The sequence below is a fragment of the Rana temporaria genome, chromosome 3 (assembly GCF_905171775.1).
Source record: "Rana temporaria chromosome 3, aRanTem1.1, whole genome shotgun sequence".
NCBI classification, from domain to species: domain Eukaryota; kingdom Metazoa; phylum Chordata; class Amphibia; order Anura; family Ranidae; genus Rana; species Rana temporaria.
This window is the reverse complement of record NC_053491.1, coordinates 214794020-215082377: the sequence shown is the minus strand read 5'-3', so window position 1 is coordinate 215082377 and position 288358 is coordinate 214794020. Positions and strand designations below refer to the sequence as shown.

The window sequence follows — 288358 nt, the reverse complement described above, 5'->3', positions numbered from 1 at the left end:
AAAACTATGAATTAACACATGTGGAATTATACATAACAAAAAAGTGTGAAACTACTGAAAATATATTTCATATTCTAGGTTCTTCAAAGTAGCCACCTTTTGCTTTGATTACTGCTTTGCACACTCTTGGCATTCTCTTGATGAGCTTCAAGAGGTTGTCACCTGGTGCAGCACCCCATTACTCTCCTTCCTAGTCAAATAGCCCTTACACAGCCTGGAGGTGTGTTTGGGGTCATTGTCCTGTTGAAAAAGAAATGATTGTCCAACTAAACGCAAACTGGATTGAATAGCATGCCGCTGCAAGATGCTGTGGTAGCCATGCTGGTTCAGTATGCCTTCAATTTTAAATAAATCCCCAACAGTGTCACCAGCAAAGCACCCCCACACCAACACACCTCCTCCTCCATGCTTCACGGTGGGAACCAGGCATGTAGAGTCCATCCGTTCACCTTTTCTGCGTCGCACAAAGACACGGGGGTTGGAACCAAAGCTCTCAAGTTTGGACTCATCAGACCAAAGCACAGATTTCCACTGGTCTAATGTCCATTCCTTGTGTTCTTTAGCCCAGACAAGTCTCTTCTGCATGTTGCCTTTCTTTAGCAGTGGTTTCCTAGCAGATATTCTACCATGAAGGCCTGATTCACACAGTCTCCTCTTAACAGTTCTAGAGATGTGTCTGCTGCAAAAGGTGGTATATTTTCAGTTGTTTCACACTTTTTTGTTATGTATAATTCCACATGTGTTAATTCATAGTTTTGATGCCTTCAGTGTGAATCTACAATTTTCATAGTCATGAAAATAAAGAAAAATCTTTGAATGAGAAGGTGTGTCCAAACTTTTGGTCTGTACTGTATATAAAAAAAAAAAAGCAAAGCTTGTCTTTGAGTTTATTTGTCAAATTCATTGAAGATTTGCTTATGTGTATTTAGCAGCTACATGGAAAACTTAAAAAGAAGTTCATCCTGTGTGTACCCCACTGGTGAACTATTTGGTGTAGACCTAAACTCAATATTTTCTGCACAATAAAACCCAGGTCCTAAAACAAATAGCTCTTGCAAAACATTGCTTAATACAAATAAAATACAGCATTATGTGCATTATTATGGATGTTTATTTCATATTAATATGAAACATAAGCTCTGCATAATTGTATATTTTTTTGTTATTCCAGGGGTTTTATCAAATGTTTTTCGGAATCATGCTACCTGTACCACAAAAAGCCGCAAGTGGTGTATATTTGATGGACCAGTAGATGCTGTGTGGGTGGAGAATATGAACACAGTCTTAGATGATAACAAGAAGGTACACTTATGTTATACTGATGTTTTTTTTTTTTTAGTTTTTTTTTGTTAAGTCATTAACAGTCTAGCTTAAATTGCATTGCCATGTCTTCATCTTATTCAGTTTTTATAGTAAGCGTCTAATACGGTTTCCCTTGTTTCAATTCCATAATAAAGTCACTATGAGAAAGCCAATCAAGAACTTTATTCCTCTCGACATAGGTAGCTGCAAGCTGCCCTAAAGTTTGTGATACGGCATGCAAAACTGGCCTTCTGCTTTTTGACAATGGCATATCCAGGTCTGCCTTGTCATTAGTGGGGCCCAATTTTTTGGAGATTTAATGGTTGCTATGATGGAGAGCATTTCCGTCTCTTTAGGTTTGCAGCTCATGTTGATGTTTTTGTTGCCAACTTCTGTTCAGCCTATTTTCTGTTCCTTGCTGTATCTCCTGACCGATTACTTTTCCAACAACGTTTACTGTTTGCAATGTCTATTTGAGATTTCCTTTTTATTTTTATTGGCTGTGACCCTAGGCTTGATTCTGTTCCCATGTTTTCTGATTTGACTGTTGCTCTTTGGTTTAGCATCATTAAATATTATAATTCTGTACATATTATCTAGGGCATATGTGCACTAGGAGGCATGATGAATGCCATGATGAGGCATGATGAAATTTAAAACCTAGACATATAGAACGATACTGGTAAAAACGTTACATATGCATTAAATCATGTAATGTATGTTTACCTACAGTATAATTGCTGCAGGTACCTAAGGCTCTCTTGACATTAGCCAGCAATAGGGCTAATAAGGGCTTTACTGTGTTGGAGTCTCCCTCATAGAACATGCTTAGAGAAAGGAAGAGAATAGGGTGAATCAGTGTACTTTTTCTCCTTCATTATCTAACTGAGATAACAGGCTCATGCCCTGTACACACGATCGGTTCGTCTGATGAAAACGGATGGACCGTTTTCATCAGACAAACCGATCGTGTGTGGGCCCCATCACTTTTATTTCCCATCAGTGAAAAAAAATTGACCCTGTTTTAAATTGTTCATATGGTTAAAAAACCGATCGTCTGTGGGGAAATCCATCGGTCAAAAATCCATGCATGCTCAGAATCAAGTCGACGCATGCTCGGAAGCATTGAACTTAATTTTTCTCTGCACGTCGTTGTGTTTTACGTCACTGCGTTGGACGCGATCAGATTTTTAACCGATGGTGTGTAGGCAAGACTGATGAAAGTCAGCTTCATCGGATATCTGATGAAAAAATCCATCGGTTCGTTTTCATTAGACGAACCAATTGTGTGTACAGGGCATAACAGGCTGAGATGGGTCAAAAACAATGCTGTAGAGGTTCACTGCAATTGAGAGAATATAGGTCAGTAACGTAGCTATGGTTTCTTACAGAGATTTCTGGATAGCCAGACTGGCAGAATAGAATTGCAAATGTTTCGGTTAGATAGTTCACATACAGTATATCAACTGTTTATTTAAATTTTTTCCTGGAGTTTAAAGGTAAAGAATGGAAGCAATCATAAGATTAAATCCGTATCTGTACCCTTACAATCTGAATAAGGTAATATGTAGATGTGTAAATCTAATCTTGATAAACTGTTTAGGAAATTGAATGATACAGTTTGGCCAACCAGTAGAGACTTGTACAACGTAAAACTAATGCTCATTTGTATTAAAACATGTTCCTTGAGGAAGTTTTGGTATTTTTTTTTTAACTATGCCCTTTACTTATGGCTGTCTGGAGATTGTATTTGACAGATTCTACTGGGAAGACCCAGACTATTGATGACTTTTTTTTAACTATTTTAGCTTTGCCAAATTTTAATACCTTTTTCATTTTATTTTTAAATTTTAGCTTTGCCTAATGAGTGGAGAAATCATTCAAATGAGTCCACAGCAGAACATGATTTTTGAGGTACTTGATCTTGAGCAGGCTTCACCGGCCACAGTGAGCAGGTAAGTAATCTCAGTTTTTAAGATTTTATTACCCAGCTTATTGTGATTACAGATATTTCATGGCATAAACTTCATATGAACAAAACATGTGAATGGACATTATATACACACAAATAATTATACATGACACGTAGTCTAATTATGCCATATATTTTACATGTACAAAATGGCTTTCCTATTATCTCTCTTTACCTGTGCGCTTCCTGTTTTTAGAATGTGTGACTCAGAGTACGTTTGTTTTGTACTGTGTATGTAAAACTGCATTTCTAAAATGCTATCTGATTAAAATATTCCACTGGTGTTCCTCAGGGATTAGTATGACCTTAACAAAGATATTAATGTTTTTGCAGTCGAAATATGATGTTCCACTAAAGAAATATAATGTCATCTGTTTATGTTAAAAGGTAGATTTGAATAATTCAACATAAACTCTTGAATTTCATATTAGCTGCTGCATGGCTGTTTTATTAGAAGACAAAGCAACTTGGGTCCAATTTAATGGTGAAGCATAATGGATTGTTGTATCGGTTTATAAATTCATTATAGCAATTAGAAACATTACTACACAGGAATCTAAGACAGCACATTTATTTTTTTCTGAAATTGAGTTTATTTCAACTTTCTCATGCAAATTTTGCATATTAAAGAATGGTGTGCACTAAAATGATTCAGGGGCTCCTAAATTGCTATATACACCAGACACATTGTTTTCAAGTGATTATGAAACTTTGCACTTGTACATTGCTACCGTAATTTGGAAATAGTGTTTCATGTTTAATTGTAATATTACTTTTTCTCCTATTCAGAATTTTTTTCTGCTTATGATCGTTCTGTTGAGCAACTTGGAAAGGTTCCTTCCTCCTTTTAGTCGTGCTGCCACTAGAGAGCTATATATATCAAAATAATATATTTTCATGTCCACGCTCTGTCGAACAAATATTTAACCCTTATTCTCTTGGGGGAGGGGCACCAAAATTACTTAAAAAAGGTTGACCAGATGTCAGCTTTAATCACTTCCCATCCAGCCCACGTCCATCCATGTACATAATAGGCTGGATAGGATGAGCACTGATGTATGTGCCTCCTCCTGTATCAGACGCATGAGTGCATGGCTCCTAGAGCATGCATCCGAGAGCCCGGTGCTTGTTGTGTCCCCCAGACATCAGTTCACGTGAACATGGTACAGGACCAATGAAATCAGTTCTGTACCATGTGATCTCTGTGCCCGATCACCACCATACCAGTGGGTTCTGATCACAGCCACACCAGCATCCTGATCATAACCATAACAGAATGACCTGATCACCACCATTGTCTGTTTAAAGAGAGAGCCATTACAGATAACTATGAGTAATTTTCAGCCTCTGCACACAGTGTACACAAACAAAAAATATTGCCAGCCAGCTCACTGTGTCCCTGATCTCTGCCCAACAGTGTCTAGTGTGAACCAACCGCAGACAGCCCAGAAATTACCATGAGTATTACCATTTTTGCAGAATTAAGTCATTGATCAATTTTTTTAACCAAAACATTTCTGAAATGTATTGTCCTGACAAACATACTGTATCTGTGTCAATGAGTCCCTTGTTCATTTTACCAGGAGGCTGGGCATAAAACAATACATCCCAAGCAAACAGGCCAAATATAGGGTAAATATGTGCAAACTCTGCAAAAGGGCCACAGGGTTCTGGGTTTATGAAGGAAAGGACAGCCAACTAGAGCCCCCTGATTGCCCAGCCTATATGGGGAGTAGCAGAAAAATTGTGTGGGACCTTGTATTACTCATCTTTAAACACTTCAGCCCCAGAAGGTTTTACCCCCTTAATGACCAGAGCAGTTTTTGCGATTTGGCACTGTGTTGCTTTAACTGACAATTGCACGGTTGTGCGATGTTGTACCTAAACAAAATGTACTTCCTTTTTTCCCCCACAAATAGAGCTTTCTTTTGGTGGTATTTGATCACCTCTGCAGTTTTTATTTTTTGCGCTATAAACAAAAAAACAGCGACAATTTTGAAAAAAAAAGACAATGGGGGTTATTTACAAAAGGCAAATCCACTACAAGTAAACTTGGATGTGCACTGCAAGTGCACTTGGAAGTTCAGTCGCTGTAGATCTGAGGGGAACATGCAAGGAAAAAAAACAGCATTTTAGCTTGCACATGATTGCATGATAAAATCAGCAGAGCTTCCCCTCATTTCAGAGCTTCCCCTCAGATTTACAGGGACTGCACTTCCAATAGTAAATATCCCACATTTCTTTTTTAAAACAAATGTATTCATCAGTTTAATATGTATTCTTCTACATATTTCTGTTAAAATAAATCGCAATAAGCTTATATTGATTGGTTTGCACAAAAATTATAGCATCTACAATATAGGGAATAATTTATGGCATTTTTGTTATTATTATAAAAAAAATTACTAGTAATGGCGGCGATCAAGGTTTTTTAGCAGGACTGCGACATTGCAGGGGACAGATCGGACACTTTTGACACCATTAACATTTATACAACTGACTGGCCTGTTAATCAATGATGCCTCTGCCTGCCACCTGAACTGACTTTGACCTGTTAATCAACCAAGTTCTTTGCCTGCCTCCTGGACTTATATTTTTCCCTGCCACTGTAATAGTGGGGTTTAAGACAACAAAGAGTCTCACATATGTGAGGGGCTCCAGAGTAGTGCTTCCAAGTGGAGAAAACAACGTTTTTGTTTTTCTTCAGGTTTTATCATTCCTGGATCAGGGTCTAGAGACCCGACGCTTCAAAGAGATTTTGGTGGGAAGAAGCCTCTACCCCTTTGTCCAGTCTTAGCTACCCGAAGCCCTAAACCTGATGTTTCTGCCTGGACCAATCCTTTGACCATGTCTCTGCCTCTTGCTTGAACTGATTTTGGCCTGTTTATGGACCATGTTTCTGTCTTCTGCCTGGACCACTGCTTTGCCAGTTTGCTGACCACATATCTGCCTGGCACCAGTAATGACCCATTCTCTGCTGACAACTGCACTACTGAAACCACAGGTACTCTTTGTTTTATGTGAAATTAGGTTATTGCGCAAATCTATAAAACACACACTAATATTATGATCAAAAAATTCTTATAAATCATGCAAAGTGGAAAAGGTAAATGAATAAATCAAGAAATATAAACAGACAAAAAATAAAGGGCCAGATTCACATACAATTGCGCCGGGGAAACGTAAGCCATTTAAGTTACACCGCCCTAAGTTTTCAGGTTTAGTGCTCGATCCACAAAGCACTTACCTGGAAACTTGCGGCGGTGTATCGTAAATGAGTCCGGCGCAAGGCGGGCCAAATAGAATGGGGCGAGTACCATTTAAATTAGGCGCGCTCCCGCGCCGGACATACTGCGCATGCTCCCGTCGCAAATTTCCTGACGTGCTTTGCGCAAAATTACGACGCGCCAACGTTTTGTGAATCGCGACGTGAAAAAAGATTTACGCCGGGAAAAATAAAAAATGTAAAAAAAATTCAAAAGCGACGCGGGAAAGACAGGCATACTTTAACATGGTGGAGTACTTTTACACCATGTTAAAGGTGCCCTATCTTTGCGACGGAAATCTAACACTCGCGACGACGTAACGACGGGAAAAAGCTTTGTGGATCGCCGTAACTCCTAATTTGCATACCCGACGCTGGTTTACGACGCGAACTCCCCCCAGCGGCGGCCGCGGTACTGCATCCTAAGATCCGACAGTGTAAAACTATTACACCTGTCGCTTCTTAGGGATATCTATGCGTAACTGATTCTATGAATCAGTCGCATAGATAGAAACAGAGATACGACGGCGTATCAGGAGAAACGCCGTCGTATCCCTTTTGTGAATCTGGCCCAAAGTCCATAAGTGAAGTGGCAGTAAATACTGCTGAAGGAGAAGAATAGATGTCCACCAATCCCAGAGAGGAATGAGTAACTGCACGAAGAAACGTCAATCTGGTCTCCCAGAACTCTCACCTCACAAATGAATAAAGTCAGCAGTACGGTATTGGATATCTCCACCTGCATAAACCATTCCACACACAAACTTCCCTGGTGTCTCTCCGTCCTGATAGCAAAAGCCTTAACCCGTCTCCTCTGTTAATACCTGTATGATCTCCGTGTCAGGGAACAAGAGGAACAAAAAGAGAGGGCCTCCAATGGTGTAGTATTTTAAAACTTAAGGGAATGTTTATTGCGGTGTAAATACGCTTACATCAAATAAATAAAACAAGTGTATATAAAAATGAATGAACAGTGGCGTCCTCTGCACCGTCTCACGTCACTCCGGGTGTACGTCTGCCCACGGCCAATCCCAATCATCTGGGGAACCTGATTGGTCGTGCCGCCTGAGTTTTTATATGTGCAGACCAGAAGTCTGCTAGCCGCCATTTTGTTGAAGCCCGTCGCTTTAATGATAGCGTGGCCATAACAAAGGTTTTTAATAATATCACATCTAGTAAATATTCGGTGAAAATCTAGACAATCCTAACTAATCAATAATATATACCTACAGCCGGTATTGGATAAGACCAAAGTGATATGGGAATAGTCTCTAACATTCCACATCACAGCAAAGTATAGGATCCGGAATATTCTGCTGGAATTTAATCATTAGACCAAAATAACTATATAAAAAAATCATATCTAGCAAATAGACAGAGTATAATAATGGACTTCTATATTTAATGCACTCATATAAAATATGTATATTAATACTAAAAAAGCGCACTACAAAAATAAAAATAAATGGGCCAGTATGTATAGTATCCATACTGAATACCATACATTAACCGAAAATAAGTAAAATCAGAATAAAATTATTTCATAATAAATATGAATTAAACCAAATGCTAAAATTCTAAAAAATCCATGTGGTGATCGCACACCTGGACTGACATGCATACATGTCATAACTAATACATGGAAGATGTAATACAGTCTCCTACCACTAGAAATAAACCATACAAGTATCCCTCAATCTATGAAAGTATGGTCCGGACACATAAATAGTGCTATGGGGGCAGCCATGAACTGGTAGGTTAGGCCTGCTTGGCTTTTAGAAACAGGGGTTGCTGTAGGTGAAGCTACACAATGCTATTTTCACTGACCACTCATGTAGAGGCGACCATTACAGTATATTTTTTCCTATACAGTGGTGGCTGATTTTTGTGATACACAGGTTGAAATATCCGGTACATAATCAGTCCAAACATTACAAAGGTCTCACACATGTGTATCCCCATACTCGGGAAGAAAATAATGTTTTGAGGTGTTATTCTAAGAATGCATATTCTGTGTGTTAGAAATATCTTATGGAAAAAAAAGAAATATCTTATTAACTGAAAACTGTGTCTAGAAAAAATAAATTTTCATTTTCATTTCACATTTTCCAAAAAATTGTGCCCAAAAAAATGAAATTTTTAAAAGATTTCTTATGCCTCTTAGAAAATACATTGGGCTGTTTGCTTTCCAAAATGTGGTCATTTTGTTGGTGTTTCCACTGTCCTGGTGCTCCAGGGCCTCTGAAATGTGATGAGTAGTCAGGAAATCAGATGTGTAATTTATGCACCTAGAATGCCTGACAGTGCTTATTGGATTTTGGGTCTCTCTATGTAGCAATGTTGTGAAAAAGTCTCACACATGTGGTGACATCAATATCAGGAGGAATAGTGTAATTATATGTATGCATATACAGTACAGACCAAAAGTTTGGACACACCTTCTCATTCAAAGAGTTTTCTTTATTTTCATTAATTTGAAAATTGTAGATTCACACTGAAGGCATAAAAACTATGAATTAACACATGTGGAATTAATCATAACAAAAAAGTGTGAAACAACTGAAAATATATTTCATATTCTAGGTTCTTCAAAGTAGCCACCTTTTGCTTTGATTACTGCTTGGCACACTCTTGGCATTCTCTTGATGAGCTTCAAGAGGTGGTCACCTGGCGCAGCACCCCATCACTCTCCTTCTTGGTCAAATAGCCCTTACACAGCCTGGAGGTGTGTTTGGGGTCATTGTCCTGTTGAAAAATAAATGATGGTCCAACTAAACGCAAACCGGATGGAATAGCATGCCGCTGCAAGATGCTGTGGTAGCCATGCTGGTTCAGTATGCCTTCAATTTTGAATAAATCCCCAACAGTGTCACCAGCAAAGCACCCCCACACCATCACACCTCCTCTTCCATGCCTCACGGTGGGAACCAGGCATGTAGAGTCCATCCGTTCACCTTTTCTGCGTTGCACAAAGACACAGGGGTTGGAACCAAAGATCTCAAGTTTGGACTCATCAGACCAAAGCACAGATTTCCACTGGTCTAATGTCCATTCCTTGTGTTCTTTAGCCCAAACAAGTCTCTTCTGCTTGTTGCCGTTCTTTAGCAGTGGTTTCCTAGCAGATATTCTACCATGAAGGCCTGATTCACACAGTCTCCTCTTAACAGTTCTAGAGATGTGTCTGCTGCAAAAGGTGGCTACTTTGAAGAACCTAGAATATGAAATATATTTTCAGTTGTTTCACACTTTTTTGTTATGTATATTTCCACATGTGTTAATTCATAGTTTTGATGCCTTCAGTGCAGGCCCGGACTGGCCATAGGGCAGACCGGGCATATGCCCGGTGGGCTGCTATGGCGTGGGCCGGGGCCTCCCGCTCCATGGCTTGTTGATGTCCATGCCGCACAGCAGGAGGTAAGCGGCGACCGCGGCCTGGACAGGGCTAACACAGGCCTGCGGCCGCCGCTCACCTACTGCTGTGCGGTGGCGATGCCTGTATCTTCTCCGGCGAATGGGCTGAGCTGTGTGTCTCGCTCACACACAGATCAGCCTCAGAGCCGACAGGAACAGTTTGCTCTCTGCTCTCCACTCAGATGGCCTGCTCCTCCTCTTCCCGCCCCTCTGCTTCTGTGTCTGCCACGCCCACACACTCGGGGAGAAGTGAAAGAAGCAGACAGCATGTGCCTCCTTTCCTGGGGTGAGTAAGATCACCCTCTATCCTGTCTCCCAGTAATTTAATACACCTCCAAGGCATGTTATTTAAATGTGTGTATTTTTAATGTTGCCATTTGTGACACGTGAAAAAAAAACTGCTCTCTGCTGAAATAATTTTTTTTGCTAGTTTGTCTGCTTCAGTTCAGTGCCCAGCTACCCATGTTTTTTTTCCAACAAAATCCTGAAACAGGCCAGAAGAAGAGGTATTTTCTCTCCCTTTAGACTTCACTGGGGTTTGGCACTAAGCTCAGGGTTCTGAGTTCCCACCTGGCTCAAAGTGAAGCCTGACAGGTTTGCTTATCTCTAGTGCTCACAAAAATTGTTCAGCGGTTAGATAATGAGACATGTCTCCCAACATGTTCGATTGTGGTCTGCTTACTATCACATTCTGATATTAATGGCATTCATAATTGGTCTCTGTGGGGCACTGTCACAAAAAGAATTAGATGCTTATAGCAGTTGTAGAGTCAGCCTGGAACATGGCTAATAAGGGGTTAATTTGGGAGGGTAGGTACTTCCCCCTAAACCAGACTATTAAAGACAGCAGAGCTCACAAATAGGAGGGAGGCTTTCAGTAGCTGCTAGGAAGTCATGGGGCTTATTGTGGGCAAACATTGAGAGGCATAGAGCTATTCACTTTCTCTAGGAACTTATTGACTGTTTTGTATTATTGCTTGATTGCGGAGTGTCATACTACATTAACAACGCCCGCATTTCAGCTCGCATATCGCACTGCAAACTGACAATTCGGACATGAATCGGATCACATAGTGAACACCCATGCGAGCCGATTCCGGTGCGGACCAAAATAAGTGTCCTGTGCATGTTTGGTCCAAATGCGATGCAATATCAGCCATATTATCTGTATGGCTGAAATTGCATTGCAAAGACATTGCATGTGATTTGCACTGCAGTGCGAATCACATGCGATATCGCATAGCGCACTAGTGTGAACCTGGCCAAAATCAGGGTTCTCAGAACACCACTTTACATGAGATCCCCCCTTAAGGCACGGTTCATACTAGTGTGCTGTGCAATATCGCATGTGATTCGCAATGCAAATCACATGCAATGTCCGTGCATTGCGATTTCAGCCATACAGATAGTATGGCTGAAATCGCACCACATTCGGACCAAACACGCACAGGACACTTTTTTGGTCCGCACCAGAATCGGATCGCATGGGTGTTCACACCTATGTGATCCGGTTCATGTCCGAACTGTCAGTTCACAGTGCGATATGCGAGCTGAAATGGAGGCGCCGTTAATGTAGTATGACACTCCCCAGCAGTTCACATATGGCAGTGTGAACTGCCGTGCAAGTCGGGTGCGATGCGGAAACCCGCAGTGGATTTTCAGCTTACAGTAAGTGGAAATTCTGCAGACTCTAAGGGTTGTCTGTGCGGACTCTGATGTAAGGGGGCTCTGATGTAAGGGGGGGGTCAATACAGACTCTAATGTAAGGGGGCTCTGCTGTAAAGGGGGGTCAATACGGACTCTGATGTAAGGGGGCGTCAATACGGACTCTGATGTAAGGGGGCGTCAATACGGACTCTGATGTAAGGGGGCTCTGATATAAGGGGGCTCTTTGCAGGCTCTGATGTAAGGGTGGGTCTGTGCGGACTCTGATGTATGGGGGCAGGAGGAGCTGGATAAGTGCACAGTGAGCAGAGAGTAAAAGGGGGCACTGTGATTAAATAAAAAAGGGGGAATAATTGCAGGGGCATTGTAATATAAGGGGGCCTACCGGTAATCATTACAGTGACACTTTACAGTGTGGAAGACACCGGACACCATAAACCCCCCGCGAATGCCTACCGAAACCAAACCTCCCCCCCCCCTTTGTTCCTGGGAAAAATGGGCTGCTCAGTCTTAAATGCCCGGGCCTATTTTTTGTCCCAGTCCGGGCCTGCTTCAGTGTGAATCTACAATTTTCATAGTCATGAAAAAAAAGAAAACTCTTTGAATGAGAAGGTGTGTCCAAACTTTTGGTCTGTACTGTATATTATAAGAAAAAACTTGTTAAAATGACAACTTTGTGAAAATAAAAATGTACCGGTATTTACTTTCATGTCCGAACAATTTTGACAAATAATTAAAACTTAATAAAACTCACCATGCCCTTTTACTAATTATTTGCACTGTCTTGGCATTTTAGGGCCTCAAGAAATGATTTCCAGTAGGTAGTCAGTACGTCAAGATTGATCAATTTTCAAATCTATATATACCATAGTTTGTAGACTGTATAACTTTCACAAAAACTAAATAATATACACTGATATTAGTTATTTTTACCAAAAGAGGTAGCAAAATAAATGTTGGCCTAAATGTATGACAAAATATTATTTATCTGCAAACTTGTATAACAAAAATTTGAAAATTTTGATATTTTTCTAATTTATATGGCAAAAAGTAAAAAAACTCAGTGATGATTTAATGCCACCAAAATAAAGCTCCGTCTTTCTCAGAAAATTATAAAAAATTAATATGGGTACAGTGCTGCATGCCTGAATAATTGCCATTCAAAGTGTAACAGTGCTGAAAGCTGAAAATGTTTTCTTGTACTATGAAGGCAATTATGCCTCCATTCTGAGGCCTTCACATAATGTACCTACTTCTCAAAACAAATAAATAAGTAAATAAAATAAAAATAAAGCAAAAGATTGGCCTGAACTGGAAGAGGATGAAAGTGTCCAGACTTGAGGTGGTTAATAATATTGGACAACAAAGATTTTGCTCCCTGAACACTTTGTGTTACATCTTATAGATTTTTGGTTGCTAATCATCAAAATAGCCTGTAATTTACATCACATACCGTTTCATTAAAAAGTCAGCTTTTGCAATTCCTTCTATATATTTTTTAGGTTTACAAATTTTTGTTTGCATTACTGGATGCTTTGTGTAACTCATGCTTGTTCAGGCATGCATAATGGTATTTTTTTATCACCATTATGTATGAAAATTTCTGTTTTTTAAAGTGATTGTAAAGTCTTGTTTTTCCCCTATAAAAATAAAAAACATGTTATACTTACCTGCTCTGTGTACTGGTTTTGCACAAAGAAGCCCAGATCCTCCTCTTCTCATGTCCCTCTTCTGTGATTCTGGCCTGTCCCTAATGTTCAGTGCCCACACAGCAAGTAGCTTTCTATGGGGTACCTGAGATGAGTCACAGCTTCCTGTGTCCATTCAGACACGGAGCTCCGACCCGGCCCTGCCCCTGCCCCCTCGCTCCCCTTGAGACATCTATGAACATTGAACATCATTGGACAGACAGGGAGCTCAGGTAAATATTAGGGGGGCTGCTGCACAACAAAGGCTTTTTATCTTAATACATAGAATACATTAGGATAAAAAAACTTTACAACTCCTTTAAAGTTACAAGATGATTTAACACATTTCTTTGATGGTGAAACATTTCAGTAGGACATTGCCGCAATGGAAGAAACAGTATCAGGACAACTAATCCACCAGTGCTGGCTGACTGTTGTTGGACATTTCAGCTGCACACTTTTAGCACTGTTGAACTGATGGAGTGTCAGAAACAATAAGTGATTAAATACATTATAATCATTAAATGTTAATTTCATATTCCTCAACATCTCTACATGATAAAGTCATTCTGAATTATTTTTTGTGCCTTGTCAGAAGGGGTCTATCATAATCATAATCATTATAATCATCAAAAGTTGCAAAATGTTTCACATGCAGGGACCCCTTTACAGACTAAATGTTGGCCACACATTTCATAACATGTAATGGGCTATTGACTAAATTGTCAATATTTCCATCATTTGGTAATAAAAAAGGGAGTGCACTTTATTAGCACTACCACAGTTCTACTGTGTGTCAGAATCAATATGCATATACACCCAAGAAAAAAAAAAAAAATATATATATATATATATATATATATATATATATATATATATATATATATATTGCAGCTTGCCTATCATTGGACCTAATGGCTTCATTAATTTTCTCTATTCACTCTGTAATCCTGACATGAACCCTCTTCATGACCTAGAGTGCCAATACGTGTTCATTGTACTGTATCTATTGAGACACAGCATTATCAGCCTAGGACAGAAAATCCTTTGACTACAGAACAACTTACCCTTTTCTAATCTCTGTAGCATTGGGGGAGTATGGTTGTTCTCTGGGTTACAGAAATAAGCCACTGATATTATTTAGATAAGACTTCAGAGTAAACAGGACACAGGACAGGAATTTCAGGCATAATCAACAAGTTTTTATATCTAAATTATTTCATTCTATATTTAATATGGGTGGGCAGATCTGCCCATTCATATGAGGGTTTTCAAATGCTGTTAGAAATTCATGAAAACAAAACTTAGCAGTGAATCCAATGGAAGTCTATGGAGGTGAAGCCTGATGCTAAATTTTCAAGACTAACATGCAAGCTATTGTCAAAAACTCATCACCCACAGTTATTACCTTTTGAATCACTTGATCGTCCCTTGTAGATTGTAAGCTCTAATGAACAGGGCCCTCTGATTCCTCCTGTATAAAATTGTATTGTAATTATACTGTCTGTCCTCGCGTTGTAAATCGATGTGCAAACTGTTGGCACTATATAAATCCTGTATAATAATAATAATAATAATAATAATAATAATAATAATAATAAAGGAGTCATTTACCAAACCAAAACACATTTTTAAGGAACATTGTACAGTGTGGAGAGTAGGCATGGACCGAACGACCCCCTGTTTGGTTTTCACCAGAAATTTTGATCTTTGCGAAAGTTCGAAAACTAATTACTAACCTGATTGAAGTCTATGGGACAAGAATGTGAAAAATCAATAGTGCCCATTTTGAAGGCTTATATGCAAGTCATTGGGAATACAATGGTTATGGGGGTCAGGGTACTGCCCTGGGGGACATGTATTAATGAAAAAAGGTTTGTAATTTTTGTCATTTTTAAATTAGCAGTGATTAATTGATGCTTAAAGTGAAAGTATAAAGATGAAAAATGCAGCGCAGTGCATTGTGGTCATTCGGCGGGCTGAACAAACAGTCGAACGACCCTATAATTCTGTTGTTCAGAGAACTTACGAACAGCCAATGTTCGGCCCGAACTTTTGCTCGGTCCGAACCGTTTTGCCACCTTTAGTGGAGAGGAATGTAACTTCAAGGATGACGTGGAAACAACACCAATACATTCAATTATATGCTTAATAAGTTCACCTTTCAAGAAGAAATAACAGCTGCAGTGGTTGACAGTAGTTGTAGTTCATTCATTCACAGGAAACTTAGAATGAATGACACGGCCACGTGGGTGTTTTTAACCACTTAAGCCCCAGACTATTAGGCTGTTTAAAAACCAGAGGACTTTTTACAATTTGGCACTGCGCTGTTTTAACTGGTAATTGCGTGGTCATACAATGTTGTACCAAAACAACATTTGCGTCCCTTTTTCCCTATAAATAGAGCTTTCTTTCCATGGATTTCTAAGGGCGTACATTTTTGATTTCACTCCTCACTACCGATCACTACCAATCACAGTTTTGAAGGCCATAAAATGCCAAGATGGCACAGAATTACCCCATTTTGGAAAGTAGACACCCCAAGCTATTTGCTGAGAGGCATGTTGAGTCCATGGAAGATTTTATATTTTGCCACAAAGTTGTCACTAAATGATATATTGCTCAAACATGTCATGGGCATATGTGAAATTGCACTCCAAAATACATTCTGCTGCTTCTCCTGAGTACGGGGATACCACATGTGTGGGAGTTTTTGGGAGCCTAGCCACGTATGGCACCCAACCCCCCTCCCCCAAATGACCCTATTTTGGAAAGTAGACACCCCAAGCTATTTTCTGAGAGGTATGGTGAGTATTTTGCAGATCTCGCTTTTTGTCACAAAGTTTTGAAAATTGAAAAAATAAAAAAAATTCCTTTCTTAATTTTCAAAAACAAACGAGAGGTGCAAAATACTCACCATGCCTCTCAGCAAATAGCTTTGGGTGGCTACTTTCCAAAATGGGTTCATTTGGGGGGGTTTTGTGCTATCTTGCCATTTTATGGCCTTCAAAACTGTAATAGATAGTGAGGAGTGAAATCAATCATTTACGCCCATATCCTAAAGGTGGTGATTGGCTTTCGGGCCCCGTACGAGGCTAGGCTCCCAAAAAGTCCTAAACATGTGGTATCCCCATACTCAGGAGAAGCAGCAGAATGTATTTTTGGGGTGTCATTTCACATATGCCCATGACATTTTTGAGCAATATATCATTTATTGTTATTTTCCCGAAACTTGTGGCAAAATATAAGGGTCTACTTTCCATAATGGGGTCATTTGGTTTGAACTGTCCTGGCATTTTATGCACAACATTTAGAAGCTTATGTCACACATCACCCAATCTTCTAACCACTTGAAGACAAAGCCCTTTCTGACACTTTTTGTTTACATGAAAAAAAAATTTTTTTTGCCAGAACCCTCAAACATTATATATTTTTTTTTAAAGCAAAGGCCCTACAGATTAAAATTGGGGGTGTTGCATTTTTATTTCCACGCAGTATTTGAACAGCGATTTTTCAAGCGCATTTTTTTGGAAAAAAAAAAAAAAAAATTTATGTAATGCAATAAAACACACTATATTGCCCAATTGTTTGATGAAATAAAAAATATGATCTTAGGCAGAGTACATGGATACCAAACACGACATGCTTTAAAATTGCGTACAAACACACAGTGGCAACAAACTACATACATTTTTAAATAGATCTGATCATATCAGATATTGATCCATTCAGATACTGCGCCATTAAGGGAGGTGTATGCTGTGTGCTGGCACTAATCTGACGCTGCCTGGGGCGACGCAGACCCTATCTGACACTAAAACCTAATTTATATCACCCACCGGATGATCAGGGGGTTAAACCTTTATTGGATAATAAACAGCGGGTGCCCTGAAGCTATAAAAAGCAAACTAACTAACCAGCGTCACCCGTAACACTTATACCAGGGGGTTAAAGTAGTCTGTGGGGGTACCTGACACTATCAAACCCTGACGGTGAACTGAAATAACTAACAGACTAACTAGCGTCACCCGCAACACTAATATGGTGATCAGAAAAAAGAACGCTTAGTGACGCTTATTCTTGCTTAGATATAGCAGCAGTACACCGACCAAAATAATTTCAGCTTGAAAAAAGGACTACATTTTTTTTTTTAAAGCCATCTACTTTGTACAATTGGCTAGTGGCATAACAGTTTAATAGTATGCAGCAAAGTGCCCATTTACTCACTATTTTCAGATGCAGACGAGGGCTTCTTTAACTCCTAGGGTTTCTGGACTCTTCCAGGGAAGATACATTTCCATGCTTCCTTTCCTCAGGAGCTCAGAAAGCATGCAGCTTCTCCAAAAGACTTTGCTATGGTGAGAAAGCCCTTCACCGAGTTTCAGTGTAGTGGACCTTCATCCTTGGGCCTTGAATTCTTTGACTTCAATGTGAAGGATTCTGTCTATAAGTATAATTGCAAGTAGCTGTGTTCTGTACTGTTTTACTGAAGTGGTGATTCCTAAGCCTCATACACACGATTGGACTTCCATCTGACTTTTCCGTGGATTTTTGTCCGAAGGGGCGTTGGCTGTGAACTTGGTATGCATACACACAGGAGAACATTTTCAGCTTACAAACATGAACGTAGTGACGTAATAGACATACTACGTGGTTTTTCATACCTTTAGCGCCACCCTTTGGGCAACTTCTGCTAATGTTGTCTGATGGTTAGCATTTGTTTGGAGCATGCTTGTTTGTACTTTGGATTTTAGTCCGACGGATTTGTGTACACACGATCGGATGATCCGACGTAACACATTTGTTGTCAGAAAATTTGAGAGCATGCACAGCGAACGTTTGTCTGTGGAAATTCTGACAACAATTGTCCGATGGAGCATACAGATGGCTGTATTGTCTGATAAAACACGTCCGTCGGACCGTTTTTGGAAAATCCAATCGTGTGTATGGGCCTTTAGCGTGACTCTCTGTTGTTATAGGTTCTTATAAATAAATGTTATATCTTCTTTTTAACAGATAGATATTGTGGTGGTATTTAAAACCCAATATTTAGATGGGTATAAATATTATAATAAAAAAATAAATTATTTTGTCTGTGTAAATGTTATAGAGTTTACATAATGTGAGACTAGTTAGCCTAGTTGCATAGAGGGTCCAAGCTCCAAGTAAGCACCTTTAGGCTTTTAAGGGGCATCACTTGTTACCTATCTAATTTTTGGAGGCCCTGAAGTGCCATGCCAATAGTAATACACACAAGATGACCATATTTTGGAAAGCAGACACCACATGGTATGTTGTATTTGCTACTAGCACGGTGAGTCTTTTGAAGACTTCATTTTTTTGCCACATGTTTTTGAAAAATAAAAAAAATGCATTTTTACGCAAAGTTATCAGTTGAATAATATATTTGTTACACACAGCATTGGTATACTTAAAATTGTCCCTTAAAAACATTCTGCTACACTTCCTGTATTATGGAAATAGCACATATGATAGACTTTTTCAATGTTTAGACTGATTATGTACCAGACATTGAAAATGATAGGTGATCTAGGTATAGGCACCCTCCTGACTACCCACTGTTGCGCTGGCTGGAAGAAAATAATTGAAAGATCCTAGCTGCCGCTTAAAAAATGATAAAGTGTAAAAATAAATATAATGACTAGACCCTCTAGGGAAGTGTCAACAATATTAAACAGCGCTAATGTGAATATGTGTATATTCCTCTAAATAAGTAAATACAAATCATAGGTACATAAACAAATGTAACTAATGTGTAAAATGACTTTCAAACATTGAGAAATGCTGAAAGTGAAAAAAAAAGGGGGTATATATATATAATGAACCCGTGAAATATATTAGACGTGAAAAGCAAAAGAAAAGTTCATAAGTGATATGTAATCTTGCAATCTTCAGAGTATTCCACCACACCAGAAGTGTTCAGTGATTCCTTCACCCATCAAATTGGCCACTCACCAGAACAATATGCCTAACACTCGCATGCTTTGGCAAAACAGCTTAAATCAAGACCTCTCCAATGAATTTAGACAGGAGTTTCGTTTCCAACAATGTGATCCAAATAGCTCCACATAGGTGATATAAAAAAAGCAGGAAGTGCACAATAGTGTAATACCGTATGGTCAGTTTTAATTAAAACACCACGCACAAATCTTCAAATATTGCACTCACAAACAAAATTAAAAATCCAGCAGTGAATCACAGCAACACAAATATCTCCTTTTAAAATCCTCAACTGGTGTAATAATGGTCACGGCGGACCTACGATCAGCCAGAGATTTTCTCACCACTCCACGACACTGCAAATGCTCAATGTCTTCCCCGCTACCCTGGGGAGCTTTTTGGAATCTGGAAGGAACCCTAGTTAGCTTGTTACTATTTATAAAATTACTGATATTATGATTTTGCTTCAGGGTGTGATTTGGGAACTTGTGCAAAATCTGGTTCAGTTGTGCATAGAAACCAATCAGCTGCCAGGATTTTTTTTAAAGCTTAAAGCTTTTTTTACCCTAAAAAAAAAACATCCTGTTCCTTTAAAGCATGTTATGCAGCACAGTGTTTGTGCTGTATCATTTGGCCCCTTGAGGCTGGGTTCACACTGGTATGACAAAACGCTCCGACATTGGGAGCTCATGTCGCATGACGTGTGAAAATCAATGTTTCCCTATGAGAGCAGTCTTAATTGGTCCGAACCCGGGCCTCAGGCTGGGTTCACACTGGTGCGACACAACAGTAATACAACTTTCATCCTACTTTGCTCTGCGGCATCAGTCCTATATACATTGATCCTACATTGGTCCTACATTTATCAGACTTTCATGAACAGGATACAAATTTGATCCAACTTTGTGATAGTCTGACTTGTCCTTTGACCAATCAAAACAATCCCAGTGTGAGATGAATTCCTTTTACTGCTGCTGTAATCACCATGTCGGATGGTAAGGACAAGGATCCTACTTTGGTCCGACTTCAAAGATATTCAATGGGCTGAAGTAGGATCAAAGTCGGACCAAAGTAGTACAGGGAGCATTTTCAAAGTAGGGACCAACTTGTGTCGAACCAGTTAAGATGGCTCTTATAGGGAAACATTAATTTTCACACGTCATGCGACATGAGCTGCCAATATCGGAGCGTTTGTTGGACAAGTGTGAACCCGGCCTTAATTATATAAAATACCTGTTTAATTCTGAATGGTTCTGCCCCCCGCCAGTAAACTGACCATGGTTTATCATGGCTGCTTAGCCCTTAGACCTGCTTAGTCAGGTTACCTGCCTCCATCATCTGCAGCTATCCACAGCTCTCCTCTGTCCTCCCCCTCCTGCCTGTCAGCTCACTACAGTGCCCACCCCTTCCCCTCCTACTGCTGTCATAATTGTTATATATTTTTACAATCTCCTCTGTTTAATAATGATCTGTGCCCCAGTGCATGTGTTTCATAAAAATATGATGATTTCTAGCTTATTTCAGAGAGCCTATCGGCGATCATGTGACTGCTTGTCTCTTCCCTCTCTGACATCAGCAAGAGTTTTTGGCCCCTCTCGCTGTAGTTGTTAGCCTGGGAGAGGAGAGAGTAGAACAGTCACGTGTGCGTTGGGAGGCGTTCGGAAATAAGGTATATATTGTCTATTGTCATAGATATTGTAATTTTTACAAAAAAACACATGCACTGGGGCACATATAGGTATTAAACAGAGGGGATTATATAATCCTAAACTAGTGGCTTTACAACCAGTTAAAAGCCTTTGTTACCCCAACAATGTACATGAATACATATCCTGTTCTCTTTGTATTGCTTCCTTTATGTGTTCCTGTCAGCCACCCTGATTTCTTATTAAAAACTTACCACACTAAGCAGGTGAACACACTGAACTCAGTGTGCTCTCCTACAATAATCAGAATTGTCATGTTAGCTGCACAGCCATTCACTGCCAAGCTTAGCGTGCAGCTGCTTCTCCTCCCCAGCTCTTATGCAGCTGAGAACAGAGGGAATGTTATTATTAAAAAAAGGGGAAAGGGGTATTTTGAAGCGGAAGTTAGAAGCTGATTGGCTACCATGCACAGCTGCACCAGATTTAGCATTTTCCAGTTTTAGTAAATCAACCCCTGTGTGTATTTCACCTATAATATACTATTCTTCGTAGCATGACCTGAAGATAGGTCACACCCAAAATGTTTCTTCATGACGACAGCCTAAGAAATTTCTAGTTGCTATCCCCTTGTGTTTCAACACACACCGCATCCAGTAACCACCATGGCTGTGACATTATATCCGGCACACCGCCTATAAGCTTTGGATACCCATCCTCTGCCTGAGTCTCCCAGGATTGTCATGGGATAGATCAGCTAGCCCACAGCCTTGCTGCACAACCTTATGTCATCTATGGCTACAGAAAAAATCTGTGGCTTTTTTGCACTGTTGCCTGCAATATACATCCCTGGCCTCTCCACAGTGTGCCAGCAGTCCATCACAGCGATATATATTGGACTCTTCATCATATCCCTTGCGCAACATCTGCTTTTTTCCATGTGGCTGTACATACTTATAAAATCCCTCAGCGCTTTCCTTAAGGATCTTTGTTGGTCATATTGTTATGCTTTGGCATCTTAATTGGTGTTCATAGTTTACCTCCTAGCTGTGAGGGATGTCAGTATTTGTTCCACCATTTTATGAACTGAGTATCATTGCACAGCGCCTCAATTGTTAATTTTGTATCCAGTAGAAAGCATATGTCACAAAAGCTTTTTCTTTTTTGTTAGAGTTGGGGTCATTTAAATGTATCTAACCTCTGCTTGTAATAGTAAACATGGCTCATGCAGAGCTCAGAGCAAGAACCTGTTCCTTCATCCAATTTGACCTGTCCTTAATACAAGTTTTTTGGTTCTGTAAGTGAACACTTTTGTCAATTACTAGACCAACAAAAAAAACTTTTAGCGAACTTGGTGAGCATAACATTCAGTATGTTGTAATATATGGAATTAAATGTCAGATTTTTATAGAGAAAATAATAACAGCTAAGCAATTACAAATATTTCTTAGCAGTTAAAAAAATAACTGTGACTAGCACCCATAAGTGCTCATTATTGGAGTATGGTTCGACCTTACTCGGTGATGCCCACATTGATCTTGACACTAATGTCCCGTACACACGGCCGGATTTTCAGAGAAAATAAGTCAGACAGGTTTTTTTTCTAGGAAAGTCCGACCGTGTGTAGCCTCTATCGGACTTTTTTTTTTTTTTTCGGAAGTCTGACGGACCTTAGAGAACCTGTTCTCTTTCTTTTCGTTGGACTTCCGACGGACTCACGGCGGACTTTTGTACGGTCAAAAGTCCGACTCTGTGTACAAGGCATTACACATACTGGACTGTTTATGACATGTTTTATATTTCATCTGTCGATTTAAGACCCATGACAAAAAAAATATATATGAATTGCATATTGAGGATAAATTAATAATGCCTGACAATCATTCTTTGGAGGTTGTATGGTAATTAGATGAAACATTGATTTTAAAATGACAAAACATTCCTCCTTATATGATACTAAAAAAGACTGTTAGGAAAACCGAGTAACTGCCAAAATCATGACATAGGAGACTACAACCTTAATCCACCAATCATGTTACCAATGTAAAATGGTCATGCCAGTTATAAAAAAAAATAGTGTGATCTATATATATATATATATATATATTGCGTATTTACTATTAGATAGCATGGAATGTGTTGTTCATATATACCTGCTGTTAAAATTATTGCCAATTCAAAGCACTTTATAATACCAATTACAGAAGTTATATCAATGTGTAGCAGCAGCCAATAAATCATTTAATCTTAACTTTGCTAAGCTTATTGATGTTCTATATCAAAATTGTCTTCCTGGCTCACAAAGTGATGAGATTGGTAATCCTATAATTAGCAAACCTTCATCTGGTTCAATCAATAGATTTGCATTAGCAGACATTTTCAATGCACTGACATGTTATTAGTTTTCTGCTTGTTAATTTAGGAAAAGGTTATCTCATTTTTAACTTGAATACACAGTACAGGTTGTTATTCTTGTTTTAAAGTAGGCTAACATTTACTACAGTATATACATATTATAGGACTGCCTGCACCACATATATTTTTCAGCAACCAGTTACAGTTTTCAGCTAACTGTGATTTTTATTTTTATTATTTTACATATGTATTTATTAGGGAAACAGTATCCACCATGTTCTGCATTGCTTTCCATTGATATAAATTTATACTTATTGCAATTCTGGCATACCACAGGATCCCATTTAATGAATCCCCTAAATGTTAATGTAGAAGTACACAGCAGATAACATTATTGTTTAGTAATCCTTTTTGTGAGGAATGTCAGGAAATATTTTACAAACAGCAGATTGTTCTGTATTAGGTTGTTTAGATTATTAGGAATGATGGGCCAGATTCACAGTGCAGATACGACGGCGTATCTCCTGATACGCCGTCGTATCTGTTGTTCTCTATGCGACTGATTCATAGAATCAGTTACGCATAGTTTGCCCTAAGATCCGACAGGTGTAATTGTTTTACACTGTCGGATCTTAAGATGCAATACCGCTGCCGCCACTGGGGGGAGTTTGCGTCGTAAACCAGCGTCGGGTATGCAAATTAGGAGTTACAGCGATTCCCGACGGTTTTTCGCGTTCGCTACGTCGCTGCTAGTCTAGTTTCCCGTCGCAAAGTTAGTCGGTTTTTTTGGTGCCTTAACTTTACACAGCAATCGTATTGCTGTATAAAGTATGGCCGTCGTTCCCGCGTCGAGATTTTAAAAATAACGTCGTTTGCGTAAGCCGTCCGGGAATACGGAATTATGCTACGCGCGTCGCCGTTCGAAAAAATGACGTCACTTCGCGCAAAGCACGGCGGGAGTTCGGAAACGGAGCATGCGCGGTAGGTCCGCCGCGGGAGCGCGCCTAATTTAAATGGCACACGCCCATTCAAATTGGCCCGCCTTGCGCCGGAGGCCGCCGGCGTAGGTTTTCATTGCAAGTGCTTGGTGAATCAGGCACTTGCGATGAAAAATTGTGGCGGTGTAACGTATCTACGATACGTTACGCCGCCGCTCATCTACTTGAATCTGGACCGTAAACTCTATAATAACAATAACTTGATTTAAAAAATGTTTTTACTTTAATTCCCTAAAGAGTAGGATATCTACTGTATATGTATTCTCTCTATCTACATATTTATATATTTTATATACATATATATATATATATATATATATATATATATATATATATATATATATATATATATATATATATATATATACACACAGTGGGGCTGATTTACCAAGCCTTTACTCCATGACTCATGGAGTAAAAGCAGGAGTAGCAGCCGTTTGGTGATTTACTAAAGAAATACGCTGCTAGTGCAGTGTATTTCCCTAGTTACTAATGTGCTCCGTGCGCCCAGGAGAGGGTGCATTGTGCACCAGTACAGACCTGGCGCACGGCACATTAAACTGTAAATTGCGGGGGTTTGGGCGGGAGTTTATTAGGGGGGGAGGTGGGGGGATGCAGGGGAAGTGAAGTGACATGTGTTTTGAAGTGTTTGGCAGGCCGAATTGAAAGGGAAAGTGTTTTTTGAAAACAGATCCCCGTACGCTTGCACAGTGCGCCTGAACCTCGGGAGGTTCATTTGCATACTGGGCATGCGCAGAGAGAAAAGTCAGGGATTCCCGTGCGCCTTGTCAGTACGCCGTGAAAATCTTGGTAAATACCAAGCGGCGTACCCGTGATTGCGCTGTGTGACGCGGCGCACGGGAATCTCCGAGCTGTTTTCAGCCCTGAAGGGGAACTCCGCGCCAAATTTCAAACTTGAAATCGGCGCGGGTCCCCCTCCAGGGCTACATTAGGCTCTTAGGCTTGGTCCGGAACGTGAGGGGTTAAACCCGCGCCGATTCGGCGCGGGGGTCCCCCCCAGATCCAAACCAAGCCCTCATCCCAAGCATGCAGTCTGGCCCGGACAGGAATGGGGGCGGGGACGAGCGAGCACCCCCCCCTCCTGAGCCGTACCAGACCGCATGCCCTCAACATGGGGGAGTGTGTGCTGTGGGGGAGGGGGCACTGCCCCCCCACCCCACAGCACTCTTGCCCCCATGTCGATAGGGACAAGAGCCTCTTCCCGACAACCCTTGCCATTGGTTGTCGGGGTATGCGGGCGGGGCTAATCGGAATCTGCGAGCTCCTTTAATAAGGGGGCCCCCAGATGCCGGCCCCCCACCCTATGTGAATGAGTATGGGGTACATCGTACCTCTACCCATTCACCTGGGGGAAAATGTAAAGTAAAATAAAACACCACACAGAATAAAATATTTTATTAATCTGCTCCGGAGCCCCCCCTTTCTTCTTTAGCTCTCTTAGAAGGGGGGGTTTCTTCTCTCCCGATCTTCCGCCGGGACCCTGGGCTTTGGTGATTTCTGCCGGGGGAGGGCGCCATCCCTCGGTCCTCTCCGGAGCCTTCCGCCGGATGCCCCCACCCCATTTAAGCTCTTTTTCATTAGGGAGGGGCATCCGGACTTCGGGGTCTTCTGCCGGGGGATGGCGCCTATCCCCCGGTCTTTCCGGTGCCTTCCGCCAGGGTTCCGGTCTTCCTGGTCTTCTGCCGGGGGTGCGCCAACTCCCCGGTCTTTTCTCTGCTCCCTCTTCTGCCTGGCTCCCCCGCGGAGCCAGGGCTTTCTTCCGTCTTCTTTCTTCTCTCTTCCTTCTTCTGCCTGTCTCCTCCGGGAGCACAGGGCTTGTCTCCGCTGTCTTCTTCCTTCTTTCCTTCTCTTCCATTGGATGTTGACACGACGAGGTTCCACGCTGACATGCCGTGTCAGCGACGGGCATGGACTTATATAGGGTAATGCCACCATGTGACCTCAACCCACGTGACATCACATTCCCTGGGCATGATGGGAATGTGATGTCACATGGGTTGAGGTCACATGGTGGCATTGCCCTATATAAGTCCATGCCCACTGCTCAGATGGCATTCCAGCGCCGGACCTCGTCGTGTCAACATCGAATGGAAGAGAAGGGAGAAGACAGCGGAGACAAGCCCTGTGCTCCGCGGAGGAGACAGGCAGAAGCGGAAGGCATCGCAGAAGCCCGGAGAGTGGCGCCCTCCGGCGGAAGACACCGTACAAGCCCGGGACCCTCCCCCAAAGGCAGGAGCCTCCCTGGTGAAGGGGGTCCCGGTGAATTACATCGCTGAAGACGGGGGAGGGGTGCCAGTGCACCCCCCCGCAGAAACCGTCGTAGTAGCCCGGGACCCTCCCCCAAAGGCAGGAGCCTCACTGGTGAAGGGGGTTCCGGCAGAAGATGGCGAAGCCCGGGGCCTAATGGGGTGGTGGTGGGGGGCCCCGGCAGAAGATCCCCGGCTGACTAATAAATTAATTTATTCATGTGTGGTGTATTATTTTTTTCCATTTTTTTCCCCAGGTGAATGGGTAGGGGTACAATGTACCCCATACTCATTCACATAGGGTGGGGGGCCGGAATCTGGGAACCCCTTTATTAAAGGGGTCTCTCAGATTCTGATAAGCCCTCCGCCCGCATACCCCGACAACCAACGGCCAGGGTTGTCGGGAAGAGGCTCTTGTCCCTATCGACATGGGGACAAGAGTGCTGTGGGGGGGCAGTGCCCCCCTCCCCCACAGCACACACTCCCCCATGTTGAGGGCATGTGGTCTGGTATGGCTCAGGAGGGAGGGGGGCGCTCGCTCGTCCCCACCCCCATTCCTGTCTGACCAGACTGCGTGCCTGGGATAAGGGCTTGGTTTGGATCTTGGGGGGGACCCCACGCTATTTTTTTTTGCGCGGGTTTAACCCCTTATGTTCCAGACCAAGCCTAAGAGCCTGGTATGCACCTGGAGGGAACCCACCTTATTTTTTTTTGGGGGGGGTCTGGAGTTCCCCTTCATGAACAGCGATCTGTCATTTACACATGTCAGTCCTCCCCCCTACAGTTAGAACACACCCAGGGAACATATTTAACCCCTCCCTCGCACCTAGTGTTAACCCCTTCCCTGCCAGTGGCATTTTTACAGTAAGCAATGCATTTTTACAGCACTGATCGATAGAAAAATGCCAATGGTTCCAAAAAAGTGTTCGATGTGTCCGCCATAATGTCGCAGTACTGATAAAAATCGCTGATCGCCCCAATAACTAGTTAAAACAAAAAAAAAATATTTTGTAGACGCTATAACTTTTGCCAAAACCAAACACTAAACGCTATTTGCGATTTTTTGGAACCAAAAAGATGTAGAATACGTATCGGCCTAAACTGAGGGGTTTTTTATTTTTTAGAATATATATTTTTGGGGATATTTATTATAGCAAAAAGTAAAAATATTTTTTACATATGTGGGCGGGACTTACGCAAGTCCCGCCCACATATATAAACATCGTTCAAACCACACATGTGAGGTATTGACGCGTGCCTTAGAGCGAGAGCAATACTTTTACCACTAGACCTTCTTTGTAACTATAAACTGGTAACCTGGAAAAAAAAATAAAAGGTCGCCTATGGGGATATTCACGGAATTCATTTTGGCCCCATTGCAGGAGTGTTTCCAATAGTAAAGCGTGACATGTAAGGTATCTATTTACTCAGTGTAACATCATCTTTCACATTATCCCCAAAAATTGGGCTCACTTTTGTGTTTTGTTAATTTTTAACCACTTGAGCCCGGACCATATTTCTGGTCAATGACCGGGCAAGTTTTTGTGATTCGGCACGGCGTCGCTTTAACTGACAATTGCGCAGTCGTGCGATGTGGCTCCCAAACAAAATTGGCAACCTTTTTTTTCCCACAAATAGATTATTAAATGTGCGTGTTTACTTCTGTCTTTAACACCTCCCCTTCAGGCTGGAAAGCATCAAATCAGGGGAAACAAAAAAAAAAAAAGCTCTCATTCCATTGCAGCTTGGTTCCTACATGTGTGATGAACTGAGCATGCTCAAACACTTAGAACAAAAATATCCTTTATTTTTAAAAGGTGAAAAACACTCCTTGGATGCTCATAGAGCGTGGTTTGGGTTAATTGCAGGTGTGCCCAATTACAAGCTCACCCAAACTAGAGACTGCAATTTGTTCATGTGATTTCAATTGCTTCATTACTAGCACTGTTATAAAAAGCTTGGATCGATCAGTCCTCAGCTGCCTTTAGAAGGGGCAGGCTGGCAGAAATGCTGTTGCTAAACACAAATGTGGTTTGTTGCATGGGTTTTGTTTTATTTTGCCAATGGTTTTGGTTTATTTTTAAATGATGTTCACTTTGATGTATTTGTCTATGTGGCCTTATTTTATGAAAAATGTGTGAAGCTATGGTTAGTTAGAATTTTGAAATGTATTTTTGTTTGTGTTTGTTTGTTTGTCTTTTTTCGCTTTCCTTGTTTTGTTGACCAATAAAAATTATTTTAAAATTGTTAAGTTTGTCTTTTGTTACTTTTTCATGCTACATATGTTGACAGCTGCAGCTGAAATCGGTTTGGGCCTAACAAATTATGTGTGATTTTTGTCTAAGCTTCTTTCCTGGTGTGTAATCATGAAATGTTTGCCATGTTTATTCTCCATGACTTTAAAGAGAAAACTGGTAATTATTTTATTTTTTCTGCAGTGGTCCTCAGCCCTCAAGTACCCCCGACAGGACATGTTTTGTGGATTTCTCTTATCAAGAATTGCTGTCCAGACTGTATTTTAAAGCACATGTACAAGATGAAGGAAAACCTGCAAACATGGCCTGTGGGGGGGGTTTGCTATTGGTGGACAGGCTTGACGTGCTGATTTACAGCACTGTGCTTAAATCTAGCGCAAGGCAATCCTATTCAAATTGTGGGTGTTTGAGGGAAGCCAAGTGAGTGTTAGAACCCCTGCTTTGTGTTTTTTTATTTTTGTGTTGAGCTTTGTGTCCCTTTTCTTAAAATTGGCTTCACTTCCTGTCACACAGCTGAACAGGAAGTGAGGTTAAAACCCTACCAGTGTCATTTCTTGGGGACACAGGTCAATCTAACTAGTGTCCCCATTAAGCAAATTGCACTCCAGCACTGTTGTGTACACCCCAAATCATGGGTCTTCAAACTACGGCCCTCCAGTTGTTCAGGAACTACAATTCCCATCATGCCTAGTCATGTCTGTGAATGTCAGTGCATTACAAGGCCTCATGGGATGTGTAGTTCTAAAACAGCTGGATGGCCGTAGTTTGAGGATCCCTGCCCCAAATGATTATTTAGTTTGGGGTTTAGTAAAGGCAAAGCCACTCTGCAGTACAAGCATAGTTGCTGAAAATCAGAGAGGAAGCACTGATGGTTTTAACATCCAATCCTGTAGAAGCAAAGTTGTTTTGTTTTCTTCCTTGCTTTGCACTTGTAGGAGTGGATTTGCCTTTAGTAAATGGACCCCAAAGTCCAAGATCCCTAATAATTTGGGGTGTACACAGCAAAATGCTAGAGTGCAATTTACATAATGGGAAACTATTTAGATTGATCTCTGTGTCCCCAAGAAAATATATTAGTAAGGTTTTACCCTCACTTCCTGTTTGGCTATGTGACAGGAAGTGAATGAATTAGAAAGGGTGAAGACACCTCACAAATGTTGTCACTATCAGGGGTGCAGACACCCCCAAAAAAATTAGCAGATAATACTTATTTGCAAATTAATAATTTTTTAGTTAACATTGGGTGGGGTGCTCTAACACACACATTCCTACATATTAGCAACGCTCTATCCTGGCCTATTGGCATGGTTATATTTTCTTAGGGCTCTCAATAAAACTCTATGAAATTTGTGCTTAAACTAGAACCAGGGGCGGACTGACAACTCATGGGGCCCCTGGGCAATAGAAGATTATGGGGCCCCTCTGGCTTACAGATGGCCACCACGCCAGGAGGTAGTGCAGAGGCGGGCAGCTAAAATCTTGGGATATTCACATTAGAAGCATGTCATTTTCGGACATATCAGGGACAGATCTAAAAAAAACACAGATTTTTACATACTGTCCCTGGTTTTACTGAGCCTGGCAACCCGGATGGGGCCCCCTAGTGGCATGGGGCCCTCGGGCAGTGCACGAGTGACTCAATGGTCAGTCCGCCCCTGACAAGAACTATAATCAACAAGTTTTATTTTCTTTAATTTTGGATAGTGAGGAAGGGTTATAGGCCCTGTCAGTTTATTTTGTATTATCTGTGTCCAATTGGGGAGATTTGCCTTCACTTCCTGCCCCATAGCCAAACACGAAGTGAGAGAAAAACTATGCAAATTAACCACTTCCCACCCAGCCTATGGCCGATTTACGTCCGGGAAGTGGTTACACAATCCTGACAGGACGTCCTGCAGGATTTCATGCCGCGCGCGCCTGTGGGGGCACGCAGCGCGGCGATCGGTGATGCGGGGTGTCAGTCTGACACCCTGCATCTCCGATCTCGGTAAAGAGTCTCTCACGGAGACAGACGCGAGTATAGGAGAGCCGATTGGCGGCTCTCCTGACAGGGGGCGTTCGCGCTGATTGTTTATCAGCGCAGCCCCCCCTCGGATCACCACACTGGACCACCAGGGATGCCCACCCTGGACCACCAGGGTGTGCAAAAAAAAAAAAGCATTAAAAAAAAAGAAAAAAGATGCCAATCAGTGCCCACAAATGGGCACTGACTGGCAACCTGGGAAAATCAGTGCCACCCCACAGTGTCCATCAGTGCCACCCCACAGTGTCCATCAGTGCCACCCCACAGTGCCCACCTATCTGTGCCCACCTGTGCCACCCATAAGTATCCATCAGTGCCACCCATAAGTGCCGCCCATAAGTATCCATCAGTGCCACCCATAAGTGCCGCCCATGAGTGCCCATCTGTGCCGCCCATGAGTGCCCATCAGTGCCGCCTATGAGTGCCCATCAGTGCCGCATAGCAGCGCCGCCAATCAATGCCACCTCATCTGTGCCCGTCAGTACTACCTCATCGATGTCCATCAGTGCCATCTCATCGGTGCCCATCAGTGCCGCCATATCAGTGCCCGTAATTGAAAGAGAAAAACTTATTTACAAAAAAATTAACCTAAAAAAATAAAAACGTTTTTTTGTTTTAAAATTTGCAGTATTTTTTTAGTTGTTGCGCAAAAAAAAAAAACGCAGAGGTGATCAAATAACAAAAAAAGAAAGCTCTATTTGTGGGGGAAAAAGGACGCCAATTTTGTTTGGGTACAGTGTTGTATGACCGCGCAATTGCCATTCAAAGTGCGACAGTGTTGAAAGCTGAAAATTGGCTTGGGCGGGAAGGTGCGTAAGTGCCTGGTACGGAAGTGGTTAAGGGAATCCAGTGCCCCCCCAGAACTAGTGTGTGGGTCCCCTGAAAATTACTGGGCGGGTCATACAAAAACAGGGTGTGGCTTTGACAGGAAGGGGTGGGTCATTTTTCTATTAGGAGGTGCAGATATGTAGTCAGGCCTAGGGCAGAACAAAACCTAAATATACTACTGCATATTAGGGCTTATTTAGACCAGATCCGATTTACAGCGTGTTTTTATATTGTGGGAGGAAACCCACGCAGGCACAGGGAGAACATGCAAACTCTATGCAGATGCTGTCACGGGCAGGATTCGAACCAACGACTCTTTTGCTGCTAGGTCAAAGTGCTATACACTACACCACTGTGCTGAACGAACATGATTGCAGCTGAAAGCATGAGAACTTTTTTTTTTTTTTTCAATACCATGCTTTCCAGCCTTATTGACCCCGCCTCTCTCCATAAAGAGGACCTGTCACACACTAGTCCTATTACAAGGGATGTTTACATTCCTTGTAATAGGAAGAAAAGTGATCCAAAATCAAAAAAAGTGTCAAAAAAGTGCAAGAATAAAAATATGAGGTAAAAAAAAAAAAAAAATAACGCCCCTGTCCCTAGAAGCTCGCACTCAGAAGCAAATATGCATGTAAGTCCCGCCCACATATGTATTGACGCGTGCGTTAGAGCGAGAGCAATAATTCTAGCCCTAGACCTCCTCTGTAACTCTGAACTGGTCACCTGTAAAAAAAAAAACAAGCATCGCCTATGGATATTTTTATGTCCCGAAGTTTGGCGCCATTCCATGAGTGTGTACAATATTAAAGCGTGACAAGTTAGGTATCTATTTACTCGGTGTAACATCATCTTTAACATTATCCATAAAAATTGGGCTAACTTTACTTTTTTTTTTTTTTTTATTCATGAACCGTGTTTTTTTTTTGGGCCAAAAAAAAGTAGTTTGAAAAATTATTGCGCAAATACCGTTGGAAATCAAATAAAAAATGACCGCTAACTTTATTCCCTAGGGTGTCTGCTAAAAAATTATATATAATGTTTGGGGGTCCTGATTAATTTCCCAGGAACAAAATATAATTTTTACATGAAGGAGAGAAGTGCCAGAATAGGCGCGGTATGGAAGTGGTTAAAGTGAAATAATAAAAGTGAAATATTCCTTTAAATTTCATACAGGGGGGGAGGGGGGTACACGCATGTTTCCCGTGCTTAGAACTGTCCCTGTACAAGATGTCATTTCTGAAGTGAAACAAAAAAAAGGAAGTTTAAAGTACTCATGGCTATAAAGAATACAGTCATTGCTCATTAAAAAAAAAAAAAAAAAAAAAAAGGGGGTCCCTCCAAATTAAATTACCAGGCCCTTCAGGTCTGGAATGGATATTAAGGGGAACCCCACCGTAAAAACCCCCCCAAAAAATGGCGTGGGGTCCCCCCAAATATCCATACCAGACCCTTCAGGTCTGGTGTGGATTTTAAGGGGAACTCCACCCCAAATTGAGAAAAAAAATGGCGTGGAGTCCCCCTAAAAATCCACACCAGACCCTTATCCGAGCACGTTGACCTGGCCGGCCGCAGAAAAGAGGGGGGGACAGAGTGCGGCCCCCCCCCTCTCCTGAACCGCACCAGGCCACATGCCCTCAACATGGGGAGGATGTCCCCATGTTGATGGGGACAAGGGTCTCATCCCCACAACCCTTGCCCGGTGGTTGTGGGGGTATGCGGGCGGGAGGTTTATCAGAATCTGGAAGACCCCTTTAACAAAGGGGACCCCCAGATCCTGACCCCCCCCTGTGTGAAATGGTAATGGGGTACACTGTACCTCTACCATTTCACCCCAAAAAAAATGTCAAAGTGTTAAAAATGACAGTAGCCGGTTTTTGACAAATCTTTTAATAAAATCTTCTTTTCTTCTTTCCTTCGGGTTTCTTCCGCGGCTTCTTTCTTCTCGTCCACATCTTGCCCGACGTCTTCTTCTATCTTCTCCGTCCGTCCTTCAGCCTTCTGGTCCCGCATCTTGCCCGTTGTCTTGTCCTGTCTTCTTCTCCGTCCGTCCGCCAGCCTCCTCGTCCGCATCTTGGGTCTTCTGCGGTCTTCTTCTCGGTCCGCCAGCCTTCTCGTCCGCATCTTGTGTCTTCTCCGGACCCAGCGTTTGAATTTGAATTGGCCGTCGTGTTCCCGCTCCTGGGACCCGCCCCCCTCTGACGCCACAAGTAAACTCCTTAGAAGGTCATGTGCGTCAGAGGGGGGCGGGGTCACATGAGTGTGACACGGCGGGAACTTCTTCTCCGGGCGGCGCGATTGAAATTGAATTCCCCCGCTGTGTGACGCTCTGTGACCCCGCCCCCCTCTGACGCACATGACCTTCTAAGGAGTTTACTTGTGGCGTCAGAGGGGGGCGGGTCCCAGGAGTGGGAACACGGCGGCCAATTCAAATTCAAACGCTGGGTCCGGAGAAGACACAAGATGCGGACGAGAAGGCTGGCGGACCGAGAAGAAGACCGCAGAAGACCCAAGATGCGGACGAGGAGGCTGGCGGACGGACGGAGAAGAAGACAGGACAAGACAACGGGCAAGATGCGGGACCAGAAGGCTGAAGGACGGACGGAGAAGATAGAAGAAGACGTCGGGCAAGATGTGGACGAGAAGAAAGAAGCCGCGGAAGAAACCCGAAGGAAAGAAGAAAAGAAGATTTTATTAAAAGATTTGTCAAAAACCGGCTACTGTCATTTTTAACACTTTGACATTTTTTTTGGGGTGAAATGGTAGAGGTACAATGTACCCCATTACCATTTCACACAGGGGGGGGTCAGGATCTGGGGGTCCCCTTTGTTAAAGGGGTCTTCCAGATTCTGATAAACCTCCCGCCCGCATACCCCCACAACCACCGGGCAAGGGTTGTGGGGATGAGACCCTTGTCCCCATCAACATGGGGACATCCTCCCCATGTTGAGGGCATGTGGCCTGGTGCGGTTCAGGAGAGAGGGGGGGCCGCACTCTGTCCCCCCCTCTTTTCTGCGGCCGGCCAGGTCAACGTGCTCGGATAAGGGTCTGGTGTGGATTTTTAGGGGGACTCCACGCCATTTTTTTTCAATTTGGGGTGGAGTTCCCCTTAAAATCCACACCAGACCTGAAGGGCCTGGAATGGATATTTGCCGGGAACCGCACGTCTTTTTTTTTTTTGTTTTTTACGGCGGGGTTCCCCTTAATATCCATTCCAGACCTGAAGGGCCTGGTAATTTAATTTGGGGGAACCCCTACACATTTTTTTGTTTGTTTTATGAATGAATCCCTTTAGAATTGTCAGAGCCGACAATTCATTATAGCCGCGTGTGAATTTTTAAATGACTTTTTTTCTTCTGAATGTCATTTTGTGCAGGGGGAGTTCTAAGTGCGGGAAAAATGCGCTATTTCACATGCTGACATTACACCCCCCCTAGGTACGAAATTTAAAGGAATATTTCACTTTTATTGTTTCACTTTAAGAATTATTAATTTCACTGCTCCCGAAAAAACGGCCGTTTTAAAAAATAAAAAAAGCATTGATACATGTTCCCTGGGACAGGACTGAGGTCCCCAAACACTTTTTAGGACAAAACTAGCAGATTAGCCTTTAAAATTAACACTTTTGATTTCTCCCATAGACTTCTATAGGGAATTCGGCGCGGCTTTACATATTACTTTCAATGCGCCGGCTGCTACGCTGGTTCATGCGCCCAATTAAGCCTCCACCCGGAGTACTAATTAACGCATGAACCAGCGCAGCGCACAGAGCATAGTAAATCAGGCCCAGTATCTCACAAAAGTGAGTATACCCCTCACATTTTTGTAAATATTTTATTACATATTTTCATGTGACAACACTCAATAAATTACACTCTGCTACAATGAAAAGTAGTGAGTGTATAGCTTGTATAACAGTAGTGAGTGTACAGCTTGTATAACAGTGTACATTTTCTGTCCCCCCAAAATAACTCAACACACAGCCATTAATGTCTAAATTGCTGGCAACAAAGGTGAGTACACCCCTAAGGGAAAAATTTCAAACTGGGCCCAATTAGCCATTAGTCATGTGACTCATTGGTGTTACAAGGTCTCAGGTGTGAAGACTCTCTCATACTGGTCACTGGAAGTTCAGCATGGCAAAGAACTTGCTAAAGGTTTTTAAAAAAAATAATTGTTGCTCTACATAAAGATGGCCTAGGCTATAAGAAGATTGCTGAGACCCTGAAACTGAGCTGCAGCATGGTGGTTAAGAACATACAGTGATTTAACAAGACGGGTTCCACTCAGAACGGGCCTCACCATGGTCGACCAAAGAAGTTGAGTGCATTATATCCAGAGGCTGTCTTTGGGAAATAGATGTATAAGTGCTGCCAGCATTGCTGCAGAGGTTGAAGAGGTGGGTGGCCAACCTGTCAGTGCTCAGACCATATGCTGCACACTGCATCAAATTGGTCTACATGGCTGTCGTCCCAGAAGGAAGCCTCTTCTAAAAATGGTGTACAAGAAAGGCCGCAAACAGTTTGCTGAAGACAAGCAAACTAAGGACGTGGATTACTGGAACCATGTCTTGTGGTCTGATGAGACCAAGATAAACTTATTTGGTTCAGATGGTGTAAAGCGTGTGGTGGCAATCAGGTGAGGAGTACCAATGCAAGTGTGTCTTGCCTACAGTCAAGCATGGTGGTGGGATTGTCATTGTGTGGGGCTGCATGACTACTGCCAGCACTGGGGAGCTACAGTTCATTGAGGGAACCATGAATGCCAACATGTACTGTGACGTACTGAAGCAGAGCATGATCCCCTCCCTTCGGAGACTGGGCTGCAGGGCAGTATTCCAACATGATAATGACCCCAAACACACCTCCAAAAAGACCACTGCATTGCTAAAGCTGAGGACAAAGGTGATGGACTGGCTAAGCATGTCTCAAGACTTAAACCCTATTGAGCATCTGTGGGGCATCCTCAAACAGAAGGTGGAGGAGCAAAAGATCTCTAACATCCACCTGCTTTGTGAACTTGTCATGGAGGAGTGGAAGAGGACTCCAGTGCCAACCTGTGAAGCGCTAGTGAACTCCATGTCCAAGTGGTTTAATGCAGTGTTGGAAAATAATGGTGGCTACACAAAATATTGACACTTTGGGCCCAATTTAGACATTTTCACTTTGGGGTGTACTCACTTTTGTTGCCAGCAGTTTAGACATTATTGGCTATGTGTTGAGCTATTTTGAAGGGACAGCAAATTTACACTGTTATACAAGCTGTACACTCACTACTTTACATTGTAGCAAAGTGTGATTTCTTCAGTATTGTCACATGAAAAGATATAATAAAATATTTACAAAAATTTTAGAGTTTGTAATTAAAAGTGCAACTTCTTTGCAGATGACACTAAGCTGTGTAACTTAATGAGCAAAAAAGCAGTCCTGGATGGCCGCACACCGATACAACACCTTTATTCGTAACTTGAAATCCCAAAACAGTCAGGCCATGCTATACAGAAGAAGGGCAAAACAGCTTACGTGTTTCACACTATGGGTTGGTGCTTAGTCATAGCTATGTAACTTAATAAATTCCTTACTGAAGGTCTTCAAATGACAGCAGACCTTAACCACTTAACCCCCGGACCATATTGCTGGTCAAAGACCAGGCCACTTTTTTGCGATTCGACACTGCGTCGCTTTAACTGACAATTGCACGGTCGTGCGACGTGGCACCCAAACAAAATTGGTGTCCTTTTTTTCCCACAAATAGAGCTTTCTTTTGGTGGTATTTGATCACCTCTGCATTTTTTAGTTTTTGCGCTATAAACAAAAATAGAGTGTCAATTTTGAAAAAAATTAATGTTTTTTACTTTTTTCTATAAAATAAATATCCCCCAAAAATATATATAAACTATTTTTTTCCTCAGTCTAGGCCCATACGTATTCGTCTACATATTTTTCGGAAAAAAAATTGCAATAAGCGTTTATTGATTGGTTTGCGCAAAAGTTATAGCGTTTACAAAATAGGGGATAGTTTTATGGCATTTTTCTTAATATTTTTTTTTACTAGTAATGGCGGCGATCAGCGATTTTTATCGGTACTGCGACATTATGGCGGACACTTCGGACACTTTTGATACATTTTTGGGACCATTGGCATTTTTAATAGCGATCAGTGCTATAAAAATACATTGATTACTATAAAAAATGCCACTGGCAGTGAAGGGGTTAACACTAGGGGGCGAGGAAGGGGTTAATCATGTTCCCTGGGTGTGTTCTAACTGAAGGGAGGGGTGGACTGACATGGGGAAATGACAAATCGCTTTTCATACATTGTATGAACAGACAATAGGTAATTTCCCCCCCTGACAGGACCGGGAGCTGTGTGTCTCGCTCTGTTTGAGCCAGACCCTGCGGTGGGCGGGACATGGACCCCAAGCCATTTGGGCAGATAGTCTCACAGAAAAGTAATCTACGTTACTTCTTGTGGGCTGTTAGCCCTGAGCATTTCATTAGTATTGCTCATTGTTTAATTACCTTAAAGAATTTGAACATTGGTTCATTGAATGTTCCTACCCTCATACTTTGATCTTGAGTTTATAATGCTCGTGGATAAGCTAGAACACTGTAATGTATTATAATGTTTTATTTTTTTTGAAAACCAAATAAACATTTTGAAAAAAATAATAATAACACACACAAAAAATGTAATGTTACCCTTTTTTTTATTGAACACACCATGTAAACATTTACAGTGCAGGTGGAAATAGTATATGAACCCCTAGACTAATGACATCTCCAAGAGCTAATTGGACTCCTGTTGGTTGACACTTCACTCCAATCAATGAGATGAGATGGAAGGTGTTGGTTACAGCTGCTCTGCCCTATAAAAAACACACACCAGTTCTGTGTTTGCTTTTCACAAGAAGCATTGCCTGATGTGAATGATGCCTCGCACAAAAGAGCTCTCAGAAGACCTACGATTAAGAATTGTTGACTTGCATAAAGCTGGAAAGGGTTATAAAAGTATCTCCAAAAGCCTTAGGCTTCATTTCCACTGGCGTTTTTACAGCCACTTTTCTGAGCGTTTTTTACAGCTTAAAAACACCTGTCCATGTTATTCTATGGCATCATGCCCACATAGGCATTTTTGAGCTGCAAATGGCATAGGCGTTTTTGAGCTGTAAAAAAAATGCAGGACAAGGGCGTTCTGAAGCTCCAGAGTAGAGCTGTAAAAACGCCAGACGTTAAAAAACGCTCAAAAACGCGCGAAAACGCTCAAAAACGCTCAAAACCGCTTAAAAACGCGACCGCAGCATATTTAAAGCTGCAGCTCACAAAAAAAAATATTTTTTTTTTTTACAAAATAAACATGGACAAGCGTTTTTAAGCTGTAAAAAAGGCTAACAACAGTGGCTGTAAAAACGCCAGTGGAAATGAAGCCTTACTGTTCATCAGTCCACGGTAAGACAAATTGTCTATAAATGGAGAAAGTTCAGGGCCTGGACGGATTGCTATCATTGAAGGAAAAATTAATTTCCAAGTTTATCAAGACATTTTGCAGGAGAACTTAAGGCTATCTGTCCGCCAGCTGAAGCTCAACAGAATATGGGTGTTGCAACAGGACAATGACCCAAAGCATAAAAGTAAATCAACAACAGAATGGCTTAAACAGAAGAAAATACATCTTCTGGAGTGGCCCAATCAGAGTCCTGACCTCAACCCGATTGAGATGCTGTGGCATGACCTCAAGAAAGCGATTCACACCAGACATCCCAAGAATATTGCTGAACTGAAACAGTTCTGTAAAGAGGAATGGTCAAGAATTACTTCTGAGGCCCCATACACACGAGAGGATTTATCCGCAGATACGGTCCAGCGGACCGTATCCGCGGATAAATCCTCTCGAGGATTTCAGAATATTTCTATGCGATGGCGTGTACACACCATCGCATTGAAATCCGCGCTGAAATCCTCTGCCGATGACGTGTCGCGCCGTCGCCGCTATTATGACACGGCGACGGGCGCGACGCTGTCATATAAGGAATTCCACGCATGCGTCAAATCATTACGACGCGTGCGGGGAATCCCTTTGGGCGGATGGATCCGGTAAGTCTGTACAGACGAGCGGATCCATCCGTTGGAATGGATTCCAGCAGATGGATTTGTTGAGCATGTCAGCAAATATCCATCTGCTGGAAATCCATCCCAGGGGAGATTTATCTGCGGATAAATATCCGACGGAGTGTACACACCATAGGATCTATCCGCAGAAACCCATTTGATGGGATTTATCTGCGGATAGATTCTATGGTGTGTATGGGGCCTGACCGTTGTGCACATCTGATCTGCAACTACAGGAAACATTTGATTGAAGTTATTGCTGCCAAAAAGGTTCAACCAGTCATTAAATCCAAGGGTTCACATACTTTTTCCACCTGCACTGTGAATGTTTACATGGTGTGTTCAATAAAAACATGGTAACATTTAATTATTTGTGTGTTATTAGTTTAAGCAGACTGTGATTGTCTAATGTTGTGACTCTGTAGGTTTTTGTTTGCCTTACTCTGGATCAATTATGGGCATAGGGTTCTGTATATGGAGGTTGTCTATGTAAATATATAAGTATCCAATCCAGTTTCATCTTGATTAGAGTAAAGAGAGATAGTAACTCCATCCAAACTCTTTATCTGTTATTCAAAGCAAGGTCAGAAACATATTCCTATTTTTTTTGTACAATGTACTGAAAAGGTGATTATTAGGATGGACTGGGACTTTTAGATCAATCTGTAACCCATTTTAGCCCCCTACCATCAATGCATACTTAAATTATAGCTTTTTACTCAGTCCCCTCAGTCTCTGTTAACCACTTAAGGACCGCCTCCTGCACATATACGTCTGCAGAATGGCATGGCTGGGCACAAGCACGTACAGGTACATCCTCTTTAAGTGCCCAGCCGTGGGTATAGCAAAAAGTAAAAAATATTGCAACGACTCCCCATTCCCTTTGGTGGGTGCTCCTTAAGCAGGGGCAGGCACTTTTAGAGTGCTACATAAACATGCACTCACTGGTCTATACAAGACTGATAGATATTTAGACTTAGATGACTTACAGAGCTTCCCCTCTCCCATGATTTCATATCAGGACACCCAGAATTCACACCAGACTTTGCAGATCTCTGCAGAAAAAATATTCAGACATTGTATAGAATTAGGCCTCCTGGAAGCAGAGAAAGTTTTGTCCTCTTGACACTGGATGGCTATCTGTCTAACAGGCCTTGAATTTCCAAATAAAATACCTGGAAACAATTATAGCTCTCCAACTTTTCGCATTGCACAACCAAGCCACATTTATTCTGTAGACCCACCTCCTTATGGAACTATGCATGGGGCATGGGCATTGAGAAATTTGTATCACAAAATCCCAACAAGACTTACCCACCTTATTGAATTTTAAAATGAATTTGCAGACTACTTGCTCAGATAGACAGAATATTAACTAAATTATTCTTGCAGTAGGGTGAAACATTTTCATGTTGCAATGCACATACTGCATCATTATTGAATATATTTTGGGATTGCCCACTTCTTCTCCCATTCTGGTGGCAGGTCACAAAAGTCATCACCCAGTCCACCCACATTTCTTTTATAAATATTACAACTGCAGTCCTTCTTAATATGACACCTTTGTTCAGAAAAAGATGAAATACCGGTAAATCCCTGTTGATCCATCAGTTGAATGTGACCTGAGGATGCATCCCCAGTAACCGGGAGCAGTCTAAACTAACAGCCGTGGTTTGAAAGGGTGAACAATATTAGTTCTATGGAAAATCCTTCATTCACTCTTAAGAAAAGCCAGAAGAACACACAACATTGTTTTACTTGGCACTTATATTATTATCATGAGCCAAAATATACCTACCAAAGTCACACTTCTTTTCATCTTCTCTTCTTTCTACCCACCACCGAAACTTTTTTTTCTTGTTTTATCCCACCTTGTCCTCTTCTCTTTTCCTACTCCTACTACCCCCACGTTTCCTCCAAAATCACCTATCTATCAACCTAGAATTCTATCCTTTTCTACACCCATTCCTCCACAATGTTCCCAAAACAATGGGCCAGATTCACAAAGAATTGCCCTGGCGCAGCGTATCAGAGATACGCTACGCCGCCGTATCTTACCTGGCGGAATTTCGAATCCAGGAAGATTTCGCGCCATAAGTTACGGCGGCGTAGTGTATTTCTCTGCGCGTATTTCAAATTGGGCGGGTAGGGGGCGTGATTCATTTAAATGATGCGCGTCCCCGCGCCGATTAAAATGCGCATGCTCCATTTCGAAATTTCCCGCCGCGCTTTGCGCGAAATGACGTCGCACCAACGTAATTTTTTGAACGTAGACGTGAGTTACATCCTTTCCTATTCACGGACGACTTATGCAAATTTTTTTTCAAAATTTGACACGGGAACGACGGCCATACTTTATCATGGCAAGTCTATCTATACGGCACGAAATAGCAGCTTTAACTATACGCCGGGAAAAGCCGACTAGCGACGACTAAAAGCCGAATGCGACGGCCGCGCGTACCTTCGTGGATCGTCGGAAAAAGCTAATTTGCATACCCGACGTGGAAAACGACGCAAACTCCACCCAGCGGGCGCCGAAGTATTGCACCTACGATCCGAAGGCGTACGAAGCCATACGCCTGTCAGATCGAAGCCAGAAACCGTTGTATCTTGGTTTGAGGATTCAAACTAAAGATACAACGCGGCAAATTTGAAAGTACGCCGGTGTATCAGTAGATACGCCAGCGTACTCTCACTGTGAATCTGGCCCACTGTTTCTAACACCCTAGAGCTTACCAACTCCCATCCTTGTTTCTCAGTTTCTCTCAAAATGATAAAATTTATTTCCAGTGCATTCATCTTTATCCTAACACCACGTGCACGGTTTTAATATATGTGGCTGTAATTCTCTTGTTATCAACATAAATACTGCTTTTCTGTAATGCCGCGTACACACGATCGGTTCGTCTGATGAAAACGTTCTGATGGACCGCTTTCATCAGACGAACCGATCGCATTGGTAAAAAAACTTAGAACCTGTTTTAAAATTATCTGATGGTTAAAAAAACGTTAGAAAAAAACAATCGTCTGTGGGGAAATCCATCAGTTAAAAATCAACGCATGCTCAGAATCAAGTCAACGCATGCTCGGAAGCATTGAACTTCATTTTTCTCAGCACGTCGTTGTGTTTTATGTCACCGCGTTCTGACACGATCGTTTTTTTAACTGATGGTGTGTAGGCAAGACTGATGAAAGTCAGCTTCATGGGATATCTGATGAAAAAATCCATCAGACCGTTTTCATCGGATGAACCAATCGTGTGTACAGGGCATTAGTCCCACAATATACCCTGTCAATCTATTTGTGCCAATGGGATTGTTAAATAAAGAATTAAAGAAAAATGTGTATATATGTTTACCGTTATTAATTTATATTATATTTTTAGACCAGGTACAGAGATTATTTTTCCATAGGTGCATTATTTTACATTTAGAAACATTTAACTGCAGTTTTCATTGCTTTGACCAATCTTCCAAAAAATGCCAATTCATGTTATATGTTACAGACACCTCTGGGATATCAACCCTATTGCAAACCTTTGTATCATCAGCAAAAAGACATACATTGCCCAACAAACTTTTAGTTATATCACTTACATATAGATTAATTAGAACAGGACCTAGTACAGAGCCTTATGGTATGCCACTAGTGACTGGTCTCTGTTCCGAGTGAACACCATTTGCAACCACACTCTGGCATCTATCCTTTAGCCAACTGCATATCCACTGAATGTATCAGTTTACATGGATGAGGTAAACCACTCTCTTCTGTGACTCCTATGCTAATTTTTCCGGAGTTGTGTTTCACTAATACACAGGTGGGTTACTGGCCAGATCACTGGGTTAAAACATAGGGGAAAAACACCAAAGAAAACAAAATTATTGCAGCCACCACATCTAATGGTTGGTAAACTGCAATATATTACATTTTATTTATTTATTTACCACTTTAAAGCATATCTAACCCCAAAAACAACAATTTACTATATTGCTGCTTGCCATTCTTTAGATGTGGTGACAGTATTAGCTTTTTCCCAGGATTTTCACCTATATTTTTACCTGGTGATCAAACCAGTAGTAACACCTCCTGACTAAGGGAGATAATGCTCACTTACATTACTGTGGAGCAGTGTTGTCACACTAGAAAAGGACTACAGAACACCTCCTCTTCTCATTTTCTTTATAACCTAGGGTGAGGTGTTATGAAGTCCCCAGACAGAGCTGGAAACAATGCTAACTGATAAAAGTTACAAGATTTTTGGCAGTATCAACAGGTATTGTTTGCACTTGTCGGACAGATATAACAAAGGCTTTTAATGGTTTAATTAACAGATCAAAAATGAGTAAATAAGATAAGTTTATTGTTAGGGTTTGGTTTACATGCACTTTAATATGTAGCAGAGTGTAAATGCAAAAAGTACTTTGCCACTATACTTAAAGCAAACATGTAAATGTTTACTTTTATTCATGATATTTATTGAAATATGTTGCTGTAGGAATCCAAATTAATTGAGCTTATATTTTACATTTGTCTATTTCTTATTGCATTTCAGATGTGGAATGATATATATGGAAGCAAAAGACTTAGGATGGGAGCCGCTGACTAAGTCATGGTTAGCTGCGAAACTTCCAGCAGGGTTTACTGCTGAGGAAAGCCAAATTGTGCAGGTAGAACCAATGCTCACCATATTAACTCTGGGAGGAAAAAATTGTTATCTTCTCTCATCTAAAACATTTCTTGCTTCCTAGCCAGTCAGCAGTTCAACATTTAATAAATAACCTAGGCTGTGGACAGGACATTTTTTCTTTATTTTGATACCCTTACAGAAGTAATCATGCCTCTTGTCAGGTTCTCTACAGATAAAGACAAATGCTCTGCATTGCCAGACTGTCTATGCATTTCAATTTCAACCTAAAACAATGAAATGTGTGATTTCTGGATACTCCGAGAATGTCATCTGTCTTGTCATTTGAGATAGAATGACAATACTGCATAAATATAGCATTTCAATGAACAGTGTATTGTGCATTCTTTCAATTTTCAGTAATAAATAAAACATATATATTTTTTAAATTATATATTTTGAATACATATATTTTAATTGCATATTAGAAACTTTGCATATAGATTCAATGTTATTATATATGTGAACCAACAGACAACTTCTGTATTCAGACCAAGTCTTAGCCTGATTCTGTTTTTAAAATACTATTTTAAAATAGTAGTATCCTTTACACCACAGGTGTCAAACACAAGGCCCACAGGCTGAATCCGACCCTCCAGGCCATTTCATGTGGCCCTCACTCAAGCCCTATTCTGGTCCTCCTCTAGACCCCTACTTTCTGCAATGCATCCAGCTTCTTCCCAGCAGCAGCATAAGGAAAGTGGGTGCACTGTGATGTAAGGGAGAGTAGGGGACTCAACTTCTGATGGTGGGGAGGCTCTTGACATCTAATGTAAAGGGGAGGGAATGCACTGGACATCTAATCTTACAGATACAACCAGACCTTTTGAGGACAACCATAATGCTGATGCGTCCCATGATGAAATTGAGTTTGACACCCCTGCTTTACACTATACACTCTGCTATCTCTTATTATATTGGCTTTGCTTTCCCTTCCCCATAATATTTTTCTGTTTGTTTGCCTGTCTGTCCATCTATCTCTAAGGCCTCATACACACGATAGGTTAACCAGAGGACAACGGTCTGAAGGACTGTTTTCATCAGTCCAAACTGATCGTGTGTAGGCCCCATAGGTTATTTAACCTTAGGTTAAAAAAATGAGAACTTGCTTTAAAATTTTACCTATGGAAGCATTTGAACTTTGTTTTTTTCAGCACGTCGTTGTGTTTTACGTCACGGCGTTATGACACGATGTTTTTTTTAACTGATGGTGTGTACGCACGACGGACCATCAGTCAGCTTCATAGGTTAACCTAGGACAACGGTCCTTCAGACCGTTGTCCTCTGGTTAACCTATCGTGTGTACAAGGCCTATCTCTCTTAACATAAAAAAAATCAAAACAAGAAAATACCTGTTTAACCACTTAAGACCCAGACCATTATGCAGGTTAACCACTTCAATACTAGCCCATAGACATATGACATCCACAGATGGGATCTCCCATCCTGGGTGGGCGTCATATGACGTCCTGGGCTTTGCGGGGGGGATATCTGAATGATGCCTGCAGCTAGAGGCATCATTCAGATATCATTCTTTAGTGCCCGCGATCCTGCGCACCATAAGAATAATCATAGCAGCGATTCCGCCATTTGATCATTCTTATAGGAGGCGGGAGGGGACATCCCCCTCCTCCCGCCGCCATCCGGTGCTTCTCCGGGCTCTCCCGTGCCATCGGGGCCCGGAGAAAGAATCGTCCGACTTAGGCATCAAGCATAGAGATGACTGGTGACCAGATGGTCACCAGTCATCTCTATGACAGTCAATGGCCCGGGCGTGATGTGATGACGTCACGCCCGCGTCCCTGTAAGTAAACAAAGCCGCGATTGCGGCTAGTATGTAACAGTAGTCATGAGATCGGTGACATTTTTTTCACCGATCTCATGCTTTCCAGCCTATAGGAGAGATGAAGGGTCTTTTTGACCCCGCATCTCTCCATAAAGAGGACCTGTCACACACATTTCCTATTACAAGGGATGTTTACATTCCTTGTAATAGGAATAAAAGTAATAAAAAAGAAGCGAACGCACACGTAAGTTCCGCCGACATATGTAAATGCCGTTTAAACCACATATGTGAGGTATCGCCGCGTGTGTTAGAGTGCCAGCAACAATTCTAGCACTAGATCTCTTCTGTAAATCTAAACTGGAACCCTGTAAACATTTTCAAAGTGTTGCCTATGGAGATTTTTAAGTACCGAAGTTTGGCGCCATTCCATGAGTGTGCGCAATTTTAAAGCGTGACATGTTAGGTATCTATTTACTCGGTGTAACATAATCTTTCATAATTTACAAAAAAATTGCGCTAACTTTACTATTTTGTTATTTTTTTAATTCATTAAACAATTTTCTTCCCAAAAAAAGGCGTTTGAAAAATTATTGCGCAAATACCGTGCAAGATAAAACGTTGCAATGACCGTCGTTTTATTCCCTAGGGTGTCTGCTAAAAAAACATATAATGGCCCGGATTCAGAAACATCTGCCTATCTTTAGGCGGGCGTAGCGTATCTCAGATACACTACGCCGCCGTAACTTAGAGCAGCAGGTCCCGTATTCAGAAACAACTTACGCCCTAAGTTACGGCAGCGTAGTGTATCTGACATGGCGTAAGCCTGCCTAATTCAAACTAGGCTGGTAGGGGACGTGTTGTATGTAAATGTTTGGTGACCCCACGTAAATGACGCTCTTTTCGAACGGCGCATGCACGCGCATGCTTAGTATCACGTCGAATTTTCAAAGTAAATTACGCCCGCTCAATGCTTAGTCGACGTGAACGTAACCTACGCACAGCCCCATTCACGGACGACTTACGCAAACAACGTAAAATACGACGATGTTCGTACATTTCCAACGTCCATACCTAACATGACTTACCCCTGCTTTATGAGGGGTAACTTTCGCCGGTCCGACGCCTTACGTAAATTACGTATCTTGATATGCCGGGCGCACGTACGTTCGGGAATTAGCGTATCTAGCTAATTTGCATATTCAACGCGGAAATCAATGGAAGCGCCACCTAGCGGCCAGCGTAAAATTGCACACAATTATACGCCGGCGTATGCTAGTTACGTCGGCGGAGGAAGCCTATTTTTTCAACGTATCTGCCTTTGAGAATCGGCGTAAAGATATGACGGCGCAGATTTGAAAGATACGCCGCCGTAAGTTGTATCTGAATTCGGGCCATAATGTTTGGGGGTTCTGCGTAATTTTCTAGCAAAAGAATGATGATTTGTACATGTAGGAGAAAAGTGCCAGAATAGGCCCGGTATTGAGGTGTGTATAGAAGCCCAGTATTCCCACAAATAGAGATTTCTTTTGGTGGTACTTGATCCCCTGATATAGGGAACAACAATCAGTGATGTCACGCCTACAGCCACGTCCCCTACAGTAAGAATCACTCCTTAGGGCACACTTAACCCCTACAGCACCACCTAGTGGTTAACCCCTTCACTGCCATTGTAATTTTCACAGTAATTAGTGCATTTTTATAGCACTTTTCCCTGTGAAAATGACAATGGTCCCCAAAATGTGTCAAAAGTGTCCGTTGTGTCCGCCATAATGTCGCAGTCATGAAAAAAAATCGCTGATCGCTGCCATTACTAGTAAAAAAAATATTAATAAAAATGCCATAAAACTATCCCCTATTTTGTAAACACTATAAATTTTGCGCAAACCAATCGATAAACGCGTATTGCGATTTTTTTGACCAAAAATTGGTAGAAGAATCCGTATCGGCCTATACTGAGGAAAAAAAAATGTTTATATATATTTTTTAGGGATATTTATTATTTTTATTTATTTTTTTCAAAATTGTCGCTCTATTCTTGTTTATAGCGCAAAAAATAAAAACCGCAGAGGTGATTAAATACCACCAAAAGAAAGCTCTATTTGTGGGAAAAAAGGACGCCAATTTTGTTTGGGAGCCACGTCGCACGACAGCACAATTGTCAGTTAAAGCGACGCAGTGCAGAATCGCAAAAAGGGGCAAGGTCCTTAAACTGCATAATGATCCAGGTCTTAAGTGGTTAGGTGGTTAATAAACAGCTGACCAGATTATCACTCAATTTATTCACTCAGTTAAAATAGACTTTTAGATCTGCCAATCAAATTTGTTTTCTTTCTTTATCCCAAATTGGCACTAAAAATATATATAAAAGTCTGTTCTTTACACCAGTGATACCAGAGCAGCTAAGCTTAGGGCTAGTACTCTCACTATAGGGGACCATAAATGTACAGACCTCATGCTGTGCTGATGCCAGTTTTTACCTCCCAAGAGGAGAGAGACAAGAAAAAGTTAAATTTAGGGGCATCCAAACTCTGAAAACACCACCCTTGTGCTGAAAGAACGCCATGTTCTTCCTCATTTCTGATTTCTCTGGAAATAGGCTTTGAACTGTTGAAGCATTGTGCTTTTTTTTCTGCATTCTTTATTTATACAATTGTTCAGTACATAGATGAACAAAGGGTAAAACAAGCAAGGAAACAACAATAGAAGATTGGACAGATCAACCAATCAGTGTGTAACAGATAACGTTCATCATATTGGGAACTACCAGAGGAATCTGAGGGGCCACAAGTATTAGTAAGATTTCAGTGTATAAGACTCTTGTTAGAATAGATGCCAAATGTATAGCAGACTATGGTATGTAAAGTATGGTATTGAAGCAGTAGATGTGGGCAAATGGGGTCCAAGGTTCCACTTTGAAAGTAGGTGATGCTGCGCACCTACAGTATCTAATTTTACGGTCACAGGGAGACACCCAGCATGCTCATGCATTGTTTGAGGGGGAAATGGGGGTGATGGTGGGATGATGCCACCAGTAGGAGCAACACACAAGCAGAGCCCAGAAAAGGGACCCAGCTGTATTCCTGATATCATCATGAAAATATATAAAAAAGGGGGACATATAGACTCTTGCGGTCCACCTTCAGCACAGCAATGGCATCAACACGCTTAAGCTGTCAATAATAGTTTACAATTGTTAGTGAAGGTCAGTTCAGTACAATAGATCTATGAAATTGTTGTGTGTGTCTTTTTTGAGCTTGTGAGATTTTCAATCTTCCTGATATCCTCAACCCTTCTGATCCATTATTGTACCAATAGGAGATTTCCAAACTGCTGGCATGGATGCGCCGTCTGTGAACGTATCCCAGTGCGCATGCTCCTAATCACTTCGCAAATAGTCAATGCTTTTGACGTGAACGTAATTTACGCAAAGCCCTATTCGCGAACAACTTACGCAAACAACGTAAACGATGCAAAATTCGACGCTGTCCCGAGGTCCATACTTAACATTGGATACACCTCATATAGCAGGAGTAACCTTACGCCGGAAAAAGCCTTACGTAAATGACGTCAAATAATCCACCGGGCACATGTACATTTCTGAATCGGCGTATCTTGCTCATTTGCATATTCTACGCCGAAACCAATGGAAGCGCCACCTAAATATGCACCCAAAGATACGACGGTGTAAGAGACTTACGTCGGTCGTATCTTAGCAAAATTCCGGCGTATCTTGCTTTCTGAATACAGAAAAAAGATACGCCGGCGCATCCTAGAAGTTACACGGCGTATCAACAGATACGCCGACGTAACTTCTTACTGAATCTAGCCCACAGTGTGTAGAGGATATACATGCATCCCAGGTGTTGTATATATATTTATACACTGTATAGTTTAGCTATATCCGCTCTTCCTAATTTACTAACAGACAGGCAGGTGATTGTGCTAGCTGCAGTATTCTCACGTGGTGTACTGCCTGTGACCTCTGCAGTGTGCACCTAAAGCTACGTGGTGTGTGTACTGCCTGTGTCCTCTGCAGTGTGCACCTAAAGGTACGTCTTGTGTACTGCCTGTGTCCTCTGCAGTGTGCACCTAAAGCTACGTGGTGTGTACTGCCTGTGTCCTCTGCAGTGTGCACCTAAATCTATGTGGTGTGTACTGCCTGTGTCCTCTGCAGTGTGCACCTAAAGCTACGTGGTGTGTACTGCCTGTGTCCTCTGAAGTGTGCACCTAAAGCTACGTGGTGTGTACTGCCTGTGTCCTCTGCAGTGTGCACCTAAAGCTACGTGGTGTGTGTACTGCCCGTGTCTGTGCTATTTTTCTCAATGATTTTCATCCATATTGCAGGGACCAGACATTACATTAAAGCTGCAAGCAGTTTTAAATTACTTTTTTCTTATAGTAATCTTATTTTGTGCAGGGACAGTTCTAAACATGTGCCACTTCACAGGCATACTATAGACACCCAGCAGGTACGATATTTAAAGGATTTAAATTGTTCATTTTTTTTCACTTTAAGAATCATTAAAATCACTGCTCCAGAAAAAACAACCGTTTTTAAAACGTTTTTTTCCATTGATACATGTTCCCTGGGGCAAGACCCAGGCTCTCAAATACTTTTTTACGATAATAACTTGCATATTGGGCTTTAAAATTAGCACTTTTGAATTCAAACATTTGAGTCCCATTATTGGAATTTCCTTTCAAATTTGGCTGTTAGTGAATGTAATGAATATAAATTTATCTGAACTTAAGAATTAATCCGAAATAACTGCTAACCCTAACCCTAACTGCTAACCCTAACCTCTAACCCCTAACCCTAACCCTCTAATGCTCTAACCCTTTAACCCTAACCTAACCCTCTAACCCTAACCCCTAACTTCCAAATTTCAAATTTTCAAATTTCAGAATTTTCAAATTTCCAAAATTCGGAAATTTCGGAATGTCAAAATTTGTTAAAAAACGAATTCGGAACTAAACTAATTGCACATGTCTAATCCTCTTTGACTTACCTGTATTTTTCCATGATACTTTGTACATTCTATGCATTTTTACAGGGTTTATAGTGCTGCCCCCACATTTTTATTATCTCAAAAGGGACTTAAGAGCAACTGTGTCAGAGGTTGAAATGTAGACTGTCCATAAACTACTAGTATTTTTTTGAACTCTGAAAGGAAAGCAGGTATTGGGGGAACCACAACCCAGGAAGAACACAATCACTACATGCAGATAGTGTCCCATATTGGTACCTTAACTGCCAGGTGAGAAACCCATGAGTGTTGCAAGTCGCCCCAGGCAGATATAGAAGGATTCAGGTTGTTCGCTACACATAAAATAGTGAGGTGTGGTTGTGATCATGCATACAAAAGCAGAAGGTATATTCACATACAAGTGTGAAAGTTGTATTCGACTTCAAGGGAGATGTCTCCAGGTGAGCATTTTCATGGAGAACCGGGGTGAGTATCAGGCAGAGCAGGAGGCACATCCCTGGCTGTTTCCTAATAAAGGCTCTGCCAGTGTGTGCAGAAGTCCAGTAATACTTGGGTTTTTCCAAGTTCTTTTCCAAGCCTCCATCTCTGTTGGTCTTGAGAAAAAACATTTCTATGTCGCTGATTATAAGGGAGAAAAATGTAAACAATACATTTATGAGCTAAACAGAATGACTTCTGCTTTGTAAAAATGAAATAAACTTGGCCTAAATAATTTACTAATTTAAATAACATGCTATTGCCACACATATTAATCATTATTTAGCTTCCTTTATCAAATAGGCATAACATTTTTCATCATTTTGTATACTTCCAGCATTGACTTCCCTTGCCCTTTTGCCTCTCTCTGCATTCGAGCAGATAGCATTTCAGTGCTACAAAGTAAGTCAGTAATGAAAGACTTCCTTCTGCCAGGTGCTGTGATTGCAGATCTGAATATCGAACAGATAGCTAATACACCCAGCAGCTGTCACTGATTTCCATTCTAAACTGAGCACTGGGGAAATATCTAGGGCCACCAACACAACATATATTACTACAATCCTCCTCTGCTTAGCTGAACTGGTATATTAAGTAGTTAAAGGGTAACTCCATTTCCGTAGGAAGAAAATAGCAAGAAAAAAAATATATAGCATATACAATTGCGACTAATTTTCTATAAAATGCAATGCAATATGGCTATCAGGAGGTATTCTGTACACAGAATGTCTGCTAATCCCAATAGGAAATCACATCTAAAGGGATGCATACCCTGCAATTTTTATCATTAGACCCCTGCAGGTGCAGCCGCTGATTGATAATTATGAAAGCACTCCCATTAGATTAATTTACCATATGGACACAAACAAACACACAGTGATTTCTTCAGAATAACAAGGTAGGACAAAGTTTGTTAAAATCCATGTAATGTATATAGATCACCCATGTGATGTTTTTTTTTATCAACAAAAGTGAAGTTACTCCTTAAATTAAAGGAAAACAATACCAGTACTAAATCAGTTTTGTTATTTTTTTTTCCTGGTTTAAAGTTTTTTTTGTGTATTTTTGTGTAAACACTTTTTTGCAGTTGCATGTCTGACAAGTAAACATTTTATGCATTGCAAAGGATTCCCAGAGCAAAATGTATTAGTTCAAGAGACAGCAACACAGTAGTGTTTTCTCATGGTTGTCTCATGGTTGGCTTTTTCTATATTTTTCTAGTTGGAACTTTAGACTGAGCCAGAAAAGAGACAAGTTGTATAGTTGTGTGTGTACAAAGTATGTCAAATTGAGTAACTCTGTAAAAAAAATACCTTCACCCAAAGGTGGTAGACAGAATACATTTTTGGTAAAAAAAAAAATCAATCTACAATATTAAGTCTGTGTGAAAGTTTTACACTCCCCAAATCATCACTGACTGTGGAAAACTTCACACTGGACCTCATAGCATGTGGATTCTGTGCCTCCCCACTCTTCCTCCAGAGTCTGGGTCATTGATTTACAAATTAAATGCAACATTTTCCACAGTCCATGATGATTTGGAGAGCCATGTCATCTGCTGGTGTTGGTCCACTATTTTATCAACTCCAAAGTCAGCGCAGCCATTATCACTCTGTGTGTAACGCATATATTTTATATAGATGTGTTACACACAGCGAGTCTGGAGGAAGAATTGAGAGGTACAGAATCCAAGTGGCACGAGGTCCAGTGTGACGTTTCCACAGTCAGTGATGATTTGGAAAGCCATGTCATCTGCTGGTGTTGGTCCACTGTAATGTATCAAGTCCAAAGTCAGTGTAGCCTTCTACCGGGACATTCTAGAGCACTTCATGCTTCCCTCTGCTGACCAGCTTAATGGAGATGTTGATTTCATTTTCCAGCAGGACTTGGCACCTGTCCACACTGCCAAAAGTGCCAGTACCTGGTTTAATGATCATGATAATGATCACTGTGCTTGACTGGCCAGCAAACTCGCTTGACCTAAACCCCATAGAGAATATGTAGGTTATTGTCAAGAGGAAGATAAGAGACACCAGACCCAACAATGCAGACGAGTTGAAGGCCGCTATCAAAGCAACCTGGGCTTCCATAACACCTCAGCAGTGCCACAGGCTGATTGTCTCCATGCCATGCCGCATTGATGCAGTAATTCATGCTAAAGGAGCTCTGACCAAGTAGTGTATACTATACTGTGCATGGACATACTTTTTAGTCAGCCAACAATTCTGCATTAACCACTTCAGGTCTGGGAAGATTTACTCCCTTAATGACCAGGCCACTTTTTGCGATAAGGCACTGCACTGCTTTAACTGACAATTGCGTGGTCGTGCAACACTGTACCCAAACTAATTTGACATACTTTTTTCACACAAATAGAGCTTTCTTTTGGTAATATTTGATCACCTCTAGGGTTTTAAATGTTTGCATAAGCTCCCCCACCATGCAGCAGGTGAGCATGTGCCTGCTACAGCTGTTAAAGGGACCTATGTACAGCTACGGAGATTTGAGGGATCAAGCAGACCTGGCGCAGTATAATGACGGTGGCTGGTCGGCACGCAGTTTTTTTCATTGGTCTTATGTAATATTCTATTTTTATCTGAGATACAGAATTTTCGGGTTTTCACTAGGTGTAAGCCATGATCATTAAAAAAAAAAAAGAAATGCTTGAAATATATCACTCTGTGTGTAACACATCTATATAAAATATATGAGTTTAACTTTTTGAATTGAAGTACTGAAATAAAATACATTTTTGATGATATTCAAATTTTTTGAGATGCACCTGTATATATACACACACTCACCGACCACTTTATTAGGTACACCTGTTCAATTGCTTGGTAATACAAATTGTTAATCAGCAATTATATGGCAGCAAACTCAATGCATTTAGGCATCTTAACGTGGTGAAGGCGACCTGCTAATGCTATCATGTCAATGTGGACTGAAAAACTCTGAGGAATGTTTCCAAAGCCTTGTTGAATCTATGCCATGAAGAATTTAGGCAGTTGTGAAGGCAAAAGTAAGAAAAATTCTTGCTGTGGGGGAACTTGGTAGGAGAGAGGGGCCAAGAGCAACAGTGAGGGACCCAAGAAGAAGAGGATCTGGGTTGCTCTGTGAAGAACCACTACACAGAACAGGTAAGTATAACATTACCTGTTCTAACAGTAGAAAAAAATAGACTTTAGTATCAATTTAAGACAAAAAAATAACCAAAAAAATGTAATTATACAAATTTAAAGCATTAAAAATGCTAATATTGAAATATTGCTAATATAACTACCATATAACAATGTTGTTGGTGGGTTGGAAAATGGGTAGGTCTGAACCAATGTTTGGCTCTTAGCACTTTCAAAGGTCATGTTTCTCCCCTTTCTATCCTTTGTCAAAGACCATTGGCCCCCTTGAATAAGAAGTTCTAATCTCCTCTAGTCTGTGGTTCAGAAACTCAGTTCTCCTATAAGGAGGGATTTTTTGTAGTCATTGACTCAGCAAGGCAAATGTCTGCGCTGGCAGCCATATCTTGCATGGAACCACTTTTTTAATTTTTGACTAAGAGGCGAGGTGGTGTTTAGGCTTCCTTATTTTAAATGGTAGCTCCCAGGTTGCATTGCCTCCCAGCCCATGTTTGCTTCCACTGGGAAAGGGTAGTCTTACAATTAAAAAAATAAATAAATAATGAAAAAAGAACGTTAAAAAAAATCTCTACATGCTACAAGTACTTTTAATAGTTTTAATAAAACGTGAACAAAAAAACAACTCAGTATACAAAATATCTGCCTGTTACTTTAGGTTTTGCAGACCTTGTTTTGTAATACTGGGGATTGCCTGAATTTAACTCTATTCAAAGCCAACAGCGTTTTTGCAGACAAAAACTGCCTGACAATTGTAAAAGTGTCTAATGTAGAGATGGACCGAACACCCCTCGATTTAATTTGCACCAGATTTCTGGAACATCGCAAAAGTTCAGAACTGAACAATGGACCCCATTGAAGTCTATGGGACCTGAACTGGAAAAAGTGCCCATTTTGTAGGCTTATATGCAAGTTATTGGGCATACAAAGGGCATGGGGGTCTGGGTACTGCCCTGGGGGGACACATATCAGTGAAAAAAAAGTTTGTAAAAAAGATCATTTTTAAATGGGCAGTGATTTACCAAAGCTGAAGGTGAAAGGATAAAAATAAAACGTTCCTTTAACTATAGTGTCTGGGGGGTCCCCTTAGTCTGTCTGTAAAATTGTGAATCTGTACCATGTACAGAACCTGCTGCAAACAGATTACATTTATAAATCCCCAAAAAATGAAATTTTCCCTGCAAGCTTTCTTTATTTTATAAACAATGGCTTGGGAACCAGTCGATATAATGAGGCCACCATTTAGTAGACATGTGCATTCATTTTCGTCCGAATGCATTTTCGTCCAAATTTCGGGTATTTTCGCTATAATTTTAAGAAACGAAAATGAACGCGCAGAATCTAAAATCCGAAAGAACTGACATTAAAAAATGCTTTATCTGCGGTCGAATGTGCCTAACCTTAACTCTATTAGTCCAAGATTATTCTACATAGAGAGGAAAGATTCGACATAGAGAGAAAAGATTACACATTATAGAGACAGTGTTGGAGTAGAACAATCGACATGAATGACGAAGATTCAACGAAGCAGCGAAAAACATACAAACGTTGAATCTGTCATTGAAGGCTTATGGTGTCTGTCGAAAATTCGAAGAAGATTCGACGGAGCAGCTAAACTGTACGACACCGCAATGGTACATTTCCGGTCAAATGCTCGGCCCATAGGCTGTAGAAGAATTTGAATGTTGGTTGACTAGTAATAATAATTTATAAATAAGAAGGCCAGTATGGTGGCCTGAGTTTATGGGAGGAGCCCGGAGGGTATTTAAGCAGCCCACTCACACATTCTCTTTGTCGGTTCAGTGTGCGGTACTACACGTTACTGGGCCGACTCTTCCCAGCTCACCTCATGTCCGTGAGTCTGCGCATTCAATCGCATTCGACACCCTCCTGCCCTTCCCTTTTTTCAGGGCACTTCTCAGCATATCCTTCCTCAATTAACTACCCTTGGGTATGCCCCCTTTTCTTGGCATACTGACCAGACCACCAAGGCACACTTCAGGTCTATTTACGTTGTAAGTCTTGGTAACCACTCGTGTCCTCACGCTACTTTACTCCACATCAATGTCTTCATATTCCAATATGCTGAGACCCACTTGTTAACTGCATGGGTTCCAGTTACTTGTGATATAAAGTACCTCTTTAATAACTTCAGACCAAACAGGGACAACGTTTCAAAAATTTCTATTTTTCAGAGGCATACACCAGTGCTGTTAAGAGTCTCTACATGAGGCCAGTGAGGCATGACATCCTTCTGTTGCTCCAGGTCTCATCCTCTGTCTCAACCCTCAATACTACACAATTGGAGGCTGTTTCTGTTCTTTTTGGCATGTTTATCTGAGTGACACAGCATGACTACATGGAAGGCAGTCTCTCTGGGACCTACACTTATTTTCCAGGATGAGCACAAGCGGACACCCTAGTGGACAGGAGGTCCTGGCGAATCTACTACAAGTACATAGGAGACCCTGGTGGTCACACAGCGTTACATGACCTTGTCTTATATGTGTATTAAGGTGAGAGCATTGTAAACACTGAGTAGGCACAAGATGAAGTATTATGATTCACAGCACTGATTCACACTGACGTTTGCGCTAACAGCGCTGGAAGGTTCAAGAGCATTTACGTGTGCACTGGATATGAACTTATGTTCGATTTATATTTTTATTATGTAGTATGAAAGCACATGGACTATATATATATATATATATATATATATATATATATATATATATATATATATATATATATAGTATAGCTATTTACAGTATCACGCTGATAGGGTGGCACTATGGCTGCTGAGCACCTGACACTGTGGTGTAACACAGGCTATTAAAAAAAGGCTTAAACAGGGTGTTAGTAAAAGTGGGCATGATTTGGGATTTTTTTTTGCTTCCCCAGTAGCAGAGTAGAGGTCTCTGGACCTAGGGATAGCGGCCAGAATCATTTTGTCTGACTCACTATAGCCAGTTGGTGGGGGAAATGGGGAGATATAGGATGTGTGAAAGGATGCAGAAACAACACTAAAAGGCAATTGTCTTTCTAAGACCAAGTATACCTACTAAAGGATTTTTTCAACCTTTTTGCTCTGAGGACAAATTGAACTTTCAGTTTTGGGTGACAACTAGAAGGGAAAACAGACACAGACTGCAATACAACTTGATAAATGTACACTTTCATTTAGTGTATGGTAGCATATGGACAGGCTAGGGTAGCATATAGACAAGCTAGGGCAAAATAGGGACAAGCTAGGGCAGTATATGGATATGCTAGGGTAGTATATAGGCAGCTAGGGTAGTATATGGGCAGGCTAGGGTAGTATATAGGCAGGATAGGGTAGTATATAGACAGGCTAGGGTAGTACATAGACAATCTAGAGTAGTATATGGATGGGCTAGGGTAGTATATATGCAATAAATTGACAGGCTAGGGCAGTATTGAAGCAGTCTAGGGCAGTGTAAGGGGCAGTCTAGGGCAGTATAGGGCAGACTAGAGTAGTATATGGACAGGCTAGGGTAGTATATGAGAGTCGTATCAGTATCAGTGCTGGGCGGGATCCGTGGCAGTGCTGGGGGATGGGATCAGTGGCAGTGCTGGGGAGGGATGGGATCAGTGGCAGTGCTTGGGAGGAATGGGATCAGTGAACATTGCTGGGGGAATGCAAGCAGTGGCAGTGCTGAGGAGGGATTGGGATCAGTGGCAGTGATGGGGAGGGATGGCATCAGTGGGCAGTGTTGGGAAAGTATGGGATCAGTGGCAGTGCTGGGGACAGATGGGATCAGTGGCAGTGCTGGGACAGATGGGAATCAGTGGCACTGCTGGGAAGGTATGGAATCAGTGGCGGTGCTGGGGAGGGATGGGATCAGTGGCAATGCTGGGGGGGTGGGATCAGTGGCAGTGCTGGGGAGGGATGGGATCAGTGTCAGTGCGGGCAGCATAGGATCACAGACATTGCTGGGTGGGTCAGTGGCAGTGTCGGGAAGATAGGATCACAGACATTGCTGGGTGGGTCAGTGGCAGTGTCGGGAAGATAGGATCACAGGCAGTGCTGGGGAGGGGGTTAGTGCAGGGAGGAAAGGATCACAGGCAGTGCTGAGGGGGGTCATTGGCAGTGCAGGGAGAATAGGATCCCAGGTATAGATGCTGGGGGGAGGTAAGTGGCATTGCAGGGAGGATAGGATCACAGGCAGTGCTGGGAGGGTCAGTGGCAGTGCTGGGGGGTCAGTGGCACAGTGGCAGTGCAGGGAGGCTAGGATCACAAGCAGTGCTGGGGTAGTCAGTGGCAGTGCTGGGAAGATAGGATCGCAGGCAGTGCTGGGGGGGTCAGTGGCATTGCGGAGAGGATAGGATCACAGGCAGTGCTGGGGGGGTCAGTGGCAGTGCGGGGAGGATAGGATCATAGGCAGCTGTACTAGCTTTGTCTTCAACTCTGTTGTGTCTGGCAGCAGTGACACCTATGCCGAGAATGATAAGATGGGGTCTCCTCCAGCCCCTCCCACTTCAGTCCTCATGAGTCAGCTGACCTTTTAGTCTCTGCCCCCCGACCATTCCATGAATTGAATGGGCAGCCGCAGGCTCCAGGGACAGCCCAGCTGTTGCAGTTGCTTTGTGCCCCACATGCAGCCCGGAGGCCCTGCTTACTGGGATGCACCATTTGTCCACCTGAATGGGGGGGAGGCACAGAGCTTCTCATGTCCGGAAGTCCCAATTCCTTCTGCTGTCCCTAACCTGCACAACCGTCAAATGAGGAGGGGGCACCTCTGGCACCCCTGACTGATGTGTAGTGTACTGATAGTGGCGGCCCTTGCACACAAAACTGTTGTAAAAAATGCGGGCATCAATTTTCCGCTCCTCTCATACTGCCCATTGTAGAGATGGCACTGCTGCCTGCTCCTCTGCCTGTGCTATGAAAGAGTGGGTAGTCTTTTTTATTTTTGATAAACTCCTAGTGTCATACAACATTAGAATTCTTCTATAGCTTGTAGGTGAAAAATGTACAATTGGGGCGTTGTACAGTTTAGCTGCTCCATCAAATCTTCTTAGAACATTCGACAGACACCATAAGCCTTCAATGACAGATTCGACCTTAATTCGTTTTTAGTAGACGAGGCAGTTTGGGACTGCTATCAATCATTAGTTCTCTCAGAAGGGTGTCAGGAAGGAATGCCTTCAGGAGTTGGGTGAAATATTCCGTATGCCCCTGATTTTTTGATTATTTCTTCTGGAGCGGTCTTCTAAGTCTGCTATTTTGTCTTTCACCCATTCCATATCTTCTGCTTCCTCACAATGTGCATCCAATAAGTCATTAAAGAATGATGTCACCTCTTCCATTTGAGATTCTATAGTAGTAACTCTCTCCCCTAGGAAAGATATTTGAGAGGAAAAGGGGTGCATCATTCTGGATATGTCAGAATGGATGGGTGTTTGTACAGTAAGCAACATGTCTCTCAGAGTAGTATCCAGCACTGGCTGGTTAGATGTAGGATAGGCTACAATGGAGTTGTGCAGAGCAGGCATGACAGGAGAAGCAGGAATGATAGGGCTCACCTCACTTGTTGGATCTGTGTCCTGGGACAGCCTCAGCTTTGATTTTGCTGGGCTGTTGGATGGTGTAGAGAATGAGGAGCCACTGCCTGTCAGATGATGGCGTCCTGCAGTTTTATCTGCAGAGATCCCTTGTATCTGGTATGAGGCCTTGTGTCGCCGTCTCACAACCGCCAGCAACCATATTAGAAGGCTGGTTTGTTAGGCCCTGGGTAAAAAAAACGGTCAGCTTGCAGGGAGCTGAGCAGTCCTTTCTCTGTTTCGACATGGGTCTCTGTATGCATGGGGGTCATGATTGGATGGCTGGCTGTGTTTTTTGGGTGAAATCCCCGTCGCTATCACCCTAGAATGCTGCCTGTGCCTGGAGCTGGGTTAACACACAGCCATCTCAGTCAGTTTCTGGTCACGCCCCCCGTTTTTAGGAATTTTTACAGGTTTAAAGCTCTTGTGAGTTAATTCATTTCATTGGCCAGAATAAATCATTTATGCAGGCCATTGAAATGTGTTAATGCTCAAGCACCAGGTAGCATATATGGGACAGGCTAAAGTAGTATATAGACAGGCTAGGGTAGTACATATTCAATCTAGAGTAGTATATGGGTGGGCTAGGGTAGTTATATATCAGGCCAATGCCAGTAAATTAACAGGCTAGGGCAGTATAGGGGCAGTTAGGGCAGTGTAGGGGCAGTCTAGGGCAGTATAGGGAAGACTAGAGTAGCATATGGACAGGCTAGGGTAGTATATGAGAGTGATATCAGTATCAGTGCTGGGTGGGATCCGTGGCAGTGCTGGGGGGGATCCGTGGCAGTGCTGGGGGGATGGGATCAGTGGCAGTGCTGGGGAGGGATGGGATCGGTGACATTGCTGGGGGGAATGCAAGCAGTGGCAGTGCTGAGGAGGGATGGGATCAGTGGCAGTGATGGGGAGGGATGGGATCAGTGGCAGTGATGGGAAAGTATGGGATTAGTGGAAGTGCTGGGGACAGATGGGATCAGTGGCAGTGCTGGGGACAGATGGGATCAGTGGCACTGCTGGGAAGGTATGGAATCAGTGGCGGTGCTGCTGAGGGATGGATCAGTGGCAGTGCTGGGGGATGGGATCAGTGGCAGTGCTGGGGAGGGATGGGATCAGTGTCAGTGGCGGGCAGCATAGGATCACAGACATTGCTGGGTGGGTCAGTGGCAGTGTCGGGAAGATAGGATCACAGGCAGTGCTGGGGAGGGGGGTTAGTGCAGGGAGGAAAGGATCACAGGCAGTGCTGAGGGGGTCATTGGCAGTGCAGGGAGAATAGGATCCCAGGTATAGATGCTGGGGGGAGGTAAGTGGCATTGAATGGGGGGAGGCACAGAGCTTCTCATGTCCGGAAGTCCCAATTCCTTCTGCTGTCCCTAACCTGCACAACCGTCAAAATAAGGAGGGGGCACCTCTGGCACCCCTGACTCATGTGTAGTGTACTGATAGTGGCGGCCCTTGCACACAAAACTGTTGTAAAAAATGCGGGCATCAATTTACCGCCCTCTCATACTGCCCATTGTAGAGAAGGCCCTGCTGCCTGCTCCTCTGCCTGTGCAATGAAAGAGTGGGAAGTCTTTTTTATTTTTGATAAACTCCTCCTCTATGTCCGTAACCACATCCTTGCTCTTCATCACAAGAACCCAATCTTCCCAACTTGTGGGAACAGTTTGGAGATGGCCTCTTCATGTTCCAACATGACTGTGCACCGGTGCACAAAGCATGGTCCATAAAGACATAGATGAGCAAGTTTGGTGCGGAAGAACTTGACTGGGCTGCACAAAGTCCTGACTTCAACCCAGCTTCAACTCTTCTGGAAAGGCTGTCCACAAGGTTTAAGAGTGGTGTCTATGGGAAAGTTTGACCATTCTTCAGAAGGCGTATTTGTGAGGTCAGGGACAGATGTTGGATGAGATGGCCTGCTTGCAGTCTCCGCTCTAGTTAATCCCAAAGGTGTTCTATCCAGTTGAGGTCAAGACTGTAGGCCAGTCAAGTTCCTCCACCCCAAACTCGCTTATCTATGTCTTTATGGACCTTGCTTTGTGCACTGGTGTGCAGTCAAGTTGGAACAGGAAGGGACCATCCCCAAACTGTTCCCACAAAGTTGGGAGCATGAAATTGCCAAAATTACTTGGTATGCTGACACCTTAAGAGTTCCCTTCATTGGAACTAAGGGGCCAAGCTCAACCCCTGAAAAACAACCCCACACCATAATCCCACCTCCACCAAATGATTTGGACCAGGGCACAATCACTGGTCCAAAGAACACCTTCGGGATGAATTAGAGTGGATACTGCGAGCCAGGCCTTCTCATCCAACATCAGTGCCTGAGCTCACAAATGCGCTTCTGGAAGAATAGTCAAACATTCCCATAGACACACTCCTAAACCCATTCCCATAGACTCACTCATAAACCTAATGGACAGCCTTCACAGAAGAATTGAAGCTGTTATAGCTGCAAAGGGTGGCAACTCAATATTGAACCCTACAAACTAAGGGCTGGGACACCATCACATTTCATGTGCGTGTAAAGGCAAGTGCCCCAATACTTTTAGGCAATATAGTGTGTATGTGTGTGTGTGTATATATATATATATATATATATATATATATATATATATATATATTTCAGCATATTGAAAACTATTTATAGAACTTATATATCATATTTTTTCAATAATCTGTAAAGAATTAGGCACAAGTGTATAATAAAAAAAAGTGCCTTTTAAAAACACATCATTGAATCCTTTATGCTGTGACAGGCAAATGAAAGGAAATGTTCGCATATGTGTGCTAATTTAATAACCTCCATTATTTGATTTCTAGTCCGTGTTAGCAGGAACTGATGAAGTGTGCTGCAGAAGTCATGCTATCAATAACTTTGAAGGAAATATCCTCGCTAGGTACATAATCTCAGTGAATAAAAATGCTGTTTCAGTGTCAGGGCAATAATAATATAGAATATTCCAACGTCAATAGCTGACATTTATCTTACTTAGCATAAACACAAAATTATTATAATCTAATAGATGTGAAATGATTCCATTACAGACTAAGACCATTATACTGAGAAAGGTTTACCTTATCACTAAAGATATCTTATTACATGGAGCTTTTGGGATGTCTTCATAAAGCTTGTAGCTTAATTATAGGAATTCAGTCTTGTCATGGTAACTGAGGTTGTACAAGGAATGGTTATAATTGTCCCTGATTTTTGCCCTATGCAGATGTCTATACAGCTCCCCCTTTTTTGGGCCAATTTATTAATATGTTCCCAGTTTTAGCCTAGGTTCACATTGGAGCGATTTGTCATGCGATTTGAGAGATCAAATCGCATGACAAGTCGCAGCCTATTAGCGGCAATGGCACTGTTTCCAATTGGTGCGACACCCATTTTGCGGCGCTGCGCCGATTTGTAAAAGTAGTTCCTGCGCTACTTTTGCCAATTTCAGGTGCGATTTCTTTAGACGTCTGCGCCTGAAGCCCCACCAATGTCTATCGAGTAGCACCTGAAATCGCACCGACCTTGCTACTTTGAAATCGCGCTACTTCAAGTAAAGTAGCACGATTTCAAAGTAGCATCAGTGTAAACCAGGTCTTAACAGTTATTAATACTATACAATTAATACGTATTACAGTTTTGTAATGCAGAGAGTACCAGCAGAGAGTTGCTGACAGAAGATTATCCAGGCAGAGCAGCACATAGAGTCTGCATGTGATCATTGAAGCAGCATTACATCATGAATTTCCTGCATTAGATCATACAGCATCATGGATCATGATTTACTGATGCAGAGAATGCATGGGAAATTAAAGTGGATGTAAACCCTCACATATACCCAGTGAATTGAACAGCCTCTGATGATGCACAGAGATGGAACCAATCTCCCTACATACGTTTTACATGTATATCTGCTGTCTTCATCTTTATATACTGTTTAGAAAGTTCATATTGTGTTAGAAGATTTTCTCTTTCTGTTAAACACTGCAGTAAAGTCTGGGCATACAGCCAAGGCAGCTGATTGGAGGAAAGGCACACACCCTCTCTCCTCATAGGTAGAGACTGTTCATTGAATAGTTCGGCACTCTGCTAATCTAGTTAGAGGATACCCCTTAACACAAAACTCAGGCTGCTTTTATCATATGTGATGGAAAACTTGTCAGTATAATAGAAGAACAGAGCGGGACACAGCTACGGGACATAGTGCTTTGAAGAGATATAACAAAACACTGTAGATATATGTGCCCAGATCACATTTCATGAATTGGGTTTACATCCACTTTAACTACTGTATTCCTGATAACAGCAATGTGTTTGCATTTCCCTGATTGGAGGATCTTCTGTCAGCACCTCTCCTCTGGGGAGCTTTACATAACTGTTGTAACACTAGTGAAAGCTAATCAATTCGGGTAGAGGTACAGACCTAAAGTAGAGACTTGGCTCCACCAATCACAGCAGCCTCTATACCACTGCCATTTTATAATGCAATTATGAATATATGTATCTGGACAAATCATTTTTTTGTACTATTTATGAGTAAGAATTACCATTCTTTCCGTAACTCACATATTTCCTCTGTGAGACCACATATAAATATTAAAGGAAACCCATACACTCCCATTGATAACCACCTTAAAATATAAATTTCTTGCTGACTTATCCAGAAAAAAATAATCCTGAACGTTCTTGCTTAAGTTCAGCTTCACTTGTGTCTGAAACACCAACAACGTAAAATAACTATATGCCTTTTCCTGTATGTTCTGTACAATACAAAAAATGCCAGATGGAGGCACCCAACCCCATAGGAGATACAAGGATAAAAGCTTATCAATATTAACCACTTCAGCCCCAGAAGACTTGGCTGCTGAATGACCAGGCCATTTTTTGCGATTTGGCACTGCGTCGCTTTAACTGACAATTGCGCAGTCGTGCAACGTGGTACCTAAACAAAATTTACGTCCTTTTTTTCCCACAAATAGAGCTTTCTTTTAGTGGTATTTGATCACCTCTGCGGTTTTTGACTTTTTGCACTATAAACAAAAAAAGAGCGACAATTTTGAAAAAAAAACAATACTTTTTTACTTGTTGCTATAATAAATTTCCCCCAAAAATATATAATTTGTTTTTCCCACAGTTTATGCTGATATGTATTCTTCTGCATTTTTTGGTAAAAAAATTGCAATAAGCGTATATTGATTGGTTTGCGCAAAAGTTATAGGGTCAGATTCATGTACCTGCGCTGCGGCGTAATGTAACTCATTTACGTTACACCGCCGCAACTTTTCAGCGCAAGTGCCTGATTCACCAAGCACTTGCATGTAAACTTACGGCGGTGTAACGTAAAGCCGTCCGGCGCAAGCCCGCCAAATTCAAATGGGGCATGTACCATTTAAATTAGGCACGCTCCCGTGCCGAACGTTCTGCGCATGCTCGTGTGAAAATTTCCCGCCGTGCTTTGCATGAAATTACGGCGCCCTAACGTGTTTTTTGAATGGCGACGTGCGTAACGTACTTTCGTATTCCCGGACGTCTTACGCAAAAAAAAAAAATTGAAAATATTTCTGCTGTGAATCTGGCCCATAGCGACTACAAAATATGAGATAGGATTATTGCATTTTTTATAATTTTTTTATTGGTGATGGCGGCGATTGTGACTGCGACATTATGGCGGACACATCAGACACTTTTGACACTATTTTGGGAAAGAAATTACATCTCGCGCCAATTAAATAAATATAAAAGAAAAATAAATAAGAGCTGCTCCCCAAAAAAACTAAATGGAGATACCAATAGTGCAGTGTGAAATATGAATGGGTGGGGGCACTAGAGAGCTAAGATGATCTCTGTGATGGCACAAAACCAGATATAGAAACTGTCAACATGTGAAAATAAACTGTCCAAATGAATATAAACTGAAACTGTGAGTGATAGAACATCAAACAGTCCAATGAATATGGATCAGATATACACTTATGCTGGTGAAGAGAAAAAATATATCATAAGTCCATAACAGTAAAGTGCATACATTGCATAGTAAATACTGATGCTGGTGATAAAAAATAATATCATAAGTCCATAGCAATAAAGTGCATAAGTAAAATAATGAGTTCCTTGAAGAAATAATATAACCAATCCATAAGCAATAGTTAAATAGATAAATCCAGTGGTAATCTTGAAGTGACATCTTCACCACCAATAAGCAACAACCGAAGTGCTCAATAAATAGATGGCCGCTTACCACAAAATGTTGACCCCTTTAATTAAAAAAAGGTCAGATGCGCTTTAAGCAAGATGGCACTTGCTACATTTAGAGAGATGTAATCCCGGATAAGGTCTGACTCCCCAGAGATGGTTCAGAACAGGATATGTGAACAAAACAGAAGGAGCAACAATAGTGTAATCCCATTTATTAAAACATAAAATGTATGAATAAAAAAAGCCAAAGGGCTGCTTTCATTTGGATGTGCCTTAGCCCGGCACTGAGGCTGGAAGGCATAGTATAGGTGGATGTAAGTCCCGTCCATCCGTCGGGAGACTGGCGTGCATTCCACCTTCGACAGTGGTGAGCCAGCGAGACCAGAAGGGAGGTAGGAACGTGACCAAGTACTGCCTCGACGTACGTTGCGTCTAACACGTCATCAGGAAGCGTCACTATTTTGGGACCATTGTCATTTACAGAGCGATCAGTGCTATAAAAATGCACTGATTACTGATGTAAATTACACTGGCAGTGAAGGGTTTAACCACTAGAGGCTAGGAAGGGGTTAATTGTGTCCTAGGAGTGATTCTAACTGTGTGGGGGCTGGGCTACCAGTGACACAACAGTGATCACTGCTCCCAATCATAGGGAGCAGTAGATCACTGTCCTGGTTACAAGGCAGAACAGGGAAATGCCTTGTTACATAGGCATCCCCCTGTTCTGCCTCTTCGTGACACAATCGCGTGCACCCAGCGGACATCTAGTCCACGGGACCCACGGTCACACTCACGAAGATCGCGGCTGGCACGCATGCACCACCAGGAGAGCGCCGCACGCCCACAATGTCGAGATTTAAAAGGGATGTACAGGTACGTCCATATGCGCAGCCATGCCATTCTGCTGACGTAAATAGTCGTGCAGCGGTCGGCAAGCTGTTAAAGGTATGTGATACAAAAATTCTATGAATTCGGACTGTTATGTAGGTTGTTATTTCCTATGCAACATAAATGAGATGGTAAGGCTTATTTGACTCTGCAATGAATCCTTTGAGAGCCATTAATAAAAGTTTTTTTTAAAAGTATTTGTATGTAAAGACAATTAACTTTACATAAAGTATATTTACTCTTTTTGCTACTTTGTATAAATTGTTATTTAACGGGCTACTCATTCACCTTCTATTTACTACCAGCTGGGAGCACAGATATTCTGAAATGTTGCCTACTTCCTTGCTGTATTTTGTGCTATGCAGATGGAATGTAGTCTAATTGTTTGAAAATAAGTTGCCATATGGTAGAAAGCACAGAAGATTTAGTATATTAACACTGGTCCTAATATGTTTTACCATGCTGTTCTTGTATTTATTGAAACTAGCCTTGATATGTCATTCAATAGAAGAAAAATGGTATTGCTGAAACTCACAATATGTATTTCAGCATATGGTGGCGCAGAATTTCTGTTGACGTTCACTTTGTAATTGAATGGCTTTTTGAAGTCTTAACATATTAATGACAGCATTGAAATGTTCTCCCTGCAATTAGTTGGGCTAATACTTGCCTTAGGTGGGATTTATAGTACTTTGTTTTATATAATGGGTTTATTTGGATGATTTTGGAAGAGCTCATTTCCATTCTCTCATTGTTATTGCTTTTTATTAGTAATATACCCTCCGATTTACTAGTAGATGGAACATTGTTCCTGTGGGAAATTGAGGATCTTAAGCTGTTTAGTATTTTATTTTATATATATAGGTTTATGAAACAAGTATTGTTCGTTTTTATTTGAGAACTATACAAATATTACAGCACATCCACATAACTGTTTCACTAACATTAAAATGTTTGGTAATGCATACTCAAATATTTTGTTTGTAAATTGCAAAATTCCGATTACAGTAGTTCTATAAAAAAAAAAGTTTTTCTACAGCAATATATAATCTGAGAAGTCATGGCCATCATGGTCTATGCATTACCCTATTGTTGGGCAAGTAAAAGCTATGTACAAATATATAAAGGAAGAATGTGATAGCATTAGCTCCTCACATGCATCCTTATATGATCCAGGTCCTATGTACTATCTTCACATGGTACACAAGCATGTCATTCCAATCCACATACCACAATGCAACGGACAGATGCCTCTGCAGCTAGCATCAGGCTTGGGCACTAAAACTGCACGGCTCTAAGACATATCATATTGTTAGGTTATAAAACAAAGATTTGTTTCATTCAACATACTGTATGTTGCAAGCCACGTTGTAAAGTTCATGTTTGTTATTACTTTTAAAAATAAATTATTTGTGTTGTCTTTTTGTGCTACTACATTTAAATTAGCTGTCATAAATATGTTTATGTAAAATTAGTTTAATATTATTCATAGAAATATTTATAAAAGAAAATTAAGATGTGTGTAAGAGATTGCTGCCCTGCTTAATCTCTTTACCTTTGCCTATGACCTGTTTTTTTTTTGTTTCCAAATCTGAGCCTGGATATTTTGACTGTACACTTTAAGCAGTGGGCTAGTTTGTCAGAAGAAACTATTGATAATCAATCATAGTAGGAGTCCCCAAATTTTTGCATTATTAGTGGGTGTTGGTAGTAACTGGCTTGCAGTCATACAATCAACACCCAAATTCGTGTGTGCATGACTGGATCAGTGGTCACTTCTCTCTTTTCATAAACTTTACCATAAATAAAAAAAAAAAAAAAATAATTATTTGAACGGGATTGATACTTTATTTAGAATCAGCCACAGCTTGATATATCATATAAATAATTAACTAGTTAATAAAATAACATGACCAAATCCAGCATACCTTTTACAATGCTGAGTGGCATATCTCAAACTCTCCGCAGCAAGTTTTTTTTTTTTTTTTTAATTAAGAGCCAATACAGCCCCAGTCTCCAAGGTTAGGCTCATGGGCTTACTTGGGCTTTCTGTCACCAGTTCTATCGATGACTCGGTAACTAACCAAGTAAATGGCCTAATATAAGATTGCACCGACTCTAGTGATAGACTTTATACTAACTCCATCAGCTGACGAGTGAGACGAACGGAGCAGGGGGTGAGACTGACGGTTTAACTTGGGTCCGCCGAGACCATAATACAACAAGTTAATTACCTGTGGTGTGGAACCCGCTGCCAAGTTCACTGTTGAAGTGCCTTTATTTGCTGTGCTAAATGTGAGTGCAACATGTGAAGCCTTTTTTACTGGTTTTAAATAAATTAGTTTGATATACTTCACTATTGGAGCCACTTTTACTTTTTCATGTGGAGCAACGTTTTGACTTGTGAGAACACTGGTGGAATTGATTATTTTGTGTGGAGATAAATTCAGCTTTTTTGCCAAGCATGTGAATGCAAGGCATATCCTATTGGTAAGCACAATTCCTGTGTGTGTGGAGTCACTGAGCACTTTGGTGTGGTGAAAGGTCTCAATCAAGAAGATTATTTAAGAAGACTTTTTCTTTGGACACTTTAATTGTTTTCACTTGGAGTTTAATCACTTATGAATTTGTCTTGTTAAAATCATCTTTCACTGCATGTAGTTTTTTTTCGAAACACTTTATAACACTTATTAATGGGGAAGGTAGTGCTGCGCTAGTGGGTGGTGGATGGGCAGGTGTATGGACAAGTGGGGGAAGGGAGTGAAAGATGGTATAACTGAGAATAGGAACAGTATAACCAAAATAGCATAAACAAAAAAATGATCAGTGAAACAATACTGGTGCAAATCATATAACTCCACACATTTCTCTTAATGTGATAAATACACTATGAAATAAGGTAATGGATAGTGCAAAAAAAAATATTGTGTATAACACAACACCCAAATATCCGTGATGGGTAACAGTATTAAACTGGTGGTAAACAGTCCATAAACAAGGCTTAAGCTGTGTCAGCAAAGAATATATATGAATAATAATTTAAAAGTCCAAGAAATGAGAAAAAAAGTGCTGATGTAGGTCCGCAGTGTGAGGTGGAAGGGGGGTGGGTATCCAGTGATCCTTTTAAGATGAATGAGGATGTCCCCTTACCTTACTGCTGTAAGGTAACAGCATATAGATCCAACCACATTAGATGGTTATCCAGATGGGCTCTGATCCAGAAACGACAGGTCCTCCTTGGAAGTCTCGTCCCAGATTGATCAGTATCTCGCCCCAAGAAATAAAGCATCGATAGTGTGATATCGTTTTAAATTTTTTTTCTTTTTTTTTTTTTTTTTAATTCTCGTAAATAATAAACAAGGGTACTCACATTGTTAAAAATACAATTAGGCATGTAAAAAAGAAGGGGGGCAGTCTGTCGCCAACGTCACCTCCGATACCTCTCAGTGGACTCATGCGCATTCGTCACTATCATGTGACTTCCTCAGGAAGTCAGGAAACACTATTTTTCTTTAGATATATGTGTATAGATATACACATTTGTTTCACTCCTTACATTATTTAATATTATTTAATATAATTTGTCACAGGGTTATTTTTATTTTCATAATTATTCAGAATTGTTCAAAGTAATTTTTGCACATAGCGCTGCTATTTTGTTTATTCAGAATTCTGGTACATATTATTTATTTTTTAAAGTAGCTGCTTTTTTGGGTTTGTATTTTGATTTGGTGGAAGAAGGTAGAAGGGTGCACATATTAATCCTTTTTTTCACTATTTGTTTATAACTCCATCAGCTGCCTACCACCTCAGCCCACAGAATGGATATCCACCATATTCATATTAGAAATTATAATGATGCAACATTTATTCAGGAATTAAACACAGGCAAAACATGTCTTTATAGATATTGAAACCCTGCTTAGGAACACTAAATTCTTATATCAAGGGCACTTGTTCTCTCTCTGAAAAATATACAGATTGAGGGATAATACGAAACGTCCTGCTGAACAATGTGCCTTAAAATGACTCCCTTTTTCTCTTACCTACCAATAGCCTAGTGACCTTTGCCTATGCCACCCTCATTAGAGTCCTAAAACCTTAATCCTGTACCACCCTGACTGAATCCTATCCCGAAGTAAAAGGCACCAGTCATGCTGTCTGTTATTTAATACACAGGGCATTACTTTGTGATTGGTGTATGACTCCTGTTATCAGATCTTGGGTGCATGTTTAAAATTATAGATCTAACAATATTTATATAAACATGATCATTTAGTCAGAGTCTTCGGTGTCACAATCCTTCACCCCTACACGCACTTACCAAAATGTACAGTTTATTGTAAAAGTTAGATTATTTTCATTCCTGCATTGAAAAGTCAGACATCTTTCTGTCTGAAGACTTTAAATAAAATAATCCAGTTTATTATCTTAAAATTAACCAGTGACTTGTAAATGACCAAGCTGAAGATAAAGGAGTTGATTTCCTAAAGACAAATAGACTGTGCACTTTGCAAAGCTTATTAAGCTCTGGGGCAACTGCATATGCAAAAATGTACAGTCCATTTGCCATTAGTAAATACACCCTAAAATCTACCAGTTTGGGTACAGGAACACACATACATTACCATGAGAAAAAAAAGGTTATTACAGCAATATTTATATGCATAGATAGAAAGGAAAAAAAAATTCTGGTTGGCTGCTTGTTTAAATCAGAGCTTTGATAAAGAGTTGATCTAGTACTAAACATATTACCTGAGGACGTTGAATTGCCTTGCTTTGTTTTGTATAAATGTACTTTTATGAAGATGTGCAGCCAACCAGAATTTTTTCTTTGCTATGAAACTTGCTATAAACATGGCCAGCACCTATTAGTGTGACAGCGGAGGTGGAGAAGGAAACTAACCAGGAGAAGTGTTTTGTTTTCTTATATACTGTATGCATAGTATTAATAAAGACATATGAATGACCCAACCAAGCCCTATTTATAGTGCCATCACCGTCTTTGTTCTTGTGGAATTCTCAGTATCTTTAACAAAATAAGCACATTAACATTTTATGAGTGAACAAATTATCTTTTCTACCCTAGACTCTATGCTATGTTGCATTTAAAAAATTCATGCCTTGATAAATTTATGGACATTATCGTAACATGGGACATTTTATTATAAATGTTATATTCCTTTCATCCCTGCATGGGAGAGGCAGATATATTTTTGACCTAATTTAAAATAAATCTGGTTTCTCATTTTAAAAGGAACCATGTAAAGTTTAAGCATATTATCAAAACATAGAGCATTTAAAATAGAGGTGCTATTTTTCACTTCTCGCTATGCTATCTCCTTTTTACTTCCCATGTCTGCTAGCATGAAGGAATATGTGCACAGCAAGTTATATAAATGTCTAACATCTTTTTTTTTTGTATGGGTGGCAGCACTTTCACATACATGTTTGGGAATGTTGTAAAAACCTTGGGCCAAATCCTCAAAAGGGATACGCAGGCGGAACTGCTGTTCAGCCTGCGTATCCCTGTGCCTATCTTTGGAACTGATCCTCAGAATCAGTTTTCCAAAGATAGGCAGAAGATCCGACATCTGTAAGAGACTTACACTGTCGGATCTTAGGATGCAGTACCGCATCCGCCGCTGGGGGCATTTCGAGTCGAAATGCCGCTTTGCGTATGCAAATGAGGACTTACGGAGATCCACAAAGCTTTTCAGCATACGTAAAATTAGTTCTGCTTTTACAAAGTGTAAACTAGTAACACCTTGTAAAAACAGATCTTTTTTTCGATCGATCGATCGATTTAAAATTTTGAATTTTTTTTCCCGGCGCGTAAATTTTTTTTTTCCCCACGCAACTTTATTGTACCGTCGCAATCCACAAAGCCCGACGTAACGTAATTTTGCACGCTGCCCGTCGGGAAAATGACATCACGAGCATGCGCAGTACGGCCGGCGCGGGAGCGCGCCTCATTTAAATTGTCATCGCCCCCTGCAGAAGAGGACCGCCTTGCGCCGGAGACATTTAAGTTACACGGCCTGAAATTTCTAGGTAAGTGCTTTGTGGATCGGGCACTTAGGTAGAAATTTTAAGTCAGTGTAACTTAAATGGGAAAAGTTAAGTTAGGCAGGAAATTTGAGGATTTGGCCCCTTGTTCACACAGTTTGATATTCCATTACTATTACTATATAGGTTCTATAAAGTGACAACAGCTTGTGCAGTACTTTAATAAATTAAGGAATACAGTCAAATTAAAATAGGGTTAGGGGCCCTGCTCTAAAAGCTGAAATATAAAATGGAGGGGCAAGTGATAAAAACGTTATAACCATCATAAATGTGAGGTATTAGCTGATGGGGAAAGTGAAAGTACAGTTTTTAGGTGGAGATGGGATACCATTACTTGAAAAGATGTGTCTTCAGTGATCTCCTAAAGATAGATAGAGTAGGAGATAGCTCAACAGATTTGAGTAAAGAGTTCCAGAGAAATGGAGATACTCTGAAGAGTTCATGGAATCATGCATGGGTGATATTTTGAGATGAGGTTGGTGATGTATAAATATGGGGATTGGGGTTCAAGTTTGCAGCAATGCAGGATATGTGCAAACTTTCAGTGTTTGAAATTTGGTGAACCGGCAAACGTAGGATATTTTACCACCCATCAAATTTAAAATTCTGGCTGCAGCCAGAAGTCATTATTTAGTGGCTGTTTTACTACTGCCACTAAATGAAAACTTTGCACTGTGATGTCCACCAGCATCTTTGGTTGCTAGTATCTACTCACATTTTAGCAATGTAATAGATTTCTAGGAATGCTTGTGGCTGTACAGTCATTTGCTGTTATGGTGCACCATAACAACCAATGACAGATAAAATTCATAATAGACCATTATCCTTGATAGGGGTCTGACATGGTTCACCATAGCAACTAGGGTTGTCCCGATACCGATACTAGTATCGGTATCGGCACCGATACTGAGCATTTTCCCGAGTACTTGTACTTGGGCAAATGCTCCAGATGCTTCACCCGATACCTGGACAGTCATCGGTGTGGGGAAGTTACAAGCTTCTCCCCCCATGTCTTTCAGCTGCTTTACTGAAATCTATAGAGCAGTGATCGGTGCTTGTAACTCCCCCACACAGAACTGTCCCTGCATCCTCCTCCAGTCCCTCTCCATGCTCCCTCCGTTCTGCTGTCCCTCCCTGTTTTTCCTCATTGTCCCCCTCCATTCTGCTGCTGTACCCCTCTATTCTGCTGCTGTCGCCCTCTCTTCTGCTGCTGATCCCCTCTAGTTTTCCTCTGTGTCCCCCTCTGTTCTGCTGTCCCTATCCATGTCCTCCTCCTTTCTTTTCTGTATGAACAAAGTCAGTGATCACTGTCCATTAACATAACTGAAACATTGTAACCTCCTGTGATTACGATGTCTCAGTTTATGAATGGAGAGGAGCCGCTATCTCCTCTACATTCACTTTCAGTGCAGCTGAGGCTGCAGAGAAAGGAACTGGGAATCTCTATCCTCTGTCTCTTTCTCTGTCTCGAAGGGGTAGATATCAGGGATCTGTTAAGACCCCTGATATCTCACCAAAGCCCCCCAACAGATTTAAAAAAAATATTGCAATAAATATATATATATTTTTTTAAATAATAAAAATTTTAATAAAAAAACACACAGACACTGTCCACCCCCTACCCCTCATAAAAAAAAGCATAGTAAAAAAAACATTAAAATATATATATATAAAATAAAATTGTACAAAAAAAACTGTCATGTGGCATTAAAAAAAGTACCCGTAATTGGTATTGGTGAGTACTTGAAAAAAAAAAGTGGTATCGGGACAACCCTAATAACAACCTATGACATTTAAAAACTGTCTCAAAATACAGAACCAGACCCTTATCCTAATATCCAGCTTAGCTGGCCAAGGGGTGAACTTTTGAATGGTTGGTAACACGGATAAGTCTGGCAGCAATATTCATGACCAACTGAAGGAGGGATAGTCTGAGTAAAGCTAGGCTAATGAACAAATGAGTTTTAATAGCCCATGGAGTGAATGCGTAGCTTTATAGTGCCATTTGAAAAGGAAAAATAGGTGTTTTTGTAGTATTAAAGTGGTTGTAAAGTTTTGTTTTTTATTTTCTAAATAGGTTCCTTTAATTTAGTGCATTGTTGGTCCACTTACCTTTTCCTCCGATTTCCCATCTAAATGTTTATTTTCTTTGTTTTCTTTGTCTGAATTTCTCACTTCCTGTTCCTCCTCAGTAAGCTGTTCAGTAAGCTGTTCTGGCTGACTAACCACCACTCGGATGATGGTGGCAAGTTTACTGAGGAGGAACAAGAAGTGAGAAATTCAGACAAAGAAAAAAAACATTTAGAAGGTAAGTGAACCAACAATGCACTAGCTTAAAGGAACCTATTAAGAAAATAAAAAACAAGCCCTTTAATGCATTCGATAAAAAGGTGGAGGATACCCCAGACAAATTATCAGTTAAACAGTTGATGAAGCAAATTCTTATGAGATTAGGTGATTAAGTTAATAATAATATAATATGGTAAGCTATCAGCAGATAAAATAACAGCAGTAGCAGTACAAAGTCATCACATAGGTCATAAACATGTATTGATACTTTACACTTCTGAGTTAGTAAGGCTATCTCTGTTCTATTTTTAACTATATTATCCCCTCATCTGCCCACACATACTTCTCTTTAGTATTTTCTTCCTGTCCTTTATCTCCTGTTCTTTCTGTTTCAGCACCTTCTCCTTTATTATAATTATTAGATCTTAGTTTCCAAGATCTTGTAATACACATACTGTACAGCAAAAGTATGCATTCCATATTGTATGTTTGTTATTAGATACGTTCTCATTGTAACTTCTTAGTAAAACATTTTTGATGTGTCTCTTTAGTCAGTGTGCAGATGGCTCCTTCCAGCGTGCTTAGACTTTGTTGAAAAAAGGTGTACATTTGTAATAAAGACTTCTCCTATACATTTTACTATGTCAATGCTGAAGATCTATGAAAGTTTACTGGTAAACATAAGGTAAGTAGCTAAAATGTATGTTTTATTATACAATATACAATACACATTGTTTAGGAAACCATACTAATTTTAACCACCTCAATATCAGATACTGATACTTTTACCCCTTACCTGCCCAGGCCATTTTTTCAGAATTTAGTGCTGTCACATTTTCAATGCCAATTAAAGTGGATGTAAACCCACTCTTATCCTTTCTAAACTACTGCCATAGTGCTGATCTATAAGGATATACATGCCTCCTGTATGTATCCTTACCTGTCAAATGTCTCCCCTCTGTCTGTAATGAGACCCAAAAAACTGCAGATTCTGTGGGTGGGTCTGTTGTCTGGAGCTCAGTGGGTGGAGTCGTGATGTCAGTAGACTCCCCGCCCTCCTCTACACTGCCCTTGTCAACATGCATTTTCTCTTGTGTATTCCTTACACTAAATTCTGCTATGATCCCTAACATCCAGTTAAAATCCATAAAAGTAACCACATGACTTCAGAAAAGGAGTGGGGGTGGGAATTAAAAAAGAATGCCTGTCTCCAAGCTAGTGCATGAGATATGTAAATAACCTTGATGTTGCAACTGTGATCAGGTGACCTCAGACACACACACACTGCAATATAACAATCAGATCACTCAAGCTTCTCCTCTGCCCAGCTCTCACTAGATACATCTAACCTAGATCAGATCACTTGTCTGTGTATATTCTGCTTTCTGTTCTGTGTTTTCACTGCAATATACATGCATTTCCTCATCACACTGAACTGTGGATCACACCCCATGATGAGAAACATCCAGTCAAAACACAGTAAATGCAGCCAATCCTGGGAGAGCTGGAATGGGGAGGAGGGGAGGGGAGAGGGATGTGAATTGTGAACTTTTTACACAGGATGTGCCTCTGTCTCAGGCTAGTGCATGAGATATGTAAATAACCTGTCACTCACAGCAAGGGAGCGGAACGGACTAAGGTTTTTCTCTGTAAGTCTGTTTTATTTCACTGAACAATAAAAGAGGATTGCTCAGAACTGGATTAACTCTGTGTGGCAAGACTGGGCACAGATGATAGGAAATCTTATACCCTACATTGTGACATTCAAAACATTTTTTTTTCCGGGTTTACAGGCACTTTAAGTCATGCAACACTGTACCCAAATTAAATGTGTATCATTGTTTTTAGATAGAGCTTTCTTTGCTTCTGTTATAACATTTTCCAAATATATATTCTTTCTTCTTAAATTTAGGCAAAAATGTGTTCTGCTTCATTTCTTTGGTAAAAAAAATTAACACAAATCAGTGTATATTATTTAGTATGTGTGAAAGTTATACAGTCTACAAACTATGGTATACAGTACAGCGCAAATATTTTAGGCAAGTGCGAAGAAATGCTGTAAAGTAAGAATGCTATCAAAAATATATATTTTCATTGTTTATTTTTACCAATTTACGAAATGCAAAGTGATTGAACAGAAGAAAAATCTAAATCAAATCAATACTCGGTGTGACCACCTTTTGCATTCAAAACAGCATAAATTCTTCTAGGTACACGTGCACACAATTTTTGAAGGAGAACTAACCTAATTTTCTGTGTATGTAGGCTGGCTCAAATTGTTCTGTCTCTTCATATAATCCCAGACAGGGCTCTGTGAGGGGCCAAATCAGCATTTCCAGGACTCTTTGTTTTTCTTTATGCTGTATATAGTTATTAATGGCTGTATTGGTGGAAAAAAAGAAATGTTCCTGGACTGCCGCACTCTGATTTATAGAAACAAAATAAACAAAGGATAAAATCCAAAGCTGTATGACATCCAAAAATTCATGCAACACTGCAATCAATGGTAAAAAGTGGACATAGGGGACAAAAAAGCTAACATGTTTCACATCATAGATAGATGCTTACTCATAGCTGGGTTGTGTCAGGATCTGAAAGGATTTAAATAGAAAACTTTGAATGCATCCAAACCAATTAGAGCTGGTCTGCACAGCATTAGACAATTAGATACCTGATTGAAACTGACACAACCCATGTGTACTGTATGTGACATTCTAACCTAAAACACATTTTATGATATAGACTTAATAAGTGTATGTGTAAACATACAAAAAAATGCAATAAATGAATAAATATATATGAATATACTGCAAATAATAAAGTGCTATTGAATAAATGAAAACTGATATGAATGATATTGTGATAATAAAATGTGGAGGCAATGTGTGAATGCGGAGTTGTTCATAAATACGGTGCTGTTCTGTGTTGGAAATAAGACATAACAACAATGAATTGTTGATATGGAAGTGCGCAAAAACTGCAATAAATATAAGAATAAAAACGTGTATGCCTCCACATTTTGTTATCACAATATCATTCATATCAGTTTTCATTTATTCAATAGCACTTTATTATTTTCAGTATATTTATATATATTTATTCATTTATTGCATTTTTTGTATGTTTACACATACACTTAGAAAGTCTATATCATAAAATGGGTTTTAGGTTAGAATGTCACATACACATGTGTGTTTTTGTTTTTGATTGTTTTTGATTGTGCAGATGCTGTTCTGATCATGGGTTGTGTCAGTTTCAATCAGGTATCTAATTTTCTAATGCTGTGCAGACCAGCTCTAATTGGTTTGGATGCATTCAAAATGCTCTATTTAAATCCTTTCAGATCCTGACACAACCCAGCTATGAGTAAGCATCTATCTATGATGTGAAACATGTTAGCTTTTTTGTCCCCTATGTCCACTTTTTACCAATGATTGCAGTGTTGCATGAATTTTTGGATGTCATACAGCTTTGGATTTTATCCTTTGTTTATTTTGTTTCAATAAATCACCTATCAGAGTGCGGCAGTCCAGGAACATTTCTTTTTTCCCAGTCAGTACTACAGGGCGGGAGCACAGCATAGGTGGCAGGGCTTGGAGTGGTACTATTTTCCATTATTAATGTCTGTATGCTTGCTTATTACAATGATAATCTGATCACTGTTAAAAGCAATCATTTTTTGAATGGCATCCATTCATGTGACATTGAGTACCATTGTGATAGTTGTGATTGGCCACATATATCCCATGGTACTGGTCCTCTGTGATTGGTTCCTGTGCCATGTGATCACAAGCACTGAGATTATAATAGTACATAAAGAATGGCAGTAAATGAAAGCCCTTGCCATATGATCACTGTGATTGGTCACAACAATCACATGGTATCAGGGCCAACCCGCTACAATTATCTGTCTTCTGCTGTGTCCGTTGTGCTTAAAAAAAATTAACATTGAAAACCAATATGTATGCCTTCATTATGGTAGTCTTATGAGGTATTCTATAATAAAACAAACCCAAAAAATACATTGTGGTTACTGGTGTACTGTTGTGAAACTGTAAAGTGCGCAACAATGGTGAAATATCAAACAGGCTCTATAATAAACCAATAAAGTGAATATAAATAATAATAAAAGTCCATGGGCCGGATTCAGAAACAAGATATCTCCTGATACGCCGTCGTATCTCTGAGTGCGGTCGGTCGTATCTATGCGACTGATTGAGAGAATCAGTTACGCATAGATATCCCTAAGATCAGACTGGTGTAAGTGTCTTACACCGTCGTATCTTAGGCTGCATAATCACGCTGGCCGCTAGGTGGTGCTTCCGTATAGTTACGCGAGGAATATGCTAATTTGGTATTTACGCCGATTCTGAAACGTACGTCCCGCCGGCGCATTTTTTTACGTCGTTTACGTTAGGCTTTTTTCAGTGTATAGTTACCCCTGCTATATGAGGCGTAACTAATGTTAAGTATGGCCGTCGTTCCCGCGCTGAGTTTTGAAAATTTTACGTCGTTTGCGTAAGTCATTTGCGAATAGGGCTGGACGTCATTTACGTTCACATCGAATCCAATACGTCCTTGCGGCATACTTTGGCGCAATGTACACTGGGATATTTTACGGACGGAGAATGCGCCATTCAAAAAAAAAACCGTCAAAAACGCGGGGTCAAGTAAAATTTAAATACAACACGCCCCCAACATCCCCATTTGAATTAGGCGGCCTTACGCCGCAACACATACGTTACGCCGCCGTAACTAAGGGCGCAAGTTCTTTCTGAATACAGAACTTGCGCCCAAAGTTACAGCGGCGCAACGTATCGGAGATACGTTACGCCGGAAGAAAGATTCGCTTATCTTTCTGAATCCGGCCCCATATTTCTATCAAACATTGTTGTGAGACATAAATCATGAATCTTCTGTATGTGCTCCAATCACCATGTGATATTAAAGTGCAAACTTTTCAAATAAAGTGCCTTACCTGAAGTGGTATATCAAAGCGCTCACCAGATTACCTCGGCCACCGAGTGACCCTCAGGCATGTAGTAAACAAAAGGACTTCTTTCATCCGATAATCCCTTCATAGAATATTCAGCATGGATCTTCTGTCTGAAGATCACCCAGATCCCAATCCAAGCGAGAATGGTATTTGTATATATATATGTCTCCTTATTACTAGAATCAGCTCGTATCCAAATCCTCCAATTCATCTGCAAACGTTGGCTCCACATGAAAAGCCACAGAAAGACATGGATAGTGTTATAACGTTTTTTTAATAGCTTAAAAACTATACTTACACATCCAGTTCATTAAGGGCAAGGTACAGCAAAAATGAGATACAGCTGCAAAGGAGAGAGAAAGCCAGTCCGACACCATGCGGGTGTGTGTAATGCTCAGCGTGCGTTTTAGCAAGCGCCTCAGCTGTATGTGGAGACAGGGGACGTGCATGGCATGGCGAGCCTCAATTTCAATACGTTTCACGCTCGTACACGTGTCATCAGGAAATGCCATCACACTATCTATGCCTTTCTGTGGCTTTTCATGTGGAGCCAACATTTGCAGATGAATTGGAGGATTTGGATGTAAGCTGATTTTAGTAATAAAGATTGTAATTGAGATCTGGGTGATCTTCAGACATCGGATACATGCTGAATATTCTATGAAGGGATTAGAGGGTGACTCGGTGGCCGAGGCAATCTGGTGAGCGATTTGATATACCACTTCAGGTGGAGCACTTTATTTGAAGCATTTGCACTTTAATATCACATGGTGATTGGAGCACATACAGAAGATTCATGATTTATGTCTCACAGCAATGTTGGATAGAAATATGGACTTTTATTATTATTTATATTCACTTTATTGATTTATTATAGAGCCTGTTTGATATTACACTACTGTTGCACCCTTTACAGTTTCACATTTTGCTTATTAGTTATCACAAATCTTAGGAGCAGCATCAGTTGTTTCAGAGTGTATGGTTTTGTAGTTGATGCCACTCCCATTTTTAAAATTTATACCGGCGTACTGTTATTATTTTATTTTTGAACATAATCAATTGGTTATTATAAAATAAACTGAACCTAAATTAGGATAAACAAGTCAGTTTGCATCTGATGCAACCTCCAAAGTATAAAAGTCAAACTGCAATTAACCATTTAAAATATTAGCCAAACTTTAATTTGGTAAATTTCACCTAACGTACATATTTAAATAATATAGAATACTCTTAAACTCATTTGTAAAATAATTTTATAGTATCTCTATGGAATAAGATTGTTAGAGCTTTTTGGTCACCAATAGTATTTTTTATCACGTGAGATAATTTTAAATAGCATGGCAGTGATGTACAGTATAGATTACGGCCACTGAAGGAAACTCAACGAAAAAGCTAAAAAAAAATAGAATAGGTTGACAAAGTGACATATTAACCAAATATAAATGAAAAAGAATATAAATAAATAAAAATGATAACAAGTCCCAATAAGAGAATCATGTGACATATATAAAGTCGTCTGGTGGACAGTGAAACCTTGGAAATTCCTCTTATGAAAAATGAATGCACAAACAGCAAAGGTTGGTGAAAATCCTCTGACTTTAAGGACTTTAAGGACTGACAAAGTGAGTGCATGCTTACCAGCTGCACAAACTTTAACACTTGTGGCTAATATCCAGCCAGGGCCTTTTCCTCCAGGGACTCCAGATGTCTGATCGAGTCATATGACGCCGTAGACCGTTGATCCTGAAGGTGGTCAGAGGCATGACTGTTTTCCAAAGGTTGGTCATTTACAACTTCTTATGGAAGGGTTCTTGAGTTACTTACGTAACTTACGTACATAAGGCAACATTCATTGAGCATGCGCTTGACATGGTAAACCCAGCGGAGGTCTACTTGCTAAATCACAAAAAGTATGGCAACCATGGTCACAATAATCTGGAGCAGCAACGTTTTTTTAATTTTGGCCAATTTGATTTACTTTTAAGTTTAGTCATGACTCAGCTATAAGTTATGTTTATTAATTCTCAAGTTGGTTAAAAAAATGTATACACATGCTTTCAGTGACAGTACCCCTCCCTCAGGCAACAAAATAGATCCTGGTAGGGGTTCCTGAGGGAGTGGAGGTCACACTGTCATAGTTTAACATATAACTGAATCTAAGGTAATACATTTCAAATTCTAAATTTCTGTTAACCTATATCTAATACATTTATTTGTACCAAGTTATATACAACAACTTATTGTACGACAAACAATGTCCACGTTGTTATATTTTTGTTCAAGTGATATAAAAATAAAATAAAGATCTATTGATAAAAAAATAAAAATAAAGATGTCATAGGGCTCACCTTCATATAACATAAAAATAAAGTATTATCGTAGAATATAGAAAAATAATAATGGTACGGATATTGTGAAATAGCACAAAGTAAATATTGAGCTACAATGTTGATCCCAATAAGAAAGCATCAATCCTAGAAATGACAGTGGCATTGGGGGGGGGGGGGGAGCATTAAAGCATTAAGTAGAAAATAATGAGAAATAATAGATAATACCTACAAGACTATCCTATTTCAGAAAAAGGTCCACATCCCATCTGGAATTAAGACCAGCAGGGATCCTAGTACCTAAGGTGAAAATCCATCATGCCCCTCTCTCTCTCTCTCTCGGGAAGTCTGTGGGGGACAACACTTACCTTTTTAAAACCCTCTCTATGCCACTGAAGAGGAAAGCTCATATTACGAGCATGTATGTCTTTGAAATGTCTGGAGACATTAAGCAGATTCTTATTACTGTTATGGGCAGCACCATTATAGTGTTCTCCTATCCTCACTTAAAAGAATCTGGAAGTACAACCTACATATTGTAGTGCACACAACGTGCATTTATTTATATATACAACATTATTGGTGCCACAATTAATTTGGTCTTGGATGAAAAAACCTTTACTAGTGGAAGTTATGGTTCTATGCATCTTGCTGTGTTTATCACAGGAGCGGCACATTTTTAAGCTGCAATAATAAGAACCAGTGGTGCTACGTCAAGTACTTCCATGTTGCGCAGCAGTGGCGGCTGGTGAAGTTTTAGGATGGGGGGGGCGCCAGACCCCGCCCCTCCCGTTTGACCCATCCCACGTTTCATAAGCCCCACCCCCTATATAATCCACCCACCCCGTCCCCTCTATTCCACTAACTTCCACCCATAGTGTCAAGAGTATACAGTTCAGCATCACAGGACAGAGTATACAGCTCAGCATCACAGGACAGAGTATACAGCTCAGCATCACGGGACAGTTTACAACCCCAGCATCACGGGACAGAGTATACAACCAAAGCATTACAGGACAGAGTTTACAGCCCCAGCATCACAGGACAAAGTATACAGCCCCAGAATCACAGGACAAAGTATGCAGCCCCAGCATCACAGGACAGAGTTTACAACCCAGCATCACGGGGGAGAGTATACAGCTCAGCATTACAGGACAGAGTATACAGCCCCAGCATCTCAGGACAAAGTATACAGCCCCAGCATCACAGGACAAAGTATACAGCCCCAGCATCACAGGACAGAGTATACAGCTCAGCATCACGGGACAGTTTACAACCCCAGCATCACGGGACAGAGTATACAACCCCAGCATCACAGGACAGAGTTTACAGCCCCAGCATCACAGGACAAAGTATACAGCCCCAGAATCACAGGACAAAGTATGCAGCCCCAGCATCACAGGACAGAGTATACAGCTCAGCTTCACGGGACAGAGTTTACACCCCAGCATCACGGAGGAGAGTATACAGCTCAGCATCACAGGACAGATTATACAGCTCAGCATCACAGGACAGAGTATACAGCCCCAGCATCACAGGACAAAGTATACAGCCCCAGCATCACAGGACAAAGTATACAGCCCCAGCATCACAGGACAAAGTATACAGCCCCAGCATCACAGGACAGAGTATACAGCTCAGCATCACAGGACAGAGTTTAAAGCCCCAGCATCACAGGACAAAGTACATACCTCCCAACTTTAGAACTTGAGGCAGATGTAAACATGCGGCACGTCACACCAAAAAGTGGGTGTGGTCAGACTGGTATCAGTGGAAGGGGCTTAAGGGGCTTGGTTAAACAAAACCAATCCCCACCATCCCTCTCCCCATCATTACACAGGACCCCTTCCTCAACACTACCCCCATTGTTACACAGGACCCCCTCCCTCATACTAACCCCATCATTAAACATAGAGAGGTTATTTGTTTAGGGTGGAGAGGCAGGGAGGGGGGTTATTTCTTAGGGTGGAGAGGTGGGGGGGTTATTGTTTAGGGTGGAGAAGCAGGGAGGGGAGTTATTGTTTAGGGTGGAGAGGCAGGGAGGGGGTTCTTGTTTAGGGTGGAGAGGCAGGGAGGGGGTTATTGCTTAGGGTGGAGAGGCAGAAAGGGGGGTTATTTCTTAGGGTGGAGAGGCAGGGAGGGGGGTTATTTCTTAGGGTGGACAGGTGGGGAGGGGTGTTATTGTTTAGGGTGGAGAAGCAGGGAGGGGAGGTTTTGTTTAGGGTGGAGAGGCAGGGAGGGGGGTTATTTCTTAGGGTGGACAGGCAGGGAGGGGGGTTATTGTTTAGGGTGGAGAAGCAGGGAGGGAAGGTTTTGTTTAGGGTGGAGAGGCAGGGAGGGGAGTTATTGTTTAAGGTGGAGAGGCAGGGAGGGGAAATATTGTTTAGGGTGGAGAGGCAGAGAGGGGGGTTATTTCATAGGGTGGAGAGGCAGGGAGGGGGGTTATTTATTAGGGTGGACAGGTGGATGGTTAATGTTTAGGGTGGAGAGGTAGGGAGGGGGGGTGTTTAGGGTGGAGATGCAAGGAGGGCGTGTTTATGGTGGAGAGGCTGGGAGGGGGGGGTGTTTAGGGTGCAGAGGCAGGGAGGGGGGTATTTAGGGTGGAGATGCAAGGAGGGCGTGTTTATGGTGGAGAGGCAGGGAGGGGGGTGTTTAGGGTGGAGATGCAGGGAGAGGGGTGTTTAGGGTGGAGATGCAGGGAGGGGGGTGTTTAGGGTGGAGATGCAGGGAGGGGGGTGTTTAGGGTGGAGATGCGGGCAGGGGGGGTGTTTAGTGTGGAGATGCAAGGGGGGTGTTTAGGATGAAGATACAGGGGGGGTGTTTAGGGTGGAGATGCAGGATGGGGGGTGTTTAGGGTGGAGATGCAGGGGGTTGGTTAGGGGTGGAGATGCAGGGGGGTGTTTAGGGTGGAGATGCAGGATGGGGGGTGTTTAGGGTGCAATGAGCTGATTGCAAGCTGGGAAGCTTCCCATAGACTGCCGTGTGTCCGCGCCCGGACGCTCTTAAAGTGACTTTTTAAAAAAAAGTGTTATTTATTTATTTTTGTCAAAAGCTTGGGGGGGGCGGCGCCCAGGCGCCCCCTATGGACAGGCCGCCACTGTTGTGCAGACTGAAATAAGTTAGGAGACAAAGTACTGCCCAAGGACAGGGAAATCTGCAGCCATTGGAAAGAACATGTATAAGGTCCTCATCACCAGACAGAACAGGCAGATATTTAGGGATGATGTGCTTTATCTGGTTGTATTCACATTAATATATATATATATATATATATATATATATATATATATATATATATATATATATCATGGGCTCTTTTGCTGTTACTTTTGATTTTGATAAGAAATTACCTATCGTTCTTAGATGCTATGTCTATAGTTCTAATGCTGTAGCAGTCTCTATAGCGGCTATCTTTTAATCTACAGTATGTGTGATGTTGTTACATTCCTTAGTGAAACTGTCCAAGGTATAACAGTTTCTTCTAGTTCTAGTGTATTCCCCTACATGTATAGATCAAATAGTGTATGTGGGGTGGCAACTAGAGGCTAGGAGAGGGAAGTTATTGGCACATTCCTTCTGAAAGGTCAGTGTATTGATAGTGCCTGTATCACTGCAAGGGCACTTGGAAGTGCAGTCACTGTAAATCTGAGGGGGACATGCAAGGAAAATAAAAAACAGCTTTTTTTCATGCACATGATTGAATGATAAAATCAGCAGAGCTTATCCTCATTTCAGAGCGTCCACTCAGATCTATAGCGATCTACAGCTACTACACTTCCAAGTGTACTTTCAGTGCACTTTCAATTGCACTTGTAGTGCAAAGTGGATTTTCCTTTTGTAAATCAACCCCAGTGATGCCTATAATCAGTTAAAATCGAGGTTCAGAATTATATGGAGTAAAAATAAAACAATATTCCTTTCAAATCCAACTATAAATGTGGCAATAAAACATGTTTGCAATCATTTTCTATTTCTTCATTTATAAATAATTTGCACATTATTTGTATTCAGGTCACTTGTTTAATGGACCACACTGATCAAACAAATTTTCTTAACATAAGTCATTGTGTAATTAATTAGATAGATGCTGAAATCTCAAATTATTGAATGTACAAAGATGGAATTTTGTTGTAGGGTTTAAGCAATTTGCAACATTCTATCAATAATCACTTAAATCAACAAAAGAGCAAATTATAGTCATCAAGGTAAAACACATTACCTTAATTCATAGCATTTTCTGAACCGATTTTTAAATTAAATCAAAGTCTGCAGAGTTGTTTATTAAAAATACAAATGTATAAAGTGACAGTTTTTGATGCAAGGATTAAACAGTAGTTAAGTTAGCTGTAGACATAAGATGAATATTACCCTTTGGTGAAAGTCATGTTGATGAACCTTGTGGGGCTTACAGTTTAACAGCAATCCAGTTAAGCTGTAATCCAGAACAACTGTGGGTCAAACAAAGGCTAAGATGGCAGCTTCCTTGGCTATAAAGGATAGTAGGGTTTAGTTCCACTCTAACTAATAGTAAATCTGGACCAAAATAAACGTTTTTTTTGCAGCTAATGCAATCAACATGCTATTAATATTACATCAGATGTTTTGCATTATATATTTCTAAATTAATTTGTGTTTTTTATAGATATTTATAAATTATCCCTACAATGCAAATGTCCTAATATAGTAGGTTTTGGCATGCAGTTAACAATTTTCCACTAATCCTTAACTAAACCAACAGTAAAATCAGTAAAACATGCTTGTTATACTCATTGTGGACCCTATAAGCCATTGAGCTGAGATGTAAGAGTTAGGGGCATTTTTTAGAACATTAGGGCTGTGTGCAGATGAAAATAGAAAGGGAGTTTTTAATAATGCTCCTTTTTTTAGGTCTGCAAAAAGTGGCACAGAAAATGAAGAAGAGATCATTGATACTGAAGAGACAAGTCCTGGTGTATGCCATTCTATAAATATGAATGAAGAGGTCAGGAATGCCATACTAGCTTATGGATTCTTTGCTGTTATTTGGTCTTTTGGAGGTGTTCTTCACCCAGACTCAAAGCAAAGGTGAGCATTGATATGTTCCTGCCATCCACCTACATCATTCTCTTGGTTAGATTTATTCTTCTTTTATATTTTTTATAAATCGCCTGCACAGCTAAGGCAGAAAATGAACACATGTTTAACAAAGATATCAAGGGTATTAGGCTCCACAAGTAAACATAAAAATGCATATAACTTTATTTCAATGTGCCTAAAAATCTAAGTTGAAGATTTTTTTACTTTTTCCTGTTGTTGTACCTATAACACCTTCTATTTTGTGTTACATTTAATGTTTTGCTTTGGTTAATTACCTGCCATGAATAAGTAATGCAAGTGAGTCAAAATTCTTGTGATCTAATATTTGGGTATAGCAATGATTTATAGGCTTCTTCATTAAGCAATGTAGCTCTCTCAACCTCCCCTGTGCTTTGCCATCCTGTCCTTGAGCCAATTGGTAGACCAATGTTGAGAGTTATAAAGAAGTAGAAGAATACTTGTTCACATATTTTAACACTGTCATCAGTTTATGTCAATGTTAATTACCATATCCCTGTATGTTGCAATCATTAAGATGCTCACCTAAGCCTTTTTTTTTTAACTATCGACACTCCCTGCTGTCACCACTACTTATGGAAGTTCCACATCCTTACCACTCTGACAGTAAAGAACCCCTTATGCAGTTTAAGTTTAAACCGTTTATCGTCCAACTTCATTGAGTGGCCACGTATCTTTTTAAGTGACCTCAGACTGAATATTTTTAAGCTCTAACCCCTAACCCTAACCCCCTAACCCTCTAATGCTCTAACCCTTTAACCCTTACCTAACCCTAACCCCCTAACTTTGAATTTTTGAATTTTCAAATTTCGATTTTTCAAATTTCTGAATTTTCGAATTTCCAAAATTCGGAAATTTCGGAATTAAATAATTTGTCAAAATTTGTTAAAAAAATAATTTGGAACTAAACTAATTGCACATGTCTAATCCTCTTTGACTTACCTATATTTGTCCATGTTACTTAGTACATTCTATGCATTTTTACAGGGTTCATAGTGCTGCCCCCACATTTTTATTATCTCAGAAGGGACTTAAGAGCAACTGTGTCAGAGGTTGAAATCTAGACTATGCCCATATGCCAAATAAACTACTAGTATTTTTTTGAACTCTGAAAGGAAAGCAGGTATTGGGGGAACCCCAACCCAGGAAGAACACAATCACTACATGCAGATAGTGTCCCATATTGGTACCTTAACTGCCAGGTGAGAAACCCATGAGTGTTGCAAGTCGCCCCAGGCAGATATAGGAGGATTTAGGTTGTTCGCTACACATAAAATAGTGGGATGTGGTTGCGATCATGCATACAAAAGCAGAAGGTATATTCACATACAAGTGTGAAAGTTGTATTCAACTTCAAGGGAGATGTCTCCAGGTGAGCATTTCCATAGAGAACCCGGGGTGAGTATCAGGCAGAGCAGGAGGCACATCCCTGGCTGTTTCCTGATAAAGGCTATGCCAGTGTGTGCATAAGTCCAGTGATACTTGGGTTTTTCCAAGTTCTTTTCCAAGCCTCCATCTCTGTTGGTCTTGAGAAAAAACATTTATATGTCCCTGATTATAATGGAAAAAAATGTAAACAATACATTTATGAGCTAAACAGAATGACTTCTGCTTTGCGAAAATGAAATAAACGTGGCTTAAATAATTTACTAACTTAAATAACATGCTATTGCCACACATATTAATCATTATTTAGCTTCATTTATCAAATAGGCATAACATTTTTCATCATTTTGTATACTTCCAGCATTGACTTCCCTTGCCCTTTTGCCTCTCTCTGCATTCGGGCAGATAGCATTTCAGTGCTACAAAGTAAGTCAGTAATGAAAGACTTCATTTTGCCAGGTGCTGTGATTGCAGATCTGAATATCGAACAGATAGCTAAGACACCCAGCAGCTGTCACTGATTTCCATTCTGACTGAGCACTGGGGAAATATCTAGGACCACCAACACAACATATATTACTACAATCCTCCTCTGCTTACCTGAATGGTATATTAAGTAGTTAAATGATAACTCCATTTTCGTGGGCCTTTGATTCAGTTGAGTGGCCCTACCTATGGGAATGTCTACATAACTATGGCTTTGGACCGCATTTCATAAAATGGGTGCAACTCCTATATCAGACTTCCAAGGTGAGAATATTTGTTAATGGATGGCTCTCAGAGCAGTTTCCTCTGGAGAGGGGTACTCGTCAGGGATGTCCCCTCTCCCCATTGCTGTATACCTTGGCCGCTGAGCCACTGGCTATCGCCATTAGAGCACACCCTGATATTCAGGGTTTGCGTTGGGGTAACACAGTTGATAAGATAGGCCTATACGTGGATGATACTATCCTATACCTGTTAGATCAGGGACCATCACTGCAAACAGCGCTACGACTTATTGAATGAATGGGTGGTTATTCGGGACTGCGCATTAATTGTTACAAGTCCCAAATTCTCCCCATAGATGTCTTCCCCCCATGGTGACCCCTCCACTGCCGCTCTCCAGAGTGTCCAGGATTAGATATCTAAGAGTTGAGGTCACCAGGAGACTGACAGACTATACACCTCTAAATGTGGTGCCGCTGTTTGATATGATCAAACTCAAAACGCAAACGTGGGCTAGATTACCCTTAGGGGTGATGGGGCGCATAAATATTATAAAAATTATTTTGCCCAAAATGTTATACATGGTGTGGCACGCCCCTCTATACATTCTCTTAAAAATGTTCAAGCAAATGGAAGCTATTCTGAATTCCTTTGTTTGGGGGAGTGGTAGACACAAACTTGCTTGGCACATTTTAAAGAACCCAACGGATATGGGAGGTGTTTCCCTGCTGGATCTCCATGAGTATTACTTGGCCCCGCAGCTCTCTCACATATATCACTTCAATACCTCGGAACTGCAACGCTATAGGTCTTTAGTTTGCGACAAACCCGAGCACCCGGCACATGCACCCCTTGAGGCAATCCTCCGCGGGAAACAAACACAAAAACAGGCATTAAGGCCTAATTTGGGGATGTTAAAGCATCACCAACAGATTTGGGAAATATCCCTTAAAAAACAGAATGTTGGGAAATCTTATTCTCATACCCCATTGTGGTTTAACAGCCATATGCCAGCGCTAGCAGGGGTCCCTGACTTGGTGGTGTGGGCCAGACACGGAATAATATACTTACACCAAGTCCTATCAATCCCAGGGCTCAAGCAGTTTCAGACACTTAGGCCCAGATTCTCGTAGATCGGCGCATCTTTATGCCGGCGTAGCGCATCTCAGATGCGTTACGCCAACGTAACTTAGAGAGGCAAGCTCCGTATTCTCTAACCAGATGCATACATTTTTGCGCCGGCGCAGCCTAAATTCGTCAGCGTAATTCAAGGTAGGAAGGAAGTGGGCTTGATCCATTTAAATGAACCGTGACCCCATGCAAATGAATGTCCGAAAGACCGGCGCATGCGCCGTCACGTGATCGCATGTCCAGCGCCCCTCTGCGCATGCTCACAACTACGCCCGGCGTAATTCCTAAGTTACGCCGGCCCACCATTTACACCCAGGGCATAAATACACCCAGACATGCGCCCGTCGAGTGCAAAAGTACACCTGTTTGGTTTGGTTTGGTGGATTGGTGGATATACTTTTGCGCTCTGATTGTGACCATGTCTGCCCAGCGTTCTAGGACCAGAAAAAAAATTCTCCCCAGAGGAGAAGGGCATTATCCTTGCTGGCATGGAGAGGTACTACGATCGCCTCCATGGGTCCCGTAGCAAGGACACCAGTAAGGGCAGAAGGGACGAGATCCTTCCGAGGATCACTGACCAAGTCAATGCCGTGGGCAATGAGGCGAGGAGGCCCAAACACATCACCAAGAAGATGAATGATCTTCGAAGGAGGGTGAAGGAGAAGATGGCCCTTATGGCGAGGCATTCCAGGGGCACTGGTGGTGGCCCACCCTCTAGGGTCTGTCTGACTCCTGACGAGCAGGTTGTTGCTCGCTGCCTTCAGAGGGAGCAAGTGGAGGGAGTGCAGGGCTACGACTCAGTTGAGCCACCCTTGAGGACAGGTAAGTGTGTTTTTTCTACTATCTGGTGTGTAGCATGTGAGGGGGTGAAGGGAATATGTGACAAGTGTGTGGGTCCACCAACATGTGAATGTTTTGTGTCATCTGCAGATGTCCAGGAGGGAGCTGGGCCATCTGGTGCCTCTGCCTGTCCCACACCATCCCCTGATGATTCTGCCCCTGACCCCCTGGGAAGCCAAGAGGCATTGGTGGAGGGGAGTGGTGGCCAGACCTCCGGTGATGAGGTCATTCAGGATGCAGAACATATGGGTGAGGAGGTGTCCCTCTATCTCGAGGAGTCGTCCATCTCAGCTGGTCGTTCCCAGACATCAAGCCTCCAAGCCTCAAGTCCCTCTGGCTCCATCCCCAACCCACCCACTCCCTCAAGTCCCTCTGGCTCCATCCCCAACCCACCCACTCGCTCAATTCCCTCCCCCTATGCCAGGCCTGAAGCCTCTCCTGGCCCCAGGAGGGCAACCAGGCAGACTGCCAGTGACCCTGACTACTGTCCAGGACACGCAGACACGCCATATGGGTGAGATGGCCCAGGACATGAGGCGAGTGGCCAACAGCCTGGCCTCCAGGGGACACATCACTGATGGTCTGCAGGACGTGGCAGGCAATACAGCAGCTATCATAACCTGCTTGGGGGATCTGCAGGCCACCACGGCTACCCTCGTGGCAGAGGTGCGGACCCTGTCGGCGGCCATCCAGGGCCACACAGCTGCCATTGAAGCTGAGGGGTTACGCTCACAGCAGATGCAGGCAGAGACCAACAGCATTCTGACCCGCATCTCTGTGGCGTTAGAGGGCAGGCCTCCAGCCATGGTGGATGCTCCTCCACCTGATGTCCCCCCACCGTTAACCAGGCAGTTGCAGAGCCGTGGGCGTGGCAGTAGCCAGGGCAATTAATTTTGTTTAGATTTTATTTAATTTCTCTGGTTAAGAGAGTTTTATTTATTTAATTTCTCTGGTTAAGAGAGTTTTATTTATTTAATTTCTCTGGTAAAGAGAGTTTTATTTATTTAATTTCTCTGGTTAAGAGAGTTTTATTTATTTAATTTCTGGTAAAGATTTTTTTTTAAGATTTTTTTTTTTAATAATGCACACGGTGAGGCGTGCAGATAAGTGTGACTGGTGTGTGAATGTGGGGGGGGTGTCCCTCCTGCCGGCAAAGGGGTGTCACCCTCGGCCGTGTGAATGTGGTATGAATGTACAGCAACATAATTGGGGCCTTGGTGCGGCATTGCTGCTCCCAAGTCCTGCTTGGTGGACTTGGGCTAATCCAATGTGATGAGGATGTGGGGTGTTTGCTAGGGACCACAGTGGTGTGCATGCATGCATTCTCCTTGATCCATGTTTAACGTGCAAAGATGCGTTCCATGAGACATCTCCTGACTGCTGATCCCTCAGCAGATGGGTAGCCTCGGGCAGGGTGGGGAATTGTCTGGTTCGGGGGTCAGGTCATCACGTATGTCAATCTCCAGGCCCTTTCTCTCGGCAAAGTTGTGCAGAATGCAACATGCACCGATGATCTGGCACACGAAGTTTGAGGAATACAACAGGGTCCCCCCAGACTTATCCAGGCATCGGAAACAGGACTTCAGGATGCAAAATGTGTGTTCCACCACTCCACGGGTACGTATGTGTGCAGCATTGTAGTTTTGCTCTCCTGTGGTTTGGGGATTCCGGAATGGAGTCGTGAGATGGGGTCCAAGTGCATATGCAGAGTCACCTGGAAGGGAAAAGACCGGAGGATGTTAGTCGTGCATGTGCCCCTAGTAATGTCTGCATCATGGGGTCAGACAGTCATGCCTGACTCCCATGTCACTCACCAACCAGCCAGCTGTCCCCATACACGTTCTGTTCAAATCCTGTTGGGATGGTGCTTTGATGGTATATGTAGCTGTCGTGGCTGGACTCGGGGTGTTTGGCATGGACGTGCCATATGAGGCCTTGGGCATCGACTATCACGTACAGTTGATGGAATGCCAGTGCTTCCGATTGCGGTATATGTGCTCTGTGTCACGGGGGGGCTGTAGTGCCACATGGGTGCAATCAATGCCCCCCCTGGTGCGTGGGAATCCTGCAATTCTGACAAAATCCGCCCTTGTCTTATTCCGCAGGTGCTCCTGGGTGGGTCTGATGATGTGGTGGGACATGCGTCTGAGGATTGCGGGGACAACCTGGTGCACACATCTGCTCATGCTGGTTTGTGACATCCCAGCCACCACTCCACTTGTACGCTGAAAAGATCCACTGGCGAGGAAATGCAGTGTTGCCAGTACCTTGACCAGTGGCTGCACTGCATGTGAGCGGTGTGTCTGGCTGGTGATGTCATCATGCAGGGCTGTGGCTATTTCCTGGATGGCATCAGTGTTGAATCTGAAGATGCGATACACCTCCGAATCACCCATGTCAAAGATGTTTATGCGTGTTCGGTATATCCTCTCCCGTGCCCTCCTCCTCCTCCTTCTATGCGCCTGGGCGCACACCAGTAGTGCTATGACCATGGATGCCCCTGGCATGTTGGCATAAAGTCTTGTCCTGCAAGTGTGGTTGCTCAGCTTGTCCGTAAGGGTGTTGCTGAAGCTGCTCTCCAGCTGACCTGCACACGTCTGGTGCAAAGTTGGCCCTGCTTTATGAGGGGCAAGTTTAGGCCGTACGTACAGCTTACACGCACTGCGCGTAGCCTGTGTCGGGCGGTCGTATGTTCGGGAATTGGCGCATCTCCCTCATTTGCAAATTTGAATAAGAAATCAATGGGAGCGCAAGATGCTTCCGGCATAAGTATGTGCCTACGCTACGGCGGCGTAGAAAAGTTACGCCGGTCGGAAGAAGCCTATTTTCAGGTGTATCTGGTTCTGTGGGTACGGTGCATAGATACAACGGCACATATTTACACTTACACCGCACATCTCGAGATACGCCGGCGTAACTTCTTTGAGAATCTGGACCTTAGAGAGGAATTTTCGCTCCCACAGCACTTAGCATTTAAATACCTGCAGCTCCGTCATGCACTCCAAACCCAGCTGCCATCTCTAGAGGTAGTGACGGAACCCCCGCCAGTGCTGGATATTGTTTTGGGGAGTGATCCCTCCAAACTTATTTTGCAGCTATACCGCACCATTAGACAGTGGGGTACAGTAGCCATTACTCAGAAGGCTTAGGCCCCGTACACACGACCAAACATGTATGCTAAAACTGGTCCGCGGACCAGGTCAGCATACATGTTCGGTCATGTGTAGGCGCGAGCGGGCAGAATTCCAGCAAACATTTGCCCGCCGGGCCTTTTCCCAGCGGGCAAATATTCCTGGACTTGTTTTAAAACCGTCCGCTGGAATCCTGCCCGCTCGGACATGTATGGTCGTCAGTACAGACCTACCGTACATGTCCGAGCGCCCGCCGTCCCTCGCATGCGTCGAATGACTTCGACGCATGCGTGGAAGCATTTAAAAGGCAGGCCCGCCCACGGTGCTGCGTCATCGTCGCGTCATCGTCACGGCGACAGCGCAGACACGCCCCGCGTATTGTTTACGTGCGGACTTCTGTACAATGGTTAGTATAGCCATTGTACAGAAGTCCCGGGCAGACATGTACGGTGAAAACGGTCCGACGGACCGGTTTCATCGTACATGTTTGCCCGTGTGTACCCGGCCTAAGATGGCTTGGGAACAGGACGTAGGCCCAATAGAAGATGCAGATTGGGATGAAATACTTGAGGGAATCAAGACTACATCACCTAAACTGTCAGATAGACTGACGCAACTTTACATTGTTCTCAGAGCCTACCTAACACCGCTGAGACTGGCCAAATTCCAACACACGCCCAATCCGACCTGTCGTCTGTGTCAGTCCACGAGTGTCACGTTTTACCATCACATTTGGAGTTGTCCAAATATTCAGACTTACTGGACGCAGGTTGTCCGCTTTCTGCATGACAATATGGTATCCCCTGTGGTACCTTACCCTAAGTTGTGTATTCTGGGGCTATTGCCTGACGTAGACGTGGATAAATATCACACAATTTTCATATTTAAAACATTATTTTTAGCTCGTAAAGTAATTGCCCAGAGATGGATGCAGGATTTGCCCCCCACTCTACTGATGTGGAAAAAGGCTGTTAATGACACTTCTCCATTCAAGAAGCTGATCTACACACACAGGGGCTCCACACAAAAGTATTCCAAGGTTTGGGACAGATGGCTAGAGGATGGAGAAACGTGTGTCTGATTGTGCCTTCACCCGGAGGTTCTTCTACATTAAAATGCTCCTTTGTCCTCGTGAACATGTGAATGTATGACTAGTGGTATCTAAGTAAACAAAATGAACATGCATTTTTACCTTATGACACTGCATTTTTATTGACAAATGTGCTTGACTGTCTTGTAATATGTGCTTTAAATGAATAAAGTTGGTTTTTCCAAGTAAAAAAAAAGGGACAAAAGATGTAGTTTTTAGTAATGCGATTCTAGCTAGAGTTGCAGCAGTAACAGCATACCAGGGTTAAAAGGGACATAGGAAGCAGTTTTCAGTAATGCGATTCTAGCTGGAGTTGCAGCAGTAACAGCATGCCAGAGTTAAAAGGAACATAGGAAGCAGGTTTCAGTAATGTGATTCTAGCAGTAACAGCATGCCTGTGGGGGGACAAAGATGATATTTTTAGATGAGACATTCAGTCTCTGAAATCTTTTTTTAGGGTGCTCCATCTTTCTCTAACTTTGTCATTGGTACCAGTATATCCCGTAATAGCTGGGTACTCCCCTGCCCCTCCCAACAATCTGTCCATCTGATCTGCAATGTGCCAAATTCAAGCACCTGGTAAACGACATATTGTTTGGCCATCATGGTCTTTGTGAGAGACTGCCCTATCTGTCCGAGCGTATTTATTGGACTAAGAACTAGTAAGTTGGGCTTTAAAGGCACACGGTACAAGTGGTATGAAAAACTAGAAAAGGTTTTTATTATTGATATAGAAATATCATAAAAGCAGTTATAGGTATAAAATCACAAAATGAAATTACATTAATAACTGGTTCCACACACAAGGTTCACATTCATTGTATGATTCTAACATAAAGAGCTTCAAAAATAGAAAGCAAAATCATAAAGTGGGTTATATCACAAGTGACCAGGTGGTTTATCCAGAGGAACAGGAGGTCTTGCTCGAAATGTTGCGCGCTTTGGAATTAGCGCTTCCTCAGGTGCATAGATATCTCATTAGAAAATAACCCGCGTTGGTGATAATCAACGAACGGTCTTATATTAGCCTAAAGTTGGTTGTAATCCACAAGGGAATAATGCCAACCAATTAGAGGGATGATATCATAAAATGAAAGATAAAGTTGCATAACGTGGTATGGCAGTTAATTGCTGGTAAGCAATAGACAAAATGCCTAATCCAGGGATGTGTTCACACAGTGGGATATATACACAGGATAGTCAGCCAAGCACCGCTAAGCAGGTGGGTAAATCTGCCTCGACGATTGTCAAACTGAATAACCTCAATCCATATGCATGGAAAGGGTAACAGAAATTGGCAATGAAGTCCTTAATGGTTCACAACAGTGTATAACTCTGTGTGTCCCCGATGATTAGGTGGCACCAGTACAGGTATTGCTTTTCCTTTTACCCCTTCTTCTATCTGTTGCCTAACTAACCTGCACCTTTATATGTCCACCCTCCTCTATACTGGCCCCTACCAGCACTTGAAAAGTACAGCCCAAACTCTGCTACAGGTTGGTGATGCTTCGCAGTGTTGCCTGCAGGACATGATTTCCAAAGAAACAATTTGTTCACATTTTGTGTAGCAGTATTAACCCAAGGAACATATACATGGCACAGAATGTGCACCAAGTTCTATCACTATTCCTGTAGGACATGTTATATACTAATGGAATGGGGATAACCCAGGAAATTAGGAATTATGTTTTTTTACAATAGTGTTAATCTCCCTTCATTTTATACTCAACACTAGTTGTTTTGCCTAACTGTTTGGGATCTCCTGCTCACTGATCTCAAAACTAGCCTCACCATTTCTAGGTGGTACAATATGATGCTGCTGAATTATACAATATTCTGCTGCTGAGAGAAATAATTTTCTATCATTTTGATAATATTGTTGCTGGTTGATATATAAAAAAATTGCATTATATAATATACTTTTTTGGTGTAATATAATGATATTTCAAAATGGATCTAAAGGCTGAGGGGCAGATCCACATACATTTGCGTGGGCGCAGCGTATGTGAGATACGATACGCCGCTGTAACTTACTTTGCAAATCTTTGAATCCTGAAAGAATTTGCGCCGTAAGTTACGGCGACGTAGTGTATCTCTCGCGGCGTAAGGGAGCGGAATTCAAATGCGGCGAGTAGGGGGCGTGTTTCATTTAAATGAAGCGCGTCCCCACGCCGAACGAACTGCGCATGCCCCGTCTGTCAAAATTCCCAGGGTTCATTGCTCCAAATGACATCGCAAGGACGTCATTGATTTTGACGTGAACGTAAATGGCGTCCAGCCCCATTCAAGGACGACTTACGCAAACGACGTAACATTTTCAAAATTATACGCGGGAACGACGACCATACTTAACATTGAGTACGCCACCAGATAACAGCTTTAACTATACGCCGGAAAAAGCCGAACAGAAACAACGTAAAAGAATGCGACCGCCGCTCGTACGTTCGTGGGTCGTCAGAAATTGCTAATTTGCATACGCGGATTACGACGTGAACACCACCCAGCAGCCGCCGGAAAATTGCATCTTAGATCCGACGGCGTACTAAGGCGTATGCCTGTCGGATCTAACACAGATGCTGTCGTATCTTGTTTGGTGGATACCAAAACAAAGATACGACGCGCAAAATTTGAAATTACGCGGCATATCAACAGATATGCCGGCGTAATTTCTTTGAGGATCTGCCCCTGAAGGTTTTTTACCGATGCATTCTCTGTATTAAGTTAAAAAAACAATGGCTCCTGCTGCTGTTAATCATAGCCAGTGAGCATAGAACAGAATGGGCTGAGCCATGCTCTGTGTGTCAATGGACAGACAGATCATGGCTCAGGATCCAGCCTGCATAAGTGCCCCTTTAACAAGTGACTATATAGACACTCAGGGGGAGGAAATCAGAGTGCCAGCAGGAGACCCTCGAAGAGGAGGATCAATACTGCTATGTATAAAACCATTGCGCAGGGCAGGTACAGATAACATGTTTGTTATTTTTAAAACAAATAACCTTTACAAACCTACAATCACTTAAATATACAATATTGCTCTTATAATATTTAGTAAACATTGCTGTTGTATTATTTAGTAAACTTATTTGGTATTGATTCCTCATAAATGTTGCTGCTTCATGATATCATAAGGTAATTTGGTGGGCCTGGGTGATATCATCTTAACCACTTCAGCTCCAGAAGATTTTACCCCTTTCGTGAACAGGCCATTTTTTTTCTATTTGGCACTGTGCTGTTTTAACTGACAATTGTGCAGTAATGCAATGCTGTACCCAAACAAAATTGATATAATTTTTTTCACACAAATAGAGCTTTTTTTTGCTTTTCTTTGATCGCCACTGGGATTTTTATTTATATATATAAAAAAAGACTGACAATTTTGGAAAAATAAAAAACCTTGTTCTTTACTTTCTGCTATAAGACATATCCAATAATAATAAAATAAAAATAGAATCTCTTTATACATTTTGCCCAACATGTATTCTTCTACATGTCTTTGTGGAAAAATCCCAATAAGTGCATATTGATTGATTTGTGTGAAAGTTATAGCATCTACAAACTATTGATTGATTTGTGTGAAAGTTATAGCGTCTACAAACTGTGGTTTATATTTTGGATTTTTTTTTTATTAGTAATGGTGGTGATCAGAGACTTAAAATGGGACTGCGATAGTGCAGTGAGAAATCTGAAACTAACTGATGCTGGGGGAACTAACTAACTGCCACTGAGTGACATTATTACATTGATCAGTGATAATAGTATGCACTGTCACTATACTAAAGACACTGGAACGGAAGGGGTTAACATGTAGGGCGATCAAGGGGGTAAATATTAGTTAAACAATTGTTTATGCGTGTAATGTGTGCTGCTATTAGAGGAGATCTAGTTGTTGCTCTGTAAAGGCTTAACTAGATCAACTCATAACTAGAAAATAGTGTATACTAAAAATACCATCTGGATGTTTTTTGACACATTTTTAATAAGAAGAATTAGAAAATTAAAAAGTACACAAAGTAAAAGTTAAATATGTTGCTTTATGAACAGAATTTTCAAATGTTTTCATCTTCTACTTTAACAAAACTCATTTTTATTGAAGCTGCTAGTGGCTAGGATGTCAGGAGACTGACAAGATGGCTTTAAACAATAAATCAAGCACGGGAGTCTTTTACTTGCTCTCCATTGAGGCCAAACTTTGTGGCAAGTCTTTCATCAAAAACCTTTACAAGTTCAAGTAATGGCTCATTTCAGTGTTCAAAGTAGAAAATTATGACATCTGAAAGATTGTGCCCATCAGCAAGCCCACAAAACACTAGCACTTCCACAATTTATAACCTAAAAATATTGAGGTGGTATGGTAGGCCATAAAATGCAAAGACACAGTACTCTGGTACCTTAACACAAAAAAACTAAAACGTTTTCAATTATATGTTTTGACCATGTTGCGTTAGCATACATGTGTTCGTTTTTAGTATAGCTCTACTGTGTAGCTGTCTAAATTAGTTTTTATTTCTGAACATTTATAAACTGATATAATATTCATGTAATATTTCCACATATATTCAACAAAGATTCTTACCTTTTTTTTTTTTACAAGATTTCTTTATTAAAATTGTAGCATAGAAGGGCATGGAGTACAATGAAGAGGACAATGGAGATACATAAATAAGTGAAGACCCAACATAAGTAATAATTCCTCATTAAAAAATAAGTTGAGGTAGAAAAGTATAAATTATACAAATAACATCATCAGTTCTGTAATGAACTGGCCCTCTCCACAAGGAAGGAAAGAGGATAACAGAAATGGGGACATAAAGAAAACTGATAAACAGATAAAAAACTTTCAGTCTTATGAATTAAATAAATGCAATACTTAAGGATCCAGTCACCACCAAATACAATACAATAACAATTATCCCTGATGGCCTCTTGGTAGCTTATTACTGCTCCTTTGCGGACGTATTTGTCCCCCTGACCTCCTATGTTAACTCAGTTTCTGCAGGTGATGCTCTCCGACCTCAGACCCTTCACGCCCACATCATCATTCTCCCTAAGCCAGGCAAGGACCCCAGTAATTGCGGAAGCTATAGGCCTATTTCCCTATTGAACATAGATGCCAAATTGTATGCCAAAGCTATAGCAAATAGACTCCTCTCCTTAATACCCCAGTGGGTCTCCAGTGACCAAATGGGATTCATCCCAGGAAGAGAGGCCTGTGACAACTCTCTCCATACCCTGTTCCCGATGGCTCATGTACGAGGATCTTCCTATAGAGGCAGCTTCTGCCTTTGCCCTATATATTTTTTGAAATGTCCCTGTATCAGACAGGATGGTGATTATTGTGTGGCCTTAAGCCTCTATGAATGCTTCATATAGGTTTAAGAATGTGCAGTCTACTGGACACGCATTTTGTCCACAGGTAACCGTATGTTCTGTCACTATGAGGCCTACTCATTGTCTTTTCAACATTTCTTTGTTACTTGTATCTTGTTTCTCAAAAAAAAAAATATTGAACAAAAAAACAATAACAATTATGGGTGATTAATTGTAAATAGCTTTTCCATTTTCCATTGATGGTTCAACGAGTCTAAAGTGTCACCAATATTAGGGGCACCTGCAGAGTTCCACCTTCTCAAGATATTTAGTTTGGCCACCAGGAGAAGAAGAACCAATACTACATTAGAAGGGGTTTGGGACTTTGAGTGAGGCAAGTAATGACATGTTCTGTAGCAAGTAAAGGCATGTTTATTAACATGTGCAGTAAAAAATCATTGGCAGAGGTACATACATATAAATAATTTCTTAATGCAAAACGCATCATACATTGATAAATACATGTATAAAACGGTGACACAGGGCATTGAACATATTGTAAAACATATTATATTGTGTCAAAAGATCTAATCTGTAGTAAAAACTTTTGATGAAATAGAACTGCACCCTTGAAAGCTTGACGCATTTTGTGGATTTGTTCCACTTATCAGGAGCAGATACTGAGCATATCTGTTGAGAATATATATGGGGACGCCATTATGGTCTAAATTTTAAGAAAGAAGAAAATAGGTTGGAAGGAAAAACATCCAATCCACAAAGACTTAGGAAAGAAGTTACTTAGATCTGATTCCCACTGCAATTGGGCCTGTAATTGCTAGTGACAGGGGAGTCCTTGTTGGGTTTAGGCATTGTAACAATTACAGCTTGTAATATACTCAGGAGGAAGACAACCTGAGGAAACAGAAAAATTAAAAACCTGCAGTAAATGAAGCAACATAAGGTATTCTGGTTGTTTGTAGTACTGTGGATTTATGATTGGGTAGATAATAATAATTTTAATAATAGAAGACATATCAATTGACATGGATGAGACAAACCACTCAACACTGACAGGGTTGATTAAAATGATCAGCTTTTATTTATTCATACAAAACCTTTATCCCAGAAGGAAAAAAAAAAGTTTGATGTAACTGATTCTAAAGTGTAGACTGGAGTTTAGCTTCAATCAGTTTAGTGTATGTAAATCTGCTAATAGAATTAACGCTATCTTCTGCCCAAACTCACAATCACCTTACTTACCTGGATCCTGAAAAAGAAGAAACCGTCTATATTGTGTCCCACCCTTTCTTACTACCTTCACTGTTATATATTCTTACTATCCTTCACCCTTTATGTTGCCCTTCCCCCTCCTTCACTAATAAAACAACAAAAAACAGACTTTATCAGGTCTGAACACTATATATCCTTGGTATTGACCCTTTCTGTTTAATTCTCCTTCATATGGAAATTGGGAGACTACAGAGAAGGGCAACAAAGCTAGGAAAGGGACTGGAGGATCTTAGTTATGAGGAAAGATTACATGCACTTAACTTATTCTCTCTGGAGAAGAGACACTTGAAAGGGGATATGATGTCAATGTACAAATACCATACTGGTGACCCCACAATAGGGATAAAACTTTTCAGCGAAAGGGCATTTAAAAATAATTGTGGTCATTCACTAAGATTAGAGTAAGCAATTGAACCGGAAATAGCGTAGAGGGTTCTTTATGGAAAGAGCGGTAAGACTATGGAATTCTCTTCCACAAGCTGTGGTTTCAGCAGGGAGCATAGATCATTACTTAATGTAGATTGATAACTTTCATTTCACTTAGGTTCCATATTTGTACATTATTGTAATGGTATACTAATTGTCCTCTGATTAATAAGGCTCTTTCCATTCTCATTCCATTGTCTCTTTCAATGTTAAACATTTTAACAAAAAACAAAGGGGCTGTACATTTGTAGATTTCAGTTAGGGTTTTGTATGATAATGTGTTTAGATAGTTTGTTGTAACTTGATAAACCCTGCTAAGCACCAATTTCCACTTAAGAGGTGTTAGATATGGCAGTCCTTAAAGAATTCATATAATATGTATAAATTGATTCTTTCCATAGATTTAGTGAATATTTAAAAAACCTTTGTGACCAAGATCCCACCAGTTCAAAACCAAGAGGTCTTCAAATCCCAAGATCCGTTCAGTTACCAAAATTCGAAAATGTATATGATATAGTCTACGTTAAGAAGAAGTTCTTTTCTTGGTGCCTGTGGAAAGATGTTGTTACTCCTACTAAAATTGAGGACATAATCAAGGTAAATCTGTACAGCTCATGCTGTTGACAGGTAATAAAAGAAAACACTACTTAATTATTTAAACCAGGCAAAGATTAATGAACAAAGTCCGTTAAAAAACAATCAGAAATCATCTGTAATTGAAGTGCAAACTGAACAAAGTTTCAGCTGCTTATAAAAAGTGTGATGATGGTTGCTGTGAATGTTATAGTTTAAACATCATAATAGCTCTTAGTTCTGTTCTTTTAAATGTTATAAGAGTACAGTCTGTACGCTTTGGTTCAATTTTAGCCCTGTTGGATTTATAACATTTACTATTAGATCAAATAACTGTAAATAGTTCTATATTAAATAATAAAAAGAGTCTTGTATTTGTCGAAGGCACTGATGAGAGACAGCGCACCACCATTTTTTTTTAAATATTACTAGTACATTTAATTTTCCCACTTTATCTGTAACTACATCAGTAAACATCTGTACTCTATAAAATAATTTTACCATAAACATTTTTTGAATCAAGGTAAAAACACAACCATTTATTGTTTGATCTATTTAGTTATGATATAGAAAAATAAATCAGAGTAGCTGAAATGTTGAATAGAGTAGGGAAAACATTTGAGATATTAGGCTGCAATCACAATATGTGTACAGATCAATTAAAAACCATTCAAATGAGATATTGAATTTTCTAAACTTAATAGGATTCAGTCTGTAGCTTCAATATGGTGTTATTTGCTTATAATTAAACTCCCATGAATTCATAGAGCCTGACACTTCACAGTTTATTTTACCGACCTTCAGTGCAACCTCCTTCATCTAAAAGTTTCATGGCTTCAGTAGCGGATCTTTTATGAAATGCTGATTTACTCTTGTTCTAGCTATTTCACCAGTCTTCAGTATGTACAGTAACACCCAGTGCAGGGACAAGGTCAATCAGTGCCCAGGGTGAAGATGGCAAACTGCGCCCCCCCCCCGGTGTAAAGAACAAGTCGGTGTCGGTTTCCGAACCCGCCTCCTGGCAGGCCTCTCGGTGAAGTCCCGCCGGCCGGGACTAGGAATCGCCTGTCGGGCGCAGTGGCGACTCTAGGAAAAATATATGGGGGGGCACATAAAATGCCACAGTCAAAACTTGGGGGGCACTAATCATTTTTACCAGAAATCATACCACCAAAAATAAACCAAATAAGTGTGTGTGTGTGTGTGTATATATATATATATATATATATATATATATATATATATATATATATATATATATATACACCAGTATATATACACACACACACACACACAAGTCGAGAGTAATGTGGTATTTTTATTGTCTTATTGTGAAACCACACCAGCAATGTTAGAACTCATCATTAACACAAGTGGTGAGGGGGACTGTTAAATCCTGCAGTTGAGACAAGTTTTTACCTCCCCCCACTGCTACTCCTATTAGCTGCATATAGGCAGTGGCTGGGGGTGCACACATATTGCAGCCATGTTTAGTGCTTCCACCCACTGTGTACAACCCCTTTACCTGAATGAGGATGCTCTGCAACAGCCCCACGAGTGTGTGTGCAATACACTAGAGTGGGGGATAAAGAGGTTGAAGCAGGTGGTGAGGCGGTGATACAACACCTCCTCACTGCCTGTCTAATGTTTTCTAAAGAGTGACCTGCATGTGGATTGCTCTTCAGAAAGCAAAACGAGTGTGAATGAGCCCTAAGGCTTTAAGGTGAAGCAGACCTTGTATTTTTTTCTCTCAGGTAGAGATCTAATGAAACATGATTTCTGCTGGTTTAAAGGAATGCAAGTCTGTGTTCTGTCCCTCTGATGATGAAGATCATTCACAGCACGGTGTCAGGATGAACATGAACAGAGCATGTCTTCCTCGCATCCTGTTCCCCTTTCTCTCTGCTGCCTGCACTAAACAACCAACCTACCGTGCTGCTTCCCCTCTCCCTATCACTGCTGCTGCTTTCTATTCCTGAAGCAAAGGAAAAAAACTCACTGTGACTCAGATGAGCTGAGGGGTAATTTTAGCCACTTCCTCCTCCTCTGGAACTGCTGCTTAAAGTTGTCCAAATCTGGCGGCAGGAAAAAGGGGAGGGGCTGGAGTAGCATGATTGGATAAGAACTGGCATGTGACTGCACAGATCTCTTTCAATGCGGACAAAGCACTGGTATGACATCATCCTGCATCTCCTTGCTGTGCTGTAAGTTTTTCCAGCATAGCTTTCTGAGCATACAGACAGGGGTGGGCTGGGGGCTGGGAGCGCTGCAGTCATTATGACAGGCAGGAGACCCGGCCTGCGCTTCAATTGGGAAGCAGATGGGCGGCCTGGCTGTGCGAGCGCTACTCCCATTAACATGGGAGTCAGCGAGGAGAGGGAGGGTAGAAGAAATCACTGCAGGAGCTGACATATGTTCTCTCTTGCAAGATTGCTCTGCCTGATAGAGAAGTGAGGGGCAGGGCGGGACTGGTCTCAGGCTTGTGCCGGGTGCAGGAGCGCACTCAGCACATGCTGTTGTTATCTATGTAGTGCGGCCGGTACACCAGCACTTCTACTGCGCCCCCTTCCGCCAGTAAATGGTCCCGCCCAGGGCATCCGCCCGTTCCACCCCCCCCCTCCTTGTACCGGCCCTGGTAACACCTACTGCACCTGTACTAATTAACTGAATATGAAAACCCTAAATCTAATTCTTAGCCGAATTCCAAATTATCCATTTTAATAAATTATAAACCTGTGAGCTCATCTGTAAAGTGGCCTGAATTTTTTTTAGAACATGCACCTTTAGAGGCCAACTTGCATGCTTGTTTTGCCTTTAGAATGCATAGATAGGCCCAAAACCTGAGATATGTATTACTCAAAAAACAAATACAACTTATGTGGTCAATATTTAACCTGCCTTTCTCACCTTCCAGTTGATCAGTGGTACTGCCTGTTGCATATAATAGGCAATGGAAAGAACAAGGGTGTGGAACGAGGTAGCCCACCAATATTGACTACTAACGTTAATGTCTCAATTTATATAATAGAGACATTGGCTTTGTGGTTACCTGTGCACTAAATAAAGTACACGTGGCACCTGCTCTGAGGACTTGGGGCCACCTAATAAGGATAGATGAGTCTGCAAGTTTACCTAAATAGCACTACCTTACTCTCTAAACACCCTTACAATAGATGCTTACTTTAATACAGGTACATGATGGACAGTTAATATGCAATAAGATAAATAAATCTGGTTCTGAAGACTGAGAAAATCTTAAAGAATGAATATGGAGATAATGTCAGCTTGATTTGTTAGGAGTTTCTCTATAGTAACAAGTTTAGATCACATAGATGATTTTAATGTGCACCTGATTGTTAAATTCAGCTTTGGAATTTGGAAGATTCCATAGCTATGAGCTCAACATTTGCATTTTTGATATTGCTGCAGATGCATAATTGATCTTGTATGTGTCTTATGGCAGTTAAATAATCTGCTGACATATGTATCTATGAGATTCCAATGGAAATGTTCTTGTCCTCCTAAATCAGTCAGATCAGCATGTGAAAAGATTGGTGCAAAACATACAGAATAGGCTTGTCAGACTTCAGTAGACTTCAACAAAATCCATTGTTGAAGTCTGCACACAGACACTGACTCCATGTTGCATAAATAGGAATGAGATGAGTACTCTTCAAGTAGTTTTCTAGAGGTGGACAAGGGGAGCTGACGCCATCTTTTACCCATCATATACACATTTAACCAACAGGGAGTGAGTGTCTGTATGCAGACAGACACCATTTTGTTTTTGACTGTTATACAGAATTTATATAGTGGCAACAATTTGTGCAGTGGTTTACAACATGAGGGCAGACAGTACAGTTACAATACAATTCAATACAGGAGGAATCAGAGGGCCCTGCTCATTAGAGCTTACAATCTAAAAGGGAGGGTCAATTGATACAACAGGTGACAACTGTGGGAGATGAGCTAAGGAAGATAGTGGAAATACAACTGTTAGGAATAGGCTTCTCTAAAGAGAAGGGTTTTTAGGGATTGCCTAAAAGTGGTCAGAGTAGGAGATGTGTCCTGGAGACGAGCATAAGAGTAGGTGACAAGGGAGCTAGAGAGCCAGAGGTTTTAGGAGGAACTTAGAGAATGATTTGGTTGGTATTTTGACACAAGGTTACATTTTTGGATTTGTCTGAATCTGTCTGATCTGTAATTCATTATTTTGGAATTCATGAAACTCTAGAATTATATGATTTTCTATGGAATAGAATAATCTGCATACATGTATTAAATTACATTTACAATTGCTTATTTGCTTGGATTTCAGAATGATTCACTAATGACTAATTTATTTATCCACAATTTGGAAGAATCTATTGGAGAAATGTGACAAAATTAATGACTGAATTAATGTATTTGCTACAATACATAGGCAGAACTGAGAATTCAGATGTAGGAAACCTGCATGTAATTTAACTTGCAGGCATCTACCCAATTCTAAAATTTCAGTTCAGCTTATTGCAGCTCAGAATGAGGCTTTGTACACACGACCGAGGAACTCATCGTAAATGAAACATCGTTTTCCTCGACGAGTTCCTTAGGCTTGTTGAGAATCTTGACAAGCTTTCTTTGCATACACACTGTCAAGACAAAATCTCGTTGTTCTCAAACGCGGTGACATAAAACATGTACGACGGCACCATAAAGGGGAAGTTTGATTCCACTGGCACTACCCTTCTGAGCATGTGCGGGTTTCTAAGCATACACACAACCGTTTTCCTCTGCAAAAAAGCTCTGTCACCAAGTTTCTTGATGGATTCTTTCAAGGAACATGGCCGTGTGTACGAGGCCTCAGTGTTGCCAAGAAGCACAGCAGATAGGGGTTTATCAATATTTTCACCCAAGATTCATGAAACTTTCACCCAAAATCTATACAGGATTTAAATGGAAAAATAATCATAGGTAAAAACATTTTTAAATACTGTAGATCCTATATTAACTTTTACATTTTGTGTTTGACCTAATGCTAATTGCTATTTTTTTCAGCTTAATATGAAGAACAATGAAAATGATGTGCATCTGATGGTAAGTAACTGCATTATTTTATACCTTCAGTGATGTTCTGTTTTACTTTTTTTGGAAAATGTAGGTGCTCAACAGTTCAAAACATTTTAGAATTGTAGTAAATGATTCTACATCAGGGGTGCCCGACCTTTTGAAGAGCGAGGGCCATAATGAATGGTAACCGGTCGTGAGGGCCACAATGAATGGAGCTGGTGGATTACAGGCCCATGTCCACTCTGTATATGCAGAGCAGACACAGACACAACCAACTCTATTCTATGGGCCCTCCGATCCAATCTGCCCAGATGGGAAGGGATCCCCTTCTGGTTTATTTTAGCGGATCGGATTGGAGATAGGCGGGTGTAAAAGTATACAAGTCCATTTATATCTGTCGCTCAATAGAGGTGAATGGAGGGTATGATTGGGTCAGACTTATCGTGGGAAAGGAGCCTAGGGCTGCTTTCATACAGATGTGCTGAAGTTTACCCACACCATGGGTGAAGTGCAGTACACCTGTGGCTTTCCTGCGGGTTAGCTGCACTTTGACATAGACTTCTATTATATATTGCAGATGTAGTGCACTTTCTGAAAGCGCACCAAACCCACAGGTAATAACAGAAGTCTGTGGCTCAGTGCAGGTAATCCACAAGTGCACCTGGGGATTCATTTGAAAGCAGCCCTGTAACCACTGCAGAACAGATATGACCAAATATACTGTACACTGTGATTTTAGTAATAAACTTACCTTTAATTACAGTCTTCCATTCAGGTAATGCCAGCCGTTACTGTCCCAGGCAAAGCGAATTTGGTATCACTCCACCTGTGACAGGAGCCGGCTCTATACAGGCAGCATCGGCCTATGCGGCTCTTCTCGGCAGCAGCTTGCTTCCTCTACAACGCTGATGCTCTGGGATGGCAGCCTGCGATCTGTGCTTGCCAGTCCGCTATCCCAGAATAGGTTCCCCGGCCACTGGTTGGGCACCCCTGTTCTACATAATAATGGCCTCTCGGATGCCTCTTTTATAGGAGTATTGTTTTATATACTTTCTCTATATACTACAATTTGGTAAGTGCTTGTTTTTTCACACTGAATGCAACTCAAAGATCACTAGGGTCTGAATAGTATTGCTGCAATTTTGCTATAAACCTTTTTCTGTTAGGGTTTCAGGCAATTCACAGAAAGCATGAGAAAGTATACAAAAGCTACTAATATGTGATTTGTGTAGCTAGTCCATTGCTTGATCTTAATAAAGTACACTGCTCAAAAAAATTAAAGGAACACTTTGAAAACATATCAGATCTCAACGGGAAAAAATCTCATGCTGGATATCTATACTGATATGGACTGGGTAATGTGTTAGGAATGAAAGGATGGCACATCATGTGATGGAAATGAAAATTATACACCTACAGAGGGCTGAATTCAAAGACACCCCGAAAATCAAAGTGAAAAAATTATGCAGCAAGCATATGCAGTAGTCCATTTTGCTGAAATTTCATTGCAACAACTCAAAATGGTCCTCAGTAGTTTGTATGGCCCCCAAGTGCTTGAATGCATGCCTGACAACATCAGGGCATGCTCCTAATGAGACGACGGATGGTGTCCTAGGGTATTTCCTCCCAGATCTGGATCTGCATTTAGGTCAGGTGAGTATGGGGGCTATTCAATGGGATAAATGTCTTCATCCTCCAGGAACTGGCTGCATGCTCTCGCCACATGAGGCCGGGCATTGTCATGCACCAAGAGGAACCCCACTGCACCAGCGTAGGGTCTGACAATGGGTCCAAGGATTTCATCCCGATACCTAATGGCAGTCAAGGTGCCATTGTGCAGCCTGTAGAGGTCTGTGCGTCCCTCCATGGTTATGCCTCCCAGACCATCACTGACCCACGACCAAACCAGTCATTCTGATCGATGTTACAGGCAGCATAAAGTTCTCTGCGGATTCTCCAGACCCTTTCACATCTGTCACATATGCTCAGGGTAAACCTGCTCTCATCTGTAAAAAGCATGGGGCACCAGTAGTGGACCTGCCAATTCTGGTGTTCAATGGAAAATGCCAATCTAGCTCCACAGTGTCCGGCAGCGAGCACAGAGCACACTAGAGAACATCAGGCCCTCAGGCCACCCCCGTGAAGTCTGTTTCTGATTGTTTGGTCATAGACATTCACATCAGTGGCCTGCTGGAGGTCATTTTGTAGGGCTCTGGCAGTGCTCATCCTGTTCCTCCTTGCACAAAGCAGCAGATACCAGTCCTGTTGATGGGTTAAGGACCTTCTACGGCTCTGTCCAGCTCTCCAATAATAACTGCCTGTCTCCTGGAATCTCCTCCATGCTCTTGAGACTGTGCTGGGAGACACGGCAAACCTTCTGGCAATGACACGTATTGATGTGCCATCCTGGAGGAGTATCGCCTCATGCTACCAGTAGTGACACTGACCCTAGCCAAAGACAAAACTAGTGAAAAACAGTCAGAAAAGATGAGTAGGGGAAAAAAATGTCAGCCACCTCCACCTGAAAAAACATTCCTGTTTTGGAGGTTGTCTCATTGTTGCCCATGTAGTGCACCTGAAGCAGCTGAAACTGATTAACAACCCCCTCTGTATACACCCCTCCCCCTACTCCCCCTGCTACTTAACTGACCAGATCAATATCCCAGGCGTTCTGATTCAAAAGTGTTCCTTTAATTTTTTTTAGCAGTGTATATAGGTCTCTGTATGATCTGTATCGTGTATATTATGATCGCTGTTTCTAAAAGGAGAGAGTTTGAACCACTCTGTAACTACTATACAACTGAATTGTTCAGTGCTAGACACAATTTGTTTCTTGTCTGTCTTTTGTCACAGTTGGTATTTTTGGCCCATTTGACATCTTTTTGCTGCCAGAGTATTGTCACAACTGCCTGTTTGTCACCTAGGTATTGCCACAACTATTTGCTTGTTGCCCTTGTATTGTCATTAATGTGCATTTGTTGTCCACATATTGTCACAATTGCCTTTTTGTTCCCCATGTAATGCCAGGTTTGCTACTGTATATTTTGCCTACATATTGTCAGCACTGATGGTTTAAATTATGATTTTATTATCAATCCCTTGAAAGGTTGTTAATATCAAACAATGCCATTTTCATCCCCCTTCACTGGTTGGTTGTTAGCAGTTGTTTGGGGTTGGGATGGAGGTGTGTTACAGTGCTTACATTAGATATATATTTCTAAAGGGTAGATCATTTTTAACCTCCCTGGCGGTATGGTTCTTTCAGATTTTTGGTGCTGAAAGCGGTACAATTGTTTTGCATGGAAATAACTTAACTCACTTAAATATGTCCAAACAAGAGTCTAGTAGACATCCCGGGTATGATAAAGTTTGAAACACAAAATCATAAATTTCAATATAATTAATAACTATAAATAATTATAACAAATAATAATATAATAATAATAAAAATTATTACTTTCAGTGTTTGATGACGAATTTCCCCACAAATCACTATCGCTCAATTCTGCAAGTGATTCTAATTTATTATCGCTGTTTTCTAGCTGGTCTAAAATCACTTTTGACATACAGGGACACTTTTGGTTGCTATGGACAATCTACAGTTTTTTAGGCAGAAAGAACCGTTTTTATGATATAAAAGTGCATGCAGGACACTGGGCAGACCGCTAGGGATAAAGGGGGTGTGTATTTATTTTATACAGTACTGTAATCTGTAAGATTACAGTATACTGTATGTGTACTGTGTTTGTTTTTTGGCGCCGATCTCCACCCCTGTGCTTCATAACGTTGCAGGCAACGGAGCTCGGCGGCACACGGGCACTGTGTGATTCGAGCGAGGAGACAGCTTGATCACACAGCGGGGAGACATCGCAGGATCCAGGGGACAAGGTAAGTAAACTCCGACTGGTTTCTTGCGATACAATCCAGAGTCTGGTACTGGATTTCCACCCCAAGCCCGACTCAGGATTACCACCAGGGAGGTTAACAACATTTTAAATAAGCAACAAAACAATGCGCAAATAGAGGCTTATTTTTTTATAAAATTTACCTTGCAATTTCAGCAAAATCACTCTGTTCATTATTAGTAACACAATACTACTATTTTAATATATTCTACATATCTGTTTAAAAGTGACATATGTGTAATTAAATTTCATCTGTTTAATAAAAAGACCTAATAATTAATGAACACTTGTAAATGACAAAAAACAAAATAATATGACTGGTGACATAACAGTTAAAAATGAACAAAAGTATTTTCACAAACCCAAAGCTGATTAAAAATAGTAATGTTTTCCTAGCAAAATATTGAATCCATAAGGGTCATATTGCATGCTTGTCTTTGATGTTGTTTTTGCAGAAAGACATAATTTAAAATACTTAAAAAAACAAATCCCCTGAAGAAATCAAACACGTATTTAGCATTTTCATTTTAAATGCTTTTAAAGCCTTAATAATTATTTGTTGTTCAGTTTTCCTATGAACATATTGATTGATTAAGCAAAAATCAAACTTTTTGTTTGGAATTAAATTAGATATGCTATGTATGGCCAAGACATTAATGACAAGGACCAGAGGTTGGTCCCTTAGGCTACTTTCACACTGAGGTGCTTGCCTCTTCTCTCACTCCAGTGTGAAAGCTTGAGTGCTCGAGGGCAGGACGCTTAAAAAAAGTCCTGCAAGCAGCATCTTTGAGGTGCTTTATGAGCGGTGTATACACCGCTCCTAAAGTGCCCCTGCCCATTGAAATCTATGGGCAGTGTCATCAAAGCGCCGCTGCTGCAGCACAAATTTTTTGGGCTGAAGAACACATATAACCATGAAAACAATATTCTTTTCTGAAAGCAGAAAATATAAAAGATTGAATTGTGTAGAATAAAAAAAAAAGTGTCATGTTTCAAAATTGCTTGCACGTGCAAAATAGTGACACACTACAATACTTAACATTGTGTTTACAGCCGTGGACAAAAGTTGTAAGAATTATTAATTTTCACAAAGTCTGCTGCTTCAGTGGTTTTAGATCTTTTTTTTCAGATGTTACTATGGTATACTGAAGTATAATTACAAGAATTTCCTTATTTTTTAAAGGCTTTTATTGACAATTACACTAAGTTTATGCAAATAGCCAATATTTGCAGTGTTGACCCTTCTTTTTCAAGACCTCTGCAATTTGCCCTGGCATGCTGTCAGTCAACGTCTGGGCCACATTCTAACTGATGGGAGACAATTCTTGCACAATCAAATCTTGGAGTTTGTCAGATATTGTAGGGGGGGGGGGGTGTTGTTCACCCGCATCTTGAGGATTGACCATAACTTCTCAATGGGATTAAGGTCTGGGGAGTTTTCTGTCCATGGACCCAAAAATGTTATGTTATTTATCGGCATATAACATGCACTTTTTTCCTCTTAAAATCAGGGGGAAATCGTGGGTGCTTGTTATACGCCGATATCACTTTCTTTTTCATCAATGGGGTGGGTGGGGGTCATGCCAGCCGTCCCGCCTCTCCTAACCCTGGGACAGCCCGCTGGCATACTATAAAGATTAAAAAAAATCACTGTCAGTCCCTTCACATCCTTTGAAGTGTCATAGCCCGCACATACCTTATTCTCCCTGTTCTTTCTGGCCACTCTCCTCCTCCAAGTGTAGTTTAAGATTGGAGGAGGAGAGCGGTCACATGAAACAGAGGAGAGTGATCATGTGACCAGCCGGAAAGAACAGTGACACAGTATGTAGAGAAGTGACTGGCAGTGATTGTTTTAAAACTTTAGAGTATGCTAGAAGTGCTGACTCAGGAGACTGGGGGGTCTCTTGGGAGTGCAAGGGGGCTGTGCAATGTAAAGGAGCTGTGTACTGTGCAGGGGTAAAATGCTGTGTAATGTAAAGAGGAGCTACATAATGTGCAGGGATCTGTGCAATGTGCAGGGGGGGGCTTTGGTCTGTGTAATGTACAGGGAGGGGGGGCTTTGGTCTGTGTAATGTGCAGGGGGGGCTTTGGTCTGTGTAATGTGCAGGGGGGAGCTTTGGTCTGTGTAATGTGCAAGGTGGGCTTTGGTCTGTGTAATGTGCAGGGGGGGGCTTTGGTCTGTGTAATGTGCAGGGGGGGTTGGTCTGTGTAATGTGCAGGGGGGGTTGGTCTGTGTAATGTGCAGTGGAGGCTTTGGTCTGTGTAATGTGCAGGGGGGCTTTGATCTGTGTAATGCGCAGGGGGGCTTTGATCTGTGTAATGTGCAGGGGGGGCTTTGGTCTGTGTAATGTGCATGGGGGGGGGGCTTTGGAATGTAAAAGGGGCTGTTGAAAGTTTTTTTTTCCTTAAACTTCCCTCTTAAAATTAGGGTGTGTGTAATACGCCTGTCTGTGTTATTTGCCGATAAATACGGTAGTTATCACTTTTGCCTTATGGCAAGGTGCTCCATCATGCTGGAAAAGGCATTGTTTGTAACAAAACTGATCTTGGATGTTTGGGAGAAGTTGCTTCTTTTATACAATTCTTTATTCATGGCTGTGTTCTTAGGCAAAATTGTGAGTGACCCACTCCCTTGGCTGAGAATCAACCCCACACATGAATGGTCTCAGTAAGCTTTGCTGTTGTCATAACACAGGACTGATGGTAGTGCCCACCCTTTTTTCTCCACACAATAATTTTTCCAGATGCCCCCAAAAAAATCTGAAATGGTATTCATCAGAAACAATTACTTTACCCCAGTCCTCAGCAGTCCAATCCCTGTATCTTTTGCAGAATATCAGTCTGTTCCTGAAGTTTTTTTCTGGAGAGAAGCGGCTTATTTGCTGCCCATCTTGACACCAAGCCATCCTCCAAAATTCTTTGCCTCACTGTGCGTGCAGATGTACTCACACCTGCATGCTGTTATTCCTGAGCAAGCTCTGCACTGGTTATCCCAGATCCTGCAGCTGAATCAACTGTAGAAGACGGTCCTGGTGCTTGCTGGACTTTCTTGGGTGGCCTGAAGCCTTCTTCACAAATGCAGTGGAAATGTTTTTTATGGGATTAAGTTCATTTTCATGGCAAAGAGGGACTTTTTAATTGCAATTTATCTGATCACTTTTCATAACATTATGGAGTACAGTAAAACCTTGGATTGTGAGCATAATTCATTCCAGAAGCATGCTTGTAATCCAAAGCACTTGTATATTAAAGCAAATTTCCCCATAAGAAATAATGGAAACTCAAATGATTTGTTCCACAACCATAAGTTCTTCAGTTTATGGTCCATATAAAAAGATTATAACAATGTAACCAGGTTGTGTAAAAATACAATTTCCATCCACAAATGGAAGCCTCTACAAGGGGATTAGAAGCAACATCCAGCATCAACTACAGAGTATAAAAGAGAAGAGACTGTAGCAATATGGTCACATTTTAATGAAGGTACAACATTTAGCAACTCACATGGCTGATGATTAAAAGAGGCCCATCTAAGTATGCAGTATTCTGGGGATTAAGCTGTCTGCAATCATGGGAAGACTACCCTGCAGTAGAGCATTCTGAAAGCAAGGCTTGAAGCACTCTGGGAGTGAAGTGTGGAAGGGACAATGTCAATGATGGTGTGGAGGATGGTCTATGTGCACAGCTTTACCCCAGATGTCTGCATACTTAGATGTGCCTGTTTTAATCATCAACTATGTGAGTTGCTAAATGTTGTGCCCTCATTAAATGTAACCATATTGCTACACTTAGAGGCGCCTCTGTTCTATTTTATACTCAGTTGTGACGTGACATTACTTGTATCTCAAGACATCGCTTGTATATCAAGTCAAATTTTATTTTGCTTGTCTTGCAAAACGCTCTCAAACTAAGTTACTCTCAAACCAAGGTTTTACTGTATATGCAAATTTCCATCATACAAACTGAGGCAGCAGACTGTGAAAACTAATATTTGTGTCATTCTCAAAACTTTTGGCCACAGCTGCAGGCAAAGCTTTAATCATTTCTACAGCTCACCAAATTAGGGTTAACATTAAATGATGGGCCTAGAATTATTCCTTTTCTGTATGTGTGTGTGTGTGTGTGTTTGCATGGGGATTGCAAGGCTGTATTGCTTTTACAAGAGGCTTACCAGCTTTCTATGTGATAGCACTGTAAAGGTATAAGATACTTTTTATGGAGATATCAGGGGTCAATTAGTCCCCTGAATTGTTTTTTACGTAACACATTGAATGAATACGGAAGGTAATCATTCTGTTGTTTACATGGGCGCAGCATAATCATTCATTATTAGTTTAATATGAATTATACTTATTAATTATAATATGTCTATCATTTTGGAGATAAAATGTTCACTGAAGGGGCAGAATCGACTCTTTAAAGAAGCTGTCAGAATGAAATGTGAAAACTGCCTTGGGTGACCTTTTTATAAAAGCAAGCTCTGGGCTGTCATCCTGATCCTAGCTTTAGTAAATGGCATTCATTTTTCTAGTATATGCTTTTTTAGGTGTCCTGGCACTACACTAAGCTGTTAATGAGGGATAGGACTGACAGCTATGGAGCCTACACCCCTAAAAACAAGTCAGTGACAGCATCTCCCAAATTCCTATCCTGACAGGTTTCCTTTAAGGTTTAACGCTGACATATAGTTTTGCAACAGGAAACTTTTCAGTGTTTTCATTACTGGCTGCTCCTAACCTCTCCAATGGCATAAGCATGCATTCTCAAAGAAGCTGAACATGCAATGTTTTTGTATATACTCTCAGAAAGAATACCCAGTGGTAAATCGAATTGTGCCTCCATGCCCAAGCACAGCAAAATGTATGTGGCTTCCTTACTTTCTTTTTCCAGATACTGTCAGACCAAAATGAGCTTATGTGTCTCACGTTATGCTTAATGAGATGATTTTGAATGGTGTTTAATAGTTAATGCTTCCATGATCTAAAGTCATTGAGGAATAGATTCTCAGACCAAACATAGTAACATCAGTATACATTGATTAACTTGACAATAGCTCTGAGGCCTCGTACACACGACCGAGGAACTCATCGTAAATGAAACATCATTTTCCTCAACGAGTTCCTTGTCAGGCTTGTCGAGAATCTTGACAAGCTTTCTTTGCGTACACACTGTCAAGACAAAATCTCGTCGTTCTCAAACGCGGTGACGTACAACGGCACTATAAAGGGGAAGTTTGATTCCACTGGCACCACCCTTGGGGCTGCTTTTGCTAATCTCATGTTATTGCGTATTAAGTAAAAGTTTGGTGAGCGACGATTCGCGCTTTTCAGTCTGTTACAGCGTGACGAATGTGCTATCTCCATTACATACCCTACTTTTACCGAAGGCACGCTCCCATCTCATACTTTATTCTGAGCATGCGCGGGTTTCTAAGCATACACACGAACGTGTTTCTCGTCGTAAACCAGCCCGACGAGAAACACGACAAGGAAATTGAGACTCCCAACGAGGAAAAAGAGAACTTGTTCTCTTTTTTTCTCGTCGAGTTCCACAACAGTTTTCTCGACGAAAAACATACACACGACCGTTTTCCTCGGCAAAAAAGCTCTGCCATCAAATTCTTGATGGATTGTGTCGAGGAAAACGGTCGTGTGTACGAGGCCTGACATTGTGAAATGTTTACATTATTTTGTAGGGACATTAAGACTTTTATTTGGAACACAGTTTTATTAAGTAGCCTGCTCATATTTTGTAAGTGGACAGAATGAAAAAATGCACAGTTTCTAACTAATTCTTTTGAACAGTGGCGGCTGGTGCTAAAAAATTTGGGGGACGCGCAAATAAACTGAAAAGAATTTGAAAAAAACATCAAACGCTGCCACTGTGCTACCAAAAAGCTGCCATTGTGCCACCAAATGCTGCCAATGTGCCCATCAAATGCTGCCACTGTGCCCACCAAATGCTGCCACTGTGCCCACCAAATGCTGCCACTGTGCCCACCAGATGCTGCCACTGTGCCAAATGCTGCCAGTGTGCCATGTGCCAAATGCTGCCAGTGTGCCCAATTCTGGTTATGTTCCCAATGCTGCCAGTGTGCCCAATGCTGCCAGTGTGCCTCAAGTGTTGCCACAGTGCCCCAAACGTTGCCCGGACACCTAAATAGTCGGCGGCAGCGGTGACAATACATAGATTCATGCAATTCATAAATCTATGTATTGTTGATTAATGGGTGCAGGAGAGAGGGGGCGCCGCGCCTGTGCCCACTATGGACGCACCGCCACTACTTTGTTAACATAATGTATTGTCAACTTTATCTGTCTTATTAAAAAAGTGTGCAAAATCTGGTGCAGCTGTGCATTGTAGTCAATCAGCTTATACTGTAACTTCTGCTTTTTCATTTAAGCTTTGACAAAAAAAACTAGAAGCTGATTGCAAAATCTGGTGCAATCAATCTAGACCAATCAGCTTCTAGTTTTTTTGTCAAAGCTTAACTGAACAAGCAGAAGTTACAGTATAAGCTGATTGGCTACAATGCACAGCTGCACCAGATTTTGCACTCTCCAGTTTTAGTAAATCAACCCCAATGTCTTTCTTTCTAAGTCTAATGCCTAGTACACATAGACTGAATGTCGGCTGGCAATAGTTCAATAGAAACTGGCCAACATTTGGTCTGTGCATTTGGCACCCGGTCAGACAGAGGGCTCATGACCAAAAACAGTCTACCGACCATCTCCCAATCAGCGCTCTCAGCCAATGACCGGAGTGCTCCAGCGGGGGATGTTCCCCTGTCAGAACACAATAACTCAGCAGGGGAGATCACTGTACTAACATCAGATTGTTAGTATAGTGACTCTGACCTGAGCTGACTGTTTTTTTTCCAGGTTGAACAAAAAAAATAACTTGTGGTGTGCACTGGGCTTAAAAGGGTTGTAGCCCCCCAGCCCCCCATAATACTTGTAAATGTAAACCAAGATTAGGTGCATTGAAAGTGAATAATGAACAAATAAATAGCTGCCCCTTTAAGGTGAAAATTATTAAACTATGAAACTATTTTGAGTGATAGTGTATATGGAATAACAGTAATCATTTTTGGTGTTGGGAAACATATTACTTATGGACTGTGTTAATAATAAAACGTGTGTCTCACCATTTTAAATGCTGTAACCTTCATTGTTGAGTAGAGAGAGTGGGTAACCGCTCAAAGAGAACCAGGTAATCTGATTCCTGTGGTCCAAGCCAAGGGTGCAGGCAGTGCAATCAAAATGCAGGTTAGGATGAAGGAAAAAAGCTGGGACAGCCGCACTCCAAAAAAACTCCTCCTTTAATTAAAAATCACAAAATACATGCCACAGCAAAAAACAGCACAACAAAAGAAAAGCTGACGTTTCGCACTATGCCTTAGTGCTTCTTCATAGAACTACAAGTTGCAGACATTGAAAATATAAAAAAAAACAGAGAGATGGTAATGTTTGATCCCCAGTCTTCATTCTGGTTACTGGATACTGATCATCTGGGAAGGCAGTGATAGTTATATGCTGCTTTCTCATTTCTATCTGACTCCCTGCTAATATCTTAAGGCTGGCTTCACATTGACGCAGTTTTCAGGCGCTAAAATAGCCTCTAAATAACGCCTGAAAACCGCCTCCCATTCATTTCAATGTTGTGACTTTTCACACTGGGATGGTGCACTTGCGGGACGTTAGGAAAAGTCTGCAAACAGCATCCTTGGGCCAGTTTGGGAGCACTGTATACAGCGCTCCCAAACTGCCTATTAAAAAGCACTTCAGAAGAGCCGCAACACAGGCGCCTTTAACCCGTTCTCTGGTCACTATCGGGGATTAAAATGGTTGAAAAGCACTACAAAAGCGCATCTAAAATGATCAGCGCTTTAGCGCTAACGCTCGACAGCCACAGTGTGAAATAGCCTTAGGCTTTTCGTCCGATAGCGGGGCGCTTTTAACCTCCTTAAGTGTCCGAAGAAGGGGTTACGAGCGACTGTGTTGCGGCGCTTTCAAGTCGCTTTTCAGGCTCTTTGGAAGCATTGCCAATACATTGCAATACACAGGGGCTGTATACAGCATTTCCAAGCTGCCCCAAAGATGCTGCTTGCAGAACTTTTCCTAACAACCTGCAGAAGGCACCGCCTCGGTGTGAAAAGTCACACTGAATTGCATGGGAGGCAGTTTTCAGGCATTATTTAGAGCCTATTTCTAGCAATAAAATTAAGCCATCCTTAATGAAGCAAAAAAGGGTCAGAGTCCCATTGCACTGTCAAAAAGGGGGAGATAGGGTTGGGACTTTAGATGAGGCATATGATAGCAACTACCACATGCCTCTATCCCTGTAAATGGATAAAAGGGGGGGAGGTATTGGGACTTTAAATGAGATGCGTTTTTAGCAGTATGCGAATATATATATATATATATATATATATATATATATATATAGTATAAAAAATGTTTCCATAATAGCCAGACTCAAAGGGCCAGATTCACGTAGCTTGGGCGCAGCGTAACATAACCCATTTACTTTACACCGCCGCAAGTTTTCCAATTTAGTGCCCGATCCACAAAGCACTTACCTGGAAATTTGCGGCGGTGTATCGTAAACACGTCCGGCGCAAGGCGGCCCAATTCAAATGGGGCGGGTACCATTTAAATTAGGTGCGCTCCCGCGCCGGACGTACTGCGCATGCTCCCGTTGCAAATTTCCCGACGTCAACAAAGCACTTACGCCGGGAAAAAGAAAAAAATTAAAAAAAAATTAAAAAGCGTTGCGGGAAAGACGGGCATACTTTAACATGGTGGAGTAATTTTCCACCATGTTAAGGGTGCACTATCTTTGCGACGGAAATCTAACACTTGCGAAAAATCTTCGTGGATCGCCGTAACTCCTAATTTGCATACCCGACGCTGGTTTACGACGCAAACTCCCCCCATCGGCGGCCGCGGTATTGCATCCTAAGATCAGACAGTGTAAGTCCATTACACCTGTCGGATCTTCTGGCTATCTCTGCGTAACTGATTCTATGAATCAGTCGCATAGATACTCTGAGAGATACGACGGAGTATCTGAGATACTCCGTCGTATCTCCTTTGTGAATCTGGCCCAAAGTTACCAACCAAAAAAGCACTAAACCAAATTAATCTGTCTAGCTGTATGCATTAAAAACAGAGGTTTAGTTGCATGTATTTGCAAATACCTGTAGTAAGCTGCAGGCCAACGTCAAGGCACTCAGTGTGCTGCAGTCCTAACTATGAATTTTAAAGTCTCCTAAAAAGGAGCACAGGCGTGCTAATCAATAGATAGGGGGCAGGTGATCTCCTAAACCCGCCCCTACCTATAGTTGGTCTGACAAAAAAGAGCACTGGAAAAACAAAAGAAATGCAGGAGTGAAGACAAACTCTTTCACAGAAAAATCTCTGAACATTGAGTAATCATAGATAAAGTTTATAATAAAAAAAAAGTCTTGCTGCCATACAAATAAAAAGTTGAGAACAATGATATATATTAATGCCCTTTGCTTTGTAAATTTAAAATAGTAGCTTAAACTTTTCACAGCTTGCAAAGTGGGTGTAGGTCTATTTTATATATACTGTTTCTAATTAAAACTCCACATTCAGCCCAGGCTATAGCAGTTTAAATGAAACAGCTTTTCAGGCTGTGTGGTCTATTTCTGAATGTCTGGAATTAAGTTTCTAAAATTTTCAACATGCTTATTAAGTTGAAACCATTACCCGATGGGTAAAATAAAGCAACGAGGAACTTTATTTAGTTGACACCCATCCTGCAGGTGGTGATTGTGCATTTACTAATAATATGATTGATTTATTCACTATCTAACAGCAAGCAGTTTACTGAATATGATAAAGATTTTACTTAAAGGGGGTTATTTATGAAAGGCAAATCCACTTTGCACTATAAGTGCAAACTACAAGTACAAAGTGCACTTAAAATTGCACTAAAAGTGCACTTGGAAGTGCAGTCGCTGTAAATCTGAGGGGTACAGTAAATCTGAAATGATGGAAAGCTCTGCTGATTTCATTATCCAATCATGTGCAAGCTAAAATGCTGTTTTTTGTTGTTGTTGTTTTTTTCCTTGCATGTCCCCTTTGAATCTACAGCGACTGCACTTCCAAGTGCACTTTTTTTTTTTAATCAAAAGGTTTTTATTGCTCACAAAACATACAATTACAGGAAAACAGAAAACAGAATGACATCTTGCACCTTTGCTTTCCAGTATGTACGATAACAGAATTGCTGGTCATACATCATAAACGTAACTACAAAACATTGCTCATATGCTATACACCACCTAACCCAGACAGACCCAGTTTCCAGCCCTCCGTCCCCTCCCTCCCATCCACCCCTCCCCTGTCCATGTAGCTTCCCAGATGAATAGGCCAGGGACCTTATCTAACGCCTTCTACTGCCCCTACACCCCACCGAGTAGCCTAGCCTGTACTAGTTCTAAGGGGCTCAGGCCAGGTATCGCGAGCCAAGGGTCCCAAAGTTTAAGAAATTTCCCTGCGTTCCCTCTATGTTGGTATATGTACTTCTCCATCAACAGTGTTCTACCCACATGTTGGACCCAGGTTTTAAGCGAAGGGGCCTCCCTCGACTTCCAATGTAGAAGAATGAGCTTTCTCGCCTGAAATAGAGCTCTGGCGAATGCCACCCTGGTGACCTCCTCCTCAATAACCCCCTCCAGGACACCCAGCAGGCAACAAAGCGGCTCCAGTGGGACGTTGGTCTGGAACACTGAATTCTGCGTAGCCAGAACCTCCGCCCAGTATCTATGTAGCTTGGGGGACCTCCAGAGCAAGTGGATCAGATCCCCTTGGGCCTCCCTGCAGCGTCCACACAGCGGATCCGGAGCTCGGCCCATTCTGAAAAGCTTGACCGGGGTAAAGTGCACCCTTAGCAGTATGTAGAGCTGGGAGACTCTCTGTGCTACATTTAGCGAGCATGTATTTACGGCCTGTAGTGCCTCCTCCCACACCTCACCCTCAATGGGTCCTAGATCCATCTCCCATTGTTCCGCCACCTTCATAGGGTACCCCTCAAGAAATTATGCCAGAAGCATGCTTTAGCATTGCGAAATCATGCCTTTGGTATCCTGTGCGGAACGCAGCATTCGGAAAATCGGTGTGGGGTACTGAACCCACTCCACAGCTGTCCCCTGGGCCTTCACTGCATGCTGCAATTGTAGGTAGTAGAACTGCATGGTGTGTGGTAAGTTAAATCTAGACCTCAGCTCACTAAAGGGAAGTAGGGCCCCCCCCGAAAGACATGTTTAAGGTGCGTGACCCCGACGGACCTCCATCTGTGGCCCTGGTCAATCTTGGCCAGTTCCTCATATGCGTCATTCCCCCAAATGGGGCTAAACTCAGTGAACCCCAGCACATCTTGAAGCTGCCTGACTTTATTCCATACCTTCTGGACAAGAGCATATGTGGGCATACGTTTATTGGATTTTTGAAACTTGCGAGCCTCCAACCCCTCGGGAATCGCGGCTGCCCCAGAGCCCCGCAGCATAAGCCTAGCCGCAGAGGTCGTGGGCAGCGGTTTCATGGCCCCTATTAAGTGCTGCAGCTGTGCTGCCAAGTAATACAACCAGGGATTGGGTAAAGCCAGGCCCCCTCCCTCCTTCGGGCGCTGGAGTTGTTCTAATTTTATCCTAGGGGGTTTGGTGTGCCACAATAACTGTCTAAAAAGAGAGTTAACTACACGGAATATTTTAAGGGTAATGACAATGGGCGCATTATGGAGAAAATATAGCAGTTGCGGCATTAGTATCATTTTGATAAGGTTGGTTTTACCCGCCAGTGACATCTTCAGTCTGTTCCAGATTTGAATCTTGTCCCTAAATCTGGACAGTAGAGGGTACACATTGAGCTTACAGTAATCAGTTATTGTGGGGGATATCCAGACCCCAAGATACTTAAAGGATGTCACTATGGGAACCGGGCACAGCAGACTGCTCCTGTGCACCGGCTTCCCATCCAGGAACATCAGGGCCGACTTTGTCCAGTTGATGGTGAGGCCCAGAAAAGCGGCCGAAGTCAGTAATAATGGTCATCACCTGCCGCAGGGACTCCTCTGCATCCTCCAAAAAGAGGAGCATGTCGTCCGCATATAGCATGATCTTTTCGTGCATGTCACCATATCTGAACCCGCGAACCGACTCGCAGTCCCTCACCAGGGCCGCCAGAGGCTCAATAGCCAGGGCAAAGAGCAGGGGGGACAGGGGGCAGCCCTGTCTGGTCCCCCTGCCCAGAGCGAAAGCATGAGACATCCTATCAGTCATTCGTATGGCCGCCTTGGGCGTAGCATACAAAAGACGTACCCACCTCAGGAATCTAGGGCCGAATCCGAACTTGGACAGCACCACCCACAGGTACCGCCAGCCGACACTGTCGAAGGCCTTGTTGGGATCTAACGACAACAGTGCCCTGCTGCCGGTGGAATCCGAGGGGGTCTGCATATTTAGGTATAACCGACGAAGATTCGTCGCAGTGGATTTACGCGGCATAAAACCCGTTTGGTCGGAGTGTATAATGGACAGGATAATTTTGTTCACCCGCATGGCCAGTATCTTCGCAAGAATTTTAACATCGCTTTGTAGGAGAGAGATAGGTCTATATGACCCAGGATCCAGCGGATCCTTGCCAGCCTTCAGTAGTAAAACAATGTTCGCCCTTGTCATGGAGGGAGGCAGGTCGCCCGTGTCAAACGAGGAGTTGAACACCTCGAGCAACTTGGGCAGCACCGTCTCCCCATACTGAGTATACACTTCTATGGGGATACCGTCGTCGCCCGGGGCCTTGCATGTGGGGAAGGATGCAGCCGCTTCCCGGAGCTCCTCCAGGGTGAGCGGCTTCTCCAACTCAGTCCGCGCCGCACTGCTCAAAACCGGGAGAGCCACTGCATCAATGTAACACTGCAGCTCTGCATCCGTAAAATCGTCCCGCGCCTTGTATAGTTCCGAATAAAAATTTGCTAGCTCCGCCAAAATCAGCTCCGGTTCGTTCACCAGTCGTCTCTGCACGTCACGGATCGCTCCTATGGCAGGGGACGCCTGCTGAGACCTGGCAATTCTGGCCAACAAACGCCCCGTCTTCTCCCCCTCCTCATAATAAGCCTGCTGGGTAAAAAAGTGCTTTCGCTCCGCGGCGGAGGATCTCAGCCGGTCCAGGGAATCCTGGCCCGACGTCCACGCCTCCCTCGCGGATTCCGACGGGTCCATGACATACGCTAACTCCAACTGTCTCACCTGGTCCTCGACCTGCTCCAAAAGAGCGGACGAATTGTACTTAATGGCTGCAATTTCCTCAATAAATGTTCCCCTTAGACAGGCCTTAAAGGCATCCCAACTCGGGGCACGATCCTCCCCTCCCCAGTTTTCCACAAAATACTGTTCTATCCTGCGTACAACCTGATCATGGGAGGTAAACAGCTTCAGCCAAAAGGCATTTAGTTTCCACGGGGCCCTGGGCAAAGAGGAGACCGGGCGAGTAACCAGGTGAGCCACCAGTGGGGAGTGGTCAGAAACCCCCCTTGGAAAGTACTCCACCTTAGGGATCATATGGAGAACCTGAGGGGACCCCACACACAAATCTATACGGGACAGGGACCCATGAGTCTTAGAGAAGCAGGAAAATTGTTTGACCGTGGGGTATCTAGCTCTCCAAATGTCCAGCCAACCCACCTCCCCCAGCAATCTGCTCAGTATTGTTCCCCTGCCCCCCTGAGGCACCTGGGCTGGGGGGTGCCTGTTTATCCTAGGATCAATACATGTGTTAAAATATCCCATAACCAGAACAGGAACATCAGGCTTGTTGCTCAGATAGGACAGAAACAGCTGCAGCACCTCTCGAGAGAAAGGCGGGGGGACATATACAAAAGCTAGTACCATGGTGACTGTGAATATCTCACAATACAAAAAGACATATCTACCAAGAGCATCTATAGCCACGTCTATTTCCTGGTAGGCCAAGAAGCTATGTACCAGCACACTCACCCCCCCAGGAATATGAGGTATGAATGGAGTGGTATGCCTTGCCCACCCAGGAAAATCCCAGACACCCTACTGTAAGGTGAGTCTCCTATAGGCCCACAACGGCGGGAAGGAATTTCTTCAGTCCAGTGCGGATCATAGTGCGTTTTAACGGGTCATGCACACCTCGCACATTCCAAGTCACTACCGGGGTGGTGGCCATGGTGGAATCAAGTGGTAGTCAGTGGCCGAGGCCCGAGGCCTCAGGGTCATCTCATGCGGGCTGAACCATTTACGTGGTCGCCAGGAGTCCAGCAGGCAAACGAACAACAAGTTGTGTATTCCTGTGAGCAGTTGAACAAAAACTGTGAGAAGGAAAGATTTGAGCAACAATGTCCACATCTTAGCCCCAGCCGGGGCGGAGGCATACCTCCTCTGTGGCCCTCCAATATGTAAACCCAGCAAACAATGTGTGCCAACCGGGCACAAAAAAATACAGTTCCCCAGCCGGGGTGGAGTAAAGGCACCAGTCAACACGTAGGTGCATACCCCCCGCTGTAGCATAGAGTCCAGGGGGGGTGTATTTCAACTGCCGAAGCTCTAATTAGACGCTAATAAAGTGGAAACAAGTAAAATCTCTATTAGAAGGTAACAACTTATCTTGTCTGCGGCGAAAACTGTGGCATGCGGGAGCGAACGCAGGGCCTCAGTCTCCTCTGTCGTCCTCTCGGCGTCTCCTCAGATCTTGCTCATTATGATCCAGCCACTGCGCGGCTTCCGCGGCGGATTCAAAGAAGGTAGCTTGGCCTCTCACCGCGACCCGCAACTTCCCCGGGAATAGCATTGCATACGTGACTTGTATCTTCTGCAGGCACTTTTTAACCTCCTCAGGAGGTCTCGAGGGGCAGCGTGTCATCCATGGCCGAATCGCCATTTTGGCCCTGCACTCTCTGCGCCCATGTCAGCTGCGACGGAGCAGGGGAGCTGGTGGGGCCTTGCAGTTTCTGCGTGTAATAAAGCATGTCCCTGGGGGGCTCTCTCCCCTGCTGTTTATGCGCCTTAGGGCCATGTGCTTTTCCGCCCCGCGTGCTACCTTCGGCTGCTGTGAGGCCCCAGCGCCATCTTGGACATCCATGGTCGCCGCTTCTGCGGCTCCCTTCTCAGGTTTACGGGTCATCTGGACCCCGCCGACAATCCAGACACCCTCCGCTATGGTCAGTGAAGCGGCGTGCCTCCGGGAGAACCGATCGCCTGCGTCTGTAATTACCGGGAACCGGATCGAATCAGGATCATTAGCGGGAGCTCCATTCTATGCGACCGCTCACATGCCTGTCCAGGCCATGCCCCCTCCAAGTGCACTTTTAGTGCAATTTTCATCAGACCAAACCGATCTTGTGTGGGCCCCATCGGTTATTTATCCATAGGTTAAAAAAAAGCAATCTTGTTTTAAATTTAACCGATGGATACCTAACCGATATAAAAAAAACGATCGTTATTAGGCACAACCATCGGTTAAAAATCCACGCATGCTCAGAATCAAGTCGACGCATGCTTTTTCAGCACGTTGTTGTGTTTTACGTCACCGCGCTCTGACACGATTGTTTTTTTAACCGATGGTGTGTAGGCATGACTGACCATCGGTCAGCTTCATCGGTTAACCGATGAAAACGGTCCATCAGACCAATAAATAAATATATGGTACTACAGCGCTACTACTACTAATTAATCAAGAAAAATGTATAGAAATAAAAAACTAAATAATACCGCTGCAGACACAAAAAGAGTGTACAAAACCAATAATAGTGATAAAATAGGTGTGTTGCGCTGAAAATAAATACGGAAGCCTCGATCTCATTAGGCTCTGCTGTAAAGTAATACGAACGCCGCTCAGTGCTTAGACGATCTCCTCAGGCGACCATCCACCTGAGGAGATCGTCTAAGCACTGAGCGGCGTTCGTATTACTTTACAGCAGAGCCTAATGAGATTGAGGCTTCCGTGAGTGCAATCGCTGTATTGCATTGGTTTTCTTCCTTATCCATACGTTATTTGCACCATATCTGTGTTTTCTTTTTTTACATGAGCGGCACTGCCCTGAAGTGAAAAGTTATATAGAAGTGAAGTCTGTATACTTTGAACTATCCCATGAATATCGGACTGTGGTGTGTCTATTTTTCCATGTGACAGGGGTTGTACTGACTTGCTGCAGTTGCCCATGAAGATTGCATGCTGGTCTCAATAGGGATTTATTCCTAGCACTTCACTGGCACTTCACTGGATGATTTGTTATATTGTCTATTTTGCACTTGTGATCCCTTTTGTATTGAGTTTACAAGGGGGTCTCTTTCTTATGTAATTTTGTACGTAGAAATAAGTTATTATCAGCGCAACACACCTATTTTATCACTATTATTGGTCCATCAGACCGCTTTCATCAGATGAACCGATCGCGTGTACAGGACATTAGATGGAGTGGCTGAATTCCTTTTTTTAAGGCTTATTTTCCTTTATTTTCACACACTTCCTGCTCTCGGTGACACTGTTCACTCCCTGTGCAGTATTTATAGGGGAGCTGGGTTTCACCATAGGGGAGGACTACTGAACACTTCTTCCTCCTCTTCTCCCTCCTCTTCTCCATAACATAGGGGAAGGTGTTTTGTAGTCCACAAATATAGCTGGGAATATTGCTAAATGATAAGAGTCAGCAACAGGCAGAGAGCACAGAAAGTTATTAGTTACAAGATTTCTGGCAGGATCAAGAAATCCAAATGAGCCTTATCTAGAGACAATTTATGTTTCTTATCCAGATCAGCAACCTGTTGGAGAAGGTCTGTCAGGGCACAGACCTTTTGCGGTCACTTTCCCCACTTGGTTCTGGATGGAATTGAACCTGGGATCTCACCGTTTCAGGTCCAGCTCTTTGTCTTTGAGCCACTGCTCAGTGCTATCCTGTGTGCTATCCATTTGAGCCTGGTGCTGAACCTGTACTTTCTGTGGACCAATCAGTGGCCAGTGTGGCCTATTTAAGCCAGCCCCTTCCCCTTTGCTAATTGCTGGTTCGTTGTCAGCTTTACCCTGTGAGAGAACCTTGAAACCTGAATACCCTGACCTGCTCGACCCGGATTGGACCTTGACGATTCTCTGCCGTCTCCTACACTTGACCCCTGCCTGCTTATCGGATTTGCTGTTGTCTCCTGCCCCTTGACCTTGGCTTGCTCTCACGGACTTCCTCTGATCTCTCCAACTCCTGACCCACGGCCTGTGACCCGGATTTGCCTTTGTTTCCTGTTGGTCCCTTCTGGACTTACCTGCCTGATCAACGCCTGTCTCCAGTCCTCTGCACCTGCCCTGTTTTCGTCAGCTGCACCAAGTCTGCCTACCAGTTCCCAGCACCGGTGCCTCCTTGTGCCGTCCCTCCTCTGTTCTAACTTCAGGGAGTGGTCTGCACAGGGTCGCAAAGGTGAGCCGCCCTCAGCATCTCGGCCTCGGTGAGTACTTACCTTAATGGTCCTGACAGTACGAACCAGCCATTATGTCTGAGGCCGACAGGGCATGCTCACCCCTTGGAAACCTGTGTCAACAGGTGTCTGTTTTGACGGTTGCCGTTCAAAAATTGCAAGAAGGTAAACCCTTACATAATGGACTAACTAATAATATGGAGTCCGCAGACTTGTACAAGATGCTCACCTCCCTGGCTCTGCAAGTCTCCAGCCTGAACCATACTATTCAGGAACTACAACAAGAAGTCCAAAAATTTAAAGGGACAACACGCCCAGCCCCGGAACCAGCATGTTATGAACCGTTTGTTGTCATGCCAGAAAAATTTGGTGGTAGCCGTGCATCCTTCTTTTGCTTTAAAACTGACTGTGAGCTATTGTTCACCCTTAAACCTAGGACCTATGCCACGGACTATATTAAGGTTAGAGCCTCCGTCAACTTGCTAACAGGGCAGGTCAAATCGTGGGCTCACCTGCTGCTGCAGGAAAAAAGTCCAGTCTTGGACAGCTGGGAGACGTTCATGTCTGCTCTGGACTCATATATCCCTGCTTCCAAGAGGACCAGCACTCCCAGGTCTGCTCTTAGTTCACGGGGCCTACGGGTACCCAAGGATAGGAAGCCCCAGTACGGTCATGACCTCCAGCCAGCCCAGTGTGTGCCAAATTATGAGACTCCGTATGTGCCCAGCCTGGAAGTTTCCCCATCACAAGGTCTTGACATTTCTGTGGATGCACACACGCCCACCTTGGAGGAGGAAGAACCCATGCAGATTGGGGCCATCCGGTCCAGCCTATCTGAGGTAGAAAGAGAGCGGAGGAGAGGCCATGGACTTTGCTTTTATTGTGGTGCTAGCGGGCACCTTATATCGCTCTGCCCAACTCGCCCACCTCGGCCAAAGCTTCTTCAGCTGGGTACTATTGGAAGTTTTTTCTATGCCTCAGAACCTGTACCTACCTTTCCAGTGTCCCCAGTTCCGGTTCCTGTGTCCCCAGTTCCAGTTTCTTCAGTTCCTGTGTCCCCAGTTCCAGTGTCTTCGGTTCCTGTGTCCCCAGTTCCAGTGTCTTCGGTTCCTGTGTCCCCAGTTCCAGTGTCTTCGGTTCCTGTGTCCCCAGTTCCAGTGTCTTCGGTTCCTGTGTCCCCAGTTCCAGTGTCTTCGGTTCCTGTGTCCCCAGTTCCAGTGTCTTCGGTTCCTGTGTCTTCGGTTCCTGTGTCTTCGGTTCCTGTGTCCCCAGTTCCAGTGTCCCCGGTTCCAGTGTCTTCGGTTCCTATGTCCCCAGTTCCAGTGTCTTCGGTTCCTGTGTCCCCAGTTCCAGTGTCTTCGGTTCCTGTGTCCCCAGTTCCAGTGTCTTCGGTTCCTGTGTCCCCAGTTCCAGTCCCCCCGGTTCCAGTGTATTCGGTTCCTGTGTCCCCAGTTCCAGTGTCTTCAGTTCCTGTGTCCCCAGTTGAAATTCCAGATCATATCTCCCCAAGTGAAGTTCTCCCTCCAGACTGCACATATGCCTCAAATGGTACCATGGTTTGTAAACGGGATCTGGAGATATTTGAACGAGCTTTACAAGCGAGGAGGGCACCCCCTACCAGAACTTCAGGATCAACTAAGCCCAAAAAGAAAAAGTAAACATCTACATGCTCCCTGTTTGATCCATCAGGAGCATCCAGAACTAGTGGACAGTTTGGGCGTCCGGAGTCCGCCCCTAGGGGGGGGGGCACTGTCAGGGCACAGACCTTTTGCGGTCACTTTCCCCACTTGGTTCTGGATGGAGTTGAACCTGGGATCTCACCGTTTCAGGTCCAGCTCTTTGTCTTTGAGCCACTGCTCAGTGCTATCCTGTGTGCTATCCATTTGAGCCTGGTGCTGAACCTGTACTTTCTGTGGACCAATCAGTGGCCTATTTAAGCCAGCCCCTTCCCCTTTGCTAATTGCTGGTTCGTTGTCAGCTTTACCCTGTGAGAGAACCTTGAAACCTGAATACCCTGACCTGCTCGACCCGGATTGGACCTTGACGATTCTCTGCCGTCTCCTACACTTGACCCCTGCCTGCTTATCGGATTTGCTGTTGTCTCCTGCCCCTTGACCTTGGATTGCTCTCACGGACTTCCTCTGATCTCTCCAACTCCTGACCCACGGCCTGTGACCCGGATTTGCCTTTGTTTCCTGTTGGTCCCTTCTGGACTTACCTGCCTGATCAACGACTGTCTCCAGTCCTCTGCACCTGCCCTGTTTTCGTCAGCTGCACCAAGTCTGCCTACCAGTTCCCGGCACCGGTGCCTCTTTGTGCCGTCCCTCCTCTGTTCTAACTCCAGGGAGTGGTCTGCACAGGGTCGCAAAGGTGAGCCGCCCTCAGCATCTCGGCCTCGGTGAGTACTTACCTTAATGGTCCTGACAAGGTCTTTAAGTTGTTGACCCTGTTCCCTCCAACTTGCCTTATGAGCCTCCCATAACAGTAATGGGGTGGTTTCTGAGGTCTTGTTCTCCAAAAAGTATTATTTCAGGGAAATAGTGAGAAGGGGACATCCACTGAATTAGAGAGAATGGAGTCATTAAGCTTCCAATTATTGGTGCGAGCTGGCAGGGAGGGGATGGTCAGACGAATAGAGACCTTTGCATGATCTAAAATTGATGCCAAGCCAATTGAGGCTGAATCCAAAAGAGGGAGGTGAAAGTGATCTATGAAAATTTTGTCAATTCTAGAATATGAATGATGTGTCTTTGAGTATAGGGAGTAATCCTTTTTTCACATCAAAGTTTATTGAGAAAAAAGTATTGAATGTACAAATACAAATGGAAGTCATATTCATAACAAATCTTATAAAGCATTATACGTTGGCTAAATAGAAACATATAAATCATATTACACTGTAAGGGAGGCAAGTGTATCTAGTGCACACCGGTCTAGGACCGTGTCCCGAGATCCGGTGAAGTGTAAGATTTTCCCCTCACATGGTCTAAAGATTCTACCATATGGCATTGACATAAAGGAAGGATAGTGAGATAAGAGCCAGAAGGAAAGAGAGGCAATGGGAAGGAGTGGGGGGAGGGTAAGAGGAGTGGTGAGGTTCTGCTTGTTAAATCATCGTTACATATTGAATAGTGGCTATGGAGGTACATCAATGATTGTAGTTAGGAAGAAGCAGCTGGCCGTGAATCTTACATCTATAACTAAGAAAACTCATGTAATGGTTACAATTCAAGAGATCACAGGGATCACAGTGTTGGGTGAATCAATGGACTAAGAGAAAAGATATCTAGGGTATCCAGGCATAGGGTTAGTATAGGACAAATGACATTCTGTAAACAGGAGTAAACAGGAGTAAACAGGCGTTCCTACCGACCCCACTTCAGTTATTTAAAAGGAGTTCATAATCTTTCGAGTATCTGAAGGCGAACCAAGGAGACATGTCTTGTGGTATCTTTCCACGTTTTCAGTGGACTGGGCTGTGGTATCCTCCATCTCGCAAATGTCAGCAACCTTGTGCAACCAGTCTGACACAGTGGGGACCTTTGTAGACTTCCAGTGTAATGGGACCAGTGATTTGGCCGCATTTAGCAAGTGTCTAGACAGGGACTTTTTATAGGACCCAAGGGAGAGATGTGAGACGTGCAGCAAACAGCACGCTGCATCAAGGGAAAGCTTGGTCTCCGTGATCGGCTTCACAACCTCTCTGACCTCCAACCAGTAAAGTTTTATCATATCGCATTGCCACCAGATGTGTAATAGGGTTCCCTTCTCTCTATGGCATCTCCAGCACCTGTCTGAGGATTGGTTGAACCATCTGTTGACTCTTTCCGGCGTGGTGTACCATTGTGTTAAGAGTTTGTATGCTGTCTCCTGTAGTCTAGTGCTGAGGGAGCACTTGTGGGACAGGATACATGCTCTGGTCCACTGAGCCTCCGTGATCTGAGTACCCAGGCTCTCCGACCACTTCTCCCTGTACTTGCTCGGACCGGGGTTTGTCACGTCTTGTAGCCACGAATAGGCCACAGAAGTTGATCTGGGGACCTGCTCCCTCCTGTCGCATACCTTTTCTAGTTCAGTAAGGTCTCTGGTCAGGTGTATTTTGTGGGCGTGATTGGTTACAAAGCTGCGGATTTGGAGATATGACCACCAGGGTAGGAGAGGGATAGCATTGTCTGTCCTGAATTGTGTCAGGTCTTTCATTGATTGATTATTAAAGCAGTGCCGTGCAAGGAGGGGGGCCCTAGTGACGTCGGATCTCAAGAATCTGTTCTCCAGTCCTGGTGGGAACCCTGGGTTGTTCGTCAATGGGGTGAGAGGACTCAGGGGGGATGATAATTTGGTGTGCTTAGTCAACTGGTGGAAGATGTTAAGTGTGGTGCTGACCAGTGGATGGGCATGGACTGACTGTGGGTAGGAGGTCCTAGACATCCAGGGTGAATACTGCAAGGGGATAGAAATGAGGAGGGACTCAATCTCTACCCAGTCTTTGTTGGCGGAGTGGCAATGCCAATCAATAATTCTGCCAATATGGGAAGCATGATAATAGGCCTTAAAGTCAGGGATACCCAGTCCACCCTGCGCCTTGGGTTTAGTCAGTGGTTCGATTTTATACGGGGGGGTTTATGTGCCCATATACATTTCATCTGGATGGAGTGAAGGTTTTTGAAAAAGCTGGCAGGGATTTTGACCGGCAAAGCCCTGATCAGATACAGCACCCTGGGGAGAACCGTCATTTTACAGATGGCTGCCCTGCCAAACCATGAAAAATGGCCAGGGTGCCAAGTCTTCAGGTCTTGTTCAATGTTTTTGAAAAGAGGAGGAAAGTTCCGCTCAAAAATTGACTGAAGCCTGGGGGTTAACCAGACACCAAGGTATTTTATGGCAGAGGTCTGCCATGTGAAGGGGTTGTTGTTTTGTGCCAGCTTCAAAGCTGCCTCCGGTAGTGTAATGTTTAATGCTTCCGATTTGGAGTAATTAATTTTAAGATTCGCTAGTTGGCCGTACAGTGATAATTCCTTCAGGAGAGATGGTAAGGTTACATGCGGGTCTGACAAAAAAAACAAAAGGTCGTCGGCGTAGGCCGCAACCTTAAACTCCTTCCCATCCAGCTGAAATCCCTATTTGCCAGAACCCGTCTGATGAAAGGTTCCAGTGAGATTATAAAAAGTAAAGGTGACAAGGGACACCTCTGCCTTTGAGAGTGAGCCATTAACTTTAAGTTTAGCTGAGGGATTCCTGTACAACGCTGAAATCCATGCCATCATGTGTGAGCCTAAGCCCACATGCCGACAGGCCTCCAACATGAAGTCCCAGTCCACTCGATCGAAGGCCTTCTCCGCGTCTGTCGACAGGAGAAAGCCCTTGATCTTTCGCTCCCAAGCCGCGTGAATGAGGTTTAGGGACTTAGTCACATTATCTCTGGCCTCCCTGCCTGGCATAAAGCCAGCCTTGCACGGGCCTACCAATTTGTGTAGCAGGGGTCTCAATCTGTTAGCGACAATCTTCGCCATCAGCTTGACATCTAGGTTTAGCAGGGATATCGACCTATAGCTTGCGCAGTGTAGTGGGTCTTTGCCCGGTTTGGGCAGTACTGTGATATAGGCCGATAAGAAGTCAGGTGGCACCTCCCTGTGAGTGGATAGTGAGTTTAGGGCATCTTTGAGAGGGGCAACGAGAACGTCTGTGAATGTCTTGTAATATATGGCACTAAACCCGTCTGGTCCAGGGCTTTTGCCCGTCTTCAGATCTTTAATTGCGGACCTTAACTCAGAGGCGTCTATGTCTTTTTCTAGCAGGGAGGCATCCTCCAAGGAGAGTGAGGGTAAAGCGGACTCTGTCAGATAATCTTTAATAGCCTGCATTCTAAACTCCTTGGACCCATGAGGCATTTGGTGTGTCGGTAGGTTATATAGGTTGGTGTAGAATTATTGGAAATGTTGCGCTATCTTGTTTGTTTCCCTGTCAATTCTACCATTTTTGTTCTGTATGCCCGCTATGTTGCAATGTGAAGTCGGACCCTTTAAAGCCCTGGCCAGTAGGCTACCGGGCTTATCTCCATGTTCATAATAAAGCTTTCTCTGGAAAAAAAGAAACCTCTTAGTCCTAGAGTCTATAATCTGTCTCAGAGCTTTCCTTGACTCCAACAATGAAGTCGCCGATTGGATAGATAAGGATTGTGTTGGGCCTCCAGAAGACGAATCTGGTGCATTAGCCTTGAGATCTCCCCCTCCCTCTCCTTTTTTTTTTTTTAGAACCCATCCTAATTAATTCCCCCCTGATTGTACATTTATGGGCTTCCCATACCATTAAGGGGTCTGCGTCCGGGGTGGCATTGTGTTTGAAGTATTCAAGAAGGGCCGAGTTCAGCTCAGGGAGTAAGGCCGGGTCAGTCAGTAGAGAGGCGTTCAGTCTCCACATTGGGGATCTAATCTGGGGCGCTGCAGGGTTCCAAGTGAGGGAAATTGGTGCGTGGTCGGAGAGGCTCTGAGTCCCTATGTGTGCGTCTGATACTGCATGTAGGTCCTGTTGTGAGATAAACAAGTAATCGATCCTGGAGTATTGATTATGCGGGTTGGAATAGAAAGTGAAGTCTTTGTCGTCTGGGTGTAGAAAACGCCACGTGTCTACCAGGTTGAGAGAGTGTAAGAGTGATTTGATCCTTTTCAAGATCCTATATGTGATACAGGTCTTTCCAGCTGAGGTATCTGATAGGGGGTTTAAGGGGACATTAAAATCCCCACCAAGGATCAAGCGTCCGGAGCTGAATCCCTTCAGCTCTCTGATCAGTGTCTGGCAGAAGGTCAGGTGTGACGTGTTGGGAAAGTATGCGTTGGCTAATGTAATTGGGGTCCCCCCACACTTTCCCTTAAGAAAGACGAACCTGCCCCCTGGGTCGACCAGTTTGTCAGTTAGCTCGAAGGAAGCGGACCTGCTGACTAAAATGGTTGTCCCCTTAGTCTTAGAGACATCGTTAGTGGCGTGATGAGCCTCTGTGAAATATGAGTCAGTGAGTTTCGGGGTCTGACCTGTCCTGAAATGCGTTTCCTGTAAGAAAACAAAATCGGGCCAGCTCTTTCTGAGTTCCCTCAACAATGCAGAGCGTCTCTCAGGAATGTTCAAACCTCTTACATTGTGAGAAATCACTGAAGGGCTGCGGCCGAGACCGGAGTAAGCCATAGTCAGTCACAGAAATAAGGAAACCCCAACACTATGAGAAGGTCCTAGATAATCTGCCAGTGCACTGCGTACTGAATTCACCAACTACTTTTCAGGAGGGAAGAGGGAAGGTATTGAAAGGGCGGGAGATATGGATCAGTAGATCCAAAGTGGAATATTAGGTAGAGGGGGTGGGAATAGAGGCAATAGAGTATAGAAAAAGAAAAGAGGGTGTGAGAATCACTTCTCCCAAACGTCCCGGAGAACTCAAATCAGCTCACCGAGCTGAGCCCTAAGGCCCACCGCAGTAGCCTATGGGGGAACGCGGAATGCGCGCCAAACAGACGGCAAACGTATCCGTGTCTCGCGTACACAGTCGACACAGAAGGTGTAAAATAAATTTGAGAACGGTCGGGCAACGGCCCTTTCAGAAGGCAAAATGTATGCTAAAGAATCTACTCTGCAACGGTAAGATCAGTATAGCTAATAATCAAATGGTTCGCATGTACCTAGTCATTCGAAGATAAGGTCGCCAAGGGGAGTGATCGAGCCCCGCGCCAATAGGCGCCTTGACCCCAATCGCCGCCCCTTGTGTGGAACAAGCGACATCTATAACGGCTTAGCAGCAAGAAGCAAAAAATAAAACGTCTAAACATAAGCAAGCATATGGTTGGGTTAATGGCATACTTTTCAAACATCAGACTGCATGTTCCCCTTAAGCTGCTAACGTCCCAGCCCACAGTCCATGCTTAGAGACAGTCACGATCGAAGCGAGGGTGCTTGTGCACGCGTCCAGCATCTAGCCTCGCATAAGTGGAAATCCGCCCCCCTCCCTCCTCCCGATGTGCCCACAGCTAGTGAGCTGGTAAACTGACATAATTAGTGCGGAATACAACAGCAATGTAGGGGATGATCTACATGCATAAACGTAGTCAGTCAGAGGAGTCCACACACTAGCTCATCTGGTCCCATGTGGAGCGGGCGTTGTAAATGGAGGGGCATAAAAGGAAAAGCACAACACAAAACAAAAGAAGTAAAATAGTTACCAAAGGGCGGGCGTTGAGGCTCCGGTGGCTGGCATACCTGTCTCGTACGGCTTAGCAGCGACAATACAGTCATGGCGCGCTTTGCAGCCACGTGGCCACACGGCAGCCACCAGCAATGTGGGCTAGGAGTCCGGCAAAACAAACATGGTTAAAGGGCAAAATGCCAACTGTGCAGTGCGCAAATGAAGCGCCAACGACCCAAATAAACGGCTTGCGACATAGAATGGGGTAAAGCAGGATCAAGAGGTTCACGCTTCCATCAAGTTCCTGGAGGGGTGGGCGCGAATGCCTGGGGATCCCAGTTGCTGACCTTCATGGCGGGCTGGCTTCTGCTTCTTGGAGAGTTGCTTCTCTGGCGTTGTCAGGGGGATCTCGTCGGGCTCCTGTCTCTGGGTGGTACAGCGTACTCTTGGTACCAGTCCGGTAATTCCACCCGACCTAGCTGCAGCGCATTGCAAAATTCGGGGAGGTCGATGGGGGTACGGAGCGTATGCTGTCTGCCTCCATGAGTAACCAGTAGGGCGAAGGGGAAGCGCCAGGTGTAACGTAAATCCCTCTCCCTTAGCTTGTCCAATAAAGGTCGCAGAGCCCAGCGGTTCTTGAGAGTTATCTGGGAGAGGTCTTGGAACAGCTTGATGTTCTCCCCATTAAACACAATGTGTTCGTTTCTGCGGGCTTTCAGCATTATCTCCTCCTTTAGGCCAAAGTTCTGCATGCAGCAAATTATATCCCGGGGCGGCTGTGTGTCTGGGCCTCTGGCTCTGAGTACCCTCTGCTCTCTCACAAAGTCAATTGCCGAGTCCTCGGGCCGTTTAAGGAGACTATTGAAAACCCTCTGGAGGACAGGCACTATCTGATCCGTGTCCACCGATTCCGGTATGCCACACACTCTAATATTGTTTCTCCTTCCCCTATTATCGAGGTCCTCCAGGTGTCTGCTTACTTCGATAAAGTGGAATGATTGTGTGGTCACGACCCTGTCAAGCCTCTGGATCGCTCTGTCCCTGTGCCTCCCCTCTGTTTCTGCGGTAGCCATCTTCTCCTGCAGGACAATGAGGCTTGTTTTCAAGTCCGTGATTGCGGCCGAAAAGGAGGCCTTAATATCCGCAGCAAAGCCAGACATGTCCGAGTACGTGAGAGGGTGATCAGCCCTGGTGCTTTTCCTGCCAGTGTCCTCTGTAGCCGACTGGGAGTCTTCGCTGTATTCCTCGTCAGCGTGAACCGGCGCCATCTTCCCCCCCGCTGTGATCTTCAACACCGCGGCTTGATTTCGGAACAAATCCGAGATGTTCCGCCCTGTATTAGCAGCCAATGGTCGCCTGGAATGGGTGTGATGAGAGTGGCGACCTTGTTTGCTCATCCTCGGGTGATCTCCGTGCAGAGAGACGGGTTAGGGCCGCAATGCCGACGGAGCTCTTGAGCTAAGCTGCCATCTCCTTCACGTGCCAGGCCACGCCCCCCAGGGAGTAATCCTTATCTTTAGGGTGTAATATTCTCCAAGAAACAATTAATTGATGATCGTGGAGTCTCTTCCTTATATTGGATAACCGTTTACATGAGATGGTAGAGCGGCCTTGGGAAGTGTACATAGTGGGATCAAGTGACATATTTATATCCCCAGCAAGGATCGTGATTCTCTTAGCAAAAGCAGCCAATATTGTCAGAATTTGGGATAGAAAAGTGGGTTGGCTATGATTTGGGCTATACACGTTCGCTAGTGTAATTGGGTGTTACCTATAAGGCCTCTAAGAAAAAGATACCGACCATGATCGTCTGCCAACATTTCTTCAAGTTGAAAAGACACGCTCCCTCTGAACCCAATGGCTACTCCTTTGGCTTTATTAGTAACAGAAAGGCTATAATACCATTTTGGATACTGATTAGAAAAGAGTCTGACCGGGGTGTTGTGTGTGAGGTGGGTTTCTTGGAGAAAAGCAATGGAACAAGCTGCATGTTTTAATTCTCTCATTACTTAATGGCGTTTCATTGCATGGTTCAGACCCCTGACATTATATGAAATAACGTTTATAGTAAACATTGAGAACTCGGCATGAGTATTTTCAGCTTATAGAACCATCTATACCAGCAAAAATTTAGAGTGAGAGAAAAAGGGAGAGTTGAAAGAAAAGGAAACATATCATAAAAAGAATAGATATAAAATAGACATAACACATTTAAAGTAACATCTGGGGACATTATTGAGTCACGCGGCAAGCCGCTGTGTTCCCAGTGGGAGAGGGGAGAAGAAGTGAACCATGTAGTCCCTGACAGGAGGTCCTCAAAAGGCATGCTCACAATCTCCAATCCCAGAAGGATGGGGGCGTAGAACAGAATGAGTAACCAACACATGTTCTGAGGGCTCTGGGTCCCGTCAATGCAAGGCCAAAACGGTTAACATAATAAGTGAAGGAAATAACCTCTGGCAGAGGATAAGAAAAAAAAGGGGGGTAAAATAGAAGTTTTAACCAAAAACAACATGATCGTATAGGAACAACCAGTGTCTGGCAACAGAAACCAATGGGGGTCTCCATGTTCAGTGGCTGGCAGCAATGTATTAAATGCCTCTAAGGTTCAAAATGGAGGACAACTACCGCTCCAGGAACAGATAGGGTGAAGAGAGTTGCGGTAGGGAAAGCATCTCACCCAAGTTTCTGAGAGAATGCTGGGGTCGCAGTACTCCTTTTTTTTTTTTTTTTTTTTGGAGGGGGTTCTGCTCCACATGATGTCTAGGGAGGTAGAAAATGTCAGGATCAGGTCTTGCCAGCCAGGAAGCTCCACCGATGACATACCTATGTCATGTAAGAAGGCAGGGAGGTCTTCTGGAAACCTCTGGAAGTGCAGCAATTTTTAGTGGCAATCAAACAGGAGGGGAATCCCCATCTATATGTGGCTCCATCTGCTCTCAGCTGGTCGAGAAGCGGTTTGTGGGCTCTGTGATGTTCCAATAACTCTTTGAAAAGATCTGGGAATATGTTAATGACTGCGCCATCAAAGTCAACATTAGAGTGTCGCGTAATTTAATCATAATGGCATTTTTATCCTCAAAGTAGTGTAGAGGGTTCAGGATACCACAGATGATCGGTTCTAGGTAGCTATCTTTGGTTGCCTCTGGTAAACCTCAGATTCGCACGTTGTTTCTGGGATTCCTGTTTTCTAAATCTTCCATCTTATACAAAAAGGCATGATGTGCAAGTGCCAATCATGTTACTGTGACCTGTAGTTCCTTAATGGCGGCTGTTTGCAAGTCCGGTCTTTTCTCCGTCTCCTCCACCCTCTCTAGTAAGTGAGACATGTCAGAGCGGACCGCTGTAATCTCTTTCTTCAAAGATTTTTCTAGGCTGTGGAACATCCCTGCTATTTCCTTCTTTAGTTCTCTTACCAGGGAGGACATATCTGAGACTGCAGGAGAGCCTGGATCATCCATTAGTTCTGAGCTGTATGAGGAGGCAGGGGAGCTCTCTTGTGGTGATGCTGCCTGCTCTGGAGGAGATCTGCGGGACCTCGAGGCTTTGGCCTGTGCGGGCCGTGTGCTGAGGCTGTTTCTCTCGGCTGCTAAAAAAACATTTTATAGAGACTGAGTAAGTGATTGATACCGCTGAGCCTTTCCCCGACCTTTTGCCGTGAATTGCATTGGAACCTGCAGCTTTAGAGACACTATATATATATATATATATAGAATTGTATCAGTAGCTGTAATAAACATATCCATGCAACATATGACTGCACAGTATAAAATAAGGTGTTAGGATACTAAAAGTTGTGTACCAGAAAACCTTACTTCTAAGCTCACTATCTCAAATGTATGTAGATATACCCAAACAATGTTCCTGTCATCGTTAATACAGCAAAAAACATAAACAATAAATTAATAGTACAAAAAAGCATAAGAAAGTCTGATCAATTGGTTTACCTTAAACTTAGTAGTTGTGTCTACATGTGTATAATCCACAAATTTACACTGGAGCTGGAAAACATGGTGTTTAACCACTTACAGATCAGAAGATTTGTCTGCTTAATGTTTTTTTTTCTATACGGAGCTGCATCGCTTTAACTGACGATTGCGTGGTCTGTGATGCTGTACTCAAACAAATGTATGTCCTTTTTTCCCACAAATAGAACTTTCTTTTGGTGGTATTCGATCACCTCTGTGGTTTTATCTTTTGCGCTATAAACAAAAAAATGCCAATATATATTCCTTTACATATTTTTGGTAAAAAAATCGCAATACACGTATATTGATTGGTTTGCACAAAAGTTATAGGGTCTACAAATGACAGACGTACCCATTTGGTGATTCATGGTAATGAACTACTTTGTCGACGTATATCTGCGTGAGACGGTCAGTAAGTGGTTAATAAAACTCACCAGATTCTAAGACCTAAAACCAATATTTGTGCTCCTGTTGGGAAGGTACCATGACACTCCATTTTCTTGCAAAATGGCAAGCAAATAGGAAACTCCAATAAGATATCAAACTCATTTATTTAAAATATATCACAACAAAATAAAAACACTATTGTTGGGTGTTAACCAGTACAATTTTCAATTTTTTTTCATCCAATCAAGGACTTTGCTATGTCAAATTTTGGTAAACATTTGGGCATTACATTTAAAAAAATACTTTAACCACTTCAATGCAGGGCATTTTTACCCTCTTCCTGCCCAGGCCAATTTTTACCTTTCAGCGCTGTAACATTTTAAATGGCAACTGCCCTGTCATGCAACACTGTACCCATATGAAATTTAGATATTTTTTTTACCCACAAATAGAGCTTTCTTTTGGCGGTATTTGATTTGCGTTTTTTTTTGCGCTATTAACAATAAATGTCTTCTTGATTCCTGAAGTAGAGACAGGAGTCTGCTTTACTTCTTGAGAATCCCTATACTTGGATAGTGGGAAAAAATTCCATTGCATCGCTATAGTTGGGGTACTCTTCATACCTCATGTTATCCTTTTATAAAATATTTTAGGGTATTTGTTATGCGGTGGTCTCCAAGAGCTATATATAAGAAGACAACAGCTAAATCAGCCCACCTGGCTCAATCTACTGTATAACAGAAAAAAAAAGAAAAAAACTTTGGGCTGTGCTGGCCATTTAGGGCATCTATCACCTCTCTATACAAATGTAATATCCTGCACTAAAGAGTGCCAGCATTGGATACAGAGGCGTGTGCTAGTTTTGGAATTGCATGGACAGAAATCGCTAAGAATGAAAGTGACAAATTGCCTTCATTCTTTACCTTTAGCAAATGATAAAAATGTAAAAAAAAATAAACTTGCAGATGTGACTTAACAACTTATGCAGTTTATTTATTTATCTTCTTAAAAACACCTTGAGCAGATTAGTAACCAAAACCTGATAATACAGCCATTTCATGGTCTGTGATGATTAAAACTTCTAAAAGATTTGCTTTTCCGCGGGATACACCACTTCATATCATAACTCTTACAGAGAAACTTTATCTTAACTTCTTAATGTAGTGGAAGGAATATTTTATATAGTTTGCTAGAATACAATTATTCATATTGTGAACAATTAAATATGTGATGTTAAATTTCAGTTCCATTGTATCGTAACTCAATTTCATTAGTTCATTGGGAAAAAAAAGTGTGATATCCAATGTTGAAAAAGAGAAGTGCAGTATAAAAGATAAAGAAGAGACATAATGAAAGCATCCATACAATGTTCACATATCCGTAATATACTTTTGCATGGAAAATCTATTAAAATAAAGCAGAATTCTGTACAGATTTTACTGATGTTATAATGGAAGGCTCTTATACAACCTTTCCTTTAGATAAAATGCTGCATTTAAACCACAGTCATGCATGTGCAAAACTGATAACCTCTTTTACATTTTATAATACAGAGCATCAAGATAATTTAATCAGCTATGCATTGATCTTATGAAAAGCAAATGTATCTTCTTGTGAAGAATCAGATTTTATTTTTCAATGTAATACAAAAGGAGTGCCTTTTTTCAGAACATGGCTAGAAATAGAAAACTTTAAGGGATATAATAGTTTTATTCCATGAAGGGCACATTTGTGTCTGAAGGTTTAATACGTTTTGTACTTAAAACTGCTTGACTTGTATTTTCTGAACTCTGTATTGTATTATACACAGTGCCTTTGTATTACCCTTCACACTTTTATTTTACACCTTCTTTAGTGCCAATATCTGCTGAAGGATAGTCATAGCAAGTACAGCTATACAATGGCTATTATGTTATCATTGAAACAGTAGAAGATCCCTTGATTTATATTACATGTTTTTCTAGTATTCAAAATTGCTCCTTTCCTTTTGCTCACTATGTGAACAGCACAATCACGAGTATAAATGGAGACATAGGCCCAGATTCTCGTATCTGGGCGTAAAATTGCGGCGGTGTAACGTATGTCATTTACGTTACGCCGCCGCAAGTTTTACAGGCAAGTGCTTTATTCACAAAGAACTTGCCTGTAAAGTTGCGGCGGCGTAGCGTAAATCCCCCGGCGCAAGCACGCCTAATTCAAATGAGCCGGGTAGGGGGCGTGGATCATTTAAATTAGGTGCGTTCCCGCACCGAACGTACGGCGCATGCACCGTCCCTAAAATTTCCCGACGTGCATTGCGCTAAATTACGTCATTGGTTTCGACGTGAATGTAAATGGCGTCCAGCCCCATTCACGGATGACTTACGCAAACAACGTAAATTTTTAAATTTTGACGCGGGAACGACGGCCATACTTAACATTGGTTGCCCCTCATATAGCAGGGGCAACTTTACGCGTTGCAAATCTAACATAAACGTTGTAACTTCACTGCGTCGACCGCGCATACTTTCGGGAATTCGCGTATTTTGCTAATTTGCATACTCAACGGGGAAAACGACGGAGGCGACACCTAGCGGCGAAAAAAAAAATTGCATTTAAGATCCGACAGCGTAAGAGCCTTACGCCTGTCGGATCTAATGGTTATCTATGCGTAACTGATTCTAAGAATCAGTCGCATAGATACGACGGCCCAGATTAGGACTTATGATGGCGCACATTGCGTTGCGCCGTCGTAAGCCCTTTGAGAATCTGGGCCTTAATGTGCAGTCTCTTTTTGGCACCACATTATTTTATTTTCCTATTCCTTCCATAATTACCTATATTTGGACCAGTACCTGTATCAACTGCTGTAAATAAATCTATTATTGAAAGCACATACAAAATTAAATAAATTAATAAATAAATAAGTTACGTAAGCAAAATTAAAAATAAACAATAAGGCCCGGATTCACATACATCGGCGCATATTTATGCGGGCGTAGCGTATCTAATTAACGTTACGCTGACGCAGCGCACAGAGGCAAGCACTGGATTCACACTCCCACTCGCTCTTAAAGATACGCTGGGTTTTCATCGACGTAAGCCAGCGTAGGTGGAAGTGGGCGTGAGCCATACTAATGAGGCATGACCCCATGCAAATGATGGGGCAAGCGCCATTGAAGTACTTAAAATGAATGGTGCATGCACCGTCCCGTGACCGCATCCCTGTGCGCATGCTCAGAATCACGTCGGAACTACTCCCTAAGATACGACGGATCACTGCCTACAACGTGAACGTAACCTACGCCCAGCCCTATTCACGTACTACGTAAACAACGTAAAATACGACGGCTGTGTTCCCTGGTCCATACCTTAGCATGAGTTGCGCCTCATATATGGTAATAACTTTATGCCGGATGTATGACTTACGCAAACCGCGTATATTATGCGCCGGGCGCAAGTACATTCGTGAATCGGCGTAGCTCCCTCATTTGCAATCAATGGGAGCGACAAATGCGCCCAGCGTAAATATGTGCCCACGATACGACGGCGTAGGCAAGTTACGTCGGTCGTAGGGAGCCTATTTTTAGGCGTATCTCAGATTGTGGGCACGGTGCACAGATACGACGGCGCATAGTTACACTTACGCGGCGTATCTCGAGATACGTCGGCGTAAGTGCTTTGTGAATCCGGGCCTAAATATTTTTTTTTACAATCACTACTAGATATCATTTATAGGGATGAGCTAAATGTTAGGGTCGAACATAAGTTCGACACAAACTTATGGTGTTCATCCGTTCACTGAAAGCGGACATTATGGGGCATTCGCGACCAATTTGAGCGCAGCGGAACTTCCCATAAGGCATTGCGAGTGCATTGCTGCATGATGATCTGTGCCTTTGGGTGCCTTTGGCCAATCATGGCTCAGGGGGACTAAGACCACGCCCCACACTATATAAGGCTGCCTAGATGGCGGCCCTGTGTAGTGTTGTCAGTGTGGACGGAGAGATAGTGTGATTCAGATTGAGCAGGCAGGTTATTCAGTTAGCTGCAGTGTATTTCATATATATATATATATATATATATATGTGTGTAGCACTACCCCCGAAGGAGCTGCTGGTTTGTTTTGGTTGGCACGTTTTCTCCGCCGTCTAGGGTACTGGATGAAAGCTGAAACAATGTCAATGTCCATACGTTGCGTTCCTTTTTCTCTGCTTTATTTATCAAACATGGTAAAAGAACAAACAACAGGTTGAAGAGGTGAGGTAGGGTATAAGCAGTGCCGGCTCAAGACAATGTGCTGCCTGGTACCAAGAATGAAATGCTGCCCCCCCCCAAAAAAAAAAAACAATCCCGCCCTCCAAAATGCCCCCACATCCATTATTTTTTATCATGATAACTAAAGTGGACCTGTCATGGCTGTATACATGTATAGGAATATAAAGAGGACCTGTCATAGCACTATACATGTATATATAAGTATAAAGAGGACCTGTCATGGCTTTATACATGTATAGGAATATAAAGAGGACCTGTCATGGCACTATACGTGTATAAGTATAAAGAGGACCTGTATACTTATATGCTTTATACATGTATAGGAATATAAAGAGGACCTGCCATGGCACTATACATGTATATATAAGTATAAAGAGGACCTGTCATGGTTTTATACATGTAAAGGAGTATACAGGTGACCTATCATGGCTCTATACATGTATATAGGAGTATAAAGAGGACCTGTCATGGTTGTTTAACTGTATGTAGGAGTATAAAGAGGACATGTCATAGCTCTATATATGTGTATAGGAGTGTAAAAGGACATGTCATGGCTCAATACATGTATGTAGGAATATGAAGAGGACCTGTCATGGCTCTATAAAAAGGACTTGGTATGGCTCTATTCATGTCTAGAAGTATAAAGAGGCCCGGTCATGGCTCTATACATGTATATAGAAGTATAAAAGGACCTGTGCATGGCCGGTGGCCGCGATGTCTGCCGGCCACCCGTGATCGCTCCAGAGAGCCAGAATGGGGATCTGTCAATGTAAACAGACAGATCCCTATTCTGACAGGGGAGGAAAGACAGATCTGCTGTTCCTAGTGATTAGGACCAGAGATCTCTCTCCTTCTCCAGTCAGTCCAATCCCTCCCAGTTAGAAACACCTCCCAGGGAACACATTTAACCCCTTTCCTGCCAGTGACATTTACACAGTAATCCATGCATTTTTATAGCACAGATAGCTGTATAAATGTCACTGGTCCCAAAAAAAGTGTCAAAAGTGTCCGATCTGTCCACCACAATGTTGCAGTCTCGCTAAAAATCACAGATCACCGCCATTACTAGTAAAAAAATAATAATAATAAAAATGCTATAAATCTATCCCCTATTTTGTAGATGCTATAACTTTTGCGCAAACTAATCAATATACACTTATTGCAGGTTTTTTTTTTACCAAACCTATGTAGAAGAATACATATCAACCTAAACTGATGAAGAAATGTTTATTTAAATTTTTTTGGATGTTTATTATAGCCAAAAGTATATAATTGATATATATTTTTTTGCAAAATTGTCGCCATTTTTGCCATTTTTGTGTATAGCACAAAAAATAAAAACCGCAGAAGTGATCAAATGCCACCAAAATAAAGTATTATTTGTGGTGAAAAAAGGATGTAAATTTTGTTTAGGTACAACATCACACAACTGCGCAATTGTCAGTAAAATGCAGTGTAGAATCACAAAAAAAATATTGAAGCGCATTATTTCTATTATTACAGTGTTATATAAAATAAAACAGTTCAACTCATCATAATGCATAATCAGTGGGAGCCCCGAGTGTGTCACTTGCCACGTTACCTGCCACCAGATTGTCACTTGCCACATGTTGTGGATTGTCATTTGCCATGATGTCACCTGTCAGCAGATGTGGATAGTAACAATGGGTGATCTATAGAATGCGCCCTAAAAAGTCGCCCACCGTTGCGCCTATGGAGGAGTGGATGATGCCTAGCTGCTGTTTAGAAGATAATAAGTGAACAAAAAGAATGTAAGATGATGAAACTCTCTAAGGAGTGTCAACAAATTAAAACAGCGCTATCAAATAACTGTGCATATTTGACTATATAAAATACATTACTACAACCCATATGTAATGATATACAGTGATAATAAACAAAATATATCCAGTTTAAGAAATAAACACTAAACTGTGACTGTAATAATAAACACCCGTGATTGACTTAAACGTGAAGTGAACGCACTGAAAGTGCAAGAGACAGTCTTTAAAAAAATTTAGAATGTGGCCAAACAAAGCAAAGTTCATGTGTATAAGGATCCTGCGATCTTCAAATTTTTTCAAAAACTTCCACCACACCCGACAGTGCTCAGTGATTCCTCCCCCATCAAATGGACACTCACCGGATAGGTATGCCTCACACTCTCGTGTTTTGGCACAAAAAACCTTATCAGATGTAGTTGTTCCCGTCAATAAAGATGTAATCCAAATATGACATCCAATCAGTTCCACATATATGTCAGAGAGAGACAAAAGAAGTGCAAATAGTGTGATACCATCAAAGGTTTAATAGCACACCAAAATAAAACTTCAAACAGTGCACTCACAAACAAAATCTTGTAAAACAGCAGAATATCACATCAAGAAACTCCTTCAAACGTCAAAATGGTGAGAAGCGGTCACGGCGGACCCCCGATCAGCGAGAAAAAGTGAAACCAATTCTCCTACTCACGGTGCCATGGACTTCTGTCAGATGCAGCTGCACATCCACTTAAATAAAAAACTTCAAACGCACTCTGCATCCAAAAACGCAGCACTCACTAGTAAAATTAGACTGTATGGCAATACCCCGACATGTTTCGTTATAAAAACTTATTCATGGGACTAACCACACAGTCATAAATGGTTACCTTATATCTGATGTAGTCAGATCAATCAGCCTATCAGTCCTGGGCGTTTTCCCACTTCCTCCAAAACTGTGGGCGGAAGTAAACGATAATCCCAAACTACTGTGGGCTGACAGCATCATCCACCACCACTGGCTGGTGTATGAATCAATCAGCCAGTGCGATAGGCGTGGCGCCAGTCCCCAGATTCCAATAGGTGAGAGAGTATGTTAATCACATCCCCCAACAGCAGCAGTCTGAGCCAATCACGTGCTGCACAGCGCATCCCGCTCCGCCTACAACGATGGGCGGGCCTAGAGCGCTTATGCAGCCAAAGCTAGGAGGAAGTCAGCGCCTCCTCCATTGGCTGGCTGTCTTACCCAGCAGCCACAGCGGTAAGCCGACCTGATAGGTCGAGCAGACGCTGCTCATGATAGGCTCGCCGCGGGGAATGGCTTCTAACAGCAAAACAGGGGCAAATCAGCTGTTGTATAGGCAGACGTGGGCGGCGGAAATGAGAGGGAAAAAAAAAAAAAAAAAAGCCGATTTCCGGGTGTCCCCGTGACCACGAATCACATCTACAGCACAATCATTACACTGTGTTTATATTGAATAGCCATACAACAGTTCCTAATTAAGTCATCAGCTGATATATATCAATCATGCGCTGGAGTATATCAACAAATACTGTACATATAAAAACATTTGTCACTGGATGAAGGCAATAGTCAGTTAAAATAAATTAATAACATTTTGCATTAGTACATATTAGTATCAAACGCTAATTGCAAATTCATATAAATGATTAAATATATATAATTAAAATATATCTAAAATATGTAAAAAATGCATTAAAAATGAAACTCGATAAAATCAATCTAAAACTGGAACTAAATACAAGTGGTGAATTAGTGATCGCTGAGCTGATCGCAAATGGTCACCGATAACACCACCACTGGAGAAGGGATTAATTAATAGCAAAATATCAGATAAATGAATAAAAGAGTACATATACTGAAAAGATGCCAGAAAGGGTAATACTAAACCCACGGAGGGAAAGGTGTGGGTATGATAAATGTCTAAGAATTATTGATGAAGCAATTCAAGTCTACCTCTATATTCAACCCCCGCGGAAAAAGACATTTTAGCAAGAATATCCAGTGAGTTTCGCGCTGTGAAAGGTCAAGGACTCTGTGTGACCCCCTCCAAGATGGGTAAACCACATCTATGCCACAAAATTGAGCAAGCGTGGGGTCCTGGTTATGTACCTTTTTAAAATGCATGGAAACGCTATGTTCCTCAAAGCCTTTTTTAATATTTGCTAGGTGTTCTGATATGCGGATTCTTAGAAGTCTTTTAGTCCTCCCAACATATAATAACCCGCATGGGCACCATAGCAAATATACAACATATGACGAGTTGCATGTACTGAATTCTTTAATGTCAAACATTGTGCCATCGGAGCTGGTAACTTTGTTAATTCCTTTGTTGTGTTCTTTCACCGTGCGGCAGCAAATACACCTTCTGCAAGGAAAGAATCCTTTCAGATCTATTTTCAATTGGCGATCAGGTGGATCCAATATTTTGCGGACCACTCTATCGCCAAAATTGGGCGCACGTCTATATATAAAACGTGGCTGCTGAGGAATCACTCCACCCAGATGTCTATCTCTGCTGAGGATGTGCCAGTGTTTCTTATATATGGTTTCAATTTCCTTATATTGGATGTGGAAGCCCGTCAGGAAGCTCCACTGGTGTTCATTTGTGGATGGTTCTTCTATTTTCTTCTTAAAACAGTCTTCTCTCGGCTTCTCTGCGATCTCTTGAATCATTGACACCAGGTTGATCTCATCATATCCCTTTTGGGCAAATCTCTTCTTCAGTACATTCGCCTGCTCAAAATAATCTGAGTCATCAGTGCAGTTTCGGCGCACTCGGAGAAATTGCCCTTTAGGGATATTCTTTATCCAAGCAGGGTGGTGTCCACTTCTGATCGATAGATAACTGTTTCGATCAGTGCTTTTAAAGTACACCTTTGTTTTCAACCTGTCATTACATCTTTCTATAGTTACATCCAAGAAGTTAACTGAACACGCACTGATCACATATTCCAGTTTAATGTTGTTCACATTGTTGTTCAATACTTCAAGGAAAACTTTGAGATCTGTTTCCGATCCCTGTCAGATCAAAAAGATGTCGTCAATGTATCTCCGATAGAAGATAAGTTGAGATCTTTGATCTCTGAAGACACTTTTGTCCTCCCACTCCGCCATAAACAGGTTGGCGAGGCTAGGGGCATATTTAGCTCCCATAGCCACGCCAACCTGTTGTGAAAAAAGAAACCATCGAACCAAAAATAATTATGCGACATACAGAAATCGAGGGCTTGACCCAAAAATCTTTTTTGTGTAAACGGGATCTCCTCCCTCTTACTCAATGCCCAATTGAGTGCCAGAGCAGCGTCCTCATGCTGTATTATAGTATATAGTGAGGCGACATCCGCCGTCACAAGGAAGGTTTCAGTACCTGGATTTATTCTTATATCCTCCAGGGATATGAGCAGATCAGCTGTATCCTTTAAGTATGCTTTGGTTTCCCGCACACTTGGCTGGAGGAATTTGTCCAAGTATTCACCTAACCTTGCCGTGACGGACCCAATGCCGTTCACTATTGGACGGGCTGGTGGCATGGTTGCATGTTTGTGTATCTTCGGTAAGGTGTAGATAACCGGAACTCTACACACAGAAGGAGCCAAATATGCTTTCTCTTTAATATTCAGGGCATTGATCTGGAAACCCCATTGTATTAAGGAATCCAGTTGTGTTTTGTATGCTTCTGTAGGGTCAGAATTCAACCTCTTATAGGTGGTTCGATCTTCCAACAGTGTGGACAATTGCTGATGATAATAGTCTTTGTCCATCACTACTACTCCGCCCCCCTTATCAGCAGGGCGGATAATGATGTTCTTTTTGTCTTCCAGTAGCTTGATACCTTCCCTGATATACTCAGGATTGATATCTTTTTTCTGTGGCAGATCTTCTATATCTTTTAGCACAAGCTGTTTAAAGACTTCAATGTAGTGATTGTTGGAATTTTGGGGGTTGAAGAGCGATTTATTCTTCAACCCACTGTCTATGTTCCTATTGGCTGTAGTGCTTCTCATTGATGCTTCGACTGGGTGGCTCAGAAAATATTTTTTCAAATTTAATGTTCTGATAAATTTGTGGGTATCAATATAGATGTTAAACTTATTCATGGCCTTTCTAGGGGCACATTTTAGGCCTGTATCTAATACGTTGAGTTCTTTTGCACTCAAAGTAACCCGACTTAAATTGTAGATACCAGCTCCTATGTTCTCCTTGCTCTTTTTTTCGGATTGCTTGCGTCTTCCAGCCCTGCACCCCCTTCTTCTCTTTGCAGGTATTCCCCAGCTCTGTTCATCAGATAAGGTGGACCAGTCTTCTCCCCCCCTCTGTTCATTGGTTGTAAATTCCTCTTCGGAGTCCCCCTCTTCCCCCCCTCCCTCTCTGTCCTAAAAAAGAAGCAGACTGGGGTTGGTGATGATATTGATCAGATGGAGGGTATTGATACCATTGATGGTAATCCTGCTGGGGATAGTAGTGGGATTGATCTGGAACACCATAATGTTGTTGTGGCCGAGGGGACTGGTAATAGCCACTATACTGACCATTCTCCCTATTATGGCGTGGTGGTCCGGGTGATTCATAATATGATTCGGGATGCCCACCCTTAGCACCTTGCGGTAAGTTATTACGTGGGTGGTTTCCTCCCGTATGGTCAGCTTTTTTCAAAGGACCCTTAGGTTTTCCTGAATCCTTCTTTAGAGCAGCAACACTCGTTTTAGACTGCTGTTGTTCTGTTGTGTCATTCACTGGATCTCCTTCAGAGCCTGTATTACTCTGCCATGCGTAGATTTTGCTGTTTTTAAAATCCTCAGAATCTCGGTTGTACTTTTTTACTTTCCTTTTCTGAGTGTCCCTATCTACCTTCTCCAGTTTCTTTTTCATACTATTGTTGAACTCTTTGATCATTTCTGATTCCTTGATTGGCTCTAATTGTTTTTGTATGATTTTAATTTTTTCATTAATTAGACTTAGTTTAATTTGTTTCCTCTTCAGAACCAGAACCTGTAGTTCTTTCCCGACTTTATTAAAAAAATTAAGCCATTCATCCATATACTTTACATCAGTAAGACCGTCTTGAGGGGTGACTTCCCACCTCAGACTCCTAAAAATTAGACCCTCTTTGTTGTAGTGTTCGAATGTGAAGACATCCCACCAGGCCTTTACCTGTTTCTCTAAGGCCGGGTACTCACGACCAAACATGTATGGTGAAAGCGGTCCGTCGGACCGTTTTCACCATACATGTCTGCCAGAGGGCTTCTGTACGATGGTTGTACACACCATCGTACAGAAGTCCGCGCGTAAACAATACGCGGGGCGTGTCCGCGGTGTCGCCGCGTCGATGACGCGGTGTCGCCGCGACAATGACGCGGCGACGTGGGCGGCCCGCCTTTAAAATGCTTCCACGCATGCGTCGAAGTCATTCGACGCATGCGAGGCACGGCGGGCGGCTGGACATGTACGGTAGGTCTGTACTGACGACCGTACATGTCCGAGCGGGCTGAATTCCAGCGGGCTGTTTTAAAACAAGTCCAGGAATATTTGTCTGCTGGGAAAAGGCCCGGCGGGCAAATGTTTGCTGGAATTCGGCCCGCTCGCGCCCACACACGACCAAACATGTCTGCTGAAACTGGCCTGCGGGCCAGTTTCAGCAGACATGTTTGCTCGTGAGTATGGGGCCTAACAGGTTATCTAATGCCTTCAGGATGCTGGGATAATCTTCCTCACAGTCTGTCATTTCTTGACTGGAGGAAAAAATAGAGTCAGCACTTATTTGTCTGTTGGACAAAAAGTCGATAGCGTCCATGGCTGCACACGGTTAAAAAATAAAGATGATAGTAACAATGGGTGATCTATAGAATGCGCCCTAAAAAGTCGCCCACCGTTGCGCCTATGGAGGAGTGGATGATGCCTAGCTGCTGTTTAGAAGATAATAAGTGAACAAAAAGAATGTAAGATGATGAAACTCTCTAAGGAGTGTCAACAAATTAAAACAGCGCTATCAAATAACTGTGCAAATTTGACTATATAAAATACATTACTACAACCCATATGTAATGATATACAGTGATAATAAACAAAATATATCCAGTTTAAGAAATAAACACTAAACTGTGACTGTAATAATAAACACCCGTGATTGACTTAAACGTGAAGTGAACGCACTGAAAATGCAAGAGACAGTCTTTAAAAAAATTTAGAATGTGGCCAAACAAAGCAAAGTTCATGTGTATAAGGATCCTGCGATCTTCAAATTTTTTCAAAAACTTCCACCACACCCGACAGTGCTCAGTGATTCCTCCCCCATCAAATGGACACTCACCGGATAGGTATGCCTCACACTCTCGTGTTTTGGCACAAAAAACCTTATCAGATGTAGTTGTTCCCGTCAATAAAGATGTAATCCAAATATGACATCCAATCAGTTCCACATATATGTCAGAGAGAGACAAAAGAAGTGCAAATAGTGTGATACCATCAAAGGTTTAATAGCACACCAAAATAAAACTTCAAACAGTGCACTCACAAACAAAATCTTGTAAAACAGCAGAATATCACATCAAGAAACTCCTTCAAACGTCAAAATGGTGAGAAGCGGTCACGGCGGACCCCCGATCAGCGAGAAAAAGTGAAACCAATTCTCCTACTCACGGTGCCATGGACTTCTGTCAGATGCAGCTGCACATCCACTTAAATAAAAAACTTCAAACGCACTCTGCATCCAAAAACGCAGCACTCACTAGTAAAATTAGACTGTATGGCAATACCCCGACATGTTTCGTTATAAAAACTTATTCATGGGACTAACCACACAGTCATAAATGGTTACCTTATATCTGATGTAGTCAGATCAATCAGCCTATCAGTCCTGGGCGTTTTCCCACTTCCTCCAAAACTGTGGGCGGAAGTAAACGATAATCCCAAACTACTGTGGGCTGACAGCATCATCCACCACCATGAACACCAATGGAGCTTCCTGACGGGCTTCCACATCCAATATAAGGAAATTGAAACCATATATAAGAAACACTGGCACATCCTCAGCAGAGATAGACATCTGGGTGGAGTGATTCCTCAGCAGCCACGTTTTATATATAGACGTGCGCCCAATTTTGGCGATAGAGTGGTCCGCAAAATATTGGATCCACCTGATCGCCAATTGAAAATAGATCTGAAAGGATTCTTTCCTTGCAGAAGGTGTATTTGCTGCCGCACGGTGAAAGAACACAACAAAGGAATTAACAAAGTTACCAGCTCCGATGGCACAATGTTTGACATTAAAGAATTCAGTACATGCAACTCGTCATATGTTGTATATTTGCTATGGTGCCCATGCGGGTTATTATATGTTGGGAGGACTAAAAGACTTCTAAGAATCCGCATATCAGAACACCTAGCAAATATTAAAAAAGGCTTTGAGGAACATAGCCTTTCCATGCATTTTAAAAAGGTACATAACCAGGACCCCACGCTTGCTCAATTTTGTGGCATAGATGTGGTTTACCCATCTTGGAGGGGGTCACACAGAGTCCGTGACCTTTCACAGCGCGAAACTCACTGGATATTCTTGCTAAAATGTCTTTTTTCCGCGGGGGTTGAATATAGAGGTAGACTTGAATTGCTTCATCAATAATTCTTAGACATTTATCATACCCACACCTTTCCCTCCGTGGGTTTAGTATTACCCTTTCTGGCATCTTTTCAGTATATGTACTCTTTTATTCATTTATCTGATATTTTGCTATTAATTAATCCCTTCTCCAGTGGTGGTGTTATCGGTGACCATTTGCGATCAGCTCAGCGATCACTAATTCACCACTTGTATTTAGTTCCAGTTTTAGATTGATTTTATCGAGTTTCATTTTTAATGCATTTTTTACATATTTTAGATATATTTTAATTATATATATTTAATCATTTATATGAATTTGCAATTAGTGTTTGATACTAATATGTACTAATGCAAAATGTTATTAATTTATTTTAACTGACTATTGCCTTCATCCAGTGACAAATGTTTTTATATGTATTTGTTGATATACTCCAGCGCATGATTGATATATATCAGCTGATGACTTAATTAGGAACTGTTGTATGGCTATTCAATATAAACACAGTGTAATGATTGTGCTGTAGATGTGATTCGTGGTCACGGGGACACCCGGAAATCGGCTTTTTTTTTTTTTTTTTTCCTCTCATTTCCGCCGCCCACGTCTGCCTATACAACAGCTGATTTGCCCCTGTTGTGCTGTTAGGCTCGCCGCGGGGAATGGCTTCTATCATGAGCAGCGTCTGCTCGACCTATCAGGTCGGCTTACCGCTGTGGCTGCTGGGTAAGACAGCCAGCCAATGGAGGAGGCGCTGACTTCCTCCTAGCTTTGGCTGCATAAGCGCTCTAGGCCCGCCCATCGTTGTAGGCGGAGCGGGATGCGCTGTGCAGCAAGTGATTGGCTCAGACTGCTGCTGTTGGGGGATGTGATTAACATACTCTCTCACCTATTGGAATCTGGGGACTGGCGCCACGCCTATCGCACTGGCTGATTGATTCATACACCAGCCAGTGGTGGTGGATGATGCTGTCAGCCCACAGTAGTTTGGGATTATCGTTTACTTCCGCCCACAGTTTTGGAGGAAGTGGGAAAACGCCCAGGACTGATAGGCTGATTGATCTGACTACATCAGATATAAGGTAACCATTTATGACTGTGTGGTTAGTCCCATGAATAAGTTTTTATAACGAAACATGTCGGGGTATTGCCATACAGTCTAATTTTACTAGTGAGTGCTGCGTTTTTGGATGCAGAGTGCGTTTGAAGTTTTTTATTTAAGTGGATGTGCAGCTGCATCTGACAGAAGTCCATGGCACCGTGAGTAGGAGAATTGGTTTCACTTTTTCTCGCTGATCGGGGGTCCGCCGTGACCGCTTCTCACCATTTTGACGTTTGAAGGAGTTTCTTGATGTGATATTCTGCTGTTTTACAAGATTTTGTTTGTGAGTGCACTGTTTGAAGTTTTATTTTGGTGTGCTATTAAACCTTTGATGGTATCACACTATTTGCACTTCTTTTGTCTCTCTCTGACATATATGTGGAACTGATTGGATGTCATATTTGGATTACATCTTTATTGACGGGAAAAACTACATCTGATAAGGTTTTTTGTGCCAAAACACGAGAGTGTGAGGCATACCTATCCGGTGAGTGTCCATTTGATGGGGGAGGAATCACTGAGCACTGTCGGGTGTGGTGGAAGTTTTTGAAAAAATTTGAAGATCGCAGGATCCTTATACACATGAACTTTGCTTTGTTTGGCCACATTCTACATTTTTTTAAAGACTGTCTCTTGCACTTTCAGTGCGTTCACTTCACGTTTAAGTCAATCACGGGTGTTTATTATTACAGTCACAGTTTAGTGTTTATTTCTTAAACTGGATATATTTTGTTTATTATCACTGTATATCATTACATATGGGTTGTAGTAATGTATTTTATATAGTCAAATATGCACAGTTATTTGATAGCGCTGTTTTAATTTGTTGACACTCCTTAGAGAGTTTCATCATCTTACATTCTTTTTAGCAGATGTGGATAGTCACTTGCCACGTCACCTGTGGATTGTCACCTGCCACATGTTGTGAATTGTCACTTGCCACGTCACCTGCCACACATTTCAAATTGTCACTTGCCACACGCTGCAGATTGTCACTTGCCACAACGTCACCTGCCACATATTGTGGATTGTCACTTGCCACAACGCCACCTGACACACTTAGCAGATTGTCACTTGCCAAGACCTCCTCTGCCACACATTGTGGATTGTCACTTGCCACAATGTCACACATTGCGGATTGTCACTTGCCATTTCACCTGTCAGCAGATGCGGATTGTCACTTGCCACGTCACCTGCCACACATTGCGGATTGTCACTTGCCATGTCACCCGTCAGCAGATGCGGATTGTCACTTGCCACGTCACCTGCCACACATTGCAAATTGTCACTTGCTACGTCACCTGCCACAAACTGCAGATTGTCACTTGCTATGTCACCTGTCAGCAGATGCGGATTGTTTCGTCACCTGCCACACATTGGGGATTGCCACCTGCCACACGTGAATTGTCACTTGCCACGTCACCTGCCACACATTGCGGATTGTCACCTGCCACACGTAAATTGTCACCTGCCACACATTTCTGATTGTCACTTGCCACACGTTGCAGATTGTCACATGCCACGACGCCACACATTGCAGATTGTCACAACGCCACCTGTTGCAGATTGTCACTTGCCACACGTAGGGGATTGCCACTTGCTGTGAGTAAAGTGCTGTGAGTAAAGGCAGGCAGCATTTCTCTGCTGCCAGAGGCTGTAAAGTGCAGTGATGCAGGGCGGGCAGAGATGATGTCATCTCTCTGCTCCCCAGCCGCTGATTGGTCAGCAAGCCCGCTCACCTAAATGGCCAGCAAGCCCGCTCACCTGATTGGCCGCAAGCCCGCTTACCTGATTGGCCAGCAAGCCTGTTCACTTAGCTGCCGACCCGCCCACTGACTGTTCCCTGTTCTTCCCGCACGCTCAGCGCTTGGCGTGGGATCCGCAGCGGAGCCCCCCTGAAAGTACCGCCTGGGACCAGGGTAACATTGGGTCCCATGGTAGGGCCGGCCCTGGGTATAAGTAGTAGGTTCAGGCGTAGAACTCGATAGGAAGCACTCCTGCTCTCAAACATAAACTCTTGTCGCCACTCTAGCCAGAGTGGGTGATGTGCCCCTGGATAGGCCTCTCTCACTAGTCCTAGCAGCCAGGGCTTCACACGGAAACCTTGGTACAGTCTCTGCCACTGACCTTCCCAAAAGTGGAGATACGATCCAGAATCCTTTCAGTTTAGGATTAAGCACCCGGATCTCTTCTCAAAGTAATAACTTGTATGATCAGGTAACTGACGGGCGATCACTGCTCAGCCTTTCAGTAGTGATAGGTCCTCCAATGAAGTTCCGGCCTCCCCTGAGTGTACCAGCCTCGTGCTGGGTGCTCTCCAGACAGGTACTTCATTCGATGGCTTCCTCCCTCTAGGACGGATAGCCTAGGACCTCTTTTTAGCAATGAAAACAGCTGCCTGCTACATATATATATATATATATATATATATATATATATATATATATATATATATATATATATATATATATATACTCTGCATCCAGTGTAGCCTATGGCCTGGATTCACAAAGCACTTGCGCCAACGTATCTTAAGATACGCCACGTAAGTGCAAATATGCGCCGTCGTATCTGTGCGCCGGACCCACAAACTAAGATACGCCTAAAAATCGGCTTCATCTGGCCGACGTAACTTGCCTACGCCGGCGTAGCGCGGGTGCAAATATGGGCTGGACGCATGTTGCTTCTCCCATTGATTAGGCATTCAAATATGCAAATTAGGGAAATACGGCGATTCACGAACGTATGTGTGCCCGACGCAGGCTATGCGTGGTGCGCGTAAGTTGTACATCCGGCCTAAAGTTATTCCCCATAAAGCAGGTGTAACTCAGCAACAGACGTGCACAGGTCAGCTGCAGCAGCACCGTTACGGACGAGCTGAGCAACCACACTTTCAGGACAACACATCTGTATGCCAACATGCCAGGGGCAGCCATGGTCATAGCACTACTGCGTCCACAGGCACTGAGGAGGGCACAGGAGAGGATAAACCGAACGCGCATGAACGTCTTTGGCATGGGGGAATTGGAGGTGTATCGCATCTTCAGATTCAGCCCTGATGCCATCCTGCAATTAGCCACAGCCCTGCATGATGAAATCACCAGCCAGACAGAACACTCACATGCAGTGCAGCCACTGGTCAAGGTATTGAAAATGGGGAGGGTAGTGCTGCGCTAATCAGTGGTGAATGGATAAGTGAATAAACAGGTGGGGGAGGGGAATGAAAGTAGGTGTAATTGAAATGAGGAGCAATATAGCCCAAATGGCATCAGCATAAAAATAAATATAAATGATCAGTGAACAATAACAGTAATGGTGCAAATCATATAACTACACAGGTTCCTCTTAATGTGATGAAATACACTATAAGTAATGGTGCAAAAAAAATTCCAGGTAACTGTGCTAAGTGACACTCCTATACTGGTGATAAACAGTCCATCAACAGAGTTTGAAAAATATTAGCAAAAAATATAAGTAAAATTTCAAAAGTCCAAGAAAGCAAAAGTGCAGGTGTAGGTCCGCAATATGGAGTGAGAGGAAAATGGGTATCCAGTGATCCTTTTAGGGTAAGTAAGGATGTCCCCTTACCTTACTGCTGTAAGGTAACAGCATATAGATCCAACCACATTAGATGGTTCACTCGATGGGCTCTGATCCAACAACGGCAGGTCCTCCTTGGAGTTCTCGTCCCAGATTGGTCAGTTTCTCGCCCCAAAGAAATAAAGCATCGATGGTGTGATACCGTTTTAAAAATTTTAATTCTCAAAGAAAATAGACAGGGGTACTCACATAATCCAAAATACAATTGAGCATGTAAAAAAGAGGGGCAATCTGTCGCCAACGTCACCTCCGATACCTCTCAGTGGACTCATGCGCATTCGTCACTATCATGTGACTTCCTCCGGAGTAGTGAGAGGCATACATGGGATCCTTTTTATAAGGTGACTTGTTTAGTAGGCTGTAAGTAAACTCAGCTGTTTGCCATGTAAATAATGCAGCTGCAGCCATTTTCCCGTAGTCTGCTAGGCATTTAATAGTAAAATCAAAAAATCAAAAAATTTCGACCCAGCATATAAAATATTTAAATTAGTAGCATTCAAATGGTGGGTGACAGATATGACATCTCATTTATATGGTTAACAATGAAAAAAATTGAAAAAACTTAAAAGCTTCAGCCTGGGGACGGAGACCATGGGGGGGGCAAACACAGAAGTCCCATTGTACCATCATAACATTCTGTGTTGACAATACACAGCGTTCTACAGGAAGTCTGGCAGCCGCCATTTTGTTGTAACTCAAAAGACGTCCCCAGCATCTCACAGAGCGCTGGGGATACGTCTTACAAAAGTGAGCCATTCTGTCTGATGTCTGGTCGGGGGCCTGCATGGGGCCCCCCGACCTCGGCCAGCATCACAAATAGGCTTCCATCACGTATCGGCGGCGTCTATCAAAACGAGTGCCGCCGGAAGTGGAGCTGCAGCCACCTTGCAGCCACCGGAAGTGGAGCCGCGGCCATTTTTTTTAAGCCAATGCTTGTTAAATGGTGACACACGGCGTCCTCACAAGGGAGCACTCGAGGGAAACAATTAAAAACACAGGGGAGCAGGAATTTATGTGTATATACACACTCATAATGCACCGAGAAGATTGAGGCTCAATTGGTATATTAAAAAATATTGAGAGCCAGAATAATTTGTTAAAAAATATATATATGTTAAAAAGTATAAAAAATTTAAATGAATGTATGTCGACATATTTAATTTCATTGACTGGATATGCCACATAAGGTTAAAAGACGTAGATGACGTGTGCGAACAGATCCACATATACAGATTAAAAACAATCTACGTCATCAATATTAGATAGCGAAAAGGAGAGAACAGAGAGGGTAAGTGAAGCAAGAAATAAATCAAAAAATAAAGTCTTATCGGTCACTTAAAAAACAATTAAGATCAAAATCTATGTTAAGACCTCGGGGAGCAAAAGTATCCAGAGTAAATATCCAGCGAGATTCTAACTGGCTCAATGTTCTAACTTTATGCCCGCCTCGCCAGTGTCTCACATAGGGCTCTATGCCCCAAAATTTAAGATGTGTCGGATCTTTATTGTGGTGGGTAAGGAAGTGTCTTGATACACTATGTTTATCGAAACCTTTAAGGATGTTTTGGACATGTTCTTTTATACGCACTCGTAATGCTCTTTTTGTCCGGCCTATGTATTGTAGACCGCAACTGCATTCGAGTGCGTATACAACTCCCTCTGTGTTACAGCAGATAAATTCTTTTATTTCGTATACATCTCCTGTACTAGTTGCAGTAAAATCTTTCCTCTTCTGGTTCGGTTTGTGAGTTCTCAAACATGCGTAGCATCTTTTGCATGGAAAAAAACCTTTACCAGTGAAAAAAGAGAGGAAGTTGTTTTTATTTTTAGGCGGATCAGGCACATTTTTAACAATTTTGTCCCTAATAGTAGGTGCCCTTTTATATACGAACTTTGGAATCGGTGGAAGGACACCCCCCAGTTCTTTGTCAGCCAGTAGTATATTCCAATGGCGTCTAATGACTTTTTCAATGCATTTATGTTGTATACTGTAATCGAAGATGATAGGCATCAAGTCTTTATGCATTTTTTGTTTAGGCTTATCACTCATAAGAGTCTGTCTATCCATTGTTGCCACTTCTGCAATCTTCTGGTTAATAAAGGAATTGTCGTATCCTGTTTGTTTAAACCTTTCTCCCATGTCTTTTGCTTGGGTGAGAAAAGTATCTTTGTCTGTACAATTTCGTCTTAGGCGCATTAATTGCCCTTTTGGAATGTTAAAAAGCCAGTTTCTGTGATGACAACTTTCAAGCGGCAAGTAGCTATTACGATCCACATTTTTAAAATGAGTTTTAGACCGGAGTTCGTTATTTTCTTGTTCCACCTCTAGGTCTAGGAATGTGATCTTTTTGTTGCTGATTTCCCAAGAAAGTTCAATGTTTCTGTCATTGGTATTTAAATCTTGTAGAAAATCTGCTAGCGTTTCTTTCTCGCCCCTCCACAGTATGAAGATATCATCAATATATCTTTTATATATGTACAGATCATCAGGAGGTTCAGAGAAGATTTTCCCTTCTTCCCATTGGGCCATAAAAAGCCCAGCTACACTAGGGGCAAATTTTGCCCCCATGGCTACGCCGGTTTTCTGGAAAAAGTAATTGCCGCCATACCAGAAGTAGCTATTTTTAAGACAAAAGTCCAAACTTTTTACCAGATATTTTCGTTGGATGCAGGGCAACTGGGAATATTTCCTGAGGCCCCATTTGACTGCTTCGCATGCTTGATGATGTAGTATGATCGTGTATAACGACGATACGTCTGCTGTTGCTAGCCAAAAGGGTCCATCATCTCTTGGTATATCATCCAGGCATTGTAACATCTGTTTTGTGTCTCTAAGATACGCTCTTGTACTCTGAACTACTGGCTGTAAATAGAAGTCAATGTATTGCCCCATTCTTGCAGTTAAGGAATCAATTCCATTTACTATAGGTCTGGGCGGTGGATTCGTGCTGTTCTTATGTATTTTGGGGAGTGAGTATACAATAGGTGTGCGACATGATGTAGGGATCAGATATTGTGCTTCTTTCTTATCCAGGATTCCTCTTTTTAGTCCTAAATGTACAATCTGTTCCAAGGCTTTTCTGCATTTAAACATGGGATTACTCAGAAGGCGGTTGTAGGTGTTGGTATCTCCTAGCATTTGTTCCATGCTCATTTTATACTGTTCCTTGGAAAGTACCACAATGCCACCACCTTTATCGGCTGGTCGAACTACTAGATCCTTTCTTTTCATCAATTTGCGTATTCCACTCCTAATATGTTTCGGTTCTTCTTGTTTTTTCACTTTCAGGTCCATTAGTTCTCCTGTGACCAATCTTTTAAAGACTTCCACACATTTATTATCTTTCACAGGCGGATTAAAAATAGATTTATTCTTCAGATTACTATGTCTAATTTCTTCATCTGGATTGGCAGTCCTAGTTTTGTAAGGGTTACTGATCATATACTTTTGAATATTTAATTTCCTTACATACTTTTGAATTCCTATATATGTCTGGAATTTATCTAGATTTTTCGCTGGTGCGTATTTGAGGCCTTTATCTAGGACGCCAATCTCTTCATGTGTAAGTGGGAGTCCACTTAAGTTGAAGATTCCCTCTCCCTTTCTGTTCTTTTTCTTTTGTGTTCTCTTTCCTCCTCGCTTTCCCCGTTTCTTTCTGGGGTTCTTCTGTAGGTTCTTATTTCCTCTGTATGTCGAGGCGGATGGTATTCTTGACCTCTCTCTAAAAAAGAAGAGGTATTGGGATTTTGATGTCTTTCCACTCTATCATCCACTGTTCGCTGTTCTAGGGGTGCATAATAATTCCGTGTAGGGATTGGACTCCTATCCTGTGGGTGATGAGTGTAATAACCTCGATCTCCCTCTCTTCGATCATTTGAACGAACAGGGCTTCTTCTTCTCTGTTCATGTGTATATCCTCTGTTCTCATGGTATTCATTTGGACGTCCCTGATAATAGTTGGTTTCCTGTGGCCGACCTCTATTCTCATAGCCTCCACCTCTATTATCTCGTTGGTTTTGGGGCTGGGGTCTATTATCCCTCTGGTCTTGTTGTGGTCTTTGTCCATAGTTATGGCCATTGTTATTATTTCTGCGTTTTTTCCGCCTAAAAATAAAAACAACTTCCTCTCTTTTTTCACTGGTAAAGGTTTTTTCCATGCAAAAGATGCTACGCATGTTTGAGAACTCACAAACCGAACCAGAAGAGGAAAGATTTTACTGCAACTAGTACAGGAGATGTATACGAAATAAAATAATTTATCTGCTGTAACACAGAGGGAGTTGTATACGCACTCGAATGCAGTTGCGGTCTACAATACATAGGCCGGACAAAAAGAGCATTACGAGTGCGTATAAAAGAACATGTCCAAAACATCCTTAAAGGTTTCGATAAACATAGTGTATCAAGACACTTCCTTACCCACCACAATAAAGATCCGACACATCTTAAATTTTGGGGCATAGAGCCCTATGTGAGACACTGGCGAGGCGGGCATAAAGTTAGAACATTGAGCCAGTTAGAATCTCGCTGGATATTTACTCTGGATACTTTTGCTCCCCGAGGTCTTAACATAGATTTTGATCTTAATTGTTTTTTAAGTGACCGATAAGACTTTATTTTTTGATTTATTTCTTGCTTCACTTACCCTCTCTGTTCTCTCCTTTTCGCTATCTAATATTGATGACGTAGATTGTTTTTAATCTGTATATGTGGATCTGTTCGCACACGTCATCTACGTCTTTTAACCTTATGTGGCATATCCAGTCAATGAAATTAAATATGTCGACATACATTCATTTAAATTTTTTATACTTTTTAACATATATATATTTTTTAACAAATTATTCTGGCTCTCAATATTTTTTAATATACCAATTGAGCCTCAATCTTCTCGGTGCATTATGAGTGTGTATATACACATAAATTCCTGCTCCCCTGTGTTTTTAATTGTTTCCCTCGAGTGCTCCCTTGTGAGGACGCCGTGTGTCACCATTTAACAAGCATTGGCTTCAAAAAAATGGCCGCGGCTCCACTTCCGGTGGCTGCAAGGTGGCTGCAGCTCCACTTCCGGCGGCGCTCGTTTTGATAGACGCCGCCGATACGTGATGGTGTAAGGATTGTTATTAATTACTGCCGTGCAGTGATATTTATTGTGTATGGACCGCAGCTGCAGAGGCTTGTCAGGTCTAACCACCAGGTCACTCTCAATTTAGTTTAGAAAGTTTGGGGTTAAATCATCATATCCTCTATCCGATACCAAGTCAAACTAGCTTATTACCTCATAAGCTCAAAAGGAAGGAATAATGAGTATACTCCTTTAAGTGGACTATTAAGCAGATATTGAGATATTGATATTAGTGCATATACATCCTCAATAGATAGAAACTATATTGTTACTTCACAATAGAGTGGGTCATAGAGATAGGTATAGTCCATTTATATCATGAGACATATGTAATGTGAAACCACAGAAATCACCAATGTAAATAGTATCAATGTAGAAAGGAAACCAGATTATATACCAAGATACTTGAGGTTCTGCTGAGAGCAGTAGTCCATGGGTTAGGGAACTAGTGATAATACTGACAGTTGAACAGATTGATTATCAAAGATACTTGAGGTTCTGCTGAGAGCAGTAGTCCATGGGTTAAGCAACTAGAGAAAATACTGACAGTTGAACAGATTGATTATCAAAGATACTTGCGGTTCTGCTGAGAGCAGTAGTCCCTGGGTTAAGATCCTGTCTGTATAGAGATTGTCAACAGTGAAGGTGCAATGAGAGGTTCAGTGGATGTCAGGTAGAAGTCCTCTGAGGTCTGTGCTGTCAAAGCGCTGCTGACTGTAGATCAGGTCTTGTCTCTGGAGGTGACTGAGGTGGAGCGTGTAGGCAGGGTGTTCCAAGGTGACGGCAGGTATCCGACAAAATAACAGAACACCCTGCCGTCATCTTTGGGGGTTTAAATAGCCGCAGATTCGCGGGGAAAATTGGAAGAGACGCTGGTCGCACTTCCGCGTTCCAGCGTGGAACGCACATGTCCGCGCACCGGAAGTGACGCGGGTAACCTGCAAAACCAAGTGCAGCTGTCTGAATCGGACAGATCTGGGTCTGTGTGAGAGAAGTAGCATCAAAGATGTTACATACTCCCCTCCTCAAGGGGGCACCACGGGTGCTCCCAGAAGGAGATGGTCGGTCTGGATATCTTTGGTGAAAAAGTCTTACTAAGCGAGGGGCATGTATGTCTGAGGAATTTTCCCAAGAATCATCGTTTTGATCATAACCCTTCCATCGTACCAAATATTGAAGAGTAGAAGCACGTCTTCTAGAGTCTAAGATCTTTTCAACTTCGTATTCCGTCTGACCAAGTATTTCCACAGGTGGAGGTGGGCAAGGTTTCCTGTTAGGGAATGGATTAGGAACATAAGGTTTAATTAAAGAGACATGGAAAGACGAATGAATTTTCCAATCTGTGGGTAGAAGCAATCTAACCGCATTAGGGTTAATCAAATGGGTGATTTGGAAAGGTCCCGTGAATTGCGTGCCTAACTTCTTTGAGGGTATTTTAAAATGAAGATTACGTGTGGATAGCCAAACCAAATCCCCAACCTTATATTCAGGAGGTGTTGACCTATGGGCATCATAATTCTTCTTTTGTCTTTGTTGAGCGATCTCCAAGTTGGAACGTAGAGTAGTCAAAGTATTTTTAAGAGTAGAAAGGTAATCATCAACTGCTGGAACAGCGTTTGGGGGGTAGTTGGTTGGTAAGCTGTTTGGGTGAAAACCATAATTGGCGAAGAAAGGTGTGAATCTGGATGAAGAACTGGTTGAGTTGTTATATGAGAATTCGGCTAATGGAAGTAATTGATACCAATCGTCTTGTAGGTGTGTACAATAGCATCTTAGATACTGTTCAAGGATCTGATTGAGACGTTCTGTTTGACCGTTGGTTTGTGGATGGTAGGCGGTGGACATTCGATGGTCGATTTGTAGACTTTTACAGAGGGTCTTCCAAAATTTAGAAATGAATTGGGAACCACGGTCAGAGATTATTTGAGAGGGAAGTCCATGAATTTTAAGGATATTGGAAATGAAAGCATTAGCAGTCTCAAGGGAAGTTGGTAATTTTCTCAGGGGTATGAAATGTGCCATCTTCGTGAGTAGATCTACAGTGACCATGATGGTATTGGCACCGTTTGACCTAGGTAAATCAACTATAAAGTCAATCGACAAAACATCCCATGGTCTTTTAGGTATTGGAATAGATGTAAGTAGACCAAAAGGAGGTTTCTTGGAATGCTTGTTACGAGCACAAATCTCACATGACGTCACATAGTCGTAAATCATTTTAGAAAGGTTGGGCCACCAATAGTCTCTCTTAACGAGATGAGTAGTCTTGTTGATTCCAGGGTGACCTGCTAAAGGTGAATCATGAAGATGTTTAAGTAATAGGAGTTGTAAATTAGGAGGAACATATATTTTGTTGTTGTAAGTATAGACACCATCTGAAGATTTGATAAGATCCTTTGGTAGAGAGGTGCTATCTGCAGCGAGTGATTGTGAGATTAATTGTCTGAAAGAGGTGTAAACTCCAATGAATCTATTAGATGGAATAACAGAGAGTGGAGGAATCTCAGTGTTTTGATCTTCATGTAATCGTGAAAGAGAGTCAGCCTTCACGTTTTGTGAACCAGGTCTGTAGGAAATGTAAAAATCAAACCTGTCAAAAAAAAGACTCCATCTGACTTGGCGGGCTGAGAGTGTCTTACATGTCTTTAGATGTTGTAAATTACGGTGATCCGTGAGAATGGTTATTGGGTGTGTAGAACCTTCTAATAAATGTCTCCAGTTTTGTAAGGCGTCTTTGATTGCAAGAAGTTCCTTTTCTCCAATAGGATAATTTCTTTCCCCAGGTGATAGGGTCCTGGAGTAAAATGCGACAGGATGGAGTGGTTCGGAGAGGGTTGGACGTTGTGAAAGAATAGCACCTAAAGCATAATGGGAGGCATCCACTTCCACGGTGAAATGATACTGTGGGTTAGGTAATTCTAAAATTGGGGCTGTAGTATAGGAGAGTTTAAGAGAGTCAAAGGATTCCTGGGCTTCCTTAGTCCAGGAAAAGGGTGTCTTGGTACTGGTGAGGGCACTTAAAGGTTTGACAATAGCTGAGAAGTTTTTTATGAATTTACGATAGTAGTTGGAAAAACCAAGGAATCGTTGAAGAGCTTTCCTAGATTGAGGAATTGGCCAAGAGATGATACAATCCACCTTTGAGCGGTCCATCTGGATACCGTCAGGCGTAATTTGGTACCCAAGGAATGAAATGCTAGACTGGCCGAAAACGCATTTCTCCAGCTTGGCATATAGAGAATGCGTTCTAAGCCTTGCTAAAACCCATCGAACATGTTTGATATGTTCTTCAAGTGAATCGGAATAAATCAGAATATCGTCCAGGTATATTACTACACAGATGTCAAGCAAATCTCTAAAGATGTCATTTATGAACCACTGGAATGTCGCGGGTGCATTACACAACCCAAATGGCATAACAGTGTATTCATAGAGTCCATAGCGGGTTTTGAAAGCGGTCTTCCATTCGTCTCCTGGACGAATCCTGATTAGGTTGTAGGCTCCTCTAAGATCTAGTTTTGTGAAAATTTTTGAAGTTTGGAGACGTTCGATAAGTTCCGGAATGAGAGGAAGTGGGTATCGATTCTTTATGGTAATAGTGTTTAAGGCTCTGTAGTCAATGATAGGGCGTAAAGATCCATCCTTGTTTTTGACGAAGAACATGGCAGCACTTGCTGGTGAAGTGGAAGGTCTAATAAAGCCCTTCTTTAGATTTTCATCTAGGTAGAGCTTAAGATGTTCAAGTTCTGGTTGTGAGAGCGGATAGATACGAGCAGTAGGAATTGGACAGTCTGGATTTAAATCTATAGGGCAGTCGTATATACGATGAGGGGGAAGAATGTCTGCGTTAATCTTACTGAATACATCTAAAAAATCCTGTATGTAAGCAGGTAAGTCTTTACAGCTTACATCTGTGGAGAGAATGGTATGTTTTGGGTAACAATTATTTTGACAGAAGGTGGAGTTCAAATCGAGAGAGTGCTTAGACCAAAGGAAGGTTGGTTGGTGAGATAATAACCAGGGTAGACCAAGAACAATTGGGAAAATTGGAGATGGGATAACATCAAAAACTAGAGTCTCTGTATGGTTATTCCCAGATGTGACCAGAAGAGGTGTAGTCTGAGAGGAAATTGGGCCAGAAGAAGAGGTAGAACCATCAATAAAAGTGACAGAGAGTGGATTTGGTTTAAGCACACAGGGAATTTTATTTTCATTCACAATATTTAAATCAATAAAGTTGCCACAGGCACCGGTGTCAATCATTGCGTTGATAGTGATTCTATCTTGGTCCCACTGTAAGGTAAGGGAGACATAAATGAAACGATTAGTGGTACTTCTGGGTGGAATGGTCCTACATATATTAGATATGTTACCTTCATAGTTCCTCCTTAGGAGTGGACAGGTGGAGACTAAGTGATCTGGAGCAGCGCAGTATAGACAGAGATTATGAGCTCTGCGGCGCTGTTTCTCTGCTTGTGACAGAGGGCCCTTGACAGCTCCCAGTTCCATGGGAACCTCCTTTGGTGGTGATTTAAACCTTTTAAATTGGGGGGGTAAGTAGGTGTTGCCTCTTTCAGTCTTCCTCTCTCTGAGGCGTCGGTCTATGGTGAGTGAAAGATGCATCAGCTCTTCTAGAGTTGCAGGAAGTTCCACACGTGCTAACTCATCTTTCATGGATTCAGACAACCCAAGTCTGAATTGGTTTCGTAAAGATATATCAGTCCACTGAGTTTCTCTACACCAACATTTAAATTCGGATATGAACTCCTCCACTGGTCTCTTTCCTTGTTTAAGGCTCCTAATATTATTTTCCGCTGTTAGCTGCCTATTAGGATCTTCATATAGAAGTGACATCTCATCCAAAAAGGTCTCGAAAGCACCAAGTAATTCACCATGTTCAAGCAGATATGCGTCAGCCCAGAGCCTAGGTTCTCCCTTTAAATAGGAGACAAGGGTGAGAATGCGAATCCTGTCTGAATAATAGGTTCGCGGGCGCAAATCAAACATAAGGCGACAGGAGCTAATAAACTGACGGAAAATCTTTCGGTCTCCTGAAAATGGTTCTGGGGTGCAGACCTTAGGTTCAGGCCTGTCCCTAGCTTGGACAAAATTTTGGTTGCGCAAAGTATCATTTTCTAGGCGAAGTTCGTTCATTGTGGCTGTAAGGTTATCAACTCTTTGTGAAAGTCCAACAAGGTGGTTTGCAAGCTCTGCTGGTTCCATTACAATAATTTTCTTTATTAAGGGGTTCTGTTATTATGTAAGGATTGTTATTAATTACTGCCGTGCAGTGATATTTATTGTGTATGGACCGCAGCTGCAGAGGCTTGTCAGGTCTAACCACCAGGTCACTCTCAATTTAGTTTAGAAAGTTTGGGGTTAAATCATCATATCCTCTATCCGATACCAAGTCAAACTAGCTTATTACCTCATAAGCTCAAAAGGAAGGAATAATGAGTATACTCCTTTAAGTGGACTATTAAGCAGATATTGAGATATTGATATTAGTGCATATACATCCTCAATAGATAGAAACTATATTGTTACTTCACAATAGAGTGGGTCATAGAGATAGGTATAGTCCATTTATATCATGAGACATATGTAATGTGAAACCACAGAAATCACCAATGTAAATAGTATCAATGTAGAAAGGAAACCAGATTATATACCAAGATACTTGAGGTTCTGCTGAGAGCAGTAGTCCATGGGTTAGGGAACTAGTGATAATACTGACAGTTGAACAGATTGATTATCAAAGATACTTGAGGTTCTGCTGAGAGCAGTAGTCCATGGGTTAAGCAACTAGAGAAAATACTGACAGTTGAACAGATTGATTATCAAAGATACTTGCGGTTCTGCTGAGAGCAGTAGTCCCTGGGTTAAGATCCTGTCTGTATAGAGATTGTCAACAGTGAAGGTGCAATGAGAGGTTCAGTGGATGTCAGGTAGAAGTCCTCTGAGGTCTGTGCTGTCAAAGCGCTGCTGACTGTAGATCAGGTCTTGTCTCTGGAGGTGACTGAGGTGGAGCGTGTAGGCAGGGTGTTCCAAGGTGACGGCAGGTATCCGACAAAATAACAGAACACCCTGCCGTCATCTTTGGGGGTTTAAATAGCCGCAGATTCGCGGGGAAAATTGGAAGAGACGCTGGTCGCACTTCCGCGTTCCAGCGTGGAACGCACATGTCCGCGCACCGGAAGTGACGCGGGTAACCTGCAAAACCAAGTGCAGCTGTCTGAATCGGACAGATCTGGGTCTGTGTGAGAGAAGTAGCATCAAAGATGTTACAGATGGAAGCCTATTTGTGATGCTGGCCGAGGTCGGGGGGCCCCATGCAGGCCCCCGACCAGACATCAGACAGAATGGCTCACTTTTGTAAGACGTATCCCCAGCGCTCTGTGAGATGCTGGGGACGTCTTTTGAGCTACAACAAAATGGCGGCTGCCAGACTTCCTGTAGAACGCTGTGTACTGTCAACACAGAATGTTATGATGGTACAATGGGACTTCTGTGTTTGCCCCCCCCATGGTCTCCGTCCCCTGGCTGAAGCTTTTAAGTTTTTTCAATTTTTTTCATTGTTAACCATATAAATGAGATGTCATATCTGTCACCCACCATTTGAATGCTACTAATTTAAATATTTTATATGCTGGGCGAAATTTTTTGATTTTTTGATTTTACTATTAAATGCCTAGCAGACTACGGGAAAATGGCTGCAGCTGCATTATTTACATGGCAAACAGCTGAGTTTACTTACAGCCTACTAAACAAGTCACCTTATAAAAAGGATCCCATGTATGCCTCTCACTACTCCTGAGGAAGTCACATGATAGTGACGAATGCGCATGAGTCCACTGAGAGGTATCGGAGGTGACGTTGGCGACAGATTGCCCCTCTTTTTTACATGCTCAATTGTATTTTGGATTATGTGAGTACCCCTGTCTATTTTCTTTGAGAATTAAAATTTTTAAAACGGTATCACACCATCGATGCTTTATTTCTTTGGGGCGAGAAACTGACCAATCTGGGACGAGAACTCCAAGGAGGACCTGCCGTTGTTGGATCAGAGCCCATCGAGTGAACCATCTAATGTGGTTGGATCTATATGCTGTTACCTTACAGCAGTAAGGTAAGGGGACATCCTTACTTACCCTAAAAGGATCACTGGATACCCATTTTCCTCTCACTCCATATTGCGGACCTACACCTGCACTTTTGCTTTCTTGGACTTTTGAAATTTTACTTATATTTTTTGCTAATATTTTTCAAACTCTGTTGATGGACTGTTTATCACCAGTATAGGAGTGTCACTTAGCACAGTTACCTGGAATTTATTTTGCACCATTACTTATAGTGTATTTCATCACATTAAGAGGAACCTGTGTAGTTATATGATTTGCACCATTACTGTTATTGCTCACTGATCATTTATATTTATTTTTATGCTGATGCCATTTGGGCTATATTGCTCCTCATTTCAATTACACCTACTTTCATTCCCCTCCCCCACCTGTTTATTCACTTATCCATTCACCACTGATTAGCGCAGCACTACCCTCCCCATTTTCAATTGCTTATGGTTTGATACACCTTCCAGTGCCGCAGCTGTACCTCCACTTCTCATCACTTTCATTTCCCCTCCCCCTTTATTCCCCTCTCTGTTTCCCCTCCTTTGATAAGCGCGGTAATATCCATTTTTCCACTATTTATCACTGTCTCGCACTCATTACCGCAGCTATCATGGATGTCTTCTCATTTCTTGATAAGAGGCAGGTTAATCTTGAAGATGTTTTTAATGCTTCTGCACCTGTTAAGAAAAACAGTGACCTAGAGAGCCTCATGAGGAAGCTAGGGCATAATATGGAAAAAAAGATCAGCCTATGGTGGGACATAGTCACCTTTGAACGCTATATTAAGGATAACATTGTCCCACGGCGTCTACGATGGGATATAACCCCTAATGATGGCCTATTAGATCAGGCCTCAATAGACGAATGGTTTAAATTTTTTAACATCAAGGGGTCAGAACTTTTGATGTTCCTACTAGACAGGAAAAAGAGAAAGCTGAAACTGATCAAACAGATCATCCTAGAGGTCAAGGAAGAACTAGAAGCATATAAAGATTCAGGAGATCTCGTAAGATACACAACACAACTGAATAATGATTTAACAAAGAAAGACAAGGAAGTACAACACAGGAAAAGTAAAAAATACAGTCGCGATATGAATGATTTTAAAACGGATCATACGTGTAAATGGCAGAGCCAATCGGGCCGACCAGATCCCATCTCAACCTATTCCACACCAGAGAGAAATGTGAGGGTCTATTCACCCCCAAGAGTGATCAACTATATAGGGCCCACCCAAGAAACGCATGATAGGAATAGGCACGAATCGCCCCGGCAGTACAGAAATGAAGAGAGACAGGGCAACTATAATCAACACACTCCCTACCAAAATGAGAGAAGACCACCCCAAAATGAGCGGACACCACAGAATGGTTGGAAGAAACCCTTCTGGAAAAAACGCAGAAATAATAACAATGGCCATAACTATGGACAAAGACCACAACAAGACCAGAGGGATAATAGACCCCAGCCCCAAAACCAACGAGATAATAGAGGTGGAGGCTATGAGAATAGAGGTCGGCCACAGGAAACCAACTATTATCAGGGACGTCCAAATGAATACCATGAGAACAGAGGATATACACATGAACAGAGAAGAAGAAGCCCTGTTCGTTCAAATGATCGAAGAGAGGGAGATCGAGGTTATTACACTCATCACCCACAGGATAGGAGTCCAATCCCTACACGGAATTATTATGCACCCCTAGAACAGCGAACAGTGGATGATAGAGTGGAAAGACATCAAAATCCCAATACCTCTTCTTTTTTAGAGAGAGGTCAAGAATACCATCCGCCTCGACATAGAGGAAATAAGAACCTACAGAAGAACCCCAGAAAGAAACGGGGAAAGCGAGGAGGAAAGAGAACACAAAAGAAAAAGAACAGAAAGGGAGAGGGAATCTTCAACTTAAGTGGACTCCCACTTACACATGAAGAGATTGGCGTCCTAGATAAAGGCCTCAAATACGCACCAGCGAAAAATCTAGATAAATTCCAGACATATATAGGAATTCAAAAGTATGTAAGGAAATTAAATATTCAAAAGTATATGATCAGTAACCCTTACAAAACTAGGACTGCCAATCCAGATGAAGAAATTAGACATAGTAATCTGAAGAATAAATCTATTTTTAATCCGCCTGTGAAAGATAATAAATGTGTGGAAGTCTTTAAAAGATTGGTCACAGGAGAACTAATGGACCTGAAAGTGAAAAAACAAGAAGAACCGAAACATATTAGGAGTGGAATACGCAAATTGATGAAAAGAAAGGATCTAGTAGTTCGACCAGCCGATAAAGGTGGTGGCATTGTGGTACTTTCCAAGGAACAGTATAAAATGAGCATGGAACAAATGCTAGGAGATACCAACACCTACAACCGCCTTCTGAGTAATCCCATGTTTAAATGCAGAAAAGCCTTGGAACAGATTGTACATTTAGGACTAAAAAGAGGAATCCTGGATAAGAAAGAAGCACAATATCTGATCCCTACATCATGTCGCACACCTATTGTATACTCACTCCCCAAAATACATAAGAACAGCACGAATCCACCGCCCAGACCTATAGTAAATGGAATTGATTCCTTAACTGCAAGAATGGGGCAATACATTGACTTCTATTTACAGCCAGTAGTTCAGAGTACAAGAGCGTATCTTAGAGACACAAAACAGATGTTACAATGCCTGGATGATATACCAAGAGATGATGGACCCTTTTGGCTAGCAACAGCAGACGTATCGTCGTTATACACGATCATACTACATCATCAAGCATGCGAAGCAGTCAAATGGGGCCTCAGGAAATATTCCCAGTTGCCCTGCATCCAACGAAAATATCTGGTAAAAAGTTTGGACTTTTGTCTTAAAAATAGCTACTTCTGGTATGGCGGCAATTACTTTTTCCAGAAAACCGGCGTAGCCATGGGGGCAAAATTTGCCCCTAGTGTAGCTGGGCTTTTTATGGCCCAATGGGAAGAAGGGAAAATCTTCTCTGAACCTCCTGATGATCTGTACATATATAAAAGATATATTGATGATATCTTCATACTGTGGAGGGGCGAGAAAGAAACGCTAGCAGATTTTCTACAAGATTTAAATACCAATGACAGAAACATTGAACTTTCTTGGGAAATCAGCAACAAAAAGATCACATTCCTAGACCTAGAGGTGGAACAAGAAAATAACGAACTCCGGTCTAAAACTCATTTTAAAAATGTGGATCGTAATAGCTACTTGCCGCTTGAAAGTTGTCATCACAGAAACTGGCTTTTTAACATTCCAAAAGGGCAATTAATGCGCCTAAGACGAAATTGTACAGACAAAGATACTTTTCTCACCCAAGCAAAAGACATGGGAGAAAGGTTTAAACAAACAGGATACGACAATTCCTTTATTAACCAGAAGATTGCAGAAGTGGCAACAATGGATAGACAGACTCTTATGAGTGATAAGCCTAAACAAAAAATGCATAAAGACTTGATGCCTATCATCTTCGATTACAGTATACAACATAAATGCATTGAAAAAGTCATTAGACGCCATTGGAATATACTACTGGCTGACAAAGAACTGGGGGGTGTCCTTCCACCGATTCCAAAGTTCGTATATAAAAGGGCACCTACTATTAGGGACAAAATTGTTAAAAATGTGCCTGATCCGCCTAAAAATAAAAACAACTTCCTCTCTTTTTTCACTGGTAAAGGTTTTTTTCCATGCAAAAGATGCTACGCATGTTTGAGAACTCACAAACCGAACCAGAAGAGGAAAGATTTTACTGCAACTAGTACAGGAGATGTATACGAAATAAAAGAATTTATCTGCTGTAACACAGAGGGAGTTGTATACGCACTCGAATGCAGTTGCGGTCTACAATACATAGGCCGGACAAAAAGAGCATTACGAGTGCGTATAAAAGAACATGTCCAAAACATCCTTAAAGGTTTCGATAAATATAGTGTATCAAGACACTTCCTTACCCACCACAATAAAGATCCGACACATCTTAAATTTTGGGGCATAGAGCCCTATGTGAGACACTGGCGAGGCGGGCATAAAGTTAGAACATTGAGCCAGTTAGAATCTCGCTGGATATTTACTCTGGATACTTTTGCTCCCCGAGGTCTTAACATAGATTTTGATCTTAATTGTTTTTTAAGTGACCGATAAGACTTTATTTTTTGATTTATTTCTTGCTTCACTTACCCTCTCTGTTCTCTCCTTTTCGCTATCTAATATTGATGACGTAGATTGTTTTTAATCTGTATATGTGGATCTGTTCGCACACGTCATCTACGTCTTTTAACCTTATGTGGCATATCCAGTCAATGAAATTAAATATGTCGACATACATTCATTTAAATTTTTTATACTTTTTAACATATATATATTTTTTAACAAATTATTCTGGCTCTCAATATTTTTTAATATACCAATTGAGCCTCAATCTTCTCGGTGCATTATGAGTGTGTATATACACATAAATTCCTGCTCCCCTGTGTTTTTAATTGTTTCCCTCGAGTGCTCCCTTGTGAGGACGCCGTGTGTCACCATTTAACAAGCATTGGCTTCAAAAAAATGGCCGAGGCTCCACTTCCGGTGGCTGCAAGGTGGCTGCAGCTCCACTTCCGGCGGCGCTCGTTTTGATAGACGCCGCCGATACGTGATGGAAGCCTATTTGTGATGCTGGCCGAGGTCGGGGGGCCCCATGCAGGCCCCCGACCAGACATCAGACAGAATGGCTCACTTTTGTAAGACGTATCCCCAGCGCTCTGTGAGATGCTGGGGACGTCTTTTGAGCTACAACAAAATGGCGGCTGCCAGACTTCCTGTAGAACGCTGTGTACTGTCAACACAGAATGTTATGATGGTACAATGGGACTTCTGTGTTTGCCCCCCCATGGTCTCCGTCCCCTGGCTGAAGCTTTTAAGTTTTTTCAATTTTTTTCATTGTTAACCATATAAATGAGATGTCATATCTGTCACCCACCATTTGAATGCTACTAATTTAAATATTTTATATGCTGGGCGAAATTTTTTGATTTTACTATTAAATGCCTAGCAGACTACGGGAAAATGGCTGCAGCTGCATTATTTACATGGCAAACAGCTGAGTTTACTTACAGCCTACTAAACAAGTCACCTTATAAAAAGGATCCCATGTATGCCTCTCACTACTCCTGAGGAAGTCACATGATAGTGACGAATGCGCATGAGTCCACTGAGAGGTATCGGAGGTGACGTTGGCGACAGATTGCCCCTCTTTTTTACATGCTCAATTGTATTTTGGATTATGTGAGTACCCCTGTCTATTTTCTTTGAGAATTAAAATTTTTAAAACGGTATCACACCATCGATGCTTTATTTCTTTGGGGCGAGAAACTGACCAATCTGGGACGAGAACTCCAAGGAGGACCTGCCGTTGTTGGATCAGAGCCCATCGAGTGAACCATCTAATGTGGTTGGATCTATATGCTGTTACCTTACAGCAGTAAGGTAAGGGGACATCCTTACTTACCCTAAAAGGATCACTGGATACCCATTTTCCTCTCACTCCATATTGCGGACCTACACCTGCACTTTTGCTTTCTTGGACTTTTGAAATTTTACTTATATTTTTTGCTAATATTTTTCAAACTCTGTTGATGGACTGTTTATCACCAGTATAGGAGTGTCACTTAGCACAGTTACCTAGAATTTTTTTTGCACCATTACTTATAGTGTATTTCATCACATTAAGAGGAACCTGTGTAGTTATATGATTTGCACCATTACTGTTATTGTTCACTGATCATTTATATTTATTTTTATGCTGATGCCATTTGGGCTATATTGCTCCTCATTTCAATTACACCTACTTTCATTCCCCTCCCCCACCTGTTTATTCACTTATCCATTCACCACTGATTAGCGCAGCACTACCCTCCCCATTTTCAATTGCTTATGGTTTGATACACCTTCCAGTGCCGCAGCTGTACCTCCACTTCTCATCACTTTCATTTCCCCTCCCCCTTTATTCCCCTCTCTGTTTCCCCTCCTTTGATAAGCGCGGTAATATCCATTTTTCCACTGGTCAAGGTACTGGCAACACTCCATTTCCTCGCCAGTGGATATTTCCAACGTACAAGTGGAGTCGTGTCTGGGATGTCTCAATCCACTATGAGCAGATGCATGCACCAGGTTGTCCCCGCAATCCTCACATGCATGTCCCACCACATCATCAAACCCACCCATTAGCATCTGCGGCAGAAGGCAATGCAGGATTTCTACAGAATTGCCGGATTCCCCCGCACCGTGGGGGCCATTGATTGCACACATGTAGCACTACGGCCCCCCGTGCCACAGAGCACATATGCAATAAAGTGGAGTTCTGCGCACCCTAACACGCAGACAAGGTGAAAGAAAATGAAAAAATATGAAAAAATACCAATCTGTGAAGGCGTGAAAGAGAGCACATAAACGCTCAATATATCAAGTGCACAGGATAAAAAATAAAAATAAAAAAATAAAATATTCAAGCTTCAAGGAAAATAAATAATGATCCAAGATGGGTCAATACCCGTGATACATGTCCAAAGTGAGATGGAAATTATGTGAATAATATTAATAATCAAGTGCTAATGTTCATATACGCTGCCAGAGAGATGTCACTCATGTGTTCTCAAAACAATCCAATAAAAGTGTTGCCAGACGAGTGTAGTAATCCCTCCCCGGGCTCCCGGGACTCTTACCTCCGCGTAAATAATAAAATGCCTCCACTATAGGTGTCGCTCCCGGTCCTCTGTATGCAGGCTCCACCGATCCTCCTTAGATAGCCATGGCCAGGTCCTCAGTATCTCCAGATAATGGGTATGTCCAGGAGGAGGGGAAACATAAAAACAAAGGAGGGGACTCCAATCGTGACGTAGTAAGCACCAAAAATATTTAATAAAAGAAAAATCTGCGCTTACATGCGATCTGACAGATAACAGCAAAGAAAACTTTTAAAACGAGCGGCGTTTCAAGCGCCTGTATACGTCACTCCAGGTGTACGTCCTCCCGTCCAATCCCTACGCGTTACGACACGTATCACGTGTCTTCATCTGGGGAATCCGATTGGCGGTTGTAGTGTTGTTTAAGTATCCAAGCGACCGGAAATAATGCCGTGGCCATTTTGTTGGAGTCCAAAAAATTAACACAGATCCTGCCCATTCATTAAAATGTATAGCAGGAAGTGTCACTGGATGGGACGCCGCGGCTTAGAAGTCACTGAAGTGACGGCTCACATGTACTTATTTATAATCATGTAATAAGCCAAAATAGATAAATAAGGGTAAAAATTAAAATATATATATATAAATAGATGAACATGGGTATGGTATGGAGAAGTAATATATAAAGAGAAGCACATAGAGTCCTCAAAACGGGACGAGTGGAGTATCGTCCTGCAGGACAGAGAGTAGCAGCGCTTCTTTAACATCAAACAGTGGATATAAAATCCTAAATGTGTATATATCTCTCCAAACCCAAAATGCCATATAATAAACATAGTTAAAAATGTGTTAAATGGGAATATATTTAATAACAGATAAATGTATAGACTACTGGGACGGGTAGAGAATAAAGGTCATAAATGACATCAAGAGAAGCCATAAATATCTATAAAATATTAAGATATAAAAAGATATATATCAGAATATATATATATATATATATATATATATGTATATATATCCACAAATGATGCTGTATATATATAAAAAATATAAAAATATATATATATATAGATCCATAAAAATATAAAATATTATTCAAATAATAATAAAATATATGGAGGTCGCACACCTAGTTTGTCGCATGATAAATCACATCTATGCATAATGAAGTATCACAACAATATGAATGATTATAGTAATGAACATGGTGAATAGGTACATACAGGGTGAAATCAAAAATTACTCAGGAAGCAGTTAAGGTCAAATTCCACATTCATTCCTCCTGGTACTAATGTTCGCATACAGTGTATCCATTTGGATTCTTTTTGACTTATTGTACGAATCTTATGGCTCCCTCTCCATGAGGGATTGTATTTTTCAATCCCCCAAAATTGGAGTTGGGTGGTATCTCGATTGTGAACCTGGTCAAAGTGTCTAGAGACACTATGTTTGGGGTAGCCATTAATGATATTATCTATATGTTCACCAATCCGTACCTTCAGAGCCCTTTTTGTCCTCCCAACATATTGTAGATTACAACTACATTGCAACACATACACAACACCCTCAGTGTGACATCCGATAAAGTCCTTAATCACATGGTTTTCCCCTGTGTTTGTAGCTAGGAACTCAGTGCGTTTCTTTTGGAATCTCTGTGCCTTGCGGCATGCCTTACAATTCTTACAGGGGTAAAAACCTTTTCCCGAAAAAAACGTATATCCAGGTTTCGGTGGTGGTTCAACTACCGTTTGGACAATTATGTTTCTCAGAGTGGGTGCTCTCTTATACACTATTCTCGGTTTCTCTGGAAGTATGTGCCCCAGATCTTTATCCCCTTTCAAGATGTGCCAATGTCTCTTTATCAATTTGGCTACATCTTTGTGCTGAGAATTATAATCGAGGATAAGCATCGGTGTAACTTGTTGTGAATTGCTTTTGGGTTTATTTTGTAACATATCATTCCTATCAAGTTTCCTCACCAACTCGATTTGATCATTGACCCATGGTTCTTCATATCCCTTATCTTTAAATCTTGAACCTATGATGGCTGCTTGTAGTATAAAATCACTATCTTTCGTGCAGTTCCTTCTCAGTCTGACAAGTTGTCCCCTGGGAATATTAAAAAGCCAGGGTTTAAAATGACAACTGTCCAACGAGAGATAGCTATTAGTATCCACATTTTTAAAAAAAGTCTTAGTAATGAGCTTGTCATTTTCTATACTGATGTTAAGATCTAGAAAATCTACAGATTTCTCATCTATCTTCCACACTAGGGCGATGTTCTTGTCATTTCTATTGAGTCCTTCCAGGAAATTCTCAAGGCTCTCCCTACTCCCGTTCCACAGGATAATCAGGTCATCTATATACCTTTTATATAGAGATAGTTCCACTGGAGTGTTCTCGTAAATAGCAGATTCTTCCCATAGTGCCATAAAGGCATTCGCCACACTAGGTGCGAATTTAGCACCCATGGCAATTCCAATTGCCTGATTATAATAGCTTTGGTCGTACCAGAAATAATTAGACTTGAGGCAGAAATCTAGGCATTTGATGAGAAACTTTCTCTGTTTACAAATAAGACTGCTAAAATTTCGTAAAAGCCACTTAGTGGCGAAGCAGGCATCATGGTGTTGTACAATGGTGTACAAGGATGTAACATCTGCCGTGGCCAGTAGTGTTCTTCCTTCACAAACTGGCACCGTATCCAATAATTGTAATATATGTTTCGTGTCTTTCAGATACGCAGGTGTCGCTTGAACGGCAGGTTGGATAAAATGGTCAATATACTGCCCCATCCTTGATGTAAGGGAGTCAATCCCATTGACTATGGGTCTCCCTGGTGGGTCTATCCGGGATTTGTGTATTTTAGGAATGGTGTAAATTACTGGTATCCGGCACATTTCTGGTAGTAGATATGTTGCTTCTTTTTTATTTAAGATCTCTTTTTTCTTTCCCAGATCTATGAGTAATCTCAATTCTTTTTTATATTTAGAAATAGGATTGCCCAAAAGCTTCACATAAGTGTTACCATCTTGTAGTTGTCTATTCAACTCACTCTGATATTGTTCCTTTGATTGTATTACGACTGCTCCGCCCTTATCTGCAGGGCGGATAACAATATCGCTTCTTTCTGAGAGTAATTTAATGCCTTTCTTTATATGTATCGGGTCACTTTTTTTCTTTAGTTTCAGAGACTCCAGGTCTTGTAAAACTAGCTTCTTAAAGACATCAATGTGTTGATTGTTGGTAACCTGTGGATTATATACAGAATTATTTCTCAAAGTGCTGTGCAATGGACCAATCATCGTAGTAGATGATGCACTACACGATGTAAAAGGATTATTGAGAATTGATTTTTTAATGGTGAGTTTCCTCACAAATTTCTGTATTCCTATATACGTTTCGAATTTATTCAGGTTCTTTGTGGGAGCATGTTTCAGTCCCTTATCAAGGACTGCCAGTTCTTCTGCAGAAATGGGTTTCCCACTAAGATTAACCACATTACTGCCGACTACTCTCTTTTTCGCTTGGAGTCGCGTTCCCGCTCGATTGCCTCTCTTTGTGCGGGACTTAGTCGGTCTTCCTGGGTTCTTCTTGGTGGTGAACGATAGGGTTCTGGTTGGCGTCGGGGAGAAAGGTCTCTCCTGTCTCGGTCTAAAAAAGACCTCTGTGTATTGGGGTCATAATAGCCCTGATATTGGCGCTGGTCCTGATATGGCTCCTGATAGTGTCTTATCGGTTCAAATCTATTATGTGTATGTACCGGGGTCCTGTCGTATCCTCCATGATATTCATACTGTTGCGGTGGTGCTCTATATTCTCTTTGATTGGTCTGGTAATTCGGACCACTATGCCCATTATTGTATGGTTTCTTATATGGTTTCTTAAAAGCTTTTTTACCCGTTTTCTTTGGGGTGCGCTGTCCCTGATTGCCAGTATATGGCTGTTCATAATAGGGTCTTACATATTGTGATGGTTCTGGATAAGGCCTATTAGTTTCAGGGTAGCTGACCCTTTCTTCTAGTCGCGATTCGGCTCTATTGGCCATAGGTGTTGGTTCTATTATTCTGACCTCCCTTTCTGGTGTAGAGTAGGCCGAATTAGGTTGTGCCTGCTCAACTTTCTGTTGCCATTTAAACACTAAATCAGACTTATAGTCACCAACATCTCGCTGATACTTTTTAATTTTCCGTTGCTGTACTTCAAGATCCTTGGCTGTTAAATCTTTATTTAACAATAACGTTAATTTCTTGAAGTCCTCAGACTCCTTATGTGGTTCTATTTTAGATTTAAGTTCTTCTATTTGCTTATCTAAAATTCGTAAAATTCGTACCTTACTTAATTTGTGAGGAAACTCACCATTAAAAAATCAATTCTCAATAATCCTTTTACATCGTGTAGTGCATCATCTACTACGATGATTGGTCCATTGCACAGCACTTTGAGAAATAATTCTGTATATAATCCACAGGTTACCAACAATCAACACATTGATGTCTTTAAGAAGCTAGTTTTACAAGACCTGGAGTCTCTGAAACTAAAGAAAAAAAGTGACCCGATACATATAAAGAAAGGCATTAAATTACTCTCAGAAAGAAGCGATATTGTTATCCGCCCTGCAGATAAGGGCGGAGCAGTCGTAATACAATCAAAGGAACAATATCAGAGTGAGTTGAATAGACAACTACAAGATGGTAACACTTATGTGAAGCTTTTGGGCAATCCTATTTCTAAATATAAAAAAGAATTGAGATTACTCATAGATCTGGGAAAGAAAAAAGAGATCTTAAATAAAAAAGAAGCAACATATCTACTACCAGAAATGTGCCGGATACCAGTAATTTACACCATTCCTAAAATACACAAATCCCGGATAGACCCACCAGGGAGACCCATAGTCAATGGGATTGACTCCCTTACATCAAGGATGGGGCAGTATATTGACCATTTTATCCAACCTGCCGTTCAAGCGACACCTGCGTATCTGAAAGACACGAAACATATATTACAATTATTGGATACGGTGCCAGTTTGTGAAGGAAGAACACTACTGGCCACGGCAGATGTTACATCCTTGTACACCATTGTACAACACCATGATGCCTGCTTCGCCACTAAGTGGCTTTTACGAAATTTTAGCAGTCTTATTTGTAAACAGAGAAAGTTTCTCATCAAATGCCTAGATTTCTGCCTCAAGTCTAATTATTTCTGGTACGACCAAAGCTATTATAATCAGGCAATTGGAATTGCCATGGGTGCTAAATTCGCACCTAGTGTGGCGAATGCCTTTATGGCACTATGGGAAGAATCTGCTATTTACGAGAACACTCCAGTGGAACTATCTCTATATAAAAGGTATATAGATGACCTGATTATCCTGTGGAACGGGAGTAGGGAGAGCCTTGAGAATTTCCTGGAAGGACTCAATAGAAATGACAAGAACATCGCCCTAGTGTGGAAGATAGATGAGAAATCTGTAGATTTTCTAGATCTTAACATCAGTATAGAAAATGACAAGCTCATTACTAAGACTTTTTTTAAAAATGTGGATACTAATAGCTATCTCTCGTTGGACAGTTGTCATTTTAAACCCTGGCTTTTTAATATTCCCAGGGGACAACTTGTCAGACTGAGAAGGAACTGCACGAAAGATAGTGATTTTATACTACAAGCAGCCATCATAGGTTCAAGATTTAAAGATAAGGGATATGAAGAACCATGGGTCAATGATCAAATCGAGTTGGTGAGGAAACTTGATAGGAATGATATGTTACAAAATAAACCCAAAAGCAATTCACAACAAGTTACACCGATGCTTATCCTCGATTATAATTCTCAGCACAAAGATGTAGCCAAATTGATAAAGAGACATTGGCACATCTTGAAAGGGGATAAAGATCTGGGGCACATACTTCCAGAGAAACCGAGAATAGTGTATAAGAGAGCACCCACTCTGAGAAACATAATTGTCCAAACGGTAGTTGAACCACCACCGAAACCTGGATATACGTTTTTTTCGGGAAAAGGTTTTTACCCCTGTAAGAATTGTAAGGCATGCCGCAAGGCACAGAGATTCCAAAAGAAACGCACTGAGTTCCTAGCTACAAACACAGGGGAAAACCATGTGATTAAGGACTTTATCGGATGTCACACTGAGGGTGTTGTGTATGTGTTGCAATGTAGTTGTAATCTACAATATGTTGGGAGGACAAAAAGGGCTCTGAAGGTACGGATTGGTGAACATATAGATAATATCATTAATGGCTACCCCAAACATAGTGTCTCTAGACACTTTGACCAGGTTCACAATCGAGATACCACCCAACTCCAATTTTGGGGGATTGAAAAATACAATCCCTCATGGAGAGGGAGCCATAAGATTCGTACAATAAGTCAAAAAGAATCCAAATGGATACACTGTATGCGAACATTAGTACCAGGAGGAATGAATGTGGAATTTGACCTTAACTGCTTCCTGAGTAATTTTTGATTTCACCCTGTATGTACCTATTCACCATGTTCATTACTATAATCATTCATATTGTTGTGATACTTCATTATGCATAGATGTGATTTATCATGCGACAAACTAGGTGTGCGACCTCCATATATTTTATTATTATTTGAATAATATTTTATATTTTTATGGATCTATATATATATATATTTTTATATTTTTTATATATATACAGCATCATTTGTGGATATATATACATATATATATATATATTCTGATATATATCTTTTTATATCTTAATATTTTATAGATATTTATGGCTTCTCTTGATGTCATTTATGACCTTTATTCTCTACCCGTCCCAGTAGTCTATACATTTATCTGTTATTAAATATATTCCCATTTAACACATTTTTAACTATGTTTATTATATGGCATTTTGGGTTTGGAGAGATATATACACATTTAGGATTTTATATCCACTGTTTGATGTTAAAGAAGCGCTGCTACTCTCTGTCCTGCAGGACGATACTCCACTCGTCCCGTTTTGAGGACTCTATGTGCTTCTCTTTATATATTACTTCTCCATACCATACCCATGTTCATCTATTTATATATATATATATTTTAATTTTTACCCTTATTTATCTATTTTGGCTTATTACATGATTATAAATAAGTACATGTGAGCCGTCACTTCAGTGACTTCTAAGCCGCGGCGTCCCATCCAGTGACACTTCCTGCTATACATTTTAATGAATGGGCAGGATCTGTGTTAATTTTTTGGACTCCAACAAAATGGCCACGGCATTATTTCCGGTCGCTTGGATACTTAAACAACACTACAACCGCCAATCGGATTCCCCAGATGAAGACACGTGATACGTGTCGTAACGCGTAGGGATTGGACGGGAGGACGTACACCTGGAGTGACGTATACAGGCGCTTGAAACGCCGCTCGTTTTAAAAGTTTTCTTTGCTGTTATCTGTCAGATCGCATGTAAGCGCAGATTTTTCTTTTATTAAATATTTTTGGTGCTTACTACGTCACGATTGGAGTCCCCTCCTTTGTTTTTATGTTTCCCCTCCTCCTGGACATACCCATTATCTGGAGATACTGAGGACCTGGCCATGGCTATCTAAGGAGGATCGGTGGAGCCTGCATACAGAGGACCGGGAGCGACACCTATAGTGGAGGCACTTTATTATTTACGCGGAGGTAAACACTTTTATTGGATTGTTTTGAGAACACATGAGTGACATCTCTCTGGCAGCGTATATGAACATTAGCACTTGATTATTAATATTATTCACATAATTTCCATCTCACTTTGGACATGTATCACGGGTATTGACCCATCTTGGATCGTTATTTATTTTCCTTGAAGCTTGAATATTTTATTTATTTATTTATTTTTTTTATCCTGTGCACTTGATATATTGAGCGTTTATGTGCTCTCTTTCACGCCTTCACAGATTGGTATTTTTTCATATTTTTTCATTTTCTTTCACCTTGTCTGCGTGTTAGGGTGCGCAGAACTCCACTTTATTGCATTTACTTATTTTGTGTACTGTAAACACTTTAGGTTTTGCAGCACCTATGGCTACACAATTTTGTTTAGTGTTTTTTCATTGAAGATCTATATTAGCGCAAAAGCACTGTCACTTTATTCACAGAGCACATATACCTGATAGGCGGCACTGATGGGCATTGGTGGGCACTGATAGGCAGCACTGATGGACACTGATGGGTGTCACTGATAGATGGCACTGATAGGCATCACTGATGGCACTGGCAGGCATTACTGATAGGCACTGATTGGCATCTGCCTGGGCACTGATTGGCATATTCCTGGTGGTCCAGGGTGGCATACCTGGTTGGTGTTCTTTGTGTGCATCCCTGGTGGTCCTGGCGGCATTCCTGGTAGTCCTGGGTGGGCATCCGCGGAGGGGTCCGCATATCGCCTCTCCTTTACTCGCATCTGTCAGACACGAGTGAGGAAAAGTGATAAACGTTTTTCTATTTACACTGTGATCAGCCGTGATTGGACATGGCTGATCACATGGTAAAGAGCCTCCATCAGAGGCTCTTTACCGAAAGAGTGTGGTGCGGTGTGTCAGACTGACTAATTTTCATGTATATATGCAATAAAACTCCTGAAGAAGCAGCAAAATGATCTGCAAAACATGTCAAGCATTTAATATACAGATGATATAAATGATTCAGCTGTAACACCTCAATGTGTCTTCAGAACCAAGAACATATGTTAATTATCATTGAATTTGTAATACTTAATTGTCTCTTTTGTAATAAAAGTAAATAATTATTTTATTTTACGAATATTTACTACAGTTGGTATATGGTACCATCAAAATCCACTATAAGCTCTCCCTTCCAAAAAACTTTTCTCTTATAGGTACAGCAAGCCAGGAGCAAGTAATAGCAGGCCAGCCGAGGTGGTAGTAGCTGCCAATGGTGGCAAGCCAGGAAAGAGGGAAGGAGTTGTTCATAGTGGCAGTCCAGCAAATGTGGCAGGAGGCTGGTAATGATGTAAAGCCTGGAGAATTGACAGAAGTTGGTAATGGAGACAGGCCAGCAGAAACCACATAAGATGATAGTGGTAGCAGGCTCAGTAAGTGGTACTAACTATTAATGGTGGCAGGCCAAAAAGGTTGCAGAAGCAGTGCCTATTATTGGTGATCAGGAGGCCGAGAGAGAGGGCGGGCATAATAATGGCGACAGGCTAGGGGATGTGGCAAGAGCTGGTAATGTAGGCAGGTTGTCAGAACTGGTAAAGGTTGCAGTCCAACAGAGGTGGCAGGAGCTGGTAATGGTGAAAGCGGCAGGCCAGGAGAGATTGCATGGGCTATTAAGGGTGACAGGCCAGAAGATGTGGCAAGAACTGGTAATGAAAGCAGGCCAACAAAGGCTGGTGGAGCTGGTATTGGTATCAGGCCAGCAGTTGTGGTAGGAATTGGTAATTGGTTATATTCAGTATACAGTATCTGTTGTGCAGGCAGCTACTTACATTCATTATTGACAGCGCGGTTTTCCTTTCACCTTTATAATCAAAAAAAAGGAAAAAAGGGATAAACATCACTTGAGAAATATGCATAAGATACATGACCAACTCTCCCAAAATAGAGGGGTGGATTTCCAGGAGCCAAAAAAGGGGCAAAATGCTAAAAATTTAACTAAGGATCAGAAGGACCAGAGTTAAAAAGAGAGGGGCCCCAAATGGAAAACTCACTGCAGCATATGTATTAATAAAAATGTATTAGTACAAAAATTCAAATTTTTACCAAAAAAGAATGAAACTATCACCACACCACAAAATAAAAACATTCAAGACAACGTTGTGAGAAACAAGATAATCGAGCAGCACACAGATAATGACAGGTGGAAAGGCATTACCACAGCAGTACAGAGTTCAACCAGTTGGTGCATATATCTGGGAATAGCATCCCATGAACAATCTCACCCAAAGTACAACCAGATCTCGATTACTGCTGAAGACGCTGCTTCCAGGTTGCTGTCAGGCTTACTTCACTCCCTGTACAGTAAGTCTCTGAGTTGCTATCAGTGTCAGTGCTAAAGTGGAGCTGATGCCATGCGTGAATTCCTTATTAACGCTGTCAGATGCCCTTGGAGCGATATTAAGCAGCAGGTGTACAAGCTGTGTGAATGAGCTGGAGGAACCAGGTGACATGACAATAAGGACATTGGTGCATTTGGCTCACTGGGTCACGTGAGCTTCGTCAGCCCCTCCTTAGTTGAATTTTTTTCGATTTGGCTTCCAGATTCTGATAAGCCCTCCCTCCTGCAGACCCTCACAACCACTGGACAAGGGATATGGGGAAGAGGCCCCTGTCCTCATCAACATGAAGACAGGGTACTTTTCCAGGACCCACCTCCAGCAAGGTACCCCCCTATGTTAAGGGAATGTGGCCTAGTATGGTTTAGGAAGAAGGGGCAACTCACTTATTGGATAAACTGCTTGGAGAAATGTCTGACATGGAGTTTGGAAGAGACGTCACACTTTTTGTCATATCGGACCAAAAGGGACTAAAATGGAATTTGTGGGGGACCGCATCCTGCTCTTTCTTTTTTTATGGGGCCCCCCTTAAAATTTATATTAGACCTAAAGCACTCGGTATAATATTTGGGGAGAACCTCATGCTGTTTTTTTTACATCGTTTACAGTCACCTGTCAGTTGAGACTTCCCAGCTAACAGCTAAATTTGCATGGTGGGAATGAGTCACTGGTTGTGAGGATGCCAGCTGGTGCTGGCTCTCTAACAACCAAGCGGAAGCTGTCACATTTATGCCCTGTACACACGATCGGTCCATCAGACCGTTTTCATTGGTTAACCGATGAAGCTGACTGATGGTCAGTCGTGCCTACACGCCATTGGTTAAAAAAAACGATCGTGTCAGGACGCGGTGACGTAAAACACAATGACGTGCTGAAAAATACGAAGTTCAATGCTTCCAATCATGTGTCGACTTGATTCTGAGCATGCATGGATTTTTAACCGATGGACGTGCCTACAAACGATCGTTTTTTTTGTATCGGTTTGGAATCCATCGGTTAAATTTAAAACAAGATTGCTTTTTGTAACCTATGGATAAATAACCGATGGGGCCCACACACGATCGGTTTGGTCCGATGAAAACGGTCCATCAGACCGTTCTCATCGGTTTGACCGATCGTGTGTACGCGGCATTAGTAGTGATAATAATACCACTGCTAAATGTTTTTCTTCCCTCTGCAGCTGGAGCTTACACAAGATGCAGTTCACACAAGATTCTCCATAGACAGTGCAGAAGTCTCTCTCGTGTACTCTGCTGGTTGAATGTTCTTAGTCTATTAGCTCTCATGGTTGAATGTTTCTAAGAAATTTTTCTTTTAGGATTGCAATATTTACATTTTCCAAACGAAAGGCAACAATAAATTATTACACACAAAATAATGGTAAAACTCTATTTATAATGAAATGATCTAGGGAAAAAGAACACAAAAAAAGTACATGGGACGCTGTATTTTTATTTTTATTGAATATGTTAAAGCAGAAGATAAAAAACATGTAAAGCTGGCCATAGATGGATCAAAATCCATCTGGTTTAAAAGAGACTGGCCAAATTTCAATCCATCTATGGGCAAGCTGCTTATATAGAAGTCAGTCTCTCGATCAACTGCTATACAACCAGCCTGTTGGAAATGTTTTACTCAATCAGTGCCCCCAGCTATAGCCAGCAGTGCTGATGAGTGTATTCTGGTGGCAGAATACCAGAATTCCTTGCTGTCAGAATATAATGGGCCAGATTCACGTAGCGCAGCGGATCTATAGATCCGCTCGTTCTACGTGAATTAAGATCCGCTCCCGCAAGTTTAGGTGGCAAGTGGCTAATTCACAAACAACTTACCTTCAAACTTGCGACGGCGGATCCTAAATCCCCCAGCGGAATTCAAATTCCGCGGCTAGGGGAGTGTACTATTTAAATCAGGCGCGTTCCCGCGCCGATTTAAATGCGCAGGCGCCGTCCGCAAAATTTCCCGGCGTGCATTGCTCCCACTGACGTCGCTAGGACGTCAGTGGTTGCGACGCTTACGTAAACGACGTCCGTCCGTATTTGAGAACGACTTACGCAAACGACGTTAAAAAATTTAAATTAGACGCGGGAACGTCGGCTATACTTAACATTGGCTGCGCCTGATGAAAGCAGGGGTAAGTATACGACGGGTACGCCGCTACGGAAACGTCGTAAGAAGACTGCGTCGGGTCCGCGTACATTCGTGAATTTGCGTATCTCGCTGATTTACATATTATTTATCGTAAATCAGCGGGAACGCCCCCGGCGCCATTTTTAAATTGAAAAAAAGATCCGACAGTGTAACACATTGTAACACTGTCGGATCTAGCCCTATCTATGCGTAACTGATTCTATGAATCAGGCGCATAGATAGGACCAGTTTACGTCAGAGATACGATGGTGTATCTGTAGATACACCGTCATATCTCTTTGTGAATCTGGCCCAATAGCTCCATGGGAGGGATTCTCCCATCCACCTTGAGCATGTTGATGGGGGAATCAATTCACCCACTGGTTGAACAAAAGTAAAGTAATGTCCTGCCTAAGTTTTTAGGCTTAACCAACTCGTAGGGTAAATATCATTATGTTCCCAATTAATACATTTTATTATCATAAATACCAGCACCTAAATATGGCAAAAAAAATATCAAAATACATACAAACAGTCCCCTGGTTACTTACATTTGAATTACAAACGACTCTTCCTACTACTTAGGAATAGTGGAAGATAACAGGAAGTGAGAGGAAATCTACCCCTAGGAAAAAAAAATTCACTCCTGTAAGATTTATCATAGTAAAAAGGTGTCTTCACTGAATATTTATCACCAATTCTTGTTTCCAAGACAACCCAAAATTGTCAAAATCCAATTGTTACTAGGAGAGAAAGTGAGGTGAAATCTTCTGAACAGGGGTACAGACAGCAAAACCAATGTTACAGGGGTGTCAACCCTTCCCTATGCTATCCAAAACATTAAAATATTTTTTTTGGGCTGGAGTTACTTTTAAAAAAAATTCCCTGTTGCAACTTGCATGCACATTCAACTTAAGAACAAACCTACAGAACATCTTGTATGTAATATGGGAACTGCCTGTACTTTGACTTATGAAGGTTTGTACTGACGATGGAGGGATAAAAAAAGCTTTTTACTTACAAAGATCCAAAACTATTTCTTAACCTTTTTTATGGTATCCCATGGTTGATGTCTATTGTGATCATACAGTGTGTGACTCTTTAAATGTTCTATATAACTGACTGAAGTGAATGTTCTTGGTAACTGTAGACTCAAAGGCAGTGGTGTGCTTTGAAAAGGACATCACTGCATTATGAATGGTGGTGTTATCATGCCTTACAGAGGAAATTTTCTGTATCGCATTAGGGCCCCTTCCTAATATCATGTATGCTTCTGCTGATTTGTAGAATTCTGAATAAAATAGTCTACACTTTTTCCAAGATCATATTTTATAAAACTTGAATATATGAGATGAGAAAGAAAATAATGGAGCATATGCTGATTCATATTTAGCATTCGAAAAACTAACATTTTTTAGGAGTGCAGCCTTTGAGAAAGCCAGAAGAAAGCTTAGAATGTTCACTTAACTGTATACCTAGGTGTCTAATAGGAGTTTTTTTTTCTTTTTTTACTGTATTATGCTATTTTTACATTTATCATGCTCTGGATTTTTAGGCAATGCCTCTCTACCACAATTATAAGAGGGTTGTGTAAGTTAATAAGAATTCATGATTTACCCTAGAAGGTGAATTTTCACAAATAGATTTATGTCAACTTATACAGTGATGTTTAAACTTTAAAATTAGTTCTGTCAACGTAACCTCAATTTGTGTGTCTTGCCTGAGGCATTTTTCAGTTTCTCTCCATCTAGTTTCCAAAATTTCCTGTGCAGAAATTAGGTCCTTTTTTTAGATTATAGTTTGGGAACCAGGAAGAAAACATTTCTTTCTGTCATATTTGCTAAAGAATAACAACAATTCTAGCTGTAGGCAAATATCGAATCTTCCCTTCAGCCACTTATTGCTTTTAGCTGCATTATGTTAGTGAGGATAGGTATCAAATAAGGCAAAGCTTAACTCTGGGCACAAAAACTTTCATTCAAATATATCATTTTTGACTATTGAGGAATAGAAGTCCACTCTGTGTACACCAAATGGATTTGCAAACCCAGATATTACTATATAAAAGTAGCAGTGACATTATCATTGTGATATACATAACCTGCAGATAATTACAGGAGAGGGTGTATACAAGACCCTCTCTCTCCTGCACCTCCACTGAAAAACAATACATAAATTCATGCATTGCATGAATCTATGTATTGTAGCCGCTGCCCACTATTCAGATGGCTGGCCCCCTGGTGAGCGCCAGCCATCTGAATAACGGCAGCTGGTTGGCTGTGGAAGTGTGTATCAGAGCCAGCGGCTCTGATAGGCTTTCCGTTTACAGCCTGCGGGGTGTAATCGGCTGTTTTCCGGACATTTTATCAGGAATTATATAAAAGTCGGAAGAAAGGTCAGAAAGGGGATTTGGAACTTTTTTTTTTTACAGAAGATGAACTTACCGAGGCTACTAGAGGAGGAAAAAGAGGTATTAGAGAGACCACTAACAATGGAGGAACTAAGAGTTGCAGCAGCAAATCTATTTAATAATAAGTCACCGGGATCACATGGTCTACCAGAGGAAATTTAAAAAATATATGGAGAGATGTTGCTGCCTGACCTACTTTCAGTTTTTAATCATGCTTTTGAAGAGGGGTCTTTGCCCCCCTCGATAAATGAAGCAGTGATCATCTCTATTTGGAAACCAGGAAAAGATTCAACTAAGCCTGATGCATATCATCCAATCTCATTGTTGACATTGTTTGTTGACAAACTTTTGGCAAAAATATTAGCAATTAGACTCTCAAAGTATGTTGGCAAATTAATACATCTGGATCAGTCGGCTTTATTCCAAATAAATCTGCAGCCAATAATATCAGACGATTGTTTCTAAATTTACAATTGCCTGTAGATAATAAAGGGAATAGAGCCATTTTGTCTTTAGACGCAACTAAAGCCTTTGACAGTATAGAATGGGAATTCCTATGGGCCTGTCTAGAACAATTTGGAATAGGACCACGATTTATAAGGTGGATAAAACTACTATATAGTGCTCCGAGTGCAAGAGTACAGATTAATGGATCTGTCTCCTCTCCATTTCTGCTGGAAAGGGGGACGAGACAGGGTTGTCCCCTGTCTCTGCTCCTCTTTGCATTGGCTGTGGAGCCATTGGCGGAGGCTATTAGAAATTCTCTGGATATTGTAGGATTTCGTAGAAATGGGGTAGAGGAAAAAATAGCTCTTTTTGCTGATGATGCTTTATTATTTTTAGGACATATATATACATCCTTGACAAGAGTCATTTCACTTATTGATACCTATGGAACATTTTCAGGGTTTGAAATTAACTGGGACAAATCAGTGATTATGCCTATAGATCCTATTGACCCGGTGCAATTGGAGCTTCCACACCAAAACCACCAAATAATGGCCCAGATTATCAAAGGGCTTACGACGGCGCAACGCAATGTACGCCGTCGTAAGTCCTAATCTGGGCTGTCGTATCTATGTGACTGATTCTTAGAATCAGTTACGCATAGATATCCATTAGATCCGACAGGCGTAAGGCTCTTACGCTGTCGGATCTTAAATGCAATTTTATTTTTTGCCGCTAGGTGTCCGTTGTTTTCCCTGTCGAGTATGCAAATTAGCAAAATACGCGAATTCCCAAACGTACGCGCGGTCGACGCAGTGAAGTTACGACGTTTACGTTAGATTTGCGACGCGTAAAGTTGCCCCTGCTATATGAGGGGCAACCAATGCTAAGTATGGCCGTCATTCCCGCGTCGAAATTTAAAAATTTACGTTGTTTGCGTAAGTCGTCCGTAAATGGGGCTGGACGCCATTTACGTTCACGTCGAAACCAATGACGTCCTTGCGACGTCATTTAGCGCAATGCACGTTGGGAAATTTTAGGGACGGCGCATGCGCAGTATGTTCGGTGTGGTAACGCGCCTAATTTAAATGCTCTACGTCCCCTACCCGGCTCATTTGAAATAGGCGGGCCTGCCCCGGGGGATTTACGTTACGCCGCCGCAGTTTTACACCTATCTACGAGAATCTGGGCCTAAGTATGTTACATCATTTAAAGCGGGAGTTCACCCAATTCGTTATTTTTTTCTATTTTCCCCTTAGCTTCATGCTCGTTTTGTCTAGGGGAATCGGCTATTTGTTTTAAAATATGATCCGTACTTACCCGTTTTCGAGATGCATCTTCTCCGTCGCTTCCGGGTATGGGTCTTCGGGAGCGGGCGTTCCTTCTTGATTGACAGTCTTCCGAGAGGCTTCCGACGGTCGCATTCATCGCGTCACTCGTAGCCGAAAGAAGCCGAACATCGGTGCGGCTCTATACTGCGCCTGCGCACCGACGTTCGGCTTCTTTCGGAAAATCGTGACGCGATGGATGCGACCGTCGGAAGCCTCTCGGAAGACTGTCAATCAAGAAGGAACGCCCAGTCCCGCAGCCCATACCCGGAAGTGGCGGAGAAGATGCATCTCGTAAACGGGTAAGTACGGATCATATTTTAAAACAAATAGCCGATTCCCCTAGACAAAACGAGCATGAAGCTAAGGGGAAAATGTGTTCGCTATGGGTGAACCTCCGCTTTAAGTATTTAGGAGTGATAATAACCCCACAGGTTAATAATTATATAGAGAACAATATTCTACCCCTTGTGGCAAGATTTAGACAACAAGGTAAAATCTGGTCCAGGTTTCCATTGACAATGATTGGAAGGGCAAATTTGGTGAAGATGGTGTGGCTGCCCCAATTGCTATATTTTCTACACAATTGCCCAGTTTGGCTAACATTAAAATTATTTAGAACAATTGATGCGACCTTTAGAGATATGGAAAACCAAGAATTTAATTGGAAACCCTGCAACAAGCAAAAGATAAAGGAGGAATAGCGATCCCCAATTCAAGACTCTATTATATGGCAGCACAACTTCAGCATTGGAGTGGGTGGGAGGAGGTAGATAATCAAGATCCTATACAGAACATTATAATGACTCAATTTAAACCACTTCCATTAGTACAACAAATAGTATCCCATCAATTCTATAGGAAGAGAAAAACATTTCTTAATTCATAGGCTTTGGGAAACGATTCGTATAATTACACATCACACGGGATATACTAAATTCATGCCATCATGGGACAATTATTGTTTACCTGAGCTAAATAAATTGCCGAAATTTGCCGAATGGAAAAGTGCAGGACTAGGAGGGTGGGATGACAGACCGGTCCAATGGCAAATCTTTGAGGCCTGTAACTTACTTCTGTATCCGGTGAATGGCAAATGTACTACCCGCCACAGAATACAATGTTTTTTGCTGTCAGGTGAACGCCTGTGGCCGTGGGCTAATTTTTGGGGCCTGTAATGGCCGACACTAACTTCTGTATCCGGTGAATGCCAATGTACCACCAGCCACAGAATACAAAGTTGTTTGCTGTCAGGTTAACGCCTGTGGGCTAATTTTTGGGGCCTTTACTGGCCGGCACTTACTTTTGTATCCGGCGAATAGCTTAATATACCTCCAGCCACAGAATACAAAGTTGTTTGCTGTCAGGTGAACGCCTGTCGGCTAATTTTTGGGGCCTGTATTGGTCGGCACTTACTTCTGTATCCGGTTTTTCGCTTAATGCTTCTGGTAGGTCAGTGTCCATGTTGTGGGACTATTTGTGCACAGCTAGTAAGTATTTTGTGGCTGCAAATATGACCTGCAGGTTTTTAATGTTTGCCTGCCATTAAAGTCAATGGGGCGCGCCGCAAACTTGCGGTTTGCGAACATTTGCGAAACTTTGCGGTTTGCGTTCGCGAACCGTCCCATCAGATGTTCGTCCATCACTACATATGAACTCTCCAAAGATTTAGCCATCTGGTGAGTCAGCATTTCTCCCGTATGAGTGAAGGTGAAACACGGCTAGTTAAGAGTACCTGTTAATACACAGACTTTTTTCTTTGGTGTTTGGTCTCCTGCTTGAGGACTTGTTTTTATTTAATTTATATTTGTGTGCCTACTATTTGTGCACTAAGATATCAATTGATATTCACATTAAAGTTAGCACCAACTTTTTATATATTTTTCAATTGATTGTTAGGTGATTTAATCACTTGTAAAAAGGACAGCTCTACTCATTATTCACTGAAAGACATTGTAGTTTTCTTTAAATATGTTGTCAGGGTTTTTCGTTAGTGTAATCGTTAGTGTAATCCCTCGGTACGCTATGCCCGATTCTGCCCATTAAAATGGATATTGCATGGCTAGGAGATTCTTTGTGATGTTATCTACACCCAGGTCTAGTTTATGTGATTTGGAAGCATTCTCTTTATAATATGAGGCATCACTTAACATGTTTAGTATTTAGTTGTAGCTAAGGAGGAGTGGGGGTTTGTCAACATCAAAATTACATTATCAGGCTGATTATATGTTCTAAATCGCCAATGTGAAAGCCTGAGGCCTCGTACACACGACCGAGGAACTCGTCGTAAATGAAACATTGTTTTCTCGACGAGTTCCTTGTTAGGCTTGTCCAGAATCTTGACAAGTTTTCTTTGCGTACACACTGTCAAGACCAAATCTCGTCGTTCTCAAATGCGGTGACGTTCAACATGTACAACGGCAGGGGAAGTTCGATTCTACTGGCACAACCCTTGGGACTGCTTTTGCTAATCTCATGTTACTGCGTGTTAAGTAAAAGTTTGGTAAAAGGCGATTTGCACTTTTCAATCTGTTACAGCGTGACAAATGTGCTATCTCCATTACAAACGCTACTTTTACCGAAGGTGCGCTCCCGTCTCATACTTTATTCTGAGCATGCGCGGGTTTCTAAGCATACACACGAACGTGTTTCTCATCGAAAACCAGCCCAACGAGGAACACGATGAGGAAATTGAGACTCCCGACGAGGAAAAAGAGAACTTGTTCTCTTTTTTTCTCATCAAGTTCCTCTACAGTTTTCTCGATGAAAAACATACACACAAGACCAGTTTTGAGGACCTAACATGCTCTGTGATCGTTTTCAGCCAAGGAAGCTGCCATCTTTGCCTTTGTTTAATCTACAACTGTCATGATGCTGTACATGTGATCAGTTATGACATCAGCCATTGGATGGTTTGATTGAGAGCACAACCAATGGGGGTTTCTACATTTACTGCACATGCCGTAATGTTTTATGGATGGGTTTACTTCCGCTTTAAGCTTGCTACATAGATCGATGGTGAAATTTGACAGGTCAGCGTATATTTGAATGTTGTCGTAAGGTTCAGGGAGTTTCTCCAGGGTTTTGGATGTCCTCAAAATTTGCTCTTTGGTGGAGTAAAAGTGTACTCTCATGAGCATGTTTTGAAGGACAGTATTAGGTAGGAACGAAGGTTTTAGGATGCAGTGAATCTGATCTATAGACAGTTTAATGGGTGGAAGGTCAGGGAGGAGGGCCCTGGACATGTCGGAGGCATATTGCTTTAAGTCTTGAGCCTGTACCAATTCAGGTACTCCGTGCAGTTTTAAGTTGTTGCGTCTGGAGCTATACTCCAGATCAGCAATTTTTACTTGCAGCCATTGCCTCTTCTCTAACCCTTCATCATTGGCATCCATCAGATCATTAACTGTGGCAGTTTTATCACTGACTGCATTTTCAACTAGATTCACACATTCTCCTAAAGAGGAAACATCAGCAGAAAATCGCTGAGCTGAATTTGTGCTGTCAGCATATAATGAATGCTGCAGAGATACCAACATTTGTTTTAGAAGGGTGTCCATTACAGGCTGATTGGCAGTGGGGAAGGAGGCTGTGAAGGCTTGCAGTGTGTTGTTGGGAGTAGAGGAAGATTCCCCTGCACTTACCAAGCTGGCCGACAGGTCACAGTCCAATCTCATTTTTCGACTGCGGATTGTGCATCTGGCAGGTCAGTATAGTGACCTGTGCTTACATGTGTGGTGGCGGGGGTCGAGGAGTCAGCACCATCTTTGCCACCAGCACGAGAAGGCAGGAGGAAGAACTCTGTCAGTTTTTGTGGTTGCCCGTTTTCCTGAGTTTCCTTGTCATGGCCAGGCTGGTGAAAAGGTGGATGGGCTGCAGGATGTCACTATCCAATCACTGTGACTGTCCTCCAGTCGCAATATTTCCCCTCGGTGCTCAGGAGCTCACCAATCAAGCAGCCATCTGCAGCACGTACAAGCCACACCTACTGAGTTTTTGTATTTTTTAAGTTGGAAATGTGTTATTTGGAGTAAGCAACAGGCTGTGTTGAGATTAACCTTAGTTTCTGTGATTTGAGTGATTAATTCTCAAACCCAGTTCCGGGAGGGGGTGAGCAACAGCATTGCCACCAAATATGTATAAGAGTGCCTACATCACTCACATCTCCAACAGGTATTAGGAGTTTGCAAGTACCAATTGTTTAGCTTTTCTGGGTTGGCGTACCAATGGGTCAAGAGTTTGTTAGCATTTTAGTGCTTTGTGAGACAAAATACATGCATTTTTGCACTGTTTATCTGATATGTCCATTTGCAGAGTCGCTGACCAACTTCTTCTGAATCTATCCATGATACGTGCTTTAGAAGTCTGAAGCTAGTTATAGGTGAATGAAGTTGCCTGATTGAATTGCTCACCAGTACAGCAGACCAATTCTAGTTCTGTTAGAGGCCTAGTAAAGCTGTATTTCCACAGTTTACTAGTAACATAACTACAGACCTGAAAGTAGGACCAGAAAGGCAGCTGTGTAAGACTACTATCTTTTTTAATATTAAGAGTTCTTAACTAGAGTTGAGCGGACACCTGGATGTTCGGGTTCGGACCCGAACCCGGACTTTGAAAGAAAAGTTTGGGTTCGGGACCGAACCCAAACCCGGACTTTGACCCGAACCCGAACCCCATTGAAGTCAATGGGGACCCGGACTTTTGACTACAAAAAAGTCTCTAAAAAACTAAGGGAAAGGGCTGGAGGGCTGCAAATGGCAGAAACATGTCGGGAAGAGCATGGCAAGTACTCTGGAAATAAATGTGGATAGGGAAATAACTTAAAATAACATAAAAAAAAATAAAATAAAAAATATAATGATTTTTGACCTTTGAGGACGAGGTCCATACAGTTTTGTTCAAAATTATTGAACCCCCCAATGCTGTAAAGGGTTTTAGGGAATTTAGTGTACATTTGTAATTGTATTCAGAATGAAATCCTACAAGGACTTCATAAAGAACCATATGCAACTAATATGACATCAATTGGTTTTGTAATACAGTAGTAAATGCAAAATTCAAGGCAATTGGCACAAAATATTTCAGCAAACTTTTCCTGACTATGTACTTGACAGAAACACAGTATATCACCGGTGCACAGGTGGTGTGGCAGGTGTAGTGCTGTTGAAATACTCAGTCACCTATAGAGTGCTGACTGCCACCATAGAAAAAATATTTCAGCAAACTCTCCCTGACTATGTACTTGACATAAACACAGTATATCACAGGTGCACAGGTGGTGTGGCAGGTGTACTGCTGTTGAAATATTCAGAGTCACCTATAGATTGCAAACTGCCCCTATAGTTGAACAAAATTCCTAAACTATATGAAGCACAGCAGATGTCACAGGAATAGAGTGCTTGTTGATATTTCTGGAGCAACATACACCTAAAACTGTCCCTATGATTCAGCAACCTTTCCCTCACATAAGTGAAGCAGTGACAACAAGCCAGATGCCATAAGTTGATTCAGATATCAAAGAAATAAAGTGTGCTTCTTGATATTTCTGGAGCAGTATAACAGCATAGACCTAACACTTTCCCTGAGCAGATTTAGCAACCTTTCCCTCACATAAGTGAAATACAGTGAAAACGAGCCAGATACACCTAAGACTTTCCCTAAGCAGCAGATTCCAGCAGCATTTCCCTGTCTAGAGTGAAGCAGAGTGACGATCTGTGCTGTGTGCCTCTATCTAATATAGAGGCACGTCCCATGATGGGTCACATGCTGCACTGGCCAATCACAGTCATGCCATAAGTAGGCATGGCTGTGATCAGTTCCCAGTCACAGTAGTAACACGAATGGCGATTGGCTGCCGTGCAGCGCGCCAAAACATACCCGAACTCCGAACCCGGACTTTTTCCAACTATTCGGGTCCGGGTTCAGGAAAAACCCAAAGTCTGTACCGAACCCGAACTTTACAGTTCGGGTTCGCTCAACCCTATTCTTAACCATGCCCAGATGGAAGCTGTGCCCATCTAAGAGCAGTTTGTTTGAATGTGGGGGTTATAGCATAAAATTCCTGACTCCAGGGGGGAAGTCTGGATGTCCCTCAAGAGCATGAGCAGGCTAAATGGGGAGGAGGTGCCCATTTGTCTTGCTATTGTTTGAAAAACGTACATTTTAAGTGGGAAGAGTAGCTAGCCCACAAAATCGAAAGAAGAGAACCGCAGAGGGATAGAGCTAATACCGGATTCCAGTGAGATCCAATCCTTGGAATTATCATGACAATGCCAATCAAGTACTCGTGTGAGATGTGAGGCATAATAAAACATTTTGAAGTTGGGTAATCCCATCCCTCCATGTTCTTTAGGTCTGGTCAGGAGTGAATATTTAATTCTAGATTGTTTGTGAGCCCATATCATTTTCAATTGGATTAAATCGAGAGATTTAAAGAAACTCTGGGGTATTTTAATTGGCAGTGTGCGTTATAGGTAAATCAACATAGGACGGATTAACATTTTAATAATAGCTGCTCGTCTGAACCAGGAGAAGTACCTGGAATGCCAGACTTTTAAATCCTTTTCTATGACTCTGATCATCGGTGGGTAAATTTTCTTTAAAAATCAAGGTTAGTAGGCCTACATTTTACGTTTAATTACAGCAAGCATACATAATGGCCTTATTGCAATGTACAGTATACTGCTTGTTAACAATTATTCACAATGTGCGGTGGACAATATCTAAACCCAGTAAAAGATTGTGTGCCAGTTACTATTAAAATATAATAGGGATGTTTAAAGTATAATGGTGTGATATAATGTAACATATTGCTAAATGGAAATGTTGAAAAATTAATAAAAATTTTGATAATAAAAAAAAATATATAATAGTAGGGACATACTAAGTTATTTATAACAACACCAAATTGAGCGAACAAAGTAGAAAATTCCAGAAAACCCCATTTTGTTTACTTGACAAAATCCATAGGATTTTGGATGTTGAACATTTTGAAGCTTCAAGCTACAAAACACTCAGGCCCCGTACACATGTCCGAGGAACTCGACGGGCAAAACTCATCGTTTTGCTCGTCGAGTTCTGTGTGAAGCCGCCGAGGATCTCGGCGAGCCAACTTTCCTCATTGAACAACGAGGAAATAGAGAGCATGTTCTCTATTTGGCTCGACGAGGAACTCGTCGGCTTCCTCGGCTGAAAGTGTACACACGGCCGGGTTTCTCGGCAGAATTCAGCTCCGATCGAGTTTCTGGCTGAATTCTGCCGAGAAACTCGGTCGTGTGTACGGGGCCCCAAGCGTCAATGGGGCCTGAAACCCCAAAGTATCCCCAAAGAATCATCCAAACATATTCTGAAAAAATTAAATAAAAAATTAAACATGAACATTTACTACTCCTGCACTTGTACCCGGAAATGATTACACTCAGCTCTCCTCTCTGAGCTGTGCAGGAGGATTTCATACCTGTGTCTCTATGTATCACCTGAGGCTAGTCAATTCACTTAATATTTGTAGTGGTTTACAACCACTTTATATCCAGTACATCTAACATCTCAACATTCATTTTACAAAAAAATTATTTACAGTGAGTGTCATACATGCTAAGCAGAGAAAGAACATTAAAACTACAAATTCTATGTCTAACTACCTCTACTTTTACAATATTCTGTCAGTCTTCTTCAAGGTCAGCATTTCATTGTAAAGTTCGTCTCCATCTATTAAAATTCTTTGAAAAGTGATCTTCTGTTCCATTGGTTAATTAGGATGTTTCACAGTGTCTGAATAACATCAAACACACAGTTTAAGAAAGATTTTAAGCTCTGAGAATATTTATTATTTCACTTTCAGACACAGGCTTGTAATGATATATTTATGAGGGTGAATACAAGCAGATGACAGATGGTTGGCTTCTTTCTTTGATTTCTTTTTTTAAATTGATCATCTCTTGATTTTCATCTAATTCATCTAGAAAATCAATAAACCAAATTGTTCATTTCAAAGTAAGGAATAACTAGGAGGATGCAGTAATTTAGTTCTGATACTTACAGTAAAAACAAAACACTTAAAAAAAAAAAAACATTTTAAGTGTTCGATTTATGTCATTTAGCATATGACACACTATTATAAAGATGATTGTTATATGTCATGACTGAAATTTTATAAAGTAATTGTTTTTGTTTTTTTGTGATTCGGCACTGCGTCATTTTAACTGACAATTGCGCGGTTGTGCGACGTTGTACCCAAACAAAATTGACGTCCTTTTATTCCCACAAATAGAGCTTTCTTTTGGTGGTATTTGATCGCCTCTGCGTTTTTAATGTTTTGCGATCTAAACAAAAAATTAGCGACAATTTTGAAACAAAAACACAATATTTTGTACTTTTTGCTGTAATAAAAAGCCCCAATTTTATTTAAAAAGCAAATTTTGTCTCAGTTTAGGCCATAATGTATTCTTATACATATTTTTTGGTAATAAATATGGCAAAAAACATATACTGATTTGTTTGCGCAAAAGTTATAGCATCTACAAAATAGGGAATAGATTTATGGCATTTGTATTATTATTATTTTTTTTACTAGTAATGGCGGCAATCTGTGATTTTTATTGGGACTGTGATATTGCAGCGGACAAATCAGACACTTTTGACATACAGTACAGGTAGAGTAGCCTTTAATTCTGCATAAAAAGACACAATTTTGGGCCCGATGAGTAATGAATTATGGTATGGTGAGGTGCATTCCAATGCACAGTTATCCCATTCCAAACAAACTACTCGTAAATTGACAGCACTATAAAAGTACCTGAAATAAATAAGAGTAAAAATAAATAAATAAAAATTAATCAGTGCATTTTTATAACACTGATCGCTGTATAAATGTTAATGGTCCCAAAAATGTGTCAAAAGTGTCCGATGTGTCTGCCATAATGTCACAGTCTCAATAAAAATCGCAAATCACTGCCATTACTAGTAAAAATAATAATAATAATAATAAAGCCATTAAGATGCTATACATCTTTCACAAAGTTTGTAGACGCTATAAATTTCGCGCAAACCAATCAATATACGTTTATTGCAATTTGTATTACCAAAAATATGTAGAAGAATACATATCAGCCTAAACTGAGGAAAAAATAGGTTTTTTTTTAATTTTTTTAATTTATTATAGCCAATTGTACAAAATATTGTGTTTTTTTTTTTCAAAAATTGTTGCTCTTTTTTTGTTTATAGCGCAAAAAATTAAAACCGCAGATGTGATCAAATAACACCAAGAAAGCTCTAGATGTCAATTTTGTTTGGGTATAGTGTTGCACGACCGCGCAATTGTCAGTTAAAGTGACGCAGTGCCGTAATGCAAAAAATGGCCCGGTCATTAAGCAACCAAATCTTCCGGGGCTGAAGTGGTTAAAGATGAACTTTACCTACCTACCTACGCCTACAACCCTCCACTGTGGTGTCCAGACCAAAAACTCTTCATGTCATTTTCTTGTGGAATAGGTCTGGGGAACCCTCCAGCCAGTCACCTTTACTTTCAGAGACAGTCTTCTTGTGAAAAAAGTGTTTCCCCAGAGGAAACACAAGTAATTGTACTTTATTTTTTTATTATAGAGTGTCTCTGAGTATCTTATTCACTAGATATACATTTTAAGTCTAGGTTCACATCTGTGTGGAGTAGTGTGGCACACTTTTGCATGGGGACAGAAGCCTATTCATTTGAATGGGCTGCTGTTCTTGCATTCCCGCAGGGAAACATTTTCTGACCTTTTTATTACAACCGGCTGCATGGAACTACATGGTGCTTTGGCACCATGCGATTTTATGCACCCACAAATGTTCCTTGTTCCTTGAGGGTGGCATTAAGACCCGTTTTACCTGCAATTGCCTGTAGGATTTACATTCATTCCAGCACCCACAATAGTGTGAACCTACTCTTAACCCTCCTGGCGGTATCCCAGAGCGTGACTCGGGGTGGATTTTTTCTGCTATAATCGGTATCCCCAAGTCACGCTCGGGGTAGATATGCAGAGCCTGCAGCGTGCGCTGGCTTACCTTGTCCTGGATCCAGCGATGCCACCGCGCTGTGTGAGTGAGCGGGACCTCGCTCGATTCACACAGCGTCCTCCTGTGCCGCCGATCTCCGTTCCCTGCAACGTTACGACGCACGGGAGCGGAGATCCGCGCCAAATTCAAAAAGGTAAACAAACACTATACATACAGTATACTGTAATCTTATAGATTACAGTACTGTATGTAAAAAATACACACCCCCCTTGTCCCTAGTGGTCTGCCCAGTGCCCTACATGTCATTTTATATAATAAAAACGGTTCTTTCTTTCTGCAAACTGTAGATTGTCCATAGCAACCAAAAGTGTCCCTTTATGTCAAAAATGTTTTTAGATCAGCTAGAAAACAGCGATAATAAATTATAATCACTTGCAGAATTGTGCGATAGCGATTTGTGGGGAAATTCGTCATTAAAAAAAAAATAATAATGACAGCGACAATTTTGCAACTGAGAAAATTTCAGTGATTTTGATTTGATTACATTATTGAATAATTTTTATTAGAATTATATTATTATTTGTTATAATTATTTATAATTATTTATTATATTATAATTTATCATTTTGTTTTTAAAAAAATGTCATACCCGGGATGCCTATTAGATTCTTGTTTGGTCAGATTTAAGTGAGTTATTCCTAAGAATTACAGGCCTACAGTATTAAATGCCAAATTTCCTTGCAAATAATTGTACCGCTTTTGGTACGTAATTCCAGACAGAATCATACCACCAGGGAGGTTAAATCCTAACACACACTTAGCAGGCACAGTCCACCATTGCCACTGTCAAGAAGCTGGACCTAGGCAATGCTGAGCAATGATGAAGTGCCAACATTGAAAAAAAAGTGTATGTAGACAGTATGGCCCGGATTCACGTAGAGCGGCATATATTTGTGCGGACGTAGCACATCTCATATGCGCTACGCCGACGTAACATTGAGAGGCTAGAACAGTATTCACAAAGCACTCGCTCCCAACATTGCGCCGGCGTAACGTAAATTGTCCGGCGTAAGCCCGCCTAATTCAAAGTAGGAAGGAAGTGGGCGTGATCCATTTAAATGAAGCTTGACCCCATGCAAATGATGGGCCGAACAAACGGCGCATGCGCGTGCATGCTCAGAATCACGTCGAATTTACTCCCTAAGATACGACGACTCAATGCCTACGACGTGAACGTAACCTACGCCCAGTCCCATTCACGTACGACTTACGTAAACGACGTAAAATACGACGGCTGTTCTGTCGTTCATATCTTTGCATGGGATGCGCCTCCTATAGGTGGAATAACTTTACGCCGGACGTACGCCTTACGTAAACGGCGTATACTACTGCGACGAGCGCAAGCACGTTCGTGAATCGGCGTATATCGGTCATTTGCATATTCAACGCGTAAATCAATGGAGGCGCCCCTTGTGGCCAGCGTAAATATGCGCCCAGGCTCCGACGGCGTAGGTAACTTACGTTGGTCGGATGAAGCCACATTTCCGGCGTATCTAGCATTGAGAATCAGGCGCATAGATACAATGGCGCATCTGTGCACTTACGCGGCGTATAGAAAGATACGTCGGCGTAAGTGCTTTAAGAATCCGAGCCTTTGAGCCTGGAGGGGACCAGCAGCACTGAGATGTAAAAGAAAGGATAAAAAAGGTTACAAAAAACAATGCTATTCTCCTGATAGGTTTCTAATCATATGAAATAATGTACTTATGCAATAATAACTCTTAGATAAGTACTTACCAGGCACTGCTGATTACAAAATCCATAGGTATCCCTCAGTAATCCTCACATATTTTTGTGCGCTATTTGTATATTTGTGTATTTTTAATGTCCTAATTTTCTCATTGTAAAGCAATGTTTTTTGTAGTTTCCTAGAAAAAAAAAAACAGGGTGCAAATTTTATGAAAATAAACTTCAAAAAAGAAGGTGTAATTTATTTTTGGATCTAACTTTCATCAGAATATCGTATAAGAAAATAGCTCAGAGAACAAGGCACAACAGTGCCACTAATTAGTATTGCAAATACTTATAAAAGCAACTAAGTGTACCTTCTTTTTTATTTAGATATCATACTTCACACTGTGTGCAATGATGATTTCACACAGAGATGATAATTATTTCCTTTAAAAAGATGTTACGATAAAACTTCAGTGATCTAAGCGACTTCATTGAAAAGTTATTCCTCTTTAATTACTAATAATTATTCAGCATTTTTCTCAGTAATTTAGCCAGAGGATGGCAATGTTTTGTGTTTTCTTTCTTACTAATTGGGCATAAGCCTTGTGACAAATGGCTCCAAGTAACAAGGGTTTAGCATGGAAAGGTATATATTCTACATTAGCGCCAGTTGATAGACTCAAGTGGAAAACTAATGCCACATACACACGATCATTTTTCGGCATGTAAAAAACGGTGGGCATCTCCTCAGAGACAGGCAGAAAAGTGGCTGGTGGGTGACAGAGGAAAGTGTGCTAAAGAGAGGAGGGTGGAGTACAGAGGTAAAATGGAAGGTAAAAGAAAACATGGTTGCCACAGTCACTTCCTGTGGAATGTATACAGTGACTACTCATTAAGAGCTGCTTTTATTCCTGGGAGTATACAAATTCCATGCGGTAATACCACATTTTACAGAACTATTCATCTCTTCAGTTTAACATTGTTGTTAAATCTTCTATATTATGGATTTCTGCAATTTTTTTAATCCATAGATGGATGGTAGGGGGTGACTCCTGTCTGCAGACCAGAGGTGTACTCTAGCTGCACTTACTAAGTGGATCATTAGTGATTGTTTGTAGTACTTTTTAGATAAATGGTGAAGCTCAAGATTGGTCAGCTTTTAATGAATCTCTTTTGGTTAATGGTCCAGGTTGGGGCCCAAAAATGTGAAAGAGTCCCCTTCTGTCATTTAAATCTCCAACAAGGGTCACACACATGCTTATATTGTTTTGTAGGTGGGGAGTTTATTTTAATTGGTTAGGATTTTATAGCCTGACTCCTGGGCTTTTTTGGAGATGGAGGCATGATGGGCATGATAGCGTGAACTGTGAATGGGGGCCCCTCTCCCATTTCTGAAGGAATAGTAAAGGAGGTAAATCCAAGGTGGTAGTCAACGAAAAGTGTAATTGTGAGACACATTGCATAGTGGCCCCCTGTGTGAGCATATTTTCTCTAAAGGAAGTAAGTGCTGTATGCTCAATGCATTTTTTTTCCAGGGAGTTAAAAAAGTATTTGCAAAATCATCTTGGAAGGGGCAGTTTGGTAAGTGAGCTCAAGTCCGCAACAGATCTGGGATGGATAGCCCTGTATTCTGAACTTGTTAAAACAGAAGAGATTGGATTGTATTGGTGAGAAAAGTTGAGCAGTGTGCATACTGGTTTCAAATTTGGGATTACAAATTACTGGGGTCATATCCATGACTAGACTTGGGCGACTGATCCAGCCCAAGTATTAGTTTGGGCTAAACATTGGCTGTTTGCCCCATTACGGTCTGCCTCCATTTTTGTCGAGTATGCATTACCAATTGGACCAGGTAATCCCACATTTTTTGTGTCTGAGTGCATATGGCATTTCCAGCAGAGGTTTATGGGAGGTTATAAAGAGTTTGATAGAATTCCTTCAAGCGTTCTGGGATATCTTTGAAGTTGTTCAGTTTGGTGCCCTTACCAGGCTCTGTGTGGGAAATTAATGATTTCAAGGTTGGATCTCGAAGGGAGTCTGCTAACAATTTGCTCAGTTTGTTTGCAAATTCAAAAATGTATGTTTTGATTTTGTCAATTGAGCCTTTGCTTTATAAAGCATTAAGGATTTAAAGTGGTTCAGCTGCATTCAGGGGACCCTGAAAGGAGGATGATTGGGGCTGCTCTGTGCAAAACCAGTGCATAGAGCAGGTAAGTATAACATGTTTGTTATTTAAAAAAAAAATGTCTATTCCTATTGCAATTTTGTGGAGGAGGGCTGCATAGGCCTAGTATCCGGAATTATTGTCCTTTCTGCTTTCCACTACAGAGGACCTCTGTAGTTTTTGCTAGCTTTTTTGTTTTTACTGTATGGAAACCCTATCATTTTGTTAATCTGTTTTATTAGTGCAAAATATACCTGTTGATCTTGTCAACACTTTTAATAAAATGTCCTAGCTCCACATGCCCTTTCCCCTGACTTCTCTGTCAAGATCAGTGGCACAACTAACAACCCATCCCGCATGCCAGGGTGTCAGGTGTAATCTTGGGCTCTTAACTATCCTTTAGGTACACATCCAAATACTGTCCATAGCTTGCCATTTCAACCTACGCAACCTCTCCAAAATATGCCCCTTCCTAAAAATTTACACCACAAAGCTTCTATTTGACTTGTCTGTTATTTCTTGTATCGAATACTGCAACTCCCTCCACATTGGATTATCTTTACATCGTTACAGGCTATCCTCCTTTAAGTCCATCATGAATGTTGCTGCCAGATTCATCCACCTTATCAACTATTCAATGTCTGCTACCCCTCTCTGCCAGTCCCTACATTGGCTTCAGCTCACCCAACAAATTAAATTCAAAATACTAAAACAACTTAAAAACCCATCCACAACTCTGGCCCAAGCTACATCAGTAACCTAGTCTTAAAATGGCAATCAAACAGTTCTCTCACAATATCCTGCTCTCTAGCTCCGTTGTCACCTCGTATGGTTGCCTCCAGGACTTCTCCTAAAACCTCCCCTATCCTATGAAAATCCATATCTCCATCTACTCGACTATCTCCTACTCTGTTCACATTTAGGCAATCCCTGAAAACCATTATTTTCAAAGAAAGCCTATCCTGCCTCCACCTAACAACTTTATTTCCACTTTCTCCATCAGCTTGCCCCCCACTGTTATTAAATTTTGTATCACTTGTTGATACCCTTCTAGATTGTAAGATTTAATTAGCAGGGCCCTCCTCCTGTATTGAATTGTATTGTAACTGTACTGTCTGCCCTCATGTTGTAAGCCACAGCACAAATTGTTGCCACTATATAAATCCTGTATAAAAATAATGAAAACAGAGCACTCCTGTGTTTTCTGCATGTGGTATTTATTTTTTGGGACTACACATTTGCCCCTTTGCTGTGGATAGTGGGAGAGATTTAGCGAAATACAATGGACAGAGTTAACACCACTCGGTCCATAGGGAGTCTTTAAATAAAATAAAAACTTTGGCAAATATGCATGTTTTGCAGAGATGTACTGCATGTATTTTTTTTTTGTCTTGACATATACTTTAAACAATGCACAAAGTATTTAATCTTGTTTAGGACCCTCTCTATTTCCTTTTTCTGTTGTGAACTCATTATGACACTTATGACACCCATGTGCAGAGCAATCCCCATACTTAATGATCTTTTTAAATATATAACACATTTTTAGGAGAAAGTTCATATACTGGAATTTAATATAATTTAAATGAGGAAGGATATCTATCTGTTTATCTATTTTAGTTTTTGGTTGTGAGAATAATGTGATAAATAAAACATTTATTTACATTGTTGGGACCTGTTTTCCTTTCTTCTTGCAGCTTAATGACATTATAGTAAGCACGCCTGGGACCGCTATGCAGATGTACTTCCTGGAGACATTGCTGCTTCAAGACAAGCCATTACTTTTTGTCGGCCCCACAGGCACTGGAAAGACAGCTATTACAAACAGCTTCCTGCGACACTTACCCCAAGAAAAATATGTTGTATGTCAAATTAACTTCTCAGTGCAAGCTTCAGCTAATCAGACCCAGGACATCTTCCTAACAAAACTCGAAAGGTACCCTGACTTTTAATTAAAATCAAGTGTGTAATAGTGCTGAATTTGCTCCACAGAGATTACCTCACAAAATAATATTAACCGCTCTGCTTCAGCCTCTGACAGTGCAAATGAAATCTGATTTGTTTCACTCTGAACTGTTTACAGGCACACAAACTACATTTTAATTGTTGTTGACAAAAATTCTGATTTATACGGAGCAGGAAACAGAGCCCAATGCAAGAGAGCATGTGTCGTTTTAAATTTTTCTTATGAAAACTCTTCCATGGGAGAATAAATAGACATCTGGTCCTGGGCATTCTGCAGTCCACGGTATATTAAAATGAATCACTAAATTGTGACTTAATAGGAAATAAGGGCCATCTGTCAATGTAAGATCAAAGCAGCAGGTGCATACTTGCCAACAAAAGGAGGGTTAAGGTAACGTCTTTGAGGATGAGATTGTAAAATGCATTTTTTTCCCTTACAAACACGCAATGTTACTGTGTAATGAAAGCAAGTCTTTGAGGTTGAGATTGAAAAAAGCATTTTTCTCCTTTACAAACACCCAGTGTTATTTTGTAATAAAGCATCTGTCTATGTAATATAACTTTGATATATAACTATGATACATGCTATTGTATAACATAAATATTATATATAATGCAGTATAGTGTGTGTGGACTGTCTGCATTGTAATATGCTACTATTTCTGTTGGATCCATGGCCTTGGTTTTATCCCCTCTTTGCTTTTAGTATCCTTGTGATTAAGCAAAGTTTCTGTCATTAGGGGGAACCGGTACCAAATTGACTAAGGCCCGGTTCACACTGATGAGCTGTGAATTTGGTCAGCTTTTTGTCCATTCTGAGGTGCGAATTTTACCAAGAATTTCAGGAGTGGGACATAGCTGCGATTAATGTTCTAGCCAATTAAATCATAGTTCTAGCCAATGAAATAAGTGTGCTTATTATTCGCTAAAGCTATCGTCTCTTTCATGCGCATGATGTTATTCTTTTTTACTACCCATTCCCGAATTGATGGTGTTGCGGAGGATTTCCAGTATCTATCAGCTATCAGCAGAAATTGTAATATTCCCATCTTAAAAGATTGGAATGATCCCAGGATCATGGATAGGAGGGCTTCTTCTGGGGTCTCTGGCCATTCCTTGCCCGTGATCTAATGACTAAGCTGAAATATGGTCGACCAAAATGTTTTTTTTTGATGGGCAGGACCACCACAAATGCAAATGTGTACCTCTTGACTTGCCACATCTCCAACATAAATCTGATGTAGCTGGATCGATTTTTTTTTTATAACGTCGGGCAGTGATACCATCTGGTTTTATAGTTTCTTTCCTGTGAATGGGAAGCTAAAGTGGACTTGAAAGTAAAGGGGAAGGCTTTATCCCAATCCTCCGGAGGCAGGCTCTTGCCCAATTCCTGCTTCCATTTTCGAACGTAAAAGGGGTGATTGTGAAACACATGAAACAGTAGCGTATCTTATTCTTTAGAAAAAACATGTAAACAATTGGAGTCAGAAAGATACAGCTTCTCAAACTAAGTCAGCTCCCCCCAACGCCATACCTTAGCCAGCCCTTTGTAAAAATGATGCAATTGGAAATATTGTAGCCAATGTCCACTATTGGAACGAGGGAAGGAACTAAGTTTTCTTAGAGGTTTCAGGCCCTCCCTATTTAATGCATGCCAGATGGGCGATGGACGTGATGGTTGCCAGCAAAGAAATCCATTATCTGATTAAAAACCGATGACAGGGAACACGATCAGTGACAGTGTCAGCTAGGCAGAACGGGGAGATGTTGGACCGGATTCAGAAACTACTTACACTGACGTATCTATTGTTACGCCGCGTAAGTCCATGGATGCGCCGTCGTATCTATGCGCCTTATTCAGCAAACAAGATACGCCTGAATTTTGGCTTAATACGACCGACATAAGTCTCCTATCCCATCGTATCTTGGGCAATATTTATGCGATATTTATGCTGGCTGCTAGGGGAGCTTCCATTGATTTACAGGTCAAATATGTAAATGACCTAGATACGCCGATTCACGAACGTACTTGCGCCCGTTGCAGAAAGCTACGCCGTTTACGCAAGGCATACGTCCGGCGTAAAGTTATTCCACATAAAGCAGGGGTAAGTCATGTTAGGGTATGGATGACGGAACAGCCGTCGTATTTTACGTTGTTTACATAAGTCGTATGTGAATGGGGCTGGGCGTAGGTTACGTTCACGTCATAGGCATCGAGCCATCGTATCTTAGGGAGTATATGCGACGTGATTCTGAGCATGCGCCGTTCGTTCGGCCCTTCATTTACATGGGGTCACGCTTACGCCGGCCCATTTACGCTACGCCGCCGTAACTTAGGGAGCAAGTGCTTTGTGAATACTGGTCTTGCCTCTCTATGTTACGTCGGCGTAGCGCATATGAGATGTGCTACGCCCGCTCAAAGATACGCCGCTGTACGTAAATCTAGCCCGTTGTGTTTACACTAACATCTCCCCGTTCTATGTCTTTGTGAGACGATTGCGGGTATGCCCACGGCGATGAGTCCGTGGGACCCAAGGGCATGCTCACGGAGATCGCGGCGGGCGCCCGCGTGCCCGGAACAACCGCTTCTTAAATGGGACATATATATACGTCCTTCTGCCTGCCCGTGCCATGCTGCAGATGTATATCTGCGTGAGACAGGCGGCAAGCGGTTAAAATAAGCAGCAGCTGTCAGAATACTGGAACAGTAATTGCATCTGATTGGATGCAGCCACTGTTTGGCCAAAACATTTCCAGTCGACTTCCTTGTTGCAATCAAACTATTGACTTTTTTCAACCAAAGTCAGGCCAGTGGGGCCTTCCACCGTCATCCACATTCTTGTTAAATAATGATACAGACCTCATATGCCAACTCCATAGTTTTTCACTGCTGTTGTCTGAGCAGACTTTATCAGTGATTACAATTTACAGAATTTCTCTCAACTTAGAAAAGATGCATGAGTGCACAGCCTGACCATGGACAGAAGGTCCCCTTTCACAATGTGTGGTATCTTAATGCATGCACGTTAACAAACATTATGTCTATCCTTAAGCTAAGCCCTACATTATACAATTTAGATTTACCTTCAACTATGTAGTGCAAGAGCCTGCCTGACTGCATACAAATTAAAACGTGTTTAGATATGACCTCATATTATACTGTTTTAGTAAATCTAAAGGGAAATTGTATAAAGTATGGCCAGCCTTAGTGTACACTGCATTGAGGTAGCCCATTTCTTTTAATGTTTTATCAGTGTTCCACAATAGGCCAGAAAACACACCTTCTCTCTTTTTCCAATGCAGTGCACATAACACAAAGGTGTGGAGGTTTTTCATTTTTTATTTTATTATTATTAGTGCATAGGGTCCATTCAAAATGAATGAATCTTCAATGCATTGCCATATGCATGGTGTGTTAAATTGTGTTGTTGTACCTCATGGAACTGCAACACATCAGTGTGAACCTAGGGCCAAATCCACAGCCAGCGGCGCAAATTAAGTTTCTGAAAACTTATGTCATTTAAGTTACAGCGCCCTAAGTTGGTGTCGTAAGTGCCGTATCCACAGCGCATTTGCGCACAAAATTGCGCCAGCCGTAACCTAAATTCAGAGGCGTAAGGCGGGGTTATGGCAAGTGGGAAGGAAGTGGGCGTGCTTCATTGTAATGAGCCGTGACCCCATGCAAATGAAGGGCTGGCCGTACTGCGCATGCGCGCACAAAACTGCTGCTCACTGCGCATGTGCAGAACTTTGCTGGGCGCAATCAGTGAGATAGGTAAAATGCCAAGTGTACTTAGTTTGAGGATCGCCCTGTGCTTAAATAGCCCCAGTCAAACACACTTCCCTTGCAAAAGTATTTCCCTGTGTTCCCTTCCATGAGCAATTTGCTTCTGCTCTTAGTTTTTCAGTGCTTGTTGGTAAGTTGTGTGTGATAGAGAAGTGTTGGAGGAGTATTAGATAGTAGTTGTTGTTTGTTTCTGATAAGTGTATTTTTTGTTTGATTGTTTCTGCTAAGTGTTTTTTTTTTTTTCTGCTTGGATTTTGTGTTTGTTTTTTTGTGTTTGTTTTTGACTTTGTAGTAGCTGTCTGCTTGTGTGTGTATTTTTGTGTGTTTGTTGTGTGTGTATTTTTGTGTGTTTGTTGTGTGTGTATTTTTGTGTGTTTGTTGTGTGTGTATTTTTGTGTGTTTGTCCTGTTTGTTTTCTTGTTGCTGGGTGGTGTCTGCGATGGCCCCCAAACGCAGGAAGCTGAATTTTTCGCATGTTGAAAAGCAAATCCTTGCCAGGTATATCATCCATTATGGAAGATATTTACATGGGCCTGATAGCCGGAACACCTCCCCGGCCCAAAGGAAGAGGATATATGCAAAAATTACAGATCACATAAATGCGGCGCGGGGGGGGGAGACGAGGACCCCCGCTGGCATCAAGAAAAAAATGATCTGAGGAGCGTGGTCCGCAATAAGGTGGCCAAGCTCACTGCACATAGGAGGGGCACTGGAGGAGGGGGACCATGCCCCATCCGGCTGACTGAGGAGGAATGGGCAGTGGCCCGGTGTTTCGAGCCAGAGCAGGTGGTGGGCCTGCCTGGTTATCAGTCTGATGTTCCTGTGAGGCCAGGTAAGGTTTTTGTTTTTCTATTTGGTGATTAGCATGTGTGGGTGGGGGAAGGGAAGATGTGCCAAGTGTGTGGATCCTCAAACCTGTGATTGTTTGGTGTCCTCCACAGATGACCAGGAGATTGCTGGCCCATCAGGCCAGGCTGCTGCACCACCCCAAAGACAGGAGGCTGCTGAGGAGTCCCCAGGGGAGGGGAGTGGCCAAACCTCCCCTCATGAGGAGGCTGAGGGGGAGGAGGCTGAGGGGGAGGAGGCTGAGGGGGAGGAGGATGAGGGGGAGGAGAAAGAAGATCTCCAGATTGGCCGGGAAATCCTTATTGCCACTGATCTCATGACATTTGAGGATAACCTTGAGGCTAGCCTTGAGGCTCCCCTTGAGGCTCCCCCAGAGGCTACCCCAGAGGCTACCCCAGAGGCTGGCACCAGTCAGGCCACCATCATGGGTAGCCCCTCCCACTCCTCCCCCAACAGGCCGCAACCCACAAGGGTCACTCTATCCCCTCCTCCCAGGCCACAAGCCTCAGGGGCAGGCAGGATGGCGACCCAGGAGACCAGGGGGGTGTCTGAGCGTCTGCCGGCCAGTCTGCTGAGGAACAATGCCCAGCAGACCCGCAGTCTGGGTGACATCAAAAAAACTATGAGCAAGATGGAGCACAGCCTGGATGTAATGAGGGAGTCACTCAGTGATGTGGCCACCAATTCATTGGGGGTCATCACCTGTTTGTGGTCCCTGCATACTGCCACAACAGGCGTGGCCCAGAAGGTGACTGCCCTCACCCGGGCTGTGCAGGACAACACCCGGGCTGTGCAGGACAACACCCGGGCTGGCCAGGCCAATACGGCTGCCATCACTGTCTGTCTGAACAGGATAGCAGTGGCCTTGGAGGGCAGGCCAGCCGGAGGTCAGACACCAGGGGAGGCTCCTCCCTCCCCTGCTCCCCCCCATGAAGATACTCCCTCCCCTGCTCACACCCCCCCTGTGAAGATACTCCCTCCCCTGCTCACACACCCCCGTGAAGATCCTCCAGTTGTCCGTGCCCGTGGCCGTGCCAGTGCCCGTGGGCAGCCCAGACGGAGCACTCGCCGCCGGAATTAAATTGCAGGGGTACTTTTGATTTTTTTTTTTTTTTATGATTTTGTTTATTATACTGTACTTATGATTTGGTTTATGTGTGTGAATGATGTGTGAATGTGGGGGGGGGGGGGGTGGCATTCCTGATAAAATAAGGGTGTTACCCTCAGTTTTGGTGGAGAAGGGATCCCCAGGACCAGGGAGAAGTGATCCCAGGTTCCTGAATGGTGTATGAATGCACAGTGACATAATTGGAGCCGTGGCGTGGCGTTACTGCTCCCAAGTACCAAATGGGGGGGGGGGGTACTTGGATCTAATCCAATTCGATGTGCATGTGATGTGTCTGTGCTAGGGACCACAGTGGTGTGCATTCATGCATTCTCATTGTGACATAATTCATGTGCGTTTACTGTGCAAAGCAACATTCTCATTGTGACATTATTCATGTGCGTTTCCAGTGAAAACAAATATTATCATTGTGACATTATTCATGTGCGTTTACTGTGAAAAAATGCCTTCTGCAAGGCGTCTCCTGGCTACTGTGCCCTCAGTAGACCGGGTAGAGTGGGTTAGGGGGGGATTGCCTGGGTGGGGGGTCAGGTCAGCACGTAAGTTAATCTCCAGTCCCCTTCTCATGGCAAAGTTGTGAAGAATACAACAAGCACCGATTAGTTGGCACACAAAGTCTGGGGAATACAACAATGTACCCCCAGTCTTGTCCAGGCATCTGAAGCGGGACTTCAGCAGCCCAAATGTGCGCTCCACAACTGCCCGGGTGCGAATATGAGCGTCGTTGTAGCGTTGCTCTCCTGGGGTTTGGGGGTTCCTGAATGGGGTCATCAGATGTGGTCCCAGGGCATATCCAGAGTCACCTGGAAGGGAAAAGACAGGAGGATATTAGTCATGCATGTGCCCCTTGTGATGTCTGCATCATGGGGGGGACATACCTGACACCCATGTCACTCACCAATCAGCCAGCTGTCTCCATACACGTTCAGCTCCAAATCTCGAGATATGTTGGTCTGCCGGAATATATAGCTGTCATGGCACGAACCAGGAAATTTGGCACAGACATGCCAGATAAGGCCATGGACATCTACAATCACCTGGACATTTATGGAATGCCAGTTTTTGCGATTCTGGAACAGGTGCTCTGTCTCATGGGGGGGCTGTAGTGCCACATGGGTACAGTCAATGGCCCCGATGGTCCGTGGGAACCCAGCAATGTGATAAAAGTCCGCCATGGTCTTCAATCGCTGGTCCTCCTGGGTGGGCTTTTGAAATTGATTGCCCATGCGTCTTAGTATTGCAGGGACTACTTGATGGACACACCTGCTCATCGAGGACTGTACCATCCCAGCCAGACCTCCACATGTTCTTTGGAAAGACCCAGTGGCAAGAAAATGCAGGGTTGCCATTACTTTGATGTGAGGTGGCAGGGCATGGGATCGTTGGGTTGGGGTGGTGAGATCATTCTGCAGGATTCGGGTTAATTCCAGGATGGCTTCCTGGTTAAAGCGGAAGTTGCCATAGACCTCAGAGGCAGTCATGCCAAAGAGATCTTGGCGTGGGCGGTATACCCTCTCCTGTGCCCTCCTCCTCCTCCTCTGTGCCCTCCTCCTTCTTTGCGCCTGTAATGTAGCGAGTGCCGTTAGAATCATGGATGGGCTGGGCATTTTGGCAGTCAGATTGAAGTCCAGCAAAGATGTGTTGTCAGCTCTTCCTCAATGCTGTTGCTTCAGCAGACCTTTACAGGGCAGGTGTAAAATTAGGGCTGCTTTTATAAAGTCTAATTTTGCTCCAGGAAACTAACAGGTGCGCACAGGGCGTAATCTACGGCGCACAGGGCGTAATCTACGGCGCACACACTTAATTTTGTGGATCGCCCTATCTCCCTCATTTGCATCTTTGCCTATCAAAAAAAGCGGCGTGACTAGCGTAATTTGCGTCAGAGGATGCGCCGGTGTAATTATTTTAGGTAGGACGGAAAAAACGAAATTTTCGTTTTGAGGATCGGGCGCAAAGATACGCGCGGTGTAAAATTAGAAATCTCGAGTTAAGGCGGCGCATCTGCTTTGTGGATTTGGCCCCTAGTTTTTAAATGTTTGCTTGATAATTTTGCACAAGAAACATTAACATTCAGGGATAGATGATAGATATTTTTGAGCAAATGTGCAAAAAATCAAAATTACTGTACTTACAGTATTGGCATGAAACACTCATTTTTTCACCCTGCAAATCAGTTCCAAATAGTGTGTGTGTGTGTGTATTACGCCGATACTGCAAATTGGTCTGCCTCAGAGAGAACAAGGAGGGGGCGGGACGAGTGCCATCAGATTACATACAGCAAGAAGCTCCTGTTTACTCAGCAGCCTCTGTAAGAGGAAGTCACGTCTCCTGGGTCGGCATTGGACCAGTGTTCTGTCTATCATAGAAGCCAGTCAAGGAGGGTGGACTTTGTATTAAAGAGGCCGCCGAGTAAACAGGAGATTCTCGCTGTATGTAATCTGACGGCGCTCATCCTGCCCCCCCTGAAGTGGGCATTGATCGGGCTGCATTCATGGCAATGTGGAGGCTGCAGATGGGCATTAATCAAGCTGCACTGATTGGCAAATGTGAGGCTACGGATGGGCATTGATCAAGCTGCATTGATGGGCAATTGTGAAGCTGCAGATGGGCATTGATCAAGCTGCATTGATGGGCAATTTTGAGGCTGCAAGTGGGCATTGATCAGGCTGCATTGATGGGCACTGACCCATATTTTGCTTCAAATTTCTTTATTTAAAATGTAAGTTTTTTTTCTGAAACTTCCCTCTTAAAATGAAGGTGCATGTTATACGCCTTTGCGTGTTATATGCCTATACATACGGCAATTGCCGCAAATTTTTTTGAATTTGTATGCTATATAAACAATTTCTACTACTTAATATAGCGAGTATAGTTTTGGTTTTACACACATGGCTTCTATGGAATTTCGAAAAAAAAAATTTGTTCTATGTAGGTTGGTTTCAGAACATTCAGAAGCATTTATCAAAGGTTATCACCCACGGTTACCAACCATTGCTAGCATTATTTCCTCTAATTGACTAGTTACTAAAATGCTGCTTACCATCTTACCCTAATCACTGAAAAAATTTAATCTGGTTCACTACAGCGTATTATACAGAGCATGAAGCTAAAAACAATGTGCCTATTATCACATACCACCTTAAAATCAGTATATTTGTTTTAATAATTGAAGTTGATTACTCCATATTACTCTTGCTGGCAGAATAAAATAGCTAATCATTCAGCATTGCAAATTCTAGGTTATGAATATGGCATGCTTGCAGGGAAGAGACATCTACACCTTTTTGTAGCATTGGAAAACAATGCTACTGTGACATTGTATCTGAGCTTTCAAAGAAAAGTAATATTTTTGTTCATCTTCTTCATGAAATTATGTTTAAGCTAATACATAAAACAAGCATGTATTTTATTCCTTCCTTTTATACCACCCATTTAACCATTATATTCACACTATTCTACCAACCTGTGTCTATATTATAATTACAATATAATCATATATAAACATTAATATAATTTACATTAAATTACTGGGCTGTCAACTATTTTTTGGTGCATAATGGGTAGTATGCTTTTTGAAAATGGCTTAGATGGGTTCATTTACAGTAAAACATTGAAATTGTAGCACTGATTGACCCAGCATTTGGAACTGGGATAGGCTAAACTTGCAGTTAGTTAGGGGTTTTACGTGGTAGTTACATTTTTGGGATTTAGGTTAAGTTTAAGAGTTAGTTTAAAGAATAAGATTAAGCCCAGGTTCACACTGAATGCGGGTTTGAAATCAGGTGAATTCAGCTGAACTTGCAAGATTTCAAACTGGCAATTCAGTCCGACTTCGGGAGCGATTTGAGAGACATCTGTGTGGGTTCATGCACGGATGTCTATTGAAATTGCCCCTGAAGTCGACAAAAGTAGTGTAGAAACTACTTTTGGGAATCGGTGCGGCGCTGCAAAGTCGGCGTTGCGCCAATTTATACAGTGTCGTTACCAGCAATAGGCTTCTATTTTGACATGTCAAATCACATGTCAAATCTGCCCGGTGTGAACGAGGGCTACAAGTGAATTTAAATATTAAGTGTTATGGCAAAGGTTAATTCTGGAGGTTAGTTTAAGATTTATGGTTCAAGTGAAATACAAGTTTAAGCATGAGAAGAGCCTAACAGAGCTTAAAAAGACCATAAGGTTCCCTGCATTGTTCCGTTTAAAAACAGAGGCAGAGTAACTGTAAGAAATCACAGGGTCCCGCACAGCCTACCTGACAGCGAGAGGGGAAGGGGAGAAGCAAGCAGCACTGCGGGGGAAGGGGCACACAGCATAGGAGACACAACAGGGAAAAAGGATGTATGAAGAGAGTGTGAACAGTGCAGCGGATGGGAGACATTTCTGGAACTGACCCCCCTGCAGTAACTGAAATCTAGCTTTTTTTCCTCTTCCTACCTCCAGCTTGCAGAAGCTGCAGGGTGACCGGTTCCAGTAATTTCCTCCACCTGCCACACTGATTACACTGTCTGTTTACATCCTCTTCTCCCCTATGCCTGTTACCCCCTGTTGAACTGATAGGGCCAGGCCCCATGCAGGAGGACTGATTGTACCCTCTTATCAAAGGCTCTGAGCAGAGGATGAAGATTAGTGTCAGGAAGATCAGGCCTAATCTCAATCTGTCAAGAAATCATAAGGATAAGTGCAAATACTGATAATTGTACATAAAACAAGGGCCCCTTCCCTTATATAATCAAAAACAAAGTGGATGAATAAAAAAATTAAAACAGCGAAGCAGCCTGAGTGACACCTCCAATCATTATTTAACAACCAAACAGGATGTCATTTAATACAAAAAAAATACAAAGAGTCTAAATGTGCCCAAAAATTCTTTAAAGTGGAGTTCCACCCAAAAGTGGAACTTCCACTTAATCCACTCCTCGCCCCCTTACATGCCACATTTGGCATGTCATTTTTTGGGGGGGAGTGGGGGCTTCAGGAGGAGTGGGACTTCCTGTCCCACTTCCTCCTTCCGCCCAGGGACCGCTTAGGTGAAACTTCATATTGCCTATGATGGCCCCTCCTTGTAGGCAATCGCCTGGGACATGTGACAGGTCCCAGGCGATCGCCTGTCCAATCAGGTAGCGCAGCACCGCTCACGCATGCGCAGTGAGTGCCCGGCCATGAAGCCGAAAGCTGTCATGGCCGGGTGAAGAAGGAAAAACAAGCTGCGCTAATAGGGTTAAATGCATGAAACCATGACAAATGTATAACTGTGACAAACATATGAGTGACAAAAGTGAATGTAAATAAACACATACATAAAAATATATTTAGTGTAAGTAATGAAAGATCAGACACTCTCAATGGTTAAATGGAGAATGAAAAAATCAATAAAAATGTGATGAACAAATTAAAGTCCATAAAAAAGAAGAAATATCACAGGTGAATAAATCCCATATAGTCCAAAGAAAAAATTTAAAAAATTTAAACTTCAATCTCCAAGTAGTGAGGGATATTACAGCAACCCGAAAAGTGATGATAGGGAAACACCTCCACCTTAATGATATACTGCCTCTTACCAGATGGAATTGATCTCTTATCACAGGAAATCAAAAACGCATATAAGCTGGTTAGATGTCCAACAGGGAAGGCATCAATACAATACAGCCTCAATTGATGCACAATGCAGGATGCGCCATAAAACGAGAAGAGGAGCTCCTCTGCTGCCACTTCCAGCGACGTCTCTTGTCTACTTCCTCCCGACTCAGAGGTGAGTCGGGAGAAAATAAAAGGCTGGAACTCCCCTTCAAGTTGTAAACAAGTCTCCAGCACCCTGTAAATAGATTCCAAGATCTTCCTTTTATATGGATCTTCAGATAGGTAAACACAGATCAACACCACATGTAGACTGCTCACTCACTAACAAGCCAGCGACCTCTAAATGAATACAGTAAAGGTCATAAAGAACTTTATAACACGCCCAGGAATATCCTCCAGAATAATATTCATCTCCATCATCTCTCCAAGAACAATTGCACCAGAATAGTCTATTAAACAGACAGCGAGGGCTACACATGGATCAAAATTAGTTTGGTTCCTGCTGAACATGTTGAATTTTGATGTATGCACCCGGCTTTAGTTTTTATGCTCTGTCTTGGTTCCTGAGTTAACCCATACATAAATTTGCATTCATTTTTAGATTTTGTTTTTTCTTATACATGCTGTGTAGGCATGTTAGAACAGAACAACTTTGAATTTAGTGGTTCTTGACTGATTGCGTCTTTAAAAACAAACTTCTTTAAATGGTAAATAAATAAAACAAAATATATATTTATTATTATGTATTGTATTACAGATTAAAAGCTATTACTACTTGCTGTGATTTAACCTAACATTACAGCTGAGATTCTTGGTTGCTGTGTTGTAATTTTAAGATCCATTACACTAAATGCTCCTGTTTTCCTAAATTAAAAGTGAGAGTGAATCAAAAACCAACAGAACCTTAGACAGGCAAGCTATGTTTACCAGACACATTCACTTTTTATTTCTTGAGGGTCTTTTATTCCACTACATACTTATTTGAAAGTGGCAGAATGACAACTGCTGAATTTTCCATATTCCCTTATGACCATATTCTGTCAGTCTACACTCACAGTAAGTGACATAAGGCATTTAACCAACCAAACAACAGGAGATCCAACTCAAACTGACTACGCCTGTATAAAAAAAAAAATAGATATATTTTTTGTACTTCACATTCTACTAGTTTTAAGTGACAAATTAATAAAGGGAATGAAATGTGTTCTTTCCTGACTAGGTGGTATTCCAGTCACATTTGCCTTCTTTGTTACAAAACTCTTGTTACAAGCTGTATGGAAAATAAATGTTAAGTGTTAAAGGATGTGTTTGCTTCCTGCTAAATTATCGCTGCCGCAGGCTTGCTAGCAAAATAATTAAAAGTCTCACTAATTATTTAGTACACGTTCATATTTTAATCTCCATTGATATGCATCATCCCTATCCACTCAGGCCCTCATCAGGGAAGCCGAGCAAAGGAAGAGAAGTTAAAAATGAGAAGTGTTATTAATAACAAGAGCCACTACTGAAATTATTTCTGGTGGTATTACAAAAGATAATGTAACAATTGTAAGTTGTCTTACATTCATGAGAAGAGCTAAAGAACCCGTATATGTTTTGCATTTATTTTGAATGGATTTTGTATTAACTTTGAACAGAAGCTTTTCAAATATGTTGTCTAAATTTTGTATGCTAAGTAATTTGTCAATTAGTAATACTTTTTAAACAGAAACAAAATGTATTTTCTTTCACTCAGCCTCTGACTTATTTTGACTTCCAGATTTTCTTTGGAAAGATATTTACTTGATTAGTATCCATTCTTTGCACTTGTGAAAACACTTCTATCTTTTGATTGACTCTCTTAACTGACTGCAAGCAATCAGACTTGCTTGTGTGTCGTAATGGTTGATAATTTAACATAAGGAGGAAAAGGAAATGTGTGTACTGTACCACCAAAACAGTTGTCAAGATACAGTATAACTCATACTTGCTTTAGGACATTGCAAAATCTAATCCTTTATGTTTGCTGAAAATTGTTTCCATACTTTTTTGAATGCCTTGACTAGAATGATAGAAAAATGGCTTCTGTTTCTAAAGGGCATTTGACAAAATGGAGAGGCACATTGATTTTCCTAATTATAAAACAAGTATGTTATAAGTAGATTCCGATAAGTAATTAAAGTGGAAGTAGACTTAAAAAAACAAAACAAAAAAACAACAACTTGTACCTACAGGTAAGTTTATAATAAGGCATACCAGTAGGTACAATGCAGATCTTCTAACAATGCCCCATGTATGGTGCCTGTTCAATGTACTCTACATTCAGGGCACTCTGAGGCCTCTTACACACGACCGAGAAACTCGACGGGCGAAACACATTGTTTTGCTCGTCGAGTTCCTTGTGAAGCCGTCGAGAAACTCGACAAGCCAATTTTCTCCATTCCCGTCAAGGAAATAGAGAACATGCTTTCTTTTTGGCTCGTCGAGTTTCTCGACAGTTTCCTCGACGAAAATGTACACATGACCGGTTTTCTTGGCAAAAAAATATCTCCCAGCAAGTTTCTTGCTGGTTTTTGCCGAGAAACTCGGTCGTGTGTACGAGGCCTCAGTGTGCCTTCAATACAGAGAGTGCTGTGCCCAGCCATTCGAATGGCCTGAAGTCTGCAAATCTGGAGGAAAGACTAGGTGAAGATGGGAGCACCTGCTGCGGAGAGGGCTCTATTTATAAGGTAAGTCTGTCATAATGTGCTGGTATATGGTGTATGGTACATACTAGCACATTATGACACTAACCAGGGGGCCTGACTATGTCGTTTTTAAGAATGTATTACCACTTTATACTTACCAAATAAATCCTTAATAAAAAAAACTGTTACCTTGCCCATGCATGTGTTTTTGTCAAAGGCTCCGATGCCCCAGTTATATTAACTTTACCAACACTTTCTCTCAGTTCCTACTCTGTTGTGGCCAGCACTAAAACCTGGTAGTATCAGATGCTATTGGGAGAAATTAAGTCATTCCCTGTTATATATGCTTGGGCCTAGCAATTGGGTGCTAGAACTGAGAACTGCCACATAGGAAGAGGTCATATACTCAAACGCACTGGGTATTGTCATCTTCTGTGATGCAGGCAGCAGTGATGAGAAAGCACTGATATGATTGGTATAACTCCTTTGGTAAAAAGGGGGTCTTTACAAAAAAGCTGTCACTTTTACCTGAATGGGCTAGGTGTCACTATGTTTTCAAAGTTGAGTAAGAACTTTAATATAGGACTTAATATAGGTAACCCGTATAATGGTAACAAAGATGAATCCGCCCTTTCTGTGTTCCCACCACTGCGCTTATGAACAAATAGAGATGATCAAATTGGCAAAAAAGTGAAGCAGCTACTTTTAAAAAATCAAACTGTGAAAAACATATTCCAAAACCCTAAAATTAGTGTAATAAAATATAAGCAGCGCTGTAAACAATATAAGTTGAAATATCCGTTTTCACAGGTATTCAAAAATAATGCTAATGTCCATAAACATCACCATGTGACAAAAGTGAATATGTGCACAAATTCCAAAAAATATATATAAATGTGTTAAATATAAGTCCATATATCACATCAAGTAGGTTTGTGAAAACATAATGATAATAGCTTCCAATCTTCCACCACACATGGTGTCAGTGAATCCTCTCCTGTCAGATGCAAAACTCACCAACTCAAATTGCCTTACACTATCGTGTTTGGCGTGTAAACATGTACAAAAAGACCACACTGGTAGGTATAGCAGATAATCCCAGTTCCAACCAATTCACTGTCAGAAAGCTCTGCATGTACATAAAAGAAGTGCTCAAAATAGCATTCTACCATAAAATCAGTTTAATAACACACTTAAATCTTCAAAAATAGCACCCACATGAATCTCAAAAAATAGAGCAACACACTGCACAGCAAACACTCGTTCAGAGATAAACCGAAAACCGAGTATATTGGTCACAGCAGACCCAATGTGTCAACTGATCGCTCACCACCTCTCCACTGTTGCTTCCTGGATGTCTGCTTCCTTGAGCGGCCTTGATATGTCACACGTTCACTTCAGATGGTTGCCGCACAGCCACGCCCCACGCCCAACCCGTAAAATGCTATTGAGCACATTATGTATGTTTTTGCTAACATCCCATTTCATCCAAACAATGTTAACTATGTCTATTTTTCATTTAGGGATTTAATAAATAAATAATTACAGAAGGCAACATAGGTGGTAAAAAGAGTGAATATGATTAAATCAATTTTCTTTCATCTGGATTCTTCCAAGAGTATCTATTTTCAGTTATCAATAAAGCATCAAATAGTGTTTCATCTCAAAATTTTGAAATACTCACAATGTAAAAATATTAATAATGACCAAAAAACAAATGCTGAAAGTGAAAATTGTAGCGTTACCTTATTCTGATGGTCAAAGGAGACAAACCCCCTTACATTAGTAGTTGGTGGAAATATGCTTCCTTACATTTGCACCCTTGGAAACAAGCCCCTTGGATGGTCATTAGTACAAGATATTTTTTACATTGCTGCCTAGTAGCAGAAAAACTGCCCCTTTATGTTGGTGAGAAGACTGTAACATATTTGCTGTCAGAGTCAAAAAATGTTTTAGTGTATATCGAGCAAGATCCATTGCAGGTACAGAATATAGAGGTGGGTGGAATGGGCAAAAAAGCTAAATGTGTGACACTCATATTACCTAAATCCAATGCTCCAAGTCTCTCAACAATAAATTAAATACAAACTATCAATAATAGAATGGTGTCTAGATGTCTAGTATCAAATTTCTAATTAAAAGTGTACACAAATGCTAAAATTCTGGCAAACAAATTGGATGAGATAGAACCTCTGTTATTTTGGAGAATCAGAAACCTGAATGGGCTGGTCACATGATTAGGCTGTGATTATTACTCTGTTATGAAGGTAAAGTGTTGATAGCGGAGGTGGGAAGGGGTATGCCTTAAATTCTCTACACACAGCCCAAATGCTGTCTGACAATGGCTGGTTCAATAAAAACTGTCCGACATTCAGCCCATGTGTATACCAGCCTGTCCAAAAGAAGCTGGCCGGTTAGCCGTGGGATTGTTATTACAGTGGCTCTGACCGGAGATAACAGTTCTTTTTTCCGTTTAACCCGCTGGGTTAAACGGAAATAAACTAATAGCGTGTACTAGGCTTTAATGTCGAGAACAATCTGAAAGTGAGTATGAGACTAAATCAGTGATGAGTATACAACTTGGCAACAGGCATCATGCTGTGATTATGCTTAAAGTAATTTAAAGTAAAAAGAGGCATGTGGGTACCACCAGAGCTCTAAATTTTAAAAAGAAGCTAACTTTATTAAGTTACACTTCTTAATGGGTGATAATGAATGAGACCAAACATTCTCAAATATTCTCAACAAAGGGCACAGAAAAGTAGTTGGAGTGTTTAAGTCTTTAAAACTATGGGATTCATGGGTATCTTCTATTGAATAACAAATATAAGGTCCCTTTCACACTGGGGTGTTTTTAGGGTGTTTTTTAGGCGCTTTGGCATTAAAGAAAAGCCTGTAAAGCGCCTGAAAGAAGCCTCATCTGCAATCCCAATGTGAGTGCTTTCAGAGCCCTTTCACAATGCCAGCGCCCAAAAAATGCCGGTAAAGCGCTGCTAAGACCCCTTTCACACTGGGCATTTTTCCAGGTGCTTTGGCGTTAAAAAAAGCCCCCTCAATGGGAAGGGCGCTTTAGGAGCGGTGTATTCAACTTTTTTTTATGCCCTGCCAGCGCAGCGTCTCAGTGTGAAAGCACTTGGGCTTTCACATTGGAATTGCAGATGCAGCTTCTTTCAGGCGCTTTACAGGTGTTTTTTTTTTTAATGCTAAGACCTCTTTCACACTGGGGTGTTTTTCAGGCACTTTAGTGTGAAAGCACTCGGGCTTTCACATTGGGATTGCAGATGCAGCTTCTTTAAGGCGCTTTACAGGCGCTTTTTTTAACGCCCCAGTGTGAACGGGGTCTAAGAGAACAAAACTAAAACCTGTGTGGCTCAATCTGACTCTAAAAAGCAAATGGAGGAGAAAAAACACGGCCTTTAAAAAATACATAACAGAAGGAACAGCTTCAGTATTTAAGGGTTATAAAGAACGCAAAGAGATGAAAGAGAGCAATGAGGGCAGCTAAAACAGACTATAAAAGACATAGGCCCATATTCTCTGTAAAAATCCATGGGCTGCGCTTAATGGCACTTACACTCCGCTGTCCCAACTTACAGGAGTGTTCCCCAAACACTTGCTCCGTAAGTTGGGATGGCGGAGTGTAAATGCCCCGGCGTAGCCTGGCAGATCTCCAAGGGGGCGGCTTGTATTCAAATTAAGCGTGCCCCCGATTCTAATGAACTGCGCATGCGCCGGGCTTCAAAAAGCCCAGTGCGCATGCTCCAGTTCTCGGCGGAATACGTCAATGACGCCGACGTGTGCGTCATTGACGTAAAGTCGTATTCAAGAACGACTTACGGAAACGACGTACCCGACGAAAAAACACAACGCGGACCCGACGCCATCCGTAACATGGCCTACGTGGGACTTGCGGAAATTTAATCCTCATATAGCAGGACTAAATTTCCGCTTACGCAAACGACGTTAGCGACGGTTACGCGTGACGCAAACTCGTTCGGGAATCGGCGTAGAAGGATCATTTGCATACGCAAATGAGTCCTTCACGTAAATGCCATCTAGCGGCGGCTGGCGTCATTACATTTAAGATCCGCCAGTGTAAGTGACTTACAGATGGCGGATCTTAAGTGTATCTATGCGAAAATGATTCTAAGAATCAGTCGCATAGATACACGGGCCAAAAAAGGGAGATACGATGGAGTATCCTGAGATACTCCATCGTAACTTCTATGAGAATATGGCCCATAGTTCTGCAGAAAGTAAGAAACTCCTCCAGAAATTCTACGGATGTATCAACGGTAAAAAAAATAAAAAAAGTAAGGACAGAACATGTAGATCCAAGGAAGGATGGATATGGGCATTTGGTCACAGATTAGGGATGATCTGACCTGCCCTAGGTTAGATTCAAACAGGGTTTTGCAAACTTCAAATAAGTTGTTGATGCCAAATTCAAACCCCATTGTAATCAAAGGGACTGAAACTGGTCAAATCAAAAATGCCCATTTTCTGGGCAAATAGGACAAGGGTTGTCAAAATTTAAAAGAAAACACCCAGACAAGTCCTTTATTAAAAAATAAAGATCCCAAAAAGTCCCTGCATACGTGTGACCCAGATCCCAACAGTACTGCTCACTAAATTACATCTTCCTGAGCTGTCATCAGCTATAAAAGGGAAGGGAGGATAGAAGTGACACCTTTGCACAAATATGACCAGTAACCATTTTGGGCAGTAATGTCACTGCTATTGCCACCCCTTTGATTATGTGGCTGGGGATTCCTGGCCCTGTAAGCAATGTGTCAGTGGTGGTTGCTAGGGATGCAGTGGAGGAAGCATCTCTGTGGTTGTCAGAAATAGGGGTCTAAAACAGATTAGAAAAAAAATATTTAAATAAATCTCCAGAACCTGATGACTTAAACCCACAAGTTCTCGAAGAGCTTAGCTTGGTGATTGCCAAGCCACTATTCCTGTTTTTAAAGATATGTTACTGACTGGAAAGGGACTAACTGATTGCCATAGAGCCAATGAGATACCAATATTCAAAAAATAATCTAGCTGTATAGCTGGAAATTACAGGCCAGTCACCCTAACATAAATAGTATGCAAGGTGCTTGAAGGAGTGCAAAGGGACCATAATAAAAAAGAGAGTCTTGGGTTGTGAGTGATGTGTCCCAGGGTTCTGTCTTAGAAAAATTCTGTTAAACCTGTTTATTCAATTTGGAATTAGGAGTTCAACTTCAGCATTTGCTGATGATACCAAATTATACAAGGCAATTATTTTGTCACAGGATATAGAAACATTACATGAAGACCTTATTAAAATAGTGGGATGCTGACTACTTGGTAGATGAGGTTTTATATTGAAAAATGTAAGGTTATGCATTGTGGTGCTAAAAATTGGAATGAAAAATATTCATTATGAGGTTTTACACTGGGGATATAGCAATGGAAAAAGATGTGGGGTCCTTGTAGACAATAAACTCAGCAATAGCATGCAATGTAATCCGCAGTCAACAAAGCAAGCCTAATACTATCATGTATTAGAAAGGGTAATGAATTGAGGGATAAGACAGTATTTTCCTTATTACAAAAATTGGTTTAGCCTCTGTAGTAAGTAGGCAGTACAGTTATAGTCACCAATCAACAAGAAAAATGCCGTTGATGTAGAAAAAGCTCAGCAAAAGTCAATAGAATTAATAAGGGGACTGGAGTTAAGTAAATTACACTCATTTACCTTAGAAAAAAGGTTTGTAAGAGGAAACATGATCCCAATCTACAAATTAATCAATGGTAACTGTAGTAACGGTAACAAACTGTTTAATATAAGGTCCTTGATGAGGACATGTGGCCTTAATTTGAGGTTGGATGAAAAGAGGTTGGATCTGAAATTGTGTAGAGGGTTCTTTACAGTTAGAACGAGCAGCAAAATGTGGAACTCCTTTCACCAGATAGTGGTATCAGCTGGGAGTGTTGACAGCTGCAATAACTAGTAGACACCTTCCTCTCCTCAATGGGCACAATGTAGAAGGGTGTGTATATTCTTATAAAACTCAAACTGCCACACACTCACACATATGCACATAGGTTGGACCAGATTAGGGATGAGCCGAACAACCCCCCCCCCCCCTGTTCGGTTCGCACCAGAACCTGCGAACAGACCAAAAGTTTGTGTGAACTTTAGAACCCTGTTAAAGTCTATGGGACTCGAACGTTTGAAATTTAAAGTGTTAATTTTAAAGGCTAATATACAAGTTATTGTCCAAAAAAGTCAATGCAACAAAAAGTTTTAAAAACTTCAGTTTTTTCGGGAGCAGTAATTTTAATAATGCTTAAATTGAAACAATAAAAGTGAAATATTCCTTTAAATTTCATACCTGGGGGAGGGGGTGTATAGTATGCCTGTGAAGTAGCGCTTGTTTCCCATGCTTAGAACTGTCCCTGCACAAAGTGCACTTTCTGAAGGAAAAAAATCATTTAAACATAAATGAATTGTCGGCTCCCAGCAATACAGAGAAAAGTCATTGATAAAAAAAAATGCGTGGAGGTCCCCCCAAATTCAATTACCAGGCCCTTCAGGTCTGGTATGGATATTAAGGGGAACCCCACATCAAATTTAAAAGCAAACCTAAATTTAACAAATTTATTAAATAGCCTCTTTTGTTTATACATTTCACGATGAGAGGTTTCTTCTATTTATATCCTTTCCCATCCACATTGCGAGCCTCCATTTTGTTGAAGATCGTTTGCCAGCAATAAAGACATCAGGAAGCAGGTGTAAATATTAAAGATTACTGCTCAGCAAGCTGATCAAGAGTTATCTTTAGGCTCGATTTTCTGGTGGTGAAGTAAGCACTCTGTGAGCCCACATGTAAGGAGGATCATCACTTGAAGCACTTTTAAATCACTATTTGAAACACTTTACATACAAACAAGATTCATTGGACGGTTTTGTTTAGAGTTTTGTTACACTTTGTTTACATTTGGTGTGATTGGGAGTGCTAGCCAGCAGGTTTGGCACCTTCACACCATTCTATCAATTTTGATTTTGTGGTTCTAGGGTCCTGTGACCCCATACACTTTGCACAGTTTTTTGCATTTGTTTGCATGTTTGCACTTTATATATATATTGTACATTTTTTTAGCTATCTATTTACACCTGTTTATGACTTAGAGTTATTCACAGATTCAGTTGAGGTATTGCATTTAGAGGTTGTGCTAGTCACTTTTTCTACCATTCAATTTTTAGTGAATTTGTACACTTTATAGATTTGAGCAGCATCCCCATTTATTTTATTTATTTATTTATGCATTGATTGGTCCCACCTACACATTTTTTAAATTCACTAGGTAAGCGCAGGAGATTTTTCCTTGTACCCCAAATTGTTCGCTGTTCAGCGAACGGGCGAACAGGCAATGTTCGAGTCGAATATGAGTTTGACTCTAACTCGAAGCTCATCCATAGACCAGATAGACCTGTGTTTTCCAACTTTATATACATGTACTATGTAAGCATATGACCATTAATTTTATGGAGTCAGGATGTTAGTCTGGATTTAGTATGAGATGAACACTTGAAAAGAAAATTTACTGAATTAAAATGTACATTTTCAATCAAAAAACTGTGCTGTAAAAAAATCCTCTTGGTGGTCACTCAGTCAGAATACAATACCCTTAAGAGAAACATTGGTCTTTCACCAAATCTATTAACAAGTAGTACAGATTAACATATTGGTCTATTAAATTGATGTTCTCTTTTAAGTGGACCATGCTATAGCATCAAACCATATGAGATCTAATCCTTTCTCTGAGTACAAGTAGAAGCATATGAATAATACAGGTGAAAATGAATTCTTCAAAAAGGACATTTTTAAAAGAAGTGAAGAGAGTTCAGAAAAGTCTTACAGCTTGAGGCAAGGAAAAGGAAGGGAATTAAACCTTAGAAGCTTTGTTAGAAAGTAGTCAAAAATTAGGAGTGCTGTCAAATGAAGTCAAACTCAATGGGCCTGATTCCCAAAAGAGATATGCAGACTTAACTGCTGTTCAGTCTGTGCCTAACTTTGGAAACGATCCTCAAAAGGCTTTTTCCAAAGTTAGGCAGAAAATCTGACATGTGTAAGACACTTACATGGTCAGATCTTAGGATGCCGTACCGCATCCGCCGCTGGGGGCATTTCTCATTGAAATGCCGCTTTAAGTATGCAAATGAGGACTTAAGCAGATCCACAACGCTTTTCAGCACTGTGATTTCTGCGTAAGTTTTCCGATTTTGCCTGCGCAAAATTAGGGCTGGTTTTACAATGTGGAAAGTTAGTCACACCTTGTAAAGGCCCATTCAAGCGACGGCATTTGGTATGCATTCCCGAGGGAGAACTCCACGTCAATTTTTAAATTCAAAACCGGCATGGGTTCCCCCCCCAGGAGCATACCAGGCCCTTAGGTCTGGTATGGGTTGTAAGGAGACCCCCCCACACCGAAAAATCGACGTAGGGGGTCCCCCTACAATCCATACCAGACCCATATCCAAAGCACGCTACCCGGCCGGTCAGGAAGGGAGTGGGGACGAACGAGCGCCCCCCCCCCTCCTGAGCCGTGCCAGGCCGCATGCCCTCAACATGAGGGGGTTGGGTGCTCTGGGGCAGGGGGGCGCACTGCGGGCCCCCCCACCCCAGAGCACCCTGTCCCCATGTTGATGAGGACAGGACCTCTTCCCGACAACCCTTGCCGTTGGTTGTCGGGGTCTGCGGGCGGGGGCTTATCGGAATCTGGGAGTCCCCTTTAATAAGGGGGCCCCCAGATACCGGCCCCCCACCCTAAGTGAATGGATATGGGGTACATCGTACCCCTACCCATTCACCTGTAGGCAAAAAGTAAAAGTTATTAAACACACAACACAAGGGTTTTTAAAATAATTTATTATTCTGCTCCGGAGGCCCCCCTGTCTTCTTTATTAGCTCTAATACCAGGGGGGGCTTCTTCTTCCGCTCTCCGGGGGTCTTCTTCCACTCTCCGGGGGGGGGGTTTCTTCTTCCGCTCTCCGGGGGGGGCTTCTCCGCTCTTCGGGGGTCTTTTTCTCTCTTCGCCGCTCTCCGCTGTTGACTCGGCGAACCCCGGTTCTTCTGCAGCTGTCCGGTGCCTTCTTCTTCAGCGCTGGCTGCCTGCTATCTTTGTGTGTTAGCTCAATTACTAGCAGGCAGCCAGCGCGGTCTTCTGTGACGTCAGGTTCTTCTTCTCCCCTCTTCCGATGTTGACTCATCGCCTCTTGACACTGCAATGATGGAAGCGCGCCTTGCATCCCATTTATATAGGCATCACCGTCCCATCATGCTCCGGTAGGTACCCACGAGGTGGGTGCACGTGGGTAGGCACCCACCACGTGGGTACCTGCCGGAGCATGATGGGACGGTGATGCCTATATAAATGGGATGCAAGGCGCGCTTCCATCATTGCAGTGACAAGAGGCGACGAGTCAACATCAGAAGAGGGGAGAAGAAGAACCTGACGTCACAGAAGACCGCGATGGCTGCCTGCTAGTAATTGAGCTAACACACAAAGATAGCAGGCAGCCAGCGCTGAAGAAGAAGGCACCGGACAGCTGCAGAAGAACCGGGGTTCGCCGAGTCAACAGCGGAGAGCGGCGAAGAGAGAAGAAGACCCCCGGAGAGCGGAGAAGCCCCCCCCGGAGAGCGGAAGAAGAAACCCCCCCCCCCCCCGGAGAGTGGAAGAAGACCCCCGGAGAGCGGAAGAAGAAGCCCCCCCTGGTATTAGAGCTAATAAAGAAAACAGGGGGGCCTCCGGAGCAGAATAATAAATTATTTTAAAAACCATTGTGTTGTGTGTTTAATAACTTTTACTTTTTGCCTACAGGTGAATGGGTAGGGGTACGATGTACCCCATATCCATTCACTTAGGGTGGGGGGCCGGTATCTGGGGGCCCCCTTATTAAAGGGGACTCCCTGATTCCGATAAGCCCCCGCCCGCAGACCCCGACAACCAACGGCAAGGGTTGTCGGGAAGAGGTCCTGTCCTCATCAACATGGGGACAGGGTGCTCTGGGGTGGGGGGGCCCGCAGTGCGCCCCCCTGCCCCAGAGCACCCAACCCCCCCATGTTGAGGGCATGCGGCCTGGCACGGCTCAGGAGGGGGGGGGCGCTCGCTCGTCCCCACTCCCTTCCTGACCGGCCGGGTAGCGTGCTTTGGATACGGGTCTGGTATGGATTGTAGGGGGACCCCCTACGTCGATTTTTCGGCGTGGGGGGTCTCCTTACAACCCATACCAGACCTAAGGGCCTGGTATGCTCCTGGGGGGGGGAACCCATGCCGGTTTTTTCTTTGAAAATTGGCATGGAGTTCTCCCTCTCAGGAATGCATGCTGAGCGACGCTGTCATTTTTGTTTAAAATTATTTGTTTTCCTGGCGCGTATATTTTTTTTCACCCGTCGCAACTTTAGTGTCCCGTCGCAATCCACAAAGCCGCCCGGCGTCAATTACGTTTGCGCGCTGCACGTCGGAAAAATTACGTCACACGCATGCGCAGTACGGCCGGCGCGGGAGCGCGCCTCATTTAAATTTTAAACGCCCCCCGGAGAGGAGGACCGCCTTGCGACGGCGGCACTTAAGTTACACGACCTGAAATTTCTAGGTAAGTGCTTTGTGGATCAGGCACTTAGGTAGAGATTTTAAGTCAGTGTAACTTAACTGCTGAAAGTTAAGTTAGGCAGCTTTTTTGGGAATCAGGCCCAATATGTGGAGAAGGTAAAGCAGCACCTTCACGCTGATCCTCAATTTTGTTCTATAAAGAAAACCTGTTACTTCCATGTATGAAGGAACATGTAGTATGTTACCTGCCTCTCTACAGTGCAGCTATTGAGACTTGATTTTGCCACCAGGTCAAATTTAGATAATGTGGGTAACAAAAAAAGCTTTGCATATACAGGCATACCACATGTACATCTGTAATACATACTGTAAGCATGAATTGTCATAATTTTTGAACACTAAATCTTTCAGCCTGCCCATTAAAGGTTTGAATCTCTGAATAGTTTGTTTCAAAGTTTGCGCTTGGCTCTGATTTTGTTGCCTAAAAATGAGTTCCAACTATTGTGTATCTGAAAAGAAAAATTGTCATGTTGCCTGGACAGACTGATGATATTTCACAAAAGTTTTTTTTAGTTTTTTTTGCAATAGTTCTCCAAATTTTATGTATCATTATTTTATTTTCTGTAGAAGAAATTAAAACTATTTGAGGTTGTTTTCTAAAAGTAATATTCAAAAACCTCAAGAAAGGTCTGGAGCGTAAAAACAACTAGTCACTTCAGCTCATAAACTATTAAGCAATTTGGCAACGCTGTACTGCTGGGTTGTTAATGCTTGTATGATCATAAATAATATAGCTTTATCCCATCCTTAGAGACTTTTGTCTTGAAGCTTGTTCAGTCAGTCACGTCTTGTGAAATCCTGTGGTTTGTTTGTACTAAGACATTATCACACATAGAGGCACTGGAACATATCAAAAAAATGAGAACTGTCCTAAAGAATGTGAACGTTTGGTCTTTTCAGGCCTGTTTTGTAATTGTGCTTTAAAATTTGCATAAAAATGTTTCTTCTCTGCAGAGGCGGTTAACTTCTTTTAAAAAATGTAATTTGACAAGGTGCGATCAATTCTTTTTTCTCACGTTCTATTTACAATAGAGGCAACCAAGTATCACTTTCAAGAACAAGCATCTGAGGGATTAATAATCAAAAGATATTTTACCTAAAGCCCAACTCTAGATACAATCTTTAAATAAAATCGACCCCAGCAGATGAAATGAAAAAAAAAACACAGAAAAAGCAGCTCAAGCTATAATATTTACTTTCGACCTGAAGTTGTCCCCATCACAAGTTACCTTCAGTTTGCAGGGTATAATGACACCAGCATCACTCAGTTCAGAGGAATGAGGAGATACTGTGAGCGCAGGGCATTATGAACTTGAGTGGGTACCACCAAGGTACTTTTTATACAAAATATATGAATCTGAGATGTGCTGGCAGTATCACATCAGTTCCACACTCTGCATCATCCAGAACTGCCCACCATGGTTATCAGAGAGTTCATTTACTGTTGTAAATAGAGCAGGTATATTTTCTACAAAATGGAGTGAAGAAAACCATGTAGATTCTTAGAACCACACAATTGACCCAGGGAGAGGGAAGGCCACACCCCTTGCCAAAGAAGGGGGAGGCAAACCTCATTAATCACAGAGGAAGGGACCTTGAGTGTGCCAACAAATTAGGAAAAAAACTAAAATTCGAATATATAAAATCATAATTTTATCGTATCGAAAATACATTTTAATTTATTGCACCATTGTAAAATTATTTAATTATTTTGTCCTCCCTGGTTAACCACTTAAGCCCCGGACCATTATGCAGCCAAATGACCGGGCCACTTTTTGCGATTCGGCACTGCGTCAATTTAACTGACAATTGCGCGGTTGTGCGACATGGCTCCCAAACAAAATTGACGTCCTTTTTTTATCACACATAGAGCTTTCTTTTGATCACCTCACCTTTTATTTTTTGCGCTATAAACAAAAATAGAGCGACAATTTTGAAAAAAATTCAATATGTTTTACTTTTTGCTATGATAAATATCCCCAAAAATAAAAAAAATTTAAAAAAATTTCCTCATTTTAGGCCGATACGTATTCTTCTACATATTTTTGGTAAAAAAAATCGCAATAAGCGTTTATTGATCGGTTTGCGCAAAAGTTATAGCGTCTACAAAATAGGGGATAGTTTTATGGCATTTTTATTAAAAACATTTTTTTTACTAGTAATGGCAGTGATCAGCGATTTGTATCGTGACTGCTACATTATGGCAGACACATTGGACACCTTTGACACATTTTTGGGACCATTGTAATTTTTACAGTGGTCAGTGCTATAAAAATGCTTACTGTGGAAATGACACTGGCAGTGAATGGGTTAACCACTAGGTAGTGCTGTAGGGGTTAAGTGTGCCCTAGTGAGTGATTCTTACTGTAGGGGGATGGGCTACACTTGACAAGACAGTAATCACTGCTTCCGATTGCAGAAAGTGGTGATCACTATCATTGTCACAGGGATACCCACGGTCATCTCACGTTAAGGAAGAACGGGGAGATGCTGATGTAAATAAGCATCTCCCCGTTCTTCCTTACCGTGAGACGACCGTGCGTATCCCTGCGGCGATCGAGTCCGCGGGACCCACGGTCCGGCTCATGTAGCTCGAGGCGGGCGCATGCCCACAATGGTGACGCTCTTTTTTTTTCAAAGAATTGATTGAAAGATTCAACATACAAAATTAAGAAAAATTGCATGCAACGGGAGGACCCTCCGCGTCACACAAGACTTCGCTTAGTTTTTTTCTTTTTCTTACTTAAAGACATTCTCAAAGACGTTCAACAAAGGATCTTATAAGTATCCAAGACATACAAAGGCGGTATATCGAACAAAGGAAAACAGTGAACTGGATGGATCCCTAATTAGGCTGGCTACATTCGAACAGAGGAAATACTACCAGTCAAGAAAATAATTAATAAAATAATTCAAAAAGGGAGAGGGGGGGGGGGAGAACCTGCATAATCGTCCATAGTGCCAACAACAGTAAGCGTCACATAAAATCATATGGCCATGCAAATGGAAATAGGTCACACACTGCGAGTCCATGCCGTGGGGGGGGGGAAACAAGCCTACCCCAGAGTGGAGGGAGTGTAGGAGAGGGGGGGGCAGGAAGTTCAAGGTGTTGATACGTCGTCCGAATGTGTCAGGAGGGCTTTGTAATAGACAAAAGGGTTGTGCAAAGACTTGTGTGGATCAGACTGATTTGTTGCAGCCATGAACGCTCCCCATCTCCAGAAAAAGCGTTGCTTAGCTGTCGCATTGTTAAAGTCTGTCGTGATTTTTTCCTTGTGGAGTTGCAGGTGGAGTTCTTGTTTGACGAGAGAAATAGTGGGGGAAGAGGGTGAAATCCAGTGTTTGAGAATAGCTCTCCTTGCCGCGAATAGGGCAATGAGGATCCAGTCCTTGTGATGGCGGTCAGAGTTGGAAGATGACCAGGTTAGAAGTTGCCTGTCCCAGTAACCGGAAATCAGAAATAGGGGGTCTGTCGGGAGGTGTAACAGGGTGACTCCCTTGATAAAAGAAATGACTTGCTGCCAGAAGGAGGATATGAATGAACAGGACCAGAAGCGGTGAGACAGAGTTGGTTTAGGTTGGTTGCAAAGCGGACAATGGGAAGACTGGGGCTTTGTTTTGTCCTTAAGGAAAGGGATGTATGCACGATGCATTATTTTCATCTGGGTTTCTCTCCATTGTTCGCAGGGTATCAACTTGGTGAGTTTAACGTATCCTTTCAGGAGTTTCTCGGTTAAGTCCGGGTCTGGAAAATCTTTTCCCCAGTTTGTAACAGAAGAGGACGTTAGAGGGGGACTAACCTTGCGAAGCAGGGGTTTGTAAATACAAGAAATAGTGTTAGAGTCGGATTGTAGTATAGTATCTGCGATGGATGCTTTAAACCTGATGCTTCCTTCTCTGCAGGAGGTACGTATAAAATTAGTGCATTGCCAGAAGTAGAATATGTGAGCCTTCGGTATGGAGAATCTGCTGACTATGTCCGAAAAGGTCAGTGGTTGACCGGAGCTCGGGTCACAAAGGGAGAAGAAGTGTTGGAGCCCACAAATCATAGACATGGCAGTCCAAACCCGGGGAAAAAGAGGGGTTCCCTTGAATAGGTGAGTGCCTGGATAAGAAGGGAGAGAGCTTTTCACATTTCCGTGTTTCTCTCCATGCTATAACAGTATCCCTCAGGAGTAGTTTATGTTGTAAGTCAGGGCGTATGGATTTCCATGGGGAATGCAAGAGCGCCACTAAAGAGTAGGGATGAGCCATAGCTGATTCGAGGAGGAAATTTGAGTATCTGGAAGATTTCTGTATCCAATCGATGCCTATCCTTAACAAGCAGGCTAAATTATACAGTCTAATATTAGGCAAACCAGCTCCACCCTCGCCCCTGGGAAGATGCAGTTTCGTCATGGCTATGCGAGGCCTCTTCTGATTCCAGATACATTTAGACGTGGCCTTATTCAATAACTGAATGTCTTTATGTTTCAAAAGTAATGGGATCGTTTGGAGCGGATAGAGGAGCCGCGCAAAGCTTACCATTTTAAAGAGGTGGCATCTTCCCAGTAACGAGAGAGGCAAATCCATCCAGTTCTGGAGTTCCTGTACAATTTTGGGTAGTAGTTTAGAGTGTACAGAGAGGAGGGAATTTTACCTATCCTGATGCCTAGATAGGTAATATGAGATTTGGCTATGGTGAATGGTGAGAGTGTAGCCCAGGAAGTATTGCCTAGCGGGAGAATCTCGCTCTTATTGTAATTAATACTCAGGCCCGAGCATAGTCTGAAGTCATCAAAGAGGTTTTTAATAGTGGTCATGTCCAGGCTAGGATTGCTGGTAAAAATAAGAACATCATCTGCAAACAAAGCAGATCTCAGCTCCTGGCTACCCAGGTGAATTCCATGTAATGGAGCTTCAGAGTTGATAAATCTAGAGAGAGGTTCTAACGCCAAATTAAAGAGCAGGGGGGACAGGGGGCAGCCCTGCCTAGTTCCTTTGAATAGGCGGAATTCCTCAGAGAGGAGGTCCGCCACTACCAGTCTGGCCGCGGGAGCAGTGTACATAGCTTCAACAAGATGGAGAAAGGGCCCCGTGAGGCCCATTTTCGAGAGAACTAGTGCAAGCCACTCAAAGATGACGTTGTCAAAAGCTTTCTCCGCGTCCAGAGTGACAATGGTGAAGTCCCCCTCCCTATGTTGAATCGCATGGTCTAGTACCAGCAAGACCTTGCAGATGTTAAGCGAGGCTGTCCTTCCCCTGACAAAACCTGACTGTCCTGGGTGAATTAAGGAGGGAATGATATTGGCGAGTCTGGCGGCAACTATTTTAGAAAGAATTTTAACATCCAAATTTAGGAGAGAAATGGGTCTATAGGAGCCAGGGTCTAATGGGTCTTTCCCTTTTTTTTAAATCAGTTTTACAATGGCTTGATTGCCAGAAGGGAGGTAATGTCCCCCGGAAAAGATGTGATTATAAACATTGAGGAGGACAGACTCAAGGGTCTTATGGAGGGTCTTATAGAATTCTCCCGAGAGGCCGTCGGGGCCTGGGGCCTTCCCAAGGGGAGTATGATTGATGGCATAAGAGACCTCTTGGGAGGATATAGGTTCGTTCAGAGTCAGAAGTTGGGAAGGGGAGACTGTAGGAAGTTTTGGCTTTATCTAAAAAACAGTTGGCAATGTTAAGATCGATGGACTCTTTTGCATAAAGGGAGGAGTAGAATGCCTGCATGATTTTATTTACCTCCTGCGGTGTCTTTTTAATGGAACCAGAGGAATCCCTAAGGCCCCGTACTCACGACCAAACATGTCTGCTGAAACTGGTCCGCGGACCAGTTTCAGCGGACATGTTCGTTCGTGTGTAGGCAGTAACGTACAGGATTCCAGCAAACAATCGTCGGCCAGACCGTTTTCCAACGAACAACTGTTTCCTGGTCTTGCTTTAAAACAGTCTGCTGGAATCGTGTCCGTCAGACATGTTCGGTCGTCTGTACACAAAAGCAGCGTACAAAAACCCCGCGCATGCTCAGTCCAAATGAGGAGACGGGAGCGCTCGTTCAGGTAAAACTCGCGTTTGTTTGGGATATGGCACATTCGTCATTAGAAACCTTTTATTCTAGCAAGAGAACAATGTCTTAAAAAGGCGCACTAAACCACATTTTCTTGCCTCGTTTTATTAATTCTTCTCTTGCTAGAATAACCCCGTTCTCTTGCTGATGCAATTTCAATAGAGTTGTCCCATACTGAAATGTCACATTTATTGCTTGTGATGTAATCCTTTAATAATGTTTTCTATGCCAGACGTGTGTTTTGGTTGGTGGTCCTCCATAATTTATAGTAGTCATTTTTGTAAAGGAATGTGCATTTTTTTGTTTTTTTTGTTGTTTCTAGTTATGTCACCATTTAAAAAAATTTTTTTTAACATGTTTTTTTCTTTTTTTTTTTTTTTTTTTTTTTTTTTTGTGTTTCATTTGAGAATATTAAACCATGTTGGCACACCAAATGTCCCCCCCCCCCCAAGGAGTGTGTCCTTTGTAAATTACCCATTGTATATTTATTAAAGGTTTGCTGCCTAATAATCCCCACAGTATAACAAACAATAGACATGTTTTCAAATGAAAGCAAAAAGCCTTTTATTCAGGCAAATGTCATCACAAAAAATAAACAGAACGGCAGCACTAGAATAGATAGCAAACTATATGCAAACTTGCATTTCCAACATGGTGAAGGATAAACTTCCAAGCCTCAGGAGCCAAACACAAAAATATGAAGCAGCAGCACACAAACAAAGGAACCCAAACTGTGGTAGTACAAACAATATGTCCTTTATGTGGAAGGAAATGGAAGGCAGAAAATCAACGTTTCCTCCTCTTTCCAGCCTTCCCTCCAGGCAGCCTTCCAGCGGATCTAACACGGGGTCTTGCAGGTGGGGTCGATGTGGCAGCAGGAGGATGGTGTTCCGCAAGCCGGGCCGGGTCACATAGCCCAGTCTCTGGGGTCAGCAGGCCCCTCTGCATCCACCAAAGGACCTGGTTCATCAGGGCCTTTGCCAGTCTTCTCTGGTCCTCCTCCCCTTCATTTAAATCGTGGGCCAATGAGGCACTGAAGGCCTCTGTGGGGTTGAGGGGGGCCCTCATGATGGCGCTTGCCTCCTGTATCATGCGGAGGCTTGCCTCCTCCACAGGCCTCAACTGCCTCCTTCGGCCTGATGGCCTCACCTGGGGGGGAGAAGACTGGCTGGTGGTGGTTCTCCTGGCCGGGGGGACCTGCTGCAGGCCACTGGGCCCAGCCTCCTCCTGGCTGCCACTGACCCCGGCCTCCTCCTGGCTGCCACTGACCCCGGCCTCCTCCTGGCTGACAGACACCTGAGGATCTGCCACCTCCTGGCTGATCTCTTCTTCCTGTGTGGAAAAAAAAGGACATTTTTTACAATTTCGCAAAATAAAACCACACTCATTTTCATGTTTTTCGTTTAGTATTTTCTGTTCATTATTACTTGAATACACTCTACTTCTGACCCCTGCAGTTGTCATCTCTGACACCTATTTGTCTGTACACCTTTTTTTTTGCTTTTTCCCAGCTTGGCTTTTCTTTTACAATATCAAATCATTAATCCACCAAGAATTATTTACGCCAGAAATATAGAGGAAACTACTATACCTCCTCATCGAAGGGTGGCAGATCTGCATCTCTGTCAGCCAGGCCCTCTTCCTCCGACTCTGCAGGGCTGTGGTCATCTGGGGAAGGTCCGCTGGAAGGTAGCATGGAGGAAAGGTTGGAAGAAAGACTCGACATCGTTTTCCTGCCTTCCATTTCGTCCCGCAAAAAAGCCATCTGTTTATAATACCACAGTTTGGGTTCCTTTGCTTGTCTTGCTGCTGCTCCAGATTTTTTGCTTTTATTAGCTTTGTATGCTCTCCTGTATGTGCTTCTGAGGTTGGCAAGTTTATCCTTCACCATGTTGGCAGTGCATCCTGGCACCCAAGTTTGCATATAGTTTGCTAGCTCTTCTAGTGCTGCCGCTCGTACATCTTTATTGCAATATAATGCGTGTTTTGAATTCCACAGGATGGGCGTCTCCTGATATTTTTGGAGTAAGGCCTCTATAGCTTCCTTGGTTTGTAGTTGGTCCATTGAATTGTTTGAAAAATTATATTTCTTTTTGAGTCTAGATTCAAAAAACATAAACCACAGAAAAATAAATATTCAAAAGGATCAGCGTTGACCTTGATATAATATGTGTCTTCAAATTTATTACCTATATCTAATTACAAACACAGTCTCTCTTGTTTAAACAATGATTGGCAGCTCGGCCGCATTGCTTGTACCAAACATTGATTTGCTAGATGCAGAGCCATTGTTAACATTGCAGTAAATATTTTTAATATTGAAAAATAAACAATGCTTACAAATGACAGTATTCATCTAGGCACTCTTTCATGTGTAAATCTCATGCCCCTGACAATGGATGACATAAAAGACACTTCCTAATGACCTCTGTACAACCAACACTTGAACAATACTTTGCCTGATCTGAATACACCATTCAAAAATTTGTCAATGAGGTACAGCATTGTTCACATCTCTATTTTGTGAGTTGTCCAAAAGCATTTGGATACCAAAATAACATTGTGGTACCCCATAGACAGAATAGCTTAAAAAGGGTGCAACCAACAGCCCAAACCCCCATCCCATGTGTCTACATTTTCAAGGCCTCTGCTGATCACATTTTTAATTTCCTTACCTTCCTGTCTCTCGCTCCTCGTTTCTCACGCTCGCCTAATTACCGCGTAAGATGCGTAATCACGGCGTGCACCTTTTAAACACTCCGCGTATTTATTAAACCCCGCCCTCGTCACCTTTGCGAGGCCCCTAATCAATGAGTTTAGGAAATATGGCGTTAACTGTGTATGTTCTGGATGCGCTCGAAAATTCTCCGCGTAACCTACGTAAACACGTTGTTTGCATTCTCTACACTCCGCGTATGTATTAAACGCCGCCCTCTTCTCCGCCCATGGCGTAAGAATTCATCTTTTCCACGCCCATAATCTCTGTGGGAAAGGAAAGATGGCGATGTCACACGAGCGGGCACGATGCTCTCATGCCACAAGTGAAGGGACAGAGGCAGGGACGTCCCGATCAAGGCAAAGAAGATACAAAGCCACTAATATGCGGTTCCAGGAAATGGTGGAGTTAGTTTACATCATGCGAAAGAAGGACTATGATGGTGAATTAGGGCCATACAAGACCCCTAACCGCCGAAAGGCACATATTATGGACAAGGTGGCGAGGAGAATGCAGAGGATGTTTGGGATCACCAGGTCCAAGGAACAGCTGAGGAAACGATGGTCAGACTTAAAATTGAGGGAGCCACATCAGATGAAGAAAATACTTAAAATTCTGCGTAAAAGTAAGTAAATATATATTGGGGTTGGGGGGGGGGTGGTTGATTGTCTGCAATAATGTGTTGCCATGTATATTTCACCATCTGCCTCCTTGGCCTGCTTGTAATTTTCAAGACATGTTGTCATTTTTTTTTTAGGACATAAATAACTACATACTTACAAATAGTGTTCTTAGTAAACCACGTAACATCACATAGTTTATCAGAAAGGCTCGGTTATTCCAGGAACAACACACCTGGACATGGCTCACTGGCCAAAAACTTTGTTTGTAAACATTGTGTAAAAGCTAGTTCTAAAAAATAAAATTAGGAGAATGGGAAAGGCAAACAGGATTCATTCTAAAAACAGTGGTAATAAAGCAGATGTTTTCACATCTGCAATGCAGAGAACCTGTGTCTCCCCAAAACAAAAAAGGCTTTTGGTAGGGTCTCCCAGAAATACTGTTTAGGGGGGACATCCATGTGTGTCACTTTGCTAAAAAGGGGCAGGATCAGAGCTTGCCATATAGAAGTAATTGCAAAATGTAGGTTTGGTGAAAGCTAAAAGTAACTAAATTAAAGCATCTTCTAAGCAATGTGTGCGATTTATGCTCTCCAATATCTGTGTGCTGATGAGTCTACATTTTTTTTTGTTTATTTCAGGGGAAAGAAGTCGCCAGCATTTGGAGGAGGCAGAGAGGGCCAGACAAGGCCAAAATCTGCCATCTCAACATGTGGAGGAGGAGGAGGATGTGGAAGGAGAAGAGGATGTGGAAGGAGAAGAGGATGTGGAAGGAGAAGAGGATGTGGAAGGAGAAGAGGATGTGGAAGGAGAGGAGGAAGGAAGAAAGGAGGAAGGAAGAGAGGAGGAAGAAGTAATTTTGGACTTAGAATTTATAGCAGATGAAGGGCAAGTGGCGGAAGAACAATTTGGCGAATTGAAAGAAGGTGGATTGATGGATGAAGGAGGAGTCCAAGATGATGGGGAAGTGGTGGAAGAAGGAGGAGTGATAGAAGATGATGGGGAGGTGGTAGAAGAAGGAGGAGTGATAGAAGATGTCGAAGAGGTGGAAAGGAGAAGCCCATCAGGTCAGTGTCACCCTAGCTTGATTAAAAAAAACATATGTAGATAGGCCTCATCCAAAAATAATGTTGTAAATGCCATTTTTTTTTTTTTTTTTTTAGGGGAGGAGGATGGTGTGCCAATATTTTCACGTGCAAGTGCTGCTATAATTATTCAGCAGGTAATGGAGTGCAGCACTGAAATGCACAATATGCGTGAAAGGATGGTTGTCATGGAAGAGAATTTAACAAATGTCCTTTTGGAATGCTGCACGGAAATGGACAATATGCGGCAAAGAATGATGGTCATCGAATCTAATTATAAAAACATTATTGACATGATGGGCCGTGTCAAAGACTGAAACACCCCCCGCCCATCCCCCGCCCCCACAAACATTTTTACAGTTTTAATAATGAATACGCCAAAATTTGAAGATACACACACAGTGTGCCAACATGTGCTATCTGCCATCACAGAATATCTAGTGTCTGTGCTTTGTGGGTCCAACCCCCTCCTCCATCCTCAAGTAGTTGAGAGGAAGGGTTTGCTCCCACAGAACACAGACATTGATCACCCATGATGTCAGATAGCACATGTGGCCATTTGTCTGTTGAACCAATGACATTTGGCGAGTTTGCACTGAATGTGTGTATCTTCAAATTTTGGCGTGTTCCAGTGTGAAAGCACACCATGACTGACTGCTGTTGTGAGTTTTTATATTTTTTTTAATTGTATTTTGTTACTTTTTGACCATGTTGAACATTTTTGGATACTATAACGTTTAGACCATAAAGAATAAACAACGCCAAAAAAAAAAAATATATATATATAGAATTATAAATCTCTCTAATCACTGAATTTAGTGAAGTCGAGATTTGACTCCTAAATCTCAACAACAAATTTTATTATTGAAAAACACAAAAAAAAAAAAAAAATTGTTAAAAATATATTGGTTTTTGTGCATAAAAAATATGCCGAAAATAAAAAATACTAAGGCGGTAAACACCCCACCAAAAATATTCTATATATATATATATATGTAAACAATAAATCTAACTATATTTGATAAACAAAAATGTGAACTTGTTAAAAAATGTATAATCTGCATAATATTTTTGGTTGAATTACCTGAAAAAAAAAAAAAATTACAAAAAATTTTTTGTAGACTCCTAAGTACAAAAGCAGGGAGTAATGAAAAAAATCTAAAAAAATTTTTGGGGTCATGAACAAGCAAAAATTAAAAAACTTGACGTCAAAATTTACAAATGGAGTTGCTTCTTATTTCTAGACTCAATACCCTGTTTGTAGATGAGTGAATACTGTGCAAAATGTGGTTATTTACTAAAAGTGGAGAAATCAATTATGCATTAAAATTGAAGAAGTTAGTTAGAGAACCAGGAAGACAGATAAAAAGAGAAAAAGCATTAATGACAAACAACTGTATAAAGTCCAATGGTCTAATTATTTTTTATTTGAGAGAATATTCCTTTCTTTGGGGGCCGAATTAGAAAGAAATATGATCTGGCATAGCAATGGCCCCCCGACCCATGAAGTACTCAACATATTTGTCGCGTACCTCACGAGCTGATTGGGGGGCCAAGCCAGCGCGACCAGTGTCCAGCCCGGGAAGGGGATCTGAGGGTAGTCTTGCCTCAGAACCGATGTCGGGTAGGTACGTCTGGGAGTGCCTGCGTAAAAAGTTGTGCAAAATGCAGCAGGCAAATACAACGGTGTCCAATTTATATTCCGCCAGATGTATCGATGTCCTGAACAGGCGGAACCGGTTGGTGAGTATCCCAAAGGCATTCTCGACTACCCTCCGAGCCCTGGCCAACCGAAAATTAAACACACTCCTCTCTGAGGTGAGGGTCCTCTGGGGAAAAGGCCGCATGAGGTGAGGACCAAGCCCGAAAGCCTCGTCCGCTAGGAACACAAACGGAAGTCCTTCAACATTATCTTCATCTGGTGGCAATGCCAGACCACCAGCTTGGAGACGATCATAGAAATCAGTCCGTGCGAACACTCCCCCATCAGACATCCGGCCGTTCTTCCCCACGTCCACATATAGAAACTCATACTGTGCCGACACCACCGCCATCAACACAATACTATGATAACCCTTGTAATTATAATAGTAGGACCCCGAGTGGGGTGGGGGCACAATGCGGACGTGTTTCCCATCTATTGCTCCACCGCAGTTTGGAAAATCCCACCGCTGGGCAAATTGGGAAGCCACAGACTGCCATTCCTGTGGTGTGGAGGGTAGCTGTGGGGACAAACAAAAAAAGAGATTTAGTACTTTGGAATAAAAACATCCTACAAGCATCCTTGTGACACTTCAAAGTATTAAAATTGCATTTGAAAAATGTGCATGGAGAATTTGGGAAATGAAATATATAGGGCCACTTCATTAAGAGACTCCACAGCCCTCTGATGGGGACAATTAAAGTTTGAAGGGGGGGGGGGACACAAAAACCAAAAACTCCTGTTTAAAAAAATGGCAAGGTGGGTTTGTCCCTAGGATAGCATGCTGGACAGGTTAATATTGGGTAAGGGACAAATATGCAGGTAGGCCAAGAAAAAAACATGTAAAGCTTATATCAACATGCATAGGGAGAAAAGGGAACGTTAGTTAAACACACAGCATATCTGGGAAATGAAAAATAAAGTTAGTTAGCAACATTATTACAGCCAGGAAACTTACCTTAATATACTCCTCATGCATAACTTTGATGATGGCAGCACACGTGTCCGGTATGATGACCCCAAGCGCCTGCGGAGAGATGCCTGTCGAGAACTTGAGGTCCTGCAGGCTCCTCCCAGTCGCCAGGTACCGCAACGTGGCAATAAGCCTCTGCTCGGCCGTGATGGCTTGGCGCATCACAGTGTCCTGCCTCGTGATATAGGGGGACAGAAGTTCCAGCAGACTGTTGAATACGGGGTCCGTCATGCGGAGAAAATTCCTAAAGTCATTAGGATTATTCTCCTGGAGTTCCCTAAGCAGAGGCATATGTGAGAACTGGTCACGCTGGCGCAACCAATTCTTGGTCCAGAAACGCCTCCGCCCCCTGTTTCTGGCCAAAGTACTGGAAAAATGAACATATCCAGCAGCCATCCCATAAACAGCACCAACTCGCGAAAATTGACGCTGCTGCTCCATCATGGCTTCAAACCGGCCGGCTGGTCAGTCAAGAACACACTGAAACAGAAAGCACTCGCAAATCCAGCACTACCTGCGACAAACGCGTGACAAACAGATACGAGCGCACAGGATGCAACTGCTAAAGCAGAAACAACCTGCTAGCCTATAGCCGAATGACAACTACGTTACCGCAAGCACATGCACTGAACCCGTGAATACACGCTGTCAAAGCCTGGAGACTGAGAAGCGCGAATCAGCTCTAACCAAACCTTCACTAACACGAGCAAACCCGTAACTAGCAAAAGAGGAACAGAGGGCGGCGCCATTAAGTTTGGTCTTCCCCTTTATAGTGACGTCGTACGTAGTTTACGTGCACGCGTTCCGGTACGACGGTAATTTGGTCCGCTGGTGTGTACACGCCAGCGGAACCAAACACAAATCAGCCTTGTACGCCGGAAACTGTCGGGCAGACAGTTTCCAGCGCACAGATCCGGTCGTGAGTACAAGGCCTAAGAGACGTGATGTGTGTAGGTTTGTACGGGCCTTTGCAAAGTCTAGCTAAAAGCTTGCCTGTTTTGTTCCCAAACTTATAGTGGAGCGCGTCGGTATGGGCTCGCTTGGTGAGTTCCATAATATCTGCCCAGGTGTCAAAATGATCTTTGGCTTTGCGCCAGTCTTCCCTATTCCTAGAGGAGTCTGAACCAGCCAGGGTAGTCTGTGCCGATTTAAGTCAGAGACTGGCTGCCTTGTAGCTGGCCAGAGAATGTTTTTTGTAGGAGGAGGCATAGGATATTATTCTTCCCCGTAAAAACGCCTTACCCGCATCCCAGTACAGGTGCGGATTAGAGACCTGGGCGGCGTTCGCCTCAGCGTATTCCTTCCACGCCTCTTCAATATAAGTCTGGAAATCCATGTTCTTGTATAAGTAAGATGGGAATCGCCACAAACGAGCATTGGAGTCAGGGGTCATGTCTTTCAGGTCAATAGATATTGGGGCATGGTCAGAGATGGCTATTTCGTGTATTTCAGTGTCAGAGATCCAAGGGATCACATTATCCGTACCAAAGAAAAAATCGATTCTCGTAAATACTTTATGGGGGATGGAGTAAAATGTGTATTCTCTATCCAGGGGGTGAGAAAGTCGCCACAGGTCAGTGAAATGGAGAGAGTCCATGGTAGATGCTAAATACGTCTGGTCAGAGATTAGTGTGGTCCTAGGTGATACCTTTGCGGTGGATCTGTCTTCCGTCAAATGCAAAGTGGAATTAAAGTCGCCGCCTACTATATGAGGGACAAGGGGGTGTAGAAGAAGTTTGGAGGAGAGGTCCCCCAGAAATTGTTTGCCAGGGGAGTTAGGGGCATAGACATTGGAAATCATGAACTCTTTGTTACAGATTTGGAGATGTATAGTAATAAATCTACCCTGGTCATCTGTGGAAGTCGATAGAATACTGCAAGAAAGGCGTTTATGTATCAAAATGATAACTCCGGCCTTCCGGCCCACTGCATCGGATCCTAAAACTGAACCCACCCACAATTTTTGCATGCGATGAAAGTCTGAGTGAGTCAGATGCGTCTCCTGGAGTAGAGCTATGTCTGTTTTGAGTCTCTTAAGGTGACGTAGGATCTTAAGTCGCTTAATTGGGGATCGCAGCCCCTTAACATTCCAAGAGACTACTCTCATGGGGGGGTGAAGTGTGGACGGAGAAGTGTGGATGTATTACCTTTATGGGCCAAAAGCAGGCTTAGGGGGACTGAAATATGTGAGACAGGGAGAACATATTTCCTAAGTAGCCTGTTATGAGTTCGGCATGTTGGTGTGTAATGGACGCTGTGCAGAAGGAAAGAGGTGCAGGGTGTGATACCAGAGAAGAAATTAACATAACCAAACAGGTTAACAAAACAAACAAAATAAACATAGTAGACAAAGGACTTCGCTTTTTTCCTCATGGGGACTCAGCAAAAGCCAGGTCCCATCCCCCGAGCCCTTGACAGGATTCTACAATCGCCCCCAAATGTGTAGAAAAGAAAGGGTGAGGTAGCAATTGAACTGAACCCCGGCAAGGGAGGGTGAGCTGGAATGGTGGCAGGTGCCCACGGTGCAAACAGCGATGTCAAAAAATAAGAGTCATCAACAAATGTAGAAAAAACAACGCAATAAACAGTCCAGATAATGATTAGACCGTAAGTGCACGTGGGGGGGGGGGGGTGCGACCCAGCATATAATGCTGCACCAAGGTCCAATCTGAACCATAAAGTGTCCGTAGTGGACAAGGGCTACGTTACCAGAGTCAACGAGGGACGTGGTGGGCTTGCAGGCCGGAAGATTTGAGGCGTTTGGGGGAGTCTTTGCGCGGGCTGCGTTGCTCCAGAGACCTGGGGATTGAGGATGCCTTAGATTGAGAGGCGGAGTGTGGTCCTGTGTGCATAGATTGCAGGAATTGTTTCAGCCTCCATCGGGTCCTGGAAGGTGAGGTGATCACCATTAGGTGTCGTAAGTCGCAGGGTAGCTGGGAAAGCCAGCGTGAACTTGACTTGACGTTGGTAGAGGGACGAGCAAATATGCTGGAAGGCTTTCCGTTTTTTGGAGACATCAATCGAATAGTCAGCAAACAGAAGAATCTTCACCCCAGCGATTTGCAGGCCTCTAGTTAGGCGATATTTCTGAAGGATGGCGGCTTTGTCAGCATAGTTTAAGTATTTGGCAATGATCGTGCGCGGGGTAGAATGATCAGGGGAGTACACCCCCATGCTGTGGGCTCTCTCGACAGTGCAAGATCTGGTCAGGCCCAAAGCTTCAGGTACGCAATTTGAACAGAAATCTACCAGGGATGCGGATTTTAGCGATTCGGGTACACCGACAAAACGCAAATTGCCTCTTCTAGCTCTGTTCTCCAAATCCTCCAACTTTTGCATGATATATTGGTTGGTTTTCTCCTGCGACTCTTCAAATGCCTGCGTCTTATATAGGTCATCCTCCAGGCTGTCAATTTTGTGTTCCATTTCATTGAGGCGACAGGCGTGCTTGCTTAGCTCCTTTTTGATCTGTTGCATCCCTGCTGAGACTGCCCTTTCAACTGAGGCAGAGATAGTGGGGGCCAAAATTGCTGCCACCGCCTGAGCTATTTGCTCAATGTCAGATCCATCCCTCTGGGGTGATTGATGGGGCTGGAGTGGGGATGCTGTGGGGTGATTCTGGGGCGGAGGTGCCAGGGTGCATGATGAAGAGGTCTGGCTGGCGCTTACCTCCATGTCAGGCGCGTCCGCCACGCCGGAGGACAAGGCCGCATCCCCGGCCTCGATTTGGCGCTGGGCCGCCGTGGATCGCGACCCGCTTTTCTCCACAAAACGGTCCATCAGAGCGGTGACCGCGGGCACAAGGAAAGAATGCGGGGTGCCTGCCGGGGGGGATGAGTGGCGGAGCCAGTTTTTTAGGCAGATTTTCGGCCGAGGTAGCGGGAGCTGAGGAGATCTACAGCTTCCCCATGAGGTGCCTGACCCGGAAGTGGTGACGCTCTTAAAGAGGACATATATATACGTCCTTCTGCCTGTCCGTGCCATGCTGCCGACGTATATAGTCGTGCGCTAGTCGGCAAGCAGTTAAATAGGTTGACTTATATGTACTGATATATCACTTGTGTTTTGTTTGATTTCTATCAAGTTTTTTTTCAAATTTTGCAGTTCCCATCATCAAGCATGAACAAGCAAGGGAGCTATCACAGCAAAACATGTTGACTGCAAACGCTTACAATATTCGTTATTGACTGTCTAACATTTCGCTTTTTTTTACTATGTGGTTTTATCCAGATGGCACTTCATTTTCAATATGATACAATTAAATTATGATTTTATATATTATATTTTTTGTTTTTTTTTCTCATTTGTTGGCACACTCAAAATCCCTTCCCCTGTGATTTGTGAAGTTTTCCTCCCCCCTCCCTTTGCAAGGGGTGTGACCTGCCCTCTTACTGGATCAATTGTGTATCAATATATTTTTGAGCGGGATAGTGCCATCATGAGGATTAATACTGTATTTATTGGCATATAACATGTTTACCCTGAAAATAGAGGGTAAACTGTGCCTGTGTGTTATACGCAGGGGGCTGTGGATTTTTTTTTCCATAAACTTCCTTCTTAAAGTTAGGGTGCGTGTTTTATATGCCTGTGCGTGTTATACACTGATAAATACGGTATATAACTCTGTATGGCTCAAATCTTCATTTGTATTTATTAACAAGTAGATTCTTCGTTTAAGAACATTACAAAAACGGAAACTGAAATCTGGTTGCTATGGACAATGTGCTATTGACATTGTGTAGGCAAAATGCTAATATTACAGCTGTACAAAATAAAGCTTTATAATATACAACACACATTTATTTTAAGCCTACTTCTATCCAAATGAATATTGTAAATTTTTAATTTCTTGGCTTTTAAGTTTTAAAGTGATAAAACTTTATTAATTTGATTTTAGAAATTCACAAATGGCAATTAAAATATTATGTAATAGCCACTTACCAATCTACTTATTGCTTACTGTTTTATTTTCTAATAATACTAAACACCACATTCAAATGGTATATGATACTTTTGCTTTAAATCATTTTGCTTTACTTTTTTTATCTATTTCTACCAGCAAAAAAAAAACAACAACATTTAAGTACCTGAAAACAATTACCCTCAAGTCTTACAAATTAAAACCTTTCCTTTCATTGTCAGATAAACTGAAGTCTGCTGGTTGCATTTCTTAGCGTTTGATTAATCCTACCGCCTGCTATTCACTTTTCTTGTCAGTGCTTAACAAAGGTTCCAGCTACAATAGTTCAGGAAGCTTATTTACCTCAGAATGCCCTGCCACCTTTGATTAAATTCCATGTGGATTTATAGCCACTGCCTCACAATGCTAGGTGACCTTTAAGGCACATCTGATAAAACCCAGAGGTCATAGATTGTTGAGGCTTAAATTGTGGCTAACAGTGATGTAACTTAGGAAACACTTCAAGTCATTGTGTATTTTTTTTTTCACTTATTCAGTTTTAAAAGTTAGTTGAAAATTAACATGAACTAAATTAATGATTTAATTTTGCAGGAGAAAGCAGAGGGTGTATGGTGCTCCACTGGGGAAACAAGCTTTTGTCTTTGTTGATGACCTAAACATGCCTGCCAAGGAGAAATATGGTGCCCAGCCTCCCATTGAACTGCTGAGGCAATGGATTGACCATGGCTACTGGTTTGACAGGTGCAATAAATATTAATTAGTGTGCTTGGCTACAGAGCAGTAATGATATACACTGTTTCTCTGAAGCGTTAAATTGTTGTATTAGTCTTTATAATTCCTCATCTGCTCAGACACAACAGGAAAACATTTTGAGTTACAAGATTCTCTGCAACCTAAAGAAATAGGGTTTTACATACGAAAGTAAATTACACAGTTAAAAACAGTTTGTTATTGCTTACTAAAAGCATCTTAGTTACTTTGTATGTCATTCCCTGTATTTTTTAAAAGCCACTTTCAAAGTTTTATTTTGATTGTTTTGCATTTAAGTGTACTTCAAGATAGGATTTACTGTTACCTGTTTTTTTGGAAGTTAAAAATTCATTACACAAATATGTAATTTGACAGCCTACCAATTACTGATTATTTCAAAGAAAAACGTCTCCTTCAGGGGAATGTGTTAAGGACTGGACAGTGTTTTTTTGTTTCTGTTATCAGTAAACTGTATTATGTATGCATGAAGGCATGCATTTATTTGTGCATATACAAATGTATATAGTTCTTAAAGCATTGCTGATTGAGTCTAGATTGAAGTAAATGGTGATGAGCCAAATATACCCAGGTTTAGTTCAAGGTATGTTCAATGAACTTTATTTGGATGCCAAATTCAAACACACTGAAGTCAATGGGAGACAAATCTTAGAAATAAGTAATGCCCATTTTCTAGACTAATGCCACGTACACACGACCGTTTGTGTGTGGGCTCCAGAGCATTTTTCACGATGTAAAAAATGGGCATTAAAAATTTAGAACATGCTCTAATTTTTCACGACGTTTTTAACGTTGTAATTTTTAACGTTGTAAAAAATGGTCGTGTGTGGGCTTTTATGACGTGACAAAAACGCGCATGCTCAGAAGCAAGTTATGAGATGGGAGCGCTCATTCTGGTAAAACTAGCATTCATAATGGAGTAAGCACATTCATCACACTGTAACAGACTGAAAAGCGCAAATCGTCTTTTGCTAACACGAAATCAGCAAAAGCAGCCCCAAGGGTGGCGCCATCTGAATGGAACTTCCCCTTTATAGTGCCATTGTACGTGTTGTACGTCACCGCGCTTTGCTAGAGCATTTTTTTTTCACGATCATGTGTAGGCAAGGCGGTTTTAACGATCGGGTTGAAAAAAACGTTGTTTTTTCTAGACCATTAAAAACTTAATTTTTTACAACCCGAAAAACGGTTGTGTGTACGCTGCATTATAGGCGAGGGATTGTCCGAATAGGACTTGGAGCTGGGTACTACACTGGGGGACATACTGTAGACCAGAAAAAGTTTAACAAACATATTTGGCAATTTTAAGCACTTGAGCTTTGGAAAGTTTTGCCCCTTCATGACCAGGATCATTTTTAAAATTGGGCACTGTGCTACTTTAATTTGTCTCTGCACTACTTTAACTGGAGATTGCGCTGCAATGCAACACTGTATGAAAATATTTTTTATCATTTTTCACTCAATTAGAGCCTTCTTTTAATGGGAGTAAATCACGAACCCCCCCCCCCCCCCATATTTTCTACTTTCTGTTATAAAATCAAACATATTCATCAATTTTGGCCCAAATGTTTTCTGCTACATGTCTTTGGTAAAAAAAAATCCCAATAAGTGTGCATCAATCCTGATGGCCTATCATTTCTTGTGGTCATAATCACCAGGACAGTACAATTACCACCCAAATTACCCCTTTTTTGAAAGTAGACAGTCTGAGGCATTTAGTAAAGAGCATGGCAAGTTTTTTGAAGTTGTAATTTTTGTCACAATTTTTTGGAAATTAAAGAAATAAAACATTTTTTTTTATCATACAGTATACCCGGTGATAAAAACAAATGTAAATAGTTATTTATTCAATTTTATTAACTTTTTACAATTTTTCTAATATTTTTTTTTTACATCCTGCCATCAGATTAGTTCACTGTACTACTCCGGGTGGGGGGGTTGATAATTTTTTTTACACTGTTATTGCTGAATAAGCAATAGAGTTATCAGTCATAAATAGGTTAATTAATTGAACAGTTTGCTTTTGATTGTGATCTGTGATTGGCTAAGCTAATCACATGGTACGGTACCATGTGATTGCTTTGGGCCAGTCACAGATCAGAACAGTAAGCAAGCTGTTTATGAGTGGAAAGCCATCCATGATAGGTTGTTTACATTATTATCATGTGATTGCTATGACCAATCATATCGATCACATTATACTACAGGGTATTGGTAACAGTGATCCATGTTTGGTGGACACAGCAGTCACAGAAGTGGTGTGCTGTGTGCTCCTAAACTACAGCAGGTCCAATCCCATATATGTATATATGTGACTGAGCCTGCCCATGCAGCCCCACTGCAATATATCGGCAGGAGGAGCAGGGAGGCAAGTGGTTAATAATGCGTAAAGTTAAGATTGAAAAATTCCTTGAAATAACATGCATGTTCTGAATCTGCTAGTGAAGTGGTAAATCGGTATGAAGTATACAATCTACTACAGCATAACTGATACTACCAAGAAAAACAATGCTGTTTAAACTGCCAGTAAGGGCACTTTTACACTGGAGCATGCGGGGAGCGGCTCTTTAGGAGTGGTGCATACATTGCTCCTACAGCACATCAAAGATGCTGCTTGCAGGACTTTTTTTAAGCATCCTGCAAGCGCCCCGCTCCAGTGTGAAAGCACTCAAGGAGAGGTGCTTTACAGGCACTTTGCAGGTGTTATTTTTAGCGCTATAGCACCTGTAAAGCACCTCCGTGTTAAAGTAGCCTAAATGACAACTCCCAGCTGCTTCCTTCTGTTTGTAAACAAACAGCCAGGAATTTCCTTTAGCTAAATGGCCCTACACAAACAGAAAAACTGTGCTGAACCTGTAGGTAAATAAGAGAACCAATACCTTTGCTAAGTGGAGAGTGGGTTTGATTCCCTTTCTGGGAAATTAACTAGTACTCCAATCAAAGTAATTGGTAGCAGAGGAACTACGGCAACATGCATTTAACATTAACCATAAATATATAGATGGACACCAGTATGGAAATAATACAACTTTATATATATAAAAAAAAGATTAAAAACAGTACATACATCCAATGTACAAACAGGTATTTTCAGCCCAAGGGCCCAAAAACAATGGTGGAATTGTGTACAACTGTAATTGTGTATCCAGGTTTATATAGTTATTAATAAGGATGCATTCAAAGATGACTATTGCAGCAAAGTTCAATTGCCGGGGCCCCTAAGGATGATTACAATACAGTGTCTGTCTTTGTGTCAGAGACCTGAAGACAAAACCAATGGTGATAGGGAAATCCTCCAGCTGTTTTCCAACTATCCTAAAAAACGAATTCTAATGCCACGTACACACGATCGGTTCGTCTGATGAAAACTGACCTTTTTCATCAGACGAACCGATTGTGTGTGGGCCCCATCAGTTTTTTTCCCATCGGTGAAAAAAATTAGAACCTGTTTTAAAATGATCTGATGGTTAAAAAACCGATAGAAAAAAACGATCGTCTGTGGGGAAATCCATCGGTTAAAAATCAACGCATGCTCAGAATCAAGTCGACGCATGCTCGGAAGCATTGAACTTCATTTTTCTCAGCACGTCGTTGTGTTTTACGTCACCGCGTTCTGAAACAATCGTTTTTTTAACTGATGGTGTGTAGGCAAGACTGATGAAAGTCAGCTTCATTGGATATCTGATGAAAAAATCCATCAGACCGTTTTCATCGGATGAACCGATCGTGTGTACAGGGCATTACCATCTGAAACGATAGTTTGTCACTGGAGCTCAAAGTCAGCCTATCTACTCTACTTCTTGGTTCCTAGTACTATTTAATCCATAATTCAACCGGACTGGACCTCTATCAGAAGTGGCCATTAGATGCCTAACCTGGCTCTAGCTTCTGCTGGCTAAGCTACAACTATCTATAGAATCCCAGACCAGAAGTAACAGGGTTAACTGAAATAACAAGCTGCATGTAAGATGTATTGCAGAAAACAGGTTCACCTGCCAACATGCAGTAAGGTGAGCACTACAGACACACACCGAATCACAGACTTAATTATCTAGTATAGTGCATGCAAAAAAAGAACAAGGGGCCAGATTCACGTACAATTGCGCCGGGGAAACGTAAGCCATTTAAGTTACACCGCCGTAAGTTTTCAGGTTTAGTGCTCGATCCACAAAGCACTTACCTGGAAACTTGCGGCGGTGTATCGTAAATGCGTCCGGCGCAAGGCGGGCCAAATAGAATGGGGCGAGTACCATTTAAATTAGGCGCGCTCCCGTGCCGGACGTACTGCGCATGCTCCCGTCGCAAATTTCCCGACGTGCTTTGCGCAAAATTATGACGCGTCGACGTTTTGTGAATCGCAACGTGAAAAAAGATTTACGCCGGGAAAAATAAAAATTTTTTAAAAAATTTAAAAGCGACGCGGGAAAGACAGGCATACTTTAACATGGTGGAGTACTTTTACACCATGTTAAAGGTGCCCTATCTTTGCGACGGAAATCTAACACTCGCGACGATGTAACGACGGGAAAAATCTTTGTGGATCGCCGTAACTCCTAATTTGCATACCCGACGCTGGTTTACGACGCAAACTCCCCCCAGCGGCGGCCGCGGTACTGCATCCTAAGATCCGACAGTGTAAGTCCATTAAACCTGTCGGATCTTCTGCCTATCTATGCGTAACTGATTCTATGAATCAGTCGCATAGTTAGAAACAGAGATACGACGGCGTATCAGGAGATACGCCGTCGTATCTCTTTTGTGAATCTGGCCCAATGAGACAGATATACTTCTGTAACCAGTCCTCAGAGATATATATTTATATGTACACCTAGGCACTCTAGAGGACAATACTAAACTATTAAACATAGGAACACTTGCCTATTAATCCCATCTGGTCTGGATTTAGCAGCAGCTTTTGCAAGGACAGGATGTGTAGTCTAAGGCCTGGTACACACGATAGGTTAAACAGAGGACAACAGTCTGATGGAAAAGCCAACTTGCTTTAAATTTAACCAATGGATTCCTAACCGATAGGTCAAAACTGATCGTTAGTAGGCACAACCATCGGTTAAAAATCCACGCATGTTTAGAATCAAGTCGACGCATGCTTGGAAGCATTGAACTTTTTTTTTTTTTTTTCGTTTTTCTTTTTTTTCAGCACGTCGTTGTGTTTTACGTCACCGCGTTTTGACACGATTGGTTTTTTAACTGATGGTGTGTAGTCAGCTTCATCGGTTAACCAATGACAACGGTCCATCAAACCAATCTCATCGGCTGGACTGATCGTGTTTACGTGGCTTCAGACTTTCTTTCTCTCTTTCAACAACCCAGACAGGAAGTACCTACATAATATATCAACAGCCCAGATATTTACAAATACAGATGTAGAGGGCAGCAGATCCCTGTACTATTAACGGGGGCTCCCCTAAAAATACATACCAGACTGTTATTCTTGATGAGAGTCTGGTATGGATGTCAAGGGAGTCCTCATTCAAAGAAAAGTTAACACTGGATCCCCTCCAAAACTCCACATAACATGCTAATCTTAAAGTAGAACTATAGGCAAAACTTTTTTTTTTCATCTTGGATAGAGTAAGAGAGGGTTATAACTCCTGTTAGATTTTTTTTGCTTTAAAAGTCCAACTTCAGACACAAAAAAAACTACTCTTGCAGTGGAGCTCCCTGCACTACAAGAGTTAAATGCTTATTAAGTCTAGGGAATTGTACAAGAAGCTACATTACTTTCCTTACGCCTTGCTTCCTGTTTTTTGTGTTATGCCCACAGTTGGACTTTAACTGTCACTTGAACCGTTGGGCCAATACTTACCTTACCGTGTGCCAATTCATATTGTATACTGCACCATGTTATTTTGGCCTGAAATTGCATTACCAAAACTTTAATGCAACTGCTAATATTTAAATATAGACTTACTTATAGAATTATAGACTTACGAGCCTTTTGTAACTCATTGCTTTTGGATTGGTTCTCAGAATGGGGTTTTATAAGCTGAAGCATGAGTGAAACTGGGTGTGGCTCAATCCAAATACATGGCTGAATTTATAAGTACCCATATACCCATAGTACCCATAGATCTGCTGATCGCTGGTGCAATGCTTTAAAGGCTCTGAAAAAAATGCACATTTTCTACCTGAAAAAAAGGTGCATTTATTGTTTTTTTTCTAAAAAGTGAACTTATCCTTTTACCACGTCAGCCCTGGAAGAATTGGTTGCTCAATGACCAGGCCATTTTTTGCGATATGGCACTGTGTCGCTTTAACTGACAATTGCGCAGTCGCGCGGGACTGTACCTAAACAAAATTTATGTCCTTTTCCCCCATAAATAAAGCTTTCTTTTGGTGGTATTTGATCATCTCTGCGGTTTTTATTTTTTGCGCTATAAATAAAAAAAGAGCGATAATTTTGAAAAAAATAACACAATATTTTGTACTTTTTTCTGTAATAGCCCCAATTTTTTTTTTTTTTTAAAAAGCTAATCTTTTCTTAAGTTTAGGCCGAAATGTATTCTTCTACATATTTTTGGTAATAAAAATTGCAAAAAAAACATATATTTGTGCAAAAGTTATAGCGTCTACAAACTAGGGGATAGATTTATGGCATTTTTTAATTTTTATAATTTTTTTACTAGTAATGGCATCGATCTGATTTTAATTGGGACTGCAACATTAGAGTGGACATATCGGACACTTTTGACCCATTGGAATTTATACAGCGATCGGTGCTATAGAAATGCACTGATTACTGTGTAAATGTCACTGGCAGGGAAGGGGTTAACACTAGGGGGCGATCAAGGGGTTAACTGTGTTCCCTATGTGTGTGTTCTTACTGTGGGGGATGGGGCTGACTATAGGAGATGAGAGTTTGTAGTTCCCAGCTCATTGGAACTCACAATCTGTATCTCCTCTCCTCACAGAACTGGGATGTATGTGTTTAAACACACACATCCCTGTTCTGCCTCTCATGCCCACAATCGCTCGTGGCAGGCGGTCATTGCGACCGCCGGCCACCAGCAATGGCACGCGCACCTGCTATCCCGCTTAAAGGGACCGACTTACAGCTACGACGGTTCGTGGGATTGTGCCGACCTGCCGCAGTATAATGGTGGCAGCTGGTCGGCAAGTGGTTAACAATTTTTTTTTAAAGGAAAAGTCCAGCCTGAGCTCGTTTGGCTGGGATAACCCTATGGGTCACAGGTGTGCAGTTAGTTTTGCACTCCTGTGACCCGTTTTCAGCAGAGAGCGGTCTGAAGTCCACTCTCTGCTGATGTCACACAGATCAGTTCAGGCACCACATTATTCCGACTCTGGGAGTCTGGATCTGCCAGATGCCTGGACTGACGACTGTCTCAGCCTCTCAGCAAGCCGCTGAGAGGATGAGATGGCCACTCCCTACCCCTTCACAGCTCAGCGCTCCAGGGAGCGTGGAGGAATAGAGCAAGAGAGCTGTTGATTGATCAATGGTGTTCATCAACGGTGTTCAATGGCTCCGTTCTTAGTGCAGAGACTTCAGGGTCAGATGCAGCATCAGTTTAGATTCTTTATGATGGGGTACCCTGAACACCGTTTGAATATGCATACACCTCACATTATTGTCTTTTATTTCTTTACTATTTTTATTAGTGTGTTGACTGTTGCTGTAGTGCAGATATGCATAATATACTGTATGTATGCATATACTTTACAGTACATACAGTAATAGTATGATACAGAATGTTTATTATCATTTGCTAACCATTAGCAGAGTGTGTGTAATTCAGTCCTCCATATACATTTTACATATGTAATAAAGAAATTCTTTATTTGCACCTGAGGTAAGAGAGAAACAACTGCACATTAGTAGGACTCACGACATTAATTAAGTGCTGATATTTACGGAAACCTTAATTAAAATGGTTTACACTAGTGCCTGAGAGACCCTTTACAGATAATTTGTTATTGGATATTTTTATAACACTTACTCATGTGTTGAATAATGTATGCTTCAGCTGTACAGAAATTTTTTTTTACTTTATTTGTGTATTTTCAGTAGAAAAAAACAATTAATTAGTCCAACATTGCAGTCCCAGCGGCAGGTTTTTTTCATCTTTGATTATTTTCATGTTTGTTAGTTGCCATTTTCTTTTTGTTTAACATGTCAGTTATCATTTCACCTCTTTAAAACAGTCTGTAGGTTTATTAATACATACATTAACCAGCCATGCAGATTGCAGTTATTGAATATTTATGTGCTTGTGTAATTATAATAATAGAGTGGATTTAGAGCCAATTTATAATGAGAAAAATGTAATAACATAATTACATTTATACTGATGATACAACTTTTTAGAGGTTTGTGGTGAATATTTATATTCATATAATATATTTTTTTTTTAAATACTTAACTTAAAAAAAGTTAGGCACATAGTAATAAAAGTTGACTCAAAGTGAACAGATAAATGCAATCACAGTATGACCACATGTACCACCATTCTAACCATTAAAACATAATTAAAAGTACACTCATGCCCACTATATCATTATCACAGATAGGACACAAAACATCTAGGAACTCTTATGCCGCGTACACACAACCGTTTTTCATGACAAGAAAAATGCAATTTTATAAATTGGTCATTAAAAATGATCGTGTGTAGGCTCCAGAGCATTTTTCTCAACATGAAAAATGGCCATTAAAAATTTAGAACCTGCTCTATTTTTTCTTGTAGTTTTTCACGTCATCGTTTTTCACATCGTGAAAAACGGTCATGTGTACGCTTTAACAACGGGAAAAAAACGCACATGCTCAGAAGCAAGTTATGAGATGGAATCGCTCGTTCTGGTAAAACTAGCGTTTGTAATGGAGATAGCACGTTTGTCCCGCTGTAACAGACTGAAAAGCACGAAGACTGAAAAGCGCAAATTGTCTCTCACCAAACTTTTACTAACACGCAGTAACACAAAATCAGCAAAAGCAGCCCAAAGGGTGGTGCCATCCTTTATAGTGCCGTTGTACGTGTTGTACGTCACCACGCTTTGTTCGAGCATCTTTTTCACGATCGTGTGTATGCAAGGCATCACATTGAGAAAAACATTGTTTTTTTCCATGATGGTCGTATGTACGCGGTATTAGGCTGCTTTCACACTGATGCGCAGGACGCCAAAAAAGATCCGGCAAATTGCTAGCGGCCGGAAAAGGGTTAATAGCGCCCTCGGCAGCGGGTGCCAGAAACGACTTAGTTCCAGTCTTCTTTCTGTAAAGACGGAAGCAACATCACAACGTCGCTTTCGGTTTACTCGGCTGCCAATGGCGTTGGTTTTAAAAAAAAGTGGCAGTATTCAGAAACACAGTTTTTGGTGATATGAATACTTTGAAGTGCAAAGGAGGGAGTTGGGGTCTTTTAGACCCCCGATCCCTCCATAAAGAGTACCTGTCATTACGTATTACTGTCACAAGGGATGTTTTCATTCCTTGTGACAGCAATAAAAGTGATCAATTAGAAAAATAATTAAATAATTAATTAATTAGAAAAAAATAAATACAAATGTTAAAGCCCCCCTGTCCCCGTGAGCTTGCGCAGCAAAGAAAACGCACACGTAAGACATGCCCGCATATGTAAACTGTGTTCAAATCACACATGTGAGGTTATCACCACGGTCGTCAGTGTGAGAGCAATAATTCTAGCACTAGACCTCTGTAACTCTAACCTGGTAACTGTGATTTTTTTTAAAGTACCGCCTATGGAGATTTTTAGGTACCGTCGTTTGTCGCCATTCCATGAGTGTGCGCAGTTTCAAAGCGTGACATGTTGGGTATCTGTTTACACGGCGTTGGGCTAACTTTATTGTTTCGTTTTTTTTTATTCAAGAAAATGTATTTTTTCCTAAAAAATTGCATTTGAAAGATCAATGTGCAAATATTGCAACAATAGCCATTTTATTCTCTAGATTCCCTGCTAAATATATTATATATATATATATATATATATATATATATATATATATATATATATATATAGTGTTTGGGGGTTCTAAGTAATTTTCTAGCAAAAAATACAGGGCTAGATCCACAAAGAAATTACGCCGGCATATCTATTAATACGCTGCGTAATTTCAAAATTCCCGCGTCATATCTTTGTTTTGAATCCTCAAAACAAGATACGACGGCTTCTGGGTTAGATCCGACAGGTGTACGTCTTCGTACACCTTCGGATCTAAGATGCAATACTTCGGCATCCGCTGGGTGGCGTTTTCCGTGTCGGGTATGCAAATTAGCGATTTACGACGATCCACGAACGTACGGGCCACCGTCGCATTTTCTAACCTCGTATGTAGTCGGCTTTTTCCGGCGTATAGTTAAAGCTGGTATTTTGCAGCGTATAGATAGAATTGCCATGTTAAGTATGGCCGTCGTTCCCGCATCAAAATTATTATTTTTTTTTTGTGTAAGTCGTCTGTGAATAGGGATGGTCGTAACTGACGTCTAAGTTCAAAAAATGACGCCGTTGCGACGTCATTTCGCGCAAAGCATGGCGGGAAATTTCTGGACGACGCATGCGCATTTCATTTGGTGCGGGGACGCACTTCATTTAAAAGAAACCCGCCCCCAACCCGCCCAATTTGAAATCCGCCGCCAGAAATACACTACGCCGCCGTAACTTACAGCGCAAAATCGCTGAGGATTCGAAAATGCCCCAGGTAAGGTACGGCGGCGTAGTGTATCTCTGATCTCTGATCTCTACATGTATGTGGATCTGGCCCACAGATTTTAACTTAGTATTGAAAGGGTTAATTTCCCACTTTGAGTTCCACCCATACTGACTCCACCTTCCCCCTTGCCCCATCACTGATGCTCCATCACTGATTTAATTACTCTATTCGACCCTACCCGTAAATCATTCCTGATATATAGACACATAGATATATAGACACATCCCTCCCCCTCTTCTGCCCACCCTGTCCCTCCAGTACAAGGAACATCCCTGGCATGTGAGCTATCAAACCAAGTTTATATTATTCCCATGAAGTCTACATCCTCCTTGTGTAATAGCAGCTACAGTTCCTCCATTTTATTAACTAGGCTCCTGGCATTTGTGAACATTCCCCTGAGTTTTGTACTGGTGCATATTATTTTCTCCATATGATTTCTCAGGCCTTGTTTTTCACTTGGTAACTCATTAACACCAGGATTAGATGTTAGGATACTTTCACACTAGGGCGGTGCTGGTGTTAGTGGTAAGGCACCGCTCATTTAAGTGGCACTATACCGCTGTCATGGCGGCGCTTTGGTTCCACTTTTCGGGTGTAGCAGGGGGCTTTTAAACCCAAAGTGATGCGGCGCTTCTGAATCACTTTTCAGGAACTTTGGAAGCAGTGCCCATTCATTCCAACGGGCAGGGGGGGTGTATACACCGCTCCCACATCACCCCAAAGATGCTGCTTGCGGGACTTTTTTTCCTGTCCTGCAAGCGTACTGCCCCAGTGTGAAATCACTCTGGTTTTCACACTAGGGTGGCTTGAGAGGCAGTTTTGATGCTATTTTTAGCACTAAAATGCCTGAAAATTGGCTCAGTGTGAAAATGGTCTTATGAATATATTATTACTAGTACCTCCACTCCACAGTTAGGTTTATTGTGGGACCAGAACTGTGGTATTGTGTGAGTGCAGAGTCTAATTCCTAACTTTGTATCTACTGAGCATAGATGAGCTGCAAGAAGTTGGCCGCTGAGGTAAAGGTATCCACAATGAGGAGTTTTTTTATTTATTTTTTCCACCAAAAAGTATTTTATTAAGGCACAATTAAGGTTACATTGTCGTACGTTTGTCAGAGTAGACATGAACAGAACAAAAAAGACAAGGGGCTTCTGTGACAAACCCAATCAAGAAATACATCTAACAGGGTATTACAAAAAAAGGTATGGAAAACAGAACAGTTAGGGACTAATACAGACATACTGTAGTAATCTGTACATCCTATAGAATATAAAGGGACAACTGACATATTAATCTCTTAGGCCACGAGGAGACATGTCCGATGAAAACGGTCCACGGACCGTTTTCATCGGACATGTCTCCTGGGAGCTTTTGGTCTGATGTGTGTACACACCATCAGACCAAAATCCCCGCGGACAGAGAACACGGTGACGTAGAAGACACTGACGTTCTCAAACACGGAAGTGCAATGCTTCCACGTATGTGTCGAATCAATTCGACACATGCGCGGGATTTCGGGATGCTGGTTACAGGTCATAACCAGTGGACATGTCCGATTAGGTGTACTAACCATCGGACATGTCTGACGGACATGTTTCCAGCGGACAGGTTTCTTAGCTTGCTAAGAAACTTTTGTCCGCTGGAAACCTGTCCGCTAGGCCATACACACGGTCCAGTTTCAGCATACATGTTCGACCGTGTGTATGGGGCCTTAAGGAAAGGTCACCCCGAGTATATCAGAATCTATACTATTTTTACGCAGTATAACGTAGGCCGCTTACATCAGGCCTAGACGTGGCATTGAAAAGAGGCAGGAAAAAACATTTGAGTCCTGAATGGTCGGAGAATGACTGTATGATTTGGTTAGGGCGACCGATTAGAGAAAGGTTCACTGTCGTGTGAAAATTTTGGGGATGGGGTAGGGGAGGAGGAGAAAGGGAAAGAAGGGAGAAAAAAAAGGGGGGAAGAGAAGAAAGAAATGAGTGAGGAATTAGAGAGAGAGAGAGAAAGAGAAGGAATAGAAAGGGAAAGTAAAGTGGTGGGAGAGGGGGGGCGCCCTTCGGTCACGTTACCCTGAAGTCCCAAATGGGAATTCTGAGTCATCCAGGAATTTCAAGCTTTAAGAAGGGAAATAGGACTTATAGCAGTCCGACATTTTCAAGTGAGTCCAGCACGCCAAAATGGAAAAGACGAAAACTGGACAGCCGCACTCCAAAATCACTTAAAAAAGAGATGTCTTTTTATTTTTCAACTGTACATACAGTCACTGCAAACCAACAACATACAGTATGACCGACGCATTTCGCACTGGCAGTCAGTGCTTAGTCATGGCTCAGCAAGCCCAGGTTTGTGTGAATTTCTGTAGACGTTCCTGAGAGGTGTAAATCAGTTCCTCCATTTCTGCTATCTTGGCTATTCTAGACAGCCATTCTCTAATGGTGGGTGTGTCTGACGATCGCCAGTGTACTGGTATGCAAAGTCTCACCACTTTAACCATGTGCATGGCTAGCGATTTATGATAGTCACGTTTAGAAAGAGTTGTGTGATGCAGGAGATATTGTGCAGGGTTGCAATCTAACTCGTAGGTGGTAACGCTTTTTATGATGGAGTGAACCTCAGCCCAAAAAGGCTGGATGGAGCTGCATTCCCACCAGATGTGGATCATGGAGCCTATTGCTTCCTTACATCTCCAGCATATGTTTGAAATTGCAGGCGAAAATTTGTGCAAGCGTGATGGAGTCCTGTACCATTTGGTTATAATTTTATATCCATTTTCTTGGATCACAACGTTCATCGATCCCTTATGGGCTAGCGTATAAATGGTTTCCCAGTCTTCATCAGCAAGAGTCAATTTCAGGTCTTTTTCCCATGAATCGCGTGTATGCATAGTCGCTGGGGGGGAGAGTCATCCTGGAGAAGAGTATAAATGTAGGATATGAGATGTCTTTGTGGTGTGAGGCGTAAGCAGAGAGTTTCAAATGGAGTAAGTTGTCTGGTCCATGTCGTACTTGGAACATTAAACGTGAGAAAGTGTCTCTTTGATATTATCAGTAGCCAAGAACTATTCTATCACTCTTATGCAGACGATACGCAACTGTATTTTCGCATCTGCAACAAAAAGGATCATCATCCCAGTTTAGAGAAATGTCTCTCTTTGATAGAAAACTGGATGACAAAGAGTTATCTTAAACTCAACAGTTCAAAAACAGAACTCCTTATGTTTCACGCCAGCCGAAAGAGTCAACTGGCAACAACCTGGACACCCCCGCCCATTCTGGGCCAAATCATCACCCCTAGCTCCAAAGTCAAAAGTCTCGGGGTCATCTTCGACACCTTCATGACAATGGACACACAAATAGGGTCAGTAGTCAGCGGAGCGCACCATCTGTTGCGCCTACTACGCAGACTTATTCCATTTATCCCCAAAGAAGACGTAGCAGTCGTGGTGGGAACAATCGTGAATTCCAGACTGGACTATGCTAACGCCCTGTACCTCGGACTCCCAAAGTACCAAATCTCCCGTCTGCAAGTCGTTCAGAATACGGCCACCAGACTGGTGACTGGGAAAAAAAATGGGAATCAATCTCACCTTCGTTGAGAACCCTTCACTGGCTGCCAGTAAAAGACAGAATTGCATTTAAAGCACTCTGCCTGACACATAAGTGCATCCATGGGAAGGCTCCGCAATATCTTTGCGACAAGATAGAACCTCACAATTCGAATCGCGTTCTGCGATCCACCGACCAAAATCTGGTCAGGGTACCAAAAACCAAATACAAGTCCAAAGGAGAAAGAAGGTTTGCTTTTCAGGGTCCTAGACTATGGAACGCTTTACCAACCAGCATTCGGTTGGAGGAAAACCACCTGACTTTCAGAAGACAGATCAAAACTCTGCTCTTTTGATGTCATGAGACACGAACAACTAGCGCCCAGAAGCGATTCAGTTCGCATGCGCCGCGCTTTATAAGTTTTTCATTCATTCATTCATTCATTCAGTTGTCTGTATGACCAGCAGGGAAATGTATTTGTACGTGACTCAGATACTATAGGCCAGATTCACAAAGGAGATACGACGGAGTATCTCAGATACTCCGTTGTATCTCTCAGAGTATCTATGTGACTGATTCATAGAACCAGTTACGCATAGATATCCTTAAGATCCGACAGGTGTAATTGTTTTACACTGTCGGATCTTAGGATGCAGTACCGCGGCCGCCGCTGGGGGGAGTTTGCGTCGTAAACCAGCGTCGGGTATGCAAATTAGCAGTTACGGCGATCCACAAAGGTTTTTCCCGTCGTTACGCCGGCGCAAGTGTTAGATTCCCGTTGCAAAGATAGGGCTGCTATTAACATGGTGTAAAATTACTCCACCATGTTAAAGTATGCCTGTCTTTCCCGCTTCGCTTTTGAATTTTTTGTTTTCCCGGCGTAAGTACGTTACACACGTCGCGATTCTCAACACATCAGCGCGTCGTAATTGCGCGCAAAGCACGTCGGGAAATACGCGAACGGAGCATGCGCAGTACGTCCGGCGCGGGAGCGCGCCTAATTTAAATGGTACCCGCCCCATTTGAATTGGGCTGCCTTGCGCCGGACGTGTTTACGATACACCGCCGCAAGTTTCCAGGTAAGTGCTTTGTGGATCAGGCACTAAAACTGAAAACTTGCGGCGGTGTAACGTAAACGGCTTACGTTACACGGGTGCAATTGTACCTGAATCTGGCCCTAAGTCCTCATAGGATCGGATGTTACCTCCCCAGAAAGGGTGTTTTGCAAGGATTTCTGCATGTGGCCATTCCTTTTGGAGGAATGTAGAGCCTCCAGGAGGAAAGTCCAGATTCCCTCTCAGGGGGGGTCAATGGTCCTAGATGTGAGTAAAGTTTGTGGAGAGAAACTGCTTTATTAAAAGGCCACTAGGGAGGGGTAGAGGAGGTTTTTTTATACCTTAAATTCTTATCCAAAAAATGAAATCTAACTGTGCCCAGCTCATCATTAAATGTACTTATTTTAGAACCTGTCAGCATGCAATTAAACACTTCACATTTATTGTCTTAAAAACTGTATTGAGAATTGGTCCTTTCTTTTATCAATGTCATCTATAGTGCACCTACTAAGTGAAAACCTACTCACCGCTAACCTGTTCTTTTTAAAGTGCATTCTAATGGGCATGCCAATGTTAAAGGGACTGTATATTTGCCTGTATATATTTTCTTTATTATGTTCAGAACTAAACAATAAAATATTGTTATTAGGTAAATATGAAATATTGCATACAAAAATTAAAACATAGAAATGTTTAAACATAAAAACTAAAAGAAAGTAACACAAATATTCAAGTTTAGCTAAAATTTAGGTTGAAGTAAACAGGGTTCCAAATGATTTGTAGTTCCTTCTGCTGGACCCCACAGGAATCCTGTGTCAGCACTGTCTGTGTTGATAGGGGAAACTAGTAAATTTCTTTCCTAAATTTTATTTTCTTGCATAAATTTGCACCATGTATGGCCAGCCTAAAGCTTGCCATGCATTATAGAATTATCTTGTACAATTTTCCTTCAGTTTTACCAAAACCATATATAATGAGGTCAAACCTAAACACTTTAAATTTATTTGCAATCAGCCAGGCCCTTGCACTACAAAGTTGAAAGTAAATCTAAAGAAAATTTAATTAGAAAATTGTATAATATATGGCCAGCTTAAGTCACTTGACAGTCTTCATAGTATTCGATCTTTTCATAGTATCTTGAACTTCTTTTATACTGAACAATCTATAAACAGTGACATGCTAGTAAATTATATTTAAAAAATCGGAAAAACAAACAAAACAAAGCAATTTAACTATTTATCATCATTTGAAAAAATAGAATCTTGTTGTATGTTTATCTTTAAGGATCTGACAAAATTGGGCTTAACATGGTCAAAGAAGTTACAAAGTTTTTAAATGCACAGCATTCCATATTTAAAAGTGTGCAAATGAGAAAACAAACAGGCAGCTGGGATAAACCTATTGCCAATGCATGTTTTTACTGTAATGATATTAATGATTTATCCCTAATTTATATAACCTTTCATTTAATCCCAGTAGACAATGCAATCTTTGACTCTGATAATTTGCAACCTTCACATTTGCACATAATGGGCCAGATCCACAAAAGAGATACGACGGAGTAACTGCTGTTACTCCATCGTATCCCTTGTCCTAACTTTGGAACTGATCCACAGAAGCAGTTTTCCAAAGTTAGGCAGAAGATCCGGCATGTGTAATTGAATTACACTGCCGGATCTTAGGATGCAGTACCGCATCCGCCGCTGGGGGCATTTCGAGTCGAAATGCCGCTTCTAGTATGCAAATTAGCACTTAGGGCGATCCACAAAGCTTTTCAGCTTTAGTTTTTCGCCGTAAGTTTTAGTTTGCAAGTGTAAAACTAGGGATGGTTTTACAAAGTGGAAAGTTAGTAACACCATGTAAAAGCCCATTCAAGCGACGGCATTTGGTATGCATTCCTGAGGGAGAACTCCACGGCAATTTGTAAAATCAAAACCGGCATGGGTTCCCCCCCCAGGAGCATACCAGGCCCTTAGGTCTGGTATGGGTTGTAAGGAGACCCCCCCTACGCCGAAAAATCGACGTAGGGGGTCCCCCTACAATCCATACCAGACCCGTATCCAAAGCACGCTACCCGGCCGGCCAGGAATGGGAGTGGGGACGAGCGAGCGCCCCCCCCCCCCTCCTGAGCCGTACCAGGCCGCATGCCCTCAACATGGGGGGGTTGGGTGCTCTGGGGCAGGGGGGCGCACTTCTCCTTCAGCGCTGACTGCCTGCTATCTTCGTGTGTTAGCTCAATTACTAGCAGGCAGCCAGCGCGGTCTTCTGTGACGTAATCTTCTTCTCTTCTCTTCTTCTCCCTTCTTCCGATGTTGACACGACGCCTCTTCTCACTGCAATGATGGAAGCGCGCCTGGCATCCCATTTATATAGGCATCACCGTCCCATCATGCTCTGGTAGGTACCCACGTGGTGGGTGCCTACCCGAGCATGATGGGACGGTGATGCCTATATAAATGGGATGCAAGGCGCGCTTCCATCATTGCAGTGAGAAGATGCGTCGTGTCAACATCGGAAGAAGGGAGAAGAAGAGAAGAGAAGAAGATTACGTCACAGAAGACCGCGCTGGCTGCCTGCTAGTAATTGAGCTAACACACGAAGATAGCAGGCAGCCAGCGCTGAAGGAGAAGGCACCGGACAGCTGGAGAAGAACCGGGGTACGCCGAGTCAACAGCGGAGAGCGGCGAAGATAGAAGAAGACCCCCGGAGAGCGGAGAAGACCCCCCCCCGGAGAGCGGAAGAAGAAACCCCCCCCGGAGAGCGGAGAAGACCCCCGGAGAGCGGAGAAGACCCCCGGAGAGTGGAAGAAGCCCCCCTGGTATTAGAGCTAAAGAAGACAGGGGGGGCCTCCGGAGCAGACTAATAAATTATTTTAAAAACCCTTGTGTTGTGTGTTTAATAACTATCACTTTGCCTCCAGGTGAATGGGTAGGGGTACAATGTACCCCATATCCATTCACTTAGGGTGGGGGGCCGGTATCTGGGGGCCCCCTTATTTGAGGGGACTCCCAGATTCCGATAAGCCCCCCGCCCGCAGACCCCGACAACCAACGGCCAGGGTTGTCGGGAAGAGGTCCTGTCCTCATCAACATGGGGATAGGGTGCTCTGGGGTGGGGGGCCCCGCAGTGCGCCCCCTGCCCCAGAGCACCCAACCCCCCCCCATGTTGAGGGCATGCGGCCTGGTACGGCTCAGGAGGGGGGGCGCTCGCTCGTCCCCACTCCCATTCCTGGCCGGCCGGGTAGCGTGCTTTGGATACAGGTCTGGTATGGATTGTAGGGGGACCCCCTACGTCGATTTTTCGGCGTAGGGGGGGTCTCCTTACAACCCATACCAGACCTAAGGGCCTGGTATGCTCCTGGGGGGTGAACCCATGCCGGTTTTTTCTTTGAAAATTGGCATGGAGTTCTCCCTCAGGAATGCATGCCGAGCGACGCTGTCAATTTTTTTTTTTCCGACGCAACTTTTTTAAGCCGGCGCGATCCACAAAACTCGGCATAACGTAACTTCGCGCATGCGCAGTACGGCCGGCGCGGGAGCGCGCCTCATTTAAATGGGACTCGCCCCATTTGAATAGGAACGCCTTGCGCCGGCCGGATTTAAGTTACACAGCCTGAAATTTCTAGGTAAGTGCTTTGTGGATCGGGCACTTAGGTAGAAATTTTAAGGCAGTGTAACTTAAATGGGATTTTTTAAGTTGCGCCAGGTTTTTGTGGATCTGGCCCAATATTCTGACATTTTTTCTTATTTTAGTTTTCTCTGATTCAGTTGGAGTATTTTATCCAGCAAAGTGGAAAGTGGCTTGCATTGGAAAGTTTAAAGTGGTTGTAAAAGCTAAAGCTTTTATACCTTAATGCATTTTCTGCATTAAGGTAAAAAAACTTTCACATGTTGCTTCCCAACAGGCTTAGAGACAGCAGCCAGAGCCATTGGCTTCCACTGCTGTCAATTACAGCCTGTGAGGAGAGAGCAAGATAAGGGGGGGGGTGCCGTACAGAGCCTCACTGTCTTTTGTCTCAACAGTGTGGCTCGGGATCAAGTTCACAGGTGTGCCACAATAGGTAATGCAAAGAGGAGGATCAGGGTTGTTCTGTTCAAAACCATTCCACAGAGCAGGGAAAAATAAACCTGTGTGTTTTTTTTTTACTTATGCCACGTACACACGATCAGAATTTCCGACAAGAAAAGTTTGATGTGAGCTTTTGGTCGAAAATTCTGACCATGTGTAGGCCCCGTCTGACATTTTCTGTTGTAATTTCTGACAGCAAAAATTTGAGAGCTGGTTCTCAAATTTTAAACACGGGAAAAGTTCTTGTCGGAAATTCCGATCGTCTGTATGCAATTCCGACGCACAAAAATCCTACACATGCTCGGAATCATTGAAATTTTCTCGGCTCGTCGTAGTGTTGTACGTCACCGCATTCTTGACGTTCGGAATGTCGGACAACATTTGTGTGACTGTGTGTATCCAACACAAGTTTGAGCCGACAGTTGGAAAAAATTCCACGGTTTTCTTGTCGGAAATAAATTCCAACAAACATGATTAAAAAAAATTGGTGCGTTGGTGAGAAGACTCCACCGCCAAACAGAAAGAGATGACAACTTACCTTGAATTATGGATCTTTTGATAATAAAGGTCTTAATGCGTGTGTTCCCCTTTAACAACTGGTATCAGCTTAAGGCAATGGGCTCTCTGTTTTGAATTTTCTATTTCCTTAAAACATATGCAGCTCATAAAAGAATATAAAAAAACAAGACAAATAGGGTTCTCTGGATGGAATTCTAGGTCTCTTTTATTATTTATTTTATCACAAGGCAAGTAAAGATCTTGCGGTACATCAAATATCAGAGGGGGACTGTGGCTCACTGCTCTTCCAGCTGACATCTCCAATGTCCATACAGGTCAGGTTGCAGTGATTAGAAGAAACTCTTTTCAGAAATTGTTTAATCATTTGCTTTGTTTTTGTACTTTAAAATAAAATACTGTATCTACATAAGGCCACAATAAGGCTGTACTCTGTGCTATGACCACGTATAAACTGGCCAATTAGCTGTGACCAGTCTGTCTATGCCCAGAGACTCCCCATGAAATCTGTCCATGGACACTAAGGCCCGGATTCACGTAGAAGAGCGCATCTTTGTGCGGGCGTAACATATACTATTTACGTTACGCCTCCGCAACTTTGACAGGCAAGTGCAGTATTTACAAACCAAAGTTGCGGCGGCGTATCGTAAATAGGCCGGCGTAAGCCCGCCTAATTCAAATGTGGAAGATGTGGGCGTGTGTTATGTAAATTTATTGTGACCCCACGTAAATGATGCTTTTTACGAACGGCGCATGCGCCGTCCGTGAAAGTATCCCAGTGTGCATGCTCCAAATTAACCCGCAAGAAGCCAATGTTTTTGTTGTGAACGTAAATGACGCCCAGCCCTATTCGCGAACGACTTACGCAAACGACGTAAAACGTGAAAAATTCGACGCTGTTCCGGCGTCCATACCTAACATTGGTACGCCTCATCTACGCCTCATAGAGCAGGGGTAACTTTACGCTGGAAAAAGCCTTACATAAACGGCGTATCTCTACTGCGACAGCCGGGCGTACGTTCGTGAATAGGCGTATCTAACTGATTTACATATTTCTAGGCGTAAATCAGCGTACACGCCCCTAGCGGCCAGCGTAAATATGCAGTTAAGATACGATGGCGTAGGAGACTTACGCTGGTCGTATCTTATACAAATTCTGGCGTATCTGATTCTTTGAATCAGGCGCCAAGATACGACGCCTCAGACTCAGAGATACAACAGCGTATCTGGAGATACGTCGTTGTATCTCCTACGTGAATCCGGGCCACACTGTTTGCATCCCAGGTCAGTCAGTGGCTCTATTCATGTGACAGTACCGGTCATTGATTTGTACAACCTGATTAGTACCAGCTTCTGCTGTTCTCACATTTTGGCCCGGATTCAGAAACAACTTACGCCAACGTATCTATTGTTACGCCGCGTAAGTCCACGGATGCGCCGTCGTATCTATGCGCCTTATTCAGCAAACAAGATACGCCTAAATTTGGGCTTCATACGACCGACGTAAGTCTCCTATGCCGTCGAATCTTGGGCGCATATTTACGCTGGTCGCAAGAGGCGCTTCCATTGATTTACGCGTTGAATATGTAAATGACCTAGATATGCCGATTCACGAACGTACTTACGCCCATCGCAGTAGTATACACCGTTTACGTAAGGTGTACATCCGGTGTAAAGTTATCCCACAGAAAGCAGGGGTAAGTCATGTTAGGGTATGGACGTCGGAACAGCCATCCGATTTTACGTTGTTTACGTAAGTCGTACGTGAATGGGGCTGGGCGTAGGTTACGTTCACGTCGAAGGCATTGAACCGTCGTATCTTAGGGAGTATATGCAACGTGATTATGAGCATGCGCGCGCATGCGCCGTTCGTTCGGCCCTTCATTTACATGGGGTCACGCTTCATTGTAATACATCACACCCACTACCTGCCTACTTTGAATTAGGCAGGCTTACGCCGGCCCATTTACGCTACGCCGCCGTAACTTAGGGAGCAAGTGCTTTGTGAATACTGTTCTTGCCTCTCTATGTTACGTTGGCGTAGCACATATGAGATGCGCTACGCCCGCTCAAAAATACGCCGCTGTACGTGAATCTAGCCCACTGTGTGCATGTATGGTTTAGCTCTGCTCATCAAGGGGAACAGAGCAGAACTTTGACCCTTCCCCACCCACAACCTCCTAAAACATGTCACATATCCCATGAGACTGTGGGCGTATTAGGAAAGCCCAGCATATCTCACACATGCACAGTGGAAAGCTGGCTGTGAAATATCAGGAAGGATGAACCACAAGCAAGCTCACAGTGCCAGGAACCTGAGGTCCAGTGAAGAACCAACTTGGGTGATGATAGCGCTGGATCCCTGAGCTGGTAGGTGTCTTTTTTTTTTTTATTTATAGCTGCTGACTTCTATTTTTTATAGCAGACCAAAGCTCTTCTTTAAATTGATCATCAATGTCAATTTGAGCAAAATGTATATTTTAACTCTGAGTATTATATAATAGATCCAAACAATTATATACTGTACATTTGTTATGGTCTGGGCTATAAATGATCATATAGTGTAACTTACTGATATTTTACTGTTAAAGCTAAACTCCAGGGATTTCTGGGATTTACATAGCACCAACCTGTCTGGCATTGGGAAACATCTAATTTCTCTCTTCTGCAGTTCAGAAACATGTATGGTTCTCTTCCCTACCTCCCCATGTGTGACTGGACAGTAAAAAAAGAAGCAGCAAACACAGTTTATTCCTTTTTTACTGTCCAGTCACAAATTTCTTCATTTACACATCCTTAAATATTTTTGGGAAATACAACAAGCTTTAATGCATTATTTGGATTTGGATCTGCTTCTTGCAGTCCTGTTTCTGCAGAGCTGAAGACTAAAGGAGGAAGAAGACAAAAGAGAAGAAAAAACCCCCTCTAAGTGCAAAGAGTTTAGGCAGTTTATTGACAAATAAATAACAAGGGACAGCTCACATTATGAATGGATAATAAAGGGTCAACATAAATGGAGAAAGTCGGGGTGTCAGCACTGGATGTCCATTGGGTGAACGTCCAGGGTCCGCTGCTGCATTGTGGAAGCCATGTGGGCATTGTCTGGGGAGTTGTCAGTGCCTGACAAAAGCCTGCGCATGCCCAGGACTGGCACAGTGCATACTCAGAAACGCTTTCCAACTCCTCCCTCTAGTGACATAATCACACATGCACTGCTATGCTCCAGCTCCATCTTGTTTTCTCCCCAGAAGACTTCCGGGTAGCTTCCACATTGTGGCAGCGGACCCTGGCGGTCCCCCTGATGAACATGCAGTGCTGACACCCCGGCTTTCTCTACTTAAGCCTCTTTTATCCATTCATAATGTGAGTTGCCCCTTGTTATTTATTTGTCAATAAACTGTCTGTACTTAGAGGCAATATTCTTTTCCCTCTTGTCAGTTTCCATAGAGCCTGCTTATGTTCTGTGAAAAGCTTGCCCTAGTGCTTGGACACAGTTTTTAAAGGATCCTCCATATAGACTCAATGGGCCAGAAAGCACTTGCAATGAAAACCTACGCCGGCGGCCTCCGGCGTAAGCCCGCGTAATTCAAAGGGGAGTGTGCCATTTAAATTAGGCGTGCTCCTGCGCCGGACCTACTGCGCATGCTCCGTTTTGAAATTCCCGCTGTGCTTTGCGCGAAGTGACGTCATTTTTTCAAACGGCGACTTGCGTAGCGTACTTCCGTATTCCTGGACGTCTTACGCAAGAAAAAAAAAATTCGAATTTCTACGCGGGAACGACGGCCATACTTTAACATGGGCTGTGTAAAGTTAGGGCAGCTAAAACGACGACTAACTTTGCGACGGGAAACTAGACTAGCAGCGACGTAGCGAACGCGAAAAACCGTCGTGGATCGCCGTAACTACTAACTTGCATACCCGACGCTGGTTTACGACGCGAACTCCCCCCAGCGGCGGCCGCGGTATTGCATCCTAAGATCCGACAGTGTAAAACAATTACACCTGTCGGTTCTTAGGGCAAACTATGCGTAACTGATTCTATGAATCAGTCGCATAGTTAGGAAGCCCCTAAAACAGAGATACGACGGCGTATCAGGAGATACGCTGTCGTATCTCATTTGTGAATCTGGCCCATTGTTTGAATTATGTTCATGGACATTTCATTTATTCATAGACATTTTTTATCACAGACATTTTCCGATGTAAGGTCTAAGGCTTGTGATGCCTATTACCCTTACTTTGAAGGAGAAAAAAAATGAAAAAATAACTAATCAGTTGTGCAAAAAGTTTGTTAGGAGGAGCCCAAGTAAATGAGGGACAACTGTGTTTGCTGCTTTTTTTCTTACTGTCCAATCACACATGGGGAGGTAGGGAAGAGAACCATACGTGTTTCTGAATAACAGAAGAAAGAAATTAGATGTTTTCCCAATGCCAGACAGGTTGGTGCTATGTAAATCCCAGAAATCACTGGAGTTTAGCTTTAACAGTAAAATATCAGTAAGTTACACTATATGATCATTTACAGCCCAGACCATAACAAATGTACAGTATATAATTGTTTGGATCTATTATATACTCCAACGTCCCAATACTTAGTGCAATCAGACTTGCAAATACATAAAATCATGTTCTACAATATAGTTACTGAAAATCAGTAATTATCTGTTGCCTTTTTTATTTTAACAAATTATAATGCTTATTTGGGATTAGTGTCTCAGTTGCTATTGATACAAGGATGAGAAAGACAGTCTAAGATCTGAGATCTTCAAGAATGGTCAGAAATGGTAGCTCCCAGATTTCAAGTCTAGTAGATTTCTTTCCTTCTGTGCCTGCAAACACTAATGATAAAAATCCAGCTCTCAAATTACAAATAATGTCTGTAATGGATTATCGTAGTAACTATACTAATATGCATGAAAAACAGACTTAAAATTAGCAGGCGTTTGTAATCAATAGAGATCTCGTTTCAAAAACATCACCTGGTTCCTATAAAGGAACCTGGTTCCTTTACATACAGTATTAAAGGATGCTTTTTGGAATTGGGTCCAAAGAACTTTGTTCTCTTCCTCTGGTTATTAGGATGGAGCTATTTTGTATTCAACGTCTACGCTGCTATCCCTGCGTAAGCAGTTAAGCAAATTAATCTGAGCCAAAGATTTTTCGAGCTCAAATTATTCAAACAATCATTTGGGATAACTTCTTTCTTAAAATTAATATGTCACGGGGCAGTGGAAAGGGTGAATATAATTAAAGTATGGATGTGTTTATTGTTTTGTGGGCTTGAAAAGTTCTAAATAATTATTTTCGTTTTATAAAAATGAGTGAAAACATACTGTACATTCTGAATACGATAACAAGAGACCAACCATGCTTTCTATCTAAAGAGCTGAAGATGACATTTCATCAGCCATAAATGTATCCCACAGGCCGAATTAGTCAAGTGACCATCAGTACTAATGACCGCCCGACAAAAACATTTTTTTCCATCTGTTCAGTGAGTGCACACCTGTGGTATTCTTCAGTATACTGATTTTTAACATGATAAACCAAGGATTAGTAACATCTCCCCATGTAAAATCCTGCCTAGTAATGTGTTCTGACAAAGCTATTTCACCAATGTAATGCACTCAGATCAGCAATCCTACAGAATAATGCTCACACATTTTATAATGCAGACAGTGCGAGAAATGTCACTGAATACAGCCGCCTCTGTCTAGACTGAAAAGGACATTGAGCCATTTACAATTAACTGTTAAACACTGGGAATACTGCACATAACAATGCTATAGACTGCAGAGAGACAGTGATTACAACTTTCCGTGGAAAAAAAGTGGCAAATGTGAATTCTAGATCTTACAGTTTGTGTGTGTAGTTAAAGAAGACATAAAGGAGAAGTTTAGTATAGAATATACTGTTCTTCTGACTCATTTTGGTGTTGTTAACAAGCTTGGCTCAACACATATTTTAGACTTTAGCTTAAAAGAGCATACAGAAATGAATAGCCACCTAGGAAAATCAAAATATGCACCACTAAAGAGGAGTTCCAACCAAAACATTTTCATTTAGTTTTTTTGCTTTTGGATAGAGTTGGTTAGTTTCAGGTTTTTATTTCTGTGGCCCATTTAGAGAGAGGTCTTCTCATAGAGACTGGAAGTAGAGTAAGCTTTCTCTAACATTTACTCAATAGGATTACCAATTTTTTTTTTTTTTTAGAAGAACGGATGATGGGTTAGAACCTCTGCTATTTTTTTTATTCTTTATAGTTGGATCAGAAGAGTGGAGCCCCACACCAAAAAGATGGAGACCAAAAAAAAAAAAAGATTTTATTCCAAATAAGTAATAAACTTGAAAGCCAACTCATTTTGGAGCCCACTTCGTCAGGGCTTACAGAACAGCTGTTGAGAACTCATACATCTTCCATGCATACATCTGAAAAATTTAATACAAAATTTACTTGGTTCACTTAAGCAGCTGGTATGTATAATAACAAAAAAATTGTGCTGCACTCCCTTACTATAAATGCACAAATTAAAACATAAATTGTAATGGCTCCCTTCAACAATAAATCTATTAAAAGCAAACAAATAATGGAACTATACATTTCTCCTGTGCAAAAACATGTGTTTGTTCAAAAATTAAATTATACCACTCCTCAGTGAACACAAACTTATAACTATAGAGCAATACATTAAAATATACTGTATAGCAATATATTGAATACAATGTGCACACAGAAAGTAATGTAGAACTATTTTAAACTTACCACAATGCAAACTCCAATCTCGTAATATTTCTCATCCAGGTGCAAAACAAAAATCTCTTTAGTGCAAGTATATAAATCCTCCAAAAACGTGCAAGTGTATAAACAGGCACCTCCGTCTGTACCATGTGTCCAATGGATATGCTCTCACCTTAACTGATGGATCTATATAGTATAGGAGGCCAGAGTCAGCCTAACTAGTATCAGAAGTAGAGCACACTTCCCCTCATTATCTCCCTGTTAAAGCTTTTAATGGCACATTTGCCTTCTTGATCAGCCTGTCAAGAGTTTTCCATGGACACCACAGAGCCTTTCATACAGAGTTGTTCCACCAACTGTAGGGCTCTTCCCTTCACCAACAAATATATATATATATATATATATATATATATATATATATATATATATATATACCATTACCTCCAGTATTTGACCCAAATTAATGTTAGGTCAAATAATGCTTTTCACTAAGACCGGGTTCACACTGCTGCGATGGACATGCACAGGAATCACAGCGCATTCCTGTGAAAATTACATGCAGTGTCTCTGGGGTACAATTTGAGCCATGGATTTGGATGACTCAAATCGCACCGCATTCGCACCAAACTCACACACCTATCCACATGATTCACATCCACATGATCTGGTTCTGCAAATAACACTTCATATTCCCATCGCACATGTTCCTGGTTGAAGCTTCAAAAATATTTGGGTGCTGCAGCACCGGCCAGCTGGAGAATGGTTCAAAAGTCGCAATACAGATATTTGCCAGCACACCATGGAACAACAGAATAACGTCCAAATGGATTTTTTATTGAATGATCATATCACAAAGTGATGCAACTTTCAGAGCCATGCAGGGCCCCTTAATCAGGCAGGTAATAAGTGTGCAGCAATAGTGTACAGTATTTAAAAGAACCATCAACCAATCAAAAGAGAGAGAGAAGCAGAGAACCACCCACCCCCTGAAAGGTATGATGTCATAGGTCCTGCCAAAAAGCATGTAAACATCAAAAGAAATACAAAGCATATATATATAAAGATAAGGGCCAGAATTTCTGGATTGCATCTAGATGTTATTACTGATCTCAATGCTCAGTCTCGCAAGATCCCTCTTTGCAAGGCATATGGCAGGCAAAGTAATCATGTGTCACATGTACATCTGTCAGTGACTCCCAATCAGCAGTGTGGCGATCTGAGGTTGCCCCTGAAACCAAACAGATCCAATCACACCACAGACCACCATCCGTGCATGCACAGGCCGGGGCCGTCAATGCCATGGATACGCATGTCGTCAGGTCATCCCGCCTCCTGGGTTATTTTATTCTATTTTTTTATTCTTCATATCTACTTTTTCATATTTAATTTTTTTTCATTTTGTAAAACAAAAAACATTTTCCAATAGTAAAACATTTTCCAATAATATTTATTAAAAAGTAAGTTGAAAACTCACATTTAAAAATGCATGTCTGATGCACTACAGACAACAAGCCTCACCAGACACTTACAAGATCACAAACTTACTGTCATGTGGCTTGACATCATCTACGTGTTACACCACTAAACACGTGACTTCAACATGGGATCCTTCATCATCGTTTGCACGTCTGTTTTGATGGAATAAATATGATATGATGAAGGAGGATGGAGATGGATTGAATTCCTGAGATAAATGGATCTGGAGAAACATCTAAAGTTACACCTACCCGGTTTAAAGGGAAAAAGGTAATTTGACCAAACATTAAATTTGGGTCAAATTCTGGAGGTGAGGGTATAAATATTTGTTAGTGAAGGGAAGAGCCCTACAGTTAGTGGAACAATCATGAGTGAAATATATGGATTGCACATTAATCAATCAATTTGCATGAATTAATTAGGATATAAATAACATCTTTGGCATGTTTATATATCAGTACTGATTCTGTAAGCCACACAGACTACAAAGGAGGACTATACAACACTTACACTTGTCATTTTGATGTAGGTTTTGTCACGCATGTTATGTTTTGAGCACATTTGATCACATATCACAAGACAGCGCAATAGTGGGATTACGATATACTCATAAATTGTTGCATTACAAACCTGGGGCCAGATTCTCAAAGGACTTACGATGGCGTATCTCCACGTACACCGTCGTAAGTCCGAATGAGCGCCGTCGTATCTATGCGCCTGATTCTTAGAATCAGTTACGCTAGAATTCGGCCAAGATACGAGCGACGTAAGTCTACTACGCCGTTGTATCTTGGGGTGCATATTTACGCTGGTCGCTAGGGGCGCTTCCATAGATTTACGCGTCGAATATGTAAATTAGCTAGATATGCCTATTCACAGACGTACTTGCGCCCGCTACGCTGTTTACGTAAGGCTTACGTCCGGCGTAAAGTTACCCCTGCTATATGAGGCACAGGTAATGCAAAGTATGAACGTCGGAAACAAGCGTATCTTTTTACATCGTTTACGTAAGTCGTACGTGAATGGGGCTGTGCGTAGGTTACGTTCATGTCACAGGCATTGAACCGGCGTATCTTAGGGTGTAAATTCGACGTGATACTGAGCATGCGCACGCATGTGCCATTCGCTAGGAGCGTCATTTACGTGGGGTCACGGTTTTATTTCCATACAACACACCCCCTACCAGCCTACTTTGAATTAGGTGGGCTTACGCCGGCCAATTTACGCTACGCCGCCGCAACTTACGGAGCAAGTGCTTTGTGAATACTGCACTTGCCTGTCTAAGTTGCGGAGGCGTAGCGTAAATAGGATACGCTACGCCCGCACAAAGATACGCCCTCCTACGTGAATCTGGCCCAGTATGTCTACAATGAACCATATTGTTCCCTATTAAAGCTATAGCTCCTGCTTTACCCAACAGGGTTTTGTGATTTGAAAGTGTATGTGTTAAGATATCATTTAACTTTTTAAAAATGAGCAACTATTTGCTATAAAATGAATCAACATATATGGTAAAAAAAACATTCTTTAAGAACAAAAGCAAAGGGTTACATTCAGTTTAAAATAACTTTTTTATTTTTAAACTGGGCAGGATTTACTGCAAAGTATAATTGATCTTTGGGTTATAAACTAGATCTGAGGTGTACTGTAAAGCCTGGGTGACTTGGATTGTAATGGAAATCTGTTCTGTACTAAAGACATTTCCGAATGGTAGTGAAGGTGCTTGGCATATGTGCAGGGTTGTGGATTGCTCAGATAAGATGCTGAATAAAAAAACAATGTTGATGTGTTAAGACACTGTTAACAAAACTGTGCTAAAGAAACAAACATTGATGGCAAAAAAAGACCAAGTATAATGCCGCATACAGACGGTAATTTTTTGCGATGGAAAAAAAATGAAAAAAAAAAAAAAAATTCAAAAACGATGTAGCATACACACCATCGTTTTGAAAAATGATGAACAAAGTGACGGCACTCTAAAGGGGAAGTTCTATTCGCCTTGAGGCTGCTTTTAGCTGGTTACTTGTTAGTAAAAGACGTTTCGTGCTTTTTTGTCTGTTATGCCGCGTACAGACGGTCGTTTTTTGTGATGAAAAAAAACGTCATTTAAAATGATCGTGTGTGGGCAAAACGTCGTTTTATGTCTTCAAAAAAACGACCAAAAAAAAATTCGAACATGCTCGAATTTTTTGTGTCGTTTTTCAAAACGTTGTTTTTTGTTTCACAGAAATTGACCGTGTGTACCAAAAAACGACGTTTCAAACAACGTTTTTAAACCCGCGCATGCCCAGAAGCTAGTTATGAAGTGAGCTTCAATGGAAAAAAGTGGTGAAACGTAACCCCGCTTTGCTAGAATATTGTGAAAAAACGATGGTGTGTAGGCAACATCGTTTTTGAAAATGATGTTTCAAAAACGTTGTTTTATTTCATGATTTAAAACGTCGTTTTGTTTCATCACAAAAAACGACCGTCTGTAAGCGGCATTACAGCGTGATGAATGTGCTTACTCCATTATGAATGGTAGTTTTACCTCCCGTCTCAAAACTTGCTTCTGGGCATGTGCGGGTTTAAAACGTCATTTTTGCCCACACACGATCATTTTTTATGACACAAAAAATGACATTTTAAAAAATGACATAAAAAATTCGAGCATGTTCGAATTTTTTTTTTGTCATTTTTCAGAAGACATAAAATTACATTTTGCCCACACACGATCATTTTAAATTACATTTTTAAAAATGTCATTTTATTTCATCACAAAAAATTACCGTCTGTACGCGGCATAACACTGAGTCTGCCCCTTTTTTAATTAATTAATTGATGTATTTTTACTGTTTTTATTTGAGTATACTGTAGATCTATGTTTTCCCCAAGCATGTTTAAATTCACTTACTGTTAGATGACTCATTACCTCTTCTAGAAGTCTTTTACAAGCATCAACTACAATAAATAGTACATTCTAAGGTTAGTTTTGAACTTTTCTCCTGTTATTTTGAGATTTGAACTAACCTTAGCTTAAAATAGCAGAACATGTGAATGTGATTTATATTTTATCAGATATACTTTATGAGGTGTAACATACAGATGTCCTGAATCCTGACACTGTGTAATGATGCATATTATGACATAGGTTTGCAGATATGAGGCTGATTGTCAGATGGTTGTTATCACCAGGTTGTGGATGTTGTGGAGATGCTCAGAGTTGTTGACTCTGAGGCCTTGTACACACGACCGAGAAAATCGTCGTAAATGAAACATAGTTTTCCTTGACGAGTTCCTTGTTAGGCTTGTCGAGAATCTTGACAAGCTTTCTTTGCGTACACACTGTCAAGACAAAATCTCTTATGCTTTCCTTCTGGTAAGCACACATCCTAATTAATTTTTCATCGGTGGTGGTTACGTTTTAGCTTCACTGCATCGTTTATTTTCACAATTTATATTCCATACAATTTGAGGACTTTTCTATGGACTTTTATTGTCTGGTCTTGTTAATATTGAATATTAATTTCAATTCTCACTTGATCAGCGCAACTTATCTTTTTTCCTTTTTTACTGTTGAATCCATCATCCAAAAATGGAAAGAGTATGGCACAGTTAAGTCAGTTCAGTGCTAGTCAGTGGAGAGTAGGATGCTTCCCGACGAGTCTGCTCTCCCAGGGCTATTCAGAACAGGCTGAGGTTAGCAATGTCCAGCCAGTAGTGCTCAGGACTACCGATCCTCCATCCCCTGCTGACCACCCTCCTCGGCCTCCCAAAGGCATCTCCTCCCAAGGTAAGGCCTGATCCATCTGGCCAGTCTGTCCTCCAACCCGGGGATCGAGTTGCGGCCGTCCTTTTCAGGATAAGCCGCGGCCGTGTTCCCGGGAAACAGACGACTCGCATCCCCCCATCTACACCTCCTTCCCATCCCTAATACCGCACCGCCATCCCCCGCCATCCCCCCGCTACCCCCCCTACTATCTTGGGACCCGGAAAACCCCGCTATTGGATCGTGGGTGCCGCATCCGCGTCCAGGAAAGTCCGTGGCTTCAGTTGCGGCCTAGCCGGACGCCCGTGGTTCACCAAACCATAGCCTTCCCGCCACTCACACACCCCCAAAAAGAACCCAGGCCCCAGAAGATTCTTCCCCTCGTCGCCCCTGCATATCCTCCCCCCTCCCCTCTTGCTGTCCCTGTACCACAGCTCCCAGGCTCGGGCCTACTCCAGGTCTGGGGCC

The 288358-nt window shown here is 42.1% G+C and overlaps 2 protein-coding genes across 2 annotated transcripts; both read left to right on the top strand.

Annotated features, from left to right (window-relative positions):
- Positions 1-1176: 1176 nt before the first annotated feature.
- On the top strand, positions 1177-44750 carry LOC120932096 (dynein heavy chain 12, axonemal-like). The gene is made up of 3 exons (XM_040344231.1): positions 1177-1302; positions 3157-3257; positions 44294-44750. Exons 1-3 carry the CDS (start codon positions 1273-1275, stop codon positions 44487-44489), a joined length of 327 nt encoding a protein of 108 aa, XP_040200165.1. The 5' UTR covers positions 1177-1272; the 3' UTR covers positions 44490-44750.
- Positions 44751-76297: 31547 nt separating this feature from the next.
- On the top strand, positions 76298-256204 carry LOC120932095 (dynein heavy chain 3, axonemal-like). Its single transcript, XM_040344230.1, has 6 exons — positions 76298-76493; positions 88019-88195; positions 103939-104134; positions 109148-109186; positions 212277-212515; positions 255857-256204. The coding sequence occupies exons 1-6, from the start codon at positions 76450-76452 to the stop codon at positions 256020-256022; spliced, it is 861 nt and encodes a 286-aa protein (XP_040200164.1). The 5' UTR covers positions 76298-76449; the 3' UTR covers positions 256023-256204.
- Positions 256205-288358: the final 32154 nt, after the last annotated feature.

What these genes read in the sequence shown, in the direction of transcription:
- LOC120932096 (XM_040344231.1), top strand. Translation starts at nt 1,273, where the DNA reads ATGAACACAGTCTTAGATGATAACAAGAAG. An exon ending in TCTTAGATGATAACAAGAAG is followed by an intron (nt 1,303 to 3,156) that starts GTACACTTATGT and finishes TTTAAATTTTAG; the next exon opens with CTTTGCCTAATGAGTGGAGA. An exon ending in TCACCGGCCACAGTGAGCAG is followed by an intron (nt 3,258 to 44,293) that starts GTAAGTAATCTC and finishes ATTGCATTTCAG; the next exon opens with ATGTGGAATGATATATATGG.
- LOC120932095 (XM_040344230.1), top strand. Translation starts at nt 76,450, where the DNA reads ATGTCAATGCTGAAGATCTATGAAAGTTTACTGGTAAACATAAG. An exon ending in AGTTTACTGGTAAACATAAG is followed by an intron (nt 76,494 to 88,018) that starts GTAAGTAGCTAA and finishes TCCTTTTTTTAG; the next exon opens with GTCTGCAAAAAGTGGCACAG. An exon ending in AAATTGAGGACATAATCAAG is followed by an intron (nt 104,135 to 109,147) that starts GTAAATCTGTAC and finishes TATTTTTTTCAG; the next exon opens with CTTAATATGAAGAACAATGA.